The 271,015-nt window shown below is 59.0% G+C and overlaps 15 protein-coding genes, 2 long non-coding RNA genes, 1 other non-coding gene and 1 pseudogene across 39 annotated transcripts in view; 11 read left to right on the plus strand and 8 right to left on the minus strand.

The window, feature by feature from the left end:
- Positions 1 to 3,029: 3,029 nt before the first annotated feature.
- On the minus strand, positions 3,030 to 5,045 carry RASSF7 (Ras association domain family member 7). The gene is made up of 6 exons (XM_039471086.2): positions 4,962 to 5,045; positions 4,551 to 4,676; positions 3,673 to 4,370; positions 3,391 to 3,519; positions 3,232 to 3,313; positions 3,030 to 3,152 (listed from the first exon to the last, which is right to left on the minus strand). The coding sequence occupies exons 1-6, from the start codon at positions 4,990 to 4,992 to the stop codon at positions 3,121 to 3,123; spliced, it is 1,098 nt and encodes a 365-aa protein (XP_039327020.1). The 5' UTR covers positions 4,993 to 5,045; the 3' UTR covers positions 3,030 to 3,120.
- Positions 4,673 to 11,841, plus strand: LMNTD2 (lamin tail domain containing 2). 3 transcript variants are annotated; one of them, XM_074401895.1, is made up of 15 exons: positions 4,673 to 5,782; positions 6,939 to 7,163; positions 7,294 to 7,497; positions 7,586 to 7,738; positions 8,087 to 8,174; positions 8,755 to 8,925; positions 9,179 to 9,247; positions 9,328 to 9,416; positions 9,729 to 9,994; positions 10,229 to 10,325; positions 10,438 to 10,627; positions 10,703 to 10,822; positions 10,887 to 11,077; positions 11,309 to 11,474; positions 11,598 to 11,841. In XM_074401895.1, exons 1-15 carry the CDS (start codon positions 4,797 to 4,799, stop codon positions 11,727 to 11,729), a joined length of 3,147 nt encoding a protein of 1,048 aa, XP_074257996.1. In that variant the 5' UTR covers positions 4,673 to 4,796; the 3' UTR covers positions 11,730 to 11,841. The 3 variants fall into 3 exon arrangements, with proteins under 3 accessions (XP_074257996.1, XP_074257998.1, XP_074257997.1); XM_074401897.1 differs by having other exon boundaries at positions 10,438 to 10,555; XM_074401896.1 differs by having other exon boundaries at positions 8,770 to 8,925.
- Positions 11,842 to 11,897: 56 nt separating this feature from the next.
- On the minus strand, positions 11,898 to 29,025 carry LRRC56 (leucine rich repeat containing 56). 7 transcript variants are annotated; one of them, XM_010331193.3, is made up of 14 exons: positions 28,781 to 29,025; positions 27,629 to 27,929; positions 26,975 to 27,097; positions 26,285 to 26,472; positions 25,546 to 25,633; positions 23,000 to 23,060; positions 16,711 to 16,807; positions 16,442 to 16,642; positions 15,366 to 15,537; positions 14,843 to 15,019; positions 14,703 to 14,767; positions 14,424 to 14,566; positions 14,125 to 14,243; positions 11,898 to 12,703 (listed from the first exon to the last, which is right to left on the minus strand). In XM_010331193.3, exons 4-14 carry the CDS (start codon positions 26,459 to 26,461, stop codon positions 12,408 to 12,410), a joined length of 1,596 nt encoding a protein of 531 aa, XP_010329495.2. In that variant the 5' UTR covers positions 26,462 to 26,472; positions 26,975 to 27,097; positions 27,629 to 27,929; positions 28,781 to 29,025; the 3' UTR covers positions 11,898 to 12,407. The 7 variants fall into 7 exon arrangements, with proteins under 7 accessions (XP_010329495.2, XP_010329496.2, XP_039327015.2 ...); XM_010331194.3 differs by having other exon boundaries at positions 26,975 to 27,174; XM_039471081.2 differs by having other exon boundaries at positions 26,975 to 27,177.
- Positions 29,026 to 30,976: 1,951 nt separating this feature from the next.
- Positions 30,977 to 34,171, plus strand: HRAS (HRas proto-oncogene, GTPase). 5 transcript variants are annotated; one of them, XM_039470888.2, is made up of 6 exons: positions 30,977 to 31,135; positions 32,114 to 32,273; positions 32,524 to 32,702; positions 32,826 to 32,985; positions 33,684 to 33,806; positions 33,912 to 34,171. In XM_039470888.2, exons 2-5 carry the CDS (start codon positions 32,163 to 32,165, stop codon positions 33,801 to 33,803), a joined length of 570 nt encoding a protein of 189 aa, XP_039326822.1. In that variant the 5' UTR covers positions 30,977 to 31,135; positions 32,114 to 32,162; the 3' UTR covers positions 33,804 to 33,806; positions 33,912 to 34,171. The 5 variants fall into 5 exon arrangements, with proteins under 5 accessions (XP_039326822.1, XP_039326824.1, XP_039326825.1 ...); XM_039470890.2 differs by having other exon boundaries at positions 33,917 to 34,171; XM_039470891.2 differs by lacking the exon at positions 33,912 to 34,171 and adding an exon at positions 33,080 to 33,161.
- Positions 34,172 to 46,496: 12,325 nt separating this feature from the next.
- On the plus strand, positions 46,497 to 46,601 carry LOC120364758 (U6 spliceosomal RNA). The gene has a single exon (XR_005579905.2). It is a non-coding gene; the product is annotated as a U6 spliceosomal RNA (small nuclear RNA).
- Positions 46,602 to 51,532: 4,931 nt separating this feature from the next.
- RNH1 (ribonuclease/angiogenin inhibitor 1) lies at positions 51,533 to 67,521 on the plus strand. Of its 3 annotated transcripts, none has more exons than XM_039471218.2 (10): positions 51,533 to 51,666; positions 57,120 to 57,239; positions 60,088 to 60,258; positions 60,697 to 60,867; positions 61,467 to 61,637; positions 61,716 to 61,886; positions 62,029 to 62,199; positions 62,495 to 62,665; positions 66,976 to 67,146; positions 67,264 to 67,521. In XM_039471218.2, the coding sequence occupies exons 2-10, from the start codon at positions 57,139 to 57,141 to the stop codon at positions 67,349 to 67,351; spliced, it is 1,386 nt and encodes a 461-aa protein (XP_039327152.2). In that variant the 5' UTR covers positions 51,533 to 51,666; positions 57,120 to 57,138; the 3' UTR covers positions 67,352 to 67,521. The 3 variants fall into 3 exon arrangements, with proteins under 3 accessions (XP_039327152.2, XP_039327151.2, XP_039327153.2); XM_039471217.2 differs by lacking the exon at positions 51,533 to 51,666 and adding an exon at positions 53,671 to 54,667; XM_039471219.2 differs by lacking the exon at positions 51,533 to 51,666 and adding an exon at positions 54,987 to 55,329.
- On the plus strand, positions 55,772 to 57,109 carry LOC104650136 (uncharacterized; annotated as a pseudogene).
- Positions 67,522 to 69,522: 2,001 nt separating the features above from the next.
- PTDSS2 (phosphatidylserine synthase 2) lies at positions 69,523 to 116,907 on the minus strand. The gene is made up of 12 exons (XM_039471014.1): positions 116,548 to 116,907; positions 101,395 to 101,496; positions 91,903 to 91,985; positions 86,114 to 86,181; positions 74,503 to 74,637; positions 74,149 to 74,199; positions 72,542 to 72,655; positions 72,301 to 72,419; positions 71,326 to 71,440; positions 71,102 to 71,247; positions 70,780 to 70,965; positions 69,523 to 70,448 (listed from the first exon to the last, which is right to left on the minus strand). The coding sequence occupies exons 1-12, from the start codon at positions 116,727 to 116,729 to the stop codon at positions 70,286 to 70,288; spliced, it is 1,464 nt and encodes a 487-aa protein (XP_039326948.1). The 5' UTR covers positions 116,730 to 116,907; the 3' UTR covers positions 69,523 to 70,285.
- A 10,820-nt stretch (positions 116,908 to 127,727) lies between these two features.
- On the plus strand, positions 127,728 to 151,369 carry ANO9 (anoctamin 9). Of its 4 annotated transcripts, none has more exons than XM_074401901.1 (23): positions 127,728 to 127,836; positions 134,484 to 134,540; positions 134,626 to 134,751; positions 134,871 to 135,016; positions 136,198 to 136,247; positions 136,385 to 136,443; positions 136,523 to 136,593; positions 136,958 to 137,092; positions 137,180 to 137,276; positions 137,617 to 137,734; positions 137,837 to 137,919; positions 138,936 to 139,040; positions 139,230 to 139,394; positions 139,471 to 139,507; positions 139,643 to 139,754; positions 148,097 to 148,154; positions 148,259 to 148,356; positions 148,429 to 148,562; positions 148,883 to 149,035; positions 149,737 to 149,884; positions 150,367 to 150,468; positions 150,543 to 150,636; positions 150,767 to 151,369. In XM_074401901.1, exons 1-23 carry the CDS (start codon positions 127,831 to 127,833, stop codon positions 150,980 to 150,982), a joined length of 2,370 nt encoding a protein of 789 aa, XP_074258002.1. In that variant the 5' UTR covers positions 127,728 to 127,830; the 3' UTR covers positions 150,983 to 151,369. The 4 variants fall into 4 exon arrangements, with proteins under 4 accessions (XP_074258002.1, XP_074258003.1, XP_039326769.1 ...); XM_074401902.1 differs by having other exon boundaries at positions 139,230 to 139,328; XM_039470835.2 differs by having other exon boundaries at positions 137,674 to 137,734.
- LOC120364607 (uncharacterized) lies at positions 143,192 to 157,462 on the minus strand. Its single transcript, XR_005579809.2, has 6 exons — positions 156,466 to 157,462; positions 156,305 to 156,376; positions 152,378 to 152,861; positions 151,806 to 152,092; positions 150,105 to 150,862; positions 143,192 to 149,624 (listed from the first exon to the last, which is right to left on the minus strand). It is a non-coding gene; the product is annotated as an uncharacterized LOC120364607 (long non-coding RNA).
- On the plus strand, positions 155,024 to 161,101 carry SIGIRR (single Ig and TIR domain containing). 3 transcript variants are annotated; one of them, XM_074401904.1, is made up of 10 exons: positions 155,024 to 155,415; positions 156,344 to 156,502; positions 157,459 to 157,657; positions 158,142 to 158,275; positions 158,366 to 158,471; positions 158,726 to 158,835; positions 159,337 to 159,439; positions 159,504 to 159,654; positions 160,317 to 160,485; positions 160,773 to 161,101. In XM_074401904.1, exons 1-10 carry the CDS (start codon positions 155,226 to 155,228, stop codon positions 160,934 to 160,936), a joined length of 1,485 nt encoding a protein of 494 aa, XP_074258005.1. In that variant the 5' UTR covers positions 155,024 to 155,225; the 3' UTR covers positions 160,937 to 161,101. The 3 variants fall into 3 exon arrangements, with proteins under 3 accessions (XP_074258005.1, XP_039326772.1, XP_074258006.1); XM_039470838.2 differs by having other exon boundaries at positions 155,025 to 155,415; positions 158,366 to 158,506; positions 158,692 to 158,835; XM_074401905.1 differs by lacking the exon at positions 155,024 to 155,415 and having other exon boundaries at positions 156,421 to 156,502; positions 158,366 to 158,506; positions 158,692 to 158,835.
- Positions 161,102 to 162,485: 1,384 nt separating this feature from the next.
- Positions 162,486 to 172,729, minus strand: PKP3 (plakophilin 3). The gene is made up of 14 exons (XM_039471326.2): positions 172,584 to 172,729; positions 170,840 to 171,029; positions 168,804 to 168,883; positions 168,052 to 168,683; positions 167,829 to 167,952; positions 166,996 to 167,200; positions 165,315 to 165,489; positions 164,982 to 165,099; positions 164,729 to 164,899; positions 164,141 to 164,326; positions 163,648 to 163,801; positions 163,283 to 163,475; positions 163,089 to 163,176; positions 162,486 to 162,859 (listed from the first exon to the last, which is right to left on the minus strand). The coding sequence occupies exons 1-14, from the start codon at positions 172,662 to 172,664 to the stop codon at positions 162,824 to 162,826; spliced, it is 2,433 nt and encodes an 810-aa protein (XP_039327260.2). The 5' UTR covers positions 172,665 to 172,729; the 3' UTR covers positions 162,486 to 162,823.
- Positions 172,730 to 186,109: 13,380 nt separating this feature from the next.
- On the minus strand, positions 186,110 to 197,737 carry B4GALNT4 (beta-1,4-N-acetyl-galactosaminyltransferase 4). Of its 3 annotated transcripts, XR_012518238.1 has the most exons (21): positions 197,329 to 197,737; positions 195,209 to 195,405; positions 194,655 to 194,747; positions 194,470 to 194,565; positions 194,298 to 194,388; positions 194,121 to 194,221; positions 193,905 to 193,972; positions 193,458 to 193,536; positions 192,301 to 192,367; positions 192,052 to 192,186; positions 191,873 to 191,982; positions 191,664 to 191,764; positions 191,469 to 191,569; positions 190,545 to 191,400; positions 188,519 to 188,802; positions 188,247 to 188,400; positions 188,091 to 188,163; positions 187,840 to 187,993; positions 187,338 to 187,464; positions 187,017 to 187,149; positions 186,491 to 186,565 (listed from the first exon to the last, which is right to left on the minus strand). XR_012518238.1 is itself a non-coding variant. In XM_074401906.1 (20 exons), the coding sequence occupies exons 1-20, from the start codon at positions 197,477 to 197,479 to the stop codon at positions 186,436 to 186,438; spliced, it is 3,168 nt and encodes a 1,055-aa protein (XP_074258007.1). In that variant the 5' UTR covers positions 197,480 to 197,732; the 3' UTR covers positions 186,110 to 186,435. The 3 variants fall into 3 exon arrangements, 2 of the variants coding, with proteins under 2 accessions (XP_074258007.1, XP_039327382.2); XM_074401906.1 differs by lacking the exon at positions 187,017 to 187,149 and having other exon boundaries at positions 186,110 to 186,565; positions 197,329 to 197,732; XM_039471448.2 differs by lacking the exon at positions 187,017 to 187,149 and having other exon boundaries at positions 186,110 to 186,565; positions 195,209 to 195,312; positions 197,329 to 197,730.
- Positions 197,738 to 233,881: 36,144 nt separating this feature from the next.
- Positions 233,882 to 242,761, minus strand: LOC141584928 (uncharacterized). The gene is made up of 3 exons (XR_012518239.1): positions 242,034 to 242,761; positions 235,821 to 235,903; positions 233,882 to 234,828 (listed from the first exon to the last, which is right to left on the minus strand). It is a non-coding gene; the product is annotated as an uncharacterized LOC141584928 (long non-coding RNA).
- LOC101037479 (myb/SANT-like DNA-binding domain-containing protein 2) lies at positions 236,818 to 238,228 on the plus strand. Its single transcript, XM_074401907.1, is given in 3 exon segments — positions 236,818 to 237,495; positions 237,497 to 237,573; positions 237,576 to 238,228. Coding segments are annotated over 3 exon segments (984 nt in total). The 5' UTR covers positions 236,818 to 236,845; the 3' UTR covers positions 237,833 to 238,228.
- Positions 242,762 to 247,793: 5,032 nt separating the features above from the next.
- LOC120364575 (interferon-induced transmembrane protein 3-like) lies at positions 247,794 to 248,666 on the plus strand. Its single transcript, XM_039470364.2, has 2 exons — positions 247,794 to 247,958; positions 248,520 to 248,666. The coding sequence occupies exons 1-2, from the start codon at positions 247,809 to 247,811 to the stop codon at positions 248,649 to 248,651; spliced, it is 282 nt and encodes a 93-aa protein (XP_039326298.2). The 5' UTR covers positions 247,794 to 247,808; the 3' UTR covers positions 248,652 to 248,666.
- A 2,651-nt stretch (positions 248,667 to 251,317) lies between these two features.
- On the plus strand, positions 251,318 to 252,595 carry LOC101048512 (interferon-induced transmembrane protein 1). The gene is made up of 2 exons (XM_003943325.4): positions 251,318 to 251,682; positions 252,244 to 252,595. The coding sequence occupies exons 1-2, from the start codon at positions 251,497 to 251,499 to the stop codon at positions 252,436 to 252,438; spliced, it is 381 nt and encodes a 126-aa protein (XP_003943374.3). The 5' UTR covers positions 251,318 to 251,496; the 3' UTR covers positions 252,439 to 252,595.
- Positions 252,596 to 261,819: 9,224 nt separating this feature from the next.
- On the minus strand, positions 261,820 to 263,015 carry LOC120364635 (interferon-induced transmembrane protein 3-like). The gene is made up of 2 exons (XM_039471016.2): positions 262,697 to 263,015; positions 261,820 to 262,132 (listed from the first exon to the last, which is right to left on the minus strand). Exons 1-2 carry the CDS (start codon positions 262,943 to 262,945, stop codon positions 261,980 to 261,982), a joined length of 402 nt encoding a protein of 133 aa, XP_039326950.1. The 5' UTR covers positions 262,946 to 263,015; the 3' UTR covers positions 261,820 to 261,979.
- Positions 263,016 to 270,537: 7,522 nt separating this feature from the next.
- LOC101048198 (interferon-induced transmembrane protein 3) overlaps positions 270,538 to 271,015 on the plus strand; it is a 1,115-nt gene continuing 637 nt past the window's right edge. Inside the window, exon 1 of the mRNA XM_003943324.4 lies at positions 270,538 to 270,847. Within this exon, the coding sequence (XP_003943373.1) occupies positions 270,599 to 270,847 (249 nt within the window). The 5' untranslated portion in view covers positions 270,538 to 270,598. The remainder of the gene's footprint in view (positions 270,848 to 271,015) is intronic.

Raw genomic sequence — 271,015 nt, forward strand, 5'->3', positions numbered from 1 at the left:
CTCTGTCTCAAAAAAATGAAAAATTAAACAGCCGGTGAGGAGGAAGTCTCCACACCATCCCCACCCCTCCAGAACCCAGCGGGTGCCGGGACGCCGTCTTGGTGGGGAAGAAGGCTGGTTAGCTTCATCAGAGCTAGCAGTAGCAGAGCAGGCACAGGCACCCAGGCGGTGGCTTCAGAAGAACAGGTGTTCCTTGAAAACAGACACAGGAATAGCACAGCGTGTGCTCTGCCAGCCCCATGTCTGTTTCCTATTGAGGGGCTGGGGCGAGTGGGGCAGAGCCCATGACCCCAGGAGGACGTGGGGGTGGGCTCTGGATGGCACCTGGCACTGCCCCCTGCTGGCCTGTGTGCTTCTGGAAGATGACCCCATGACGCGTCAGAGGGCTGTTCACAGGTACAACCGCCCTTTGGAGTGTGGGTGGGGACTGTGGATGGAAGAGTCAGCCCTCAGGCCCGAGGCCAGCGGCCCGGGCACAACCCACTTGGCCTCTGCATTCCATGCTCCACCCCATGTGACCCTGGGCTTAGCCCTGTCTGGGGTCACGGGTTAGGCAGGTCCAGGCCCCCGAGGACCTCCCAGGGATGGGCAGCTGTGAGCCAGGCAGCAGGCTGAGGCCAGAGTGCAGACAGGAGCGAGGTCAGGTGGGGGTTCCAGCTTGCTGACACTGGCGCCGGGAGAGTCACCACCTCTGCTGCCTGGCCTCACCGCATTTGGTTCCCTGCCACAGGCTGGAAATAGCCAAGTCCCCTCTACGCAGCAGGGAGCTGGTGGCCCTGGCCTCTGGGGGGCCCTGCGGATGGCTTCCTTGCTCAAGTTCAGGACTTCCACGTTCCGTTTGTCTGCCCCAGGGACAGGGGGCAGCACCAGATGCAGGGCCACCCAAGAGAAAGCTGAGTCCATCCCAAACTCCTCCACCCTCAAAGCACAAAGACCCCATGATCTAGGGCAAGCTTGTCCAACTGTCGCCTGTGAGACGGCTCTGAAAGCAGCCCAACACAAATCTGTAAATTTTCTTTTTCTTTTTTTTAAAAAAAGACAGGGTTTCACCATGTTGGTCAGGCTGGTCTTGAACTCCCGACCTCAGGTGATCCGTGATCCGCCCGCCTTGGCCTCCAAAGTAAATTTTATTTTGTTGAGACGGGAGTTTCTCACTGTCAACCAGGCTGGAGTGCAGTGATGTGATCTTGGCTCACTGCAACCTCTGTCTCCCTGGCTCCAGCAGTTCTCCTGGCTCAGCCTCCTGAGTAGCTGGGATTACAGGCATGCACCACCACACCCAGCTAATTTTTGTATTTTTTAGTAGAGACGGGGTTTCACTATATTGGCCAGGCTGGTCTCGAACTCTTGACCTTGTGAGTTACCTGCCTTACCTCCCAAAGTGCTGGGATTACAGGCATAAGCTACTGTGCCTGGACACGAATTTTTTTAATAGCTTATCAGCTATCGTTAGTGTATTCTTTGTGTGGCCCAAAACAATTCTTCCAATGTGACCTAGGGAAGCCAAAGTCCTGGACACCGGTCACCTCCAACACCACGCATGGCTGTACCCAGCTGTACGGGTCCGCCACATTCTGCACACCACAAAAAGCCTCTTCTCCAACCCCAACCATGGTCCTTGGAGCTGGGAGCGTATGGTTCACCAAGGACCAGGAGAAGCAACAGGCAACCCAAGGGCCCAGGCAGGGGCTGGGTTGGAATGCGGACACTGCCCCAGTTTTTTTTTTTTTTTTTTTTTTTGGAGACAGTGTCACTGTCACTCAGGCTGGAGTGCAGTGGCTCTATCTTGGCTCACTGCAATCTCCACCTCCCAGGTTCAAGCAATTCTCCTGCCTCAGCTTCCCAAGTAGCTGGGACTACAGGCGCGCATGACCACACCTGGCTAAGTTCTTGTATTTTTAGTAGAGATGGGTTTTCACCGTGTTGGCCAGGCTGGTCTCCAACTCCTGACCTCAGGTGATCTGCCTGCCTCAGCCTCCCAAAGTGCTGGGATAATAGGCATGAGCCAGCATGCTGAGCCTTGTATTTTTGGTAGATACAGTTTCACCATGTTGGCCAGGCTGGTCTCGAACTCCTGACCTTAAGTGATCCATCTGTCTCAGCCTCCTAAAGTGCTGGGAGTACAGGTGTGAGCCAAGGCACCCGGCCCCGGCCCCGGCCCCAATTTCAAAGCTGCAGGCTCATAGCAGTTATTTTACATCCACCTAGGGAGAGGGGGCAGCCCCTGCCCACTGGTACCCATGCCCTCCCTGGGGTGGTGAAGCTGCCCGGGCCTGGCTGACCTAGGAATCTGGGACCCGCCCCCACAAGTTCTCAGTAAACCTGACAGGCGGGTCTAGCTCATCCCAGCGTCCTCAGTTCCTGCTGCTGGTGGGGCACAGGTCACGCCACGAGGAGTCAGGTGGGAGGGGGTTCAGACAAGCCCGGAACAGTCAGGCCAGGCTCAGCCAGCAGGCCTGCCAGGCTAGGGCCTTCAACAGGAGAGCCCCTGAGGGTAGGCAGATGGAATGTGGAACCCAGGAAGCTCCAGTGCTGGGCCCCACTGAGCACTGGTCCCTGAGGAACCCCATTCAAAGATGCTCCAGCTGTGGCCAGCCCCAGGTGTCTCGGGGTGCTGCTCAGTGGTACTCCATGGAGGCTCACGCTTAAGATCTCACAGACCCGGCCCAGCGCAGCCTTAGCACACACTCAAGCCACTGCGGGCAGTTTATTGAGGTTTTAGCATTGGGGTCGGGAGGTGGCACACACATGCTCTCACCATGTACACACCGTGAAGGAGCCTCCCGCAGGCAGGCACATGCCCACAGCCTGAGCACTGTCAATGAATCGCCTGTCCCCAGCAGGCAGTGGTGGCCTCTGGGGCCTGGCAAGTTCGAGCTGGCTACGACCCATGCTTCTGCAGGGTGTCTGGCAGACCTGGTAAGGACTTGAGCAGTCCTCCCCTGCACCCCCTGCTCCTGATGCCGAGCCCAGAGCTTCTCACTGTGTGGTGCAGGAGCCCTCTGTGACCGCCAGCCTCCTTCTGCGGTCCAGGCAGGCTGGTCTCACCGCCCTCGCTGGTCTGTCCCAGAGCCTGGGGCTGGGCTGCCAGAGGATGCCGCTCTGGGGCAGGAGCTGCTGCTACCTCCAGGAGTTCTGCTTCATGGAAGCCACTGTGGGAGGACACAGGCTGAGGAGGCTGCAACCACAGGAGAGCCCCAGGCCCCAGGGGTAGGTGGGACACAGACATACCCTGGGGGCCTAGGGTAGGCACCAGCATGGGGCTCAGGGGGGGTCCCAGGGGGGACTCCTCTCTGGCTGGAGACAGAGGGCCCTGTGGGGAGGGAAGTCGGCTTGGAGTGGGGCTGGGCCAGATCCTTACTTCCCAGCCTCCCCCAGAACCACGTCGACCTGTGTGTTAGGAGAACCCCTGTCAGGCCGTGGGGGCGGCGGCAGCGCAGCCCCGGTCTGCTGGATGAATTGCTGCAGATTACACTGACGAAGCTCCCGGTTCAGCTCCTCCAGCTCCTGAGCCTGGGCCTGGGGGCACACGGGACCCTCAGGAGGCACAGCCATGGGGCTCCGTGGCCCTCGTGCCCCGGAGGGAGTGCCCTCCCTGGCTGGACCCTGTGACCCCCAAACCAGCTCGTGTCAGGGGAGGGGAAGTGACGGGAAGCAGGTCCCGGGGCTCACCTGCAGGGCTCGCTCTGCAGCCTCCAGGGCCCGGCTCACCAGGGCCAGGCTGCCCTGTACTTCCGCACTCTGCCGCTCCTGAACAGCCAGGTCCTGGCGCAGGCGCTCAGTGGCAGATGCCATGGGAGAAGGGGGCCCAGGGGCCTCCGCTGCCAGCTGCAGCTCAGCCTCCAGGGCTCGGGCCTGGGCGTCCAGGGCCTGTAGCCGGGCGGCGTGCTCAGCAGTGGCCGCACTTAGCGCCTGCAGGCGTGCCTGTCCCTCCCGCTCCCGGGCTTGCTCCCGACGCAGCTCCTGCTCCCAGAAGGCCTCGTGGCCCAGCTCCTCAGCGTTCCTCTGCACCCTGAGCTCCAGGCTCCGCAGGTCTGTGCAGCAGCCTGGTAAGGGTGTCATGGGGGCTGCAGGCCCAGTAGATGAGAGGCTGGGGGCTGGCCCGAGGGTCAGTGCTTTGCAGGGCTCACAGCCCAATGCTGCCCGTGGCTTTGCAGGGAGGCTGGCACGAATTGGGCAGCGTTCTGGGGGTGGGCAGCTGTCTGAAGAGGGCCTTCCAGCCAGGCTAGGCCCCGTGCGCCTTAGGACAAACTGGACATCGCTGGCAAACTGTCCGCAGGTGGCCTGGGCGCCCACTGGACACTCCTCTGGCAGCAGCTGCCGCTCCTTCTCTCTAAGCCGCTGCACAAGTACAAACCGGCCGGTCTGGCCTGGGGGGAAGGGGAGAAGGTCAGCCTTTGCGCCCCCCACTCTGTCTACCTGGCTTGAGGAGCTGAGAAGGACAAGCCGGTTCAGCAACCAGCCCCAGCCACCTTGGGTGAAACAGGGCTAGACCATCAGGGCCCACTTCAGCTCTTCCTGCTGGGCCAGCCTCACCCCGGAGCACTCACCTATTGCTTGGGCCAGTGCGATGACCACTTCCTGGCAGGTGGTCTGCTCGGAGACCCCACAGACCACACGCTGGATGCCGTCCACCCACACCTTCAGCTCCATGGCAGCCAGCCCCAAGAGCATCCCTGTTTTGCGGGGAAGGCGCAGGCCACAGGGTCAGGACCTGCCTACTCCTACCTCAGCCTGGTCCTCCTCCTCCTCCTCCTGGCCTGCCCTAGAAACGGCTCGGGCTGCGGCCCCTCCGTATGGGCCCCACCCTCCCGTGCCGGCCCCACCCGCCGGCCACACATTCCTGGGGTGGCCCTCCGGAGCATGCGGGCTCCCCACCTCACCAGCCTCCTCTTGCCACGCCCGCACTCCCGGAACAAGGCGAATCATTAACCAGACCCAGGATTTCCTGTCCGCCTCACCTGGCTCGGAGGGTACTGTGGCCGCCGCCATGGGAACGCCCCACCCGGACCCGCTCAGGCCGCAGCGGCGCTCGGGGTCGCGACCCAGACCTCGACCCCGCGGATCCAGCGGACTCCGGGTCTGAGCAGCCCCCGCCAACCCAGGGGGCCCCGCCGCCCAATCCCTCCGTTCGCCCCGAAGGTCCCGGTCTCCGCCGCGGGCACGGATGCCCGCGCCGCAACCCCAGCCTGGCGGGAGCCAGGGCGTCCCAGCTCCGCAGGGTGGGCGCAGGTGCCGCGACGCCCGCGCCCTCGGCCCCCTGCCCCGGCCTCTCCGAAAACGCTCCCCAGTTGGAGTCGGCGCCCGGCCGGCTCGAGGCGCGCTCCGCGCTCGGAAGGCCCCGGGACCCGGCGCGGCTCACCTGGGCGCTCGCCAGCCTCGGGACCCGCTCGGGCGCCGCCGCAACCTGCCGCCCCCAGCGCCGCGGCGCGCCCCGGCCCCGCGCCCCCATTGGCCCGCGGCCCGCACGCCCCGCCCCCAGTGCCCCTATTGGCTTCTCCGAGCGGGTGTCCCGCCCTCCAACCCTCGCCCATTGGCTGCCTCCGTCACGCCCCTCCCCGCCCCATTGGCTCGCCGCCTTGCCCCGCCCCCAGAAATTCCAGGTGTGGGCGGGCCAGAGGGCGGGGCCTAGCCGCGGTCCTCCGCGGCGGTCCCCGCCCCCACCCCCCACCCCGCGAAGGACGCGGACACGCGGCGGCTGCGGCCCCCCGAGCGGCGCGTCGGGGCAGGTGTCTGGCCCCGCTCCTGGGCGGACTTCCTTCCTCAGCAGCCTTCAAGTGTGGTGGGTTCCCGCCCAGGGAGGGTCGCCGGCCTGGGATCCCGCAAACCGCACCTGTGCCCGGGGGCAGCGAGGCCGGCACCGCCCCTCGCTTTCGGGGCCGTTCCCTGGGGGCCCCCGCAGCGGCAGTCGCCTGGACGCGCAGGGTCGCGGGGAGCAGGGTCACGAGTCCCCGGCTAGGGAGGTGCAGCCCTGGCGCGGGAGGTGCCCGCTCGGGAGAAGGCCAGGGCCTCGGCTGAGGCTCTTCCTCCCCGACACCTGCCTGTCCTTTAGGACCCAGGGCCGGGCCTCGCGCACAGCCAAGCCGGCTGGAAGCCGCTCCTGTGCCCTGCCGTCCCGGCCAGGGTCCGCAGCCTCGTGGTCCGCCATTCATTGCCTGCTCTGCCCAGCTCAGAACGAGTAGTGGGCATGGAGGGGCCTCCTGCCGGCCTGTCTGCTGTGCTCCTCTAGGGAGGCCTTACCCAGCCAACAAGTTGCAGAGATGGAGGGTGAATGAGTGAGGGCGGGGTGGAGGTGAAGGCGGCAGTGCTTGGGTCTTGTGGGTCAGGTCTGGCCTCACTTTCGTCCTAGAGGAGAGGGAATGCTTGATGCTTGTCATGATAATGACAATGCCCACAGGGGTCCCTGGGGGTGGGCCAGGGGGCATGGAGATGGCTGAAAAAGGTGAGGCTTCCAGCTTGGGGGTGAGTGGTGGTCATTGAGGTCGAAGGGGCTGTGGGCCGGGCCTGGCGGTGCAGGCAGGGGCCTGTCCTCCCAGTAACTCAGGAGGCAGAAGTGGGAGAATCACTTGAGCCCAGGAATTCGAGGTTACCATGAGCTGGGTCACACCAAGGCGCTCCAACAGCCTGGGCAACAAAGCAAGACCCTGTCTCTAAAAAATTATTAATTTAAAAAGACGCTGTGGGCAGGGGCGTACTACTGCAAATTTAGCCCTCACCAGTCCCCAGCTTGTCACTGTTACCCATCTGCTTCCTGTCCCCCACACACCCATGGCTATGCTGGCCTGGCTCACAGGCAGCAACGCCCCTATACCTGTCATGCTGCTGACCAGGCTGGGTAGGGGATGCTGGGGACTCCTTCAGGTCGAGGGTGTTGGCCACTAAGTGGTTTCCCCCCACCCCAAGCTGAGCAGTGACTCAGTCTCTCACACCTCTTTCAGGCTGGGCTGGCTCAGAACTCACCCAGGGGCCTGGTCTGGGGTCTCCCTGGAGGCTCCAGGTAACAAACAGCCCCTCCCCTTCTGGGTGCTGGTATCCAGGGAAACGGTACACAGCCCTTTCCTCCCAGGCCTGCTTGGAGCTCTGGCCTCAGGTGAGTGCTGGGGATGGGGTCCTGAGCTGGGGAGACGAGAGAGAAAGAGAAGGACACCGCATCACAGGCAAAGGTCAGGAACACACAGGTGTGGACACCCATTTGGGGGGCTCCTCAGCCACGCTCCGTGAGCGCTGTTGCCGCTGGCCGGCTCCAACCTGTGTGGCCACACAAGCACACTTGCCCCCCCCCACTCCTCCCAGCTCCCGAACATCACGAATGGCCCCTAAGTCTGGCCCCGGGGCTGAAGAAGCCGAGGAGGAAGCTCTCTCGTGCCCCGCAGACCGAGAGTCGGTCAGTGGTCACCTGGGACCTCCAGCGGGCACACCTGCAGCCTCTGCGACTCCCACAAGCCTGCCGGACCCCACGCCCCACTCCTCCCGGGTGGCCTGCTCTGCCGACCCGCAGTAAGGAGGAGAGGGAGTAGTGGTGAGGCTCCTGGGCCAGATGGCCTGGGCCCAGCCCGAGCAAGCAGCAGGGGCACTGTTGCTGCAGGTTGGCTCCTGAGTCCCTGGATCCTCGCACGCTGCGGCTGCTGTGGGGACAGCGAGAACTAGAGATCCAGGCCTTGCGGTGGGAGGTCCAGAGCGGCCGGGACACCCGGCTCTGCCGCATCCTGCAGGAGGTTGCGGGGCTTCCGCCCAAGAGGTCTGAAGCACGGCATCCAGCCCAACCCAACCCCGCCCTGTCCTGGCCCCGACTCCTGGTTCCTGACCCCAACCCCAACCGCCGTCGGCTCCTTTCCCTCGCCCTTGGCCGCGCTGACCCTCCACCCTGACCCTAAGCTAACACGTTACAGCCTCGACCCCAGCCCTGCGCATGTGGATGGGTGCCAGACCCCTGCCCAGACCAGTGGGAGGCTGGCCGGCCCCAGCGCGGCTGTGCCGTGGGCTCTTGGGGCCAAGACGGCGGCGGTGCCCCTCCTTCACCACTGACCTGGTGTTAAGAACCCCTGCCCGAGCAGGCTGGGGGCTGCTGAGGTCACCCCTCCCCCAGGAGCTCCCACAGTCAGGAGAAGCTCCTGCAGAGCCGAGTCCAGAAGCTGACCCTGCAGCTGAAGGAACAGAAAGAGCGAGCCCAGTGGGTGAGGGGGGGCCCCCCCACAGGGAGTGGGCGGGGTCATGTGTGGGCGGGGCACAGGGAGTGGGCGGAGCACAGGGAGTGAGCGAGGGGCACGGGGTGGGCGGGGTCCTTGTGTGGGCGGGGGCACAGGGAGTGGGCGGAGCACAGGGAGTGAGCGAGGGGCACGGGGTGGGCGGGGTCCTTGTGTGGGCGGGGGCACAGGGAGTGGGCGAGGGGCACGGGGTGGGCGGGGTCCTTGTGTGGGCGGGGGCACAGGGAGTGGGCGGAGCACAGGGAGTGAGCGAGAGGCACAGGGGTGGGCGTGGTCCTGGTGTGGGTGGGGGCACAGGGAGTGTGCGGAGTCCTTGTATGGGCGGGGGCACAGGGAGTGGGTGGGGTCATGTGTGGGCGGGGGCACTGGGAGTGGGCGAGGGGCACGGGGTGGGCGGGGTCCTGGTGTGGGTGGGGGCACAGGGAGTGTGCGGAGTCCTTGTATGGGCGGGGGCACAGGGAGTGGGTGGGGTCATGTGTGGGCGGGGGCACTGGGAGTGGGCGGGGTCCTGGTGTGGGGAGCCAGGCGGGGGCTGGCCTCTCACCCACAGGCCCTCCTAGAGCAGGAGAAGGAGTACCTGGAGGAGCGGCTGCTGGAGACCACCCGCAGGCTCCAGGAAGTGGAGGCCGAGCTGCAGAACTTCCAGAAGTCCTGCCTCCTGCAGCTAGCCCGCTCCTCGTGGGTGGGTCGCATGCTGCGATCCCAGACTGGCAGTGTGGAGGTGAGCCCACCCCTCAAGCCCTGCTGCCCCAGCCGCCCTCCCCAGCCCTCACCCTCCCATCGGGTACCTCTGCTGGGGCGCCCTGGTCTGCCTGGAAGCCTGCTTGGCTCAGGCTGCCTCTGGAACTCCAGGCTCCAGCTGGGAGGAATCAGGAGGCCTCAAAGTACAGGTGAGGTCAAAGAGGAGAGGTGCTGTGGGGGAGGGTGCCACTCGCCCCAGTCCCTGCCCACTGGCCTCTGGTCCCCTCTGGCAGGTGGTGACGGCAGGGACTCTGATGGACCCAAGTGACCTCTCTGAGGACATTCAGGCCCCCACTGGGGAGGTGAGCTAGGCCTCCCACGTGTGTGCTCTGGGATCTGGAGCCCGGCGGGAGGGGACACGTGCCTCTTGTTTCCTGGCCAGGGCTTTCGGCTGGAGGACGTGGACTGGAACAGCATTGCCCACCGGTACCCCAACCTCTTCACCAACATGGAGCTTGACTCACAGCAAAAGTAACGGCACAGGCGGGGACTCCCCAGGGGCCAGAAGGGAGGGCTCACCTTGGCAGGTGAAGACGCAGGCCACTCAAGGACACTACCCCTTGGTGTCCCTGGATAAGTCCCTTAACCCTCCAATGCTCAGTCCTGTGATCTGTAGAACGGGTTGGGGTTGAAGGGGCCATCACTGTCCTGCCATGTGCTGGGGCTGGGTCCTGGGTACCGGGAGCCAACAGGGGCTCCATTCTGCGCTGCCTGCTCCCGCTGGATGGGGGCAGGGCTGGCGTCTGGAGCTGGAATGGACATCAAGCAGAGTGTGGTCCACAGGCAGCCCTGGCCCTGGCCACAGCTGGACGCAGGGAGCCCGAGGTCCCCTGGAAAGCACTCCGAGGGGCATCACAAGACCGTGAACTGGGGCTCCCTGCCCTGTCTGGGCACCAGCAGCTCAGGGGGCGCTGACTCCGACTCCAGCAGCTGCCAGCCGGGCCTGACTGACCACCTGCTGAAGGCATCAGGGCACTCGCCCCAGGGCTGGGGTGCTTCCTCCCATCAGGCACTGGTGCAGGCCCGGAGCTCCGGAAGAGGATCAGAAGGTGCAGTGGGGCGGGGCTCCCTGTTACCCTAACCCACCCTCCATCCCTCAGGCCCGTGATCTCATCCAGAGTCCTGAAGGAGGTCCTCCAGGCCCCAAGGTACAGCCGCTCTTCCTGCCCCTCTGACCTGCTACCCGCTCCCCCAGGCACTGCAGGCCTGGTCTGGCCTCACAGGGTACATCTCGTTGGGTACGCCATTCGAGAGTCCCTCTCCCCAAAAGTGCTCCTCTCTAGATTTCCAGAAAACCCGATCAACCAGGCACCCTAAGCCGGTCCCGGCGCCAGAGCTCTGCACAGACCCTGACTACCCGGGCCCCGAACACCAGCAGAGGTAAGGCGCGGCCCAGGCCTCCCGCGCTCGGCTGGAGCTGGTTTCCGGGCGGGGCGCACAGCCGTGGGGTGGACAGGCCGCCTCTCCTCACGGCGTCCCCCTCTCGCCCCAGCCCGACGCGCAGCTGCCTGAAGATCGTGGCCGTGAGCGTCCGGAAGAAGCTCGTCCGCATCCTCAATCAGTCGCAGCAGGAGACCGCCGACCTGGGCGGCGCGGTGCTGAAGCAGCTGGTGCGCGGCCGCCCCGAGCGCCTGTACCGCTTCCCGCCGGCCACGCTGCTGGCCCCGCTCCACCACGTCACGGTGCGCCCCGGCCCGCGAGCCCAGCCCGGACGGCCCGCCCGGCCGCCCCTCACCCGCCGCTCCGCGCCCTTCCAGGTCTGGGGCGAGGGACCCCGCAACGCCAAGAAGCCGCCGCGCGCGTCCTCGGGCCGGGAGCCCGACCCCTCCCACTCCGGCCGCGACTGCGTGACGCTGCTCCTGGACCCCAAGGGCGAGGTCGGTGCCGGCCCTCGGGGGGCGGCCGGGCTTCGGGTGCGGGGGTGACCGACGCGCCCCGCAGGTCCTCAGCGAGCACCGGATCCCCCACTGCGCGACTCCGGCCCCGACGGTCTTCGTCGACGGCACCGACTTGTCCATCGACAGCTTCCCGCTCCCGGAGGCGGGGCCCGGCGCCGACCCCTGCGGGCCGCCTGGAACCCTGCGCAGAGGCAGCGTGCTGCGGGAGCCCCGGGTCGGTCGCCGGAGGCCACGGTGGGGACCGCGGGTCCCCGGGACCCCGCCTCCTCTCCGCCCCTCCCGCCCCCCCAGCAAAACGGTCCCTCGGATCCCCTCGCCCGGGCGGCCCCAACTTCCCCAGGTCCCGCCCTGCCGCCCCAGTCACCAGGGCGTCCCTCAGCCCTTGCACCGCGCCAGGCGCGGAGCCCTCTAGGGCCACTTTTCCCGGGCCGGCCGCTGCCCTCACGACCCTCGCCCCCCGCCCAGGACGCGGGCCCTACAGCCGTCGAGCGCGAGCTCGGGGAAGCGCTTCCACCCGCGGGAGCCGCCCGCTCAGCACCTGCCCCCAATCCCCGGGGAGCGCGCGCCGGAGGGAGAGCGCGGCCCGCCTGACCCCACCCCTCCTCCCGCAGACAAGGAGCGCCGAGTTCGGGTGAGGCGCGTGCGGATGCGCCCCCTCCCCTCCCCTTCCCCCCTCCACGTTCCCTCCGGGTCCCCCCTTCCCCTCTCCATCCCCGCCCCGCGCAGCCCGCCTCTCAGCCCGCGCGCCCCCCAGGTGTGCCGGAAGAGCGTGGAGCGCAGCTGCCCCATGGTGGCCCTGTCGGTGCCGAGCACGGCCGAGAGCAGATACGGCTTCCGCTTCCTCAGCTTCCTGCCGTTCACCGCGGACGCCTGCCGCCGCGCCTAGGGGCCGGGACCGCAGGGACGGCGGGCGGGACGGGCGCGGGGACCAGGCAGACGGGGTCCGCTGCGTCATTTAATGAACCAACGTTGCCTACAAAGTAAACCGCATTTCTGTACACCTGAGAGTCAAAAACGATTCACTTGGTTTCCGGGGCATCCTGCCCCAGGAGGAGGGAACTGCCGCCCTGTCGCGGCGCGGGAGCCCTGCAGATCCCCCGGGGACGGGAGGCCGAGGGCGGGCAGCTGGGACCCTGGGACTCTGGGCCACAGAGGCCTAGGAGGTGGCTCTTACTCTGGGGCCGGCCGCTGTGGGGGGGAGGTGAGAGGTGGACTCGCAGCCCCTTCGGCCACACCCAACTCTAGCAGGAGCGGCCTCTGACAGGCCTGCCCCTGTGACCACCCCCCCAACCCCATGACCACGGGAAAGGCTGGCCCGAAGGAAGGGCTGGATCGGGACCCTCCCTTCCCACGCCAAACCCTGTAGGGGCCCTAAACTGGGTTCAAACCCATCCCCCATTCCCCTCCACCAAGAGGGTCCTCCCCAGGGCCCGGCATTCCCTCCACCCGCCAACGCACCCGCCCAAACATTCTGTACTCCATGAGGACAAGTCCACCCAGTGCTCCGGTGACCACATATGTGGGCAGGTCGTGGCCCCAGCACAAGCAAGCTTGGCAGTGGGGGCTACAGTAAGTGGGGCAAGGGGGTGGGGTGGGAGAGTTCGGCTGCCCTGGGGGGTCTGGCTGATGCCTCTGGTGCTGGCTTTGGGCCAGGACGTCCCTGGGTTCCAGGGCTTAGGTCTGAGGCCATTACGGCGGCCCCATCACCCAGGCCGGGCCCCCAGCTGCCCAGGGCTCGGAGCCGACGCCCCCTGAACTGCAGGTCTGTGGGCCACCTGGGGGAGCTGCTGCCAGAAGCTGGTGGCATCGGGTGCTTGGGAGGGGAAGGGGCCAGTTGACATCGCAAGTTCCTGAGGGGCTCTAGAAAGCAAACAGAGTGATGGCTGTCAGAAAGGCTGTGAGGCAAGGGGAGGCCACAGCCCACCCATGGCCCTGCAGCCCCAAGGCCATGGTCCAGGCCAGGGGTCCACAGGCAGCAGCATCCCTGCCCCTCAGGCTGCTCCACTGCACCCCACGTTCTGTGTTCCCAGCCCTGTGACCCCTGGCTTCTTGGGCAGGCCCACCTTTGCGGCAGGTAAAGCGATCCCAAGACCTGGTTCTTTCCCTGAGAGGCTGGTCCCCCGTACCCGCCTGCATAGGCACCTGCAGTCCTGGCATGCCTCTGTCCTGACCCTGGCTCAAGGCCACTGCAGCTCACCCTCCTCCTGGCTGCCCTGCCTGCCCTCCCTCCACCCCTGCAGCTCCTGGCCACTGGGTGACCAGCTGCTGACCCCTCTCTCTGCCCCTCCACAGTCACCCACCAGCAGGGCAGAGGCTTGACCTGCCCTGTTCCCTGCCCAACCCAGCCCCCTTGACCAGGCTCCCACACAGGAGGGTCAGCCTGCCAACCGTGGGGTCGCCCCTGCTTACAGTGCCCCCGCCCCGCCTGCCTGCCCACTGAGGGAGGGTCCTTTGCCTCGAAGGTGTAGTCACGCTGAAGCCAGAGTCCTTTGAAGAGGGCACTGCATGGCTTAATTCTGTGCCCGAGTACACCTGCCGTCTTCGGGGTAAAGCAGCAGCACCCTCCCTGCCTTGGTCTCCTGGGAAGGCTGCTGGCTGCCGACCCCTGGCCTGGTGCCTGTGCCCCTGAAAGCTGCCCAGTGGGCATGTTCTGCCTGCTGGCACGCTGGGTGGCTGCTTCTTTCTGTCCAGACCACTCTGACTCTTCACACCACCCTTTTTTTTTTTTTTTTTTTTTTTTTTTGAGACAGAGTCTCCCTTTGTCACTAGGCACCAGGCTAGAGTGCAGTGGCGCGATCTCGGCTCACTGCAACCTCTACCTCCCAGGTTCAAGAGATTCTCCTGCCTCAGGCTCCCAAGTAGCTGGGACTACAGGTGCGTGCCACCACGCCCAGCTAATTTTTGTATTTTAGTAGAGATGGGGTTTCACCATGTTGGCCAGGCTGGTCTCGAGCTCTTGACCTTGTGATCCGCCCGCCTTGGCCTCCCAAAGTGCTGGGATTACAGATGTGAGCTACCGCCCGGCCCACACCACCCTTTTGTGGAACGAGGTCTCTCTTGAGTACAGCCTGGATGGCCACAAGGTCACAGGGCTTGGACCATGACTTGGGAGAGGGAGGACTTGGGTTGGCCCTCCCCAGCCCCAGAAGGGGACCTCCCTGTCACAGTCTCTCTCTGAGACCGGCTGAGGAAGGGAACCAGGCTGAATGTCCGACCTGTAGGTGTCACCGACAGAGGTGGGGTGCTGGGTCACTCCCAGGCATTGCAGACAGGCTCAGTACCTGGGGCCAGGCTCGGGGGGCTGGGGGGAGTCTTGGGCTCTGCCTGGTACACTTGCTCTTCAGGGGCCCTCCGTCGGCTCCCGGGGGCTACAGGCCCTTCCTGTTGGGACTCCAGGTGCCTATAGGGGAGGGGGTCGGGTGGGGAGAGGAGGAGGAGCTTCAGCCCTGGTCCTTCTTGGAGTTGACCCAAGTGCACGTGAGGTTCAGGGATGGACCAATGATGACTCAGCCAAGGTAGCCCCAGCCCTGACCTCCCACGAGACAGACACACACAGTAGCAGGGTCGGGGCGACACCCACCCCATGCCAAGCTCCCTCCAGGGCCTAAGCCCGGCCAAGGCCGGGAAGTCAGAGCTGTCTGCAGGGTCAAGCTCTGGGCTGGAAGTGCTGGTGGCCAGATCTCCTGGCCTGTGCTGGGACAGCTGCTCCGGGGGCTCCCTGCCCTGGGGAGGAAAAGGGACTGGTCTGGGGATTCTCCCCCTGGAATGGTGGTGGGGCAGGGCACCGTCAGGGCTGAAGCCCCAGATGCTGGTGTCCATGGGGGGCTCGGGCCCTGGAGGCTGGTCCCTGGGAGTGTACCTGGCACTGGTGCCTACGCTCCCACAGGGCTTTGGTGGGGTTCCCACACAGGACTTGGCCAGCACCTGCGGGAGACAGCATGGCTGGGCCTCGTTCGGGGCTGAGGGGCTGTAGGGTCAGCTTTCGGGTGCGTCAGTTACCATGGGTGAGGCTGCTGGTGTTATCTTCTGGGGCCAGGTCCTCAGAAAGCAGGCCGTCAGGCGGGGGGCCCCCAGGGACCAGCAGCGGAAAGGGCCAGGGCCTGGAGGTTCGGGGCCACGTCTCAGGCAGGGACAGCTCAGGGTCAAGTCTCCGGATGGGGCCTCCGTGGGGACAGTCTGCCCGAGGGTCAGAAGCAGAGGTCATCAAGGCCCAGGCCAGCTGGTCAGCCCGAGAGCCCGCCCCAGACTCTGTCCACAGACCAAGGAGCCCGACACCCATGCTTCGCGGCCAGAGGCTGGCCTCTGACGCTGCTGCCTTCTGGAGAGGCCCTCCTCTCCCACTGTGGGCTGCTCAGAGACAGTGTCCTGGACTCTGGGGACCAGATACCCCCAGGGGTCAAGGCTGGGGTGGGGCATGAGACGTGGCTGTCCGTCTCTGAGAGTCCTGGGGTGGGGGTCTCTTCCTGCGGGGAGCTGGGGCTCAGCCGTGGGTCCTCTGGGCAGTTGCCTGGGGTTATCGTACCCAGCCGGGGGAGGCTGTTGCCCTTCTTGATGGCTTCCTTCACCGCAAGCCAGTCCTGGCTCAGCCGCAGGGGGGACAGTGGGCCTGTGTGTGCGGCCGGAACTTCGTCCAGGACCTGAAGCTGGGGGATGAGCTTCCTCACTTCTGCTCTGTAGTTGTACCCCCTGGGCACCTGCGGGTGGACAGGGAGGGAGGGCAGGTCTGGGTCAGGTGGGCCCTTCAGGCCAGCTCTTTCCCAGGCTCCCTCTTCCAGACCCACTGTGGGGCAGGGCAGGGGCAGAGGTGGTGATGCTGCTCTGCTGGGGCGGGCATGGGTCACTCTTAGACCCCAGGGACTTCAGGGATGGGCTCTCACCCGCTCAGGATGCAGGACCCAAGGCTGGGGCCAGGGGTGCCCTCTGGCCCATGGAGCTGCCCTGAGCTCAGGGCTCTGGCCCACGGAGCAGTAGCCACCAGGCAGTGGTGGATGCTGACCCCAGCATGTGTCGGCATCAAGCGGTAGCTAATGAGGCCAACGCTGTGAGCTCAGGGCGAGTGTGGCCTATGCAGGGTCTGCGACTTCCCCTAGGGCCTGCACGCACCTGTGCCAGCTCTAAGCAGGGCACGCACAGGTGGCACAGGGAGGTGATGTGTGCACAGCGTGGTCTCCGGGGCCTGTGGGGCCAGACGTGGCTCTGGACAGGGCGTATACAGATGTGTGCACAGGGTGGTCTGTGGGGTCTGTTGGGCCGGGCGTGGCTCTGGACAGGGCACACACAGGTGTGTGGGTGTGTGCACATCTGTGTACATGATTCTGTGTGTTTCCGTGTGGCTTGTGTGTGGGTCTCACGGGTGCATACGTGGGTTGAGGGATGTGATGTGCTTGCCGGTGACCCTGTGGGATCTGGGAGGGCTGGCCCAGGAGGACGCCCTGGGAGCTGTCAGCCTTCTGGTGACAGAAGAGATGAACTCTTGGTGAACAGGCCACAGGGCACAGGTGGGTACAGAAGTCCCTGCCGGAGGGAGGGGCCCAGGGCTGGAGCCACAGGGAGCCTCCCATTGCCACGCACACGCTGGCCAGGTGCCCGGACACGCACCTTGTTGGCGGGGCCGGGGACTGGCTGCAGGCACACCAGGTTGCCCTCCAGGGTGAGTGTGGCCAGGCGAGGGCACAGCTGCAGGAAGCGCACCTGCCCCAGGTCCTCCACGCTGTTGCCCTCCAAGTCCAGCAGCTCCAGTTGCCCCAGCAGGCACAGCGGGCTCAGGTCCGAGATGTTGTTGTAGGATGCATAGAGTTCCTGGGCAGCGCGGGACTCTGAGCCAGGGTCCAGCCCGGCCCTCCCCAGCCCAGGGCGCCCAGACTCACCTTCAGCACTGGCAAAGCGGCGATGCCATCCAGGTCAGTGAGGCCACAGCGAGCCAGCCACAGCACCCGCAGGTGGCCCAGAGATGTGCCCAGGTCCCTGCAGAAGGCAGCGTTTGGTGGTCGACACGGTGCCCAGCACTGTGCCCAGCCACCACCAGCCTATGGCTGCCTCCAGGGCAGGGGCAGGTGTCACCTCGAATGGTGGCCTCTAGGCTGAGGAAAAGGGCCTCTGCCTTTCTCTCCTGGCTCTGGTGTGGGTACAACGTCCCCCTCCTTCTCCAAGCCCTGGAGGGCCTGGCCCGGGGAGCTGCCCTCTGTGGCGGGGGAACCCCGCAAGAGCCGAGGCAAGGGTCTGAAGCCTCAGCATGTTGTCACATAAACATAGCATTAGAGAAGAATTAGAGATACAGTTATACAGCCATTCCTATATACCCAATCATAAGTCATCACATAGGTATTCATATGTAATCATAAACACATATACGTATACGATCACATAATCTTTCATCTTACTGAGTCTTGGGTCAGGAAGCCTGGGACTGAAGTGGCATTGGAAAAGAGGTGACCCTAAGGCAAGATGCTCTAAGCCCTCTGTCCCACCCGCGCAAGGGCTGCCGGAGGACGTCCGGCTGTGCCACGGTGCCTGCGCTGGGAGAGCGCCCGCTGTTTAGCCAGCCAGGGAAGGAGACGTCTCCGTCCGGGGGAGTGAGAAGGAAATGCCGCTGCTGCAGGCTCTGGGGGTGGGCCCGGCGGCTGTGGGGGACTCGCGCGGACATCCAGGGACTTTATGGTCTCTCTGTGGCGCTGGGCCTTGGTGGTCTCGCTCCAGGGCTACTTTCAAATTCTGCCTCTGCAGCTGGTTCCTCTTTTCCTCCGAAGGTAAGAATCAGGAATAGTAACGTAAACCTTAGCCATCTTGTTCTTTTTTTTGTGGCGGGGACAGAGTTTCGCTCTTGTTGCCCAGGCTGGCGTGCAATGGCGCGATCTCGGCTCACCGCAACCTCCGCCTCCTGGGTTCAGGCAATTCTCCTGCCTCAGCCTCCTGAGTAGCTGGGATTACAGGCACGCGCCACCATGCCCAGGTAGTTTTTTGTATTTTTAGTAGAGACGGGGTTTCACCATGTTGACCAGGACGGTCTCGATCTCTTGACTTTGTGATCCACGCGCCTCGGCCTCCCAAAGTGCTGGGATGACAGGCGTGAGCCGCCGCGCCCGGCCCCTGTTCTTTCTTGGCAAGTGTGAAGGAAGTGCTGATGCCCCAGGTTTTCTCCTGTCTCTTTAAAGTCCTAGACCCCCGTCTCCAAGGAACGTGATTTTCCCGACCCTGCCACTGACCCCCATGACCTTGCCCTACCTGCCCTGCCCCCTGCTTTGTGCTCCATAAAAGTCGGAGCATCCGGGCACTTGGGCCACTGCCGGACTCCGCGCTTTCGTGGGCAGTGGACCCCGGGCCCAGACTCTGTTTTCTCTTTCTCGGTGTCTTGTGTCTTTTATTTCCACAGTTTCTCGTCTCCACACCTGTAGAGAGGGACTCACGGGACCCTGCAGGGCTGGACCCTGCAGCCTCACGGCGGGTGGCTCAGCCACGCCCCACCTGCTGCCTTGGCTGCCCTTCCCCAGCAGGTTGCAGGCATCACAAGGTCTCTCTCTCTCTGATGATCCCCTCAGTAGCTTTGGGGGCACTCAAATTCGGAGTAAGGGTCTGGAAAGCTGCCTGGGAGCCTGAGCCCCTGGACGCTGAGGTGGAAGGGCTTTGCTGGGGGCTGACCCAGTGCTGAGCTGGCAGGTTTGGTGGGGAGCAGCTGCTGGAGCTGGCGTGGGTCAGGGCAGCTCGTCGTGTGCGGGGACACGTTGTTTCCAGCCCGGCCCCACGGTCTCTGTCCACTCTGTCCCCCACTGCAGCCTCACTGATTTCAACCACGCGCTGTCCCGGGACCCTGTGCCTGCCGCTTTCTGCGCATCCATGCTGTCTCCGAACACCTCCTTGTGAAACCGTCGGGCAAGCTCCCAGGCTGTCCCCCACTGCGGCCAGATTCCTCCAGGGCTGGGCGGTTCCTTGCAATGCTCTCCACCCGGCTGTCTTCCTGCCCGTGGCTTTCACTTCCTTCTGTGGCCCGCCGGGTGCACTCCCTATGGTCTGTCTGCCTTCCGAGCGTGGAGTCAACATCTATCCTCAGCCTGCTGCCTTACGTGGCTTTCCCACTCGGCTCTTAATCGGCTGGGATTTGTGTCTAGTGATTTATTCAAGAGAGGTTAATGGAAACTCCTTGATCTCTGACTCACTCCCAGACGGCTTCTGGCTGGGAGCTTCTGCAGCCATTAGGCTGCGAATCGCAGCATCGTCCCAGGAGGCTGCTGAGGCTTTTGTTCCGGTGTCCACTGTGGGGACGTCTGAGCAGCACTACGTTTTTTCTGTCCTTAAAAAACAACCTGCCGGGTGCAGTGGCTCACGCCTGTAATCCCAGCACTTTGGGAGGCTGAAGTGGGTGGATCACCTGAGTTCGGGAGTTCAAGACCAGCCTGGCCAGCATGACGAAACCCTCTCTCTACTAAAAATACAAAAATTATCCAGGCGTGGTGGTGGGCGCCTGTAATCACAGCTACTTGGGAAGCTGAGGCAGGGGAACTGCTTGAACCAGGGAGGTGGAGGTTGCAGTGAGCCAAGATGGCACCACTGCACTCCAGCCTGGGTGACAGAGCAAGACTCCGTCTCAAAAAAAAAAAGAAACTTGAGGCCAGCCACAGTGGTTCATGCCCGTAATCCGGGCACTTCAGGAGGCTGAAGTGGGAGGAGCACTTGAGCCCAGGACGTGGAGGCCGCGGTCAGCCGTGGTCACGCCACTGCACTCTGGCCGGGGTGACGGAGTGAGACCCTGTCTCAAAGAAAAAAAAAAGACAACCCCATTTCTTTTCTTGGCTGCCCCAAATTTTTGCCTTTATCTTCCAGCCGGGAACTTCATTAGGATGTGTTTCAGTGCCGACAATTCAGTTTGTTTTTCCTTTCGGTCTGTAGCTAGATGTCTTTTATTTCTGACAAGTTTCTTTGAATATATACACATTCTTTGAGACAGAGTCTCATTCCAGGCTGGAGTGCAGTGGTGCGATCTCGGCTCACTGCAACCTCCTCCTGGGTTCAGGCAGTTCTCCTGCCTCAGCCTCCCGAGTACCTGGGATTACAGGTGTGCACCACCATGCTCAGCTAATTTTTGTATTTTTAGTATAGATGGGATTTCATCATGTTGGCCAGGCTGGTCTTGAACTTCTGACTTCAGATGATCCACCTACCTCGGCCTCCCAAAGTTCTAGGATTATAGGTGTAAGCCACTGTGCCTGGCCTGATTCTTTTATTTTTATTTTTTATTTTTATAGAGGTGATGTTTTGCTATGCTGCTCTGGCTGGTCTTGAACTCTTGGACTCAAGCGATCCTGTTGCCTGGGCCTCCTGAAGTGCTGGGACTACAGGCATGAGCCAGCGTGCCCAACCTATTTATTTATGTATTTATTTTTATTTATTTATTTTTGAGACAGAATCTTGCTCTGTCGCCCAGGATGGAGTGCAGTGGCACTATCTTAGCTCACTGTAGCCTCCACCTCTTGGGCTGAAGCAATTCTCCCATCTCATCCTCCTGAGTACCTGGGACCACAAAAGTAGCTGCCACCACCCCACCTAATTTTTAAATTTTTTTGTAGTAATGGGGTTTCACTGTGTTGCCCAGGCTGGTCTTGAACTCCTGACCTCAGGTGATCTACCCACCTCAGCCTCCCAAAGTGCTGGGATTACAGGCGTGAGCCAATGCCCGGCCCATTTCCTAGCTTTTGTAATATTGCCTGAGATTTTTTTTTTTTTTAAGAGATGGGGTTTCACCATGCTGGCCAGGCTGGTCTTGAACTCCTGACCTCATGATCCACCCATCTTGGCCTCCCAAAGTGCTGGATGACAGGCGTGAGCCACTGTGCCCGGCCGTTGCCTGAGATTTTAATTCACTTAATAGCTGTGATCAGCTAAGTTACAATAGTGTTTCATTGGATCATCTTACCTTTTTTTTCTTTTTTTTTTGTTCAGAGCCTTGCTCTGTCTTCCAGGCTGGAGTGCAGTGGTGCGATCTCGGCTCACTGCAACCTTTGCTTTCCAGCTTCAAGTGTTTCTCCTGCCTCAGCCTCCAGAGTAGCTGGGGTTGCAAGCGCGGGCCACCGTGCCCAGCTAGTTTTTGTATTTTTAGTAGAGATAAGGTTCCACTGTGTTGGCCAGGCTGGTCTGGAACTGGACACTGAGGCAGAAGAACTGCTTGAACCTGGGAGGCAGAGGTTGCAGTGAGCAGAGACTGCGCCACTGCACTCCAGCCTGGGTGATAGAGTGAGACTCTGCCTCAAAAAAAAAATAAAGTAAAATAAAATAAATATCTGAAGGAATTTAATAAAATACATGAAGATCTGGAAATAGAAAATACTGGAAAACACTCTGGGGGCGAAGACACAGTGGGCAGCTCACAGAACTGGGACAGAGAAGGGGCCTGGAAATGAAGCCAGGCCTGCAGCAGGCACCCCAACAGTGCCATGAACGGGTATGGGAAACAGACTTCTTGGAAGCACGCCCCCTAGCCAGGCGTGGCGGCTGACGCCTGTAATCCCAGCACTTTGGGAAACCGAGGCAGGAGGATCACTTGAGATCAGGAGTTCAAGACCAGCCCGGCCAACATGCTGAAAATCTGTTTTTACTAAAAATTCAGAAATTGGCTGGGCATGGTGGTGCCGGTAATCCCAGCTACACAGGAGGCTAAGGCACGAGAATCACGTGAACCGGGAGGTGGAGGGTGCAGTGAGCTGAAATCACACCACCGCACTCCAGCCTGGGCTACAGAGCATGAGTCTTCCTTCTCAAAAAAACAGAACAAAAACAAAGAATCTAAAAAGTGCCCCAATGCAAGACGATTAGACGATTGATATTCTTTTTTTTTTTTTTTTGAGACAGAGTTTCACTCTTGTTACCCAGGCTGGAGTGCAATGGCGCGATCTCGGCTCCCCACAACCTCCGCCTCCTGGGTTCAGGCAATTCTCCTGCCTCAGCCTCCCTAGTAGCTGGGATTACAGGCACGTGCCACCATGCCCAGCTAATTTTTAGTATTTTTAGTAGAGACGGGATTTCACCATGTTGACCAGGATGGTCTCGATCTCCTGACCTCAGGTGATCTGCCCACCTTGGCCTCCCAAAGTGCTGGGATTACGGGCGTGAGACACTGTGCCCAGCCCACTTGATATTTGCTTCATAAACGGAGGTAAAAATAAGGAAAATCAAGAAAACATTCAAAGCGCGGTTGCGTATTTAATACCTATCCTCATCTGGAAATAACTAGATGTGGCCCTTGAAGCCCAATTCAAACAGCTGGAGAATGTTCTAGAACTCTGGAATTCTTCTGCCTTATGCTGCTGGGAACAGGCTACATAAAACCAGGAGCATTTTCACAAAATCCACTTTGCCCAAACCTCCAGAATAACGTTCCTTCCGCCTTGTTCTCTCCCTTCCGATGATGTGAGAACCACCACGTCTTCAGCTCCAAATTGTGAGTAGCTGTCAGGGCACGGAGCCTCCCGTGCTCCTCCTGGGGGCTGCCGTCTGCTCCGGGTTCCGTGGGCGCGTTCTGGCTGGAGGTTGCTGTTCTTGCCCAGACCCCAAGCTCCTGGCCTCACGATGCAGCCAGACTCCCCGGCTGCAAGGCGTGGTGCAGAGGCCAGAAGGCCCCCAGCCTTAGTAGGCTTTGGGGTGTCCACCAGGGACAGCTCACGGTGGGGGCTCTGGGCCCAGGTTAGGGGCACCATTGGGGTGTTTGCTGGCCACGCGACCTGGCATGACCACCCTGACCCTGACCCAGCTCCGAGTGCGGTGGTACCTGCAGCTGGGGCCTCCCACCCGTTAGACGCAAGACCTACAAGTGCCAGGGTCACGCGGCAAGAGGGTGCATCTGGGCTGAGCCAGAGGCCACAGGGCATAGGCAGGACCCCCGGGAACCAGGCTGGCCCAGGAGTAGTCCTCTCAACAAAGACCCGCTGAGAGACCCCCTCACACCTGGGAGGGAGCCCACACCTGCCTGAATGTCCCAGGCTCCCCCCACCTGCCCATCCACCCTCCGCAGGGTCACTCGGGGTGAGGCAGCCAGCAGGATGGTGCTCTCTAGGCCCCTGGGACCCTTGTCGCAGCCCAAGGGCCCCCACTCCCACCGAGTTCTCCCCTCACTGCTGCAGGCCTGGGGTCCCCTCACGGCAGGGGCCCCGCCTGCCCCACCCAGGCGCTCACCTGAGGGAGCCCAGGTGGCTGCCATTCAGCTTCAGCTGGTCCAGGTTGGGCAGGTGCACCCCTGTAGGGCCGCAGGAGGAGGAGGTTGGCCGGGCCCTTCACCCCACCCACCTCTGTACCCTCCTGCACCCCGAGGCATCAGTGGCCCCGCCCCCTCACTACTCGTGGGCCAACCTCACAGGCCTTCCTCTCTCCACACCGAAAGAGGGTTTGTGTGGCACCCGGGAGCTGTTCCAGGGCTGTGGCTCCTCTAACGACCCAAGGGGCCTTCTGATTCCGTGGGCCTGGTCGAGGGCCTGGCCCAGCTGCCCTGAGCCCTCAAAGCCTGATGCTCCGGGGCCTCGTCTGCAGCCGGGCTGCGAGAGCCGGCTCCAAGGGTCAGCTCGGGACGGGGGCCAGGCTGGCATGGCTGGGCGGTGGTGTTCTCTTGGCCCAGAGTCTGGGCCCTGCCCTTGAGCTGCCACCAGAGCCCTCCCCTGGCATCGCAGACCATTGCACACAACCGCACACAGGACAGCGCTCGAGCCGGGCGCGGTGGCTCAAGCCTGTAATCCCAGCACTTTGGGAGGCCGAGGCGGGTGGATCACGAGGTCGAGAGATCGAGACCAACGTGGTCAACATGGTGAAATCCCGTCTCTACTAAAAATACAAAAAATTAGCTGGGCATGGTGGCACGTGCCTGTAATCCCAGCTACTCAGGAGGCTGAGGCAGGAGAATTGCCTGAACCCAGGAGGCGGAGGTTGCGGTGAGCTGAGATGGCGCCATTGCACTCCAGCCTGGGTAACAAGAGCGAAACTCCGTCTCAAAAATAAATAAATAAATAAAAGAACAGAGCTCGGGCCCAGATCCCCAGAGCACAGGGCCAGACGCCCCAGCCCGTGTCTCTGCACAGCCCAAAGCCCCAGGAAAAGGCCCTGCGTTTGGAGTCTTTTGTAGGATGGGGCGTGGCCCTGTGAGACAGAATCCCTGCCCCATGAGGAGAAGGGGTGCAGAGCAGGCCGTGGGGGGAGGCGGGACTGGGCACAGGCGCTCCAAGACCGTGCCTGGTGGGAAGGGCTGGAGCGAGTGCAGACGGCCTCGGGGGCGCAGAGTGACCACAGGGGTCAAGGAGTTCACAGGCTGCTGCAAAACCGAAAACCAGGCTGACCTGGACCTCAGCCGGAGGAGTGCGGACGGCCAGCAGCCCGGGGTGGGAAGGCATCTCCCGCTCTAAGGGTCACTGCCGGCTGGTGCCGTGGCTCACAGCCGAGGCGGGCGGATCACCTGAGGTCAGGAGTTCAAGACCAGCCTGGCTACCACGATGAAACCCCGTCTCTACTAAAAACACAACATCTAGCTGGGCGTGGTGGCGAATCCCTGTAATCCCAGCGACTCGGAAGGCTGAGGCAGAAGAATCGCTTGAATCCAAGAGGCGGAGGTTGCAGTGAGCCGAGATCGCACCATGGCTCTCCAGCCTGGGCAACAGAGCGACTCCGTCTCAAAACAAAGGGGGAAAAAAACGAAGTCACTGTTGGGGCAGCTGTTGCCATGTGATCACGGTCTTCAGCTCGGCTGAGAGTCACGTAGGGTGTTAATTCCTGACTTTGACCGTTGTGCGGCATTTAAGAGAATGTCCTCCCTCTCAGGAAACACACACTGAAGCGTCAGTAACTAAAGGGGCCTTGTATCTGCGACTCTCAACTAGATCAGAAAAAGTAAGCACCGCGGCCTGATGTGCTGTGCATGCGCGGGAGCGGGCAGGGGCCCAGACGCACCGTGAACGTGTGAACACACGAACACGTGAACCTGGCGAAGGAGAAGGGACCTGGCGGGGGCAGGGAGGTTTTGTTTCCTTTGCTGCAGGATCTTGCTCTGTCCCCCAGTCCGGAGTGCAGGGGTGCAATCTCAGCTCACTGCAGCTTGACCTCCCACCTCCCGAGTAGCTGGGGCTACAGGCACCACCATGCCGCTCTCATTTTTTTTTTTTTTAATTTATTCACTTATTTTTGAGATGGAAACTCACTCTGTCGCCCAGGCTAGCAGGCAGTAGTGCGAATTTGACTCACTGCAACCTCCGCCTCCCAGGTTCGAGCAATTCTCCTGTCTCAGCCTCCCAAGTAGCTGGGATTACAGGTTCGTGCCACCACACCCTGCTATAGCTGAGATTATTTCAAGATGAGTTTCAGGAGACGCCATATGGCACTCAGCACCATATCGGCCTCTGCGCCTCTGTGATGCTGGTGTGGGTGTGTGGGGTACTAAGTGTGCTGGGGGTACTGGCATGGGTGTGCTGGGTACTGAGCATGCTGAGGGTACCGGCATGGTCGTGTGGGGTACTGAGCGTGCAGGGGGTACTGGCGTGGTCGTGTGGGGTACTGAGTGCGTTGCCCTCTGCCTGTACCTGACACAGACCTGAGGTGAGGGGCCAACCCTAAGGAAGCTGCTGTGCGGCCTGAGCTGAGAGGTGTGGACAGCTTTGTGGTCATAACCAGAAAACGCGTGTTGTTTACCGGGAGGCCTGGCCGTGGCCGTGGCTTTGGCCATGGTGGGGCATGACGGGGCTCACCAAAGTTCCCCAGGCTGCCCTCGCGGGTGTCCACACACACCTCCAGCGCCCTCACCAGCCGAAGGTCATCCACCAGGGCCAGGGCCTGCTGTAGAAACCAACCGGGGGTCAGCGCCAGTCCCGGCTCTCCCCACCCTAGTTCCATCTCTGCTTCTGGCTGATAGGACTCGGGGGGGGGGGGCTCCCGCTGGAGCGGCACAGACGTTTCCCTGCCTCGGCCATGCTGGCCTTGGCCTGGCTGCTGGGATGAGTTGAGCAGAACCTGGCTGCACGTGGCTGGTAGGGCCGTTGCCAGGGAAGGACCTGCCCTGGGTGGGGGCGGGCACCTCCGAGGAGACTCCCAGGGCAGACACACTGCACCCAGAGCCCAGACTCCAGATGGCACCGGGCCCTGCCCTGAGCTGTGAGCCACCTGGTCTCCTGCTCGAGGGAAGGACTCTTCTTGGTTGGAGGGCAGTGGATGCTCAGCCTCTACTTGTGGGTTCTGGCCTGGCTCCCTCCTGTCTGTGACCCAAAGGCCTGGGGATGTCTGTGTCACCGAGCACCTGGGGCCAGGCTGGGGATCCAAGGGCAGAGTGGGCAGAGCAGGCCTAGCTGTGGGGGGCTGGGCTGAGGCCAACCGTTAGCAGGAAGACCAGCAGGAGGGGGACCGAGGGCAGGCTGGACATCAGCAGAAAGGGGTCCTGGGATGTCATCCCACACAGGCCTCTGTGGCCAGCGCCCCCGTGCCTGCACTCACCAGCCGGGCAGGGGACAGGTACTCTTCTACCCGCTGCTCTCTGCGGCTGCCCTGCTGGCCGCCAGGGCCCTTGCTCTGTGGGCAGGGGTTGTGCAGGCCTTGCCAGCTCAGCTCCCGCACCCGGATGCTGGCGGTGCTGGGCCGAGACCCACGGGATCTGTCCCAGACTGCGTCCATTCCCGTGAAACCTGCTGGCAGAGGCAGAACGCAAAGCTCCAAGTTTTTGTTCCTCTTCCTCCGTAGCCCGGCTGAGACCCTGGCACAGCCCTCAGCCCCCTCCCCACCCCACACAGCGAACCCTTGGTGCCTGCCTCCATCCCGAGCCTAGAGAAGGCTACTGACTCGGCTGGGTCTCATGGGGCCCTTGTCTGCCTCGACTCAGCCTGGAGCGCCGCTCACTCCCTCCCCCAAGGCCTGCTCCAGCGGTCTGCTCCTAGGACACTCTCCCGATGTTTCCGCCCATCCTCAGGGTCCACGCAGGCAGTGCTGGCTCCAGGCCGTCCCATCTGAGGCCCACGAGGGCTGCGAGCTTGGGGGTGCCAGGCCAGCTGCCTGCCACTGTGGGGTTCCCAGGGCTGCCTCAAGCTCTGGGCTACGGGTCTTTCTCCACCTGATGGTCTCTGAGCTTGGGGTCCAGGATCAGGTCCCAGGCCTTCCCCTGCCCACCCTGTGCCCTCTGAGCCCTTTCACCTGCAGGCAGCCACCTTCTTCTGCTGTGGGTCAAACATCCGGGCAAGGAGGCGGCATGAGCCTCAGGCAGTACCTGCGAGAGTCAGGGTGGCTTCCTGGCTGGGTCACTGTGCCCAGGGGAACCTGGAATGGGCCGGGCCGAGGTTACAGCACACGCAGGTGGGCAGGCCAGTCCAGGACCTGACCATCTCCCGACCCAGCTGCTGAGGAGGAAGAGAGTCAGGTGTGTGACTGATGCTGGTGCCTCTGGATCCCCCAACGCAAAGCCTGGTGCTCATCCCAATCCCACTTCCCTCCTCCGTGATGCTCGTGTGGGTGTGCGGGGTACTGAGCATGCTGGGGTACCAGTGGCACCCCATTCTTCCAGAGCCCCTTCCCAGGCCTTTGAGGGTGTCTGCCCGGTGTGTCCCTGGACCACCTGCACCAGGTGAGCCTGGTGTTGCCCCTTAAAGATGCAGATGTCTGCCTTGGCCCCAAGACCCTGCAATCGTGAGCTCCAGGGGTGGAGCCAGAAGTGTGCTTGGAGTGTCCGGCATCCTCCTCCCTGACTTGCTTTGTCTTCAGTCTGGACCTCCCTCCTGCAGTACCCTCCCAGCCTTCCCAGATTTATTCTCCTGAGAAGACAGATCCCCTTCGGAACCCCGTGTGTCTTACTACGCGTTGGGTTGAGGGCCTGCCTCGCCCCAGAGCTGGGTGTTTCTTTGCTGACCACAGTTGCAGGAGAGGGCGCTAAAATATCTGCAGAAGGAAGCCGTGAACAGGTGGATGCACATATAGCCACTTAGAACGTCCTGGCTTTTATCTGCTGACCTCGTGCGGACATTGAAGACGCGTCCTCTCCATCCTGTCTAGAGCTGCCCCAGTACCAGCTGCCGTGGCTGGCCGTTGACGGAGGTGGTGGGGGGAGTGCTGGAATGGGGCAGCAGCGCCGGTTCCCGTGCCTCAGTGGCCTGGCCTGGAAGGTGACCGTACAGCAAGGCTGAAAGAAGCCCACAGTAGTCTCATGGAGTTTCCAGCCAGTCTCCCCTGCTGGCTGCCTTTCCCCAGCCGGGGCAAGGCCTGAGGCCTCAGCAGGACCCCGCCACCTCCGTCCAGGCCTCCAGCCTCCAGCCTCATGGAGGGTGAGAACTGGCCGGGTGAGGCAGCCCCTGGACACCCATGGGTGGTACCGGGGGCTGGGTCAGTCACCTTCGTTTCCTCTGTGCCCGAGAGTCCCAAGTATCAGGCTGGTCTGAGCCCCAACCCCTGGGGGTGCAAGGACCAGGGGTTGGAGGCTGTGGAGTCCGAAGCCCCCCTGGACTCCCAGCTCAGACACTGCTCCTGGAGTTCTTGCCCAGGCCTGAACCGTCTATGCACTTCACGGCCCTGCTCCCACCCTGCATCCACTCTGGGAGCCCCCAGGCTCCAGACTCCAGCTAGTGCCATTCCCTGGTGGGTAGCTCATCAACTCTGGGTCCCCGGGAGCCCTGGCCCCTTCACCATGGGGGCTGTGAGGGCGGGGCCTGCTCCCCTCCTGAGCCCCACCCTGGAGCCTCCGGAGCATCCTGAGTCCTTGCCTCTGCGTCTCCCTCAGGGCAGGGCTTGGTGCCCCTCCCGTCCCCTGACAGGGAGCCCCTTCAGTGCAGCCCCAGGGGCGGGTGGGGGCCAGGGTCCCCAGAGGACCGGATCTGACGTGCGGACCATCACTGCGTCCCCGCTGGCTGTGCCGCTTCGTCCCCCGTCCAGGTCTCGGCGCGGGCTCCCCGCTAACACCGGGCGTAGAGCGAGGCCTGCGGCTCCCACCCCAAGGGTGCGCTGGGCTCTCACCTGAGGGCTCGGCCCAGGTGTCCGGCCCTGGGGGCTCGGCCCTGGCCGCCCTCCGCCGCCTCCTACTCCCGGCTGTTCCTCCGGCCGCGGGGTTGCGGCCTCGGCGCCATGGCAACGAGGGCGGGGCCTTATTTGAATACGCAAATATTTATAGGCGGGAGCCTCGCGTTCGGCGGGGTGGAGCCACGCCCCTTAGCAACGGTTGCTAGGGCGGGGCCACGCGGGCAGTTCGGCGCGGGGGCGCCCTGCAGCCCCGGGCGATCCCAGCGGGAGGGTGCCAGCCCCCTTTGGCTCCGAGCCGGGCCGTCGCGGTGCCCGTGTCGCGTGTCCTCGCCATCCCGGCGCTTCCCCCGCGGGGCCGGCAAGGCGGTCTCTGCAGGAGGCTCGCGCCCACCTTTCCCAGGGCCGCGGCCTGCCGCGCTGAGCGCCGCTTGGAAGTGAGGCCCGCCGGGGAGCGCGTCCCCAGGACCAGGACACAGGCCGGGCGCCGGAGTGCGCCCGAGTGCCCGGCTCGCGGGGGCGCCGCCTCTCGGCCGCGTCCGTGCGCGTCCGTCCCGAGCCGGGCGCTGACTGCGGCCGCGCGGGACCCCCGGGACCCCACGTGGGTGGAGCCCGGGGACAGCAGCGACCAGCGCGGGAGGGCGTGGCGGCGGGACGGGCGCTGGGCTGGGCACAGGCAGGGTTCGCGGCACCGTAAGCCGCCCGCCCTTTTTTTTTTTTTTGAGACAGTCTCGCTCTGTGGCCCAGGCTGGTGCGCAGTGGCGCGATCGCGGCTCACCGCTCCCGCCCCCGTGGTTCATGCGATTCTCCTGCCTCAGCATCCCGAGTAGCTGAGACTACAGGCATGCGCCTCCACGACCGGCTGACTTTTCGTATTTTCAGTGGAGATGGGTTTCCGCCATATCGGCCAGGCCAGTCTTGAAGTCCTGACCTCAGGTGACCCGCCCACCTCGGCCTCTCGAGTGCTGGGATTACGGGCGTGAGCACCGCGCCCGGCCCGCCTTTTGTTTTTTTTTTTTTTTTCTTTTTTTTTGAGACGGAGTTTCGCTCTTGTTACCCAGGCTGGAGTGCAATGGCGCGATCTCGGCTCACCGCAACCTCCGCCTCCTGGGTTCAGGCAATTCTCCTGCCTCAGCCTCCTGAGTAGCTGGGATTACAGGCACGTGCCACCATGCCCAGCTAATTTTTTGTATTTTTAGTAGAGACGGGGTTTCACCAGGTTGACCAGGATGGTCTTGATCTCTCGACCTCGTGATCCACCCGCCTCGGCCTCCCAAAGTGCTGGGATTACATGCTTGAGCTACCGCGCCCGGCCCCGCCTTTTGTTTTTTATTGACCATGTATTTCTGATTCCTTTGCAATTTTAAAAAATGTTAAAAACACGTCCTTTTGAGTTTGAAAGGACCTAGGATGTGCGCTTCTGTTGCTTGGGGTGAGCCCCGGGCACTTGGCTCCCCGGTGGCAATTTGTGACCCTCAAGTTTGGGGTGACTGGGCCGGCAGGGTCGCCTGCCAGCAGGCCCAAGTTAGAGGAAGGCGGTGGTGGGGCCGTTCTCGCCGTTGCGCCCACCGCCCGGAACCCCACCGGCCTGCGAGGCGTCCTCGGGGTGTGCACGGGGGAGGCGGGGAGCGCACCGTTCGGGTGCGGGGCCGCTCCAGCTGCGCGGAAGGGAAGCCGGGCAACCGGAGCGCGCGGCCACCCGGGGGTCCCCAGCTCCGAGCGGCCAGCCCTGGTCCCGGGTGGACCCCCAGCCTTTCTCCAGCCCGGAGCCCAGGGACCTCCGCGGTGGGCGGCGCCGCGCTGCCAGCGCAGGGAAGGGCTCGGAGCCACTGGCGCCGCGGAGTCGGGCTCTCTCGCCGGCCTGTTCCCGGGAGAGTCCGGGGTCCCCAGACGCCGGCTCCTCGCCCACCTCGTGCACCCCAGAGCGCGGCTCCGCGTGCGGGTCGCGTCTACCCCCGCGAGGCCTCGGCCCTCCTGGCTCCGCCCCCCGCATTGCTCCCGGAAGCCCCGCCCGACCGCGGCTCCTGACTGACGGGCCGCTCAGCCAACCGGGGCTGGGCGGAGCCCGGTGGAGCGCGGCCAATGGTAGGTCGCGTCGCGCTGACGGACGGGCGCGGGGCGGGGCGGGCCCGGTGGAGCGCGGCCAATGGCAGGCCGCGTCGCGCTGACGGACGGGCGCGGGGCGGGGCGTGCGCGGGCCCGGCAGAGTCTTCGCCGCCCGCGCCCGGCTCCCGCAGCCCGAGCCGCACCCGCCGCGGACGGAGCCCATGCGCGGGGCGAGCCGCGCGTCCCCGCCCCCGCCCCGCCCCGCCCCGGCCCCGGCCCCGGCCCCGGGGGCAGTCGCGCCAGTGAGCGGTGAGTGCGGGCGGGGGTCGGCCGGGCCGCGCGCCCTCCCCGCCCCCAGGCGGCGGCTCTACGCGCGGCGCGGGCCGGGGGCGCGGGGCCGGGCCGGGCGGGGGCCGCGGGCGCAGGTGAGCCCGCGTCGGGGGCTGCGGGGGCGGGGAGGGGGCGGGCTCGAACCCCGTCCTCCCCGGGGCCTGCGGGAGCCCGAGCCTCGCCCGTGGCCTCGCGCTGGGCACGGTCCCCACGCCGGCGGCCCCTGGAGCTCGGGCCCGGCGCGCTTACAGCTCCGCGCGTCTGGGCGGAGGCGGCCATGGCCCGCCCGGGCATCCCGATTCAGCATCGCAGGTCGTGGGCCAGGCCGGGGCCCTCAGCCCCAGGGCCTTGCCCGCTCCCGGGCTCCCGCGCCGCCTCTCGGCCCCTGTTCCCGGGAGCCCTGCCCGTCCGTCTTCTCCAGCTTTCTTTTGCTGATGTCCGAGATCCCCGCCGGGGCGCGGGGCGCTGCCCGGGTCTGCCCTCCCCCCAGCGGCACCTGGCACGCAGTAGGCGCTCAGCAAATACTTGTCCGAGGCACCAGCGCCGCGGGGCCTGCGGGCTGGCATTGGCCTGTCCGGGCACGCCGTGGCGCGCTCCGCCGTGGCCAGACCTGTTCCGGGTACGGTAACCTCAACCCTCGGGCGCCTCCCGTTAGCCTTTCTGCCGACCCAGCAGCTTCTAATTTGGGTGCGTGGTTGAGAGTGCTCAGCTGTCAGCCCTGCCTTTGGGTGCCGGCTCCCTTTCGCCTCATTGGGTCATTAAGAGCAGGTGGGGACGAGGCGACACTCCCCACCCGCCGGGTCGCAGCCGTGCAGGTAGGCACGCTGCCGTCGTTGCTGCCACCCCTGCCGCCCGGTGTTGGGGCCCAAGGCCCTCTGTGGGTTTGCCCTTCAGATGGCCCTGCCAGCAGCTGCCCTGTGGGGCCTGGGCCTGGCTGAGCAGGGCCCTCCTTGGCAGGTGGGGCAGGAGACCCTGCAGTACCCCGGGCCGCAGGCCCTGAGGAGCGATGACGGAATATAAGCTCGTGGTGGTGGGTGCCGGTGGCGTGGGGAAGAGTGCCCTGACCATCCAGCTGATCCAGAACCACTTCGTGGACGAATACGACCCCACTATAGAGGTGAGCCTGGCGTCGCTGTCCAGGCCTCCACAGCCGCTGTGGGCGGGCCCAGAACACAGCCAGGATGGGGTGGCTGCAGCCCTTGGCCCTGCATGGTGATATGGGCCTGTCTCCTGCTTCCCCCAGAGGAGGGGAGCCCCTCATCTCAGCATGCCCGAGAAGGGACATGCGAGGTCCGAGGGAGGGGCTGGCAGTGTGACTCCCCGCCGAGGAGGGTCCTGAGGGGTCCCTGAGCCGTGCTCTCCTGCAGGACTCCTACCGGAAGCAAGTGGTCATTGATGGGGAGACATGCCTGCTGGACATCCTGGACACGGCCGGCCAGGAGGAGTACAGCGCCATGAGGGACCAGTACATGCGCACCGGCGAGGGCTTTCTGTGTGTCTTCGCCATCAACAACACCAAGTCCTTCGAGGACATCCACCAGTACAGGTGAACCACGAGGCCGGCCCTTGTGGGCTGTGCCGGACGACGGGGGTCTCCTGTCTGCTCTGTGCTTGTCCTGGATCTCGCTGTGCCGGCAGCCCCCGCCAGCTCTCCCCTTTCATCTCTCAGGGAGCAGATCAAGCGGGTGAAGGACTCGGACGACGTGCCCATGGTGCTGGTGGGGAACAAGTGTGACCTGGCTGCACGCACCGTGGAGTCTCGGCAGGCTCAGGACCTGGCCCGAAGCTACGGCATCCCCTACATCGAGACCTCGGCCAAAACCCGGCAGGTGAGCCAGCTCTGCACCCTGCTGCTAGCCAGGGACTCGCCCACCCCGCCCCAGCCAGGGAGCAGCACTCACTGACCCCTCTCCCTTGACACAGGGCAGCCGCTCTGGCTCTGGCTCCAGCTCCGGGACCCTCTGGGACCCCCCGGGACCCATGTGACCCAGCGGCCCCTTGCGCTGTAAGTCTCCCGGGACGGCAGGGCAGTGAGGGAGGCGAGGGCCGGGGCCTGGGCTCACGCCCTGCAGTCCTGGGCCGACACAGCTCTGGGGAGGCAGAGGTCCTTGGAGAGAGCTGCCCTGAGCCAGGCCGGAGCGGTGACCCTGGGGCCCGGCCCCTTTTGCCCCGTAGTGTCCCACGGGCACCTGTTGGTTCTGAGCCCTTAGTGGGGCTGCCAGGGACACTGGCCGCAGCTCAGATGAGAGCTGGTGCAGGGTGGTCAAACCCTGGCCAGACCTGGAGTTCAGGAGGGTCCTGGGTCACCCTGATCATTGAGGGAATTGCTCTATAGTGATGGGGGTGGCCCTGGGGGCGTTGAGAATGCCAGAGCCCAGCTTCCTGTCTGTGTGGTGGGCCTGGGGACGTGGCTGGGGGAGTTGGGAGCATCGGGCCAGGCACGGCTTGATCCCACAGCAGGGGGCCCCCCTCGCCCAGGCAGGGGGTCCCTGGCTGGTCCCCCCTGATCCCATCCCTCTTTTCCCAGGGAGTGGAGGATGCTTTTTACACGCTGGTGCGTGAGATTCGGCAGCACAAGCTGCGGAAGCTGAACCCTCCCGACGAGAGCGGTCCCGGCTGCATGAGCTGCAAGTGTGTGCTCTCCTGACAGGTGAGGGGCTCCCAGGGCGGCCGCCACGCCCACCAGGTGGCCCTGCTCCCTGCCCCTGCTGGTCTCCCGGCCTGTGGTCAGCAGCATCCTTTGTGCCACACCCAGCACAGGCTTCAGGACGTGGAGGTGCCGGATGCAGGGAGGAGGTGCAGACGGAAGGAGGAGGAGGAAGGAAGGAAGGGCTGCTGGAGCCCAGCCACCAGGGACCGTGGGCCGAGGTGACTGCAGACCCTCCAAGGGACGCTTTGCGCAGATTGTCTTGAGCGTCCCAAACGCCACGGGAACCCCAGCCCTTAGCTCCCCTCCCAGGCCTCTGTGGGCCCTTGTCGGGTACAGACGGGAACACAGTAAATTATTGGATGGTTTTGACGCTGGTTTTTGGCTGAGGGTGGGGCGCGGCGTGCGTGGGGCGCAGTACGTCGCACGTGGGAACTTCCGGCCTCTCCAGCCTTGGGCCCTCCACTGACTTTGGAAGTGGGAGGTTGGGAGCGGCCGGTCAGGGGTCTGGGCTGTGCTGCCCTCTGCTCCACCTGCCCTGAGTGTCCAGGGAGCTCTGGACAGGAGGCAGATCATCAGGACGGAGGACTCCTGTGCTAGCGGCTAGGAGGGCGCCCTGGCCCTGCAGGGGGCGGGGGCGGGGGCGGGGGTCTGTGCCTGCGGCTGTCTACCTGAAAGCCGCCTGGGCCCTGAGAGGCGTCCCATTTCCTGACATTTTCCAACCGTGAAATGCACCTGCCGAGAATGGCAGAGGTGGGGACCCCGCCTCTGGGACCCTCATGTGCCCCACTTTTTTTGGCCCTCCCGCCTGGGGCAGTCTGTGGACCTTGGAAGCAGGACCCCAGCACCGACACTTGTCCTCAGGCCTCGCCGCGCCATCGGGGATTGGTGGTGGCCACCAGGGCGTGGGAGCCTGGCCATTCCTGCCTCCTGGAGTGGATGAGGTTGGTGGCTGGTCCGCCGTGCCCCGCCCTGCCCCGCCTGCTCCGCCTCATGGCTGGTTGCTTTGGAGTCTGGTAGCGTCACTGGCTCTGCCTTGCTGCGCACACCCAGGCTCCGGCACCCACTCTGCTCCGAGGGACCTGCCCTGTCTTGGGCCAAGTTCTCGGTCTGGCCCCAGCCACAGAGGGCTTCGTCCCCAGCGTCGTCATCCTGGCTGCTCCTGCGGGCTCGCAATGTCCCTGCTCTTCCAGGGCTCGGGTTGAAGCTGGGCCAGGCCTCTTTGGGATGGACTTCTGTCCTATCGGGGGTCCCCATCCCACAGGGTGGGGGAGAGGCCTCGGGTGTGCTGCTGCCTGGCCAGGGCTCCAGGAACACCACACTCACCCTTCTCTCCAGCAGCCTCCAAGTAACTGGCGTCCCCATCAACACTGACTTCCCAAGGCCGGGAGCCAAGTGGGGCCGTGGGGCAGCTTGCTGGGTACCGCCCAGGCCCTTTCCACAGCAAGTGTCGGTCACAGCCGGCCGAGGGGGTTAGATGCAGGTGCACCCGTGCAGCGGGTGTCTCTGGACCTGCCTCTTGGTCATTACAGGGCTGGGCAGGCCCTGGTATCAGGGTCCCGCTGGGGTTGCAGGGCCGGGCCCGTCCTGTGGTCCTGTGGTGTCTGGGGCAGATGTGGAGGGTCCAGGGCCCGGCATCCCTGCTCCATGCTGAGCTCTGGACAGCGTGGGCCCTCAACATGCAGGATCCTGGGTGGCTTCAACACGGAGTCACAGCACAGGAACTGCTGGACAGCCTAGGGTCTGTCCTGAGCTGGGGACAGGCCAGCCACACCCCCATCCTGGGGACTCGCAGAGAGCAGCCGCTGCCCGAGGCTCCACAGAAGCCCCCTCATGCCTCGGGGACAGCCCAGTCAGGCCAGGGTGTGGGAGGACCAGGCTCCCACGTGGGAGCTGACCCCTGGGGATTCAGGGGCTGTGCCGACAGGCAGCGGGGAGCCAGCTCCCTCCAGGAGGGTCTCAAGGCATGGGGATAGCTGCAGAGGCCTGGGCGCCAGGACACTCGCCCTGGTGTGGCCGAAGGGAAGGCAGGTGCAGTCAGCTTCTCCGCTGAGCCCATCTGCTCTTCAAGGGGCTGGGCCTCCCAGATCTGGGTCCCTGTGTGGCCCTCGTGGTCTGATAGGACACTCCTGCAAACTGCCGATCCCAGATGGCAAGACCGAGGGAGGGCTGTGCAGGGAAAGCCCCATCCCTGCACCCTGACCCGCAGGAGGGACCCTGCCGCCTGCCAGCGTCCGTCCAGGGTTTCTTCATTGTCTGCACTTGCCTGAGAACAGAGGGCTCCATGTCAGCCGCCCCACAGCAAGCAGCAGCGACTGCATCTGGTGTGAGCCACGGAGACCCCTCCTGCAGGGACCCATCTTCTGGAGGACTGAGGACCACTCCCTGCCCACATGGGGGCCCCATCCTGGTGGCTCTTGAGTGCCAGGCTCTGCCCCATCAGGGTCTGGGGATGTGTGTCCAGGGCAGGGCTGGAGAGGCTGGGTCGGGTCTAGTACAGGGCAGGGCTGGAGCGTGGCCAAGGTCAGGTCTGTTTGGTCTCAGACACGTCACCTGTCAAACGCGTGCATTCGTATCCACCTCACGGAGTCGCTCTGAGGTGAACGAGACGGTCATCTGCAGTCTGCGCAGAAAGGGCACCTGCTGAGTGCTCAGGTTGACCCTTGGCAGCCGTGTGGAGGTTGGCACCGGCCACTGGTGGTGACTGTCCTCATACTGTGGGGGAGGGCGGCTGTGCTGAGACGCGCCTCTTGCCTGGAAAAGCATCCTGACACAGAGCCCCTCAGACACCCACCGTATCCCCAGCTGCTCCACACACGGCGGGCACTTGGCACTGGTGACATCGTGGGGTGGCCGCACACGTCACCATGGGGTCCTGCCCAGGTCAGCCGGGCCTGGAGTCAGTGGCCTCCACTCCCTGAACTGTCTGCATGTGTGTGATGTGTATCAGTGTGTGGGTGAACATGTATGTGGTGTGTTTCCAGCCAGGCCTGGCCATGTTCATGTATGTGGGTGGACACGTGTGGTGTTTCTCCAGCTAGGCCTGGCCCTGCACATGTATGTGTATGTGGGTGGACACGTGTGTGTGGTGTGTGTTTCTCTGCAGCCAGGCCCGGCCCTGCACATGTATGTGTATGTGGGTGGACACGTCTGTGGCGTGTGTTTCTCTCCAGCCCGGCCCTGCACGTGTATGTGTATGTGGGTGGACACGTGTGTGGTGTGTGTTTGTCTCCAGCCCGGCCTGGCCCTGCACGTGTATGTGTATGTGGGTGGACACGTGTGTGGTGTGTGTTTCTCTCCAGCCCGGCCCTGCACGTGTATGTGTATGTGGGTGGACATGTGTGTGGTGTGTTTCTCTCCAGCCTGGCCCTGCACGTGTATGTGTATGTGGGTGGACACGTGTGTGGTGTGTGTTTCTCTCCAGCCCGGCCCTGCACATGTATGTGTATGTGGGTGGACACGTCTGTGGCGTGTGTTTCTCTCCAGCCCGGCCCTGCACGTGTATGTGTATGTGGGTGGACACGTGTGTGGTGTGTGTTTCTCTCCAGCCCGGCCCTGCACGTGTATGTGTATGTGGGTGGACACGTGTGTGGTGTGTGTTTCTCTCCAGCCCGGCCCTGCACGTGTATGTGTATGTGGGTGGACACGTGTGTGGTGTGTGTTTCTCTCCAGCCAGGCCCGGCCCTGCACGTGTATGTGTATGTGGGTGGACACAGAGTGCAGTGGTGTGACTGTAGCTCCCTGCAGCCTCAACCTCCCTGGCTCAAGTGATCCTTCTGCCTCTGTCTCCTGAGTAGCTGGGACGATAGGTGTGCACCAGCATGCCTGGTTACATGGCTTTTGATTGTTTTGAATAGACGGGGTCTCACTGTGTTGGCCAGCCTGGTCTGAAACTCCTGGCCTCAAGTGATCCTTCTGCCTCAGCCTCTGTAAGTGCTGAGATTACAGGCGTTGAGCCACTGTGCTCAGCCCTTTGCTCATTTGTAAAACTGGTTTGTTTTCTTGTTTTTTAATTTTGGTTGTTTTTAATGGGGTGTTTTCGAGGTTTGTTTTTTTTTTTTTTGAGACAGGGTCATGCTCTGTCACCCAGGCTGGATTGCAGTGGCGCCGTCTCGGCTCACTGCAACCTCCGCCTCACGGGTTCAAGCGATTCTGGTGTTTCCGCCTCCTGAGTAGGCGGGACTACAGGCAGGTCTTGATTCGGTTTTGTAGCTAGGTACCTTTTTTTATTTCTGACAAGTTCCTTTGAATTTTCTCTTTCTTTTTTTTTTTTTTTTTTTTTTTTTTTTTTTGAGACAAAGCCTTGCTCTGTCGCCCAGGCTGGAGTGCAATGGTGCGATCTCAGCTCACTGCAACCTCTGCCTCCCGGGTTCAAGCGATTCTCCTGTCTCAGCCTCCTGAGTATTTGGGATTACAGGCGCGTGCCACCATGCTGGGCTAATTTTTGTATTTTTAGTGGAGATGGGGTTTCACCATGTTGGCCAGGCTGGTCTCCAACTCCTGACCTCTTGATCACCCACCCCAGCCTCCCTAAGTGCTGGGATGACAGGTGTGAGCCACCGTGCCCGGCCCCCAGATTTTTTTTTCTCATGAGGTATTTTATTTGTAAATACATGTATTACATCCCTAAAAAAAGAATCCAGGATTTTCCCTCCTGTGTGTTTTCATCTTGCTGCTGCTTGGCCCGTGAAGCCAGCTCAGTTTGTCAGTGCAACGAAACCAGACTGGCGGCCGGTGGCCGACGATTCTGGCATTTTCCTAGGTCTCTCTGAGCCGCACACCAAACGCAGGGCCCATCATGCCACGCTTGTTTAGCCTGCCTGTGAGGTTCACAACAATTTTCCCAGCTCTGTGATCGTCCGTGATTTCAGATTCGCCAGTGTAACCACGCTTCACCATCACAGTGAGAAACCGGACGATGACTCTGGAGCTCAGCCTAAGAAGCACCTGGCATTTGCCTCGCTTTTCAGCACCGCTGACGCTCTTGAGAGCTTCAGCCAGGACACTCACGTGCCCCACTGTGGCTGAAACTGCAGGATGGCGCCAATGACGGACGAAATCGGGGCTCTCGGAGAGGGATACTCACCCCCAGAATGTTTTTTTTTCCTTTTTTTTTTTTTTGAGACGGAGTTTCGCTCTTGTTACCCAGGCTGGAGTGCAATGGCGCGATCTCGGCTCACCGCAACCTCCGCCTCCTGGGTTCAGGCAGTTCTCCTGCCTCAGCCTCCTGAGCAGCTGGGATTACAGGCACGTGCCACCACGCCCAGCTAATATATTTTTTTTATTTTTAGTAGAGATGGGGTTTCACCATGTTGACCAGGATGGTCTCGATCTTTTTTTTTTTTTTTTTGAGACGGAGTTTCACTCTTGTTACCCAGGCGGCTGGAGTGCAATGGCGCGATCTCGGCTCACCGCAACCTCCGCCTCCTGGGTTCGGGCAATTCTCCTGCCTCAGCCTCCTGAGTAGCTGGGATTACAGGCACGCGCCACCATGCCCAGCTAATTTTTTGTATTTTTTTAGTAGAGACGGGGTTTCACCATGTTGACCAGGATGGTCTTGATCTCTTGACCTCGTGATCCACCCGCCTCGGCCTCCCAAAGTGCTGGGATTACAGGCTTGAGCCACTGTGCCCGGCCCAGACTGTTTTTAAAAGCTATTGCTGGGCTCAGATCAGCCACTTGGGAGGCTGAGGCAGGAGAATCGCTTGAACCTGGCAGGCAGAGGCTGCAGTGAGCCAAGATCCTGCCATTGCACTCCAGCCTGGGTGATAAAGTGAGACTCGGTCTCAAAAAACCAAACCGAAACAAAAAAACGTTGTTGTTTTACAATAGTAACATACTATCTTTGTAGATAGAAAATATATACAGAGACCAGTTTGGCCAACATGGTGAAACCCTGTCTCTGCTGAAAATACAAAAAATTAGCTGGGCATGGTAGCACAAGCCTGTAATCCCAGCTACTTGGGAGGCTGAGGCAGGAGAATTGCCTGAAGTTGAGCAGTGGAGGTCATAGGGAGCCGAGATTGTGCCACTGCACTCCAGCCTTTTTGACAGCAGTAAAACTCTGTCTAAAAAAAAAAAAAAAAAAAAAAAAGGTTTGGGAAGCCAAGGTGGGTACATTGCTTGAGCTCAGAAGTTTGAGACCAGCCTGGGCAACATGGTGAAACCCTGTAAAAAAATACAAAAATTAGCCAGCCATGGTGCATGCCTATAGTCCCAGCTACTCGGAAGCTGAGGCAGGAGAATGGCCTGAACCTGGCAGGCAGAGGCTGCACGCCAGCCTGGGTAACAGCACAAGACACTGTCCTAAAAACAGAATGCTTAGACCCTTTGCATTTAATGTAATTATCGATATATTTGGATTTAGATTTAGATTTTATTATTTTGTCTCCTGTATCTGTTTCCCCTTTTCTGCCTTCATTTGGGTTATGTGGGCTCTTTTTGGCAGCCCATTTTAATTGTGTGAGTGTAGTTATTTATTTATTTATTTATTCAAGATGGGGTTTCACCATGTTGGCCAGACTGGTCTTGAACTCCTGCTGACCTCAGGTGATCCACCCACCTCGGCCTCCCAAAGTGTTGGGATTACAGGCATGCACCACCATGCCCAGACCCCAGCTTGCTTTTTAAAACCATATATTGCTGGGACTACAGGTGCGTGTCACCACGCCCGGCGAAATTTTTGTATTTTTAGTAAGAGATGAGGTTTCACCATGTTAGCCAGGATGGTCTCGATCTCCTGACCTTGTGAACTGCCTGCCTCGGCCTCCCAAATTGCTGGGATTACAGTCGTGAGCCACTGCGCCTGGCTGTACTTGTGTTTTTGAAAATATCTTGGCCGGGCGCGGTGGCTCAAGCCTGTAATCCCAGCACTTTGGGAGGCCGAGGCGGGTGGATCACGAGGTCAAAAGATCGAGACCATCCTGGTCAACATGGTGAAACCCCGTCTCTACTAAAAACACAAACAATTAGCTGGGCGTGGTGGCGTGTGCCTGTAATCCCAGCTACTCGGGAGGCTGAGGCAGGAGAATTGCCTGAGCCCAGGAGGCGGAGGTTGCGGTGAGCCGAGATCGCGCCATTGCACTCCAGCCTGGGTAACGAGAGCGAAACTCCGTCTCAAAAAAAAAAGAAAGAAAGAAAGAAAGAAAATATCTTGGCTGGGTGCAGGGGCTCACATCTGTAATCCTGGCACCTTGAGAGGCTGAGGTGGGTCGATTGCTTGAGCTAGGAGTTCGAGACCAGCCTGGCCAACATGATGAAACCCCACCCATACTAAAAATACGAAAATTAGCCGGACGTGGTGGGCACCAGCAGCCCCAGCTACTCGGGAGGCTGAGGCGGGAGAACCGCTTGAACCCGGGAGGCGAGGTCGCGCCGCTGGACTTCAGCCTGGCCAAGAAGAGTGAGGCTCGGTATCCAGAAAAAAAGCCACACGAAGGCTCGCCTGTGAGCAGCCCGTGCGCCGAGCGCGACTCCCTCTCATTTGCACTCGTAGCTCCGGAAGCGTCTCCCAGGTTTTGGGGAGCTCTTCCCGGAGCAAGGCTGGGCCGCAGGTCTCTGCGGGAAGGACCGGTTTGCACAGCAGACACACAGGACGTCCGCGCGGCTTTAGGAGAAGCCGCCCCCACCCGACACCCCCGTGCGGCGTCCCCCCCCCGACACCCCCCGTGCGGCGTCCCCCCCCCGACACCCCCGTGCGGCGTCCCCCCCCCGACACCCCCCGTGCGGCGTCCCCCCCCCGACACCCCCCGTGCGGCGTCCCCCCCCCGACACCCCCCGTGCGGCGTCCCCCCCCCGACACCCCCCGTGCGGCGTCCCCCCCCGACACCCCCCGTGCGGCGTCCCCCCCCCGACACCCCCCGTGCGGCGTCCCCCCCCCGACACCCCCCGTGCGGCGTCCCCCCCCCGACACCCCCCGTGCGGCGTCCCCCCCCCGCACCCCCCGTGCGGCGTCCCCCCCCCGCACCCCCCGTGCGGCGTCCCCCCCCCGACACCCCCCGTGCGGCGTCCCCCCCCGACACCCCCCGTGCGGCGTCCCCCCCCGACACCCCCCGTGCGGCGTCCCCCCCCCGACACCCCCCGTGCGGCGTCCCCCCCCCGACACCCCCCGTGCGGCGTCCCCCCCCCGACACCCCCCGTGCGGCGTCCCCCCCCCGACACCCCCCGTGCGGCGTCCCCCCCCCGACACCCCCCGTGCGGCGTCCCCCCCCCGACACCCCCCGTGCGGCGTCCCCCCCCCGACACCCCCCGTGCGGCGTCCCCCCCCCGACACCCCCCGTGCGGCGTCCCCCCCCCGACACCCCCCGTGCGGCGTCCTCCCCCCGCACCCCCCGTGCGGCGTCCTCCCCCCGCACCCCCCGTGCGGCGTCCCCCCCCCCGACACCCCCCGTGCGGCGTCCCCCGCCCGACACCCCCCGTGCGGCGTCCCCCCCCCGCACCCCCCGTGCGGCGTCCTCCACCCGCACCCCCCGAGTAGCGCCCGCCCCGCAACCCCGTGCGGCGTCTTGGGGCCGCAGGGTCCCCTCGGCCCCGCGGTCCAGGTCACGTGACCGGGGACACGCCCCCCCCCCAGGCCCCGAGAGCGGCCGGCAGAGGGCGCCCGAGTCCCGGCCTCGCTTGCGCGTCCGGGGCGGCTCCAGCCTCGCGCGCCGCCCGCCGCGTCCGGGAGGGGTTGGCCTGTCCGGCGGCCCCGCCGCGCGCACCCCCGGGCGCCCCGTTCCGCTCTCGCCGCGTTTCCCGCCCGTCCTGGGGGTGTCGGACGCTCGTGCCCGATCCCCCGGGTTATGGGAACGGAACGCCGTCCCCAAGTTGTAAGGCGAGCAGGCGGCCGGGCGCGGGGGCTCACGCCTGCCATCCCAGCACTGGGGGAGGCCGAGGCGGGCGCATCACCTGGGGTCAGGAGTTCGAGACCAGTCTGGCCACATACGAAACCCCGTCTCTACTAAAAATACAAAGAATGAGCCGGGCGCGGTGGCGCGAGCCTGTGATCCTACTACGCGGGAGGCGGAGGCAGGAGAAGCGCTCGAACCGGCGAGGTTGCGGGGAGGCAAGACGCGCAGCTGCACGCCAGCCTGAGCCACAGCGCGAACAGGCACGTCCTCCGTGTGTGTGTGCACAGGTGCACACACCGGGGGACAGAGATGCACACGCGGCCACTAGAGAACTCATCGGCCTCACGGGCGGCTGTCCCCCTGCTCTGCTGGCCGAGAGCGCCTAGAAGCCAAGGAACCCCGGAGCGGGAGACAGCAGGCTTGTTGGTCTTTCTGGTGATTCACCCCCTTCCTGGGTCAACTCATCTCTTAGCTAAACCAAAGAAACTATTTTTTTTACTTGTGTTACTTTTTTCTTTTCTTATTTTCAAAGACACTATTATTTCTCAGAAAATTCTAAGGATTTAAGGCCGGGCGCGGTGGCTCATGCCTGTATTTCCAGCACTTGGGCACATCACTTGAGGTCAGGAGGTCAAGACCAGCCTGGCCAATATGATGAAACCCCGTCTCTACTAAAAATACAAAATTAGCCAGGTGTGGTGGCGCACCTGCAGTCCCAGCTACCTGAGAGGCTGAGGTGGGAGAATCGCTTTAGCACAGGGGGAGGAGGTTGCAGTGAGCCAAGACCACACCACTGCACTCCAGCCTGGGTGACCAACTGAGAGTCTGTCTTAAAAAAAAAAAAATTATCAGGAGCTTACTTACAAGGTAGAGTAAAGAAGAGAAGAAATCCAAAGATTTAAGGTCTCCCTCCCAGGAACACAAAGGCAAGATTCTTTTTTTTAATAGATGCTTTTTTATCAGTTTAAAGACATTCCCTTCTATTCCTAGTTTTCTGGAAGCTTTATAAAGCTGCTGAATTTTGTCAAATGCCTTTTTTTTTTTTTTTTTTTTTTTTTTTTTTTTTTGAGACTTTGAGACGGAGGTTCACTCTGTCACCCAGGCTGGAGTGCAGTGGCGCGATCTGGGATCACTACAACCTCTGCCTCCCGGGTTCAAGCAATTCTTCTGTCTCAGCCTCATGAGTAGCTGGGACTACAGGCACACAGCACCATGCCCGGCTAATTTTTGTATTTTTAGTAGAGACAGGGTTTCGCCATGTTGGTCAGGCTGGTCTCAAACTCCTGACCTCGTGTTCCGCCCACCTTGGCCTCTCAAAGTGGTGCGATTATAGGCATGAGGCACTGCGCCCGGCCTCAAATGCCTTTTCTAAGTCTACTGAAATGATGATGTATTTTTTGTCTTTTCACTTTATTGATTTAGAGATCAGGTCTCGCTATGTTGCTCAGGCTGGTCTTGACCTGGAAAATCCTCCTGCTTCGGCCTCCCAAAGTGCTGGGATCACAGATGTCAGCCACCATGTCTGGTGTTTTTATCTTTTCATATGTGAATATGGTGAATTCCATTGGCTCATATTTCATGTTGAACCAGCCTTGCATTCCTGGGATAAATGTCACTGGGTCATGGTGTGCATTTACGTTTATTTGTATTGCACACGCATGTGTGCTCACGGGCTTGTGTTTCTGTGTGTGGTGATTCAGTGGTCCTACAATCATCAAAACAGCTCTGGGAAAGAACAGTGAGAGGGCGTTCAATGCCTGACTTCAAGATGTGTTTTTGTTTTCTTTTTTTGAGATGGAGTCTTGCTCTGTTGCCCAGGCTGGAGTGCAGTGGTGTGATCTTGGCTCACTGCAGCCTCCACCTCTGGGGCTCAAGTGATTCTTGTGCCTCAGCCTCCCGAGTAGCTGGGACTAAAGGTGCGTGTCACCACACCCCGCTAGTTTTTCTACTTTTAGTAGAGTCGGGTTTTACCATGTTGGCCAGGCTGGTCTTGAACTCCTGGCCTCACGACCTGCCCGCCTCGGCCTCCGGAAGTGCCAGGATTATGTGAACCTCTGCACCTGGCCCGAGATGTATTATAAAGGTTCAGAAATCCAGACGGTGTGGCCTTGGTAACAGGACAGACAAATAGACCAGTGAACAGAACAGAGGGTCCAGGGGAGACCCTCACATACATGATCAACTGATTTTGAAATAAGTGTAAGCAAATTCAGCAGAGAAAGGAGAATCTTAGCAACAACGGGTACTAGAATGATGGGGCTGTGGCTATGAACAGAAGCTTCAGTCTACACATGGCAGCACATACACAAATCCATTCAAAACTTAACTGTATTTTCTTGAGATGGAGTCACTTTTGTTGCCCAGGCTGGAGGGCCGTGGCACAATCTCGGCTTACTGCAACCTCCGCCTCCCGGGTTCCAGTGAGTCCCGTGCCTCAGCCTCCTGAGTAGCTGGGACTACAGGCATGCGCCACCACACCTGGCTAATTTTTGTATTTTTAGTAGAAACGGGGTTTCACCATGTTGGCCAGGCTGCTCTTGAACTCCTGACCTCAAGTGATCCCCAGGCCTCAGGCTCCCAAAGTGCTGGGACTGCAGGCATGAGCCACTGTGCCTGGCCTCAATACTTAGAATAAGCCAATATGGGCTGGGCGCGGTGGCTCAAGCCTGTAATCCCAGCACTTTGGGAGGCCGAGGCGGGTAGATCACGAGGTCAAGAGATCGACACCGTCCTGGTCAACATGGTGAAACCCCGTCTCTACTAAAAATACAAAAAATTAGCTGGGCGTGGTGGTGCATGCCTGTAATCCCAGCTACTCAGGAGGCTGAGGCAGGAGAATTGCCTGAACCCAGGAGGTGGAGGTTGCGGTGAGCCGAGATCGCGCCATTGCACTTCAGCCTGGGTAACAAGAGTGAAACTCCGTCTCCAAAAAAAAAAAAATGTGTGTAAGAAGGAAAAGGAGGGTGTCTATGTGACCCTGGGTTAGAAAAACGATTCTTAAACACCAAACGCATGATCCTGACGGAAGACGTCAGCCACTGGCCTTCCTCGGAATGAAGGGTGTGTACCCAGAAAGGCGCTGGGAAGACAAGCCCAGGCTGGAGGAGGCGTCAGCCCACCCCCCGTCTGAGGACCGACTCACCTGCAGCATCTGTGACAGGCTCTCAGGAGTCGTGGGGTGCTGTGCTCTCAGCAGCTATGGGAGACCCTCCCGCTGGGTCACGGGTGTCCCCTGAGCGGCACGGCTCAAAGTCCTCTGCCAGTGCCCTCCTCGGCCCACGGACCCGGCCCTCCCACGCATCACCCATAGGCCAGGCCTTTGGGGTCTTCCCCAACTTCAGGAGGTGGAAGGTAAGAAGAGGAAAGTCGTTCCTCTCTTCCTTTCTCCGCCATCGTGGTGTGTGCTTTACTCCGTTTCTCGCCATGTCTTCTCACAAGACTTTCAGGATTAAGCGATTCCTGGCCAAGAAACAAAAGCAAAATTGTCCCATTCCCGAGTGGATTCGGATGAAAACTGGTAATAAAATCAGGTACAACTCCAAAAGGAGACGCCGGAGAAGAACGAGGCTGGGTCTGTCAGAAATCACACATGCGATGGCACACGTATTCATGCTGTCCGAAGGTCACAATCGAGTGCCACTAAACCAAGCTATCGGGAGACGTTTGAACAGATTCCTTTCTGTATCTGTTAGGAAGGCATTAGTTAGTACAACCCACAGTGCTTCCATTATTCATGTAAAAAAAAAAAAAAAAAGGTTTTGGTTGCCTGGGTTCAGTAATAAATATGTGAGACCTTTCACTTCTAAAAAAAAAAAAAAAAAAGAAGAAGAGGAAAGTCAATGAAAAGAAAAAAGAATTGTGCCCGCTCCAGCAGCGCATATACTAAAACTGGAACGAAACAGAGAAGATTAGCATGGCCCCTGCGCAAATGGATGACACGCAAATCCGTGAAGCGTCCGTATTTTTTAGAAGAAAGACCTTTCTCGTTTCTCTGACAACCTCGCCTTTCCTTTCCATCTGTTTAAATTTATTTAAAAAAAAGAAAAAAAAAAAGAATTTACCAGTGGCCGTTTCAGGTCTGTCAAACGACCCAATTTCGGGTGAAGCCGGGCAGCGGTGGCGAGGAAGCTCTGTCACCTACCCGGTGTCAGCGTCCCGCCGTGTCTGCGGTGAGCGGCAGCATAGCCAGGAAGAAAACCTCCTCACGGCGCCAGACTCTGCAGCGCTGGGAGTCAGCACAGGCCGACCTCAGGGACATCCTGGGTTCAGATCCAGACGGCTGCAATCACGCAAGTATCGCAGTAATGCCAGTCAGAGCGACTGCTTGGGTTTCCAGTGCACAGTCAAGTTACGTTTCTACCACAGTGCAGTCTATCCAGTATGCAATAGCATTATGTTTACAAGACAGCGTACATACCTTAATTTAAAACACTTTATTGACCACTCCTCACTCCCTCCCAACCTGGGCTCCCATAACCCCACCCTCCCTCAACACCAAAAAAAAAAAAAAAAAAAAAAAAAAAAAAATAGGCTGGGCACTGTGGCTCACGCCTGAAATCCCAGCACTTTGGGAGGTCAAGTGAGCAGATTGCTTGCACTCAGGAGACCAGCCTGGGCAACATGGTGAAACCCCGTCTCTACTAAAAACACAAAACAAGGTAGCCGGGTGTGGTGGTGCACACCTGTGGTCCCAGCTACTCAGGAGGCCGAGGTGGGAGGATTGCTTCAACCTGGGAGGCAGAGGCTGCAGTGAGCTGAGACCATGCCACTGCACTCCAGCCTGGGAAACAAAGTGAGATCCTGTCTCAAAAATAAAATAAAATGGCTGGGGGCGGTGGCTCACGCCTGTATAATCCCAGCACTTTGGGAGGCTGAGGCAGGCGGATCACCTGAGGCCAGGAGTTTGAGACCAGCCTGGCCAACATGGTGAAACCCCCTCTCTAAATCAGCCTGGTGTGGTGGTGCATGTCTGTAATACCAGCTACTCAGGAGGCTGAGGCAGGAGAATGGCTTGAACCCAGGATGCGGAGGTTGCAGTGAGCCGAGATGGTAGCACTGCACTGCAGCCTGGGTGACAGAGGGAGACTGTGTCTCAATAAAATAAAATAAAAACTAAGCTACTGATTTAAGTAGCTTAGTTTTTATTTTAACAAATGCTATCAGGCTAGGCATGGTGGCTCACGCCTGTAATCCAAGCACTTTGGAGGCCAAATCACCTGAGCTCGGGAGTTCAAGACCAGCCTGACCAACATGGTGAAACCCTGTCTTTAAAAAAAAAAAAATGCTAACAATCATCTGAAGCTTCAGGTTGGGATCTTGGCAGGTGGAAGGTCTTGTTTGTGGCTGCTGGCTGATCAGGGTGGTGGTGGCAATTTCTTTTTCTTTTTTTAAGACGGAGTTTTGCTTGGAATTCAGTGGCACAATCTCGGGTCACAGCCTCCACCTCCCAGATTCTCCTGCCTCAGCCTCCTGAGTAGCTGGGATTACAGATATGCGCCACCACACCCAGCTAATTTTTGTATTTTTAATAGAGATGAGGTTTCACCATGTTGGCCAGGCTGGTCTGGAATTCCTGACCTCAAGTGATCCACCCACCTTGGCCTCCCAAATTGCTGGGATTACAGATAGGAGCCCCCATGCCCGGCTGGCAATTACTTAAAGTAACAATAGGCCGGGCTTGGTGGGTCACGCCTGTAATCCCAGCACCTTGGGAGGCCGAGGCAGGCGGATCTCGAGGTCAGAGATTGAGATCATCTTGGCCAACAGGGTGAAACCCCATCTCTACTAAAAATACAAAAAAAAAAATTAGCTGGGAGTTGTGGCATGCGCCTGTGGTCCTAGCTAGCTACTCGGGAGGCTGAGGCGGAAGAACTGCTTGAACCCAAGAGGCGGAGGTTGCATTGAGCCGAGATTGCGCCACTGCACTCCAGACTGGTGACAGAGCAAGACTCCATCTCAAAAAAAAAAAAAGATAATAAAGCTGGCCACACTGACTGCCTCTTCCTTTCACAAAAGATTTCTCTGCAGCGTTTTGTCCACAGTAGTTCAGGCGTTCTTTCACAATTGGAAAATGCTCTCAAACCTACTGCTGCTGTACCCACCAAGTTTATGGAATATTCTAAATCTTCACCAGGAGCAGATTCCATCTCAAGAAAGCACTTTTGCTGGGCACACTGGCTCCCATCATAATCCCAGCACCTTTGGACGCCACGGCTGCCAGCAGGTGGATTACTTGAGCTCGGGAGTTTGAGACCTGCCTGGTCAACACAGTGAAACCCCATCTCTACTACAAATACAAAAATTAGCCAGACGTGGTGGTGAGTGCCTGTAATCCCAGCTACTTAGGAGGCTGAGGGAGGAGAATCACTTGAACCTGGGATCTGGGAGTTGCAGTCAGCTGAGATCGCAACACTGCATTCCAGCCTGGGCAACAGAGTGAGACTCCCATCTCAAAGAAAAGTCACCTGACCTCACTGAGTTAACTGATGGAGACCTTCCATGTCCCACCATTGCACAGTGTCCCCTACAGCGCCGTGTGTGTGTGTGTGTGTGTGTGTGTGTTGCGGGGGAGGTGGTGGCTGTTGTTCTGAGTATTTTCCACTTCCCAGAGGTGAACTTGGTGTCTGACAGGACCCTGTAGGAGTGTCTGATTCTCACAGTGCCTCCGTGCAGGAGGGAAGGAGAGGGTCATGCCTGGGACCTGAGAGGTGGGTCTCTGGAAGCGTACACTGTGCCGCTGAGTGGCCTGCTTCTTGTCTGACTGAAATTGGTGGCTTAAAGCCAACACCTTGTCACTTGCAGTGAGGAACCCTTATGGGGAATGCCAGGATTTCCCCTCAGCCTGCTCTATCGTGAACGTCTCCTGCTAGGTGGCAGAGCTTAGCCCGTGAATCAGGGCATACCCTATATTCCAAACCTTAAGAGCAATCTTGTCACCAGAACTCAGCTGGTCACTGCCAGTGTAAGTTAAAGAAAAACTGCCAACTGGGTGACCACTCACATATGAACCCGGAACAGCCACCAACTGGGCAGAATTCCCAGATATTAGCTACTGCATCCTCACTGCTTTCCCGTTTCACATCGCCTGCGAAAATCCAGTGCGTGCTGTACTGAACGTCATATGCACTTTCTGTACATATACTTAGTGAAAAAGGCATTTTAGATGAACATATGATCTATTTACTTATTTAGAGATGGGGTCTCACTCTGTCACCCCAGAATGAGCAGTGCAGTCTCGGCTCACTGCAACCTCCACCTTCAGGGTTCAAGTGATTCTCCTGCCGCAGCCTCCCGAGTAGGAGGGGATCCCATGCCTGGGATTACAGGCATGCGCCACTACACACAGCTCATTTTTTGGTATTTTAGTAGCAATGGGGTTTCACCATGTTGCCCAGGCTGGTCTTCAACCCCTGACCTGAAATGATCCACCTGCACTGGCCTCCCACAATGTTGGGATACAGGTGTGAGCCACTGCGCCTGGCCTGAATATAGCTGTAAGTAGAACAGGCACAGGGACTGCACCCAAAGTCACCCTGGTGCATCTCTCCCTTCCGTCGGACTCAGGCTTGCAGCACCACAATGCTTTCTCCAGACAGCGCCTCATAAACACTGGGGGTCTCCTGCCTCAGCCTGTCCCTGGATTCCCTTTCATGGAGAGTGTAAAAGCTCCCCATTGACGCGAACATGCAGTCTGGTGGGGCTGGATGTGTCAGAGGGCGGCAGGTGGGGAGGGAAAGGGTAACAGCCATCAGACCTGTACGGGGCAGGATCAGAAGGAAAGCACACTGGAGTCGGCCGGGACCCAGCAGAAGTGGGCGAGAGTGGTCAGCCCTGGGGTGGTATATAAAACTGGGGGTAGGCTGGGCGCAGTGGCTCACGCGTGAAATCCCAGCACTTCGGGAGGCTGAGTGGGCGGATCACGAGGTCAGGAGTTTAAGACCAGACTGACCAATATGGTGAAACCCCAGTCTCTACTAAAAATACAGAAATTAGCCAGGTGTGGTGGCGTGCGCCTGTAATCCCAGCTACTAGGGAGGCTGAGGCAGGAGAATCTTGTGAACCCAGGAGGCGGAGGTTGCAGTGAGCCGAGATTCAGCCATCGCACTCCAGCCTGGGCGACAGAGTGACACTCTGTCTCGAATAAAAAAACAAAAAACAAAAACTGGGGGTGGGACTATTTCTGATATACCCCAGTTCACTGAGTGAACTGGGTAAGTTTAAAAATAAGATAAAGACATAACAAGGGGAGCGGGTAGGTTCAAAAATAAAAATGAAGACATCCCTTTCAGGGGCTGTGGCCGTACTCTCCAGGAGGGAAGCCTGGCCACAGACACGGTGCTGGTGCCAGACTCAGTGCCCGCATATACCCGGGCACCTTCCCCACAGGGTGTCAGAAAAGGGAGCCCAAACAGCTGTTTCAAACATTTTTTTCACTTTTTTTTTTTTTGTTTAAGATGAGGCTTCACCATGTTGGTCAGGCTGGTCTTGAACTCCCGACCTCAGGCGATCCGCCCGCCTTGGCCTCCAAAGTGCTGGGATGACAGGCCTGAGCCACCACGCCCGGCCTCCTCCGAGGATTCTGAGGAATTTGAGACACGTCGGCCGGTGCGCCGCCCACAACACGTGCCGGCGCTTACCAGGCCCCGCCCCTGGCACCAGGCCCCACCTACCAGGGAAGGTCCCGCCCGCAAAGGAGACTCTTCCGGACCCCGAACCGAGCCACGCCCACCAGCCCCTGCCCGGGCACCAAGACTGAGCCTCGCTAGGCCCCGCCCCTTCACCGAGCCCCGCCCACCGGTCCCTGTCCGCGAAGGAGCCCTGCCCGCCAGGCCCCGCCCCTTCGCCGAATGCTGCCCGGTAGTCCCCGCCCCCCGCGCCGAGCCACGCCCACCAGCCGGCTCTAGCACGCGGGCGCCGCTGACTCCGGCGGCTGGAGCTGTCGCCTCATTCATCCCGTTCCGCGCGCTGGAGAAGGGAGTCGGCCGTGTAGCTCTCGGTCTCCGGGCCCGCGACCGTCCGCCAGCCGTCCCGAGGTCAGTGGCGCCAGCGGTGCGTCAGCCTGTAGCCAGGCCTCCCCGCGCCGGCCTTAGTGGGGCTTCCTTTGGACGCGCGCCCGGCGCTACGGAGGCCCCCGCCGCGCCGGGGAGACTCGTGCTCCCGCGGCGGGGCAGGGTCGGGGGAGGTCGGGGTAGGGGCCGGCTAGGTGGTGCGGAGGCTGCGCCAGGCAGCGGCACGGCCCGGCGGCGGTGGCGCGCCCTGATGACGTCATCAGTCACGCGCTGCCCCTAGGGGCGCGCCGGAAGTCCCTGCGCGGGGCGGGGCTGCGTCTGCGTGGTTCGTCCTCGCGCGCCGAGCGCCCTGGTTCCTTGGATGTTGGCGAGCCAAGTAACCCAGGCTGGCCCAGCCGAGCTTTATTCCCCAAATCCCGTAAGCCGTGACCTTCTCCCAAAGAAGCGGCCTTCCGGGAACGACCGCCCTGGTGAAGGCTCGCTCGGCTCCCACCACTGGGCGCTGGGGGAAAGGCGGGCGGTCTCGGTCAGGGTCCTCCGCCCTCCATTGCGGAGCCTCGCCCCGGCACCCCCCGGGGACGGGATGTCTGGCCGCGAAGCTGCCTCCGGGTGCCGCGGGGAGGAGAGAACGTAACTGGACGGCCCTTGGGGGCTGGCGTCAGCGCTGTCGCCAGGGTTGGCGGAGGTGACGAAGAGGCCCCAGGCACGTCCTGTTGTTGGGAGAGGCTCCAGCCAGGGTGCCCACGCGCCTCGGGGAAAGCCGGGGGACTTAGGCACCCTTTCCCGAGGACAGTTTGGCAGTGTTTCACAAGGGCCTTAGAACCGGGCGGGCCCTCTTCGAGAATGGTGGAAAGCCTAAAAATCTGAAATCAGTTTTAAGTGTTGTCTTTAGTGATTGGCTGAGTCAACCGAATACAAGCAGGAGACTGCACAGGATGTGGCCATTAAGAGTTACATTGGGGCTGGGCGCGGTGGCTCACACCTGTAACCCCAGCACTTTGAGAGGCCGAGGCGGGCGGATCATCTGAGGTCAGGAGTTCGAGACCAGCCTGGCCAACATGGTTAAAACTCGTCTCTACTAAAAATACAAAAATTAGCCGGCGTTGTCCAGGGGCTTGTAATCCCAGCTACTCAGGAGCTGAGGCAGGAGAATCGCTTGAAATCAGGAGGTGGAGTTTGCAGTGAGCCGAGATTGCGCCACTGCACCCCAGCCTGAGCGACAATAGTGAAACTCCGTCTCAAAACAAAAAAAAGTTACATTGGGCTGGGTGCTCTGGCGCAGCCTGTAGTCTCAGCACTTTCGGAGGCTGAGGCGGGCGGATTGCTTGAGCTCAGGAGCTCCAGACCAGCCTGGCCAGTTTAGTGGTGCACGCCCGTTACTACAAAAATTGGCCAGTTGTGTGGTGCACGCCAGTAGTCCCAGCTACTTGGGACGCTGCGGCAGGAGGATCGCTTGAGCCCTGGAGGAGGATGCTGCAGTTAGCTGTGTTCTCATCCCTGCTATAACACATTTGCCACAGATAGGTGGTTTTATAGGCCTGGGGCTCAGAAGCCCAAAGTGAGTTTTAGGAGGTTAAAATCAAGGTATTGGCAAGGCTAGTCTCAACATTTGCAAAGTCCCTTTTAAGATAACGGCACAGGTTTGGAGATTAGGATGTGGACATCTTTCAGGGCCATTCTTATTTTTAAAAACATACTGTTGATAAGAATAGGCGGGGCGTGGTGACTCACACCTATATCCCAGCACTTTGGGAGGCCGAGGCGGATGGATCACGAGGTCGAGAGATCGAGACCATCCTGGTCAACATGGTGAAACCCCGTGTCTACTAAAAATACAAAAATTAGCTGGGCATGGTGGCACGTGCCTGTAATCCCAGCTGCTTGGGAGGCTGAGGCAGGAGAATTTCCTGAACCCAGGAGCCGGAGGTTGTGGGGAGCTGAGATCACGTGATTGCACTCCAGCCTGGGTAACAAGAGCGAAACTCCGACTCAAAAAAAAAAAAAGAAAAGAAAAGAAAAAGAAGAGGCTGGGCGTGGTGGCTCAGGCCTATATTCCAAGCACTTTGGAGGCCAACGTGGGCCTGAACAACATGGTGAAACCCCGTCTATTAAAAAAAAAAACAAAAAATAGTGTAAAATATTTGAAGAGATTTATTCTGAGCCAAATATGAGTGAGTGTGGCCGGTGACACACCTCTCAGGAGATTGTGAGAACATGTGTCGAGGTGGTTGGGGCGGCTCGTTTGTTTTTTTTTTTTTAATTCTGCACTGTCACTTTTCACGCAGCTTGGTTTCATGCATTTTAGAGAGACATGAGACATCCACGAGACACATTTAAGATACGTTTGTCGTACTGGCCCATAGAAAGTCAACACCAAGACAAAATATGCCAAATTGCAGGGTCTTTATTGCCAGCGGCCACGGAGGACTTGCGTCTCTCCAGCCCATGGCCCCAAAAGGAGGGTGTCAAGACCTGTTATACCCATAAAACCACCTCGGGAGTGAGGGTGAGGGGCTTCAGAAGTTCTAAAGGCTAGTGGATTCTGTAGATCACCTCCTGGGCGGAGATGAGGGTGAGGGGCTCTGGACTCTCCCAGGGCCAGGGGACTTTTTGACACTCCGATTGTTACCTAAGTGGTTCACAAAAGTCAAGATGAGGATTTGTTTACACATTGTCTGGGTAGGGTGGAAATCACAGTCCTTAATTACTTACTTGCATTTGGGTTATAGAGAGCAGCTCCAGCAGAAAGCCGTGGTATGGTTGAGGGGCTTTACCAGTTTTACGGGGCTTTACCATGTCACACATTGGTTTGGTCCAGAAAGGCAGGACCAAACAAAAGATTCTGGAACTTGTTTCCCGAGCTCAGACATGAACTCTTGCGTGATGGAAACGGAGGGTGTCACAAAGTTTTCAGGACGGCCCAGCGGCTCTCGGAAAACCCTCCTCACAGCCTCGCCCATTTCGCCTCAGCCACGACACATTATCATCAACTGTCCATAGTCTGCAGCAAAAAGGGGTGTCTCAGGTGTGCTTTCAGTGTTTAGGGAATTCCTGGAATCCGGCCTGCTTGTTCGAAGGGGCAGGGCGGGTCCCTCCTGGGTGGTCGGGGCTGAGGGAGCTGGAGGGACTGTCTGGGAAGCGGGGTGCTGGTGCCTGTTCCGGGAGGTGAAATGGGAAGGCTGGTTGGGGCCAGACCGTGGCAAACGGGATGCGGCCAGCCTGGGCCCGGTGGGGAGTGGGAAGGCCGAGGTGGGGACCCCCGGCCCGCCCCCGCCCCCGCCCCCGCCCGGAGGCTCCGCCCACCCCCGCCTGTGCGGAAGAAGCCCCGGCGGCTCTGGCCTCCGGTCTGCGCGGGCGGGGACAGAGGAGGGACAGCCCCTGCGTGCTCTTCTGAGGTCCCATCCCAGCCTTTTAATACGGGGCAGGGTGTCCAGAACTAGCGGGTTCAGGGACCCGACGCGGGGTGGGGGCGGGGGTCACAGGGTCCGGACCCTCTGCGTGTCACCTGAGCGTGGCCCGTGTCTCCCTAGAGGGGGCCTCGCGCCCCCGGTGGTCGTCGTGTCCACGACCTGGTCACGTCGGAACCGCAGGACCTGAAGCGGCCTCCGGACGGCTCCCTCCCGTGCGGCTCCCGAGGGTGGGGCTCAGGCCGCGGGCGCTGCGGAGACCTCCCGTGAGGCTGAGCAGGTCTGGTCTGTGGATGAGGGACCGTCGCAGGCTGCCGGCTGGCGATGGCGGCCTGAATGTGCTTTTAGCCCTGGCTGAGGAGGGGGTGGGGGCCTCCTCCAGGCACAGAGAGGGGCGGACACACCCACATTCTCGTGGGGTCTTCAGTGGGCTCAGTGCCCTGCACAGCTTCAGAGGTGCCTTCGCGGCTCCAGGGTGCAGCCCTGGGGACACAGCAGGGTCTGGCCAAGCCTGAGCGGTGGGGACTGAGCCCCTCCCACAGCCCTAGTCTCAGATGGTCACGGGAATGCTGGCCGCCCTGAGCCCCCACCCAGCTTCCTCAGGAGGAAGACACCTTGGGGTCACCTTTGTCTGGGTGCAGAGGACACAGGACTGTCAGCTGATTCGGGGAGCGCGTGCAGCCTGGGGAGCTGCCTAAGGCTCTGCTTCCCCCCTTCCGCCCATGGCGCCTCCTGGTGACTCGATCTGGCGTCAGGGTTTGGGCGACCACGCCCTGGTCGGGTTTGCTCACATGCTTGGGGCGGGTGGATTCTGTTCCTCCGTGTGGGGCCGTGGGCTGTCACCGCACCCTTGCAGGCCCGGCTCTGAGGCGTGTGGACCCAAACGCAGCCTGCTCTTTCCTCCCGGCTGGTACCAGGGGCCTCTTCCCTCCAGTCAGAGTGGACTGGCCGCCTCAGAACCATCCCTGGGAGGGAGTGCCAGGCACACAGCCTCAGGAAGCCGGGGTTTGGGGGCGGCAGGAGCCTCTGAGCTGTACTGTGTGCTGTCTTTGTGAAGGGCAGCTGGGGTTTCGTCATTCCCGGAGTGCATCCTGCCAGCTTTCTGTGGTGCTTGGATGAGAGCCATCTTCCCTACTGCGCCCGCCCCTCCCCCCAGCATGGCATCAGGACTGCTATCTCCAGGGTCCCCCTTCCTCTCGGGGTTCCCTCCCTGCTGAGGCCCCCCAGGCCAGTGTTTGGCAGGTGCTCTGGGAATGTATCCACCTACCAGGCTTTGGGGTGGCTGTCTCAGCCTGACCATTTCCTTCCCCAGGCCCCTGGCAGGTGGGTGCCTGTCCCTTGGGAGGTTTCAGGGTGTGGCAGCTGTGCCCGTCCCTGGCTGACCTCCCAGTTAGCCTGACAGCTGGGCCACTGTAGGCTGGCGTGCTGTGGGGCAGGGAACGTGCCCTGGCCTGGTGCAGAGTCCCCAGCCCCAGAAGGGGGCATGGAAGCTGACACCCCGAGTGCCCACCCCACCTGCCCTGCCCTGTGTGGGACACTGTGGCTGGTGCCCCTCCTGCCAGCTGTTTCAGGGCCGTGGAGTCTGGTTGTATCTGCGGCGCTGGGGTCCAGGATCCTGGCATCCTGGGAGGTCTCCGGTTTTATGGGCAGCCTGCCTGGCCTGCCCAGTCCGCCTGTCCCCACAGTGAGGCACAGGCCCCCTTGCTCCCCTGCCCGGGTCTCCGACCACCCACCCCTACCCTGTTCTTGCCCAGGCAACTGAGAGGCTGGGCCTCCTGGGCTGCTGCTGTCCCTGCCTCTGTGGGGCAGGAGGAGGTGCCCACAGGCTGGGTGGCATCAGCCGGGAGGTGGGCTGGCATCTGTGTCCCCAAGCTCTGCTGCCCATGGTGGCCTTTCCAGGGGTGGGTTCTGGTCCCTGCTCCTGGAGGCAAAGGTGGGCAGTGCTGGCCGGGGAGAGGCTGCGGCTCCTCCTGAGGCATCAGCCCTGTGGCAGAAATTGCAGACTCTCCAGCTGGTAAAACTATGAGGGGATTCCGCCAAGACATTCTCTTCCCTCTGCCCCCAACCCAGGCCACTTCCCACCTCCGCCATGAGTGCGGACATGCAGTGCGTGGACATCCAGTGCGAGGAGCTGAGCGACGCGAGGTGGGCCGAGCTGCTCCCCCTGCTCCCTCGGTGCCAGGCGGTCAGGTACACTTGCCCTCGGGATGGCTTTGGGGCACTGGCAGGGGCAGGCTCGCGGGCGGCAGCTCCCTCTGAAGGGTGCGCGGCTGTGGAACGCCTCGTTTATAGATGGGGAGTGTGAATTCCGTGCAGCCTCCACGTGTGTGAAATGTGATTCTGTGTTGCTTTTCAACCGTTTGGGAACCTAACATCAATCTGGGCTCATGCAGCGTGGGCTGAGGTGGGCGGGCACCGGCCAGTGGGTCTCCGGCTCCAGCATCTGGCCCCTCTCCCTCCCCTGGAAACACAAGGGCAGGACACAGCTTGGGTCCCCCTTAGTGGGCATCTGTGGGCACTGGCTGTCCCTGCCAAGCTTGGGGATGGGAGTCCTCGGCCCTCAATGTCCTCACAAACCCAGCAGCTTCACAGCAGGACACGAGTGCCTGCGTGGGTCTCATCTTTTCTTTTTTTTTTTTTTTTTTTTTGAGACAGAGTTTCGCTCTTGTTACCCAGGCTGGAGTGCAATGGCGCGATCCCGGCTCACCACAACCTCCGCCTCCTGGGTTCAGGCAATTCTCCTGCCTCAGCCTCCTGAGTAGCTGGGATTACAGGCACGCGCCACCACGCCCAGTTAATTTTTTGTATTTTTAGTAGAGACGAGGTTTCACCATGTTGACCAGGATGGTCTCGATCTCTCGACCTCGTGATCCACCCGCCTTGGCCTCCCAAAGTGCTGGGATGACAGGTGTGAGTCACCGCGCCGGCTTCTTTTTTTTTTTTTTTTTTTTTTTTGAGACGGAGTTTCGCTCTTGTCACCCAGGCTGGAGTGCAATGGCGCGATCTCGGCTCAGCGCAACCTCCGCCTCCTGGGTTCAGGCAATTCTCCTGCCTCAGCCTCCTGAGTAGCTGGGATTACAGGCATGCGCCACCATGCCCAGCTAATTTTTTTTTTGTATTTTTAGTAGAGACGGGGTTTCACCATGTTGACCAGGATGGTCTCGATCTCTTGACCTCGTGATCCACCTGCCTCAGCCTCCCAAAGTGCTGGGATTACAGGCTTGAGCCACCGCGCCCGGCCCGGCTTCTCTTTTTAACTGGTTATTTGAAGTAGTGTCAGGCTCGCCGAGGAGTCGGGAGGCCTGCACGGTCCTCCCCTGGTGAGGCGGCCCTGGGCACCTGTGGACGCTGGCACTGGCCCAGCACCTCCAGGCCGTCTCCTCTTCCACCCTCTTCCCGCCATCCGTCTCCTTAGCCCTCTCCCATCTGTGACCGTCCCCTCATCTCTCCGGGTTCTTGGTGGTCCGGGTGTCTGGCCAGGCGGACGTAGGGTGTCCTCTGTTGGGGTGTGTCTGATGGTTTCCCATGGTCGAAGCCACGCACTTTTGGGAAGAACTCAGGGAGGTGCTGTAGGGCCTGCCGGGCACATCCTGACGCCCTCTCCGCTGTGACGTCACTGCTTTTCCTTCTGTGACTGATCAGAGAGAGAGACTTTAAATTCTTAATTTTAGAGACAGGGCCTTGCTCTGTCACCCAGGCTGGAGCGGCTCAATCATGGCTCACTGCAGCCTCGCCCTCCTGGGCTCAAGCGATCCTCCTGCCTCAGCCTCCCGCTTTCTGGCACCACAGGGGCACCCCTGGTTGCTGAGGTGCGGGCCGGCGGGGCTGCTGAGGCTCTCCTCACCCTGCGTCTGCGTTTGCCTTGCCTGCCGCATTCAGCACGCGTCAGAGGCTCCTGCCGGATGGTGGTTCCTACAACATCTGTCTCGTTAGGATTTTGTAATTTCTTCCTTTTTCTTTTTTTTTTTTTTTTTTTGAGACAGGGTCTTGCTCTGTCACCCAGAATGGAGCACAGTGGCTTGACCTCGGGTCACCACAACCTCTGCCTCCCGGGTTCAAGCGATTCTCCTGCCTCAGCCTTCCGAGTGGCTGGGACTACAGGCGCGTGTCACCGCGCCCGGCTACTTTTTGTGTTTTGGTAGAGATGAGGTTTCACCATGTTGGCCAGGCTGGTCTAGAACTCCTGATCTCAGATGATCCGCCTGCCTCGGCCTCCCAAAGTGCTGGGATCACAGGCATGTGCCACCGCAGCTGGCCTGAAATTTGTAATATCTTTCCTTTGTCCTGATTTTTTTTTTTCAGATGGAATCTCACTCTGTCGCCCAGGCTGGAGTGCAGTGGCACAATCTCGGCTCACTGCAACCTCTGCCTCCTGGGTTCAAGCGATTCTCCTGCCTCAGCCTCCCTAGTAGCTGGGATTTTAGGTGCGCGCCACCACGCCTGGCTAATTCTTGTATTTTCATAGAGATGGGGTTTCACCTTGTTGGGTCAGGCTGGTCTCGAACTCCTGACCTCGTGGTCCGCCTGCCTCGGCCTGCCAAAGTGCTGGGATTACGAGCGTGACATTGCACCCAGCCGTTTTCTCCACATTTATCAATTGTCATTCCTTTGTGAGCAAGACCTGGCTTCTTCCTAGCTGTATTTATTCAGTTACTCATCAATCAGGAAGCACTCGAGTACCGATCACGTTAGCAGCTGGTGTTACGGTTTATTTGCTCCTGGTCTGAACACCGAGCCGTGTCCTGTTCCAGGCAGCTCCCGTAGCTGTTACCTCGGACAGGTGTGCTTTTTCCCTGGAGACAGAACTGCAGGTTCGTGCCGCACGGAGGAGTGACGAACGCGTCAGGCCAGGCACACATCTGCCTGCGTGCGAGCATCTGAGAACTTTCACAGCTCACGTTTCATTTCTCCAACGTCCCGTGCGACTCGCCTTGCCGCCTTCTGGGCCCGCCGATGGCCGTCCCCTGCGCGTGGGGGGGCGGCGGGGTCTGAGGCCGGCGCCGGCCGTGGCCCGCCTGACCCTGGGTTCCGGTTGCAGGCTGGACGACTGCGGCCTCAGCGAGGCCCAGTGCGAGGACGTCGGCTCTGCGCTCCAGGCCAACTCTGCGCTGACGGAGCTCAGCCTGCGCAACAACGAGGTGGGCGATGCCGGCGTGCGCCGCGTGCTGCAGGCCCTGCAGAGCTCCCCCTGCAAGATCCAGAAGCTGAGGTGAGGTGGGGACCGAGCTGCTGGGGCTCGGGGGCGGGCAGGTGGTGGCAGCGGGCACTTCTGGCATCAGCCAGAGGCAGACAGGCCTGGTGGCCTCACTGCGGTGGGACAGGGCCCCTCCTGCCTAGTCCCAGCCCCTGCCCGCCATTCCCGGGCTTCGGGCACCACCGGAATGCTGGTGTCCGCAGAGGCCTGAGTCTCTGGCTGGTTCTCCCAGACCCCTGCTGAAGGGGTTTCTGCAGCAAGGCTTCCCTGGGCTGAGCCACACGCGTGCCCCCTGCTCCCAGCCTGGAGACCCCAGATCCCAACCAGGGAAGGAGTAGGCATAGGCCTGCCGTTTGCAGGGCGCCACTCCGGGCTCTGGGCTCTGGGCTCCGGCAGGTGAAGTGGGTGGTAGCTGGCTCAGGGGAGCCCTGCTGACAGCCAGGCCTGCCCCAGCTTCCAGAGCTGCTACCTGACGGTGGCCGGCTGCGGGGTCCTGTCTGGCACACTTCGCTCCCTGCCCACCCTGCAAGAGCTGCACCTCAGCGACAACCCCATGGGGGATGCGGGCCTGCAGCTGCTCTGCGAGGGACTCCTGGACCCCCAGTGCCGCCTGGAAAAGCTGCAGTGAGTGTGTGCCCTTCCCGGGGCTGTGCCCCCGCTGCCTGTCCCCCAGCAGCCCCTGCACAGAACGGCACCTGCCAGGAGAGGAGCCGTGATGAGTGCACTCAGGTCCCAGGGTCCCTGGGGGGCTCCGTCGGTGCCCTCGCTCCCCCTCCAGTTGCCCTTGGCACGGAGCAGCTGTCCTGGGACCTGACAGTGGGAACAGGTGTGGCCTTTAGTCAGGCTGCACTCAGCACCCCAGTGTGTGGGGGGCCCGGCCACTGTGAGTTGACCACAGCCGGCATGGCAGGCGGCCCGGCCCTCCAGAGGCTGGTTTCTTTCTCTTGGGCCTGGTTCGGTCCCAGAGTCTGAGGTGGGGCCGTTGGTTAGTGAGGGCTTCCCAGAAGGAATGAATGCCAGTGTCCACAGAGGCCTGAGCCTCTGGCTGGCTGTGCCTGACCAGCCACCCTGGATGAGTCTCTAGGGGGCCCTCAGCACTCCCAGCTGGTGCCCAGGCAGGAGGAGTCTGGGGGGAAGAGACGCCAGCACCCTCACATTCCCTGGCATCGTGCCCTCGGCTGGCGCACATTCCCGTGTGGCGCTGAGCTCGGTCTGCCTCGCAGGCTGGAGTACTGCAGCCTCTCCTCTGCCGGCTGCGAGCCCCTGGCCTCGGTGCTCAGGGCCAAGCCGGACTTCAAGGAGCTCACGGTCAGCAACAACGACATTGACGAGACCGGTGTCCGCGCGCTGTGCCAGGGCCTGAAGGACTCCCCCTGCCAGCTGGAGACGCTCAAGTAGGCCCTGGGCCTTGGGGGGCATGTGGGGTGCGGGCGGGGGCGTCCGGTGTGCCTCAGGCGTGACCTGCATCCCAGGCTGGAGAAATGTGGTGTGACCTCGGACAACTGCAGGGACTTGTGCAGCATCTTGGCCTCCAAGGCCTCCCTGCGGGAGCTGGCCCTGGGCAACAACAAGCTGGGCGATGTGGGCATCACGGAGCTGTGCCCGGGGCTGCTGCACCCGAGCTCCAGGCTCAGGACCCTGTGGTAAGCCACCTCCCCGAGGCCTCTCAGAGGGTCAGGGGCTCGGGCCGTCCTCGGAGCCCTCACCCATCCCTGCCCCACCCCTGGACTCGCCCCAGGCCGTGGCACAGTGCTGAGGAAAGTCCACGGGGTCTGTCTCCCACAGGATCTGGGAGTGTGGCCTCACTGCCAAGAGCTGCGTGGACCTGTGCCGTGTCCTCAGGGCCAAGGACAGCCTGAAGGAGCTCAGCCTGGCTGGCAACGAGCTTGGGGACGAGGGTGCCCAGCTGCTGTGTGAGAGCCTGCTGGAGCCTGGCTGCCAGCTGGAGTCGCTGTGGTGAGTGTGGCTAGGGGGACAGGACCCTGTCACCCAAGAGAGGGCCAGGGTGACCGAGGAGGCCAGGGGAAGTGCTGGGCTCAGCTCTGACCTTCAGAATGCACGGGCCGGGGAGCAGCCCGTGGTTTGGTGGCGACACCGCTTGGGGCTGAGGACCAGCCACAGGTGCCCACAAGCAGGGAGACTCTCGGATGTTTCTGCTCAGGTCCACGTGGGACCTTTAGGGGAAGGGCCGGTCACAGCTGTGGGCCAGCCTGGGCCCCTGCCAAGCCTGAGTCCTTGTCCGTGTCCACAGGGTGAAGTCCTGCAGCCTCACAGCTGCCTGCTGCTCCCACTTCAGCTCAGTGCTGGCCAAGAATAAGTTTCTCCTGGAGCTGCAGATAAGCGAGAACAGACTGGGGGATGCAGGTGTGCAGGAGCTCTGCCGCGGCCTGGGCCAGCCCGGCTCTGTGCTGCGGTCACTCTGGTGAGTGTGTGAGGGACGTGAGTATGCATATTTGGGAGCTCAGGTGCACGTGTGTCAGCATGAGCATCTGTGTGAGAACACGTGTGTCAGAGCATGGGTGTTCGTGTGCTGGGGAAGGCAGGGCGGCGGCACCACTGGCTTACTTCTCATTTTAACTTTGATCAGAGTCAGAGGTCTTAGTTCATAAAGCCTGGTAGCTGTATGGGGCTCCAGCCTGCCCTGGCCACTCTGTGGCCATTCCTGGAAGCCCTGCCCATCTTCCTGCCATGCAGGAACCCTGAGTCAGGATGTCTTCCCAGGTTTCCACCCTTTGTTAAAGCACGTCGTCTTGCAGCTTCCTAAGAATGGATTCTGCAGAAGGTAAATTTTTGGAGGCGTGCATCCGCTCTGCCCTTGGGTGATTCAGCTGGGTGTAGAATTCAGGGCTCCAAATTCAGCTGGGTATAGAATTCTGGGCTACAGATGTTCCTGTAGAGTTGGTAGGTGGTGCTACATCATTTTCTGGCTTCCAGGGAGGACTTTGCTGTTCTTTTTTTTTTTTTTTCTTTGAGACGGAGTTTCGCTCTTGTTACAGGCTGGAGTGCAATGGCGCGATCTCGGCTCACCGCAACCTCCGCCTCCTGGGTTCAGGCAATTCTCCTGCCTCAGCCTCCTGAGTAGCTGGGATTACAGGCACGCGCCACCACGCCCAGCTAATTTTTTGTATTTTTAGTAGAGACGGGGTTTCACCGTGTTGACCAGGATGGTCTCGATCTCCTGACCTCGTGATCCACCCGCCTCAGCCTCCCAAAGTGCTGGGATTACAGGCTTGAGCCACCGTGCCCGGTGACTTTGCTGTTCTGATTCTTAATCCACTGTGATCTTTTTCTTTTTTTTTTTGGAGATGGAGTTTCGCTCTTGTTACCCAGGCTGGAGTGCAATGGCGCGATCTCTGCTCACCGCAACCTCCGCCTCCTGGGTTCAGGCAATTCTCCTGCCTCAGCCTCCTGAGTAGCTGGGATTACAGGCACACGCCACCATGCCCAGCTAATTTTTGTATTTTTAGTAGAGATGGGGTTTCACCATGTTGACCAGGATGGTCTCGATCTCTTGACCTCGTGATCCACCCACCTCGGCCTCCCAAAGTGCTGGGATTACAGGCATGAGCCACTGCGCCCGGCCCGATCTTTTTCTTTTATTGAGATGGAGTCTTGTCACCCAGACTGGAGTGTAGTGGCGTGATCTCTGCTCACAGCAACCTTTGCTTCCCGGGCTCAAGCAATTCTCCAGACTCAGCCTCCTGAGTAGCTGGGATGACTGGGGTGCACCACCATGCCTGACTAATTTTTGTATTTTTGGTAGAAATGGGGTTTCACCATGTTGCTCAGGCTGGTCTCGAACTCCTGACCTCAGGTGATCCACCTGCCTTGGCCTCCCAAAGTGCTAGGATGACAGGTGTGAGCCACCATGATCTTGTGTGCACGACGTGCTTTTTCTCATTGGAAGCTTTTAAAGATGTCTTTGCCCATTGTGTTTGGGGGTTCCATGTGTTTTGCCTTGTTGTGTGTCTTGGTTCTTTTATTGTGCTGGATACTTGGTTCTCCTAAGACAGTATTACGCCTTTGATGATTTTTTCCTCTCCTTCTTTTTTCTTTTTCTTTTCTTTTTTTTTTGAGAGTTTCACTCTTGTTGCTCAGGCCAGAGTGCAGTGGTGCAATCTCAGATCACTGCAGCCTCTTCCCCCGGGTTTAAGCAACTTCCCTTCCTCAGCCTCCCACTCCCAGCTGATTTTTGTATTTTTAGTAGAAATGGGGTTTCACCATGTTGCTCAGGCTGGTCTTGAACTCCCGACCTCAGGTGATCCGCCCACCTTGGCCCCCAGTGTGCAGGGGTTACAGGTGTGAGCCACCGCGCCTGGCCCCGTCTTTCTGGTGTGCCCGTGAGCCTGTCATGAGGTCTCCTGGCCTGGCCCGCTAATTGTGTTCTCCGAATGTTCCGTCTCTTCGAGGTTTTGTTCTTGTATCTGGGAGATGTTCTCGTTCGCCAGCCAGTCTACTGAATCTCCACCATCTGTGTTTTGTCTTTTGGGTGCCGCGTCACTTGTGCTTCTCGCCAGGGGCTGTCCACGGGTGGCTGGTCATCCCAGGCCGGGCGCCAAGTGCAGAACGAGGCCCGGGAGCCCTGGGCAGCGGGCTGGGCAGGCCGAGTCGTGGCTGCGTTTCCTGGGGGCTTCTCCTGGCGGACTTCCAGTTCCCTCTCGGGACCCTGTGGGCCTTCCAGGTGGGGCAAGGAACCCTGGGTCGTGGTCACTGCAGGCCTGTCTGCCCGAGCCACCGCCAGGGTGGGGGTCCTGCAGCTTCCCTGGCTCCTGCTTTGTAGAGGCAGCTCCTTGGCCCAGCTCCGGCCGGATGCGGCTGCACCCTGGGGAGTGACTGCTGGGTTTCCTCCGCCCTCTTGTCTGGCCCGTACCGCAGCCTGAAGTCCGTTGTCCACTGTGCCTTCCTCGGGACCGTCCACGCCCCCCCTGGTTTCCCCACAGCTGCCCCTCGGCCTCTGTGGCTCCTCCTCTCACCCCACTGGGCCAGGCAGTGTTGAGGCGGTGGGGAGCGGGGGCGGGTGTGGCTCTGGGGTGGACATTGTCTCCCGCTGGTCCTTTCTCCCCCTCGTAGGAGGAGGGAGCTGCTCAGGGAGTCAGTGTGCTGTGCCCTGCTGAGGGGCTGTGTGTGCCTGCCTTGTCTGTGGCGGGCACATGCCCAGGGCCACAGCGGGACTGTGAGACAAGCTGCCAGGCTGAGCCTTGGGGAACGGCGCCCCGCCGCTCGAGGGTCCCGAACAGCCGAGAACATGTATACATCGGGGCTTGGGCTTCGAGGCCTGGGGCTCCCCCGTGTCCCCAGGCCGCCCAGTCGGTCAGTGCAGTGCCAGGCATGCCTGCACCCTTGTAGGGCTGAGGGCCCCACAGGGTCGTGGGTGAGCCTTATGCTGTGCTGAGTTGCAGGATCCGAGAAATAAAGAGACAGGACACAGAAGTACAAAGAAAACGCAGCTGGGCTCGGGGGGCCACGCCACTCATGAGCGGAGTCAGGCGAGCCCCGAATGTTCAGAAGCGTGGGTGTTTATTGTGTATAGGTCAGGGGGCAGGGCGGTGAGTGAAGTCATCTTTAAGGATAGTGATAGGGTCGTGAGCAATGAAACATGGGGTCCACCCCCATTAGGTCACCGAGGCCAGGAGGTGGGCCGTGCACAGTGAAGAGGGTGCCGTGTGCGATACTTCTGTCTATGGGAAACTACTAAGAAGATTTATAGGAGGATGCTTTAAGTCACACGGCAGTGACAGAGCTGTCAGGTTACCGCCACCTTCTGGCAGCTTCCAGTGGGTTCTATGGGAAGATGCTTTTCGAGCAGCACAGTAGCAAGAGCTGATGAGGTTCACAGTCCCCAGGGTGGACTGCCGGTCTGAGGGCAGCCTTCCACAAGAACTGGAGCAGGGTCCTACAGCTCCTTTATCAGGAGGAGCGGCTCTCGCCCCAAGCCTGCCACACAGCGGGTATCTTTACGACACTGAACGCTGCCGCCTGGGCCGTGGAGTCTTGTCCTGGTGTAACTGTCTTCCCTTAAACCATGCTCTGCACTGTGTCTGCTCTGGGCATTCCTCCGATTATAAGCTGCTTATTCCTTAATTCATGCTCTGAACTGTGTCCACTTTAGACATTCCTCCAATCATGAACTAAGATATAATTAGAGGTACATATGTAGGGAAATATTCTTTAGGCACTCATACTATCAACTGTTATATGATTATACAGAGAGGATTAGATGAAGGGATTCTTCAAGCCTTATTTGTATAAACTAATATATGATTTTTTTTTTTTTTTTTTTTTTTGAGACGGAGTTTCTCTCTTGTTACCCAGGCTGGAGTGCAATGGCGCGATCTCGGCTCACCGCAACCTCCGCCTCCTGGGCTCAGGCAATTCTCCTGCCTCAGCCTCCTGAGTAGCTGGCATTACAGGCACGTGCCACCATGCCCAGCTAATTTTTTGCACTTTTAGTAGAGACGGGGTTTCACCATGTTGACCAGGATGGTCTCGATCTCTCAACCTCGTGATCCACCCACCTTGGCCTCCCAAAGTGCTGGGATGACAGGCCTGAGCCACCGCGCCCGGCTAATATATGATTATGTAAAGGATTATGTAACAGGAAATAGCTGAGTGGTAACACTGTAAAGTGAGATTTCCCTCAAGCCCTGACTGCCAGGGCTTTGCTCAGCTCTCATTCCTCGGTGCCTGTATGGGGGTCACCCACACACCTGACCCCCACCCTGCCCCACCCAGGCTGGGGGACTGCGACGTCAGTGACAGCAGCTGCAGCAGCCTCGCCGCGACCCTGTTGGCCAACCACAGCCTGCGGGAGCTGGACCTCAGCAACAACTGCCTGGGGGACGAGGGCATCCTGGCGCTGATGGGGAGCGTGCGGCAGCCCGCCTGCCTCCTGGAGCAGCTGGTGTACGTGCATGCGCATGCGCGGGGCGGGGCCGGGGCCGGGTGTGGGCGGGGCCGGGGCCGGGTGTGGGCGGGGCCGGGCGAGGGCACCTGCCGACGCCTCCCTTCTGGCCCGTGCAGCCTGTACGACATCTACTGGTCTTTGGAGATGGAGAACCGGCTGCAGGCCCTGGAGGAGGAGAAGCCATCCCTGAGGATCATCTCCTAAGCCGCTTCCTGCCCGCCGGGCTCCTGAGACCCGCTCTCCCTGGACAGCCCCCTGGGGCACCCCTGGGCTCTCACCCTGCGTATCCTAGATTTGAAGACAAACGCTCAGATCAGCTTATTTCTACTAGTGTATTTTGGACACTTCATAATCATTAAAACACTTTCTTGGCAGGAGGGGCTCTTGTCCTTCCTGGGGTGTCTGTGAGGGCACTGGTATCGGGCTCCCGTCCTGACCTGTGGTCCCTGTGAGGGTGCTAGTATTGGGCGCACCATGCCACTTGGCATGAGCTGCTGTCTGCCTAAGTTGCTTCTCTTGCCATGTTGCCCAGGCTGGTGCTTGGTCTTGGGCTCCTGAAGTGCGGGCATTACAGGTGTCAGCCATTGGCCTAGCCCAATAAAGCCCTTTAAAGTGACCTGGGACTGGGCATGGTGGCTCACACCTGTAATCCCAGCACTTTGGGAGGGACGCCGGGGTGGGCCAACATGGTGAAACCCCATCTCTACTAAAAATACAAACATTAGCCAATGTGCTGGCGGATGCCTGTAATCCCATCACTGGGGAGACTGTGGCAGGAGAATCGCTTCAACCTGGGAGGTGGAGGTTACGGTGAGCTGAGATTGCACCACTGCACTCCAGCCTGGGAGACAGAGTTAGAGACTCCACCTCAAAAAAAAAAAAAGTAACAATAAAGTAACCCCGAATCTTAGCTTCTAAGTAACCGTGACCCCCAGTCAGAAGAACAGGGCTCTTTCGAGAAATGGGTGGTGCCAGGCCTGCCTGGGGTAAGAGACACCCAGGGTGAGCCTGGAGTGGCTGCTGGTGTGAGGAACTGGAGCCCATGGCTGCTGTCTGTGCCGGAGGAGCTGCCAGGAGGGCTCCCAGGGGCTGCCTCTGGGACACGGTGGGTGCCAGAACACAGGACTGATCATAGCCCCCTGCCCGCCCCTTAGGGAAGAGCAGACGGTGACTGCCAGGAGGAGGGCGCCAGCTCCACACACCCAGACACGTGGCTCAGTGTGAGCAGGGACGCAGAGCAGGGAGGAGTGGCGGGGAGGTGTGGGACTCGGGTGTGAGGGAGGGGAGGGCCCCCAAGACGCGGTGGCATTTTCTCCTGAGGGGTCCTGCTGCCACCAGCACAGAGCAGAATGCTGACGCCCTGCAGAGGCAGACAGGGCAGGGTAGGGCAGGGCCATCCGCAGGGCTGCAGAGGCCGAAGGTGTGAGTGGCCGTGACCGTGGGGAACGGACTTGGGTGAGGCTCCGTGGCCACGGGACGCCACCCTGCTGAGCCCGGGAAGCTGCTCCACATTCCAGCCTCATGACTTAACGGGTTGAGACTTTCCCCAAAAGCAGTAACAGTAACGCTCTTTGAAGCCTGTGGCCCAAGGAAGAGCAGGGGCTGTGGGTGCATCTGGCTCCCGGGGTCCCCCCAGGCTGTGTCCAACCTGCCACTCACACCCCGTACCCCATGTCCACAGCAAGGAACAGTGCCCAGGAGAGACCCTGTAACCTGCCACCCACAGCCCCCACCCCATGCCCACAGCGAGGAACAGTGCCCAGGAGACCCCTTTTCTCCCCACTTGTGTTTGCAAATTTTCAAGCATAGTGGTCTGGCCAGGTGTGGTGGCTCACGTCTGCAATCCCAGCACTTTGAGAGGCCAAGGCGGGCAGATCACCTGCAGTTGGGAATTCAAGACCAGCCCGGCCAAGCTGGTGAACCCCGTCTCTACTGAAAATACTAAAATTAGCCAGGCGTCGTGGCGGGTACCTGTAGTCCCAGGTACTTGGGAGGTTGAGGCAGGAGAATCGCTTGAACCTGGGAGGTGGAGGTTGCAGTAAGTGGAGACAGGACAAGACTCCATCTCAAACAAACCGGCCTGAGAAGGCAGCGGCCCCTCCCCAGGAATCCTGTGTCCGCTGGCCAGCGGCCTCCAGCCCGGACTCCCAGCGAGGAAGAAACGCAGCAGGGGGCGGGTGGACCTGAGCCCCAGCGGAGGGGCTGCGTCCGACCTGCTCTGCTCTGGGGGGCGGGGCGGGCGCTAAGTCCTTGCTCAGAGGCGGAGGCCGAGGCTGACCCTGGTGCCTCCCGTCCTTGTGTGGTTTTCCCCAGGTGGGCACTGGGTGAGGGCAGGCTGGGGGGACCGCACCAGACCCCAAAGCAGGACACGGGGAGCCGCAGGGAGGGCAGAAGCCTCGGACTCCGTCACTTTATTGGTTCTCTTTGCTCGTGAAGATGACCCTCGACTCAGAGCCGTGGAGGCAGCAGGGCCCCGGCTCTGACTGGAAGTCCCGAGGGCCAGTTCAGCGACCTCTCACCCCGCCCACACGTCCTCCAGGGCAGTCAGTGGAAGGAAGACTCGGAGGAGATGGCTCAGCGTCACTGCTGGTCCGCTGCGCGCGGCCACGGCCTGTTTGTGGCTGACGCACCACAGGTGCTGCGAGGAGGTGACGTGGGGCCGGCATAGGCTCCTCCGGGCCTTGGTGCACCGGGGGCCCACGGAGTGCAGAAATGGTACTGAGATGTCCCTGCCTGGGCCACACCACAGCTGGGTGACAGCGAGCTCGGTGGGCCAGAGGCCACGGGGCTGACTGGGCAGAACGGGGAGGGAGGACCTGGTTCCTGAGGGAGCCGCCGTCCCAGAGCGTGCCCTTGCCACGCCAGCCAGCAGCTCCCGGCTCTGGAGAAGCCTCAGAGCTGAGAGCACACGTGCGTGCCACAGGCCACACGAGCACACACACGCACACGTGCGTGCACACGGGAAGGCTGCGCCGGGGCCGCCTCCGCTGTCGCCCTGAGCCTCGCCAAGCCCACGGGAGAAAGGGGGAAGAAAACCTTGAGGGCGCGGCCAGGCGCGTGGCTCCCGGTGGGACTCACACGGGAGGTGGCCACGGAGGCCGGGGCTCTGGGAGGCTCGCGAGGCAGCCACGACCCAGGTCAGTTTGGAGCTGGCGCTCCCTCGCCCTCTGCCGCCCCGGGCCCCAGCAGGTCTTCGTCCAGCCCTGGCGGGCGCTGGTCCCCATTGCCCGCGGCACTGCCCGGGTCGTCCCTGTTCTGCTGCTTCTGCCGTCGGGTCTCCTTGTACCTCAAGGTGATGTCCCTGCGGGGAGGGGGTGGCGTCACCACCTGCTCCCACACCAGCCCCCCATGGGCCCACGGACACCTGGCACCTCGTCCCTGTGGAGGCCCAGGACGGGCCGGGTACCCTGGCGCTGGATGGCAGCTGCGCCCTGGGTCAGGAAAGGCCCAACAGGCGCCCCTCACTGGACACCCCCACAGAGGCAGCCAGAGGGCCGGGGCAGGGATGGCGAGACACCAACCCCACCCAGCTCCCGGGGCCCCTGCGCCAAGACACCCGGAGAGCCGCCCTCCTTCGGGACCACGCGCCCTGCCCTGCCCTGCCCTGCCCCGCCCCACCCCGCCCGCCTCACCGCAGGAAGAAGCGCCAGACGGTCCAGGTGAGCACCAGGACGGAGCCGAGGGTCCAGCACTGGGAGATGTAGAAGGGCAGGGACAGGGTGAGCGTGTGGGGGTCATACTTGACCACGATGAGCAGCTCCGTGGCCGTTATGGCTGCCACCAGCCAGGCCTGCTGGCCCAGCTTCTTGTGGGGCTTCCTGCAGGGGCAGCAGCGGGCTCAGCATCCCCAGCCCCACAGCGTCCTGCGGCCGCGCCTAGGCCGCAGCCTCCTGAGCTCTGCTCCCCCACCCCCACCCATGGGGGCATCTCCACCCGGCTCTCGGCAGCCCTCACGGGTCATCCATGAAGTCGTAGATCTCACGCATGGCCACGCCACCCACGTTCACGAAGAAGACGAGCCGCAGGAGGACCAGGTAGTGCTCCGGGGGCATCCACAGCACAAACTTCAGGTAGAACGTGTTCAGTTCCGCCAGCAGGAACTAGCGGGAGGAGGGGTGAGCACCAGCTCTGCTCGGGACCCCTGCCCACCGCGCCATCACGAGGCATCCCGGCCTTACCACCAGGATGATGCCACACACGGCCAGCCAGCGACGCAGGCTGGAGGCTGGCTTCCACTCAAAGCGAACCCAGCTGTAGGGCGTGAACTGGAAGGCGATCCTCTTCATCTTCCCCCTGGGAACCACAGAGCCGGCAGCCTGAGGACAGCAGCCCCCCAAACCCCGCTCTGCACCGTCGCCAGCTCTGCACCTGGTCACCCGGCCACACCCTACGCCATCAGACCAGCCCTGCGCCTGGTCACCCGGCCACACCCTACGCCATCAGACCAGCCCTGCGCCTGGTCACCCGGCCACACCCTACGCCATCAGACCAGCTCTGCGCCTGGTCACCCGGCCACACCCTACGCCATCAGACCAGCTCTGCGCCTGGTCACCCGGCCACACCCTACGCCATCAGACCAGCACTGCGCCTGGTCACCCCGTTGCTGCCTGGCTGCTCACTGAGGTCTGGCCACCCAGGCACCACCCATGGCCCTCTGCATTCAGTCTCTTCCAGCCTGAGCAGTGGCTGCAGCCCCTCAGAGGGTGTCATGGTGCTGTGAGCTGGCCACGTGTGCAGAGGTGTCCAGGCAGGGCAGGGGCACCCACAGGCAGGAGGGGAACCCCTGAACCCGGCCCTCCAGGCCTTTCCTTAGACGTTTGTTTCTTTTTTAAATTCCAAAGTAAAAATGACAAAGTACCTGCAACTATTTCATAACCAAGGGAGGGAGAAGTAACAGGGGATGATCCCAGAGCTGAGCCAGGCTGCTGGGGACCGAGAAGGGAGCTGACCGGTGACGCCGCGGCCACCGTGAGGGACGCCTGACCTTGAGTGACAGCGGGCCAGAGGGGAGGTTCCAGGAGGCAAAGCCCCAGTCACCTCTCCCGAGCCACACGCTGGATGGGCCTGGTGCTCAGGGTCCACGGGGACATGGAGGCTGAGGCCACCTCCAGGTAACACCCACCCGGCCCTGCCCTTGCGGCCCCACAACGTACTTGTAGGTTGGAATGTTCCAGAGGCCCTGCCACTGGTAGGTCTTCAGGGACAGCCACTTGAGGGTCTTCATGCCACAGTAGATGCCCAACCCGTTGCAGACGAGTACGTCCATGATCCACTGCGGGCAGGAGGCAGCAGGTGTGGGGGAACGCCCACTGAGGACCCCGCAGGGCACAGGGGGCCCTAGGATGCCCCCAGGCCTGCACCCATGGCCCCCCAGGGGCTGCACCGGGCACCTACGTGATCCCACCAGCACTCGCTGAAGTTGGGCAGCTGGTGCTCGAGGCTGTACTCCAGGAACTCGAACATGACGCTCACGATGATGCACATCCACCAGTCCCGGATCATCAGCGTCTGCGGCACCGGGCGTCGGGCACGGCCTCAGCCAGCGCCTCGGCCCGCGTGTAGGCCCCGCCACGGTGCACGTGGCTCCCACCCCTCCTGGCAGCGTCTTGGAGTTCACAGCACCAGCAGGGCCCCCAGTGAGGTCTCGGGGTGAGCGTGGGGTGGGCAGCCCCCAGTGAGATCTCGGGGTGAGCGTGGGGTGAGCGGCCCCCAGTGAGGTCTCGGGGTGAGTGTGGGGTGGGAGGCCCCCAGTGAGGTCTCAGGGTGAGCGGCTCCCAGTGAGGTCTTAGGGTGAATGTGGGGTGAGTGACCCCCAGTGAGGTCTCGGGGTGAGCGTGGGGTGAGTGGCCCCCAGTGAGGTCTCGGGGTGAGCGTGGGGTGAGTGGCCCCTAGTGAGGTCTCGGGGTGAGCGTGGGGTGAGTGGCCCCCAGTGAGGTCTCGGGGTGAGCGTGGGGTGAGTGGCCCCCAGTGAGGTCTCAGGGTGAGCGTGGGGTGAGTGGCCCCAGTGAGGTCTCGGGGTGAGCGTGGGGTGAGTGGCCCCTAGTGAGGTCTCGGGGTGAGCGTGGGGTGAGTGGCCCCCAGTGAGGTCTCGGGGTGAGTGTGGGGTGGGAGGCCCCCAGTGAGGTCTCAGGGTGAGTGACCCCCAGTGAGGTCTCGGGGTGAGCGTGGAGTGAGCGACCCCCAGTGAGGTCTCGGGGTGAGTGTGGGGTGAGTGACCCCCAGTGAGGTCTCGGGGTGAGCGTCCCCCAGTGAGGTCTCAAGGTGAGCGTGGGGTGAGTGACCCCCAGTGAGGTCTCGGGGTGAGTGTGGGGTGAGCGTCCCCCAGTGAGGTCTCAGGGTGAGCGTGGGGTGAGTGACCCCCAGTGAGTTCTCAGGGTGAGTGTGGGGTGAGTGGCCCCCAGTGAGGTCTCGGGGTGAGTGTGGGGTGGGCAGCCCCCAGTGAGGTCTTGGGGTGAGCATGGGGTTAGTGGCCCCCAGTGAGGTCTTGGGGTGAGCGTGGGGTGAGTGGCCCCCAGTGAGGTCTTGGGGTGACAGTGGGGCAGGCAGCTGCCCCTCCAGCAGCCTTGATGCAATGACTGTCAGCAAACAAAGCAGCCCCATGCCCCAGCCTGACGCCAAGCTCTGCAGGGGAAACCTGTTCTCTGCCATGCCGTTCGAGGCTGTGTGCAGGGGCTACTGGGTCAAGTGGGCACTGCTCTTGCCCCCACAGGTAGCACAGGCCCCCTGGGAAGTGGGATGGGCAGTGCCCAGGCCCAGGCGAGCCGAGAATTCCTGCCCTGCTGCCTCTCTCCACCGCCGCGCCCCAGGACCAAGCTGGGACCCCGCCAGAATCAGGGCTCAGCTCCAGGCCTTCCTAGGAGGCCCGGGAGCTCCGTGGCTTCGGGAACCTCTGGGCGGGGGCAGCCCACCCCCCTCCCACCATACTCAGAGCACCCCAAGGACAACCCCACAGGCAGAAACAGCCCAGGGCACGGGGCGGCCTGGGACAGGAGGTGACAAACCTTCAGGTACCAGCCGAGAAAGTGTGCGGGAACAAAGCCATCCAGCTTGTCCTGTGGGCGACAGGGCGTGACCCTGACCCTGGGGCACAGCCGCCTCACCCCCACCCTGGCAGGTCAGCCCACACCTGAGCGACAGGCCAGGGGCTCAGAGGTGCTGCGGAGACCACGCCCTGGCAGCCCCCCGCCCCCGAGCACCTCCCACAGGGATGCGGCCTGAACACGTCTGGGAGCCAATAGCAGACCCCATGTATGGGCCGAGGCCCGCGCGGGGTGAGGCCGGGGCGTGGGCACTGTCTGGTCTCGCTAAGGGCCGCGCCTCGGGAGGGACCCGCCTGAGGGTTCCCGCAGCCTCACCCAGACGTTGTGGAAGGGGTCAGTCTCATTGTCGGGGTCGTAGATGAGGCAGTTGCCCCCGTAGTCTCTCTCTGGCAGCGGGACTCCCAGCTTGGGGTCGACATACTTCAGAAACTGCCGGCCGTCCTGGACCGTCTGCGGGGCAGTGCCCACAACAGTGGGGCTAGTTAATGGTGGCGACGTGAAACAGATGGTGGTTGCAAACTGCGTCTCCGTCAGCCTGGGAGGAGGGCAGCGCCCTGTCTGAGCAGCCCTCCTGCCCAGGGAAGTCCTGGTGAGGCAGCACGTGTGGCAGGAACCCCCAGGCATGACACCCCGTCTTCACACCCGCGCTGCCGCGGGGAGCGGGCAGCTTCAGGAGACGGGGGGACTAGGACTGCTGGTCAGACTGGAGCGGCGGGGCCCCTGAGTTCCTGCTGCGAGACCCCCCAACCCCCACAACGTGCACTCAGGCCAGCGCCCTCACACAATCCCCGCTCTGGGACAGCGCTCTTTCCTCACCCGGATGCAGGCAACACCGGATGCCACTCTGGGCCCTGGAGCATGGCAGGCGTTTGGACCTGATCTCAAGGGAGGTTTACATCATTTACAGTTGTCTGCCCACCAGTGACCACATGCGCCCCGTGACCGGCCGTGTCCACAGACACCTGCACACCACAGTGAGCACACGGGCCCCGTGACCGGCCGTGTCCACAGACGCCTGCGCACCACAGTGACCACACGCGCCCCGTGACCGGCCGTGTCCACAGACGCCTGCACACCACAGTGACCACACGCGCCCCGTGACCGGCCGTGTCCACAGACGCCTGCGCACCCAGGAGCACACGCGCCCCGTGACCGGCCGTGTCCACAGACGCCTGCGCACCACAGTGAGCACACACGCCCCGTGACCGGCCGTGTCCACAGACGCCTGCGCACCACAGTGAGCACACGCGCCCCGTGACCGGCCGTGTCCACAGACGCCTGCGCACCACAGTGAGCACACGCGCCCCGTGACCGGCCGTGTCCACAGACGCCTGCACACCACAGTGAGCACACGGGCCCCGTGACCGGCCGTGTCCACAGACGCCTGCGCACCCAGGAGCACACGCGCCCCGTGACCGGCCGTGTCCACAGACGCCTGCGCACCACAGTGAGCACACGGGCCCCGTGACCGGCCGTGTCCACAGACGCCTGCGCACCCAGGAGCACGCAGCTCACCCGGCACCCAGGCGTCAGTCTCCGGTATTCAGTAACAATGCTGAGTAATGACGGTCTTGGAGAAGGGGCTGACTGTAGGACGGGGTGGACAGGGGGAGCCTGGAGCATCCGCATTGCCTAGACGTCAGGCCATGCTCAGAAAAACAAAACAAAAAGCAAGAACTCAGTGATGCTGTGTGAAAGCGATACAGGAACCCAGAGGAACTTCCGACGGCAGCACGGCTGGGGCACCAAGGTAAACAGAGTCGCAGGGAAATAAAACATCCAAGTGTAAGATAAATATCTGCAAGCCCACACTGACACAAACAGATACATGATGGAATAACACAGCCAGTGCACAGGCGTGTGTGTGCCTACTGTGCGTGCAGTGTCCACACTGACACAAACAGATACATGATGGAATAACAGAGCCAGTGCACAGGCGTGTGTGTGCCTACTGTGCGTGCAGTGCCCACACTGACATAAACAGATACATGATGGAATAACAGAGCCAGTGCACAGGATTGTGTGTGCCTACTGTGCGTGCAGTGTCCACACTGACACAAACAGATACATGATGGAATAACAGAGCCAGTGCACAGGATTGTGTGTGCCTACTGTGCGTGCAGTGCCCACACTGACACAAACAGATACATGATGGAATAACAGAGCCAGTGCACAGGCGTGTGTGTGCCTACTGTGCGTGCAGTGCCCACACTGACACAAACAGATACATGATGGAATAACAGAGCCAGTGCACAGGCGTGTGTGTGCCTACTGTGCGTGCAGTGCCCACACTGACATAAACAGATACATGATGGAATAACAGAGCCAGTGCACAGGCGTGTGTGTGCCTACTGTGCGTGCAGTGTCCACACTGACACAAACAGATACATGATGGAATAACAGAGCCAGTGCACAGGCGTGTGTGTGCCTACTGTGCGTGCAGTGCCCACACTGACACAAACAGATACATGATGGAATAACAGAGCCAGTGCACAGGCGTGTGTGTGCCTACTGTGCGTGCAGTGCCCACACTGACACAAACAGATACATGATGGAATAACAGAGCCAGTGCACAGGCGTGTGTGTGCCTACTGTGCGTGCAGTGCCCACACTGACATAAACAGATACATGATGGAATAACAGAGCCAGTGCACAGGCGTGTGTGTGCCTACTGTGCGTGCAGTGTCCACACTGACACAAACAGATACATGATGGAATAACAGAGCCAGTGCACAGGCGTGTGTGTGCCTACTGTGCGTGCAGTGCCCACACTGACATAAACAGATACATGATGGAATAACAAGAGCCAGTGCACAGGCGTGTGTGTGCCTACTGTGCGTGCAGTGTCCACACTGACATAAACAGATACATGATGGAATAACACAGCCAGTGCACAGGCGTGTGTGTGCCTACTGTGCGTGCAGTGTCCACAGTGACATAAACAGATACATGATGGAATAACACAGCCAGTGCACAGGATTGTGTGTGCCTACTGTGCGTGCAGTGTCCACAGTGACATAAACAGATACATGATGGAATAACACAGCCAGTGCACAGGATTGTGTGTGCCTACTGTGCGTGCAGTGCCCACACTGACATAAACAGATACATGATGGAATAACAGAGCCAGTGCACAGGATTGTGTGTGCCTACTGTGCGTGCAGTGCCCACACTGACATAAACAGATACATGATGGAATAACAGAGCCAGTGCACAGGCGTGTGTGTGCCTACTGTGCGTGCAGTGTCCACAGTGACATAAACAGATACATGATGGAATAACACAGCCAGTGCACAGGATTGTGTGTGCCTACTGTGCGTGCAGTGCCCACACTGACATAAACAGATACATGATGGAATAACAGAGCCAGTGCACAGGCGTGTGTGTGCCTACTGTGCGTGCAGTGCCCACACTGACATAAACAGATACATGATGGAATAACAGAGCCAGTGCACAGGTTTGTGTGTGCCTACTGTGCGTGCAGTGCCCACACTGACATAAACAGATACATGATGGAATAACAGAGCCAGTGCACAGGTTTGTGTGTGCCTACTGTGCGTGCAGTGCCCACACTGACATAAACAGATACATGATGGAATAACAGAGCCAGTGCACAGGCGTGTGTGTGCCTACTGTGCGTGCAGTGTCCACACTGACACAAACAGATACATGATGGAATAACACAGCCAGTGCACAGGATTGTGTGTGCCTACTGTGCGTGCAGTGCCCACACTGACATAAACAGATACATGATGGAATAACAGAGCCAGTGCACAGGCGTGTGTGTGCCTACTGTGCGTGCAGTGCCCACACTGACATAAACAGATACATGATGGAATAACACAGCCAGTGCACAGGCGTGTGTGTGCCTACTGTGCGTGCAGTGCCCACACTGACATAAACAGATACATGATGGAATAACAGAGCCAGTGCACAGGCGTGTGTGTGCCTACTGTGCGTGCAATGCCCACACTGACATAAACAGATACATGATGGAATAACACAGCCAGTGCACAGGCGTGTGTGTGCCTACTGTGCGTGCAGTGCCCACACTGACATAAACAGATACATGATGGAATAACAGAGCCAGTGCACAGGCGTGTGTGTGCCTACTGTGCGTGCAGTGCCCACACTGACATAAACAGATACATGATGGAATAACAGAGCCAGTGCACAGGCGTGTGTGTGCCTACTGTGCGTGCAGTGCCCACACTGACATAAACAGATACATGATGGAATAACAGAGCCAGTGCACAGGCGTGTGTGTGCCTACTGTGCGTGCAGTGTCCACACTGACATAAACAGATACATGATGGAATAACAGAGCCAGTGCACAGGCGTGTGTGTGCCTACTGTGCGTGCAGTGTCCACAGTGACATAAACAGATACATGATGGAATAACACAGCCAGTGCACAGGATTGTGTGTGCCTACTGTGCGTGCAGTGCCCACACTGACATAAACAGATACATGATGGAATAACAGAGCCAGTGCACAGGATTGTGTGTGCCTACTGTGCGTGCAGTGCCCACACTGACATAAACAGATACATGATGGAATAACAGAGCCAGTGCACAGGTTTGTGTGTGCCTACTGTGCGTGCAGTGCCCACACTGACATAAACAGATACATGATGGAATAACAGAGCCAGTGCACAGGTTTGTGTGTGCCTACTGTGCGTGCAGTGCCCACACTGACATAAACAGATACATGATGGAATAACAGAGCCAGTGCACAGGCGTGTGTGTGCCTACTGTGCGTGCAGTGTCCACAGTGACATAAACAGATACATGATGGAATAACACAGCCAGTGCACAGGCGTGTGTGTGCCTACTGTGCGTGCAGTGTCCACGCTGACATAAACAGATACATGATGGAATAACAGAGCCAGTGCACAGGCGTGTGTGTGCCTACTGTGCGTGCAGTGCCCACACTGACATAAACAGATACATGATGGAATAACACAGCCAGTGCACAGGCGTGTGTGTGCCTACTGTGCGTGCAGTGCCCACACTGACATAAACAGATACATGATGGAATAACAGAGCCAGTGCACAGGCGTGTGTGTGCCTACTGTGCGTGCAGTGTCCACAGTGACATAAACAGATACATGATGGAATAACACAGCCAGTGCACAGGCGTGTGTGTGCCTACTGTGCGTGCAGTGTCCACGCTGACATAAACAGATACATGATGGAATAACAGAGCCAGTGCACAGGCTTGTGTGTGCCTACTGTGCGTGCAGTGCCCACACTGACATAAACAGATACATGATGGAATAACACAGCCAGTGCACAGGCGTGTGTGTGCCTACTGTGCGTGCAGTGTCCACGCTGATATAAACAGATACATGATGGAATAACAGAGCCAGTGCACAGGCGTGTGTGTGCCTACTGTGCGTGCAGTGTCCACACTGATATAAACAGATACATGATGGAATAACAGAGCCAGTGCACAGGCTTGTGTGTGCCTACTGTGCGTGCAGTGTCCACACTGATATAAACAAATGATGGAAGTTAACAGTAGAGAAGCAGGATATCTTCATGCACAGGAATTCAGGTAACATGCAGATGCCACACCCCAAGGAGGGCAATGAAACTCCCCTCCTTCCCTGCAGGGGCTGCACACAGTGACCTCCTTGTGGGGCGTACGCTATGGAATGGGGAAGACAGTGACTTTACCGGGGGGAACCTGACCTCCTTGTGGGATGTACACTATGGAATGGGGAACAGAGTGACTTTACGGGGGAACCTGACCTCCTTGTGGGGCGTACACTATGGAATGGGGAAGAGAGTGACTTTACCGGGGGGAACTGGCAGACACATCTCACCAGGTGGTCCACGTCACACCACCAGCATGCATCACGGTTCTAGTGTGTGCCTTCACCCCAGTCAAATCACGAGAAAACATCAGAGCAGAAGGAGACATTCCAGGAAAATTAAAGCACAACATCTCTTACAAATATGGATGCCACAATCTTAGAGAAGAAGTCCAGCAGTGTGTAAAAAGGCACACCGTGGGACCAAGCAGGATCTGTCACAGAAACGCAAGGTTGGTTCAGGGTAAGAAAATGAATGCCGGTGTGGCCAGGCACGGTGGCTCATGTCTATGCTTCCAGCACTCTGGGAGGCCAAGGAGGATGGACTGCTTGAGCACAGGAGTTTTAGATCAGCCTGGCAAAAGCCTATCTCTACAAAAAATTTAAAAATTAGAGTGCAGTGGCTCACTTGAGGCCAGGAGTTCTGAGACCAGCCTGGCCAACATGGTGAAGCCCCATCTCTACTAAAACTACAAATTAGTCAGCGCTGGTGGCAAACGCCTGTAAACCCAGCTACTTGGGAGACTGAGGCATGAGAATTGCTTGAACCCGGGAGGAAGGGGTTGCAATGAACCAAGATTGTGCCAGAGCCTGGGCAACAGAGCAAGACCATGTCTCAAAAAAAAAAAAAAAAAAAAAAAAAAAGCCAGGCGTGGTGGCACAGGGCAGTCGTCCCAGACACTTGGGAGGCTGAGGCAGGAGAATCACCCGAGCCTGGAAGTTAGAGCCCTGTGGTCTGCAGAGCCTGGGAAGTTAGAGCCCTGTGGCCTGCAGAGACCTGGATCGCACCACTGTACTCGAGCCTGGCGGCACAGCAAGACCGTGTCCCACAACACCACCCCAGCATCAGCAACAGCACCACCACTGCCGCCCACCCTTGCGTGTTGCAGGAGACCTGGAGCTGAAGTTCCCACCAGGGCAGCCACCCAAGGAAATAAAAGGCATCTAGACTGGAAAGGAAGAAAAAAACTATCTCTATAGTAGATGGCATAAATTTTTTTTTTTTTTTTTTTTTTTTGAGATGGAGTTTCACTGCTGTTACCCAGGCTGGAGTGCAATGGCGCGATCTCGGCTCACCGCAACCTCCGCCTCCTGGGCTCAGGCAATTCTCCTGCCTCAGCCTCCTGAGTAGCTGGGATTACAGGCACGTGCCACCATGCCCAGCTGATTTTTTTGTATTTTTAGTAGAGACGGGGTTTCACCATGTTGACCAGGATGGTCTCGATCTCTTGACCTCATGATCCACCCGCCTCGGCCTCCCAAAGTGCTGGGATGACAGGCGTGAGCCACCGCGCCCAGCTTGATGGCATAATGTTGAACATAGAAAACTGTTTTTTTTTTTGAGACAGTTTTGCTGTTGTGGCCCCCCGGGCCGGAGTGCAGTGGTGTGATCTCGGCTCACTGCAACCTCCACCTCCCGGGATCCAGCAATTGTCCTGCCTCAGCCTTCCAACGAGCTGGGATCGCAGGTGCACGTCACCACACCCAGCTAAGTTTCGTATTTTTATTAGACAGGGTTTTGCCACATTGGCCAGGCTGGTCTTGAACTCCTGACCTCAAGTCATCCGCCTGCCTTGGCCTCCCAAAGTGCTGGGATTATAGGCGTGAGCCACCGTGCCCAGCTGGTGATTTCTTTTTTTTTAACCACAAAAATAATTTAAAAATTGTAATGCATTATGAAAAAACTTTTAAAAATTGCATGAAACTCTACACACACACACACACACACACACACACACACACACACACACGAGTGCCTGTGAAAACCGGTGAAACCTGACAAGCTCTGTGGGCTGTGCCAGTGCCAGCTTCCTGGCTTTGCTACTGTTCCAGTTACGGGGCACATTCCCATGGGAGGAAGCAGGGTGGTGGGTACACAGCATTCCCTGTACACATTTTTTTGCAGCCTCTTGTGAGTCTATGAATATTTAAAAACAAACTCAAAATGGATGAGTGATCTAAATGTAAAATATATAACTAGGAAACTTTTAGAACAAAACATAGGAGACAATCTTAACCACCTGATGTTAGACGAAAAATCTTCACAATACACACACACACAAATCAATTACCCTGGTGATACCTGAAAGGACAAACGTCCTCCCCAGACGAAGTGTCTGCAAGTCACGCAGACAGCACAGGCCCTTCCAGCAGGTGCCCTGAAGCACGTCGGACACTGCTCTACGGAGACACAACCCACTTTTCCAGAGCAAAAACTAACAGGGCACCGAGGAGGATGCCCACACGCCTCCTCCTGAGAAGGCGGCTCACGTCACCGGCCACCATAGAAACGCAAGTGAAAGCCACGGTAAGGTCCTGGTGCCCACCTGCCAGAGTGTCACCACAGAAATGCTGACGACTCCCAGTGCTGACAAAGCTGCCAGGCACCAGGACACCCACAGCTGATAGTGGACGTACAGCTGCCCCACACAGCCACCCCCTGGCCCAGGGACCCCACACAGCACTGCACAGCTGCCACCCAGCCCAGGGATCCCATACGGCCACCTGGCACAGCCACCACCTGGCCCAGGGATCCCACACAGCCACCTTGCACAACCACCACCTGGCCCAGGGACCCTGCGCAGCACTGCACAGCCACCACCTGGCCCAGGGATCCCACACAGCCACCTTGCACAGCCACCACCTGGTCCAGGGACCCCGCACAGCACCGCACAACCACCACCTGGCCCAGGGACCCCACACAGCACCGAACAGCCGCCACCTGGCCCAGGGATCCCACACGGCCACCTTGCACAACCACCACCTGGCCCAGGGACCCCACACAGCACCGCACAGCCGCCACCTGGCCCAGGGATCCCACACGGCCACCTTGCACAACCACCACCTGGCCCAGGGACCCCACACAGCACCGCACAGCCGCCACCTGGCCCAGGGATCCCACATGGCCACCTTACACAGCCACCACCTGGTCCAGGGACCCCGCACAGCACCTCACAGCCACCACCTGGCCCAGGGACCCCACACAGCACCGCACAGCCGCCACCTGGCCCAGGGACCCCACACAGCACCGCACAGCCACCACCAGGCCCAGGGACCCCACACAGCACCGCACAGCCACCACCTGGCCCAGGGACCCCACACAGCACAGCACATCCGCCACTTGGCCCAGGGACCCCACACAGCACCGCACATCCGCCACTTGGCCCAGGGACCCCGCACAGCACCGCACAGCTGCCACCAGGCCCAGGGACCCCGCACAGCACCGCACAGCCACCATCTGGCCCAGGGACCCCGCACAGCACCGCACAGCCACCACCAGGCCCAGGGACCCCGCACAGCACCGCACAGCCACCACCTGGCCCAGGGACCCCGCACAGCACCGCACAGCCACCACCTGGCCCAGGGACCCCGCACAGCACCGCACAGCCACCACCAGGCCCAGGGACCCCGCACAGCACCGCACAGCCACCACCTGGCCCAGGGACCCCGCACAGCACCGCACAGCCACCACCAGGCCCAGGGACCCCGCACAGCACCGCACAGCTGCCACTTGGCCCTGGGACCCCACACAGCACCGCACATCCGCCACTTGGCCCAGGGACCCCACACAGCACCGCACAGCCACCACCAGGCCCAGGGACCCCGCACAGCACCGCACAGCTACCACCTGGCCCAGGGACCCCGCACAGCACCGCACAGCCACCACCAGGCCCAGGGACCCCGCACAGCACCGCACAGCCACCACCAGGCCCAGGGACCCCGCATAGCACCGCACAGCCACCACCTGGCCCAGGGACCCCGCACAGCTGCCACCTGGCCCAGCAACCCCTCGGCTGGGGTCCACCCGGGGAACGGAGACTGTGTCCACACAGGCGCCTGTGCAGGGATGCTTGTGGGTAACACCCTCCATGGGCACCGAGGAAGGAGAACTGTCCAGACCCCAGGCACAACTAGTGCCTGAAGAGTATCTTACAGTGTTACTGCTCAGCTGTTTCCTGTCTATAATCCTTCACATATAATCATATGTTAGTTTATAGAATTAGTGCTTGAAATGTAACTGCTTACATATATCTAGCATACTTATTTCTATATAATCATCTAGGTATTATAGTCAGAGCTGTACTGACACATTCAGTGCTGATTTATAGAATCCTCCCATATAACCATATAGTCGTCTGTAGTAGGAGGAATGCCCAGAGCAGTCACAGCACAGAAGCAGTACATGGGAAAACAGCCAGACCAGGACGAGAACCCAAGACCCAGGCGGTGGCGTCCCTGCCTGAAAGGGCGTACGCTGTGTGGCAGGCTTGGAGCAGGAGCCTCTCCTCCTGATAAAGGAGCTGTAGCACCTTGCATCCAGTTCCTGTGGAAAGTCGGCCTCAGGCAGGCCTGAGATCCCACAAGTAACCGAGGAATATTTATAAGATAAAATAAAAGGGACCGGGCTCAGTGGCTCACGCCCGTAATCCCAGCACTTTGGAAGGCCGAGGTGGGTGAAGAACCCCTCTGGTGTGACCAGTCACGGCGGCCGGACACCCTGTCAGTCTTTTCTCACTTCTGTGCTAGCTCGAATCATCCTTCCATAAATATCTTAAGAGAAGAGCACAAGTCTGTCAGCTCCCACTGCATTAAGCTTACAGCATCCTTCTACGTATTAGAAACCCTTTGACGTCTCTAGCGCCCAGATAAGAAGCATCCTGCACAACACCTGTTGCATGCAGCCCACCTCCTTGCCTCAGTGACCTAATGGGGGTGGACTCCTTTTCTGTACACAACCCTCTGCTACTGCACACGGCCCGCCTCTCTCCTCAGGTGACATAATGGGGTGGCCCCCTCGCTTGTGACTCACGTGATTACATATGCCCTATCACTAAGCCTGTAGACGATGACCTCACTCAGGACCCCGCCCCCTGCTTGTACCTAATAAATACAGATGCTCTGGGGCATTGGGGAGCTGCCACTGATCTCTGTTCACAGGTGGTGTGGCCCCCACGTCCAGCTGCTCTTCCCCAGTTCTTCAGTGTCCTGTCTCTTTACCTCGGATCCTGCACCCCAACACAGCATAAGGGACACCCCACGACCCTGTGGGGCCTCCACAGTCCTACAATGCTGAGAGCGGCTCTGCCCGAGACAGCCTCCCCGTGGTGCACGGACACCTCCACGCACATGTGGGATGCCACTCCGCAGCGAGGGAGCAGGCGCCGTGAGACACACAACCTGGATGAGCCTCAGAAGCACCGTGCAGGGTGGAAGAGGCTGCCCACCGCGTGACTCCATGCGTAGGACATTCCTGAAGGGACAGAAGACACCCCTCACCAGCCGCTGGGGTCGGGGGGGGGTGCCACGACCAAGGGGCAACACAAAGAAGTTTTGGGGCCAGTGGAATCGTCCTGTGTCCTAACTGTGTTTCTATACGCCTATACAAGTGTTAACATTCAGAGTGCACATCTACGCCGGAAAAGGCAATTCTGCCACGATGATGAATCATCTGGCCACAGGCTGACGGACTGAGAGAATGGGAATAACAAAGTCCTCAGTCAACTGCAGACAGACACCAAAAAGTGTGTTTAAACTGAGGTAAGTGGAACAGAGTATCGGTACAGGAAGTACGAGGGCAGACGCACAGCCTGACCCAGGATTACGAAGGAGCCGCCTCTCCCGCCTGCCCTGCTGTCTTGCGGGACGTGGCCAGAGGCACACACCGCCACCACTGGTCAACCACACAACACAGGAACAAAAACCCAGTCCCTCTTGGAGCTGGGGTCCCCTGGGAGGCCCAGATGTGCCCCAGCCACGCACACAATGGCCTGCATGGGGGGCCTGACTGGCTGCTCCTTTCATGCCCAGTGCCCACCCACACTCAAACACAACAGCTGCAGGCAAAGCCACCCCGGTGGCCGCACCACGGGCCCTGCCCTCGTCTGCACCCACACGGGTGTGGCCTTGCTGAGCGGCTGCAGTCAGCCCCCCACAGCAGATGCTCCTGGAGGCCCCACGCAGCTTGGGGGGGGCCCTGCTTTCCGAGGGTCTGTCTAGCGCTGCTTCCTCCCACCACTCGAGGGCCGCGTGTGCCAGGCCTCCTGCACACTGCCTGGGGTCCCGCTGTCACCCAGGTTCCCCAGGTATCCAACTAAGAAAATCGGCTTACCTGGAAGAGGATGAAGATGAGAAACAGCTCGTAGACCACACTCACGCAGAGCCAAAACCTCCAGTAAGCTACAAGGGCAGATGACAGAGCGTTAGTGCGTCTGGCCCGGGACTCCCTGGCCCTGCTCCGCCCCAGGCTGGCTCCTGGCTCCTTGACACCCACCGTCTCTTCTGGGCCCTCACAGGTCCCTGGGAGAGACTTGATAAAGGAAGCTGTAGCTCAGAATTAAGCACAATTTTTCTCTGAGATGTGTAAGGTTTTTCTTCGTTTTTTTCCATTCCAGTCCTTAATCTTTTGCCCATAAGCTGTGGCACAGAAGCGCTCAGCAGACATCCCTGCAGTGTGTTTACTATGACACTTCCAACCCAGCACCACTAAGTACGCAGTCGGTTTTTGGTGGATAGGTTTTTTTTTTTTTCTTTTTTTGAGATGGAGTCTCTGTCACCCAGGCTGGAGTGCAGTGGCGCAATCTTGGCTCATTGCAACCTTCACCTCCTGGGTTCAAGCGATTTTCCTGCCTCAGCCTCCCAAGTAGCTGTGATCACAGGCGTGCACCAGCACACCTGGCTAATGTTTGCACGTTTAGTAGAGATGGGGTTTCTCCATGTTGACCAGGCTGGGCTGGAACTCCTGACCTCAAGTGACCCACCCACCTCAGCCTCCCAAAGTGCTGGGATTACGCGAGTGAGCCACTGAGCCCAGTCACTTTTATTTTATTTTATTTTATTTTTTGAGACAGGGTCATGGCTCTGTTGCCCAGGCTGGAGTGCAATCTTTTTTTTTTTTTTCTTTTTGAGACAGAGTTTTGCTCTTGTTACCCAGGCTGGAGTGCAATGGCGTGATCTTGGCTCACCGCAACCTCCGCCTCCTGGGTTCAAGCAATTCTCCTGCCTCAGCCTCCTGAGTAGCTGGGATTACAGGCACGCGCCACCATGCCCAGCTAATTTTTTTTTTGTATTTTTAGTAGAGACGGGGTTTCACCATGTTGACCAGGATGGTCTCAATCTCTTGACCTTGTAATCCACCCACCTCAGCCTCCCAAAGTGCTGGGATTACAGGCATGAGCCACCGCGCCCAGCTGGAGTGCAATCTTGATGCACTGCAACCTCCGCCTCCTGGGCTCAAGCAATCCTACCTCAGCCTCCTGAGTAGCGGGGACCACAGGTACATGACACCACACCCAGCTAATTTTTTATTTTTTTTAAGATGGAGTCACTCTGTCGCCCAGGCTGCAGTACAGAGGCACGATCTTGGCTCACTGCAACCTCCACCTCCTGGGTTCAGGTGATTCTCCTGCCTCAGCCTCCCGAGTAGCTGGGACTACAGGTGCGTGTCACCACGCCCAGCTAATCTTTTTTGTATTTTTAGTGGAGACCGGGTTTCATCATCTTGGCCAGGCTGGTCTCGAACCCCTGACCTCATGATCCACCCGCTCTGGACTCCCAAAGTGCTGGGATTACAGGCGTGAGCTACCATGTCTGGCCTTTTTATTTTTAGTTTTTTGTAGAGATCGGGTTTCGTCATGTTGCCCAGGCTGGGATACTTTTTATCATGTTAAAAAAATCTTTCTCCTGTGATGTTTAATAGGGAAAAAAAAAAAAAAAAAAAATCTTTCAATCAGAGACATGGCACCAAAAAAAAGAAAAGAAAAAAATTTGTTTAATTCCAGTATGTTAAGTTTTTGTCATGGATGAATATGAATTTTTGCTTTTCTGCATTTAAGGGGATCATTTTTTCATGTTAATGTGATGAATTACATTAATAGACTTGTAGTGTTAAACCATCCCACAATTCCTGCCTCGCCATGGCTCTGAGCAGCTCGTGGCAAGACATGCAGATGTGAGGTTTCAGGAGCAAATGCAGACCCACAGGAAGCCAGGACGGTCACTACGGTTCAGGAAAAGCTGTTTTGCATCGGCAGGAGATACAAATGCTAGAAAGTTCTTAGGAAAATCTGCTAAAGGAGGTCTGGGGCCCAACACACACAAGTGAGATCACAAATTTATTCCTCATGCCTTGGAGGATGAGAAGAATCTGGAACATTCCCACTGGCTCAGGAATTGCAGTTAAAGGGGTTTGTGGGCCAGGCGCAGTGGCTCACGCCTGTAATCTGGCACTTTGGGAGGCCGAGGTGGGTGGATTACCAGGTCAGGAGTTCAAGACCAGTCTGGCCAAGTTGGTGAAACCCCATCTCTATAAAAAAAATGAGGGGGAGCTTGTGGTGAAATTAACTCGGGGCAGCCCTCGCCCCGTAAGGACTGGCTGACTCAAGGTGACACCTTCGGAGCGGGTGCTCAGCCTGCAGGCTCTGGGAGGACAGCCACCCCCATGACCACAGACTCAGGTGACACCTTCAGAGCGGGTGCTCAGCCTGCAGGCTCTGGGAGGACAGCCACCCCCATGATTACAGACTCAAGGTGACACCTTCAGAGAAGGTGCTCAGCCTGCAGGCTCTGGGAGGACAGCCACCCCCATGACCACAGACTCAAGGTGACACCTTCAGAGCGGGTGCTCAGCCTGCAGGCTCTGGGAGGACAGCCACCCCCATGATTACAGACTCAAGGTGACACCTTCGGAGCGGGTGCTCAGCCTGCAGGCTCTGGGAGGACAGCCACCCCCATGACCACAGACTCAAGGTGACACCTGTGGAGCGGGTGCTCAGCCTGCAGGCTCTGGGAGGACAGCCACCCCCATGACCACAGACTCAAGGTGACACCTGCGGAGCGGGTGCTCAGCCTGCAGGCTCTCTCTGAGAGCACAGCCACCCCCATGAAGCCACAAACTTCTGAGTGGGCCCCTCAGGTCTCCATGTCTGAGGCTGAACGTCCTGCACTGCTGAGCTCCGTCCTTCCTGTTTCTCCTGCTGGGGAAGGCCCCATCAGAACGGGGCCATCTCAGAACCTCCCCGACTCATGCTTCACACCCGAGCAGCACCAGGCCTGCCACCCCGAGTGCCCAGCAGGCCCTCCCTCTGTAACCTGCTTCGCTGACCTGAGCACCTCAGCTGGGGGGCTCCCTGGTCCCAGCGCCACCCCGCCACCCCTGGCGCTCATTCGTCTTTCTAAACATCAAAGCGAAGGGAGACAGGCAGGCAGCCTCGGCAGCCCTGGTAACTCTGGCTGACTCAGCCTTCAGAGGAAGCGGCATGAAAATGCACTTTACCCTCCTCAGTGGCCCAGGACGCTCAGCCTTGCTCAGAAATGCCAAAGCAGGCCGCGCCCAGATGCTCGGGCTGGGTCCACTCCCACTCCTCCTCGAGAGGCCCAGTCGCTAATGGCTACAGCTACAGCGGCCAGACTGGGCATTCCTGGGCAGGACCCAGGGGAGTGGGAAGAAGGTAGGCAGAGCCACGGGGACCACTGTTCCGGAGAAAAGCCCCTCGCCCTGCCCCTCCCAGAGCCTCCGCTGCGCAGGACTCATCACTTGTCCTCTTGAACGTGTTGTGACTGGAGCCCCCAAGTTAACGAGACACATGGAAGAAGGGGGCTCCGGGACAGGCTTCCCTGCCAATCAATCGAACACTGGCAAAGTCACATGGAACTGATGCCAAGCAAACTAAACTGACGGAAAAAAGGTGGCGCAGAGCTCAGGAACCCCCGCCCTGCCAAGTCGGGGGGATGAGGCACAGCTCAGAGACGCTGTGGCAGGAGCTTTCGGAAGGTCGAGACCTACAGGCCAAGACCGTGCCCATCCCGCCAGGTGCCCTGCAGACGGGGCTCCCGGACTAGATAGAGCTAGGGGTCTCCCAGGGGTCTCCCTGTGTCAGAGCTGAGGGTCTCCCAGGGGTCTCTCCCTGTGTCAGGGCCACATGCCACAAGCTGCTGCCCGCTGACCCCGTCTGTCCTGCTCATGGCTGCGTCCCAGCGCCCAGTGATGCTGGCACCCAGGAGGGATCTGGTGCATCTCCAATAAAGGATGGCCCCTGGCTGAGCTTCCGGCAGCTCTTCTTTGCTCCAAATCCACTTAAGAAGCTCATACATGCACCAGGCGTTTCACGGTGCGACCGGCAGTTTTTAGACCATCACTGCACTTTTCCACTGCTCTGTGTAGCAATCCAAACCCATCTGAGGCAGGACCGTGTGTGCTCAGTGGACTGGGCACAGAGAGCCCTGGCCCTTCCCACACAGCTGTCAGCCAGCAGAGCAGCCCACCAGGCACTCCAGGAGCCCCTTCTCAAGGCCCTGGGCAAAGAAGGAGCCAGCGAGGCCAGCCTACTTGGGTCACCCGATGGCTCCCTGCTCAGGGCCTCTGGGGACGGGGGAGCTTCACTCACCACCACGGCACTGACCCTGGAGCAGACACTGCCCTCCTGGAGGGCAATTTTAGAACACGTATCACGGGCTTAAAATGCACATGCCCTTTAATCCAATACTGACTTCTGGGACATTCTATTAAATGAATACTTAGATATTTACACAAAGCATATGTGCAAAAATTCACCAAAGCCTGGTTTATTAAAATAAAACTGGAAACTTCCTAAATAATATGATGGCTTAAACAAATTGGTTAAATATAGTACATTCGAATGACGGCTAACAAGCAGTCATGAAAATTTCAGCTGTCAAAAAATCAGTGAGGAAATGACTATCGTGGAGAATGCAGGCTGCAGGGACACACAGTGTCCCATCTTCAGGCGGTGGACACACACACACACCAACACGTCAGAACTCACAGTGTAACTTCCTAGAACACATACTCCTGCTGAAGCAGAAAGTATGCTTCTAATTACTTCATGTGGTCATCAGGGGAAACAGCCAAGCTTACAGAGGCCTGAGCTGCTGCCCCGGGTGGGACTTGGGCCACAGAGTGCACTGAGGTTGGGGGGATGCTCTGGTCCACAGGGGCTTGTTAGAACTTGGGGCCATACGGTAGGGTGGTGACTGAGGCAGAGCGTGCTAGGCAACCACTTTGAAGGCAGGGCCGTCACAGCCCACCTGGAGCCCTCAACCCCCACATCACAGCCCACCTGGAGCCCTCAACCCCCGCCCTCACAGCCCACCTGGAGCCCTCAACACCCCCTCCCCCCAACACCCCCCCCCTCACAGCCCACCTGGAGCCCTCAACCCCCGCCTCACAGCCCACCTGGAGCCCTCAACCCCCACATCACAGCCCACCTGGAGCCCTTAAGCCCCGCCTCACAGCCCACCTGGAGCCCTCAACCCCCACATCACAGCCCACCTGGAGCCCATACCCCCCTGACCTCACAGCCCATCTGGAGCCCTCACTCCCCGCCTCACAGCCCACCTGGAGCCCTCAACCCCCCCTCCACCCCAACACCCCCCCTCTCACAGCCCACCTGGAGCCCTCAACCCCCCCTCCACCCCAACACCCCCCCTCTCACAGCCCACCTGGAGCCCTCAAGCCCCGCCTCACAGCCCACCTGGAGCCCTCAACCCCCACATCACAGCCCACCTGGAGCCCACACCCCCCTGACCTCACAGCCCATCTGGAGCCCTCACCACCCAGCCTTACAGCCCACCCGGAGCCTGCAACCACCCTGGTCCGTGGAAAGAGGAGGCAGAAGCAGGAAGAGAAGGGCTGGAGGCCCCTGGACAGGGAAGAGTGAAAGGGCCAGAGAAGGCCTGGGGGGACCCTCGGGGCTGGAGGAGGAGCACACGGCCAGCTTGCAGCCCCACACCCTGTCCCAGTGTGGGAAGTGGCCTCGGAGGCCTCGTGGAGGGTCCAGGTGGAGGGGAGGACAGGACATTCACACCCAGCAGCACAGACACAGTGACCGCTCAGAACAGAACTGCCACAGGGGCACACACGAGAAAGAAATGGCAAGTTACCTGGATGAGGTCTGGAAAATGGCCCGTCTTTAGCTTGTGTGACTCCAAAACATAAGAAAACCAAAATACTGGCCACAATACCTCTGCAAATAAAGAACAAACAGCCCCTCAGTGTGTGCAGGCTTCTCCCAGGAGGGAGGTGGGAGGCTGCAGGGACCCCGGACACCCCTGGTGGAACAGCCCGACGCAGGCGGGAGGAAGGGTCAGCGGGGGAATGCTGGCTACCTACACCACCCTGGGCCCGCGTTCGCACTCCACCTGCCCAGTGGCCCACGCCAGGCGAAGGCCCTCGCACTCAGGCTGCCGGTGGCTCCCAGGGTCAAGTGACGAGACACTCGCTTACATGGAAAGCACCGATGCTCTGCATGTGACCATCATGCAAATGCCCATGCAGGAGGTAACAGCATTGCTAACCCTCCTTGCTTCACCGTGGCAGGACCCAGGAGGTGTCTCTACAGAGCTCCTGTGTCTTTTTGGGGTCATCTCATCTGATACCAGCAGGACTCCTGTGGTTCATTAGATGGCAACGTGAGAGCTGTCTGCAATTAAAATGCAGGTTCACGGAAAGGAAGGGGCACAGCCCCCCCACCCAAGAAGGTGCGAGGGGCTGCGCTGGGCATCGGGGAGGAGCCCTGGGGAAGGTGCTCCCTCCTGGGCAAAGCTCCTTGGGACCAGCCTCAGCCAGGGTCCCAGTGGGTCTCCGTGAGACACGGCTTAGGCCGGCGGATGTGCAGACAGCCCTGGCTGCAGGCACCCGCTCACTTGAGCACCCCGCTCACACCAGCACCCCCACCGGCGCGTGGACCCTGTGCTCTGCAGGCATCTGCTCACACCTGCACCCCCGCCCGCTTGTGGACCCTGTGCTCTGCAGGCGTCCGCTCACACCGGCACCCCTGTCCGCGCGTGGACCCTGTGCTCTGCAGGCGTCCGCTCACACCTGCACCCCCGCCCGTGCGTGGACCCTGTGCTCTGCAGGCGTCCGCTCACACCGGCACCCCCGCCCGCACGTGGACCCTCTGTGCTCTGCAGGCGCCCGCTCACACCTGCACCCCCACCCGCGCGTGGACCCTGTGCTCTGCAGGCGTCCGCTCACACCGGCACCCCCACCCGTGTGTGGACCCTCTGTGCTCTGCAGGCGCCCGCTCACACCGGCGCCCCCGCCCGCGCGTGGACCCTGTGCTCTGCAGGCGCCGGCTCACACCTGCACCCCCGCCCGTGTGTGGACCCTCTGTGCTCTGCAGGCGCCCGCTCACACCGGCGCCCCCGCCCGCGCGTGGACCCTGTGCTCTGCAGGCGCCGGCTCACACCTGCATCCCCGCCCGTGCGTGGACCCTCTGTGCTCTGCAGGCGTCCGCTCACACCTGCACCCCCACCCGTGTGTGGACCCTCTGTGCTCTGCAGGCGCCCGCTCACACCGGCGCCCCCGCCCGCGCGTGGACCCTGTGCTCTGCAGGCACCCGCTCATACCGGCACCCCCGCCCGCGCGTGGACCCTGTGCTCTGCAGGCGTCCGCTCACACCGGCACCCCCGCCCGCACGTGGACCCTCTGTGCTCTGCAGGCGCCCGCTCACACCTGCACCCCCACCCGTGCGTGGACCCTGTGCTCTGCAGGCATCCGCTCACACCTGCACCCCCGCCTGCGCGTGGACCCTCTGTGCTCTGCAGGCGCCCACTCACACCTGCACCCCTGCCCGTGCGTGGACCCTGTGCTCTGCAGGCGCCTGCTCACACCTGCACCCCCGCCCGTGCGTGGACCCTGTGCTCTGCAGGCGTCTGCTCACACCGGCACCCTGGCCCGCGCGTGGACCCTCTGTGCTCTGCAGGCGCCCGCTCACACCGGCACCCCCGCCCGCGCGTGGACCCTCTGTGCTCTGCAGGCGCTCCATGCGCCCGTCCTCCTCAGCCGTGCTCAGCTCGGGTCTCAGATCCGCTGGCTGCTGAACTGCCCAGTCCCTCCCTCGGCTAAGCGTGGCTGTGCCGACCATCACACCTCGGGGTGTTTACACGCTGGGCCACGTCCAGGTTTTGGCTACTGTGAAGGAAGCTGCTGCGCACACACACGTTCATGTGGTTGCAGGAACAGACGGGGCCACAGAGACCAGCTAGCTATGTTGTAAGACTGCGTCCTTAAAAAGTATCCAGAAACAACTTCAGTCTAAGGGATTCCCCTCTGCCTGCAGGAGTGCCTGGGCCAGGAAGTCCCGAGCAGACGTGGTGAGGTCACAGCCGCTGGAGCGCGCAGGAGGCCTGCAAGACGGAGGGTAGGGAGGGCGTAGGCCGCAGGCCCCCAGTGCCTCTGGGGAAATGGTCTGGTCGTTCTGGGAACGTGCTGCTGTCCACTCAGAGCCCCAAGCGTCTCACCTGGGAGGCAGGACATTCATGCCCACCCTGGCGAAACCTGTTTCTGACCTGTCTCCGCCCAAATCCCAGCTCCCACATGCCTGCTGTCAGCCTCCAGGGACAGAGGCAGTGATGCCGGCGCCGGGTTCAGCAAGGCAGGACCCACATCCCTGTGCAGGTGCCCCTCCCGAGCTTTCTCAGTGCTGAGGGATGGGAGGGGTGTGAAAAGTTCCCTGCAGAGCCCCTGGGACCAGGACCCAGGCCCCGCCTGAGCTGTGCCTCCACAGTGTGTGCAGAGAGTCCTAACATTCAGAGGAAAGATGCTGAAATGTTCCGTGCCTCCCCGCTCCCCAGGAATGACAGAAATGAAAAGAGAAACAGGCACTGACCTAGGGCAGCTTCTGCCCCTGCCATCCGCTGGACAGGCACGTGCCACCCTAGGCCGCTGGGTGTGACCTGGCTGCGTGGTGTGGTGCTGGTGTCCAGCTCCTGAATTGACCTGTGGCCCCCCCACACGTGTGCCCACTGCCCAGAGGCCAGCTCGGACCGGGTCACATTGGACTCGAACCTGGCTGGCCACACATCACAGAATGTTTACCACAACTCCACAAGGCTAATTTGTTCACAGGAATTATTTGCCGGGCGTGGTGGCTCATGCCAGCAATCCCAGCACTTTGGGAGGCCGAGGTGGGCAGATCACGAGAGGCGAGAAGTTCGACACCCGCCAACATGAAACCCTGTCTCTACCAAAAACACAAAAAATTAGCCAGGCGTGGTGGCGCGTGCCTGTAATCCCAGCGACTCTGAGGCAGGACACCCGCCTGAACCTGGGAGGTGGAGGCTGCAGTGAGCCGAGATTGCACCGCTGCACTCCAGCCTCTGACCCAGCGAGACTGTCTCAAAGGAAAAAAAGGAAAAGAAATACGTTACACTTTAAATACAAACTTTTAATTTTAGGCTGGCTTTAGATTGACAGAATTGTTGTAAAACTAGTAAAAGTGCGCATTATCTCCCATGCCCAGTTTTCTCACTGTCAGCGCCTCACGGTGACAAGCAGGACTGACACACGGCTGCTCACTGAGGCCTGCACTGCCTTCCTCCCCGTGCCCGCTGCCCGCTGCCCGCCCACGACCCCTTCCTCAGCGCCGGGTGGCATTTACTCGTCCCGGTTCCTCAGGCTGCCCTAGGCCGGGACGGTTTCTCAGACTGTCCTCGTCACTGAGGACCCGGGCTGTCTGCAGGAGGCCGTGGAACATTCCTTAGCGAGGTGCCGGCCGTGCTCTGCAGGACCGGGCAGCAGCCGCGCCGCGCCATCAGGGCCACGCGATGAATGTGGCCACGCTGGGCTCAGGAGTGTCTGTGGGCGCCCTCTCCGCACTGTGCACCCAGGAAGGAGGGCACGTGTGCAGCGCCCGGCGGGGGCGGGGAGTCGCGCCACCTCCTGGAGCGGGCACCGCCCTCGTTCACTGTCTTCCGCAGGGAGACCGACTCTCCACATTGTCATTCGGTCACTGAAGTGGGTACGGGCCCCTGGATAGTCACCCCGTACCTTAGGCTACATTCTAAGACGACTTCACTGATTTTGCGGCTCTAACTGATGCAGCTTTGGCCACTGGGAGGCTCTTTCACGTGGCCAGTCTCGCTGGGACGTGCTTGGTTGCGGTGGGTTTCGCTTGTGGAGCTCCTGGCACCGCCGCAGGCTCCCGGCTGATCCTCCGCACTTCTTGCCCCGTGCTGGAATCCGCCATTTCTCCTCAGAGCTCCGGCCCCGTGGACCGCAGACGCTCGAAGCCACGACCTGGGCCTGGGTGTGCCCGCTGCGGCGGCAAGCAGGGCTGAAGGCCCACTGGGTTCACAGCGACAGGAGGTGTGCGCACCCGTGAACCACCGCGCGTGCCCTGTCCACCGTCCGCGTCTCCGTCAGGCTACACGTGCAACAGTAACCCACCGTCACGGGGTCGCTCCACCTTCCTCACGGGGTCGCTCCACCTTCCTCACGGGGTCGCTCCACCTTCCTCACGGGGTCACTCCGGCCTCCTCCCTCTGATGACCTAGACCAGGTGTCCCCACACTGTGGCCCCCTGAGGCCATGTATCCGGCCCCCCGCCGCACTTCAGGAAGGGGCACCTCTTTCATTGGTGGTCAGCGAGAGGAGCACAGTATGTGGCGGCCCTCCGACGGTCTGAGGGACGGTGAACTGGCCCCCTGTGTAAAAACTGTGGCGACGCCTGCCCTAGAGCCTCCCCTCCCACAGCGTGATCCACCATCACAGGGTCACTCCACCTCCTCCCGCTGATGACCCAGACCCTCCCCTCCCACAGCGAGATGCTGGCTTTCACAGCCATCACACAATCACAAACAAAACGGCGACAGCTGCCACCCAGCCCCTCTGTGGAGCAACATTTTACCGACTAGAGCAGCGTCTATGCCATTCTTTTTCCCTCTGGCCTTACAGACGCTGCTGATTTCTAAAGTTACTCAGCACCTTCTTCTGAACACCCCACAGGAAGGTCACCAAATGCATCTGCCACAGTTAAGATTCTCGTCAGTCTACCTTCCCTGCTGGGATCCCTGATCTCCTAAATGAATGCTTAAAATCTCCACAAGGTCTACTCTTGTGTTGCCCAGTTCTACAGGTTTGGACAAACGCAGTGTTACCTATCAACCATGACGGTGCCACACAGAGTGGCCTGAGTGCCACACGAATGCTGTCTTCTACCAGAGTGGCCTGAGTGCCACACGAATGACATGTTCTACCACAGAGTGGCCTCCTTGCCACACAAATGCCGTGTTCTACCACAGAGCGGCCTTAGTGCGACACGAATGCCGTGTTCCACCAGAGTGGCCTGAGTGCCACATGAATGCCGTGTTCTACCACAGAGTGTGGCCTGAGTGCCACACAAATGCCGTGTTCTACCATAGAGTGGCCTGAGTGCCACATGAATGCTGTGTTCTACCAGAGTGGCTTCACTGCCACACGAATGCTGTGTTCTACCACAGAGTGGCTTCACTGCCACACGAATGCCGTGTTCTACCAGAGTGGCCTGAGTGCCACACGAATGCCGTGTTCTACCACAGAGTGGCCTGAGTGCCACACGAATGCCGTGTTCTACCACAGAGTGGCCTGAGTGCCACACGAATGCCGTGTTCTACCACAGAGTGGCCTGAGTGCCACACGAATGCCGTGTTCTACCAGAGTGGCCTGAGTGCCACATGAATGCTGTGTTCTACCACAGAGTGGCCTCACTGCCACACGAATGCCGTGTTCTACCACAGAGTGGCCTGAGTGCCACACGAATGCCGTGTTCTACCACAGAGTGGCCTCAGTGCCACATAAATGCTGGAGGAGGTGGAGTGACCCCACAGGGGTCACTTCTCTTCCCCTGGAAACAACTGATCTTTCCACTATGACATCATTTCGCTTCTTCCAGGGTCATCGAGCTGAAACCACAGTGCGTGGTCTTCTCAACTGGCTTCTTTCACGTAGGAACATGTATGTAAGGTCCCTCCCTGTGGTCATGGCTTGATGCTCACTCATCGTTACTATCTTTTAGAGAAAGGGTCTCATTCTGTTGCCCAGGCTGGAGTGCAGTGGCTCAGTCACAGCTCACTGCAGCCTCAGCCTTCTGGCTTATGAGATCCAGCTGAGCCTGCTGACAGGTGGCGACGTGCGTGCGTGCGTGCGTGCGTGCGTGCGTGCTGGGACACCGGCTAGGTTTTCCTTTGGCAGAGCTGGGGCCTCTTTTTCATTATGATTATTGTTATCATTGACTTTTTTTTTTTTTGAGATGGCGTTTCACTGTTATTGCCCAGGCTGGAGTGCAATGGCGTGATCTCAAGAGCTGAGGTCTCACTATGTTGCCCAGGCTGCTCTTGAACTCCTGGGCTCAAGTGATCCTCCTGCCTTAGCCTCCCAAACTGCTGGGATTATAAGCATGAGCCGCCATGCCCGGCCTGCGTGTGGTCATGAGGAAAAGTACTTAGGAGCAGGACTGCCAGGCTGCCCGGTAAGAGCGCGTTTACATTCACTTCCGAGAGTCTGCCAAACTGCCTTCCAAAGTGGCTTCGGCATTCTGTATTCCCACCAGCAACGGGTGAGAGTTCCTGGTGCTTCCGATTCTTGCAAGTGTTTGGTACTGTGAGTTTGTAAGATTTTAGCCACTCCAACAGGTATGCAGTGGCGCCCTCCCGTTTCCAGTTCCTGAAGGACGAAGGATGCCGGGCACCCTCCCACCGCGATCTGCCGTCTGAACATCTTCTCTGGCGAGCATCTGCTTAGACCTTTCACCCGGGGTTTGTTTTTGTTTTGAGATGGAGTTTTGCTCTTGTCGCCCAGGCTGGAGTGCAGTGGCACGACCTCGGCTCACTGCAACCTCCGCCTCCTGGGTTCAAGTGATTCTCCTGCCTCAGCCTTCCGAGTAGCTGTTGCCCAGGTTTGTTTCTGAGAGAGAGGGTCTTGCTCTGTCGCCCAGGCTGGAGTGCAGTGGCGTGATCTCGGCCTCCCGGGTTCAAGCGATTCTCCTACCTCAGCCTCTTGAGTAGCTGGGATTACAGGCACTCACCACCACATGAGGCTAATTTTGTATTTTTGGTAGAGACGGGGTTTCTCCATGTTGGCCAGGACGGTCTTGTTCTCTTGATCTTGGGTGATCCGCCCGCCTCCCAAAGTGCTGGGATGACAGGCGTGAGCCGCTGTGCCCAGCCAGGTATTTTCTATGTAAGAAATCCACCTTTGAGGACATCAAATAACTCTTGTATTAAAAATAAGCCAGCCCCCGCAGTCTCCTGGACAGCGAGCGTGCTGCAGGGAGCCGGTGCCGGAGTCAGGGTGGTGCTCCCGTCAGGCTCCTGGTGCCTGCAGTGCGGGTCTGGGCCGTGAAAATGGACTCAGGACAGGGGCACCATGGCAATGTCACTGGAAGGAGCTGCAGAGCCACGGTCAGTGCCAGGGTGACCCAGGGCAGCTGGGCCTTCCAGGAAGGAGCCAGCAGCAGAGAAGGAGTGGCTTCTTTTGTGCCCTCAAAGTGGGTGAGGGGCCAGAGAACATGAGCTGGGAGCACGTCCAGTGTCCCCAAAACAGAATCTCAGAGGACAGCGCCAGGGCCCCGTGAATTCCCGTCTCCTGCCCCTCTCGATGAACACACACAGGGGCTCCCTGCTGGAGAGGACAGGGTGGCAGAACCCGGCCTCTCACGTCGGGGGCCCCTCAGGGGGAGCCAGCGCTGGGTGAAGTGGGGGACGTGTCCATCGCTGCTGCCCCCTCAGGGGTCTAGGCTCCTGGCCCCTCTGGGTCTGCGTCGTCACCCAGTACTTCCCACAGCACCCAGGCCTGGGAGGGCAGGGACTGGCTTGGGGCGGTGTGGCTTCCTGACACGCCCGGTGGAGCCTGGTGAATGCTCTCGCAGAGCACTGCCAAGACGCCCTCTGCACTCCTGCTCTTCCTGGGCAATTCTCGCCATATGGGGGCACTCGAGGGGAGACCCAGTGTCGCTTCCTCATGCACCTGCCCTGCTGTGCCTGGCAGATGCCACAGACCCTACTGGCCAGGTGGTGACGGATGAATTCGAGAAAGACCAAGTCCTACTTGAAAGCTCCCTCTAGACAACACGGAGCTCCTGCCAGCAGCCTCGCTGCCCCAGAGCCAGAGGTGCAGCGTCCCCATGTGGTCCCTCCACAGGGCCCAGGCACGGCACATGCTTCCTCATCTACTTCTGGACCCTAATTACCCAGTGCACACCGGGCCTGCAGGTTCTGCACGTGGCCCCAGCAGGGACTGACGACTTAGGAGAGGGAGAAGGAGCGAGCCGTGCCTGGAGGATGGGAGACACGGGCCGGGCCAGGCCTGAGAGCAAGCTGCCACCTCAGGCTCAGAAAAGAGAGGAAGGCCCAGCAGAGCTGACTGGGAGAGGGATGTCAGTGAGGCGGCAACGGGCCCACAGGGCGCACAGCAGGAGCAGGGGGAGACCCGGACAGGAGAGGCCACCGTGTCTCACAGGGGAGGACAGAGGGTGAGCTGGCTGCAGAGCCCTGGGACCAGGCACCCAACAGCAGTTTGTAACCAGAAATGCCGGCTGCCCCCAGGGAGATGGCTCGGTGATGCCTGCGGTGGGTGACTCTAAAGCATCCCAGTCCCTACAGACAGGGCGCTGGATGTGCTCGTGTTGTGGAGCCCACAGGGCTGGTGGCAAGTCAATGAGCAGACAGGGCCCCCGAGGCCGTGCACACGTGATGACGTTCACACCGCGCCTACCCCTCGCCCGTCCGACACTTACGAAGACACAGAGACCGTTGCTTTACAAGAGTAAGAGCTGGCCCAAGAGTGCAGGGACAGCAGACACCCCACGAGCCCAAAGGCTCCTGCCAACCGGAGCCGCCGTGTGGCCCGGGCACCAACAGGCCTCTAGTGCCTCCCTCCACCTCTGCCCTCCCTGGTGCTGCTCTCTGGACCCTGCTGTGGCCTCCTCCCGCCATCCGCCCGGAGCGAATGGGGCCCAGACCCTGAAGGTGTCCACGGCCTTGCTGCGCAGGAGGCAGCCCTGGGCAGACATGCCAAGGTGTGTGGATTGGGAGAGGAGAATGAGGCGCAGAAAACTCAAGACAAATTCCCAGGCTCTAAAACCAGCTTCTCTTCCACACACACACTTCTGAGACTGGCGCCGGAACCTGTGGAACTCCGGCAAAGCACACACCCAGTGTCTAGCCTGCTGTGGAGATCACGCCGAGAAGACGCATTTGCTCGCTTCCTTAACGCAGAAGCGGGGTCACAGGCCGCCGACCCCCATCCGTGCAAGAGCCACGCCGGCTGGAGGAACCCGCACCAGCCACCACGGGAACCTGACACCGGGAGACGCCCGAACTCGAGGGCTCAGCCCTGCAGGCTGCCGCAGAACGTTCCAGCCTCTCAACACGCAACACTCGGGAAACAGGCACAGGCTGCCGGGCACGTGGAGACGGCACAGACTCCCGCTCCCGGGGACAGGCGAGGGGGGCTGACCAGTCCACAGCAGGAACGTCACACAGCACCCAGGGTGGCCCCAGGAGTCCGCGCATCAGACACACTCAAGGGCGGGTGGCGGCCCACGCGGCAAGGACACCACAACCCCACCCGGGGCACAGGGCGGCTTTGGGAAGCAGGGCGGGAGGGCCGGTTACCTCTTGGTGTTGTAGGCCGTGTCCTGAGGCGTTTCTTCCAGCAGCGTCACGTAGCCAAGTGCACAGGTGAGGATGAAGAGCACGGTCAAGGTGTGGGCTCGCCTGAAATCCAGAAAGCGTGGCGTCAGAGCACGGCGAGCACTGCTCAACACGCACGGGACAGGCCCCGATCCGCTCCGCACCGCGGAGAGAGCTTCAGCTCCACTCTCCAACCCCCAACGAGCACGTGGCTGCGGGTGCCAGCGGGGCAATTCCAACATGACCCTGCGTCTGCGGGCCAGTGAGGGCTGAGGCCGGCCCCAGGATGCTGGACACGTAGAGCCTCGTGCTCCCGGGGAGCTGAAGGCTGCTGCTCAGGGGCCAGGAGGGCACTGGCATCCAGGGCGAGTGTCTGCTGTTAAAGAGTTACCGGAGGCGTAAACATGGTACTTTTCACTGTGCAAGACGACCAGCCTTCCGGGTCAAGAAATCACATCTGAGAAATTCAGGACAGCACCCCAAGAAACCAAGGGCTGAGAAGGGGCCCGCGCGGAGGCCTGCGGATGACCACGCCCAGCTGCGGGAGGCGCCCGCCATCTCTGCTCATCCTCTGGCCTGGCTGTCAGAGCCCAGATGTGGGAGTGGGAGGCAGGGTGCTCTCTCTGCAATCTTGTCCCGTCCCATCGCTGGTGGAAAATGCCTCACTCGGAAACAGTCCACAACAGGCCCAGGACCAGAACCACGGCGCCACCAGACCTAGAGCACTGCCGGCGCCAGACCCTCGCCCGAGAGCCCTCTGCACAACCACCTGCAAATGCAGCCAGAGACCAAGTTCCTACACCCGCTGCGTCTGTCCTCGGAGGGAGGATGTACCCCCTGTGCCTCAGTTTCCCCATCTGTAACCCGGTTCCTACACCCACCGAGTGTGTCCTGGGAGAGAGGATGTACCCCTCGTACCTCAGTTTCCCCATCTGTAACCCAGTTCCTACACCCACTGAGTGTTCCTTCAGAGAGGACGTACCTCTTGTGTCTCAGTTTCCCCATCTGTAACCTGGTTCCTACACTCACCGAGTCTGTCCTCGAAGAGGATGTATCCCTCATGCCTCGGTTTCCTCATCTCTAAATGGGGGAGCTTCTGACCTCCAAGGACATTGTAAAAATTAAGTGAATGACGCATGTAAAGCACCTTACCCAGGACTTGCCTCCATGAAACATAAACTGTTTGTGCCCTAAGGAAATGAAAAGGCAGCCGGGCGCGGTGGCTCACGTCTGTAATCCCAGCACTTTGGGAGGCTGAGGTGGGCGGATCACCTGAGGTCAGGAGTTCGAGACCAGCCTGACCAATACGGTGAAACCCCGTCTTTATTAAAAAAAAAAAAAAAAAGAAAGAAAAAGAAAAGGCAAGTCACAAGCTGGGAGAAAGTATTCACAGTCACGCACTGGACAAAGCTTCGTAGGCCGCGCCGTCTGCAGTCCCACTGCCTATGCCCAGGCATTCAGGGCCAGACTGGGTGACACAGTGAGACTCTGTCTCTACAGGAAATTAGCTGGCGTGGTGGCACACGCCTGTACTCCCAGCTGCTCAGGAGGCTGAGGCGGGAGGTTCAGTTGAGCCCAGGTCACGGCTGAGTGAGCTAGGATGACCGTGCCACTGCACTCCCACCTGGGGACACAGCAAGATCTGTCTCAAAAAAAAAGACTTTGTATCCAGAATATATATATACACATAACTCTTACAGCTCAGTAAACAATTTAATGAAAAAAAGGGGCAAAAAATTGAACAGGCACCTCACAAATCAAATATGCAAATGAGCAATAAGCACATGAACAGCTGGAGTGCGTCACACGTGAACAGAGAGTCACCGTGAAAGCAAATCAAAGCCACGACACGACATCAGACAGCCGCCACAATGGCTGAAGTTAACAGCGTCACAACGCCAAGTGCTGGTGAGGCCTGGGGTAAAGAAGGCGCTCACACGCAGTGGGTGGGGCGGTGAAGTGGGGCAGGAAAGTTAACCCACGTCCACCACGCGGCCCAGCCAGACACTCCCAAACATTTACTTGAGAGAAATGAAAACACAGGTCCACTCAAAGACTTCCATGCAGATGTTTCGTTTCTAATAACCTAAAACCAGAAACAGACCAAAACTCTATCAGTGGGCGAAACGCTGCGTCCCCCGCACTGCTCAGCACTCAGAGTGACGCGCTGCTGGCAGGGACCTCGGTGTGGGTGGAGCTCAAGGACACGCCGCTTGGGAGCCCAGGCAGCGGGGCAACTCTGGGGCAGGAGCTCAAGACCCGCCGGGGCAACACTGTGAGATCCCGTCTCAAGAGAAAGAAAAAGAAAAGATGCCACGGAAGCCAGGCACAGAAGACACCTCCGGTCTGTCACCCACGCACGACTCGAGGAGATGAGCTGGCACCCATGCAGTGTGGACGGGAGGGTGATGGAACGTTCCGGGGCTGAGCGCGGCCATGGCGATGCATGGACGTGTCACCCGAAGACGGTGCTGCCACTGAACGCACCCACGCCTGGACTTGGGTGGTTCCATGAAGAGCCAGGGTGGGGGCTCCAGGCTGGACCGTGGCCAGAGCCCACCTGTGTCTGGAATGCTGCCCCTTTGATCGTTTTTAGTCCGAATTATGCGTGCGCATTTATTCCACATTAATTTTAATCCACGTTAATTTAAACAGCAGGTTGGCAAGTGGACACAAATGATTCCCTGAGGATTTGGACTGGAATGGAACTGAATTTATAAAGTAGCGTGAGGAGACCTGACAGGTAGCTAACACTTAAGATTTCCCATTCGTGAGACACGGAATATTCTCCATTCAGTCAGGAATTGTCTTACGCCCTTTCAGTTTTACTTTCCTTATAAAAACACCCAGTTATGCTAAGCAGACTGGCCCCAAGTGAAGAAAACAGAGAAGTGAACTCTTCTGTTTTGAGACAAGGTCTGGCTCTGTTACCTAGGCTTGAGTATGGTGGTGTGACCTTGGCTCACTGCAACCTCCCATCCTGGGCTCAAGCCATCCTCCCAGCTCAGCCTCCTGAGCACCTGGGACCACAGGCACATGCCACCACACCCAGCTAATTACATATATATAAATCCATCCCTCCACCTCCCAGCTTCAAGCAATTCTCCTGTCTCAACTTCCTAAGTAGCTGAGATTACAGGAATGCACCACCATGCCCAGCTAAATTTGTATTTTTAGTGGAGATGAAGTTTCACCACATTGGCCACGCTGGAATTTTTTTGTATTTTTGTAGAGATGGGGTCTCGCCATGTTGTTCAGGCTGGACTCGAACTCATGAACTCAAATGATCTGCCCACCTTGGCCCCCCAAGGTGCTGGGATTGCAGGCATAAAAGTGAATTCTTCTGCCACATTTCACAATATTAGGCATTTAAGATAACCAGAGGTAAGTAAGAGTCTCATTTTAGTTATCAACCAACTTTTTCTTTAAATCCATTCTCATTTGAGTCCTAAGCCATGAGGTAACTGCAAGGAATCTCAGCCTTCCAGATGAGCTCCGCACGGAGGAGCCCTTCGGTACCTGAGACCTGGCCACAACCCAGCAGAGAAACTGCTTCAGAAGGTCCGCTTGGACACCATTCCTAATGGTGCCTGGATTTGGCTACCCAGAAACTCACTCTGCTGAACACAACACTCACAGAACATGTCTTCCCGGACACACCCCTGTGGGGAAACGGGCTGGAGCCCAGCTGGGGCCCAGGAGTGCCCTGTGCGCCTGCCCGCCCCTCCATGAGGCCCACCCTTTCCTCCATACAGGGGACGTTAGGTCTCCGTGGAGAGTAAGACGGCCCTGGTTAGGATGAGAAGAGTCAAGAGTGTGTGGGGGCAGGTGCATTGGCTGCAACTGTAGTTCCAGGGCTCTGGGAGGCTGAGGCAGGAGGATCACTTGAGCCCAGGAGTTGGAGACCAGCTTGGGCAACATAGTGAGACCCTGTTTCAACCAAAAAAAAAAAAAAAAGTTAACTGGGCATAGTGGCGTGCGTGTGGTCCCAGCTACTTGGGAGGAGGGAGGGCGAGGTGAGAGGACTGCTTCAGCCCAGGAGTCGGGGGCTGCAGTCAGCTGAGATCGCACCCCTGCACTCCAGCCTGGGTGAGAGCGAGATCCTGTCGACAGAAAAGAAAAGAAATAAAACAAAAGGAGAAAAAGAAGAAACAAACCAAAACAAAAAGCAGTGCTCAGGTCACAAAGCCAACGATGTGAGGATGACGAGGAGCGTGGCGCCCGCAGGCTGTACGCGCCCAGGGCCAGGGCAGCTTCGTGGGGTGTCGTGGAACCCGCAGGCTGTGCGCCCAGGGCTAGGGCAGCTTCGTGGGGTGTCGTGGAACCCGCAGGCTGTGCGCCCAGGGCTAGGGCAGCTTCGTGGGGTGTCGTGGAACCCGCAGGCTGTGCGCCCAGGGCCAGGGCAGCTTCTCGGGGGGTGTGTGGTGCCCGCAGGCAAGTCAGGGCGGGTAAGTGACACTGTGAAGGTCACGCAGCAAGTGGGGAGCCATTCCCTGAGCCCCGCCCCAGCCAAACCCAGGACAAGGCACAGCCTGCCTTCCTGGGCCCTCCTTCCAGCGGAGCGAGACCTACACGTTACAGGGAGAAACAAGAGGGATGGGATTGCAGGGTGGGGAGGGCCTCATACAGGGACGCTCCGGCAGACCAGAGATGAGGGGTAGGACACGCATGCAAAGGCCTCACGACAGGGCAGCCTCAGGGCCAGTGTGGCAGGAGGAAGGGCCCCCCTTGGGTCAGACGTGGCTGTGGCTGAGCATGAGCAGCAGGACAGCAAGCGGAGCCAGGCTGTGACCCCACGGCACCTTGAGCCACGGCTGTGACGCCACGGCTGTGACCCCACAGCACCTTGAGCCACGGCAGCTGTGGTGAGGACGTGAACCTGCAAGCCTGAGGAGCTGGGAGTGCTTGGGTTGAGATCTATCCAGAGGAATGACCAGCAGGGTCAGCCTCCACCTCCCAGGCTCAAGCAATCCTCCCACCTCAGCCTCCCTAGGAGCTGGGGCCAGACGCGCGCCACTACACCCAACTAATTTTTAACGATTTTATTTTGGTACAGACAGGGTCTTGCTATGTTGTGCAGGCTGACTGAAAACTCCTGGGTTCAAGCTATCCTCCCATCGCAGCCTCCCAAAGTGCTAGGATTACAGATGTCAAGAATCCCACCTGGCGAAACCACCATTTCTGTTGCAAAGCCAGGTCCCAGTAACGCCACGTCAGGAGGGCTTGCGGCCTGGGAGGCATCACCAGAGACCACAACGAAGAGGGAGCAGAGGAGCAGGCACCCTTGGGCTCAGGCTCCCAGGACCTCGCCAAAGGGTGCACGTCTGAAGTGACCTCGGAGGACAGAAGCGCTGGAAGCCAGGACCAGCCTCCCCCTGGGGCTTCCTGTCGAGGCCCACCCTGCAGGAGGAACAAGGGTCAAGGGGCTCCAGACACCCAGAACCACTCTAAGGGTCCACAGCACAGCACAGACAGGTGCGGCGTGATGGAGCGGGACTCCGCCTGGCTGCAACGCGGTGCTGGGACGAGAGCCTGCCGTGAGGGGGGCCTCAGGCGGGGAAGCTAACGGGACCTCCACAGGACCCTGCCTTGGGGCTGCACGGCCGTCCCACGTGAGGGCTTCTCACTCTGGATGTGCACAGTGTCTGTAAGAGACAGGGGTGAAGAACTCCTAAGGGAGGCGAGCCGTGCAGAAGACAACGGCCAGCAGCCTGCTTGGGTGCGGCATGGGAGAGCCAGCAGCCAGGTCCACGTGAGGACCCCCACCCCTGTTCTGCAAGAGGCCCGCAGGAACAAGTGGGCCCGGGAAGACGGTGGGACAACCAGGCCTCAGAGACACCCTGAGAGACAGGACCACACTCCAACATGAGTTCCACAGCACACAGAGACAGGACCACACTCCAACACACGATCCACAGGACACAGAGACAGGACCACACTCCAACACACAATCCACAGCACACAGAGACAGGACCACACTCCAACACAAAATCCACAGCACACAGAGACAGGACCACACTCCAACACACGAGTCACAGCACAGAGACAGGATCACACTCCAACACACAATCCACAGAACACAGAGACAGGACCACACTCCAACACACGATCCACAGGACACAGAGACAGGACCACACTCCAACACACGAGCCACAGCACAGAGACAGGATCACACTCCAACACACAATCCACAGGACACAGAGACAGGACCACACTCCAACACACGATCCACAGGACACAGAGACAGGACCACACTCCAACACACGAGCCACAGCACAGAGACAGGATCACACTCAAACGCAACTTCCACGGCACACAGAGACAGGACCACACTCCAACACATAATCCACAGAACACAGAGACAGGACCACACTCCAACACACAATCCACAGGACACAGAGACAGGACCACACTCTAACACACGAGCCACAGGACACAGAGACAGGACCACACTCCAACACACGAGCCACAGCACAGAGACAGGACCACACTCCAACACACGAGCCACAGGACACAGAGACAGGACCACACTCCAACACACGAGCCACAGCACAGAGACAGGACCACACTCCAACACACGAGCCACAGCACAGAGACAGGATCACACTCAAACACAACTTCCACGGCACACAGAGACAGGACCACACTCCAACACACAATCCACAGAACACAGAGACAGGACCACACTCCAACACACAATCCACAGAACACAGAGACAGGACCACACTCCAACACACAATCCGCAGAACACAGAGACAGGACCACACTCCAACACACGAGCCACAGCACACAGAGACAGGACCACACTCCAACACACGATCCACAGGACACAGAGACAGGACCACACTCCAATACACAATCCACAGCACAGAGACAGGATCGCACTCCAACACACGAGCCACAGCACAGAGACAGGATCGCACTCCAACACACGATCCACAGGACAGAGACAGGACCACACTCCAACACACGATCCACAGGACACAGAGACAGGACCACACTCCAATACACAATCCACAGCACAGAGACAGGACCACACTCCAACACACGAGCCACAGCACAGAGACAGGATCGCACTCCAACACACAATCCACAGCACAGAGACAGGATCACACTCAAACGCAACTTCCACGGCACACAGAGACAGGATCACACTCCAACACACGAGCCACAGCACAGAGAGACAGGACCACACTCCAACACACGATCCACAGAACACAGAGACAGGACCACACTCCAACATGAGTTCCACAGCACACAGAGACAGGACCACACTCCAACACACAATCCACAGAACACAGAGACAGGAACACACTCCAACACACGAGCCACAGCACAGAGACAGGATCGCACTCCAACACACAATCCACAGAACACAGAGACAGGATCGCACTCCAACACACGAGCCACAGCACAGAGACAGGACCACACTCCAACACACGAGCCACAGCACAGAGACAGGATCGCACTCCAACACACGATCCACAGGACACAGAGACAGGACCACACTCCAACACACGAGCCACAGCACAGAGACAGGACCACACTCCAACACACGAGCCACAGCACAGAGACAGGATCACACTCAAACACAACTTCCACGGCACACAGAGACAGGACCACACTCCAACACACGAGCCACAGCACACAGAGACAGGACCACACTCCAACACACGATCCACAGGACACAGAGACAGGACCACACTCCAACACACGTTCCACAGGACACAGAGACAGAATCGCAGTCCAACATGAGTTCTACAGCACACAGAGACAGGACCACACTCCAACACACGAGCCACAGGACACAGAGACAGGACCACACTCCAACACACGTTCCACAGGACACAGAGACAGGATCGCACTCCAACATGAGTTCTACAGCACACAGAGACAGGACCACACTCCAACACACAATCCACAGCACAGAGACAGGATCACACTCCAACACACGTTCCACAGGACACAGAGACAGGATCACACTCCAACACACGTTCCACAGGACACAGAGACAGGACCACACTCCAACATGAGTTCTACAGCACACAGAGACACGACCACACTCCAACACACAATCCACAGCACAGAGACAGGATGACACTCAAACGCAACTTCCACGGCACACAGAGACAGGATCACACTCCAACACACGTTCCACAGGACACAGAGACAGGATCACACTCCAACACACGATCCACAGGACACAGAGACAGGATCACACTCCAACACACGTTCCACAGGACACAGAGACAGGATCACACTCCAACAAACGTTCCACAGGACACAGAGACAGGACCACACTCCAACACACGTTCCACAGGACACAGAGACAGGATCGCACTCCAACACACGAGCCACAGCACAGAGACAGGATGACACTCCAACACACGTTCCACAGGACACAGAGACAGGACCACACTCCAACACACTATCCACAGGACACAGAGACAGGACCACACTCCAATACACAATCCACAGCACAGAGACAGGATCACACTCCAACACACGTTCCACAGGACACAGAGACAGGACCACACTCCAACAAACGTTCCACAGGACACAGAGACAGGACCACACTCCAACACACGTTCCACAGGACACAGAGACAGGATCGCACTCCAACACACGAGCCACAGCACAGAGACAGGATGACACTCCAACACACGTTCCACAGGACACAGAGACAGGACCACACTCCAACACACTATCCACAGGACACAGAGACAGGACCACACTCCAATACACAATCCACAGCACAGAGACAGGATCACACTCCAACACACGTTCCACAGGACACAGAGACAGGACCACACTCCAACACACGTTCCACAGGACACAGAGACAGGATCACACTCCAACACATGTTCCACAGGACACAGAGACAGGATCACACTCCAACAAACGTTCCACAGGACACAGAGACAGGACCACACTCCAACACACGTTCCACAGGACACAGAGACAGGATCGCACTCCAACACACGAGCCACAGGACACAGAGACAGGACCACACTCCAACACACTATCCACAGGACACAGAGACAGGACCACACTCCAATACACAATCCACAGCACAGAGACAGGATCACACTCCAACACACGTTCCACAGGACACAGAGACAGGACCACACTCCAACACACGATCCACAGGACACAGAGACAGGACCACACTCTAACACACGAGCCACAGCACAGAGACAGGATGACACTCCAACACATGTTCCACAGGACACAGAGACAGGACCACACTCCAACACACGATCCACAGGACACAGAGACAGGACCACACTCCAATACACGATCCACAGCACAGAGACAGGACCACACTCCAACACACGATCCACAGCACAGAGACAGGATCACACTCCAACACACGATCCACAGGACACAGAGACAGGATCACACTCCCAATACACAATCCGCAGGACACAGAGACAGGACCACACTCCAATACACAATCCACAGGACACAGAGACAGGATCACACTCCAATACACAATCCACAGGACACAGAGACAGGATCACACTCCAACACACATTCCACAGGACACAGAGACAGGATCACGCTCCAACACACAATCCGCAGGACACAGAGACAGGACCACACTCCAATACACAATCCACAGGACACAGAGACAGGATCACACTCCAACACACATTCCACAGGACACAGAGACGGGATCACACTCCAACACACTATCCACAGTACACAGAGACAGGACCACACTCCAACACACTATCCACAGGACACAGAGACAGGATCACACTCCAACACACAATCCGCAGGACACAGAGACAGGACCACACTCCAACACACGTTCCACAGGACACAGAGACAGGATCACACCCCAACACACGATCTGCAGGACACAGAGACAGGATCACACCCCAACACACGTTCCACAGGACACAGAGACAGGATCGCACTCCAACACACAATCCACAGGACACAGAGACAGGACCACACCCCAACACACTATCCACAGGACACAGAGACAGGACCACACCCCAACACACGTTCCACAGGACACAGAGACAGGATCGCACTCCAACACACAATCCACAGGACACAGAGACAGGACCACACCCCAACACACGTTCCACAGGACACAGAGACAGGATCGCACTCCAACACACAATCCGCAGGACACAGAGACAGGACCACACCCCAACACACGTTCCACAGGACACAGAGACAGGATCACACCCCAACACACGTTCCACAGGACACAGAGACAGGATCACACCCCAACACACGATCCGCAGGACACAGAGACAGGACCACACCCCAACACACGATCCACAAGACAGGACCACACTCCAACACACGATCCACAGGACCCAGAGACAGGACCACACTCCAACACACGATCCACAGGACACAGAGACAGGATCACACCCCAACACACGATCCGCAGGACACAGAGACAGGACCACACCCCAACACACGATCCACAAGACAGGACCACACTCCAACACATGTTCCACAGGGCAGAGACAGGATCACCCTCCAGCACAAGCTAAAATTAAAACTTGACTTTGTTTTGGGGTGGGGAATGGAGTCTTGCTGTGACTCCCTGGCTGGAGGGCAGTGGCAGGATTCAGCTCCCTGCAACCTCTACCTTCCAGGTTCAAGTGATTCTCCAGCCTAAGCCACCCAAGCAGCTGGGACTCCAGGCGTTCGTCAGCTAATTTTTGCATTTTTAGGAGAGAAGGGGTTTCAGTATATTGGCCAGGCTGGTCTGGAACTCCTGACCTCGTGATCCACCCATCTCGCCCTCCCAAAGTGCTGGGATTCCTGGCATAAAACTTGACTTCTTTAATACTGCTTTCCACAACAGAGACCTTCCTGTAGCGTTTAACGTGGCTGCCAGCAGTCACTCCTTGTGCAGCCCAGGGAAACTGATCAGTGATCAACCCTAACTGTCACACCATCTTCCTATTTCCCCCCAAACACAGAGATGACCTGAGAGATAGAGAGAACCCTTTGTCCCTTGAGATAAATGTGCACCCTGTCACTGAGGTGGTCACCAAGTGCCCAGCACCCTCTTGGTCGTGTGGAAGCAGAAATGGGAATGAAGAGGACCCAGCAGGAAGGGAGGCCGAGGGCAAGGGACCCAGAGGAAGGGCTCCAGGCACAGCAGCCCCGCAGGAGGACACGCTTCAGAGCTGCTCAAACCCAGTGCTCCTGGAGAGTAAGGTCCACACCTGTGAGTTCCGGTCCTTGCTCTACACACAGCACCACGTCCACACATCACGGAGCGGACAGAGTGCCGCCCCAGACAGCACAAAAAAGACTCAGAGGCCGACTTCTGTAGCCCCACCAGGATGCTGGGTCTGTCCAACGGCTCCTCCTACCTGCCTGCTGTCTGTCTGGGCAGAATCCCCGGGAAGGCGTGCAGAACCGAGCTGCGATAAATCCTGGGAATTCAGCCACTTCACGAGGGTGAGGGCATGAGGACAGCTGGCTCTCTGCCACAAGGAGTGGAAAATACCAGCTGCCTCCCTGGAGATGGCCGCACTCATGCCAGGTGGGCAGGAAGGCCAAGACCAAAAGGAAAACACAGTGACATCGCCCAAAGGGCCAAGGAAAGGCTGCACCCGACGGGCTGTCCCAGGCCTGCGAGAGGCTCCCGGACCCAAGGAAAGGCTGTGCCCGCGAGGGGCTCCCGGAACCAAGGAAAGGCTGCACCCGACAGGCTGTCCCAGGCCCGCGAGACGCTCCCAGACCCAAGGAAAGGCTGCACCCGACGGGTTGTCCCCGGCCTGCGAGAGGCTCCCGGACCCAAGGAAAGGCTGCACCCGACGGGCTGTCCCAGGCCCGCGAGGGGCTCCCGGACCCAAGGAAAGGCTGCACCCGACGGGCTGTCCCAGGCCCGCGAGGGGCTCCCGGACCCAAGGAAAGGCTGCACCCGACGGGCTGTCCCAGGCCCGCGAGGGGCTCCCGGACCCAAGGAAAGGCTGCACCCGACGGGCTGTCACAGGCCCGCGAGGGGCTCCTGGACCCAAGGAAAGGCTGCACCCGACGGGCTGTCCCAGGCCTGCGAGGGGCTCCCGGACCCAAGGAAAGGCTGCACCCGACGGGCTGTCCCAGGCCTGCGAGGGGCTCCCGGACCCAAGGACAGGCTGCACCCTACAGGCTGTCCCAGGCCTTCGAGAGGCTCCTGGACCATGACGCTGGCCTTCCTGGCTCTGACCAGCAAGACCAGAAAGACTTCATCTGGCTACTCGTGCTTACCAAGTGTAGGTGAAGCTGGGAAACGCTGATCCAGGGCAACTAAGAAAGGCGTCTTCAGGAAACCTGGGGTATCTGAGATGACCCCACACACAAAGTCCTCGGGTGCCTGACAAGCTCATTTGAGGCGCCATTCCTAGACATAAGCATACAACTGTGGGTAACCCCCCACATAGGCACCGAGGAATGAGAGCTGAGCAGAGCCCTGGCACAGTTAGGGCTTGAGGAATCTCTTACTTTGTAGTGTTACTACTCAGCTATTTCCTTTTATATAATCCTTTACATAATCACATATTAGTTTATAGAATTAGGGCTTGAAGAATCCCTTCATCTAATCCTCTCTATATAATCATATGATAGTTGATAGTATGAGCGCCTAAAGAATATCTCCCTACACTCTGCACCCTCTTCACTGCGCACGGCCCACCTCCATGCCTCGGTGACCTAATGGGGGTGGACCCCTTACTGCACACGGCCCCTGCCTTCGTGGGAACGGGCCCCTTGCTGTGCACTGTCCACCTCCTGGCCTAGGTGACCTAATGGGGGTGGACCCCATGTTTTATTGCTCACGACCTTATTACTATCCTTAAAGATGACTTCGCTCACTGCCCTGCCCCCTAACCTATACACAATAAATACCCACGCTTCTGGACGTTCGGGGCCTCACCTGACTCCGCTCATAGGTGGCGTGGCCCCTCAGGCCCAGCTGCGTTTTCTTTGTACTTCTGTGTCCTGTCTCTTTACTTCTCGGATCCTGCGCCTCAGCACAGCATAAGGCTCACCCACGACCCTGTGGGGCCCTCAGCCCTATATACAATAAAAACCCTCCAAACATCACAGTGGTCCCCTGGCTCAGGGCTTGGTTAGCAAGTGTGGTCATGCCACACTGTTTCAGCATCTTCCACGGAGAGGGGGGCAACATTCACAGGCACCTCGCCAGGGTAAGGGGTCTCCCAGTGTTCTCCCAAACAATTTTCAGACCACACCAACTGCCACATCTTCGCACAGTGCTTCTCGGAGTCTGTGGCTCTAAACATTTTCCTCTGGAGGTCCCCCATCACTGCCCTTGCTATCTTCAATGAATCCAGAGAAGGAGAGCTCAGCCTCGTGCTCCCAAGACCAGGCAAACTCTGAATCTAACTGCATGCCTTATCCTCATGGCTGACAACTAAACCACACATGGCAGCCATCACTGGCCCCGAGGAAGTGCACCCATCTTTGAAAATGAACACCCTGGCTGGGTGCAGTGGCTCATGTCTATAATCCCGGCATTCTGGGAGGCTGAGGCAGTAGGATTACTTGAGGCCAGGAGTTCAAGACCAGCCTGGGCAACACAGGCGAACCCTGTCTCTATTAAAAAAATAAATAAAAATAAATGAAAACATCACAAAGTAACGTTATCAGAAACACAAAACTAGAGTTAAAAACATCCCAGCACAGCAAGCCGGTGCAGGTGGATTCAGGAGGTTGGTGGGGGCCTGCAGGTACAGAGAATTCTCACCAGGCAGGCACCGTGGGCTGGGCGCGCTCCCTGGTCCTGGGTGGGCTGCGTGGGCCCCCTGGTCCTGGGTGGCCTGGGTGGGCTCCCTGGCTTCTCCCACACTCGGCCTCCCTCCAGCCAGCACATTCTGTGCCTTCTTGAAGTTCCATGCCTGTGCCAGACTCTAAACTTGTTTAGTTCTTATCCCTTGGAACAGTAACTGACATGCAGCAGGGTCTCCAGAAAGTGCTGAAGAAGAGCCGGTGCAGCCTCCTTACCCCAGGACCTCAGAGATCCTGGTGGTCCCTGGCCCCGCTGTGGGAGGACTGTGCTCACCCTTCCGCCTGAAGGGGCGCGGCGGGGCCTCTGATGGGGAGGCCTGATGTCCACGGGGCCGAGGCCAGAGGGTCCACGCAGCATGTACCCCACCTCCTCTCCCTCTCGATGGCTCCACAGGCAACCAAAGCAGAGCTTGGACACCCTCCCCGCAACAGCGGCTGCCCACAGCCCACGGAAGAGCCTGCGCGGGTCCGAACGCAGGGCTGCCTCCTCCCTCCCAGTCCGCTTTCCCACCCTCGGAAGGTCTCTCTGGAGCTTCAGCTGCTGGGGACAGGCCGGGCCCGTGAAGTCTGTCCCGTGGCGCCTTCCCCTGACACGCCCCTCCCTCCTCACCCCTCGGACTCGTTCTCCGACCATCCCGCGGTTCTCTTGGAAGCGTCCACGCCGCCTTCCTCCCGCCGCCGGCCGCAGGCGCCTGTCTCTCCCACACGCTGTCCTCAGGCTGAGGCCACTTTTACTGCACCTGCGCCCCGGGCCTTCCCCAGGTCGCGAACTGCGCACCGTGTAGCGAGGGCGGAGCAAAGGGCCGGCCCGGGGTCGCGGCGCAGGCGGGGGCGGGGGGGCGCGCGGAGCCTGCCCGGACAGGGCGCCACCCTGCAGCGGCTCCCGGGACCTCCTCCGCCTCCACCCCGGGCAAGACGGCGCGGGGACGCGGGAGCCCAGGGCTCGGCGGGGGCTGAGCCGTGCACGGAGGACGCGCGGGCCCCGCTGGGGGCCCCCGGGGAGGGACGCAGAGCCCGGATTCGACCAACGCCGCAGCACGCGCGACACTGCCACCGACGCGGCCGCCACGCGGGGGTCGGGGCGACACGCGCACGAGACGATGTCGCGCAGCCACAGGCGGAATGACGGGGCGCGGGTCCGGCGTGGACGGAGGCCAGAGAAAGCGTTTCTGGGGCGGCGCGGAGGCGGGCGGCGGCGCGAGGCAGCCCCGGGGAGGGTCCGGCCGCCGCCCGGGACCCGGCGCTGCACACCCTGGAACCCCGGCCGCGGCCCCGGACTCCAAGCCGGCGGGAGGGCGCCGCCGGGACCCCCGGGCCGAGGGCGCCCGCGCCGCGCCGCGCCGGCCCCCCGTTCCTCACCAGAAGAAGGTGTTGGTGCCGTCGTCGTACACCTCGGACTCGGTGCTGCGGCGGCCCGCGCCCGGCCCGGTGTCTCGGCCGGCGGGCGGCCCGTCAGGCGGCTCCTCCAGCGACGCCTTGCCCGCGGGCACCGGGGACCCGGGCCGCGGACCCCCGGCGTCCCTGCGCTCGCCCCTCCGCATGGCGTTCCGGCCGGAGCCGCTCCGCCCGGCGCCTCGACCTCACGCACACCGGGTCACCGGCGAGGGAACGCGCCGCGCACCGCGCGAGGAGCGCCGGGAAGGGGTCGCGGCGCTCGCCCGCGGGGTCTCCGGAGAGCGGCCGGGGCCGGCGAGAAAAGGGTGTGCGGTGCATTGTGGGGCTTGTAGTCCGCGCGGGGCACGCTGGGCCTGGGGTCGGCGTCGCGGGCTAGACGCGGGGCTTGCTGGGAAGGATGCCGCCTGGTTGCCGGGTAACCGGAGCCGGGCCGCCGCGCTGCTGCGGGCGCGGGGACCGAGCGGCGGGTGGCGCGGGTCTCGCCAAGGCCACCGGAGCTCGGAGGTGACCGCAGACACCCCCGGCGGCCTGGCCCGAGGCCCTCCACCCCGTCGCCGCTTCCTCGCCGCTGGATCCCAGAGCCCGGCCCGGTTCCCCCTTCGGGCGCGTCCCGACCCTTCACCCCAGGGCGATCTGGGTCTTTTTTTTTTTTTTTTCCTTTTTTTTTGCGATGGAGTCTGGCTCTGTCACCCAGGCTGGAGTGTCATGGCGAGATCTCAGCTCACTGCAACCGCCGCCTCCCGGGTTCAAGCGATTCTCCTGCCTCAGCCTCGCGAGCAGCTGGGACTACAGACGTCTGCCACCGTGCCTGGCTAATTTTTTTTTTTTTTTTTTTTTTTTTCCCAGTAGAGACGGGGTTTCCCCATGTTGGCCAGGCTAGTCTTGAACTCCTGCCCTCAGGTGATCCGCCCGCCTTCCAAAGTGCTGGGATTACGGGCGTGAGCGACCGCGTCCTGCCCGATCCGGGTCATTTTTTCGCGGGACCTCGTGAAATTGGGCGTCAAGGATGGTGCGGACGCGCTAGTTTTGGTTGACTCAAATTGTTGACATGGTACCCTGCAAAAAAGCTCCTCAGCCACTTTGAAAAGCAAGATGGCAGCGCCTCAAACGTGGAAACACGTGTCCAGGCTCACACACGGACCCTCATAGCTGCAGCATCCTGATAGCAGCGGCCATAGAGGAGCGAAGCATGGGCACGCTACAGCATGGCTGGTCCCCGAAAACATTGTGCGAAGCCGGCTGGGTGCGCTGGCTCACGCCTGTAATCACAGCACTCTGGGAGGCCCAGGCGGCAGATCACCTGAGGTCAGCAGTTGGAGACCAGACTGGGCAACATGTCGAAACCTCATCTTTAATAAAAATACAAAAACTAGCCAGGCGTGGTGGACGCCTGTAATCCGAGCTACTCCGGAGTCTGAGGTAGGAAAATCATTTGCACCCTGGAAGTAGAGGGTGCAGTGAGCTGAGATCGTGCCACTGCACTCCAGCCTGGGCTGCAGAGCGAGACTCCGTCTCAAAAAGAAAGAAAGAAAGAAAGAAAAAATATTATTCTGGGTAAAAGAAGCCAGTCACAGGAGACTAGGCATTATGTGATCCATTTACATGAAAGGTCCAGAAGAGGCAAATCTATGAAGACAGAAATTAGTTTCCACCAGGGGCTGGGGAAGGGGTAATAAGGGGCGACTGCTAAAGGGTAGCAGGTTTCTTTTGGGGCAATGAAAATGCTCTAAAATTGACCTCGGCTCCTATCTTGAAGGTACTAAAAACCGCTGAGCTGTGCACTCTGAAGGAGTTGAATGGGTGAACTGCATGGTATGTGAAGTGCATCTTGCATCAGCTTTATTGAAATAGAATTCACATACTAAATATATAAATATATTGGCAGCACTCCTGCACAGCCACGCCCAGCAGGGATGGGGCCTGACTGTGATGTGAGCTTCACCGGAGCGCCTGGCTACGGCATGGAGCCCCCAGTGGGCCTGGGACACAGGCTGAGCAGTGCCAGGATGCTCTGGCCTCAGGGGGCCTGCCGTTGGGCCTCCCCAGGCCTGGCTGCTGCCCTCTGCCCAGCCCTTGGTCCACCCCCTGCCCCCCAGGCCCTGGCCCATCCAGTTGGGGGTTGCCTGGGTGGCCAGGGCAGCCAGCTCCCATCCACGACATTTTTCCAGCAATCACTGCACAGGCCTCGTTCCCAGTGAACCACCCTTCAGGTCCCCTCCCAGACCTCTTCCTACAGGGTCAAGCCTTACAGAGTCGTGGGGTGTCCCCTATCACTGTGCTGAGGTGAATGATCCGAGAAATTAAGAGACAAGACACCGAAGGGATGGAAAAGAGCAGCTGGGCTCGGGGGGCCACACCATTTACCAGTGGAGACAAGCAAGGCCCTGAACATGCAGGAGCATCTGTATTTATTGGGTACCAGATAGTGGGAAGGGTCGTGAGTGAGGTCATCTTAAAGACAGTGATAGGGTCAAGACAATCACGTGGGCAATAAACAAGCAGTCCACCCCCATGAGGTCACCTGGGCAAGGAGGTGGGCCGTGCGCCGTGAAGAGTGCTCTGTGCAATATCCCTTGTCTAGGGGCGGGCTACTTCCAAGGAATTCTATAGAAGGATGCTCTTAAGTCAGCACAGTAGCAGAGCTGACCAGGTCCACAGCCACCTGCTGGCAGTTGCAATGATCTCTATAGGAGGTTGCTCTGAGCAGCACAGTAGCTAGAGAGCTGACAAGTTACCAAGTCACCAAGGCGCGATTGTACCGGAGGGGTTTTAAGTCCTCAGAGGCTCACGGGATTGCCGGTCTGAGGGCAGCCTTCCACAAGAACTGGACGCAAGGTCCTACAGCTCCTTTATCAGGAGGAGAGGCTCTTGCACCAAGCCTGCCACACAGCGGGTACCTTTACGATACTGAACAGGGCCGGCCTGTCATGCAGCTCATGCCCTTTCAGGCAGAGGCACTACTGCCTGGGCCATAGATTCTTGTCCTGGTGTAACTGTTTTTCCCTTAAATCATGCTCTGCACCGTGTCTGCTCTAGACATTCCTCCGACTGTAAGCAAGATATGATTATGTATATATAGCTGCTTGTTCCTTAATTTATGGTCTAGGCATTCCTCCGACTGTGAACTAATTATATATATATATGGAAATAACTGAGTAGTAAGCTATTTTTCAGGCACTAATTGTGCTGGGGATCTGCTTAGCTCTCCTTCCTGGATGCCCAGATGGGGGGTTACCCACACTTCCCATCCCAGCCGGTGGTGCTCACATTCCAGGCGCCCTCTCAGTGGCGTTAGGATCATTTCCTGGGTATGGGTGTTTCTCCCAAACTGCACAGAGAGCTCTAGGACAGGGCGGGGAAAGGTCCGGCCCCATTGGGGTCCCTGACCCCAAGTACTCTTAGCCCAAGGCCTCCTGGCAGGAAGTTCGGGCCAGTCGGCTTGGGGGTGGGGTTCGAGGGGCGGGGCGTGAGGGGCGGGGCCCGGGGGCGGGTGTGGGGTATGAGGGGCGGGGCCCGAGGGCGGGTGTGGGTATGAGGGGCGGGGCCCGGGGGCGGGTATGGGGTATGAGGGGCGGGGCCCGGGGGCGGGTGTGGGTATGAGGGGCGGGGCCCGGGGGCGGGTATGGGGTATGAGGGGCGGGGCCCGGGGGCGGGTGTGGTATGAGGGGCGGGGCCCGGGGGGCGGGTGTGGGGTATGAGGGGCGGGGCCCGGGGGGCGGGTGTGGTATGAGGGGCGGGGCCCGGGGGCGGGTATGGGGTATGAGGGGCAGGGCCCGGGGGCGGGTGTGGTATGAGGGGCGGGGCCCAGGGGCGGGTGTGGGGTATGAGGGGCGGGGCCCGAGGGTGGGTGTGGGTATGAGGGGCGGGGCCCGAGGGCGGGCATGGGGCATGAGGGGCGGGGCCCGAGGGCGGACACCAGACGTGAGGGGCGGGGCCCGAGGGCGGGCGATGGGACGTGAGGGGCGTGGCCTTGGGATCCCAGAGCAGGATCTGGAGGGTGTGGCCCAGCAGACCCCGTGTTTCCCGCTCTGGGCGCGCAGACCACGTGTTCGTTACCCAGCACTATGGAGCTCTGGTCACCTGCTAAATAGAATTCCCAGCGGTTAGCAAATGCTAACTATTGTGATTTTTTTTTTCTTTTTTTTTGCAACAGAGTCGCTCTGTCACCCAGGCTGGAGTGCAGTGACGTGATCACGGTTCACTGCAACCTCCACCTCCCAAGTTCAAGCGATTCTCCTGCTTCAGCTTCCTGAGTAGGTGGAATTATAGGCGCCCAGCACAACGCCTGGCTAATTTTTCTATTTGTGGTAGAGACAGAGTTTTGTCTTGTTGGTCACGCTGGTCTCGAACTCTTGACCTCAGGTGATCCTTGGCCTTCCAAAGTGCTGGGGTTACAGGCGTGAGCCACAGCGCGGGGGCAACTATTGTGATCTTTACACACCCCCTTAGGTTCTATTTTTGACTGTCACTTAGAGATGGAGAAACTGAGGCAGAGAACGCTTGGTGACAGCTACACCCAGCTCCTTCCAGATCCCAGAGCCTCCACCCTGAACCCCTGCACTCTACAGGGAGCGCTCCACCTGGAGTTTTGCACCTGCCGTCTCAGATCTGAGTCTTACCTTACCCTGTCCCTGTCTTCACCCCGAGCTGCAAACGGGCGCACAGCCCCACTGGGGCATGGGTGGACCGGCAGCGTCCATTGCAAGATATGGGCCTGAGGGGCTGCGGTGGGGCCAGAGGTTTGTGCCTCAGAGAGCACTGTGGCTGGTGAGAGGAGGCAGTGAGTAGCTTGGAGGACTTGGTCTGTTGCAGCGCTGGAGCGGCAGAACTGGGGCCCCCCGCCTGGGGAGGGGTGCATGGACAGCTGCAGAGATGCCTGCCAGAGCCTCAAGACACTGGAACTTTTAAGAAAAAGGTCAGGGCTAACACCCTTTTCAGTCTTAGCCCACCTGTACGCAGGTGAATAAACAGCCATGTTGCTCACACAAAGTCTGTTTGGGGGGGTCTCTTCATACAATGCGAGCGTTTTTAACATTTGGTGCTGGAAACCCGGGATGGGGGAACTCCTATGGGAGACCAAACCCCCATCCCTGTTCTTGTGCTCCCTCCGTGAAGAGACGTACCTACTGACCTGGGGTCATCAGACGCACACCACCAGCTATTTTGGTAAGCAGTCAAAAATAAAAAATAAAAATAAAAATAAAAATAAAAGAAAAGGGTTGGGGCCAGGTGCGGTGGCTCACGCCTGTAATCCCAGCACTTTGGGGGGTGGAGGTGGATGGATCACAAGGTCAGAAGTTCAAGACCAGCCTGGCCAAAATGGTGAAACCCCATCTCTACTAAAAATACAAAAATTAGCTGGACACAGTGGCAGGCGCCTGTAATCCCAGCTACTCAGGAGGTTGAGGCAGGAGAATTGCTTGAACCCGGGCAGCAGAGGGTGCAGTGAGCTGGGATCGTGCCACTGCACTCCAGCCGGGGTGATAGAGTGAGACTCCATCTCAAAAAAGAAAGAAAAGAAAAGAGAAGGGTCAATTCCATCCTTACCCAGGGCCAGAGCGGGGCAGAGTCACATTTATGGTGGTAAATAGTGATATATTGGCCAAAATGCTTTCTAAAAATGCCCTTGCAAGGAGGGGAGAGGGAGCCTAGGAATTTCGTTTTTCTTTTTCTGTTTTTGGTACTGAGTTTCCCTCTGTCGCCCAGGCTGGAGTGCAATGGTGTGATTTTGGCTCACTGCAATGTCTACTTCCTGGGTTCAAGTGATTCTTCTGCCTCAGCTTCCCGAGTAGCTGGGATTACAGGTGCCCACCACCAAGCCCGTCTAATTTTTTTGTATTTTTAGTAGAGATGGGGTTTCACCTTGTTAGTCAGGCTGGTCTCAAACTCCTGACCTCATGATCCGTCCGCCTGGCCTCCCAAAGTGCTGGGATTACAGGCATGAACCACAGCACCCGGCGGAATTTCTAAAGTAACAAAGCCTGTTACAGTATTTCCTCTGCTGTGGTAAATCTCTAACGCTGAGTGGATTCCAGAGCACTCACCTGCCACATGTACACCCGTGCCTGGGAGTTTTCTCAGGCATGTTGGAGGGAGCTTGGATGGCAGGATACTCCCTAAGTCAAGAAACTGGAACTGGTGGAAATTTAAGGCCCAGAGGTGCTGGGGAGGGAGCAGGGAGACAGAGTCGTCCCTGTCATGAGGACATGAGGGGTTTGAGTCCCCACCCCACTGCCACCCTGGTGTGGCACGCAAGAGCAGCTTCAGGCGGACCTCAAGGGCAGAGGCACAGCTGGGAGAGGGTCTCCCTGCAGGGGCCTGAGGCTGGGGATCGCTTGCCACGCAGTCAGCCAAGAGAGGATCCAGCCAGCAGGATGCCTGAGACCAGCCTGGAGAGAAAACAGGGGCAGGTTCCCAGAGGCACTGACTCCAGCTGACCTGGAGGGGCTGCTTCTCAGAAGTGTCCTGGGCAAGGCACTGGTGTCTGGGCCACGCCCAGGAGGCTGTAGGGTGTGGGGGGACGTCTCTTAGGGAGGGGCCCAGGGCAATGGTCATGGTAACTGGCGCTCACACCTGCCTGTGGGGCTTCGTCCTGCTGACCCCTCTGCCAGATCCCACAGTTGAAAGGAGACAGCAGGGACGGAGGGCCCGCTTCCGCTGCACTTTGGGCCTCGGGGCGGGGAAGGCATCTGGAGGATGGGTCTTCTGGAGGGGGAGGAGGAAGGACAGGGGAGCAGGGTCCAAGGTCCACAGAGGAAGAGCAGGAGGCCCCGTGGGGACTGTGACCAAAGTTCTCTGCCAAGGCAGGGCAGGGCCATAACGGCAGGGACGTCCAGGCCACGCTCCGCTCAGCAGCCGCATGCAAAGCGGGAAGCTGAGTCAGGCTGAGTCTGGGGAAGTAAAGGCTACAATAATAGACTTGAATGCGATTGTGTTAGAAAATCTGAAAACAAAAACAGTGAAGAAAAGCGTAATATAGCCTCCTTAATTCACATTGTTAAGCACATATAAATATCAAATATCAATCTGCTCTTCCCCCTTTTTTTTTTATGAGATGGTGTCTCCCTCTGCCGCTCAGGCTGGAGTGCAGTGGCGCGATCTCGGCTCACTGCAACCTCCGCCTCCCAGGTTCAGGCAATTCTCCTGCCTCAGCCTCCCAAGCGTGGTGGTGCCTGCCTGTAATCCCAGCTACTCAGGAGACTGAGGCAGTAGAATTGCTTGAACCTGGGAGGCAGACGTTTTGGTGAGCTGAGATCATGCCACTACACTCCAGCCTAGGCAACAAGACTGAGACCATGTCTCAAAAAAAAAAAAAACAAGACAATTTAAAAAAATCAGGCCAGGCACGGTGGCTCACGCCTGTAATCCTAGCACTTTGGGAGGCCGAGGTGGGTGGATCACCTGAGGTCAGGAGTTCAAGACCAGCCTGTCCATCATGGTGAAACCCCATCTTTAAAAAAAAAAAAAAAAAAAATCAATACATCTTGGCCAAGCGAGGTGGCTCACACCTGTAATCCCAGCACTTTGAGAGGCTGAAGTAGGCGGATCACCTGAGGTCAGGAGTTTGAGACCAGCCTGACCAACATGATGAAACTCTGTCTATACTAAAAATACAAAATTAGCTGGGTGTGGACATGCGCGCCTGTAATCCCAGCCACTCGGAAGGCTGAGGTAGGAGAATTGCTTGAACCCGGGAGTCGGCGGTTACAGCGAGCCAAGATCGCGCCACTGCACTCCAGCCTGGGCAACAAGAACGAAACTCTGTCTCAAAAATAAATAAATAATACATTAATAAATCTCTTAATTTAGACAAATTTTTTATACATTTGCAATCCATGTTTTTTTATTTAACAGTATCACAGAAGCATTTTCCTATATTCTCAAAAACTCTTTGAAAGTGTAACTTCTAATGTCTGCTTAATCAGCCTACAAATATGAATACCACGTTTGCTCTGATATTTTCCTGTTGTTGAACACGGGTGGTTTACCATTTTTGCTGCAAATGACATATATATTTTTTCATTATTTTGCATTGTTTCTTTAGGACAGTTTACAGAAAGTTAGATTCATGGACCAAAGTCTAAACAATTTTAAGGCTCTTCATACGTATAATGGCCCGGATTGCTTTCTGAAAGGGCTGTACTGGTTTTCCGTCCAGAGGGGCCTGGGTGGGGTCTGCCCTTCCTCCCCTACCTCCTGCTTCACTGGATGGAAGGGAATTTCCACACGCGTGAGGCCAGCACCCGATGGGGCCGCCCCAGCGAGCTCTCTCCCCGGGGGCTGGACACCCCAGCTGTGCCAGGAGGACTCTGGAAGATTGGGGATTCCTCAGGTGATGCCTGTGGAAGGTGTGGGGGGAGGCGGAGCAGTGTTTCTGCAGTGAACTGGAATGCTGGAAAAAAGAGCACAGCCGTGCAGACGCTTGAAGTGACGCCTCAGTAGGGTGATACCTGTGACCTGCTGGCAGATTGTCTTTTTTTTTTTTTTTTGGGACGGAGTTTCGCTCTTGTTACCCAGGCTGGAGTGCAATGGCGCGATCTCGGCTCACCGCAACCTCCGCCTCCTGGGTTCAGGCAATTCTCCTGCCTCAGCCTCCTGAGTAGCTGGGATGACAGGCACGCGCCACCATGCCCAGCTAATTTTTTGTATTTTTGGCAGAGACGGGGTTTCACCATATTGACCAGATGGTCTCGATTTCTTGACCTTGTGATCCACCCACCTCGGCCTCCCAGAGTGCTGGGATTACTGGCTTGAGCCACCGCGCCCCGCCCAGATTGCCTTAACACAGTGAAAACATGAGCACAGAGAGTCCTAGCCAGGCTGAGTTGGGGGCTGTCCCACGGCAAGCAGGAGCTGGCTGGGCACGTGGCCCTTGCATGCGAGTTCCTCCCGTGCTCAGTAAGCCTTGCAGATTCCGTTTCTGAATTCTAACTCAGCAGCTGTGACCCGCTGGTGGGACCGCTGGGTGTGCTCTCTGCCACTTACCTTACATTTTTCCACGGGAAAAGAGCTCACATGCCCCAGGCTTCCTTGCCATAAAGTGTGGTCATGTGACTAACCAGGTGAAGGGTGGGGTTCCCTCCTTCACCCTTTCCTCTTCCCGCTGGCTGGAACATGGAGGTGATGTCCAGAGCTGGAGCAGCCGTTTTGGACCCGGGTGCTTGGACCCTATGTGTAAGGTGGCAAAGCAACAAGCTAAAAGTCTCATATCTGAGTCTCACCACACACGCTGTGTCCTGGGTCTCTGATGAGTGTAGCTTGGCCACAGTAGTCCAGGACTAGCCAACTCCAGATGTGTGTGTGTGTGACAGGGTCTCGCTCTGCCACCTAGGCTGGAGTGCAGTAGTGTGAGCTCGGCTCACTGCAACCTCCCAGTTTCAGGTGATTCTCTAACCTCAGCCTTCTGAGTAGCTGGGATTACAGGCATGCACCACCATGCCTGGCTAACTTTTTGTAGTTTTAGTAGAGACGGGGGTCTCAGCATATTGGCCAGGCTGGTCTTGAACTCCTGACCTAAGGTGATCTGCCCACCTCAGTCTCCCAAAGTGCTGGGTGTGAGCCACCATACCCGGCCACCTCCAGATTTCACTTTCAGGAAAAACACAGCTGGTTTAAGCCACAACCCTTTTGCACGCAAATCTTAGCGTGTTCCATCTCAGTTTGTTCCATCTGAGTTCACAGGTCCTCGGCCACCGTTTCACTCCCTTGTCTTTGCCAAAGTGGCAAAGTTGTGGTCTCTGCTGCTGTCCCAGCCTGCCCAGAGGTCCCCCAAGGAGAAATGTGGGTGGGGCCATGTTATCCCTTGGGGAAGCCGGGGCCTGAACCACAGCTGCGGGTGCTGGGCTTGTCCCTGTGTGCTCCAGCCCAGCAGGTGCCGTCTGTATGCCAGTGTCTGCCCGTGGAGCTCTGGGCCTGCCTCCCCAGCTTTCAGAAGCGGGTCTCAAACTCCTGACCTCAGGTGATCCTTGGCCTTCCAAAGTGCTGGGGTTACAGGCGTGAGCCACAGCGCGGGAGCAACTATTGTGATCTTTGCACACCCCCTTAGGTTTTATTTTTGACTGTTGCTTAGAGATGGAGAAACTGAGGCAGAGAACGCTTGGTGACAGCTACACCCAGCTCCCTCCAGATCCCAGAGCCTCCACCCTGAACCCCTGCACTCTACGGGGAGCTCTCCACCTGGAGTTTTGCACCTGCCGTCTCAGATCTGAGTCTCACCACACACGCTGCAGATAATGCCTGCCAGCCCGCCGGCCTGGGCCCCACTCCCTGCCCACCTCTGTCCTTGGGACGCTCCACCGGACGCCACTCTCAGGACACCCAGAGTCTTCCCAGCTTCCCAGCTGCCGCCCTCCACCCAGGCTGCACAGAATGTGTTCAGGGCCTGGGGATGCGGGGTCTCCTTCTCTGTTGCCTACACAGGTTGGGGATGCAGGGTGCTCCTCCTCCGTTGTCCACACAGCCTGGGGCCAGCCATGTGTCCCCAAGACTCAAGGCCTCCCCAGCTGGAGCCCAGAAAGCAGAGCTGAGGGCGGGAGAAGACAGTTTCTTTGGGAGTCTGTTTCCTCCTCAGTCCTCCTTGGCCCAGTTTCTCCTCTAAGTGAATCAACACTGGACTTGTGGGGTGGGAGGTGGTGGCCTGGGGTGGGGAGGTGGTCACCTGGAGTGGGCTGCTGCTTGGGATGGGGTGCTGTGTGGGATGGGGTCCTCCCTGGGGTGGGCTGCTGCCTGGGGTGGGGTGCTGCCTGGGGTGGGCTGCTGCCTGGGGTGGGGGTCCTCCCTGGTGTGGGCTGCTGCCTGGGGTGGGGTGCTGCCTGGGGTGGGGTACTTTAGGAGGGAACGTGGGGATGTGTGAGCTGGGGTTGAGAGGCAAAGCAAGTGGGGTTGTTGGTGCGGGCTCAGCCAGGGCTGCATGCCATCCTGCTTCCCCCTGGGAGCGGGTATCACGAGCCCCATCTCACAGCGGAAACCCCCTCCCGGAACCCCAGCCTTGGAGCTCTCCTTCTGCCCCTCCGGCCCCTGACCCGCCATCTGGGCTTCAGGAAGGTGTCTGAGGCCCAAGAGGCTTGGGGACTTTCCTGGCCCAGATGCCGGCTCCTCCCCAGCTACACCCAGGCGCGCAGGCGGGACGGTGGAGGAGGAGGGAGGGGCAAGCCCCACGAGGAAGTCAGATAGGAGTGCCCGCCACGGGCAGCCACTCTCCTGGCTGCCAGCCCCAGCCCCAGCCCCAGAACTCCAGCCGCAGCCAGCATGCAGGTGAGTCCCTTGCTACAAAGGGTCCACACCTGTGCTGCCCCCGGCCACGCCCCGGCCACCGGGCGACAGTCGCCTGCCGCCAGCCCCACCTGGAAGGCTCCTGTCTGGGGGGTCCCTGTAGGCTGCCAGGTCGGGTGTGGGCGGGACCCCAGCAGAGCTCAGCTGCCTCCAGGGCCTCCTGGACCACCGGGGCACGCTGCGGGTCGGAAGCGCCGGAGGAGGGCGGCTTTCCTCCGACCAGCCCGGGATTCTGAGGACACCAGGGCTGGGCTCTTAGCAAGTGTGTGGGACCGGGAACCCTTACCAGACAGAGTCCTCGGTACAAGACGGAGCGAGCACGCCCGCCCGGGCCGGGGGCTGCCCGTGAGGACCCCGGACCTGGCGGCTTTGCCTCGCAGCTGGCCCCTAAGCGGGAGGGGCTGAGGACTCCGGGCAGGCTGCCCTGGGGTTGGGAGCTGCAGAGTGGCCAGTGGGCTGCGGGCTCTCTGCTCCCCAAGCAGCCCTGCCCCAGGCACAGGTGGGGGCCGACCGCTGCTGCTGGATTCCAATTCTGGGGCTGGGGGTGCAGAGCAGAAGGGGGGCGCAGGAGAACAGGCAGGAGGACATCCTTTCTCCCCTCTGCCAGTGAAGAGGTCACTTGGGGCCGGGCCAACGCCTGGGCACGTCAGCTCCTGGCGCAGGGAGGAGGCAGTGCCGAGGCGGAGTGAAACCAGCCTCCCTGTTGCCTCCTTGTGTGGGCTGTGCAGGCAGCCTCTGGTTCCACCTCTGCCCAGGGCTCTCCCCGGCCCTCCACATCCAGCCCTAACATCCTGGCTGCTCAGCCCAGCCCCTGATGCCTTTGGCCTGAGCTCAGGGTCCCCTCTGTCAGCCCCTTCCTCCCATGCTGGGGTTCGAGGAGAGATGTGGGGCCGGCTGGGGGTTGGGGCTGGGGGGAAGCAGCATCTCGTTTGCCCTAAGTGAGAGCATCAGTCCTTGAAAAAGCGGTGGCGCGTGCTTCTCCGGAGGCTGAGGCAGGAGGACTGCTGGAACCCAGGAGTTCTGGGCTGTAGTGCCATGCTGACTGGGTGTCCACACTGAGTTCAGCCCCAACATGGTGACCTCCTGGGTGCGGGGGACCACCAAGTTGCCTAAGGAGGGGTGAACCGGTCTAGGTCGGAAATGGAGCAGGTCAAACTCTCGTGGTGATGAAAATGGACAGTTGCAGACACAGGGAGGACTTGGTAGTCCCAGCTCCAGGCTGGATCTGGGCATGCCTTGCCTCTGCTGTAACCCCTTCTGTAGCTCCCCACTGCCCCCTGCCGAAGTCCAAACTCTCCAGCTGCCCAAGCCGCCTTCCCTGATTGGCTTCTGCCAACCTCCAGCCTCCCCTCTGGCGGCTCCCTTCTTGCCCTTTATGCTTCTGCAAAGGTGGAGTGTCAAGAATGGAGTCCCTGGAAGGACTAAGACTCAGTTTCCATAGGTGCTGAGTGCTGAGTCAGCAATAGTAGTAGCTACCAAGTCCTCCTTGGAGGTGCTGAGTGTTGAGTCCCAGATGCCAACTGCACCCTGCCCCTCAGGGCCTGCCCACACACATTCTTTCTCCCAAGAATGCTGCCCCCGTTTTCTCAACTTCTGCCAACCTCTTGCCCTACAATGCCAAGCTCCATGCCTCCTTGCCTGCCAAGCAGGCCCCCACCCATGTCCTCAAACACCACGCACTGCCTGGGAGGGCAGCATGCAGGTCGCGCCATCAGTGTCTGGGCACGGATGGGCACACGAATGGGTGAACTGACAGATGACAGACTGGGCAACTGGAGGGGAATGGGGGGCGCAGATGACGGGCTTGGAGGCTCAAGGAGCAGAGCCAGGCAGGGAGGACTCGCTCAGAGGGCCTGTGGCCGGGCAGAGGCGAGGCGCTCTGGTTCACCGGGTGGCCTCTCTGTACGTGGGACCACCCTCGGTGGATGACGAAACTGCAAAGTACTCAAGGGGCAGATCCCGAAGGCCCGGGACGCCGGCAAAGGGGCTTCACACGACCTCAGGGGAGGTGGCCTGGGCAATGTGCATCCTGGGACCCACTAGCCAGGCCTGCTCGGGCGCGGGCTGGGGTCCGTCTCCTTTGCCCGTCCCAGCCTGGAGGCTGGGCTGTGAGGATGGATGGGCAGGACCCCCAGCTCTACCCTCACACTCCAGCCCTCGGGAGGGAGGGTCTCTGTGGGCTGCGGTGCCTCCAGAAGCTTCCTCATTGGGAGCCAGGGGCTTGCCCACTGGACCCTGGCCCATGCCCACAGTGCGATGCCAGGGCCCCCCACCCACTCCCTGGGGCCCTGGATCACTGGGCACGTGGCCTGTGATGCTGTGGGGCAGGAAGGACCGGGAGGACAGTGTCTGTGGTTCTGTCCGCCTCCTTCCTGTGTCTGCACATCATCGAGGGGACTGTGAGCAGGGGTGAGGGGCACCCTGCTGCACACACGAGGAAACTGAGGCAGGGGGTCTTTCCGTGGTGTCAGAGCCAGGGCGTGGCCGGCTGTCTGCCCAGAGCTGGCCTCCCTCTCTGGGTTTGCAGACGGCAAGGCTGGCTGAAGCCTCAGAGGCCCAAGGCTGAGTGTGTAATGCCAGCCTCTGTCACTGCCCTGCCATCTGGGAGCCTGTGGGCCCACATGTGGCTTCCCGGAGGTGGGGCCCATGGATTGGGGGCATGGGGGTCCCAGACCCCTCTCTGTGGACAAACCAACCCAACAGTCTACTTGGCCAGAAGTGGAGGTGACTTCAGGTGGTCCAGCCCCGAACTGTGAAGGCTCCGAGGGCGGAGCAGAGAAGCCAGAGTCCTGTGGCTCCCTGGACACTGGCCCTGCAGGACGGATGGACAAATAGAAGGCCCAATCCTGGGGACTGGTGGCTGTGGCCCCGGGACTGGCCAGTGGGCCCAGTGTTTGACAGCAGAGTCTGGGAGCCTCAGGCCTGTCTGGCTGTGGGTCGGGGGTTCCACCTGTCTGGCTGTGGGTTGAGGGCTCCACCTGTCTGGCTGTGGGTGAGGGGGCTCCCCCTGTCTGGCTGTGGGTTGAGGGGGCTCCACCTGTCTGGCTGTGGGTGAGGGGGCTCCCCCTGTCTGGCTGTGGGTTGAGGGGGCTCCCCCTGTCTGGCTGTGGGTTGGGGGGGCTCCCCCTGTCTGGCTGTGGGTGGGGGGGCTCCACCTGTCTGGCTGTGGGTTGGGTGGCTCCCCCTGTCTGGCTGTTGAGGGAGCCTCCACCTGGTAGCCCTCGTGCTTCTGCCCCTGGCTGAGGGAGCAGCTAAGGGCAGCCAGGGGCCAGCACGGTCCCCGGGTGTTCGTGGAGCTCTGTTCTAGGGTGGCGGGCTCCCTGTCAGCCCAGGAGTGATGGGGGCTGGGACCAGTCCCAGCCACACTCCATTCCCCCCAGGGAGGCTGGTTCTGCCATTTCCAGAGGCGTGGAACCATCACCCAGTGCTGCACGGTACCTTTGATGGGGAGGGGTTTTCTGTGCCTTATTTCTGGGGCTAAGGACGGCTTCCCTCCCCGACCTCTGAGAGTGTTCCCCAGGACGGCCCCCTCTCCCCAGACTTCTCTGAAAGTCCTGCCTGGCCTGGGGTCCCTGCCCGGTCCCTTCCTTCTCACGGGTCTGGCCTTATCCTGCCAGCTTTCAGCTTTGGGCCCAGGCTGATGTGAGAGGTCTCTAATTTCAGCCTCTGCCAGAGGAGCTGAGGTTCTGGGCAGGGGAGGGACCCTCACCCAGGGTCTGAAGCCAGGCATGTGAGGGGTTGTTCCCTCACTAACCGCTCTGACATGACACTTCCTGGGCCCCTATGGAGGCAAGCCAAAGAGCCACGGCCGTGACGCCCACGGCCCCCAGGCCACCAGTCCCCTTGGGGGAGGCCTCTCCTGCCTGGGCAGGTGCCACGCCCTCCCTGTATCTCCATCTGAAGATGGAGGCTTCTGCTCCGACCCAGGATGGGGGGGAAGTTTCTGTGGCCTGCCACACCTGCGTGCAGGTATCTGTCTGCGAGCTGTGGGGAGGGCCAGCCAGGGAGTCAGAGGAAGGGCAGGCAGAGGCAGAAGGACTGTTGGCCTAGGAGGGGACAGAAGGACCAGGTGAGCCCCGTGGGCCAACTGGGGTGAACACCTCCCCGCCCAGGGAGGCTGCAGTGCGGCACTGGGCTCAGGCGGCGTCTGCGCGGGCCCACCCCCGTGACCGAGGCCGTGTCTGCGTGGTCCCACCCCCGTGACCGAGGCCGTGTCTGTGTGGTCCCACCCCCGTGACCGAGGCCGTGTCTGCGCGGGCCCACCCCCGTGACCGAGGCCGTGTCTGCGCGGGCCCACCCCCGTGACCGAGGCCATGTCTGCGTGGTCCCACCTCTGTGACCGAGGCCGTGTCTGCGTGGGCCCACCCCCGTGACTGAGGCCGTGTCTGCGCGGGCCCACCTCCGTGACCGAGGCCGTGTCTGCGCGGGCCCACCCCCGTGACCGAGGCCGTGTCTGCGCGGGCCCACCCCCGTGACCGAGGCCGTGTCTGCGTGGTCCCACCCCCGTGACCGAGGCCGTGTCTGCGCGGGCCCACCCCCGTGACCGAGGCCGTGTCTGCGTGGTCCCACCCCCGTGACCGAGGCCGTGTCTGCGTGGTCCCACCTCCGTGACCGAGGCCGTGTCTGCGTGGTCCCACCTCCGTGACCGAGGCCGTGTCTGCACGGGCCCACCCCCGTGACCGAGGCCGTGTCTGCGCGGGCCCACCCCCGTGACCGAGGCCGTGTCTGCGTGGTCCCACCCCCGTGACCGAGGCCGTGTCTGCGTGGTCCCACCTCCGTGACCGAGGCCGTGTCTGCGTGGTCCCACCTCCGTGACCGAGGCCGTGTCTGCACGGGCCCACCCCCGTGACCGAGGCCGTGTCTGCGCGGGCCCACCCCCGTGACCGAGGCCGTGTCTGCGCGGGCCCACCCCCGTGACCGAGGCGGCGTCTGCATGGGCCCACCCCCGTGACCGAGGCCGTGTCTGCGCGGGCCCACCCCCGTGACCGAGGTGCCTGAGGCCTTAGAGCATCAGTCCCCAGCCTTTCTGGCACCAGGGACTGCTGTCAAGGAAGACAGTTTTTCCACGGCTGTGGGTACGGGGTGGTTTCGGGATGAAGCTGTTTCCCCCCAGATCATCAGGCGTTAGAGTCCCCTCAGGGGCACACAGCCGAGCTCCCTGGCCTGCGAAGTTCACAGGAGGGCTCCTGCTCCTGTCACTCTGATGCCACAGCTTATCTGGCGGGAGGGGGCGCTCAGGCAGAAATGCCCCCCCCACACCCTCACCCCCGCTCACCTCCTGCTGTGTGGCCCGGCTCCTAACCGGCCGTGGACTGGCACCAGCCGTGGACCAACCCCCGGCCTGAGAGCCTCCCATCCTGTGGTCGGTTGGATGCATTTCCTGGCTGTTGTGGTTGAGATGGTAGCTAGAATGAGAGGCCTGTCCTGGAACCAGCAGCTCCTGGTGTGCGTGTGTGGGGCGGGCGCTGGAGGGCAGACTTGGGCCAGGGGAGCCGACTTGGGGACACAAAGTAAGAAACAGGCGCCCAGTCAGGCGACGCTTTCAGTGTGGGCGTGGCCCGTGCAATCGCTGGAATGTACTTTGCTATGCTATGCTATAGATGCTCTACTAATACTATACCGTAGTATACTAATACTCTGCTAATATTAATACTAATGCTAAAATACTCTACTAATACTACACCAACACTATAACATACTATATTAATACTCTACTAATAGCATAGCATACTACCAGCATGCTAATGCTGTACGAATACAAATACTAATACTATTCTATGCTTCTGTTGTTATCTGGAAATGAAACGTGACTTGGTGACTAGGTGGTCTCTATTTTACCTGGCAGCCCTCAAGCAGTCAAGAGAGACTTTCTGGAGGAGGCAGGGCTTGAGCTCGGCAAGGGCCGGGCTGCAGGTGCAGGGACTGGGTGCGCCGAGGCTGCTCAGCCATTCACAGGTATCAGGGAGACACTCAGGCCCTGCAAATTCACCTCTTCCAGAGGGTTCTCGTGTCCCTGTGTCTGCTGGGACGTGCCTGAGGCAGTCACCTGCGGGAGCCCCGTGCACAGCACCGTGCGGGCACTCACGACCCTTCCTGTGTGAGGACAGCGCCGTGTCCTCCGTCTGCCCACAGGGGCCTGATGTGAAATCGGGCTGCTGTGAGCACCCTTGTCCGCACCTCCAGGGGTCGGTGGGCCACACCAGGTGCTAGGACCGTTCAGTTTTAAACACTGCAAAAAGTTTCCAGACCCACGCTCGGATGTGCACAGCAGCCGGAGCGTGCAGGAGCGCCCGGGGCTTCTCCCGAGCCGCCGGTGGTGTCCTGTCCTCTGACCTTCGTGTACCTGGCTGTTCTGACGTTTCGTCTCTTCCCCCGTCAGTTGCTCACCACGCTCCTCTTCTCTGGGCTGCATCGTCCCTGCTGCATTTGCAGGAGTCCACATGGTCCTTTGCGGGCCCTTTGCAGCAGGCCCTGCCCCGCTGGGCTGTCACCGCCCACAGCCATCTCCTTGGGACTGTTGGCTGTTTTCCTTGTGGGCAGGGGTGGTGTGTGGCTGCAGGAACCCGCCAGCAACGGGTATCTCACCCCAATCACATCCTGGCATCTGTTCCTCTTCCCTGAACCTCCAGATCCTGGTAGAGCCGGAAGGGGACAGCTTCCCGCTGATGGATTTCAGTCCCTGCGAGGTGGGTGTCCGTGGGCCCCTCCCGGGCCCCGCCTGGCCCTGCCCCGCCCCTTCGCCTGCACCTGGCCCTGTGCCTCCTCCTGCAGACCGAGGCGTCCGAGCAGTGGGACTACGTCCTGGCGGCCGACCTTCGCACCCAGACAGACCCCCGGCGGGTGCAGCAGCAGCGGCAGTTCCTGGAAGAGCTCAGGAGAAAGGGCTTCCACACCAAGGTGGGCTGGTGCCCAGTGAGGGCAGGCCGTGGGGCCCGTCAGGGGAGGAGCCACGGCTGCGGATGGAGGGGACGGTTCTGAGGTGGAATAGAGGGTCCCATGTGGCCCCCCACCCCCAGATGATAAAGGACCAGAAACAGGTGTTCTTTGGGATCCGTGCCGACCACAGCGTCTTTGACCTGTACCACACTCTCCTCCTGGAGCCCGAGGGTCCCGCCCGCCACGCCGAGCAGGCCGAGGCCACGGCTGTCCCGGTCACCACGAGGTGAGAGGCCGCGCCCCGACCCCAAGCCTGCGTGCTTGGTCCAGACCGAGCAGGCGATAGTGCCAGGCTCCGGGTGCCGCCAAGGCAGGACAGCCACACGGTCTCAGGGCAGGGGCCCCGGGTGTGAGACCCACCGGCTGTGAGCCTCGGCTTCCCGTCCGGATAAAGGCCTGCGAAGATTCTCGCCTCTCGGCGCGTTCCGAGGGCTCCGTGTGGGCGCCCGCGTTCCCGTGACAGAGTCAAAGCCAGCCTAGGGGCGTGGGCAGCATTCGCAGAAGCCCAGAGGCCCCACCCGCACTTAGGCCAGCGTCTCCTGAAGGCCCCTCCTCTGCAGGCCCAATGCCCCTCCCTGGACACTGTCCCTGGCCTCACAGAGGCCCGGCAGGGAGAGCCTCCTTGCTCCCCAAGCCCCTGCTTCTCCCCAGTCCTCCAGCCAGGAGGGAGCCTCCAAGCCTGGCCCTCCATGCCCCCCGACCTGCTCCGTGCCCCCCGAGCCCATCTAGGCCCCACAGGCCCAGCCCGCTTGGTGGACCAGCCAAGGACACGGCTGGTATTGGCTAGGAGGCAGGGGATGGGCATCGTGAGCAGAGAGCTGTGGGTCCTGGAGAGGAGCGAGGGACCTCAGAGCCGGGAGGCGGCTCGAGGGTCTGAGGGGAGCTGACCTGGGGGGCGTGGGCCTGAGACGTGCCCTGGGGTGTCCAGGAGCCATGTCTCTCGGCCCGAGCGGCGGCTTGGAGCCCGCCCGGCTGTGCTGCTCCCTGGCCACATGGCCTTGGGACGTTCCTTTCCTAAGCCTCAGCCTCTGCTCAGGCAGAACAAAATCGCTCACAGGGTGTGAGGAGGCTCTGGGTGTAACGGCTGGGGTGTGCTCTGGACACATGGGCCTGCAGGTGGGGGTAGGGTTGGAGGCGGGGGCCGTGGGCTGCGAGGGGAGGGAGCCCCCCAGAGCAGCCTCATCCTGGAGGCCGTGGGGCAAGCCAGACCCCGGGAGGGCTTGCAGTCGGGGGGTGGGCTCCCGGGTGAGTTGTGGGTTCTGGGGTCTGGTCAGGGCTGGCAGGTTGGGGGCTCTGCCAGGACGGGAAGGGGCCTGGGCCTGGCCAGACCAGAGGGCAGGTGGAGACCCGGAGGCAGGGTCCACCGCGGCCACATGCGACCACCCTGTCCCGGCTCTTGGGTCTCAGAATCCGAATCGTGAACTTCGTGGTCCAGAAAAACAAGACCTCAGCTGGCAGTAAGCGCAGGGCAGGGCAGGGCAGGGCACAGAGGGGGCTGGTGGTTAGGGTGGGGGTGGGCGCAGACGGGGCATGGTAAGGGCAGGGTTCTCCCAGCACCTCACTCCCCCAACTTGGGAACCCCTGTGACCCACAGAGACATTCGAGAGTTTGGTGAAGGACGGGGTCTTCGAGGCCAAGTTCCCCCTACACAAGGTGAGGGGTGGGCCAGCCGGGAGAGCGCCCTGGGGCGGGTTCCCGGATGGCAGCTCTCACTCCCTGTCACCCGAGCCAGGAGGAGGAAAACCTGAAGACTTGGGCGCAGTGGAGGAGCATGTTCCGCAAGCAGCCAGTGGATGATATCAGGTAAGGTGGCCACAGCGGCCACAGAAGCCCATGGGCACCCCCACACCCCCACAGACACCCCCAAACCCTCCGCGGAGGGCCCCACCCCTGCAGATGCCCCCACATACCCACAGAATCCCCACACACCACCCAGAGGCCACCACCCCACTGCGGATGCCCCCACGGCTGTGGACATCCAGACATGGCCATGACGCTCCCGTGCCCCCCACACCGCCATGGATGCCCCCTCGCCCGCAGATGTGCTCCCCGTTCAGATTCACTGATGCCACCAAGGCAGAACCCCGCCTCCCCCACCCCCGTCCTTGCCCCACTGCCCGACAGCCCAGCCCCTGGCAGAGCGAGCCTCCGCCACGGCCACCTGCAGGAACTACTTTGGGGAGAAGGTGGCCCTGTACTTCGCCTGGCTGGGCTGGTACACCTACATGCTGGTGCCAGCCGCCCTGACGGGACTCGTGGTTTTCCTGAGTGGATTCTCACTGTTCGAGGCCAGCCAGATCAGGTGGGCTACGGCGGGGACCGGGCGTGGGGGGCCGGGGTGGGCTCTGCTGCCAGGAGGAGCCACCCCAGCCTCACCCTGCCCCTGCAGCAAGGAGATATGCGAAGCCGACGACATCCTCATGTGTCCCCTCGGAGACCGCAGCCGCAGGTTCCAGCGGCTCTCGGACACCTGCACTTTCGCCAAGGTTGGTCGCCGCTGGGTCCACCCCAGGGCCTGCGGCAGACGGGCGAGGTGCACCCACCTGAGGTGGGGAGGCCAAGGCCTGGAGCCCTGCAGAGCTGCTGAGCTTCCCCACGGGGCTCACGGGGAGGCACAGCCCCCGCCCACGCACCCCTCTCCCCGGCTCACCCCCTGCCCTCCCTGGCTCACCTCCTCCACTCCCAGATCATCTGGGCCCTGCTCTGGCCCCACCCTCCCGGCCCGCCTGCCCCCCTCTCCCTGACTCGCCTCTCCCACTCCCCGGTTCCCTGCGTCCCCACTGCGGGCCACTCACCACTCTCCTGGCCCACCTGCCCCTTCTCCAGCCTCCCGCCCCACTCTCCCGGCTCACCTCCCCCCTCTGGCCCACACACCCCCTCCAGCTCACCCACCTCTTTGACAATGACGGCACGGTGGTCTTCGCCATCTTCATGGCTCTCTGGGGTGAGTGGCCGCAGGATGCCTCTGCGGGGCAAGGGGAAGGGCCAGCCCAGATCCAAGGCCCCTCCAGAGTACGCCCCAATGCCCCTCCTTCCCCGGCCACAGCCACAGTGTTCCTGGAGATCTGGAAGCGGCAGCGGGCCAGTGTGGTCCTGCACTGGAACCTGTATGTGTGGGACGAGGACCAGGTGAGGTGGGACCGCAGCGTGGCCGCTGTCGGCACCCGGAGCTCTGCACAGCCCAGCTATGCCTGACGTGTCTGAGGCGTGTGTCCCTGTGTTTCCTCACATGTGGGTTGTGTGTCCCGTGTCTGTCTCTCCACGTGTGGGTCCCGTGTCCCATGTCTGTCTCTCCATGTGTGAGTCACGTGTCCTGTGTCAGTTTCACGTGTGAGGCATATCCGTGTCTGTCTCTCCACGTGTGGGTCATGTGTCCCGTGTCTGTCTCCCCATGTGTGAGGCATGTCCCGTGTCTGTCTCTCCACGTGAGTTGTGTCCCGTGTCTGTCTCCCCACGTGTGAGGCATGTCCCATGTCTGTCCACGTGTGAGTCATGTGTCCCATGTCTGTATCTCCATGTGTGGGTCACATATCCCGTGTCTGTTTCACATGTGAGGCATGTCCCATGTCTGTCTCCCCACGTGTGAGGCATGTCCCATGTCTGTCTGTCCACGTGTGGGTCATGTGTCCCGTGTCTGTCTACCCACATGTGAGGCATGTCCCGTGTTTGTCTCTCCACATGTGGGTCACGTGTCCCATGTCTGTTTCATGTGTGAGGCACTTCCTGTGTCTGTCTCTCCACATGTGGGTTATGTCTCGTGTCTGTCCCTCCACGTGTGGGTCACGTGCCCCGTGTCTGTCTCCCCACATGTGAGGCACGTCCCGTGTCTGTCTCTCCACATGTGGGTTATGTCTCGTGTCTGTCCCTCCATGTGTAGGTCCCGTATCCCGTGTCTGTCTCCCCACGTGTGAGGCATGTCCCGTGGCTGTCTCCACATGTGGGTCACATGTCCCATGTCTGTTTCACGTGTGAGGCACATCCTGTGTCTGTCTCTCCACATGTGGGTTGTGTCTCGTGTCTGTCCCTCCACGTGTGGGTCACGTGTCCCGTGTCTGTCTCCCCACGTGTGAGGCACGTCCTGTGTCTGTCTCTCCACGTGCGGGTCGTGTGTCCCGTGTCTGAGGCCTGCCCTTCACCCTCCCCAGGAGGAAATGGCACTTGAACTCATTAACTGTCCCAGCTACGAGCTGCAGCTGCACCAGCACTCCTACCTGCGCAGCACTGTCATCTTTGTGCTCACCCTGCTCATGGTGCGCAGGGGACACTGTGGTGGGATGGGGATCGGCTGAGCCCTCCCTGCCCCCAGGCCTCCCAACGGCCCTTCATCCCCCACCCCCGCACCTGTGCACTCCCCGTCCCCGCGCCTCCCCGCTCCCTGTGGGGGGCTCTCCCATCCCCGCGCCCTCCCCGGCCCCGCGCCCACCGCAGCCATCCCACAGATCTCCCTCATGATCGGCATGGCGCACCTCCTGGTGGTCTACCGAGTCCTGGCCTCCGCGCTCTGCAGCAGCCCGGCGCTGGCCTTCCTGGAGGAGCAGGTGACCACGGCCGTGGTGGTGACCGGGGCCCTGGTGCACTACGTGACCATCGTCGTCATGACCAAGGTGGGGCCGGGAGCAGGGTGGGCCGAGCCGGGGTCCGTGGGGCCGCGGCGAGCCCATTCTGAACTCCCCTCTGCAGGCCAATAAGCTCGTGGCCCTGAAGCTTTGCGACTTCGGTGAGAGGACGACCCAGACCCTCCCGGGGGACCCGGCGGGAGGACTCAGGGCTGGAGCCTTGGAGCTGCGGTCGGAGACCGGGGAGGGGGCTCTCCCCTGAGCAGGGAGAGAGGTGAGGGCCCATGCCTTTCCAGAGAAGCCCCGGACCTTCTCGGAGCGGGAGAGCAGGTTCACCACCCGCTTCTTCACGCTGCAGTTCTTCGCCCACTTCTCCTCGCTCATCTACATCGCCTTCATCCTGGGCAGGTAGGCCAGCGCCGGGCCCCTTCCAACCAGCACAGGGCGCTTGTCCCGCTGCCTTTAACGTGGAAATGTCCGTTCCTTTAATTTTAAAAACAGGCTGGGCTCACGCCTGTAATCCCAGCACTTTGGGATGCCGAGGCGGGCAGGTCACCTGAGGTCGGGAGCTCGAGACCAGCCTGGCCGAGATGGTGAAACCCCGTCTCTACTAAAAATACAAAATTAGCCGGGCGTGGTGGCGGGTGCCTGAAGTCCCAGCTACTCGGGAGGCTGAGGCAGGAGAATCACTTGAACCTGAGAGGCCGAGGTTGCATGAGCTGAAACTGTGCCACCGCACTCCAGCCCGGGCCACAGAGTGAGGCTCTGTCTCCAATAACGGTTAGCGCTGAGAGCAATTGGAAATCCAATCTGGAGGCCTGTGGGGGAAGCCCGCAGCAGGTCCAGCCCTTGAATCCCAGACCCCGAGGGGGCGTCAGGGCCATCGGAGGTCTCCCGGGCCTTCTCACGCATTGGCACGCACAGAACAGCGCTGGCAGAAATGGGTGTGTCCTGGGAATAGTCGCACCTGCTCTTTCTGCGGAAAGGACACTCGGCTCTGCCTTTCCATACGTCTTCATAGCTATGCACACACATACATACATATACATGTGCATATAGAGAGAGAGAAAGCGCGTGCACACGTGAGACACAGTGAGGGACAGGGTCTTGCTCTGTCGCCTGGCCAAAGTGCAGTGGCACAACCTTGGCTCACTGCAGTCTTGGCCTCCCGGCTCTCCTCGGCAGCTGGGATTACAGGCACGCACCACCACCCCCAGCTAGTTTTGCATTTTTTGCAAATTACCCAGGCTGGACTCGAACTCCTGGGCTCAAGTGATCCTCCTGTGTTGGTCTCCCAAAGTGTGAGGATTACAGGCATGAGTCACTGCACCGGCCAAAGAAAGGTGCAGATTGATGGGACCAGAAAGGGTCATCTCACTAATCAGGAGGCGAGGTGAGAGCATGCCGGCTGCAGCCCCCCTGCCTTTTTATTTTGAGACGGAGTCTCACTCTGTCACCCAGCCTGGAGTGCAGTGGCACAATCTCGGCTCACTGCAACCTCCACCTCCTGGGTTCAAGCGATTCTCCTGCCTCAGCTTCCCGAGTGGCTGGGACCACAGGTGCCCACCACCACGCCCGGCTGATTTTTATATTTTTTGGAGAGATGGGGTTTCACCATGTTGGCCAGGCTGGTTTCAAGCTCCTGACCTCAGGTGGTCCGCCCTCCTCGGCCTCCCAAACTGCTGGGGTTGCAGGCGTGAGCCACCACACTGGCCCTGTCGATGTCGGTTCTTGACCCCCATCTGTCTTGGGAAGGCAGGGCCTGCTGCGGGCCACGTCTCTCCTGATAGGGCCTCTCACCCTGGAAGTTCCTGGAGGTGAGCCCTGATCTCCCACCTGGAGGCAGAACGGTGCTGCCTGTGTGCAGAGCCCAGCTGGGGCTGGGGAGGCCAGTGGGGGCCTCAGTGTCAAACGGTCCAGCCCTGCACGCCGAGTCCTCAGCTGTTTAAACCCGTAGTGAGCTTCTAGTCCTCCTGGGGTGGCTTTGTGGTCAGGTAGGAGGCCCAGGGACCTTCCAGCTGGGTCTGCATGCCCCCAGACCAGCAGGGGCACCCAAGTCCTGAGGCTTCCTGGGGATCCTGGCAGGCTGGGTTGCTTCCTGAGTGTCTCCCCCGAAAGCTGGATGTCTTGAGGGGACTGCAGGCTGCCCCGATTCCCTTCCACCTATACGGTGATACTGGGAAGTGAGTGTCAGCAGCCTGTTATTTTATTTTCTTTATTTACTTTTAGAGACAGTATCTCGATCCATTGCCCCAGGCTGGAGTACAGTGGTACAATGAAGGCTCATTACAGCCTCAGACTCCTGGTTCAAGCAATCCTCCTGCCTCAGCCTTCTGAGTAGCTGGGACTACAGGCAGGTGCCATCATGCCTAGCTGATTGGTTGTATTTTTTGTAGAGATGTGGTTTGTCATGTTGCCCAGGCTGGTCTTGAACTCCTGGGCTCAAGCAATCCTCCCACCTCGGCCTCCCAAAGTGCTGAGATTACAGGTGTGAGCCACCACGCCTGCAGCCAGCCATTGTAATTGCAAGTTGGGACACGACTATAGATACTGCTAAACAGACCCCCAAAAAGGCTGGGCCAGTAACACAGAAACCACATGTTCCATCTTGAGCTGACAGGCAGCGTCTTTTCATTTTGTAAAAGTGCCTTTAAAAACTGTTGGTGAAGCCCAGCCTCTTTGAGGATATTGACCACTGACTGTATTCTTTCTCCTGTGAATTGACTGTTCCTATCAGCTGGGCGTCTTTGTTAGCTTCTTGCAGCAGCAGAGCCATGGACGTGTGTATATTCCTTCCTTCCTTTCTTCCTTCTCTTCCTTATCTTTCCGCCCTTTCTTTCTTCCTTCCTCGTCAGTTTCTTAAAATCATGGCATGTTTTATTCTGCATCATATTCAGAACCTTTGTTGCACAGCTCTGTTTTTCCTGGAGCTTATTTATATATTATTTTTTTGTCTGCCTTCCAGTCCATTTCCTGGGGTTTCTAATTGCCTTTTTCTCTTGAGTGCCTTTGTCACACCCTCAGTCCTGCCAGCCTCTCTCTAGTGCGCCGCGTAGCGCACGGAGCCTTTTTTTCCGGAGATCTTCCTTACCAGCCCTCCTCTCTCCTACCCACACCCCGCAGGTCGCTCTGGGACTCTTCATAACTCTCTTCTTGGACTTCCTTCTGCGACTTTCCTGGGTTAGGGCCACTCGTTCCTGAATTCCCAAGCCAACTTCTTGCTTTTTGCTCTTATTTCCTAAAAAATGTATATTTGGTAAACTTGCCGAATTCTTCCATGTCTAAACACGTCACGATTGTACCCTTGCACGTGATTGTGATGTGGCTGAGTGTAGCAATCTCAGCTGAAGATAATTTTCCCTTCTAGAAGTCGAAAGTCACTGCTCGGCTGCTTTCTAACGTGCAGAGTGGCTGGTGAGAAGCGTGTGGAAAACCTTATTTTTCCTTCTGGAAGCTCCAAGACCTTCTCTTTAAGCTGGGGAGCAGCACGGGGCCGGGGGGCGTTTCTTTGTCACGGTGCCGGGCAATCCGTGCGCGCTGTGTCCCGTCTTGGCTCATTCAATTTTCGTCTTAAAACATTTTTTTCTCAGGTTTGGTTTTAAAAATGTTTTCCTTCTGCTCTCTCTCTTCATGGAGCTCCTGGCCCTGGTGGGCTTGCTGACCGTGCTCCCACCTTTCTCTCCTGCCCCTCCCGTCTCTGTGTCTCCTCCTGCAACATCTGGGGAGAATCTCTTTGCCTCTTTTTCCATCCATTGATTTTTTTTTTTAATTTAACAATTAAAGTCTTAATTTCTAAGATTTTTTTTGTTCCCTATTTACTGTTTAGTCACAGCATCCCTTTCATGTTTTTCTTTTCCTTTTTTTTTTTTTTTTTTTTTTTTTTTTTAGACAGAGTCTCGCTCTGTCGCCCAGGCTGGAGGAGTGCAGTGGCGAAATCTCGGCTCACTGCAACCTCCACCTCCTGGGCTCAAGCGATTCTCCTGCCTCAGCCTCCTGAGTAGCTGGGATTACAGGCACCTGCCATGATGCCCAGATAATTTTTGCAGGTTTAGTAGAGATGGGGTTTCACCATGCTCGTCAGGCTGGTTTCAAACTCCTGACCTCGTGATCTGCCCAACCTGGGCTGGAATTATAGGCTTGAGCCACCATGCCTGACTTTCATGTTTTTATTTTCTTGAGGATATCAATTAGGTTTTCCTTCTCCTTAAGTTCTCTCTCTCTCTCTTTTTTTTTTTTTTTAAGACAGGGTTTCACCATGTTGGTCAGGCTGGTCTTGACCTCCCGACCTCAGGTGATCCGCCCGCCTTGGCCTCCAAAGTGTTTGGATTACAGGCGTGAGCCACCAGGCCCGGGCCGGTTATTTATTTAATTTAAATTTAAGATGGGGTTTCACCATGTTGGTCAGGCTGGTCTGGAACTCCCGACTTCAGGTGATCCACCTGCCTTGGCCTCCAAAGCGCCTGGATTACAGGCATGAGCCACCATGCCCGGCCCCTTCTCCCTAAATTCTCATCTGTTCCCTAATGATCTCTTGTTTCCCAAAGGGTCCATTTAAAAAAAATCACCATCCTCTCCCTTACACAGCTGGTTTACCTCTTGGGAGTAAATCTTTGTGGGTCTTCACACATATTAAAGACTAAAGAACTGAACTGGTTTTTCTTGATGGATGAGATGGGTCTTTATAAAAATAGCTACTCACACATTCTGTCCTAAGTTCTAGCTATGTTCATTGACACATTTAATGTGCACAATAGCCCTCTAGGGCAGAGCTTCTCTCATGGCCATTTTATAGTTTAGATGACTGAGGACCAGAGAGGTCAAGAAACTATCACCAGGTCACACAGCCAATGGGTGGTGGAACAGTCAAAAACCACAAAGTCTGACTCTAGAGCTTAGCTGTAGAACACAGAGGTGTCTCTTGGAAAACAGAGGTGAAAAATGTATCTGGTTTCCCATGTCACACTAAAGGCAAATTTTGTTTCTGACAATATGCTCCTTTATGGTTCTATTTTTTCATGCCACTCCTCAAGATTAATAAATATGTTCAACTGTGGGCCAGGTGCAGTGGCTCATGGCTGTAATCCCAGCATTTTCGGAGGCTGAGGCACGCAGATCACTTGAGGTCAGGAGTTCAAGAACAGACTGGCCAACATGAAGAAACCCCATCTCTACCAAAAATACAAAAATTAGCCAGGCATGTTGACGTGAACCTGTAGTCCCAGCTACTCAGGAGGCTGAGGCACAAGAATCACTTGAACCCAGGAGACAGAGGCTGCAGTGAACTGAAATCGCACTGTTAGACTCCATCTCAAATACACACACACACACACACACACACACACACACACACATTTAATTGTGATTTCCTTTAGATGTTTATGATTTCAAAATATTAAACATTTGGCCAAGTGCAGTGGCTCATGCCTGTAATCCCAGCACTTTGGAAGGCCAAGGCAGGAGGATTACCTGAGGCCAGGAGTTCAAGACCAGCCTGGGCAATGTAGTGAGACCCTCCTGCCTGCCCCTGCACATCTCTACAGAAAACAGAACATTAGTTGTGTGTGGTGGTGTGGGCCTGTAGTGCCAGCTACTCGGGAGGCTGAGGTGGGAGGATCGCTGGAGCTGGGAGGTAGAGGCTGTAGTGAGCCGTCATCTCACCAGTGCTCTCCAGCCTGAGTGGCAGAGATCCTGTCTCAAAAACCAAACCAAAACAAATTAAACATTCAAATCCCTGGTTTTTTTTTTTCTGCACAGGGCAGGGGAGGGAAGCCTGCTTGTTTTCCAAATGGCAGCCAGTTGTCCAGTCCCTAAGCCACCGATGGACCTGCCATCCCCACCACCACTCTTAACTTGAAATGCCTTCTTCGCCATACACCAAATTCCACTCTTCACTTATCTATTTTTGTCTTTTCATGGATTCTGACGTTCCAGGGCTAGCCCCTACTATGTGGGGTATGATCCTTTATGCCTCACTGTTGGGTGGGGCTAGCTGCTGTCCATCACTCTTTTCTACTTTTTGTTTGTTTGTTTGTTTGTTTGTTTGAGACAGAGTCTCACTCTGTCACCAGGCGCCAGGCTGGAGTGCAGTGGCGCGATCTCGGCTCACTGCAACCTCCACCTCCCGGGTTCAAGCAATTCTCCTGCCTCAGCCTCCTGAGTAGCTGGGATTACAGGTGCACACCACCACGTCCAGATAAATTTTTTTTTGTATTTTTAGTAGAAGACGGGGTTTCACCATGTTGACCAGGATGGTCTCGATCTCTTGACCTGATGATCCACCCGCCTCGGCCTCCCAAAGTGCTGGGATTACAGGCTTGAGCCACTGTGCCTGGCCCTTTTCTACTTTTTTAATGGTTATTTACATGTTTATTCTTTCAGATGAACGTCAGAATCACTTTGTCAAACTACCTCAAAATCCTGTGGGACTTAAGATTGTATCAGTAGGCTGGGCGTGGTGGCTCACGCCTGTAATCCCAGCACTTTGGGAGGCCGAGGCGGGTGGATCACAAGGTCAAGAGATCGAGACCATCCTGGTCAACATGGTGAAATCCCGTCTCTACTAAAAATACAAAACATTAGCTGGGCATGGTGGCGCGTGCCTGTAATCCCAGCTACTCAGGAGGCTGAGGCAGGAGAATTGCCTGAACCCAGGAGGCGGAGGTTGCAGTGAGCCGAGATCGCGCCATTGCACTCCAGCCTGGGTAACAAGAGGGAAACTCCATCCCAAAAAAAAAAAAAAAAAAAAAAAAAAGATTGTATCAGTAAAATGATACATTGTTTCCAGGAGAATCATCGAGCACAGTTTAGTGGCTTCAAAAGTACAAACCGCTCTCTCTCAGTTCTGCCCGCCAGGAGTCCCAGCTGAGTCCCGCTGGGTGAAAACCAAGGTGCTGGCAGGGCCGGGCCACACTGGAGGCTCCAGGGGAGAATTCATTTTCAGCTTCCCTCCTCCCTTGGCGGAGCTCACAGCATGGGGCTGAGTTCTTCTGAGTCAGGACAGCTCCCAGCTGCCCCTGTCCCCATGTAGGGACCCTTGTGATTATACCAGGAAAACCTAGATAACCCAAGATAATCTCCCCGTCTGAAACTCAGCTGATTGGCACCCTTAATACCGTCTGCGGTGTGAGATAACATTCCTTCGCCAGGTAAGGATGCAGTCATGGCTCCAAGAATGAGCACGTGGACACCTTTGTGGCCTATCACTCTGCCTACAAACACATCCTGCGTTTTCTTTTCTTTTCTGGAGACAGTCATGCTCTGTCGCCCAGGCTGGAGTGCAGTGGCACAATCTCGGCTCACTGTAACCTCCACCTCCCAAGTTCAAGCAATTCTCCTGCCTCAGCCTCCGGAGTAGCTGGGATTACAGGCAGTTGCCACCATGCCTGGCTAATTTTGTATTTTTAGGGTTTCACCATGTTGGTCAGGCTGGTCTTGAACTGCTGACCTCTTGATTCCCCTGCCTTGGCCTCCCAAAGTGCTGGGATTATAGGTGTGAGCATGCCTGGCCTCTTTTTTTTTTTTTTTTTTTTTTTTTTTTGAGCTGGAGTCTCGTACTGTCGCCCAGGCTGGAGTGCAGTGGCACAATCTCGGCTCACTACAACCTCCGCCTGCTGGGTTCACACAATTCTCCTGCCTCAGCCTCCCAAGTAGCTAGGATTATAGGCACCCACCACCATCCCCGGCTAAGTTTTCGTATTTTTAGTAGAGATGGGGTTTCACTATGTTGGCCACACTGGTCTCGAACTCTCGACCTTGTGATCCGCCCACCTTGGTCTCCCAAAGTGCTGGGAGCCACACACCCAGCCACATCTGTGTTTTCTTACTGAAGAACAAAGTTCTCCATTCAGGTCTTCTTTCATGCTCCTTATTAATTTTGTAGTTTTCTTCATTTAGGCCCCACAGATACCTTGTGAATTTCACTCTTGTTATGGATAACATTTTCTGGTGTCTGCAGGCCACTGATACTTCTCTCTCTCTTTTTAAAATATATATTTCATTTTAAATAGAGACAGGGTTTCGCCATGTTGGTCAGGGTGGTCTCTATCTCTTGACTTGGTGATCTTCCCGCCTCAGCTTCCCAAAGTGCTGGGATTACAGGCGTGAGCCACTGTGCCCAGCTGCCACGGATACTTCTCATGCCACGTTTCCCTGTGGCTTTGTGGCACACAAAAAAGCCAGTTCTCCTGGACATGAATTTTGTATCCACTTGAGCACTCGATTGATTTATCCACCCAGCTTTCAGTTATTTTATTTTGGTTTTCCAAGTATATAATCATATTTTCTAAAAATAGTAATTTTTGTCCTCTGCAAATGTATTCTATTTATACTTTGTATTTCTCTCGCCTATTTGCAAGGAATTCCAGAACCGTGTTAAATACTAGTTGTCAGGAACTGCCATAGGAATGCTTGTGGAATTTCACCACTGACCCTGAGCCTGACTTTTGGTTTAAGGGAGTTCACATTTTTCTCGTATTATGGAAAGCAGATGATTTTAAACACAAGATAACCCAATGTGCCGTTTCCACGGGGAGAAACCGAGGCCACTCCTAACAGACACCGTCGGGAGCCTGCGTGTCGCTGTGCGCGCACGTGTGGGGTGCGGTCCCTCCGGGTGTGAGCGCCTGTGGCCGCTCGCCTGCAGGGCCTGCCCGTCTGTTCTGTTTCTTTCCTCCCGCCTCTGTCCTGCTGCACCCACCCTGGCAGGGGCAGGACGCTGCCCGCGGCACCCCAGACCTCCCCTCCCCCCACAGGATCAATGGCCACCCGGGGAAGTCCACGCGCCTGGCGGGCTTGTGGAAGCTGGAAGAGGTCAGTCACCCCCCCAGGCTTCACGCCGCGCCCCTGAGCCACCCCGGTCCCCTGACCCTCCCCGGGACCCCTCCCTGACCCCCCTCCCCCGTCTGACCCCGCAGTGCCACGCCAGCGGCTGCATGATGGACCTGTTCGTGCAGATGGCCATCATCATGGGCCTGAAGCAGACGCTCAGCAACTGCGTGGAGTACCTGGGCCCGTGAGTGCCCCCGCCCGGCCCCGGCAGCCCCGGCCCTCCGCCCGCGCCCTCCCCACGCTGTCTCGCCCGCAGGTGGCTGGCGCACAAGTTGCGCTCCAAGCAGGCCTCGGCGCCCGCCGGGAACCCGGAACTCAGGGACTGGCAGCGAAACTACCTTCTGAACCCCGTCAACACCTTCAGCCTGTTCGACGAGTTCATGGAGATGAGTGCGTGGGCGCTGGGGGCGGGGTCCCCGGGACGGGTGCGTGGGCGCTGGGGGCGGGGTCCCCGGGACGGGAGCGTGGGCGCTGGGGGCGGGGTCCCCGGGACGGGTGCGTGGGCGCTGCGCGGCGGGGTCCCCGGGACGGGAGCGTGGGCGCTGGGGGCGGGGTCCCCGGGACGGGTGCGTGGGCGCTGCGCGGCGGGGTCCCCGGGACGGGAGCGTGGGCGCTGGGGGCGGGGTCCCCGGGACGGGTGCGTGGGCCCTGGGGGCGGGGTCCCCGGAGCCGATCGTGGGGCGCCCACGAGCGTGACCCCCACCCCGCAGTGATCCAGTACGGCTTCACCACCATCTTCGTGGCCGCCTTCCCGCTGGCGCCGCTGCTCGCACTCTTCAGCAACCTCGTGGAGATCCGCCTGGACGCCATCAAGATGGTCCGGCTGCAGCGGCGCCTGGTGCCCCGCAAAGCCAAGGACATCGGTCAGGCCCGACGGCCGCGGGATGGGCGGGAACCGAGCTCAGCCTGTGGACCTCCCTCTGGCCCCCGGGCTCTCCTTGAAATAATCTTTCCGATCTCACCCCGTGGACAGACCCAGCCCTTCTCCAGAGGCCTGGGATGCGGGTTGAGCCTGGGTCGGGGGGAGGGTCCCAGGAGTGGGCAGGGCCCTTCCACAAACCGTCAGGATCTCAGAGGGGCTTGATGCCCCCAAGGGGGACCCAGATGCTGCCAGTGGCTGGGGCAGGAACAGAACAGCTGGCCTGTGTCCCAAGATAGGCCACACTGAGGGGGTAGCTAGCAGGGGAGTGACCAGGGCTGGGGCGCTGGACATGGGGAATGCGGGTGGGGTCCTGGGGAGGCCCCCAGTCTTGAGCCCGGGTTGTGAGGTCCTGCCCTGGGGTGGGAACCCAGGAGGTACAGGGGCTTGGGGGCAGCTGAGAAGTTCAGGAAGGTGGAGGGGTGAGGCTTCCTGGGTCCCTCGATGTCCACCTCAGGGTGAGGGTGCAGGAGAGCTGAGGCCATGCTCTGCGGGGAGCTGGGGACTTCCCAGTGAATTCCGTGGCCCTGGAGCTGCAATGGGACGCCATGCATAGAGACGTGGAGGGCCCTTGTGGGCAGGTGGGGGCAGAGCTGGCCGAGGGAGGCTGGAAGAGTCCAGCCGCTTGCTCGCTGCTCTGTGCAGGGACCTGGCTCCAGGTGCTGGAGACCATCGGCGTGCTGGCGGTCATTGCCAACGGGATGGTCATCGCCTTCACGTCTGAGTTCATCCCTCGAGTGGTCTACAAGTACCGCTACAGCCCGTGCCTCAAAGAAGCCAACTCCACAGTCGAGTGAGGCCTCCCAGTGTCTGGAGACCCCTGGGAGAAATGTCCTTCCACAGCCAACCCCGGGGGGACTGGGGGGGGGACCCAGACTCTCTCTTGGAAGTGGCTGGATCTGCCGGTACCCCTGGGACTGCAGTGAGGCTGGGGCCGGGGGTGGCCTGCAGGCCCTGGGCTGAGGGTCAGGAGTAACTGACCGGGACTGCCCGCGTGTCCTCTTCTGACTTACCTGGCTTCTCTGACGTCAAAGAGCCACCAGGCCGCAGACTGGGTCTCCAGGGTCAGTCCTTGGCAGGGAAGGCGGCTGGTGATGTCCAGAGTCCCCGCAGGCCCTCAAGCCCCCTGGATGTGAAGATGTGCTTGGCCCGGGGGCCCGTCCCACTGGTGGCTGTCTGTGGTGTGGCCTCCATAACGCAGGCTAGAAGCACCCTGGGGCCTGGAGGGGCGGCCTGGAAGCCCACCCCCGCCCACACTCCTCTCCCCCTCCCCAGCTGCCTCACGGGCTATGTCAACCACAGCCTGTCTGTCTTCTACACCAAGGACTTCCAGGACCCTGATGGGATTGAGGGCTCAGAAAACGTGACTCATTGCAGGTTTGGAACTCCCCTTCCCCCACGAATGCCCTCTGAACTCCTGACCCCTGACCTCGGGTGCTCCCTCTCCGCAGGTACAGGGACTACCGCCATCCCCACCATTACACCCTCACCAGGAAGTTCTGGTTCCTTCTGGCCATCCGCCTGGCCTTCGTCATCCTCTTTGAGGTGAGGCAGAACCGGGAGAGGCCACGGAGTGGGTTAGGGCAGTTTTCTCTCCAGTCCTCCTCCCCGGCCCCGAGCGCCCAGATGCCTGCTGGCACCTGATAGTGCTGGGCCTCTCCTGCGCTGCTCCTAGCACGTGGCCTTGTGCATCAAACTCATTGCCGCCTGGTTCGTGCCTGACGTCCCGCAGTCGGTGAAGAACAGGGTTCTGGAGATAAAGTACCAGCGTCTGCGTGAGAAGATGAGGGAAAGGCAAAGGCTGGGCAGGGTGCAGATGGGCCCTCAGCCCCCGACGCCCACCTATCCCACCCCAGCCTCCATCTTCAGCGCCAGGAGCACAGACGTGTAGGGTCAGAGCCTGTCTAGAGGCCCTGGCCCCCAGGAGCTGAGACAGTGCCAGCAACAGCACAGCTCCCACGGGGCCTCCCGCTGTGCGTGTGGAGGGAGGGGGGCTGCAAGCTGTACCCATGGGGGCTGCAGGAGTTCCCTGTACGTTCGGGGCATCGCCTGTTCTGCCTGCTCCGTCTCTGTGGGTGCTCTCAAACTTGGAACTGGGAGTGGGACTTCTCAGGCAGCCACAAGGCAGTAAAACTGGGCCAAGTTTCCTGGGCCGCTTCTGACTTCTGGGCCGCAGATTCTGCTGTGACCCCATTCTGGGTGTTGGGAGGCGGCCTGAGCCCACCTCGCCAGCCTGTTCCCTTGGGCCAGCAGTTTCTGTAATAAAATTAAACCTATTCGTCTTGCTTTCTTGGCCTTGCTGGGCCCTAGGGAGGATTATATCTGCCCTCAGGGATAGATGGGAAACTGAGGCACAGTGTGGAAGGTCTGGAAGCAGGTGAGGGGCAGCCTCAGACCCTGGCCCTTCTACGGTAGGGAGGGACACCTATGGGGGTCCTCTCGTCCCTGCACCTGGGGTGCTGAGGGTGACAGAAGACATGGGGTCACTTGGGGGTGGGGTGGGGGTCAGGACAGGCTTCCTGGAGGACACGAAAGCAGCTCCGAAAAGTCCCCAAGGCTCTGGGGCTCCGCACACTGGTTGGGCTGGTTTGACCACTGGCCCCAGGCCCGGCGGCCACGGCTCCCCGGCAGCGGTACCGCTTCCAGTGCCAGCCTCGGGCGCAGAGCGGGACGCTTGGGTCCGCCCCCGCCCTGACTGCGGGGCGGGGCCGCACCTGCTGCCGCCGCCGGGGCCGTCGCCGCTGCGCACCTGGCTCAGGTGAGCTGCCCCTCCCCCGCCCCGCGCGAGCCCCAGGTCCAGGCAGCAGGTGAGTGGCGGTGCCATCAGACCCGCGAAGGTGAGTGGAGGCCGCTGTCCTCCCAGGGCCGCTCCAGGCCTGGAGTCGGGGGCCGCGGCGCTGCTTGTCCCTGGGCGCGGTCTCTCAGGAAGCGGCTCGGAGCCAGGGAGGCTCCCGCGTCGCCCGGAAGCCCGAGCTCGCCCGCGTCCTGGCCCCTTCCAGACCTGGGGAAAGGAGGGACAGTGGGCGAAGCGGGCCGGGAGCCCTTTCCTCTGCCCGACCCCCGCGCAGGAGGACAGAGCGGGCCGAAGCGCGCGGGGAATCCCAGCTCCGTCCCCCAAGCCTGGATCCCGGCTCCAGACGTCCTACGGCGCCGAGGGCGACCCAGAGTCAGGCTGGGGCCGGAGCTCGCCGGGCGCCGGGTGGAGCTTCCGCCATCCGCGCGCCTGTGCCCGGGCGAGCGCCCCGAGCCGCCCCCGTGCGTGTCCCGGTCCCTCCACTCTCCGCACCTGAAGGGGCCGGGAAGGGGCGCGAGATGCGGCCCTCGGCCTGCGGGGCCGCTGCCTCCTGCGCAGGTTCCCGCTTCAGGGCAGGCGCGCGGGGCCCAGCGCGCACCGGGAGCGGAGCGGCGGCGCGTTCGGGCTGCGCGGGAGTCGCGCTCAAGCTGCAGGGCGCTGCGCGCACCGAGGACGCTGGTTGGGTCTGAGGGTGGGAGGAGCTGGCGCTTTCTGAGACCCTCAGGGTGCCCGGCAGAGCGTGGTGGGCAGTGCGAGGCCGCCAGGGCCAGGCTGGGACTGAGATTCCCAGCCCCAAGCGGCTGAGGGCAGGGCCAGGGGCCAAAGGAGACCCGATTCCGTGGGCAGTACCAGCCAGCAGTCACTGGGTCTCCAGTCCGAGGTCAGCCTGGGGGTGTCCGTGTGGTGACAACGGAGAGGCCGTCTGCCCCCATCTGCTCTGAGCCAGGAGCCTTGGCCAGCTGTGTTTGCTCCTTATCTGGAAAAGGGCGCACTGCCCTTACACCCCAGCCTGAAGGGAAGGTCCAGACTGCTCATCCCCTGGGGGCCCCTGCCCGGAACAGGGACAGGAAGAGGGCCAGAGAACCCTGTTGGAGCCCCGGGGTTGGCTTGAAGTTCCGAAAGGCCCTGTCCCCTGGGGTCAGAGGTCAGAGACGCATGGGGGAGCAAAGCAGCTGGCCCCTTGGCTCCTGAATGTGACCCCTAGTGCTGACTGGGAAGCACAATGCAGACGGCGCAGCCCCGTCCCCCCCGCGTACATGCACAATGGCCCTGGCTGCGTTCTCCGTGCCAGGAGGACGCCCCATTATCCCTGGAACCTGCCCCTTTGAGCACCCTCCCAGCCCCCAACATACACACACACACACACACACACACACACACACACACACACACACTGCACAGAGGAAAATGCCATGCCTGGGTTGGTTGGGGTGGGCCCCAGAGGAAGGAGCCGCTTGACTCAGAGCTACAGGAAGAGCTGGGGCAGGCGGGGCAAGAACCACCACTGCCCGCCCGCCCGCCTAGGGAAGGGGTGGGTGCCTGGGTGGGGTTTAGGTTTAGGAGAGGATGTGACTGCAAGGCCAGGAAGCTACAGGCAAAGTTCTGATGAAAATACACATAAACACACGCCAGGTCCTCACGGTGCTCGGCGATGCATCCGGGGCAGCCTAGGTGCTGTGGACACTCCCTGGGGCCCAGCGGAGGGGACCGTTCGCTCCCAAAGGCACATCCATGACCAACATTCCCCCATCCCCAGAGAGAAGAACTGGAATCAGGTGACCGTGCCTTCCCTGCTGCTCTGAGTGAGCCTGAGGCAGGGCCTGTCCTTAGAACCGGGCCTGCTGAGGGGAGCCGGCGGTGCACAGGGCCGTGTGCATGTGTGTGCGAGAGAGAGGGGCAGCAGGAAGCTGTGAGTGGCGCTTTGGTGGCCAAGGGTGGGTGTGAGGTGCAGTGTGTATGCCGTGGGGTGCTTGTGGCCCTGGGCTCTGTGACAAGTGTTGCAGTGGGTGTCGCAGATACTCAGAGGGTGTGTGAGGTGTGTGCAGCCTGAGCTGTGTGCAGAGGTAACGGGAGGTGTGTGTGATAGGAAGTGTGCCCATGTAGGAGGCGCAAGTGTGCGCGGGCTGAGACTGAAGCTCAGTGCAGGTGTGCATAGGCCAGAGGGCTATGTGTGATCATGCAGGGGAGGGGGTGCAGGGGAGAGGGTGCAGGGGAGGGGGTGCAGGGGAGAGGGTACAGGGGAAGGTGAGCAGGGGAGAGGGTACAGGGGAGGGGATGCAGGGGAGAGGGTACAGGGGAAAGTGGGCAGGGGAGGGGGTGCAGGGGAGGGGGTGCAGGGGAGAGGGTACAGGGGAAGGTGGGCAGGGGAGAGGGTGCAGGGGAGGAGTGCAGGGGAGGGGGTGCAGGGGAAGGTGGGCAGGGGAGGGGGTGCAGGGTAGAGGGTGCAGGGGAGGGGGTGCAGCGGAGAGGGTGCAGGGGAGAGGGTGCAGGGGAGGGGGTGCAGGGGAGAGGGTGCAGGGGAAGGTGGGCAGGGGAGGGGGTGCAGGGGAGAGGGTGCAGGGGAAGGTGGGCAGGGAAAGGGTGCAGGGGAGAGGGCGCAGGGGAGAGGGTGCAGGGGAAGGTGGGCAGGGGAAGGGTGCAGGGGAGAGGGCGCAGGGGAAGGTGGGCAGGGGAAGGGTGCAGGGGAGAGGGCGCAGGGGAGGGGGTGCAGGGGAAGGTGGACAGGGGAAGGTGGGCAGGGGAAGGTGGGCAGGGGGGTGCAGGGTAGAGGGTGCAGGGGAGGGGGTGCAGGGGAGAGGGTGCAGGGGAGGGGGTGCAGGGGAGAGGGTGCAGGGGAAGGTGGGCAGGGGAGGGGGTGCAGGGGAGAGGGTGCAGGGGAAGGTGGGCAGGGGAAGGGTGCAGGGGAGAGGGCACAGGGGAGGGGGTGCAGGGGAAGGTGGACAGGGGAAGGTGGGCAGAGGAGGGGTGCAGGGGAGAGGGTGCAGGGGAGAGGGTGCAGGGGAATGTGGGCAGGGGAGGGGGTGCAGGGGAATGTGGGCAGAGGAGAGGGTGCAGGGGAAGGTGGGCAGGGGAGGGGGTGCAGGGGTGAGGGTGCAGGGGAGAGGGTGCAGGGGAAGGTGGGCAGGGGAGGGGTTGCAGGGGAGGGCATCTGCTTTCTTGCTGTGCTCATATCCTGGCAGTCTGCCCTTGACTTCCAGAAAGTTCTGAGGCTGCTTTTGGAGGGGCTTTTGGAGGGAGGGGTTTGAAGTCTGAGCTTGGGGCGGTCAGGGGTCTGCTGGGCTGGGGTGTGTCCTCCTGAGCTGGCTGTGAGGGGTTGGTCGCATGAGGAAGTGTGCATTTTATGGCCCCTCCGTGGGTGGTTCCCGTGGGTCAAGGCCCTTCCTTGGACTGCCCTCCACTGCACAGGGCTTCTTCCGGGACCCCCTTGCCATCCTCCGTGGGAGCGTGCCTCATGCTGCTTCGGTCCCTGGGGAAATGCCAAACAGCCAAACCTGGGCCTCTGGCTGTGCTTAGTCCAGGCAGAGGAACAGGTAGGAGGCTGAGAGGGATGTCCCTGCCACAGCCTCCAGGGCCTTCGGGGTGGAGTCCCAAGGAGGCTGCAGCACCTTAGGCTTGATCCCCTCATCCCCACTCCCACTGTGCCCCTGCCTCAGGGAGGGGAGCCGACAGTGCCTGTTGGATAAACGGGGTGATGCTGTGGCATCCAGTGAGGAGGGCCCCAGGATGCCAAGGAAGAGGCCCAGGGCTTCTCCCTGTAGTCACCCCACTGAGGAGCTCTGGGAGACGTGAGGTGCACGTGGCTGCTGCCATGGGCCGGGAGAGGGTGCAGGACCTGGGCCCAGGGACCAGGAAGAAGGGGTTCCTGTGTGCCCCTCAGAGCTGCCTCATCCCAGCCTGGCCCCGTTCAGTCTCCTGCCTCACAACCTCAGGGCGAGGCTAAGCTTAGGGTTCCGGAGGTGTGAGGTGTCTGTGCTCAGGTGCACTACGGACTGCATTGAGGTGTGGCCCAGGGTCCCAGCTGGGCACCCGCCCCATGGCACAGGGCATATCACACCCCTGCCCAAGGCCAGGCTGTGTCACTGGCACAGCAGCACGCCCCTGCAGTGGCAGCTCCGTTGAAGGAGACAGCCAGGGGTGAGGCCAGCTGCCATCTCGGAGACAGGGTCTCATCTGGGGTATATCCGCTGCACCGCAAGGTCATCATGGTGGCCCCGGGCCGGTGGAGGTGGTCCTGGACTTGAGGGGCCCTCCCTGTCGTCCTGGGCTGTGTGAGGTGGTGCCCATTCTGGCCACGTGTGAGGGGCTCAAAGAGACGCCCTGCTGGCCTCTGGGAGCTCTGCCAGCATCCACAAGGCTGCTCCGGGTGGCATCTGGTCAGGCCCAGTGCTGTCTGCAGCCGGCAGTTACTGGTTAACTCACCCTGTTCCTGTTTAACTTGTTCCCTGGGGATGGCGGCAGCCTCTGACCCATCCAGGTGCTCTGTCCAGCTGACTGCAAGCAGAGAGGAATCCTGCCCAGCTCTTGGATCAGGCTGCTTCGCCGAGGAGCCCTGTGGAGCTGGGGGTGGCCCCGGAGCTCACCTTGCCCTGAGGAGGCCCTGGCTCAGAGCCATGCCAGGTAGGCAGATCCGAGAGGGATGGGCGCGAGTCCCCAGTTCCACCTCCTGCCCCTCGGGCTGACTCCATGTCATGCATCCTGCTCTTATCCCAGGCTCTGCGTGGCCACATGCCGGGGTACAAAGGCCCTGCTCACTCCTCCCCCTGGGCCCGTGGCCCCCAGGGCGGGTGGTGAGGATAGGCGCCTTGCATCCTCTCCTGCACCAGGCCTCCAGTCCAGGCCATGAGGAGTGGGCACTTCGGGGACCATGGTGGCGTTGTGGGCGATGAGGGCTGGTAGGAGACCGCACCCGACCCAGGAGATGGTGGTCTGGCCTTCCACTAGGGCTCATCACCCTGATGTAAAGATGAGAAAGTCCAGGCCTCAGGTGGTGGGGAGGGCTTGCCTGTGGCCAGGAGCAGAGGCCCCAAGACCCCTGGGCCGGGGACAAGCCCAGGCCAGCTGCTCCCGGCTCCCAGCTCTGCCCATCCAGTGGAAGGTGCTAGCGCACACTGGGCATCTGGGTTCCCAAACCTACCAGTGCCCACACTCCCTGCAGATACCCCAGCAGAGGCAGGCCGGGCTGAGGGGTGCAGTGCCCTGCCCCTCCTCTGAGACGGGCATCACGGTGTCACCAGGGGTGGGCACCAGGCGCATCTGGGAAATGGGGGGACAGACTCATGTCCTGGGTCGACAAGCAGCCAGATGAGCCTCATGCGTGGGCCTGGGGCAGCTCAGCTGTGACTGGCCACTGCTCTCTGTCCCCTCGGCACAGGGCGGGCAGAACACACAAAGCCTGGCCACTTCTGGGGGAAGACGTGCCAAGTGCCACGCCCGTCCGGTGGGACTCGTGGGCAGACATAGTGTGACCACCACACCACACGGAGGCCTTGTTTCTTCCTGTCCTGTGGGCCCCTGTGGAGGTGGCGGGGCCGGGCACCCTGGCACAGCTGACCCACTATGTCCTCTCTCTTCAGGTGTCTGCAACAGGGCCCCTGACTTCCTCTCCCCAGCTGAAGACCAGGTGCTGGGGCCTGCCTTGGGCAGCTCAGTCACTCTGAACTGCACGGCTTGGGTAGTCTCTGGGCCCCACTGCTCTCTGCCTTCAGTCCAGTGGCTGAAAGATGGGCTTCCACTGGGAAATGGGGGCCACTACAGCCTCCATGAGCACTCCTGGTAAGAGGCCTGGATATCCAGGGTCGGAGTAACCCCTCAGACATGCCAAGGCCAGTGGTCTCCCTGAACTATGCCAGGGTCCAGAACCACCTGGACAGACATGTGAGCAGAGTGTCTCTGTGGCCCCAGACAGAGGGTCAGTGATGTCAAGGACAGACCTGGGGTCTGCATGGCCCCTGTAGACACACACCTTGTACACTGCCCGGGGCTCTGGGTGTCAGCAAGGTCTAGGGCCTGAATGAACGTCAACCATCTGGCCAAGCCTGCCATCAGAGAACCTCCAGACCCCACACCCAGGACTGGGATGGCTGTTCTGAAACAAATCTGCACCCCCTCCAGGTTCTGGTCATTTCTCTTGGCTTAAGGCCTAAGAACCACCCAGAGGCCCAATTCTGCAGCCTCCCTGGGAGAACCCAGACAGGTGGGGTTTTGGGGTGTCCACTGGTATCCCCAGTGGACCCTGACCCTGGCTTGGTATCCCCAGGTTCAAGGCCAACTCATCAGAGGGGTTTGTGTCCAGTGTCCTGGGGGTCAACGTGACCAGCGCTGAGAACTATGGGGCCTTCACCTGCTCCATCCAGAACGTCAGCTCCTCCTTCTTCACTCTTCAGAGAGCTGGTGATGGGGGTTCCCCGGGTAGAGGGTAGGAGGCGACCTCAAGGCTTGGGAGCTCCTGGAGGGGCGGTGGCTCAGGCGACCCATCCGCAGGCCTTGCAAGCCACGTGGCTGCGGTGCTGGCCTCCCTCCTGGTCCTGCTGGCCCTGCTGCTGGCCGCCCTGCTCTACGTCAAGTGCCGTCTCAACGTGCTGCTCTGGTACCAGGACGCGTACGGGGAGGTGGAGATGAACGGTGCGTGGGGCCCGCGTGGGCAAGGAGGGGTGGCCGCGGCCTCCCTGAGGCTGCGCCCTGAGCTCCGCTCTGGAGTCGTGGGGCAGGGAGGCATCAGCCTCTGGGGGCGCCGTGCTGGGGCTAAAGTCCGGGAAGGCCGGCGTGAGGCCTCGGGAGCCACCGGGATGACCGGCCGCCGTCCGCAGACGGGAAGCTCTACGATGCCTACGTCTCCTATAGCGACTGCCTGGAGGACCGCAAGTTCGTGAACTTCATCCTGAAGCCGCAGCTGGAGAGGCGTCGGGGCTACAAGCTCTTCCTGGATGACCGCGACCTCCTGCCGCGCGCCGGTATCCCGGGCCCCGCCCCCACGATCGGGCCCCGCCCGGAGGCCCCGCCCCCCGGAGCTCCGCCCCTTAGTCCCCCTGCCCGGCTCCTCCCCACCCTGGAGCTCCGCCCCACCCAGGCCCCGCCCCTATCCCCCGCCCCACCGGAGACCGCGCCCCCACCCAGGAGCTCCGCCCCGCCCAGGCCCCGCCCCCTTAGCTGCAGCGCCCAGCCCCATCCCACCAGAGACCCCGCCCCCATCCTGGAGCTCCGCCCCACCCTGGAGCTCCGCCCCACCCTGGAGCTCCGCCCCACCCTGGAGCTCCGCCCCACCCTGGAGCTCCGCCCCACCCAGGCCCCGCCCCTTAGTTCCCTCGCCCGGCCCCGCCCCACCGGAGGCCCCACTCCACCCTGGAGCTCCGCCCAGTCCCCGCCCCATCGGAGACCCCGCCCCCGCCCTGGAGCTCCGCCCCGCCCAGGCCCCGCCCCTTAGTCCCGCGCCCCCGCCGCCCGCGCTCCCGCAGAGCCGTCCGCAGACCTCCTGGTGAACCTGAGCCGCTGCCGGCGCCTCATCGTGGTGCTCTCGGACGCCTTCCTGAGCCGGGCCTGGTGCAACCACAGCTTCCGGTGGGTCCCGCGCGGGGTGGGTAGGCCCCGGCGTGGCGCCTCCCCTGACGGTCCCGCCCCGCAGGGAAGGCCTGTGCCGGCTGCTGGAGCTCACCCGCAGACCCATCTTCATCACCTTCGAGGCCCAGAGGCGCGACCCCGCGCACCCCGCGCTCCGCCTGCTGCGCCAGCACCGCCACCTGGTGACCTTGCTGCTCTGGAGGCCGGGCTCCGCGGTGCGTGGGGGGCGTGGGGGGGGCCGGGGCGCGCGGCTCCGCGGTGCGTGGGGGGCGTGGTGAGGACAGGGCGCGCGGCTCCGCGGTGCGCGGGGAGCGTGGGGGAGGCGGGGCGCGCGGCTCCGCGGTGCGCGGGGGGCGTGGTGGGGCGGGGCGCGCGGCTCCGCGGTGCGCGGGGAGCGTGGGGGAGGCGGGGCGCGCGGCTCCGTGGTGCGCGGGGGGCGTGGGGGGGCGGGGCGCGCGGCTCCGCGGGGCGCGGGGGGCGTGGGGGAGGCGGGGCGCGCGGCTCCGCGGTGCGCGGGGGGCGTGGGGGAGGCGGGGCGCGCGGCTCCGCGGGGCGCGGGGGGCGTGGGGGGGCGGGGCGCGCGGCTTCGCGGTGCGCTGGGGGCGTGGGGGGGCGTGGGGGGGCCGGGGCGCGCGGCTCCGCGGTGCGCGGGGGCGTCGGGGGTCCGGGGCGCGCGGCGCGTTGCAGATGGACGGCGTGGGCCCTGGGGGAGGGTTCTGCTGTCCGGGACCCGCTGTAGGGAGCGGCCCTGGAGGCCCTGGAGCCGTGGAATAGGTGCTGCAGCCGCTAGGCTCTTTGGGGCCAGGGCGCCGGGGGCTGACGATGTGCGCGCCCTCCCACGTGTTTACACTGCAAACTGCCCCAACCTGGCCCCCAGACTCCTTCCTCCGATTTTTGGAAAGAACTGCAGCTGGCGCTGCCGCGGAAGGTGCACTACAGGCCAGCGGAAGGAGACCCCCAGACGCAGCTGCAGGACGACAAGGACCCCATGCTGATTCTTCAAGGCCGAGTCCCGGAGGCCCGGGCCCTGGAAGAGGGCGACCTGGGTATGCCCATCCAGCCCCACTTTGGACCGGAGAAGCTCAGCCCAGGGCGTAGCGGAGGCAGGCACAGGGCATACGGCCTGGAGGGGCCCCGGTGTTCAGGACTGTTCCTGGCACCGACGGCCCCTGCACAGCTTTTCTGCCCCGGGGGTGCTCGGCCCTGGGCATGCCTGGGAATATCCTGGGCCTCACAGGCCACCACTGCAGAGGCCGAGCTGGGACAGCCTCTAAGTGTGTCTGCGCCAAGGCTGTGGGTGGTCACCTCAGGCGTCTCGGTCTCCCCTCCCCAGGTGTCCCGGGGCCTGTCTTTGGAGAGCCATCAGCTCCACCGAGCACAGGTGGGGTCTCGCTGGGAGAGGGCCGGGGCAGCGAAGTGGATGTCTCGGACCTCGGCTCGAGAAACTACAGTGCCCGCACAGACTTCTACTGCCTGGTGTCGGAGGATGATATGTAGCCCCCACTCAGTGCAAGATGTTAAGGACAGCGGGTGCCAGGGCAGGGGGGTCGTTCCTCCGCTCAGCAGGACTGCAATCCCTGTCTGCAGCCCTGGGACCCTCAGGGCAAGGCTGTGGTCCCAGCGCCCCTCCCAGTACCAGAAAATAAAGAAAGTCCTTTTGGATTCGGTCTGGGCCTCAGTCTCCTCCCCTGCAGCAGCAGATTTCGGTTTGGCTTCCCCCTGGGGGGCTCTCTTGGCTCTCCTCCCCTCCCTCCCTCCTCACCCCCAAAATCACCAAGTCTGCCCCCTCCCCATCCCCCTTCGTAAGCTCAGGCATGTCCCTTGCTTACAGTAGGCTCCCTGCCTGGTCCCTGGTTGGGGATGTGACTGTCCCTAACCCTTCCCAATCCAGGCAGACCCTCAATGGGCAGGCCCCTAGAGACCTCAAGTTCTGAACTTCACAGACACTTTCTGTCTTAAGAATATCAACAGTAGGCCGGTGTGATGGCTCACGTCTGTAATCCCAGTACTCTGGGAAGTCGCGCGGATTACTAGGTCAAGCGTTCAAGACCAGCCTGGCCAACATAGTGAAACCCCATGTCTATTAAAAATACAAAAAATAGGCTGGGCGCGGTGGCTCAAGCCTGTAATCCCAGCACTTTGGGAGGCCGAGGCGGGTGGATCATGAGGTCAAGAGATCGAGACCATCCTGGTCAATATGGTGAAAACCCATCTCTACTAAAAATACAAAAAATTAGCTGGGCATGGTGGCACGTGCCTGTAATCCCAGCTACTCAGGAGGCTGAGGCAGGAGAATTGCCTGAACCCAGGAGGCGGAGGTTGCGGTGAGCCGAGATCGCGCCATTGCACTCCAGCCTGGGTAGCAAGAGCGAAACTCCGTCTCAAAAAAAAAAAAAAAAAAAAAAATTAGCCAGGTGTGGTGGTGTGTGCCTATAATCTCAGCTACTTGGGAGGCAGAGGCAGGAGAATTGGATGAACCTTCGAGGCAGAGGCTGTAGTGAGCCGAGATTGCACCATTGCACTCCAGCGCCCCACGACAGTGCAATACTTCGTCTCAAAAAAAGAAAAAAAAAAAAACAAACCAGTAACTTCACAACTAAACGGCCTGACTCTGGGTGAGATGAATGGGGTCCAAAGCCTGCTGGACCCCAAACCTCAGGCAGCCAGTGTGAGAGCCCCTGGTCCTGGCAACTCCAGGCCCCGGGTGGGTGGAGAGGGAGTTGGGTCCATTTGCTGCATGAGTACAGCCCACGAGGCAGCCCCCTCCCCCACTCCAGTCACCCCTCTGCTCTTGAGGCCCCCAGCTCTGCTCCATGTGTGCCTGCAGTCCCCCTGTGTCCACCTTGTTCCCTCTTGGGCCTGAGGTGCCAGTTGTCCCTCTGCTGGGCTCTCCCTGTCCTGTGTCCTCTGACGTTGGGAGGCTTGTGTGTGAGCCCAAGGGGTGGGTGTCCTCAGGGGCAGGGGGGTGCCTTGAGTCCAAGGATCAGCCGCCCTGGTCATGCTTCGAGCCACAGGCTCAGGCCAGCCATGGAAGGGTGCAGGGCAGTGACTGTTGACGGCCATCTTTATTCCCAGTGCTGGCTATCCCAAGATACTGCCAGGCCACAGCCAGCCCACCTCTGTCAGTGTGACTGGGTCACCACCCCACACACCTGAGCAGCCTCAAGCCCTGCCCCACCCCCTCCCTGCGGAAGCCAAGTCCCCAGTTATAAGCCCCTGTTCCTCCTGGTGGTCCAGGACTCTCAAAAGTGCACACAGGGGTCCCAGCGAGGGGCCCCTGGGTCATCAGCCTTCTCCAGGCTGGGCTGAGTCAGGCAGCCTGGAGCTGAGTCTCTCCCTTGGACGCTGGGTCACGTCACCTTCTCCTCGTGCAGGAGGCTTCGCCTATGGGCCCAGGAAGTCGTCCTTCCGAAAGCCCTTCTACAGAGGAGAGAGGGCACAAGGTCATGGCCTGCCTGCCAGTGCAGCCCTCTGCCCTCTGCCCACCTTGCACTGTGCTGGGTGCAGCCTAGACACTTCCTCTCTGCACTCCTGGTCTCCATCCACCCAGTGGCCTCTTCGCTGACTGCTCCCCGTGGGTTCCCATGGCCCTCTCCCCACGTCCCATGCCCCGCACCCGCATTTCTCGCCTTGGGCTCAGGGAACATACCGCCCGGAAGTCTCGGTGGAGCTTGTTGTATTGCCACAGGTTGGCCAGGAGGCTGGAAGCTGCCCGGGAGGACTTCTCACTGTCAGGGCTGAGGGTGGAGGGAAGTCAGGGGGACACACAGCCAGAAAGCAGGGGGCTGGGAGGGGCCAGAGAACCCCCCGGCTGGGCTGCTGCAGGGCAGGGCCGACCCCCACCTGTCCCGCTTCTTCTTGATGAAGACGAGCTTTCGGAGCCCATCGAAGTAGAGCAGGTCCCGGGCGGCGATGGGGCTGGCCACCACCAGGTTGTTGAGCACGGCTATGATGTTGACCAGCACCTCCGCGGGCGGCGACTTCTCCCCCACGCTGCCCGGCAGCTTCTCGATCAGGTGGCTCACGACCTTGGTGGCTGCGGGAGGTCGGGGGTCAGTCTGCACCCCCACTCCAGCCACCCAGGCACTGGGGGTCCCCTGCCTCCCCCAAGGAGCTGTGTGCCTGTCTGCTCCACTGGCTCCAGTGGCCGGGACCCCCCACGTAGCCTGTGTGGACCCGCAGGGCAAGAACGGGACTGTTCGACTCACACATCTCGTCCTTGTTCCGTGCGTTCCGAGACAGGTTTCGGATGAGGCCGGTCAGCGAGCGCAGCTGGTGGTGGTCGGCAGTGCGGACACGGTCCAGCAGGGGGTTCAGGATCCGCTCCTGCTCCAGTGCCAGGCGGCTCAGCACCCCTGCCCACTGCGGGGAGAGAGGGAGGGAGGCCTCAGACCCTCACCTGGGGGGATCCTGCCCCTCTGGGGTCCCTGCATCCTCCTGCCACCCTGGGGCGGTGGGGACTCTGCTTCTGCCTCTGCGCCCCAGCCGGGGGCATCAGCCACAGGCAGGGTCAGGTGCCTCCCTTCAAACTCAGGGCAGAACCTAAATTCTCCCAAGGCCCAAGGCCTGCCCACTCGTCGCTGACCTCAGATGCTCAGGGGGGCCCGGGCACCCCCTGCCTCCTCCCCTCCCGCTCCCTCTCCTGCCCCTCCCCCCGCAGCATGAACTCCTGGGAGCCCCTGGGTCTGGGGGTGCGCCCACCCTGCGGTCGCCCGCCGTGATGTTCTGCAGCGCGCCCGCGGCCGCCTCCGTCGTGTGCCGGTTGAGCTCGCAGCGCTGCAGCAGCCGGTTGTACAGCCCCACAATCTGGGGGCTCCACAGCCACTCGAGGCCCTTGGGGTCCTTGGACACTTCCGCGAAGGTGAGCGCGTCGGCGGTGAGGGGCAGCTGCGCATGGCGGGGCCGGGGTCAGAGGGGCCGGGGTCCGACCCACCCCCCACGTCCCGCCCAGGCCGGTGCCCGCCCCACCCATGCCCCGCCCAGGCCGGTGCCCGCCCGTCCCCCATGCCACGCCCGGGCCAGTGCCCACCCCACCCATGCCCCGCCCAGGCCGGTGCCCGCCCGTCCCCCATGCCACGCCCGGGCCAGTGCCCACCCCTCCACGCCCCGCCCAGGCCGGTGCCCACCCACCCCCCACGCCACGCCCAGACCGGTGCCCACCCCACCCATGCCCCGCCCAGGCCGGTGCCCGCCCACCCCCATGCCACGCCCAGACCGGTGCCCACCCCGCCCACGCCACGCCCAGGCCGGTGCCCACCGCACCCATGCCCCGCCCAGGCCGGTGCCCACCTCGCGCAGCCGCCGGCTCTGCGGCGTGAAGCAGCCCACCATCTCGCCCGGCGGCGCCCCGGCCAGGTCCCTGCGGCCGCGGCCCTCCAGCCGCTGCAGCGCAGACGGCGGCATCTCGTCGTACAGGCGGTAGGACAGGTTCCGCAGCACGCACACCGCGTTCTCCACGCTCTGCGGGCAGGGGCGCGGGTCGGGGCGCGGGTCAGGGCGCGGCGCCGAGGGCCACGAGACCCCTCCGCCGCGCGGCCCTCACCTTGTCCTCGCACTTGCCCACGTCCAGGGCGTGGTTGATGTAGGTGACCAGGGCGTCCACCAGCCCGTGGCACTCCCGCATTTTCTGGCGAGTGGCCTGAGAGGCTGAGCTGAGGTTCCTGGGGACGGAGCCAGATCAGAGCCCCCAGGGACCCCCAGACCCAGGCCCTGCCTTGGGCCCAGGCCGTGAGCACGATGCCGTCCCACTCTGGGCCCCGCGGGCCCCGCCCCCCGTGCGCCCCGTGTAGTGTGTGGGGCAGTGGGCGCCGGGCCAGGCGGGGTCCCTGCAACACGCGTGCCTGCGGCCCCCACCCCTCTGCCGAGGCTGGCGCACCTGAGGAAGCCGGTGGCGTTGTAGAAGATCTCCGCCTCGGAGGCGTTCTGCTGGATGAGGGGGGGACCCCCAGACCCCGACAGGGGGCTCAGCACCAGGTCGGTGAGCTGTTCCAGAGTGTCTCTGGCCAGGCGGTCCTTCAGGTGGTCGCTGGATGAAAGGTTCCACAGGATTCCTGGACGAGGGGGCGCTGCCATGAGCATCAGCCCCCCAATGCTGGGCGTTTCTGGGGATGGTGTGAGGCGGTCCTGCCTCTCCCCAGGCCTGGCCCTGTGTTCTGCTCATTCACGAGCCCCACTGGGGAGACCCTGGGGTGGCATCTGGGGTGACAGAGCAAGCAAGAGGGGACAAGCAGGTTGGGGTGTGAGCAGGCTGGGGGTGGAGGCAGCTTCCAGGAGACACAGCCGCAGAACAGGGTGGTCAGGGGTCCAGGAAAGAGGCAGGAGTGGAGGCCAAGTAGAAACAGCCAGCAAAGGGGCCAAACAGCAGGACAGGGGGTGGGGGGAGCCGTATGGGGTGGTGGGGTCGGCATGGAAGAGAAAGGACAGTCGGAGGAGGGAGGGGGACAGGCAGAGGGGACAGGCAGAGGAGGGGGTCAGGTGGAGGAGAGGACAGGCGGAGGAGGGGGACAGGCGGAGGAGGGGACAGGCGGAGGAGGGGGACAGGCAGAGAGGGGACAGGTGGAGGAGGGGGACAGGTGGAGGAGGGGGACAGGCGGAGGAGGGGGACAGGCGGAGGAGGGAGACAGGCGGAGGAGGGGACAGGCGGAGGAGGGGGACAGGCAGAGAGGGGACAGGCGGAGGAGGGGGACAGGCGGAGGAGGGGGACAGGCGGAGGAGGGGGACAGGCGGAGGAGGGGGACAGGTGGAGGAGGGGACAGGCGGAGGAGGGGGACAGGCAGAGAGGGGACAGGTGGAGGAGGGGGACAGGCGGAGGAGGGGGACAGGCGGAGGAGGGGGACAGGCGGAGGAGGGGGACAGGTGGAGGAGGGGACAGGCGGAGGAGGGGGACAGGCAGAGAGGGGACAGGTGGAGGAGGGGGACAGGCGGAGGAGGGAGACAGGCGGAGGAGGGGACAGGCGGAGGAGGGGGACAGGCAGAGAGGGGACAGGTGGAGGAGGGGGACAGGCGGAGGAGGGGGACAGGCGGAGGAGGGGGACAGGTGGAGGAGGGGGACAGGCGGAGGAGGGGGTCAGGCGGAGGAGGGAGACAGGCGGAGGAGGGGACAGGCAGAGGGGACAGGTGGAGGAGGGGGACGGGCGGAGGAGGGGACAGGCGGAGGAGGGGACAGGCGGAGGAGGGGGACAGGCGGAGGAGGGGACAGGCGGAGGAGGGTGACAGGCGGAGGAGGGGACAGGCGGAGGAGGGGACAGGCGGAGGAGGGGGACGGGCGGAGGAGGGGACAGGCGGAGGAGGGGACAGGCGGAGGAGGGGGACGGGCGGAGGAGGGGGACAGGCGGAGGAGGGGACAGGCGGAGGAGGGGGACAGGTGGAGGAGGGGGACGGGCGGAGGAGGGGACAGGCGGAGGAGGGGACAGGCGGAGGTGGGGGACAGGCGGATTAGGGGACAGGCAGAGGAGGGGCCGGGCACAGGGTGCAGGTGGAGGAGGGGCCGGGTAGAGGGTGCAGGTGGAAGAGGGAGGACAGACGGAGGGGCAGGCGAAAGAGGGGCCGGGCAGCACCCGTGACGTTCTTGCGAAGCTCGTCGTCCTGCTCCCGCAGCGTCCGCAGCAGCTCGAAGATCCCGTTCTCCTCCACCAGCGCCAGCTTGTTGTCTGCGTTGTCGTAGATGAGGTTGCGCATGGCGCCCGTGGCGTGGCGCTGCACTTCCTGGTTGGCGTGGTTAAAGAGCTTCACCAGCCTCGGCACGGCCTGAAGGCTGCGGGCCTGTGGGCACAGGCATGTGGGGTGAACAGACTGTGCGCGTGTGTGCACGTATGTCCAGGGGTATAGATGTGGATGTGCAGGTGATGCAGGTGCGTACGGAGGTGCAGAGGTGATGAGGTGTATGCAGGGGGACGGAGGAGATGCAGGTGTGTACAGGTATATGCGGGTGATACAGGTGTACAGAGGTGATGTATATGCAGGTGTGTACGGAAGTGATGCAGGTGTGTATGGGGCTATGGAGGTGATGCAGGTGTGTATGAGGGTACTGAGGTGGTGCAGGTGTGTACAGGTTTATGAAGCTGATACAGGTATATCCAAATTGTACCCTCCTGCTCTTCCTCTACTGAAGGGGCTCTGGACAGAGTGCAGTCTGCCCAGTCAGCCTGGGGATCTTTAGGGGTGGTCAGGGAGCAGAGGTCAGTGGGAGGTGGTGGAGCCCCCAAGGGTGGTCACCTGGGGGCAGCGAGTGGGTGGTCGGGGGTGGTCACCTGGGGACAGTGAGTGGGTGGTCGGGGGCGGTCACCTGGGGGCAGTGAGTGGGCGGTCGGGGGCGGTCACCGGGGGGCAGTGAGTGGGCGGTCGGGGGCGGTCACCGGGGGGCAGTGAGTGGGCGGTCGGGGGCGGTCACCTGCTTCTTGGCGGCTGCATCACTGTAGCACCTGTGCTGGATGTAGGCTGCTCCCAGCACCTGCAGATTGGGGTCTGAAGCCATGAGGTACTTGACTGCTGATGGCAGGTCGATGTCATCGAAACTGCAGAGCCAGGGGTCAGGGGTCAGGGGTCAGGCTAAACTTCGGTTCAGGCTGGGGCCATGGCAGAAGCCCCCTCCCTGTGCAGGCCCAGCCCCTCACCCGCTGCTGAGCCTCTGCAGGGTTCGGTGGCCACAGTAGCTGTTGAACTCACGCACGTCCGGCAGGTGGCCCGAGTCAGCTAGGCTGAGGCTGAGGCTGCGCACAGATGGCGCTCGGGCCACAGGCTCCAGGACGGGCCCAGGCGCTGTCCCGCCTACCCCGCGGCTCCGGTGGCTGCTCTGGAATCGCTGCAGGGTCCGCATGGCAGGGGCACGGATGGTCCGGCTCGGGGGAACCTCGCCGGCCTCTGGCCAGTCCAGCCCCCCTGCCCGGCCTGAGCTGGAGCTGGCCTGGCGCTCGTAGGCAAAGGTCCTGTAGGTGGAGGTGGCCGCGGGCTCCAGCTGCTCGGACACCACGCTGTGGCGGTCGTCCGGGCCCCCAGCCCCCAGCCGCAGGGAGCGCAGGGACAGCGTGTCACACTCGACCCGGCTCCCAACCCCACCATGCTCGTGGAAGGACACGGGCCTGATGGGCATGGGAGGGGTGGGCTGGGCACCCCCGTACCCAGCGGCCACAAAGGCGCTGCCCCCGTTGTGGGCAGAACTCAGCCTCCGATTGCAGCTCAGGTCCACGGCAGAGCGGGAGGACCAGGAGGCCGGGCTGCAGGCTGGCGTGGCGATGGGCCGGAAGCCCTGTGGGTGGAGGGGGCCGTGAGGGTGTGCCTGGCCCACCTGTGCCCAGCCTGCTGCAGAGCCTCCCGCCCTCCAGACTGCAGAGCCCAGATTGCCCCCTCGGGCTGGGCCGTCACTCACCGAGGTCTTGTCCCCACTCAGGCCCTGAGAGCGAGAGCTGAAGCCGGCCTGCAGGGTGTGGTACTGCCCCCTGGACGCACCTGCGGAGAGGGGCAGTGGGAGCCCGGATCTGCCAGACAGCAGCTCCCGGGCCGCCTGCCTCCTCTCCAGCAGTCCATCCCCATTCACAACCCGGGGAGCAGCCTCAGTCTCGGGCAGGGGGGCCGGGTGGCCCTGGGGCCAGTGCCTCCCCGTTCCTGCCACGTCCTGGTCTCCTCACCTGTCAGCCTGGTGGTCCACCTTCCACAGCCCACCCCCCAGCTGTGCCTCCTTTGCCCGAGAAGGCAGATGCGCTCACCCACTGACCTTCTGGTCCCTGGGGAATGTGCCAGGGACTCTCTGTCCGATCCCTGCCATGGTACAGCGCCCAGCCCCCTCCTCCAGGAAGCCATCCTGGCCTTCCCCGGCCCACACTGACTTCTTTTGAGCTCCTCCTCATCTGTGCCCAGACCTCATCTATGCCTGGTCACCGGAGAGTGGCCCTGTCTCTCTGGACCAGTATGTCCTGTTGCAGTGCCCTCTCCCACCTGGCAGAGCCCGAGGCAGAGGCCACACCCACCCCGTCCAGCCGCACACAGGCCAAGGGCAGCTGCATCAGCCCAGCCCCACAGTGAGTGGACAGACCGGCGGGGGAGGGAGGGGGGAGGATGGACTGACGGGCAGGAGGAGGGGGGGGGCCGCTGTGACTGTTGGAAGGATGGAGGAGCGGGGTGGAGAGTGAGCGCCCTACAGGCGGATGGCGACGGGAGGAACCCGTGGTGGGCAGAGTGGACAGGCTGGCAGTGGGGGCATCAGGGCCTGGCAGGGTGACCTGGCTGAGGTGCTCAGGGTGGGGTGTGGGAAGGGGGCCGTGGGCTCCCACAACTCTGCCCAGACTGGATGCTCTGTGCGGGACACCCCACATCAGGGGCCTCACCCATCCTGGTTAATGGGGTTTCCGGGCAGGGGCTATTAACTCTGTGATGCTCCTGAGGCCCAGCCTGGAGTGGGGGCCCGCCCCAGCCTGGAGACCTCACCCCCACCCCCAATTATAATTCACCTCCCTCTAATTGGCAGGGTAGCCGGGTGGTAATTAACCCTTCCCTCACCCTCCTCCACCCCATGACCCCTGGGCACCCAGCTTGGTCACCAGCAAGGCTGAGGCCCTGGGAGGGACCCCTCAGTCCAGGCCTCGGGGCTGGCCCCTCTGCTGGGCGACTGTCACTCCCCCGGCCAGTGGCTGGAGGCCAGTCCTGGGGAGGCCCCTCTAAACACCAAGTGGACCACGACAAACTGGCATCTGGGTCCCTGGCATTCTGGGAGGTTCATCTTACTGTCTAACCTTAATCCCTGTTGCTGTAGCCTGGCAAAGGAGGAAACGACCACCTTCCACGCCCAGCGTGTGTGCGAGCCTGTCAGCTGCACTCACAGGCATACGCACTCACGGGAGCGGGGGTCCTGGCCGGCACCAAGGGTCCTCCTCCACCTGCTGTCCCCACAGAGAAATCTGGGTCACTCCGGCCGGCCCTCCTCTCTAATTCCTCAGGGAGCCCCTGGCCCAGACACGCCTGGCTCTCCTCCAGGACTTCTGGCGTCCCCACCCTCCCCGCCGTCCCGCTCTGCTCTTCCAACAAGGTGTGGGGGAGCGTGGGTGTCTGGGTGTCCCGAGACCCTGCGTGAGCCTGTGCCGCCTGGGCCAGGCGAGGGCGTGTTCCGGGCTTCCCGACCCAGGGGCCTGGCCCGCCTGCCAGGTGCCAGCCTTCCCGTCATCCCCCACAGGGAGGGCTCAAGGCTGGGCACAGGTGGGGCCCAGCCAGGCTCCACATCTGGAGGGCCCGGGGGTCCCTGCTTGGATGGGGCCGCCCCACCCATGGCTTCTCCCCACGCCCGTTGGGGCGGGGTGCATGACTCAGGGTGAGGCCTGGGTGAGTCAGGAGCTGAACCCTGGAGCCGGCCCGCCGAGGCCTCTGCCCCTCGCACGGTGCCCGCCGCCCCACCGTCCCCGCCGCCCGGCCTACCTCGGGCCGTCCCGGCCTCGGGCTCGGCGGCCCCGTTGTGCCGCGGCTGCTGTCCCAGCTGCAGGAGGCGGGCGCGGACCTGCTCCTGGACACGGGCCGCCCGCAGCCGCTCGGCCTCCGGCCCCTCTGCGCCCCGGCGGTCCAGCTGCAGGTCCGAGGGCAGCGCCAGGGAGCACACGCCGGCCTCCGGCTGCAGGGCCGACAGCAGGAAGTTACCGTCCTGCATGGCGGCGGGCGCCTGCCGTCCTGGGGCCCACTGTCTTCGCTGCGTCCCTCGAGGCCCTCTCCCGAAGTCCCCGCCCCGCTGGCCTCACCCACAGCCGCCTGGAGACAGACGCCTGCCCGGCCCTGAGCACAGCTGGGGGCGGGGACACCTGGCCAGGTGGAGGGAGGGGCCGCCGCCTGCTGAACACGGAATTTGGGTGGAAGAACAGGCCCCGCCCGCGCGGCCCAGCCTGGCCTCCTGCCTCCTCTTCTGCCATCCCACGACTGGGCCACGGGCCTGGGTCCTCCTTGTTCTCGGCCTGTAAAGGCCAGACTGGGCCCTTTGTGCTGGGGGTGGGACAGAGGGGCCCCCTGTGTCCTGAGTATCCGGGAAGGGCCAGGGGCCTGCGGGGGATGCGTCCCGTCACCCCCAGCCTGAATGGGAGCTGTCCCACCCCTGGGGGTCTAGGGCCCTTGGGAGCTCTGAGGACCAGGCAGCGTCCGTGGTAGCCCAGCCTGGCTGGGGAGGCGGGGCTGAGGCCAAGGCAGGGTTGGCAGGAGACAGTGTGTGGGGGGGGGCAGGGGTCAGTGCCAGGGGTCAGGACAAAGGCTGGAGGGGTGGAGCTTTAGGGTCCAACAGGACCCCATGGAGCCCTGGCCCTGGTCCTCAGAACCCAGCGAGCCCCTCCCCACCAGGAAGCTTGTGGATGGACCGGCCCTCCCCCTCGGCCTGTAGACCCTGGAACTCACCCCCAGGACCCCCTCACCCCCCACAAAGGCCTCCAAAGAGTGGGCTCGACCCCCTCTGGCCCCTGGGACCCTGGCACCACTCTGCTCCTGCACCCCAGGCCCTGGGGTGAGAGGCCGTTCCCAGCACATGAGTCAGGGTGCAGGGGGTGGGGCTGCCCCAGGGGGTTGACTCAGAGGGGCCTGGCACGCCAGGCTTGGGGCAGGAGTGGGTGTGTGGGGAAGAACCAGGGGGTCTGGGAGAGCAGAGGCTGGGGTGGAGAGGGTGGAGTGGGCAAGGGATTAGGGGTTCGGGGGGTCTGGGAGAGCAGGGGGTGGAGAGGGAGTGAGGGTGGAGTGCAGTGGGGCTGGAGGGGCCCAGATCGAGCGAGGCTCGTGCCCGGAAGATCTCCCTTGAGCACCACAGCCAGTGGGGCCCGCGGGACGGCTCTGAGGTTCTCTGGCCTCCGGGACAGGCCCTGGTAGATGGGGTGGGGGACAAGCCTTGGAGGGCTGAGGGCGGGAGCTGCACAGCTGTGACCCCCGGCTTCCCTCACGAGCTCATCCGACAGCCTGTGCTCTCCCTGGACCCTGGACCCCGGCTCTGGGCTCTCCTCCAGGGCAGACCCTTACCCCAGCCCCGTCCCCTGAAGACTTGCGCCCTAGTGGGGCTGGGGCCAGAAGTCTGGTGTGAGGGTAGGGTCAGGGCTGAGGGGCGGAAACTGGAGGCTGGGAGTCAGAGGTCAGTGTTGGGGGTTGGGAGACAGGAGGGCCCCTGGACGGATGGGGCCGCCGGGTGCGGAGGGGGACATACCTTGCCTGCGGTCCGGAGCCCACCAGCCTCCCAGCTCATCCCAGAGGCCACTGCGGATGGCCAAGGTGTCCTGGGCTCCATCCCCGGCCCAGCGTGCGGGGCAGCCTCCGTGGCAGGCCAGGACTGTGGGGGCCCCGGAGGGCGGGGTGGGAACGCCCAGCTCATCAGACTGGCTGCTTCCCTGGGAGACGGGTTTTGTGTGGAAAAATCCTGGGAGACAAGTTTGTGCGGCACAGAACGGGCTGAGGTATGTTCCTGGCACGGGCTGGGGCCCGCCCTGCACCCAGGGCCACCCCAGGCCCACCTGGGGCCCCACTGAGGCCAGGCTGGGCCTGGTGACGGGGAAGCCGGCCCGGATGGTCTCTGCAGCCCCGGCAGGCTGAGGGCTCACGAGAGGGCGCCGTGGAGGGGCTTCCGTGCGGCCCGGGCCGGGATGGGAACGTTGGTGCCCGGGGCCTGCGATTCTGCTGACCTTCCCTCCTCTGCTTGGCAGAGAGGGCTGCAGGTGCCCCCCCCAGAGCTGCACTGCCTCCCTGAGGATGTGAGGTCCCTGCCAGGCAACTCTGGCAAAGCTGGGCATCTGGGCGCACCTTCGCTCATTGCTGCGATGCCAGCCGGGCCTGTCACTACAGCTCCAGCCTAGCCCAGAGGAGTCTTGTCCGACCCTGGGACCATCCCTGAGTGTCTCACATTCCCAGCAACCCTGGAGGAGGGCGTAGCGGTGGGCTTCCTGGAGGAGGCGGTTGTCCCTGGAGCCTGGAACCTGCCTCTGTCCTCAGGCCGCTCTGTGCACGGTCAGGTTGACAGCCTGGAACCTGGGAGCCTCGGAGGGCGAGTGAGTGAGCATCGCTCTTAGGTGGGTCCCAGGTGGCAGGTGGCCTGTCGATCATCTCCAAGAGGAGGTAGAAGAGGGCGCAGGAGGCCTTCAGGGGGCGGTGGGCTCAGCGTGGGGGCACGGGAGGCTCTCGGAGAAGGCGGGCTGGCCCAGGTGCCAGCCTAGAGTTGTAGGAGGGCAGGGGAGGTGGGGTGGGCAGCTTGCGGAGCAGAAGGGGAAGAATCTGGGGAGAAAGGTGTGAGGATGTTAAAAGCAAAACAATCATCAAAACTGAACTGAGGAGGCTCTGAAGGCTGCCTCTGGTCCCACCACCGGAGGGGGAGGTGGGCAGTGCCTCGGGGGAGCCCCTGGGTGGTTGATGGACCCCGTGTGGGGGCACAGCTCACCCAGAGGCAAGCGTCCTGGCGCTTCCTGTTAGCACCCACGCTTACAAACCTTCCAAGCTGGGCTCCAGCCGAGTCTGGCCCAGGGCCCAGCCGCTCCACAGAACCTACAGGGCTGTCCGTGGGCACCAACCCCACCCTCTGGAGTGTGGCCAGGGGCTGGGACAGCTCTGAGATGTCCAGCCTTGGCCTTTGGCCTGGAAGGTAGCCGAGGGGTATGGCCCCATAGGCTCTTGGAGGGGGGGCCCTTTCATCTGCACACACCCCACCTACTGCCGGCCTGTGGGTCAGCCTGTCCATCCGTCTGTCCGGCATTTATGGCTCATTGGACGTGTTGGGCTCTTCGTAAGCCCCTGGCAAGGCTCTGGGCAAGGGTGTGTGTGTCTTGAGACAGGCAGGGCACCTCTGGGGGCTCTCCCAGGGTCTGTCAGGGCCTGGTGGGGTACAGACAGGGGACAGACAGCAGCTCACAAGCAAGGACGCTAGTCAGGACGGCTGGTGCAGCAGAGGCCTCTGGCTCCGGAGACCCTGTAGCTGCCCTCCAGACAGAGGGTCCCCAAAAGGACCTGAAGAGCCCAAAAGGAGCAGAGTGGCGTCTGACAGCAGGAGGGGGGTTGCGGAGTTGGGGGGGTGAGCGGGTGAGCAGGGGGATACCCTGGATGCTCTTCAGGAGGACAGCAGCCTCTGGATGGAGAATCAAGTAAAGGGCAGGGAGGGGAGGCGATGGCTGGTGTCCGGGTTGAGGTGGGGACGTGGAAAGCACCTGCCACCTCCAACCGCCCAACCGTGAGTGCCCTGTGCTGCTGGGTGCAGGTTGATGCAGCCTCCCTCAGGTGCCTGGGCTGGGGTCCTGGCGTGCGGCCAGGCACCACTAAACACTTCATTCTTACTGTTGTTGCTGTTACTGTATTTTTTTTTTTTTTTTAGGACAGTCTTGCTCTGTTGCCCAGGCTGGAGTGCAGTGGCACCATCTCGGCTCACCACAATGTCTGTCTCCCAGGTTCAAGTGATTCTCCTGCCTCAGCCTCCCTAGTAGCTGGGATTACAGGTGTGTGCCACCGTGCCCAGCAAAAAAAAATTTTTTTAATGTTTTTGCATTTTTAGTAGAGATGGGTTTTCACCATGTTGGTCAGGCTGGTCTTGAACTCCTGACCTCGTGATCCGCCCGCCTCAGCCTCCCAAAGTGCTGGGATGACAGGCGTGAGCCACCTCACCCCGCCTTCCTACTCTGTTCTTAATCCCCATTGGAATTCCAGAAGGGCAGAGCCATGACAGCTTCCGTTTTACAGGTGGGGAAACTGAGGCCCCACAGGCTACTCACTTTCCAGAAGTTACCAAGCAAGCCACGGTGTGTAGACAGATTTCATGCCCTGGGCCTGGGTGGGTTGGGGCTCCCGTTTGCTCCGTGCAGTGGTGTCTTGGCCGTGGCCGCTCGGATGGGCTGCTGCCATCACTGCCTCTGAAGAGCTCCATCTAACTGCCATCAGGAGAGGGACGATGCCGCTCTGACTCCGCATGCTGACGGGCCGTTGTTTTGGGAAAACGCAGCCAGGTCTCTCTTGGAGACCTGTCTAAGGGTTCCTGGAGAAAGGCAGCCATCATCGAGGCTCATTTGGGGCCTAACGGCCCATCCCTTTCGTTTCTTCTGAGCTGCAGTCAGAGGTCACTGGTCGATCGACCCCCACAACGGACAAAGCTACTTGATTCTGAAAAACAAAACAAAGGCTCAGCGTGTTCCAAGCAAAAAAGCCAAAAAAGGTGACTTCAGTCTTCCATTGGTTTAGAACACCCAGTCAATGCCTGTTTTCTGACTCCCCAGTTATAATCCGTGCTCTCAAGGCTGATCATCCAGCCTTTGAAGAGGGTCGAAACAAGACAGTGTCTGTGAACATCAGAACCTCCTACGGTAGTCACAGTCAAAAACCCAGCTGACAAAGGAATGCGGTCACCTCTGCGGTCTGTCATAGCCTAGCACAATAACCCTAATCACGCTTGGTAACACTCAGATATCAGGGTTTTAGAAAGTGCACACCATTCTGGAACACATATTAATATTATCCACTAAAATATAACCTGAAGATCAAACACCACCTGATTTTCATCATTCTATGTAACTAAACATGTCTTAAAACAATAGGCTAGGCACAGTGGCTCACGCCTATAATCCCAGCGCTTTGGGAGGCTGAGGCAGGTGGATCACCTGAGGTCAGGAGTTTGAGACCAGCCGGGCCAACATGGCTACTAAAAATCTAAAAAAGTAGCTGGGGGTGGTGGCGCACACCTGTAATCCCAGGTACTCGGGAAGTGGAGGTGGAGGCTGCAGTGAGCCAAGACGGCTCCACTGCACTGTGGCCTGGGTCACAGGGCAAGACTCCATCTCAAAAATCAAAAACAAAAACAACCACCCCCTCAAAAACATTTACTAGAATTTCAGGTTGACCGTAAGTCATCAATGTAGCCAAAGTGATGACTCAAATTTTTAAAAAAGCAAAAACTTTTACTCATTAAGAGCGAAGACTTATTTTTCTAAAGAGCCTGCCTCTTCTCCTTCCTCCCTTTTTCAGTAGTTTATTCATGAGGCAAACAAAAATATTTCATTACATGAAGATCTTGTTTGAGAGAAAAAGCCAGATTTCATCCTTGCATCAGTTTACCATTACTGTCAACCTCAGTTTTAAAAATGAAACCTTGCAGACAAATTAATCCAATCTTAATCAGTTTGACCACAAGGTGAGATTCTTATAACCCTTTTATAACCCTTTACAGATTTTCACAAAAGATCAGGTTAGTACGTCGAGAAAATCTTTTATTTTTATTTTTATTTTTATTTTATTTTATTTTATTGCATTTTAGGTTTCGGGGTACATGTGATGAACATGCAAGATTGTTGCATAGGTACACACATGGCAGTGTGGTTTGCTGCCTTCCGTCCCCTCACCTGTATCTGTCATTTCGTTGAGAAAATCTTGCTGTGCTTTTATTCCATCGTTTAATTTATGGATAAAGCAAATTATAATTTATTCCATCGTTCAATTTATGGATAAAGCAAATTATAACCTTTTGATTTTGGTCAATATAAATTTCTTTTATGAGATTAATTTTTATTTATAAACCTTCCACAATTTGTTCAAACCTTTAGCTTTTAAACATACTTTAACCCTCTAAACCCAGGTAGAAATTTATCTTTCATTCACCTCAGAGAACAAAAAAAAAAACAAAAGAAAAAGGAAAGAAATTTACCTTCCCTTGCCTTGTTATAATCTTTTACCAAACCACATTTTACTCTCCTTACACACCTTGCATGTAAATCTATTTTCAGTAGTCTCAATTACATGTGATAATGACAACTCTTGACATGTTTAATTTTGGTGTAGAACACGGTGAGTTATTTTAATTATGTATTAGGCGCAGGTAAGGTCTGGTTCTTCCCAGCATAGTTAGTGGTGTGGCTACGCTGTATGTCCCCAGCCTTCACCGAACTGTAAAGCAGGCAAGCTGAACAGTTTTCAGAAGCCAAGATACAATTTATGAGCTTGAAGCATTCATCAAACCCAGTATCTGACGTGTGTAATTGGGGCTGCGTGTACACTTCGAAGACATTTTAATTTTACTGACAATTTTAAAAACTTTTTATTTCTCAAAGATTAAAGTCACATGAACTGAAAGACATTACAACTTCTATTCTTTTTTAAGACTATTTGCCGGGCGCGGTGGCTCACGCCTGTAATCCCAGCACTTTGGGAGGCCGAGGCGGGTGGATCACAAGGTCAAGAGATCGAGACCATCCTGGTCAACATGGTGAAACCCCGTCTCTACTAAAAATACAAAAATTAGCTGGGCATGGTGGCGCGTGCCTGTAGTCCCAGCTACTAGGGAGGCTGAGGCAGGAGAATTGCCTGAACCCAGGAGGCGGAGGTTGCGGTGAGCCGAGATCACGCCATTGCACTCCAGCCTGGGTAACGAGAGCGAAACTCCGTCTCAAAAAAAAAAAAAAAAGACTATTTGATCTCAGCCTGACCAACATGGTGAAACCCCGTCTTTATATATATATATAACCCCATCTTTTATATATATATATATATATATATATATATATATATATATATGTATATACATGTATATATGTATATATACATATAGATATACGTATATATATGTATATATGTGTATATATGTATATATATGTACATATATATAAAGAATATTTCATCTAAGTGCTTATTTTACCTTAAGCCAACCAATTAGAGCTCTTTTATATAAACATCACATGTATCACATGTACATAACTATGCAGACAGACAACAGGAGACCCTGCAGTTGTGAGATTTTTCATGTGCTAATCTCTTAATTGGGGTCCTGGCCCTGGAGTGGAGCTCTTCTGGAGCCAGGGCTAGAAAAACATGCAGTTTCTAAGGCCTGATAAGTGGGCACAGCTGGAAAACCAAAACAGGTTTTGAGAGGAATCCACTTCTAATTCCTGAGGTTCAGGGAGGGAAACAGAGGTTTTTCCTAAAACAAGGTCAGCAGCACCTTCGCTGCCTTACCAAGGAGTCCCAGACCATCAGAAGTTTATCTTGGGGTCGCTTATGTGTGCACTAGAGTAGCAAAACAAGGCCGGGCATGGTGGCTCACACCTGCAATCCCAGCACTTTGGGAGGCCAAGGCGGTGGATCACCTGAGATCAGGAGTTCGAGACCAGCCTGGCCAACACAGTGAACACCGTCTCTACTAAAAATACAAAAATTAGCAAGGTACAGTGGTGCACATCTGTAATCCCAGCTACATGAGAGGCTGAGGCAGGAAAATCACTTTAACCCAGGAGGCAGAGGTTGCAGTGAGCTGAGATTGTGCCACTGCATACCAGCTGCAGTGACAGCACGAGAGTCATTCTCAAAAGAAAAAAAAAAACAACTGGCAAGACAAAAATGGAGAAAAATAATTCAGCTGACTGAAAAGAAAGAAAAAAAACCTCTCTTCAGAAAAACAGGATCCACAAAGAGAAATGACATACAGGCCTTTTGAATATACTTATAGCTTGGATATCCATGGATATCCACTTTTAATTAAGCTAACTTTTAACCCTAGCATTCCTTTTCTAAAAAGTCCTTTGATATGTTTTATTACCTGACCTCAGTCATGCCAAGTGGCCAATACTTCTGGCTTTTGAACTCATGGAGGGGTAGAGAATATAGTGATTTATTTTATTTTATTTATTTTTATTTATTTTTAGTTTTTGCCATTCCCACGGTCAGTTTGCACAGAGAAAGAGAAGCCAGAGTGTGACTGGTAAGAATCTTTACCCTTTTGCTGGCATGCCAGGCATCTGGGTTCCGTTCCCCCAAGCCGTAGAGCTCTGTTGACCTTGGAGTCCTGTGAAGGGGGAGTGGACAGAGAAGTCATTCCTCCTCAAGGGATTTCCAAGCAGTTTAATGTCTGGGAAAACAAAACTCTTCCCAGTTTGTGGAATGTACCCGAGGGGAGTGTCCTGTGGCACAGAGATGTGACTACCCATCCGTGAAGAGAGGACAGAAGAGGAAAAAAGGAAAAAGCCTTTTTCTTTCTTCAGAGTCTGAGGGTCAAATGAATTCTAGTGATTTTAGGTGCACGTGAGGAATGCAGGCTGAAAATGATTGGTTACCCATCTGGAAAGAGGGGAAAAAGGCAACCCTGTGTTCCCCTCTCTTTCCAGCTAATACCCAGGGTATGTGACGGAGAGGAGGAAAAGGCATGCCTTTTTCTTCTTCCAACATTATGTCCCTGAGTGCCAGCAACCAGTGCAGGTGCTGACCATTGGTGCAAGTTCAGCCTTCACCCATGAAGCGGGGAGGTATAGCCAGCAGGGATATTCACGCTCATCTGTGTGGTGCCTAAGGCTCCCACTGTGAGTAACCTCCGAGTTCCCTAGACCTTATCTGTGCCGTGGATGTGAGCATGACCTCCATCCATGAAGCAGGAGGGCCTCATTGTCAGGGTCAGTCATGCTCACCTGGGCCGTGCCCCTTGACTCCTGCTGTCATCTCCTTCAGGTCTAGGGCTCCATTGTGGGACTTCAAACTGAAGTTTGGGATAAAAAGGTGCCTCGGGAGGGTATATGGACTCATTAAATTAGTCCCAAGTGGCCCTCACTGAATTGCAGCTACTAACAGGTGGGGGCAGCCCCTCCGTTGCTTCCTTATTATAAACAGGTGGAGCTGTGGGGCCAGGACCTGCTCAAACAAGGTGGAGGAAGCAAGTCCCCGGAACTGGGGAACTGGCCTGAGAAGATGCCTCCTAAAAGGACAAGAAGCTAACCCCTTGCATAGGAAAGTTCCCTGTACTCACAGGACTGTGTTGACTCCCGACACGGTGGAGAAAGGGGACCTAAGATACCACTTACAGTTGTGCCAAGAGATGGGGGCGCCCAGAGTGGAGAGGAGAACTGAAAGGCCCACTCTGGAGTCCAGAAGGAGTCCATCCTCCTTCCCTCGACCCCCAGGATCACCTGGAGCCTCTGGATAGCAGTGGTGGTCTAGACTACTGGAGGTGCGGAGAGGAGCCCCAGGACCCATCAGTCCTGCTGTACCATTTGGGAGACCGGCCCTAGACCACGTGACCCACATCTCCAGGGACAGGCTGCCCTCCAGTGGTCCCTGTCGAAAACTGGGCAGGGTCAAGGTGGCCTCCCCCAGCTGTCTGGAAAGTCCCTCCTGAAGTGCCCTGGCCCAATGCATTTGCAGCAGGCAGCAGGTGTACCCCAGGATTCTGGGGTCCGTGAGCCGGCAAGGCAGCTATTGGAGCCTCTGCCTTTTTCCCACACTTCCCCTCTCTTTTCTGGACTTCCTGCCAGTCCCCACTGCAAAAATCTGAAGTGACCACTCCCAGGACGCCCTCCAAAGTACCATCTGGTCCCACAGCCCATTTCCTTACCCCGCTGCTGACATCAGGAGCTGCCTGTGCAATAAACTCATCCCCCTCATCTCCTAAGATGAGCTGTTCTTTGACCGAATCAGGAGACAGCGAGGCACACTTCACCAAGGCCCCTCCACCCCCCCAGGAAGGCAGTGTGCCTCCGTCCCATCCCTGCCCCACCATGGATAGCCCGGCGCAATGCAGAGGCCTCGTCCCATTCCCTCACAAGCCCTCCAGTACGCGCGCCTGAAGGTGTTTCATCCTCCATTCTCCACTTTCATCACTGGGGTTGAATTTAGGATCCTCCAATGGTACTGCTCTTCTTCCAGCTGGATAAAGCGTATCCTCTTCCCTGGCCCTATATAAGCTCATCCCCTGAATTCTCTGCCACCTGCAGGGTGGTCAGGGTTGGATTCAAAAATAACATGACCTCCTTCCAGGAGAGCTCAAATACTTGGGTTAAGTTCTGGGAAGCCTCTATATATCTGTCAGGACCATCTGAAAACGAGCCAAGATCGCCCTTAAGTGGACTGGGAACTGCCTGTAATGAGGATTTCTACGCTGGGGAAGGCTTGAGAGGGAGCCTGGACCGGGAGCAGCAGAGGGTTAGATTGCCCCCCTGCAGGTGCCTCTGTGGTTTGGTTCTGTTTCCCTGGGATTGCCTCTTGTAGCCTCTCCTGAGGTGGCCACTGGGAGGGCTGGATCAATTCTACAGCGTAGACAGAGGTCCGAGTTACCCTGCAAGGCAAAGGAGGCCTGTGCACGTGGGACATTGGCCGTCACGTCTGTAGAAAACCTTCCCTCCTCAGACCAGGCTTCTCTTCGGAGTCTGAAGGTGCTTGGCACCCAGCTGGCAACCAAGGAAATGACAGGAATATTTTTGCCACAAATTTCCGTACAGATGCCAAGGCACACTGTGGTACTCTTAACCTTCCATTTTACGGTTTTCAGGACTAAGCCAAATGCTCATTCTACCCAATCATATTTCTGGTTTGCAACAACATACTTCATATTTAAGCCTCTGTATAGAGAAGAGCTGGGAACCATGACAGCCACAAAAGGAAGAAGAAAGGAATGGCAGGGAAGAGTGCAGGTCCTCATGCCAACACCCGAATGGGAGGCTGGGGTCTGGAGCTAGTCGGGGGGCCTTTGGATAACACCAGGGGGTGACCTCGGCCAGATGCCCTCAGTTGCTCTGGGACCGCCTCTGGTCCCGTGTGACCGGTAGCCCTCCATGAAGGAAACGGTTGGAGATTGGAGCAAAGCCAACATTCCCAACACCCGAGGGTGACGAGGGCTGGACAGCTCCCCCCAGCAAGCCCGTCCTCCGCGTGGTAAGTCTGGCAGCTGCACTGGTCACTTTCAACTGGTTGGCAGAGGCCTGGCGTTTTCCTTTCATGTGAGTTACCGTGGAGTTTAGGGACCAGGAGAAAAGGACAGAGAAGACCCGCTTTTACTCACCCTTCCCCAGGTCCCAGACGAGCCCCCCAACACGTTACAGGCTATCCGAGGTGCTACTTTTCTGGCCAGAAACCTCTGTGGTACACAGATAAGTGGAGGGTGAGCAAGATGAAGAGCAGCTTTACTCAGCGTTAGAGCAGCTCAGAGGCGCCAGCAGAGGAGGCCAGGAGTGAGCGGCTCCTCCCTCCAGGCGGGTCATCACAGCGGGTGTTCACCTTCAGGACAGAGGGTAGCTCCTCTCTGCAGCTGGTCATTCTGTCTTCTCTGCGGAGGCTGGGGCTTTTATGGGCCTCAGATGGGGGGGGAAATGCGTGCCAATTGGCCCATGGGCAGCCATGGGTGGGCCCAGAAAAGGCACCACAGGTCCCCACTCTGGTCCTTGGGACCGACAGCCTGGCCCCCAGCCTTCAGGCCCACCCTAGCTTGAAGGTGGGGCCTCACCGGGGACCTGCTCCTTCCCTCCTGGGAGCCTGTGTGCCTCCCGCGTGGTGCCCAGGCTGCTTGTGCCAAGGGGTTCCCACAGAGCAGCTCTGAGCTGCTCCCGCCCCACCTCGGCCTCCCTCCTGCACTCGGTGGGGCCCGCCGTCTGGAGGGCTGAGGTGGGAGGGGACTGGGGCGTCAGCACTGCTCTGAGGGTGCCCACGCCCAGCTGGGCTGCAACAGCACCAGGGCTTGGCCTCAACCCCGCTCCAAGATCGGCGTGGGTACCAGGACCAGGGAGAGGCGGGCAGCAGGCTCCCGAGTCTGTGGTGATGGGGCGGCCCTCACTGGCCCCCAAGACCACCAGGAGGCCTGGGCCCACAGCCACAACCTGGATGGCAGCAGCTGCACCCGGGGAGCTCCTGCCCTGCCGAACCCAGAGCAGAGAACGCAGCGCTTCGGGGCTGGTCCCGTGGGTCCCAGCTGTCTTGGCCAGGTGCTCACAGCAGGAAGGGAGGTTGAGGCTGTGGTGGGGGCTCCAGGCCTGGGAGTGGGTCCTTCCCAGCCATGCGAGTGTGGGGTGGCACCGTCGGCTGCCCTGGGGACATGGGGCACAGGGGCCCACTGCTGCCATCCTGCTGCCCCGTCTGCCACCTTGCAGCCTGAGGCGGGGGCTCCAGGCCCTCACAGGGCCCAGGACGGCACCGGGCAGAGGTGATGTCACTGTGAGTTCCTCCTGTGGTCCCAGCGCTCAGTGGCCCCAGGCTGCCCCTCACCTGGCTCACAACCATGTCAGGGGGGCACCTCTGGGAGTGGACTGCAGGCCCGGACTCCAGCTACCCGGAGCGCCAGGCTCTGCAGTGGGAGCAGGTACTTCCAAGCCTACAGGGGGTGGGGGGTCCCCAAAAGCACAGGAATGCTGGGGTGCACACAATGAAACCAGTGCCCGGGAGGGTGGGGCTCCTGCCTGTGCCGTGGAGTGGGAGGCCCGGCCATGCCTCCCCATGGCGGCCGGTGACCACTCTGGATGGCTGCTGCTGACATCATCCTGCCTCCGCCTCCTGGAGTGCTGATATTACAGGTGTGAGCCGCCACCCCCGGCCTCATCATTGATTTTCTTTTTTTTTTTTTTTTTTTTTTGAGACGGAGTCTCCTCTGTTACCCAGGCTGGAGTGCAATGGCGCGATCTCGGCTCTCCGCAACCTCCGCCTCCTGGGTTCACGCAATTCTCCTGCCTCAGCCTCCTGACTAGCTGGGATTACAGGCACGCGCCACCACGCCCAGCTAATTTTTTGTATTTTTAGTAGAGACGGGGTTTCACCTTGTTGACCAGGATGGTCTCGAGCTCTTGACCTCGTGATCCACCCGCCTCGGCCTCCCAAAGTGCTGGGATGACAGGCGTGAGCCACCGCACCCGGCCAGGTCGTTGCTGATTTTTAAGAAATGTCCTCACACGCACCGCTGGCCCCTGTCCCTCCAGCCTGCATCCTGGGCCGCTTCACCTTCTCAGACTGGGTCCTTCCGACCACCCGACTTAGAAACGCGGCCGCACTCACATGGGCCGCTGCCTCGCCGGGCTCCCTGTCCCTCTGCTGTGCTTGCCGCCAGCTGTATACAGACGTTTTATTTATGGCGTGTCGTGCGCCCCTCCCCCCACATTAGAGTGTAAGCTCCATGTGGGCAGCCGTTTTTGTCTGTTCTGCTCACTGCTTTTCCTCAGTGAGTGACGCAGTGAGTGTGTGATGAATCCTTGCTAAGTGCATTAAATTACGCCGTGAGTATCGTCTGGAACACGTGGAATTGTCTGACCTCCTTGTTTTCCAGGGTTCATTCCCTGTGATGTGCAGGCTTCCCCTGCCTGTGGCTCAGGGTTCTTCTCTCCTTTCCTAATTCTCTCGGGGTAGCGCGGATCGTTAAATCCAATGGTAGCTCTCTTGCCGGGACACACTGGCGCGTGGGGATGGTTCCATCTGGACTAGGTGCACAGGGCACAGTGGGCCGGATGGCTGGTCATCGCGTGGCCCACAGGCGCGTGCGTGGCCGGCCGGTCCCCCCGCCCTGGGGCTCCTCTCCCCTGCGGACCGGCGGGACCTGTGCAGCCACCGCGGGGGGCTGGATGCTGCTCTGGGGGCTGGGCAGGTCCTCCCGGTTCCTCCTCCGGCACCGCCTCCCGCCCTGCGTGCAGGGTAAGCGGTGACCTCAGGACAATCTGGGTGCGTCTTCAGAGGACAATTTTGGCTGCTGGGCGTCTGAGCTATTTTCCCGCCCAGTGTGAACGAGGAGGTAGGAAGGAGAGTGGCCCCTAGAGACGGGCCTGCCCCAGCACCTGTGAGTGCTGCCGTCGTGGCAAAGGGCCTTTGCTGACAGATCCAGTGACGGGTGTGATGGGGAGCTTACTGTGGGCTCACTGGGTGGGCCCAGTGTAATCACAGGGGTCCTCATAAGAGGGGGCAGCAGGGTCAGAGTCACAGAAGGAGATGAGAGAGAGGGAGAGAGAGAGACCGAGCTGCTGAAATCCAGGCGGCCTTGAGAAGCTGCGCAAGGCAAGGCAACAGCCCCACACCTTCTCCAGAAGGGACCAGCCCTGCTGACACCTTAATTTTAGGACATTTTTTTCCTAAGACAGGGCCTTGCTGTGTTTCCCAGGGTAGAGCGCAGCAGTGCAATCACAGCTCATTGCAGCCCCGACCTCCCAGGCTCAGGTGATCCTCCTGCCTCAGCCTCCCAAGTAGCTGGGACCACAGGTGCACACCACCACGTCTGGGGCTCCAGCCACTTCAGCCTCCCAAAGTGCTGCGATGACAGGCAGGAGCCACTGTGCCAGGCTTAACCCTAGGACTTTTTATCTCCAGAACTGTAAGATAATAAAAGTGTGTTTTAAAGCACTCCAGTGGTGCCGATTTGCTACGGCAGCCATAAGGAACTTAGGCAGTCATCGCTGCAGGGGACCGCCTCCCTCCCAAGACCGGGCCCAGGCTAGGGCTGTGCTGGGACCCCGGGCAGAGGGGGGACACGGTGGAGCAGCCTCGACCGGTCTCTGGGTCAAGCCTCTGGTGCCCTGCTGACTCTGGCCTTGCACTTACCACAGTCACACAGGCCCCTGACAGCTTCACCAGCTTGAGTTGGGTTTCGGTTTCTGGCAGCCCGGAGTCCTGCCTGATCACCCCCAACCCCAGCACATGCCCCACCTGGGTGCAGACGGCGCCTCCACTCTAGAGGAGGCTGGGGTGGGACTGACACCCCAATTCTTACTGCAGAATGAAGGCCAGCGGGGCGGTGACTGCTCATTCCTCGCCCCAGTACTATCGACGTCTGCTATCAGTGGGCACGGGTCCCACAGACTCAGGATGGAAGGAAGGACTCGGAAGCCCCTCCCCCAGGGCCCAGGGCACAGAGGCTCACAGGCAGGAAGGGGCTCGTGGTCTTGGGGGTGGGAGAGGGTGGGTTGGGAAGGGCTGCGGCCGAGAGTCAGGAGGTCGGGCTCAGGGACCCCAGTCGGGAGGACTCTACCTCCCAAGAGAACAGGCACAGAGGACAAGTCAGAACTAAAAAAAATATTTCATTTCATTCTGAATAAAAAACAGAACAGACAGAACTCTTGGATATCCTGAAAACAATGTCATCGCTACAGCAAAATTTCACAGAAATCATCGCAGAGTGGAGACAAGGCCAGGCCCTGATCCGCCGTGAAGCTGCCCCTCCGGGGTGGGCCTGGCACGGGGGCCCCATGGGCCAGGAGGGGCAGGCATGGTGGTGGCTGTGACCCACTGACCAGCCCTGCCGGGTCCCTCAGGACCGAGCTCTAAGCACAGGCCCCAGCAGCTGCCCTGGGCCTCCTACTGGGGCTGGGAGGGGCTGCCCATCCTCACGACGCCCCTACCCCTGGGTGAGAGGCCTTCCTGCTGCGGGCGCTCCACATGCCCCTCTTGGAGTGGTAGTGGTGGAAGAAGTTCCTCAGACGTAGCCGCTCCACCTCCAGCCCTGCCTGCAGGACCCTGTGAGGGGCAGAGAGGTGGTCAGGACCCTGCCGGGGGGGGCAGAGAGGTGGTCAGGACCCTGGCGGGGGGAGGGTAGAGAGGTGGTCAGGACCCTGGTGGGGGCAGGCAGAGAGGTGGTCAGGATCCTGGTGGGGGGACAGAGAGGTGGTCAGGATCCTGGTGGGGGGACAGAGAGGTGGTCAGGACCCTGGTAGCGGGGGCAGAGAGGTGGTCAGGAAGGACCCTGGTAGGGGGGACAGAGAGGTGGTCAGGATCCTGGTGGAGGGACAGAGAGGTGGTCAGGAAGGACCCTGGTAGGGGGGACAGAGAGGTGGTCAGGATCCTGGTGGAGGGGCAGACAGGTGGTCAGGATCCTAGGGTTCGGGGCCAGAGAGGTGGTCAGCACCCTGGTCTGGGGGCAGGGGGTGTCAGGACCCTGGCCTGGGCGGGGCAGAGAGGTGGTCAGCACCTTGTTCAGGGGTGTCAGGACTGCCTCGAGCCTGCAGGACCCCAGTGGGAGGATGGGGGGGACTCAGGGCTGCCACAGGGCCACAGGATCAGGGGCAGAGCTGGTTCAGGGACGTCCCTGAGATTGCAGGACCCTGAGGGTGGGAAAGGGTTTCAGGAGTGAAGCCGGTGGAGGGGCTCGCTGGGCCTACAGATACCGGGAAGAGGGGAAGGGCCGGCTCTCTCAGCAGGTGGGGGCCCACGGGGGTGCGCAGGGCCCGCTCCCCGTCCACTCAGAGGTCCGGGCGTCTGCTCTGTCTCCCTGAGGAGTGGGGGCGGTCACCTGTCCAGGAGCTCCCAGTCCTCGCCCCCCCACTGGTCTCGGAACTCCTCAGTGTTCATGCCTCCGACCCGGTCGAAATCCGACTTGTAGATCCCAAAAAGGCCAAAGCCGTTCACCTCCCAGTAACCTGGGGCGGGGAGAGTGAGAGGCGCCCTTCAGACCCGGTCCTGCAAGGCTTCCCCTGCAAAGGGCCTCTAGAAGACCTCTGGAGGAGCTCGGGTGCAGGGTCCCGTCACCACCGGGGCTTCCAGGAGTCTGTCTCCTGGTGCTACGCCATGACCCTGGGGCACTGAGCATAAGTGCAGGATACTGGAGGAGGCTCCTGGGGACCCACCGTGGCCCTGGGTGTGCTGGTGCCAGGCGACTGGGGCCCTGGGCCCTACTGACACCGATGGACTCGCAGGCCTCCCCTGGAGATTGAGAGAGGCCCAAAGTGCCAGGACTTGCCCCTGGCGGTTGGTGGGAGCCCTGGCATCACGGGGTGGGGCCCTTGGGGCCTCACCGTGGGGGTCCCGGGGCGAGCTCCCACAGCCCAGGCGCATGACCACCGGCGCGAAGGCCAGCGTGCCCTCCACACAGTGCTTGCGGATGGCGTCCAGGATGTTGGGTGGGAAGTGGATGTGGAGGTCGCAGAGAAACACGATGCTGTCGGCGTCCTGGGGGTGCGGGAGGTCTGAGCCCTGTCCTCTTCTCCCGAGGGCGCGCTCCTCCCCGCTCCCCACGTTGCCCCCCCACCCCATCCGGCCCTCGGACCTCCACGGCGTCCACTCCTGCCTGCAGCCCCGCGGAGCGCTCGAAGTTTCCAGTGCGTCTCAGGTACTGGTACCTGGAGAGGAGGAGTCACAGGCAGGGTCTCCGGGGTGGGGTCAGGAAAACCCACCTCCGGGGTGAGGGAAGGCGCGCCGTTACCGGGGCAGGCGCGCCGCGCGCAGGGCCTGCTCCACGTCCATGTCCTCGCTCTCGAAATCCACCAGGACGATGCTGAAGCGCGAGTCCCCGGTGCGCGCGTGCAGCGCGGCCATGTCCGCCAGGAACTGCGCCACCCACCGTGCCTGATTTTTCACTGGAGGAGAAATGGGGGGGGGGGCGCTGAGCCGACTCTGACACCCACGCCCTTCCTGGTCATTAGGGTCACATTCTTCCCGTGGGGTCTCCTGGGAACCACAGCCCACCCTACGCACCTGGCACGATGAAGTGGACCATCACGTCCTGGCGCCAGGCCAGGCGCAGCGGCCGGCAGAGCTCCGGGCGGCCGTCGGGGCGCACCGAGGCGGCGGGCGCGGGCTCCGGACTTTCTCCGTCTGAGTCCCCCACGCGGGCTCCCGGCAGCCGCAGGAAGACGTACTCGGACAGTCGCAGCCGGCGACCCCCGCGCTCCTGCAGCTCCAGCTCCAGCAGGAAGCGGCTCCCTCGCGCCGAATCCCGGCGCTTCTCCACGTTCACGATGCGCAGAAGCGCGAAGTGCCTGCAAGGCGCGGTAGTCAGCGCCACAAAAGGGCTTCGAGCCGGCACCCCAGGCCCGACTCTGGGCCGCCCTGGCCACAGAAACTCAGCTAACTTGGGGTGGGGAGGTTGCGAGCTCCTGGGCACAGCTCCTGCCCCTCCAGGCAGGCCCAGCAGGCAGGTCCACCTTCCAGCCACTCTCTCCCGGGGCAGGGCAAGCCTGGGGCACCGAGCCCAGGCCCGACCCTGACTCCCAGCAGGCCTCCTGGCCACCACTCACGTCCCAGGTGACATTTATAACATGCCTGCCTGTCCAGTTACCCTCTTGCTCAGAAACCTCCAGGAGTTTGCCACCACCCGTGGGACCAAGCTCCAGCCACTTCCCCAGCAATCTAGGACCTTAAGCAGTTTCTAACCTGTGGCCTTCAATCCTCCCTTCTTACTGGGGTAGCAGATTCCTCGTCACGCACAGCCACCGTCTCCTCGCCTCAAGCTGGGATGTTTGTCCCACCCTTCCTAGCCCCTCCTCTTTGAGGCCCTGGGTCACCTCTTCTGAGAAGCCCCCTGTGCCTTCACAGCACCCCTTTCCCCAGGCAGCAGCTCCGGGTGGATCCTCACCCCTGCCTGGAGGAGGCTGCTGCACTGCCCAAGCCGTTTCTGGCCCCCTCCTCTTCATTCCTGCCCCTCCAGGAACCTCACTTTCCCTCCACCCTGCTCTCCTAATCTGGAGAAAACAGAACTCTGCCCTAGACGAAGGTTCCTCTTCAGTTGGCCTCATGCCCTCCCTCAGCCGTCAGTGCCCTTCACGGGGGCACCCACCTGCGTGACCGGTAAGGGGTCCAGACCTCCCTCCAACGCCTGTCCTTCCCACACCCCTGCGGCCTGAGAGTCAGGGACGCCCTGGCCCCAAACGCTCTTGGTGTCTACACCGTTGCTCCACATCCACGTGGGCAAAGGTGGGGCCGAAACCATCACCATCCCATGAGGCCCCCCCTGGGATGATGAGCTGCTCTCAGGAAGCTGAGACCTTGCAAAGGCAGGCGTGTCGTCGCAGCCAACTAGAATCCAGTGCCCGCCCCCCAGGGCTCCAGGCTGCCAGCCACCACCTGTCTGCACCCAAACCGGGCCGAATCCTACCCTGCTCACAACCTTCCATCACACACAAGAGAAAGTCCCGCGCGGCTCTGTCTCCATCCTCTGCCCCTGCCTTTGCCCGTCCTCACTGTGGTTCCTACTTTGCCTTCAAGTCTGGCACAAGAGACACCGCCCCTTCTTGCAGGTCCACAGCACCTCCCCAGAGCAAAATTAGGCTCCCCACTCCTGCCCCCGCAGCCCGCATGGAGTGGAGACAGCACTAGACTCCTGGGGAGATGAGAGGGGCCCGTGGGGCAGAGGCCCTGCACCCTCCGCTGCAGTCAGGCCCTGAGCATCTGGGAACACTCGGGGCACTGCCAGGGGAGAGGAGGAGGGGTCTGGGGCCCCGATGAGGCCGTCTGTCCAGCAGCTGAGACTCAGCTGATCTCTGCAGCTTGGACTCATCATCCCTGTGCCCGGCTTCAGGGTGACAGAAGTCAGGTTCACAGGTACAAGGATGGGACCTCAGCCCTGGGTGGGGCTCCAGGAAGGTCCCTGAGGCTAGACAAGTGCCCTGGGCTGTCAGGAAAGCAGGAGGGAAGAGCAGAAGCTGGGGCTTCCCTGGGGTGGGGGGTGGCGCATCAGACCCTGGCCGGGTCCTCCTCCCCGCGGCCGTCCCGCCCCCTATACCCGCCGTGGCGCGCGTTGAGCCGCTCCATGTACTGGGCCACCACGTCCACGGCCTCCGCCTCCGGCAGCTGCAGGTTCCCCGACACGTTGCACCGTAAGTCGTTCCAGTCGGAGCGCAGCAGCTCGAAGTCCACGGCGCCCACGCTGAACGTGCGCTGCCAGTCGATGGCGTCCTCACGCCAGCGTCCGAGCGCAGGGCCCGCGGCCTCCTCGCTGGCCTCCGACGCGGCCCCATCGTCCTCCCCCTCCTCCTCCTCTTCGCCCTCCCCCGGCAGCTGTGGCCCCGACACCTGGGACAAGCTCAGGAAGGAGGTCACGGGCCGTGCTTCGGAGGACGAGTTCGAGTCCACTGTGGGCGCCGCAGGTCCCAGCGTGCGCCCCTGGCTCTCCCGGCCCCCCGGGGTGGCCTGCGCCCGGGCTGGAGGCCGCAGCTTTGTGGCCTGGGGGCCGCCGGTCCTGCGGCCGTGGGGCCGTGGGGGGCGCGGGGGCGCCCGCAGCTGCACTCTGGGCAGAGGCCGGGGGCGCAGGAAGACGCCGGGGAAGGGCGGCCAGGGCGCGCGCGGCGCCGGGGCCCTGGGGGAGGCCCGCTGTCCCGGCCGCACCCTGGTCACGTAGACCTTCCCGGGCGTCCTAGGCGGCTGCTCCACGGCGGGGCGCGGGGGCGGAGCTCGGCCCAAGAAGAGGGGCAGGGGACGGGCGGCCCAGCTCAGGGCCCGGGAGCGCCTGGGGGTCCTGTCGTCCCGGGGGCCGGGAGGGGTCGGCGGGGCGGGGGACGGGGGGCTGCTCCTGGGCGGGGCCACCTCCGTGGGCTCCAGGCGGTCCAGCGGCTCCCCCTCGTCCTCGTCGTCCAGAAAGTCTGCGGGAAACGCGGGTTAGAAGCTCCGCGCACGGTGGGTGCGGGCCGGGGGCACTGGGGACCCTCACCGTCGGGGTTGAGGAAGAGGAAGGCTCGGCGCTGCACCTCCTCCCCTTGGTCGCCGTCGCCCTCCTCCTTGTCCATCTTCATGTATTTGTAGAACCCAAACCTGGGGCGGGGCGGGCATCAGAGCCGAGTCCCACCCAGCCCCGCCCCGCTCCCCCTCGCCCCCCGCCGCCCGCCCGCCGCCCCCCGGCGCCCACCTCTCCAGGTACAGCGGAGACTCGCGGTAGAAGCACTTGTTGTCCGTCTCCATGTGCGTGAGGCGAGTGTAGTCATTGGGGTACACGAAGGACAGGTACACCTGGGGGTGGGGGTGGGGGTGCGGGTCCTCAGGGCCGGCCTCCCATGGGGCTGGACGAGGCTGGGTGGAGTCCAGGACGGACGGGACAGGGTCCCCTGCCGCACTCACAAATTGCAGGCCCTGGTATCTGGCGATGGGGAAGTCCTTGACCACGTAGGTGGGGGCGTAGGCACAGGGCTCCAGCACGTCCTCCAGGCTCGAGGGCTCCACGCGTGGCGCTGCAGGAGGGGCGGTCACAGGGGGGCTGGGCAGGCAACCCCCCCCACCCTGCGCGGGCCCCCTCTCACTCAGGAAGAAGGTGTCCCTGGGGTCTGGCCGCAGCATGTCTGCGCTGCTCTCCTCCTGCGGAGCACGCCCCCCCACGTGGCTGGCTGGAGACTGGGGGACGTGGGCCACATGGTCCATCTTCAGGGCTGACTCATCTGGGGGCAGAGCAGTTCCCAGGTGTGCTCGGACCCCCTCCTCCGCTCTTCCCGCTCACACCCAGAGCCCATCTGGAGAGGCCTCACCCCCCCACCCAGAGGCGGCTGCTGCACCTGTGTACAGGGAGATGTGGGCAGAGCCGATGACCTCGAACTTCAGGCCGGGCAGGAAAGCTCGCCACTGTGGGGCAGAGAGGGTGGGGGTCGGGCAGGGCCGTAGCTGGGTCCGGGGAGGAAAGGGTCTGCCCTGCCTCAGGGTCGGGGGGACTCGTAGGACCAATCCCTTAAAGAAGACAGGAGGGGAGACGGCAGAGGGTTCCTGGGGTTCCAGGAAGGGGTAGCAGGGAAGCTGGGGAAGGAGGCCCAGAAAGCTGAGTGGCCCCGGGGGCAGGGCCAGACCCCCCATGCTCCCTTCCTCACTTTCCTCTTCCCTCCCTGACACCCTCTGGGCCTCAGGTTGTGACTTCCAACACCACCCACTCCCAGAGACGTCACTGCCAGCCTCTAAGGGCCCGGCCTGGCGCCCCCTCCACTAGACCTCTCTACCCCCCCACCAAGTTGGGGCTCCAGGGGCTGTTGTCACCTCATCCTGGGGCCTCCACAGACCACCCCAACCACCAGTCTCCAACCTGGGCCCTCTGTCCAACTGAGCTGGGGTGAAACGTGCCCCATACACATAGACACAGGCAACGTGGCGCAGCCCCCCACACCCACGAGGCTCCAGGCCCTCCCTTGCTGTCACCCCTTCCCCCTCCTCCATCCGTCCCGGCCACCTCCCTGGGTTCAAGGACCAAAGGCCACAGTAAAAATCCTTCCTCCAGGCTCTCTCATTCTGCGGCCAGGGTTTTTTCCGGGAATGCAAATCTGATGGCCTCATTCTCAGGACAAAGCCCTGTCTGTCCAGAGCGCCCAGGCCCCGCCTGCCCTGGCCCCAGATCCGTCCCAGTCCCCAAGATGTGGTTCCTCTGCTGGGTCCTTCCTTCGCTGTTCTCGTGGTCAGGAATTCACCTGCTGTGAACTGCACCCCAAATTCTCTGCCCCCACATCTCTCTACTGAACGCCTGTGTCCTCTCAAGACCACTCAAGGGTGACTCCTCAGGCAAGCGCACGAGCCCCCCAGAGGGTAGAGCAGACCCTCCTCCTGACCTCAGGCCTACGGCTTTGGCATCTTTGGGATGGGGACCCCACTGCAGTTGTCCTGCAGGGAGGCGGTGGGAGTGGAGCCTCCAGAAGCTTCTGTGGGGTGGGGGGAGTTGGGAGGCCACACTCACGCCCACTTCCACGTGGTCCGAGCCACGGTCATCCTGCTTGTGCAGCAACTCAAAGTAGTACTTCCGGGAGGTCATGAGCCTGGGGACGTGAGGAGAAGGGGCTGAGCCCACCATGTCCAGGAAGTGGGAGGGGGGAGCCAGGGAAGAGGGGAGCCAGGGAAGTGGGGGAGCCAGGGAAGAAGGGAGCCAGGGAAGTTGGGGAGCCAGGGAAACGGGGGGAGCAGGGGGGAGCCAGAGAATGGGGGGAGCCAGGGAAGGGGGGAGCCAGGGAGGTGGGGAACCAGGGAAGGGGGGGAACCAGGGAAGGGGTGGGGAGCTCCCACACCCCTCAGGTGGATGGCAGCTGGGCTGGGAGGGTGCTTGTGCAGCATGTGTGCAAGTGTGTGTAGGATAAGGAGACAGTGGGCAGCCCCTTCCACCACGAGCACATGCACCCCCATCACTCACCGCCTGGGCTTGGACACCTGTGAGCTGAACTTGGTGAATTCCCCAGGCGCCGTCCACTCAGAGCCAGTCTAGAGAGTGACAGAGCAGGGGTGGTGGGGGGCTCACTCTCTCCTTGGGGACACCAGACCCATCCGGTCCTCCTTCCCAAGAGGCGGGAAGGACAGGTGACTGAGCTGCAGGAGACCCAGGAAGACAACGGGGCTGGGGTAGGGGTACCTTGCCCACGAAGGCCACCAGCTGGGCAGCCGCTGGGCTCTCATCCAGGCTCAGCCAGAACTCCGAGTTGTCGTCTGAGGCCACAGAAAACTGGACGTCTCCTAGTCCACAAGACCGGTCTAAGCGGGGTGGGGCCTCAGGACACCACCCCCTCCCAGGGCGCCCTCACCCCCGTACCATCCCTCGCTGGGTGGATGAAACCAAAAATACGGAGTCCATAGTTCTTCCACTTGGGGGACACGGCCAGCTTCTTCACGGTGGTGCGAGTCTTGGGGGGAGCAGCGACCGTTACTGTTGAAGCCCCCCACTCTCCCCGCCCACCCTGCACCCCCCCAACCCCGGCACTCACATGAGGGAACAGCGGGAAGTGCAGGTTCCTTCTCAGGTGGCCCACGGCGCCCCCACACCAGTCCTCAAACACGTGTAGATTCACCTGCCCCTTGTACTGGGGATGCGAGGGACTTACCCACTGCACGGCCCGCCGCCCCAGCCCCCGCCCTGCCTCCCAGCCCACGGCAGGCCAAGCAAGCTCACCTCCTCCCGCCATGGGGGTGTCTGATGGGTGAAGTTCAGTGGCAGCCTCCAGGCCCCCCCAGGAAACAGCATGTTTGGGTCCCGACCTTCGGGCTGCAAGGGAGAAAAAGCAGCAGGGTCAGGGCGCAGAGCAGGGAAGGGGTCACACACCCCAAGCTGGACCTTCACAAGGACCCCTTTCAACTGTAGCCACACGGCCCTAGATGCCCGAGAGCCTGCAGCCATGCAAAGCCTGAAGCATGGCGCTTGGCACACACTCAGACACCCTGGTCACTCCAGCCCAGGAAGGTGCTTGGCTGTCCCACACACTGCCCGCCAGCACGTTTATGCACCTGCTGCAGCCCCGAGACAGCTTCGGACAGGATGCCTGGTGCTGGAGCACACACAGATGAGCCGTGACGCGCCCACCACCCACATGTCCTGTGCCTTCTGCCCCTGCCCCCCCTCCCCCACTGCACCCTCCAGAATGGACAGGTTCTCAAGCCACCAACACACGAGTGGCTTCGGGGTCTTGTGAGCTTATGCACACCCGTTCTTTCCAAGGCCCTGCTTACCACCTGCTCCTCTTCACGGCTCTCGCTGGAGTCCTCCGCCCTCTGTGTAGATGGCACAGCGTGGACGCCCCGGCCGTCGGTCACACTGGTCAGCTTCTCGCCGTCTGCAGGTGGCACATGAGGTCTGTCTGGGGCCTCGGCTCTCTCCAAGGCCATTCTACTTGCCGCTGGGGTCAGCAGGGCAGGGACCCACATGGCTGGAGCAGGACAGGGAGGTGGTGTCCGTGCTAAAGCCTCTCCTTCCCATCTGCTTCCTGTGCCACGGGATGACCCACCCCACAGCGAGGCAGCTTCTTCTACACCTCACCTCCGGTGGGGTGGCCTGGCCCTAGCCCTCCACCAGGCTTTTCCCATCCTGCAGCTGGTGTGAAGGAGGAAAGCCGGGTGCGCCAGCTGGCGTGTGTAGGCACCCAAATGCACTCCCATCTGGCCTTTCCTGTCGGTGGGTCTGCCTCCAGGAAGACCCCAGGACTGCCCTGCACTCTCAGCCTTTCTGTGTGCTGGAGTATCCACGTCTGCCTCCCTTTCCAGAACTGGGAACTCAAGCTTAGTGCCAGACACTGTGGAAAGGAAAGCCGGCACTGCCTCTCTGGAAGGATCTGAGCTCTCCAAGTCTGGATTGAGAGACAGGCACGGATGCTGAAGCCCAGGCGTGGCCCTGGATTGAGTGTCCTTGGGCAGGAGGACCAGGAGGGGCAGGACAGGCAGAACTAGGGTGACGCAAAGCCTCCCTTTAGATGCTCAGGGCCCCCTGGGGCCGCAGTGAGGATGTCTAGGTCCTGAGCTTAGGGAGGTCCAGGAGGTGGAGAGGGCTGGAGCACAAAGGCCTGCCCAGGCTTGAGTGCAGGCGCCGTGGAGAGGTCCCCAGGCAGCAGACCTGGGTAGGGTCTGTCTCTCCCGGGCACTGTCGGGCTCATTTGCTCGTGGCCCTGGCCTCAAGCACAGCAAGTGGTACAGGTGTTGTGGGCCAGAGCTGGCCTGGCCTCAAGGGGCCCTTGGAAGAGGGGTTCCTCTGCCTCCACCCTGCTAATTTGGGCTTAGACCCCTGGCTGCTCAGAAAACCAGAGGCGCCTGCGGGGGTGGTGGGGTGGTGGTGGTGGTGGTTTTGTTCCATGTCTCTGGGTCAGCTGTGGACCCTGCCCTGTCTGCTGATAGCTGGGTTGGGGCTTCTTTTAGGGATTCAGCAGGATCAGGGGGGTCTCTTGAGGGTGTGGCAGCCGCGAGGTATGTGGGTTGGGACAAGAACCAGACCCTTGGCCTGTGCGGGGCCGGGCATCCCAGCGCAGGAAGAGAAGACAGAGGGGCTCTGGCAGGTAGAGGGGCCCAGGTGTCCCCAGCTGGTGTCACTGTTCTGCCCTTCCAGGACACCCCGGTCCCTGGAGAGGCTCAGAGGCAGCCCGCTGGGGTCTCTCCCACTCTGGGGACGGGTACTTCCCTCCCTCCTCCGGGAGGGGGCAATCTGCCCCTCCTTCCCCCCTCCCCACCCCAGCTTTCATCTGCGCCTTCCTGTCTGGAATTCTCTTTCCCCCCAAAGGTGTAATGATCCCCAAAGATCACCATCTCCAAGAGGCCCTCCCCAGCTGGCCCACGCGACGATCTGCTTTGTTTGTGGGTTGGGAGAGCTTACCGCAGGCTCCCCAGGCTGGGCCCATCCCCACACCTGGATCCCCAGAACCGTGGCACAGTTCACTGAGGGCACCCCCACCCGGAAGAGTCCCAGCTGCACCGGCCACTTTGCCGTGCCCCGGCCCCCAGCACGCGGGGAAACTGAGGCCCTGCTAGGCGGGCAGGTGGTAGAGGCCAGGCCTGAGAAGGCCTCTCGGGAGCCTCAGCAGGGCCGGGAGCAGCGGCCTCCCCAGGAGCCCACCGTTAGCCCCCTCACCGCCGGATCCAGGCCAGAACCCGGAGTCAGGGACCCTCCCAGAGAGGGTCGCGCGCGTCACCGCCGACGTCATCGGGCGTCCGGGCCGAGCCGAGCCGCGCCCCCTCCCCCCAAATCGCAGAGGTGGGGACGGCGGGCGGGGGCTCTGGGCGGGTCGGGCCCAGCCGAGACCCGCGTGAAGGGGGAGACCCGAGACCCGGGCCCCGCCGCCCGCGCCGCCCGCGCCCCCCGCGCGTACCTCGCCCGTCGCCCAGGCGCTGGCGCAGCGCGCGGCCCTGGCGCACCAGGCCCAGGTGCAGGTAGGTGAGCCACGCGGCGCAGCTCAGCAGCAGCAGCAGCAGCAGCAGCTTCACCTGCTTGCGGAGCTTCTTCACCGGCAGCCACGGCATCGCGGCCGCCGCGCCCGACCCCGGCCCAGCTCAGCGGCGCCGCCGCAGCCCCCGGCCCCCGCCCGCCCCGCGCCGCATCCCCGGCCCGCCCCGCCGCGCTCAGCGCCCGCGGCCCCGCATGGTCCTTTGTCCGCCGCCCGCGGCCGCCCGGTGCCGCCGCGACCCCCAGGCTGCCCTCGGCCGCGGGCCCGGGGTGGGCGGCGGGGGCGGCTCCTCGCGGTGCCCCCCGCCCGGCCCCGCCCGGCCGCTCCCGGCTCCGCGCTCCTGGGCGGCGGCGGGACCGAGCAGCATCCGCGCCGCGGAGCTGCCCACCGCGAATCGGGCCCCGGCCGCGCGCGGAGCCAATCGGGCCGAGCCAGGCCGCGGGGAGCCAATGGCGGCGCGCGGGGCGGGGCGCGGGGCGCGGGGCGCGGGGCGCGCGCATCCACCTGGGCCACCGAGCGGCGCGCGGGGGGCTGGGAGGCGCGGGGTCCGCGGGGGAGGGGGGAGGCGCGGGGGCCGCGGGGGAGGGGGGCGGCCGGGCCCGGAGTCAGGGCAGCGTCCTGAAAACTGCGTGACCCGGACTGGAGCGGACGACACGGACAAGGGAGAGGAGGGGAGCCGCGCGCTTGGGGCGGGGAATGGGGGGGACGGGGCGGGCGACAGAGGCTGGGGGCCCCAAGCACGGGCTTCAGCCCGGGGTGGGAGTCGCTGAGGGATCTCGGCCTGAGGGCTGGACCCCCGGGGCCGAGGCTGTCCCCGCTTTAGGAGGGGCCCAGCCGGCCGCCTCCACCCCACGGAGTGCGGCCGGACCGTCTGTGCCCCTCGCCCGGGCCTTGTCCCACTGCCTGCGGGTTCTTCCCTGGTCCGCACCAACCCCTGCCAGTCCCCTCTGTGCCCCCAGCACGCCCCCTGCGCAGCTGCCAGCGCCACCCTTCCCTTCTCCCTCGTCTGCTCCGTTGTCTCCGGAGACACTGGTGTCCAACAAACCACCCCGCTCCGTGCTGTCCAGCAACAGCGTCCTGCGGGTTAGGAGCTTGGGGCACTCAGGGCAGCTCCTCCCCGATCCCCGGGGCGCTGGGCTCCGGTGGGAGGGCGGGACAGGCTGGAGCCATTCAGAGGCCTCTGCCCGGTCTGGGGCACCCTCGGCTGGAATGGCGGGGCTCACCCGGGCCCGGAGCACCTGCACGCCCAGCTGGCGGGGGAAGGCCTCCCGGGGCAGCGCAGTGAAGCGTCTGGGAGTCACCCCTCCAGGTTTGCCACATGGCGTCGCGGCCACCCAAGTTTGTGGGTTGTGGGGATGTGGACCCCACCTCCCAATGGAAGATTGCCCAGAAGTTGCCTTCTTATTTTAATTTAACCCTCGACTCCATCCTCCACTCCCTCCATTCTCCTCTCCTAACTTCAGAGCTCGGGAGCAAGTTGGTTATATCTGCTGTTTGTAGCTGCCCTTAAACAGCTCCACATCCCCCCAGCCTTCCCCAGACCCTCAACTCCTCATCTCCCGCCTTGTATTATCCACATGTTCATTGAATATAGTGCCCCACCCCTTTTGGAGACAGGGTCTCTGTCTCCCAGGCTGGGGTGCAGTGGTGCAATCTCGGCTCACAGCAGCCTGGACCCCTACAGGGCTCCAGCAATCCTCCCACCTCAGCTTCGTGAGGAGCTGGGGCTACAGGCACCTGTCATTATGCCAGACTAATTTTTTGTATTTTTTATAGATCCAGGGTCTCACCATATGACCTAGGCTGATGTCAAACTCCTGGGCTCCAGTGATCCTCCCACCGTGGCCTTCCGAGGTGCTGGGTTACAGGGTGAGCCGCTGAGCCCGGCCAACAGCGTTCTCTTACGTATCTCATTCTGACTCTCCGAGCCCCGTATTTTTTGTGGGTCTCTGTCTTGCTGTGCATCTAATGCTTTCCCTCTTTTCACTGCCTGGGGCCCCATCCTAGGCACATCCAGCCAGCCGGCGGACACGACCTCGTATTCTAGTGTTCTGACTGGCCAGGGACTTACGGGACACCATGAGTGAGACAGAAAAGGGCCCTTCTTTCATAGAGTTTATGTGTCACGAGGCAGGGACACACAAGTGGACATAGGTGAGTTGCTAGTGGTGAGTGATGTGAAGGAGATGAGGTGGGTGATGGACGGAGGCCGGCTTCAGCTCCAGGGTTCACTGTCTGGGGAGGCAACATCTGGCCGCACCCAAAAACAGCGTTCTTAGAAGGCAGGCATTGGCAATGTCGGGAGAGACGCGTTTGGGACACTTGATGGGTGCACAGCCAAGCAGTGTCTCCTGCGGATCCAAAGCATAGTAGGTGCAACGGAGGGACCAGCTGGGGTCTGCCGGACAAGGCTGCTCTGTGTGCTACCACGTTGGCCACGGCCAGGCTCCAGAGGGGAATGGTCACTGCCTCACGTCTGTCAACCCAACCACAGAGGGAGAGGTTCTGGGAAAGGGTCTCCTGCTTAGAACAACCTGGCAGGATCCCCCTCTTGACACGTACCCACTCCTTTTTAAAACCACATTTAACTTCCCAACAAAGCAAACCACAGATTCATGCTTCTACTTGATAAGATGCAAGTATTCCAACCAGGACTGAACAAAAGCTTCGAGCCGTCTTATCCGAATGCGAGAAGATCCTCGTTCCTCCGCTCAGGTGCTCTAAGAGCATTTAACACTGGACGCGGCAAAGAGCGTGTCGGGGTTGGATGGCACAAACACTGAGATGAAATGTCAAGTTCACTGTTGTGAACACGGTCTACGTGTGATAGCAGGGAGAAGACTGGGTAATGTCAGCACAAATGTGACTTGTGCAGGGACCAGAAGTCCTCACTACTTCCAGTCTAGGTAACCCCTCACGACCCATGGGTCGTGGGGCAGCTGCCTGTTCACGACCAGCCTCCTCCACTGGCTTCATGGGGTCCCCAGGACCTGCTTGAGCTGACCACACATAGACCACTACTGTCGATGGCATCTGCTGTGGCTGGGTGGGTCTGACAGCACCCAGGGCACGAGGGCAGCACCATGCCCGTGGGGCTGGGCATGGTGACTCAGGCCTGTAATCTCAACACTTTGGGAGGTGGAGATGGGAGGATTGCTTGAGCCTATGAGTTTGAGACCAGCCTTGGCAACATAGGGAGACCCATCTCTACAAAAAATACAGAAATTTGCCAGGTGTGGTACATATCTGTAGTCTCAGCTACTTGGGAGGGTGGGGCAGAAAGATTGCTGAGGCCTGGGAGGTCAAGTCTGCAGACCCCTGATTATACCACTGCACAGTAGACTGGGTGACAAAGCAAGACCCTGTAAAAAAAAAAAATTCAATGTGGCCCTTGGCCCTCCTTCTGGAGACTGGTGGGAGCCAGACAGCTCTGTCCAGATGGTGGGGGTTGGGACACCTCTCTCCAGGTGGTGGGGGTCAGGATACCTCTCTCCAGATGGTGGGTTGGGACATCTCTCTCCAGATGGTGGGGCCGGGACACCCTCTCCAGATGGTGAGGGGCCGGGACACCCTCTCCAGATGGTGGGGCCTGTGACAGCTTGTCCAGATAGTGGACCCCAGGACACCTCTCTCCAGATGGTGGCAATGCTTCACTGTAGGTCAGTGCAGGGGTCAACTAGATGTCCAGCCAGAAGCTTGACGCAGTTCAAGCTCCATTGCATCTCTGAGCCACGTGGTCTAGGTGGCAGCCCCTGTGGTCCTTGGCCACTAGCAGGCCTCCTCTTGTCTCAGGTTAAGGAGTTGGAGCAGCACCCCCAAATGAGGCAATGGGTGCCCCCAGATAACATGGGACTTAAGTACTAGGCATTGTGTCTCTTTCTTCGTGGTAGAAAGGACTGCAGGTAGCCACTGGGCTTGTGCTTGGGACGGGAAGGACCGCTGGGTCGCTGAAAGTGTGGGAGCCACCGGCCCCAGGCGTTTGGCTTGCAGATGTTCTAGGGAGGGGTTGAGGGCAGGGGCTTTCTGCTCAGCGAGTCCAGCTCATGTGATGCCACCCACGAACGGGCAGTGATGTCCCTGCAAGGGAGGGCAATCTGGGTTCCCGTCACCAGAGGATGACTCTGAGCAGGAGCCGACGTCCCTGGAGGGAAGGAAGTGAAGGTGAGTTGTTGACCTTGCCGTTGAAAGCAGAGTCTTCGATGGTCTTCACTCGGGCGTGGAGACAAAGTCATTCCCTATGAATCGCTGCCCACGAGGCCGCCGGGGACGTGTGGATTTGCTGCTCACCTGAAACCACGTCAGGAGCAGAAGTTACAGTGTCACCCTCTGGTTATTCTGACAGTAATTCCCTGTCCTGCAGAATCTACCTGCCTTCTGCACAGGCCAAATCAGGGAGGGAAACGGGGCTGTGTCTCCAGGTCCACAATGGAAGCACTAATCTCTGTATTCCCCAGGGAGGCAGGCCTGATTTTTGACTATTTTCCTGGGTAGAGGCAGCTCCGTGGGCTCCGTCTGGCCTTTTCCAACATGAGAGCCCTTGCCCCATGGGTCAGGGGACCAGTGTGGGATTCGGAGCATGTCTGTGCCATGGTGCATTCTGGAGCCGGGGAGTAGCCACAGTGAGACTCCAGGTCACTGGCCTGGCTGAGAGACGGACCTGAGCCGAAGCTCCACGTCTCCTGACTTCCACAGCCCCTGCCCTGCCCGGCAGACCACAGTGGAGTCAGGACATAGCGACTCCCGAACAGCCTGGCTTGCTGTGTCTCTGCCTCTCTGTCTCTGGGGACTGGTTCAGAGTGGAAATGGCGGAGTGGCCACAGCCCTGCTGTGAGGGTCCCAGGAGTCTCCTTGTGGGCTGAACAAATGCACAGGTCGAAGCCCTAAGCCTGTGTGATGGCGTTTGGGGGTGACACCTGGGAGGTGATTAGGGTCAGATGAAGTCTTGAGGGTGGGGCCTCCAGGAGAGGGTCGCTGCCCTCATCATAGGGGAGCCCAGAGCTCATGTACCCTCTCCCCCCAATTCTCTCCCCTGAACCCCCTTTGTCTCTCCCTGTCTCTCTGTCTCTCCTCATCTCTTTCCCTCTCTCTGCCATCTCTCTCAGTCTCTCCCCATCTCTCTCTCTCCCATCTCTCTGTCTCCCCCTCTGTCTGTGTCTCTCTCCATCTCTCTCCCACCCCCGACATGCACACCCGAGGAGAGGCCGTGGGAGGACACGGTGAGATGGAGCCCGCGGCGGGTAGCACCCTCCTAACCTGACCATGTGGGCTCCCGGATCTCAGGCTTCCAGCAGCCAGAAAGGCAAGAAGACACATTCTGTTCTGCGGTGTTTTGTGACGGCAGACTGAGCTGACACAGGCCTGGAGTGTTTTCGATGACACACATCCAGGGAGGCTTCAGCGGGCAGCCCCAGCCTGGGGCACCGCGACAGACGAGCAGCTCTGGGTTTCTGCGGTGGAGCCAGGCTGACCCTGCGTGGCCGCACTGCCCGTTTCTGTGGCCACACCCGCCTGTCTGTAGACATGAGGTGCTACCCCCAGTCCTGCCATGCTGGGGCCGGCAGAGACCCCGTTTCCAGGGCCCACTGCAAAGCCCTGGACCCCTCATCTGTGCCTGTCACAATAGGGAGGAGGAGGCATGACAACGTAGTCATGTCTCATTTGAGGAGAGATGGATGGACTTCATTTTTCAGAGGGCTTGAGATTCACAGAAGTGAGAGAGCGTCCCCGTCCCCAGCCTCACCAACAGCGCCCCTTGTTCTCGCCGCCCTGCCTCAGTCTGGCATAGTTGTTATAATTCATGAACCAATGTTAACACAGTGTTGACTAAGCCAGCTCACACTCTGTTCAGAGCTGCTCACGTGCTTTCCCCGACGTCCCTTCCGTGTCTGGACCACGTTCCTCGGTGCCCGGATGGGTCCGCCAACTCCCAGCTCCTTCCACACGGCGCGCTCTGGAAGGACAGCGAGGGCCCTGGAGGGACGGTGTCCATGCCATTGCCTTAAATTCTTCTCCCCATGTACGAAGGTATCCTGTCATATTTGTGTCGCCGTGGAAGCGTAGCTGTTTACGGCTTCAGTGAGGACGTAGAATTCATTAGCCCTGTTGCTCAAACACCAGGAGTTCACTCAGTTGGACCCTGGGTCCACGGGCATATTTACATTGTGCACGCGTGTGTGTGTGCGTGTGTGTGTATGCATGGCGGTCGGTGTATCTGTGTTTGGTGTGTGTGTGCATGTGGATGTGTATTTGTGTGCATGTGTACACGTGTGCAGGTGCATGTATTTGTGTATGTGGTATGTGCATATGTGTTTAGTTTATGTGTGTATGTGCCTGTGTATGTGATGTGTGTATCCTGTGTATGGTGTGTGTAGGGGAGTGTGTGGATGTGTGTACTGTGTGGATGTGTATATGTGTATGGTGTGTGTACATGCTTATGTGTGTATGGGTGTACAATGGTGTCTGTGTGTGTGCATGTGTGCGTATCTGTGTGTGCATGGTGCCTGTGTGTATATGTGTGTATGTGTATATGTGGTGTGTGTATAGTGTGTGTGGTGAATATTTGTGTATTTGTGTGGGTATGTACGGTGTATGTGTGTGTGTGGCACGTGTGTGGTGTGAGGGAGTATGTGTATGCGCATGTGGTGTGCACGTACATGTGTGGTGTGTATGGTGTGTGTGTGGTGAGTCTCCATGGTGCGAGTATGTATGTGTGTGGTGTATGTATGGCTGTGTTGGGTGTGTGGTGTGTATGTATGTGGTGTGTATGCATGCATGTCTATGTGTGTGGGGTTTGTGTGTATGGATGCAGGTGTGTGTGTATGTATGGTGTGTATGTGATGTGTGTATATATGTGGTGTGTGTGTCAGTGTGTGGTGTATGTGTGTCTGTGTGGTCTGTGTGTAGGGTTCATGTGTGGTGTGTGTATGTGTGTGTCTGATGCATGTGTGTGTGGTATATTTGTGGCAGTGTGTTGGTGTGTAGTGTGTATGTGTCTATATGTGTGTGGTGTGTATGTGCAGCGTGTGTGGGGTATATGTGTGCATATGTGTGGAGTGTGTGTATATGTGTGCGGTGTGTGTGGTGTATGTGATGTATGTGTGTGTGTGGTGTGTGGGTTATATGTGTGCATATGTGTGGTATGTGTGTGGTGTGTATGTATATGTGTGGTGTGTGTATGTGTGTGCATGGTACTTATGTATGAGTGTATGTGTGTATGTATGTGGTGTGTGTGCATGGTACAAGTGTGTATGTTTGTGGTGTGTCCATGGTACGTGTGTGTTTATGTTTGTGGTGTGTGTGTATGGTGTGCTTGTGTGTGTGTGTGTGTGCGGTCCGTCGTTTTTCTGAGCACCTCCTTACTATCTGGCACTGCAGGATGCTCCAGACCCATCTTGCATTGTTCCTGTCCCAGTCCCGGAATCAGCCGCTTCCCTGTGGAGCTCTGGTCCCTTAGGACGGAACGGCACTGGGAAACTAAGACGTGGGTGCGGGTGTGTTCACGGCTGCTGGGGTGTGACTTCCCTTCATGCTCTCTTGCAGATAAAACAAATGCGTGTGTGTGTGCTGTGTGCGCTAACGTGTGTGTACTTAACGTGTGTGTGCACTGTGTGTACTAACGTGTGCACTGTGCGCTGTGTGCATGCTAACGTGTGTGCGCGCTGTGTATGCTAACGTGTGTGCACTAACGTGTGTGTGCTGTGTGCGCTGTGTGTGTACTTAACGTGTGTGTGCACTGTGTGTACTAACGTGTGCGCTGTGTGTGCTGTGTGCACTAACGTGTGTGCTGTGTGTTCTAACATGTGTGTACTTAACGTGTGTGTGCACTGTGTGTACTAACGTGTGTGCGCTGTGTGCACTAACGTGTGTGTGTGCTAACGTGTGTGCGCTAACATGTGTGCTAACGTGTGTGCACTAACGTGTGTGTACTTAACATGTGTGTGCACTGTGTGTACTAACGTGTGCGCTGTGTGTGCACTAACGTGTGTGTGCGCTAACATGTGTGTGCTAACATGTGCTAACGTGTGTACTGTGTGTGCTAACGTTTGTGTACTGTTTGCGCTAACGTGTGTACTAACGTGTGTGCTAACGTGTGTGCGTTAACGTGTGTACTGTGTGTGCGCTAACGTGTGTACACTAACTCTGTCTCAAAAAAAAAAAAATAGAGGCCAACTAGTTTTCTTTCATGGAAGTTCATGATGTATGTAAAAATCTCATTGCTAAATCCAAGCTCACCTAAATCCAAGCTCACCTCCCATGTTGTCCTCAGTTCTACAGTTTTGCATTTTACATTTACATTTCTGATTCATGTTAAGTTTTGTGATGTGTAAAGTCTGTGTCTAGATTCACTTTTTGTATCTGGATGTCCAGTTGTTCCACCACAATTTATTGAAAAGATTATCATTCTTTTTTTTTTTTTTTTTTGAGGCGGAGTTTCATTCTTGTTACCCAGGCTGGAGTGCAATGGCGCGATCTCGGCTCACCGCAACCTCCGCCTCCTGGGTTCAGGCAATTCTCCTGCCTCAGCCTCCTGAGTAGCTGGGATTACAGGCACACACCACCATGCCCAGCTAATTTTTTGTATTTTTAGTAGAGACGGGGTTTTCACCATGTTGACCAGGATGGTCTCGATCTCTCGACCTTGTGATCCACCCGCCTCGGCCTCCCAAAGTGCTGGGATTACAGGCTTGAGCCACCGCGCCCAGCTGCATTAAGTTTTAAATGCGGAATTCCCATTGTTCATTGCTAGTACACAGGAAGCAACTGACTTTTGAGTGTTAACTTTGTATCCTGCAGTCTTGGCTATAATGACACACTAGTTCCAGGAGTTTTACAGTTAATTACTTGAAATTTCCTACACAGATAGTATGTCATCTGTGAACAAAGACAGTTTTACTTCTTCCTTCCCAACCTATATACATTTGATTCCTTTTCCTGTATTATTTCATCAACCTGGGTTCCCAGTGCCACGCCGATTAGGAACGGTGAGAGGGGTCGCCTTGCCTTCCTCTTTATCTTAGGGAGACAGTATCTACAGCCTCACCAGTAAGTGTGATGGTGGCTGCACATTTTTTGGTAGATGATCTTTATCAAGTTGAAAAAATTTTCTTTTATTTCTAGTTTTTTGAGAGTTTTAATCATAAACGAGTACTGAATTGCGTCTGCTGCATTTTCTGCTGCAATTGATCCTTCATCTGGGGATGAAGCAAGGAAAATCATATGATCTTATCGACTGATGCAGAAACCCATTAGGGAAATGGATGACATTAATTGATTTTATTTTCTTTTCTTTTTTTTTTTTTTGAGGCGGAGTTTCGCTCTTGTTGCCCCAGGCTGGAGTGCAATGGCGCGATCTCGGCTCACCACAACCTCCGCCTCCTAGGTTCAGGCAATTCTCCTGCCTCAGCCTCCTGAGTAGCTGGGATTATAGGCACATGCCGCCATGCCCAGCTAATTTTTTGTATTTTTAGTAGAGACGGGGTTTCACCATGTTGACCAGGATGGTCTCGATCTCTCGACCTGGTGATCCACCCGCCTCGGCCTCCCAAAGTGCTGGGATGACAGGCTTGAGCCACCGTGACCGGCCAATTGATTTTCAAATACTGAGCCAGGCTTGCACACCTGGAGTAAATCCCTCTTGGTAGTTATGTATAATTCATTTTACACATTGTTGCATTCCATTTGTTAACATTTTTTCAAGGTTTTTGCATTGATGCTCAGGAGATACTGCTCTGCAACCTTCCTTTCTTCTTTATCTAGTTTTGGTTTTGTTAGTGTAATGCTGGCCTCAGGGTGAGTTAGGAAGTGTTTTTGCTGTTTCTATTTTCTAGCAGAATTGTAGAGAATTGTTACCATTTCTCCCTTAAATGTTTGGTAGAATTCACCAGTGGAACCATGTGCTTGTTTCTTGTTTGGAAGATTATTATTTATTTAATTTCTCCCCCCGCTTTTTTTTTTTTAAAGAAATGGAGTATCTCTGTTGTCCAGGCTGGACTTCAACTTCTGGGCCCAAGTGATTCTCCCGCCTCGGCCTGCGAAATAACTGGGACTATGGAAGCGTGCCACTGTGCCCAGATAATTCAATTTCTTTGATCCAGGCCTATTCAGTTGATCCATTTCTCCTTGCATGAGTTTCAGTAGTAACTTTCTTTTTTTGCAGGGGGAGGGGAGAGGGACAGAGTCTCCCTTTGTGGCCCAGGCTGGAGTGCAGCGATGCCAACACAGCTCACTGCAGCCTCGACCTCCTGGGTTCAGGCAATTCTCCCATTTCAGCCTCCTGAGTAGCTGGGACTACAGGCACCTGCCACCGTGCCCCTACCGCACCCAGCTAATTGTATTTTTCATTGAGACAGGGTCTCCCTATGTTGCCCAGGCTGGTCTCTAACTCTGGTCTCAAGCGACCCGCCCACCTCGGCCTCCCATAGTGCTGGGATTACAGGCCCACGCCAGGCCCAGCAGCCGGAGCCGCACAGCTCCGTGTGACGCCGCCCTGTGGCTTGGGTCTAACCAACGCACCGGGTGCAAACCAGGTTCAACCACAGACCCCACTGGAGCGGCCGTGCCCCCGGAGAGTGGGTTTCGGACGCCTGGCCATTGGGGGTGGGGGCTGCCTTCCGGCCACACTGTCTGTAATAATTACCCGAATCCCCTCCGTGTCCTGTTGGGCCCCCAGGAAAACGGGTTGTTCTAGGCTGGGGCCGACGCCTGGGTCCAGGTAGCAGGGTGAGACAAGGCCGGGACCCCAGCCCTGGGTCAGCAGGCCCGGGGGGCGCCCGAGTCCCCGGCCAAGTCAGGAGAAGCACCTGCTGCGTGTGGGTCAGTAACCGCCGGGTCCTCGGAAAGGAGACCGGGGTCAGGGGAGGTGCAGCCTGGGCCGGTCTGTGACGCACGGGGCGCAGAGTCAGGCCCCGGCCAAGGGCAAACGCGGGATGGGGCGGGGACCCTCCTGCCCGCGAGTGTGACCTGCAGCCCCCGGGCCGCGCCGAGTGCGTTCAGGCGGGGGTCGCTGCGGCCCCTGAGCCCCCCGTGTCCTTGCGGGGGGCCCTGACCGGCCCTCCAAGGGGGAGCGGCTTCCGGGCCGCCGTGCAGGCAGGCAGAGCGGGTCAGGGGACCGGGGTGGGCGCCGCCCGTGTCTGCCGCGCCCCTCGCTGCGAGACGGCACCGGCCGGGGCCCCCGGAGGCCGCGCGGAGGCGGCGGGAGGTCGGACGTTCCCCCGAGCCAGGCCCGCTCCCGGGTCCCCGCAGCCCCCAGGCCTGGCCCTGACCCTCCCTCCGGCCCTCCCCGGGGCGCCTCCCGGGCCCCGACCCGCCTGCCCAGTCCTGGGGTCCTTCGACTCGTTTAGGGTTGGTTTTCCCAGGAGCAGCTGAGGCGCCTTCGGCCGTTCCCGCCCCGCGTGTCCCCCCAGCCTCCTTTCCCGGGGGCGGCCCCGGGACCCCGGGACCCAGCGGCCTTCGCGACTCCGGCGCCCCGGGCACCTCCGCTCTCTGCTGATAGAATGAGTCGGGCCCTGGGCTGCTGGGGCCCGATCCTGCGTCTCCGCGGGGTCCCTCCATCCGCCCCGGAGCGGCGGAAACGAACGCCCGCTCGGGTCCCGTGAATCCTCCTAACGCGGCTTCGTCGGACCAACAGGACCAGGATCCGGGGTCCCGGGGGGCTAATGGGATGGGGCGTCCCGGGGGTAATGGGACGGGGGCGAAGCCCCGCGGCGGCCTTCCCCGACTCCCGGGCCCCGTGTCGTCCCCTCCCCGCGGGCGCGTTTTGCCGGCAAGGCCACCAGAGGGCGACGCAGGGCCCCGAACGGCCGGGGAGGGGTGCGCAGAGCTGGCCGGGCTCCTCTCGCGGGTGGGGCCGGGGGGGCAGGCGGGGGCCGGGGGGAGGGTGCAGGCGAGGACTGGGGGTAGGAGGCGGGGACGGGGGTGCAGGCGGGCCCGGGGGGGGGGAAGGCGGGACGAGGAGGGGAGGCGAGGACCCGGGGGAAGAGGGGGACGGGGGGGGAGGCGGGAACGGGGGGGAGGCGGGGGGAGAGGCGGAGGCGGGGGGCGGGGAGAGGCGGAGGCGGGGGCGGGGGGAGGCGGGGGCGGGGGGAGGGTGCAGGCGAGGACTGGGGGTAGGAGGCGGGGACGGGGGTGCAGGCGGGCCCGGGGGGGGGGAAGGCGGGGACGAGGAGGGGAGGCGAGGACCCGGGGGAAGAGGGGGACGGGGGGGGAGGCGGGAACGGGGGGGAGGCGGGGGGAGAGGCGGAGGCGGGGGCGGGGAGAGGCGGAGGCGGGGGCGGGGGGAGGCGGGGGCGGGGGGAGGGTGCAGGCGAGGACTTGGGGTAGGAGGCGGGGACGGGGTGAAGGCGGGCCCGGGGGGGGGGAAGGCGGGGATGGGGGGAGGCGGGGACGGGGGGGAGACGGGGGGGAGACGGGGGGGAGACGGGGGGGAGGCGGGGACGGGGGTGGGAGACGGGGGGGAGGCGGGGACGGGGGGTGCGAGGCGGGGACGAGGCGGGGAGGCGGGGACCCGGGGGAAGAGGGGGACGGGGGGGAAGAGGGGGACCGGGGGGGGAAGGGGGGGAGGAAGGGGACGGGGGGGAGGAGGGGGACGGGGGGGGAGGAGGGGGACGGGGGGGAGGAGGGGGACGGGGGGGAGGAGGGGGACGGGGGGGAGGAGGGGGACGGGGAGGGGAAGCGGCGTCGTCGTCGGGCGGCTCCGGGGGCGTCTGAGTGGGTCCTGCGCCGCCCGAGGTCAGGGAGCTCCGCTGGGGCCGGGCTCGCAGCGGCGGGAAGGTCCCCACCTCCAGGCCCCCGGAAGGAAGGGGTGGGGGATGCTCTGGTAGCGTCCGAACCCCCACCTCGCCCCCGAGGCGCTTTCTCCGTTTCCCCGAAGTGACGACCGCACCAGGGCCGGAAGCGGGGAGGGGCCGCCGCGTGGGAGCCGGACGCCAGAGCCCTTTGCGGCCGGGACGGGGTTGGGGGGCGGGACCCCCACGCCCGGCCCTGCAGCGGAGGAAGGGGCTCTGCACGCGGCTCTAGCCCGGGACGGGACGCTCCTCCGCGCGGTCGGGGGCGCCGGGGGCCCGGGACGCAGACCCGCCCCCCACCGTGGGAACGCGCCGCCCCGCCCGGCCGCTCTCTGGGGACCGCTGGGAAACGCCCCCCGACACCGGCTCCCGGCCGCGCGTTCAGGATGTTTTCCTCGGGCTGGAAACGCCCCGCCCCGCCCCGCCCCGCCCCGCTCCGTTACAGGCCGCGGCTGGGGATGTTTTCGTGGCGCGCAGCCCTGGAGGCCTCCCCAGCGCCGAGGCCAGCGCGGTTCACCGCCCCGCGGGGCAGCCTGTCTGGGGCAGAGCCCTTGCCCAGGCCCGGGCCTGCCGCGGCCCGGGTCCCCCCAGGCCTCCCGCGGGAGCAGAGGCCCCTCGGCCACCTCCCTGCGTGGGAAGTCCGCGGTCCTTGCCTCTGAGCCGGACTCGTGTCTTCTCGTGGCCTCCGTGGAGCCTTCGTGGCCGGTCACCCTCCCCACCCCCCGGCGAGTCGGTGGAAGCTCAGATGGCGCCGCTTCTGCACGGGGAGAGCCCCCCAGGCTCCTGGGGTCCCCCCGCCTCCCAGCCCGGAGCTCCAGGCCCAGCCTCGTGTTCTCTCAACCGGAGAACCGCTTAGACCCGCGGCGGCCAGCCAGGCTCCCAGAACGCCGTCCCCGGACGGTGAACCCGACTCCCGGTGTTCTCAGCCCCCGTTCCCTTCCTACCCTGTTTTCCACCCCGGACTGTTCTTCGCCACACTGTTCCGCTCAGTGAAATAGAAGTTACGCTTTAGTCAAATGCATACCAATTCTAAATGCCAACTTAGAGCATGTACCCTTTCTTTGGCCGGGCACGGTGCCTCACACCTGTAATCCCAGCACTTTGGGAGGCCGAGGTGGATGAGTCACGAGGTCAGGAGTTCGAGACCAGCCTGACCAACATGGCGAAACCCTGTTTCTACTAAAAAGACAAAAATTAGCTAGGCGTGGTGGTGCGCGCTTGTAATCCCAGCTACTTGGGAGGCTGAGGCAGGAGAATCCCTTGAACCCTCGAGGCGGAGGTTTCAATGAGCTGAGATTGTGCCATTGCACTCCAGCCTGGGTGACAGATCAAGACTCCGTCTCAAAAAAAAGAACATATACCTTTTCCCAAATACAGTATCCCCGGAGAAATGACAAGATTCGATGCTTTTCTTTTCCCACCAAGCTAAGCCTCAGAGAAGTTCAAGTCCAAAAATACTGGGGAGAGAAAAACACAACAAAAAAATTCCAAGAAACAAACGTCAGGGAAAAAGCCCAGAATTTCATCATGAATCAGTGTCCTCTTGCTCTGTTTCTGATCAACAGCTCACTGCTGGTTTTTCACCCGGGCTCCGGGGCCGGCGCTTGCCTGGGGTGTCTGATTCACTGGCACAGTCCACAGAGTTGGGATGGGCTTCCCGCCCTGGACAGCCGTCAGGGTTTCTCCGCAGGAACCTGCCTGGGCACACAGGGTTTTGCTGGTTCTCCAGCAGTAAGTCTGAGACGAAACTTGAGTGCCTAGTCACAGTCTGATACTTTGCTTTAACAAAAAACAAAAAGCCAAAAAAAATCTGGGTTTTTATTTGTTTAGAAAGAAATCTTTCTGGGCCGGGCACGGTGGCTCAAGCCTGTAATCCCAGCACTTTGGGAGGCCGAGGCGGGCAGATCACGAGGTCGAGAGATCAAGACCATCCTGGTCAACATGGTGAAACCCCGTCTCTACTAAAAATACAAAAAATTAGCTGGGCATGGTGGCGTGTGCCTGTAATCCCAGCTACTCAGGAGGCTGAGGCAGGAGAATTGCCTGAACCCAGGAGGCGGAGGTTGCGGTGAGCCGAGATCGCGCCATTGCACTCCAGCCTGGGTAACAAGAGCGAAACTCCATCTCAAAAAAAAAAAATCTTTCTGAGCTGCTTCTGCTCTCACGGCCTGGGGGCGCGTGCAGCCCGCCAGTAGCTGCTCCCACTGGGCCTTCTGCTCCCAGCCAGGGGGACCATTGAGCCCCTCTAGAGGTAATGGAACACACCCAAGGTCTCCCTTCTTTAAAAAGGGCACAGAGTTACTGGGCAAATATGAATTTCATATTGTCACCAGTGGAGGGTATCCAGGGTCTTGGCATCTTGAACAAAGAATTGGACAAAACACACAAAGTAAGGAAGGAATGAAGAGATTTACTGAAAATGAAAGTGTACTCCACAGTGTGGCAGCTGCCAGTGCATGAGGCTCACAGTCCCGGCTACGGTACTTTGGGGAGTTTAGATAGCCCCTAGAGAATTCCACTGGTGACGTGGCATACGCCCCACGTAAATGGAGAGGATGAAGTCAAGTTACAAAGTCATGTCCTGGACGTGTGCCTGTGAGAGGATGTTTCCATCATAGCTGAGGTGTGAATCAGCCCCGTGTCCCTGCCTCCAGCCTTGTTTTCCTGCGGTGGTGTCACCAGGCCACAGCCACACAACGTGGAAAATGGACTCCACGTGCCTCCAAAGTGAGCACCCTGGCTCTCAGGCGCGGAGACCTAGGGACGTCCCAGGGAGAGTTGAGAGACGGAGAGAATGTGCTGGCTGGACCAGGTGGCGAAGCAGCACAGACTGTTCCGTCAGAGGCGTGTGAACCAGAGCAGCTCCATCTTGAGCAGGAGCTGGGTAAAGTGAGGCTGAAATCCACTGGGTGAAGGTGGAGGTCAGCACAAGATACGGGTCATAAAGACCTTGCTGATGAAACAGCCTGCAGTGAAGAAGCCGGCCAATGCCCCCAAAACCAAGATGGCCCCGAGAGTGACCGCTCCTCACTGATCCACTCCCACCAGCACCGTGATGGCTTACAAATGCGTAAGCCGTGGCCACGTCAGGAAGTTACCCCGTGTGATCTAAAAAGGGGAGGCATGAATAATCCACCCCCTGGTTAGCATAGCACCAAGGAATGACCATAAAAAAGGGCGACCAGCCGCCCTGGCTGCTCTGTCTGTGGAGTGGCCTTCCTCATTCCTTTACCTTCCTGGTAAACGTGCTTTCACTTTACAGACTCGCCCTGAACTCCTTCTTGCGTGAGACCCAAGAGCCCTCTCTGGCTGTCGGGATCGGGACCCCTTTCCTGTAACATCTTTCTGGCGACCCCAGAAGAAAAACCCCAGACCCAGAAGCTAACTTTGGGTAGGTGGTGCCGTCCAGTGACATATTTCTGGCGACCACAGGAGGGACTATAGGGAGGAAACTCCCGACCTAAAGGCTAACTTTGGGTAAGTGGGGGTCCGGCGACATCTTTCTAGTGAGCCCTGAAGGGACAGGCACAAGCGCACACACGCACAAACACACACACATGCACACACAGAGAGAGAGAGAGAGATGGAGCGAGACAGAGAGAAAGGGCGGGGTGGGGGGAGGGAGGCTGTAGCACTTTGCATCCAGTTCCTGTGGAATGTCGGCCTCAGGCCTGAGATCCTGGAAGTAACGGAGGGAGAAGAATCCTCTGGTGTGACCAGTCACGGTGGCTGGACACCCTGTCAGTGTTTTCTCACTTCTGTGCTAGCCCGAATCATCCTCCCATAAATATCTTAAGAGAAGAGCACAAGTCTTCAGCTCCCACTGCATTAAGCTTACAGCATCTTTCTACTAGAAATCCTTTGAAGTCTCCAGCCCCCAGGTAAGAAGTGTTGCACACGACACCTCCTGCACACAGCCCACCTCCTTGCCTCGGTGACCTAATGGGGTGGACCCCTTTTCTGTACACAGTCCTCTGCTACTGCGCACGGCATGGCCCCCTACTGCACACGGCCCGCCTCTCTCCCCAGGTGACATATGGGGTGGCCCCCTGGCTTGTGACTCACGTGATTACATATGCCCTATCACTAAGCCTGTAGACGATGACCTCACTCAGGACCCCGCCCCCTGCTTGTACCTAATAAATACAGATGCTCTGGGGCATTGGGAGCTGCCACTGATCTCTGTTCACAGGTGGCGTGGCCCCCACGTCCAGCTGCTCTTCCCCAGTTCTTCAGTGTCCTGTCTCTTTACCTCGGATCCTGCACCCCAACACAGCATAAGGGACACCCCACGACCCTGTGGGGCCTCCACAGCCCTACGCTTTTGCCAAGTGGCCCTGGTGACCTGGCTGGCTGTGCCACAGCTCTGGGGTCAAGCCACAACACAAAGGAAAATGATCTCGTTCCATTCTGGCCAGAGCAAAATACGTGTGACAAAACACAGACGTGAGCCTCTCTGCCCGGCACCCAGCGTCACACTGGCAAGGCTCAAACTTGCCCCTGGCCTCGTTAAACCAACCTCCGTTTCAACATGCGTTCTCTGAGCAAGATGATCTCCCCGAGGAATAGAAAATATAAAAAAGGGAAAGGGGAGAGAGAAAAGCGTTGCCCGTGGCAGGGTGGGGAAGGCGAACTGCCCAGGGAGGCCAGAGAAAGCCCCGCCATTGCAACAACACCGAGAAGTCCCGGCGGCTGCCGTTCGTTGTGAGGGTTTTTTTTCCAGCAGTCCCGTCAGCTCTCAAGTTCCCCCTTTTGTGGGAGAGAAAGCTCCCCCGTCCCACGATCCTGTACGTGCCTAATTCTGTCACCCACAGCTGTCGACAAAGAGTGTCAGGCAGACTAACCCAAGAGAACAGCAGTTAACACCCCGGTGCCAGGCCGTTCTCAGCCGAGAGGGACTTTTCCGAGAGGGACTTTACTGAGAGGGGCCTCTGAGCCCCTGAATCTTAGAAGGGACTCTAACCCACCCTCCTAAGTGGGCCCTCGAACCCAAGGTGGGTCAAGCATCCTTGCCTTTTATAAACAGGGGCTGTCACCCTCTCTGTCTTAGAGAGACTCTGCCTCCCTACGTTGGGCCTGTCACCCAATCCCATCCTCCACCCGATATCCAGCAGGCATCAGGACCTCAGCAGGCACCGGGACCCCACCCTGCACCGGGACCCCACCACGCCCTGGGGCTCCACCATGCCCTGGGACCCCACCACTCACCGGGACCCCAGCATGCACCGGGACCCAACCAAGCCCCGGGACCCAACCATGCCCCGGGACCCGACCGTGCACAGGGACCCCACCACGCCCCGGGACCCCACCACTTACCAGGACCCCAGCACGCCCCAGCATCGTCCAGTCAATGCTGAGTCCTCCTTCCTTTGGGTCACGGCATCCTCAGTATCGTCCCTTCAGGACTCACTAGAAAGATGTCGCCGGACCCCCACTTACCCAAAGTTAGCCTTTAGGTCGGGAGTTTCCTCCCTATAGTCCCTCCTGTGGTCGCCAGAAATATGTCACTGGACGGCACCACCTACCCAAAGTTAGCTTCTGGGTCTGGGGTTTTTCTTCTGGGGTCGCCAGAAAGATGTTACAGGAAAGGGGTCCCGATCCCGACAGCCAGAGAGGGCTCTTGGGTCTCACGCAAGAAGGAGTTCAGGGCGAGTCTGTAAAGTGAAAGCACGTTTACCAGGAAGGTAAAGGAATGAGGAAGGCCACTCCACAGACAGAGCAGCCAGGGCGGCTGGTCGCCCTTTTTTATGGTCATTCCTTGGTGATATGCTAACCAGGGGGTGGATTATTCATGCATCCCCTTTTTAGACCACACGGGGTAACTTCCTGACGTGGCCAAGGCATTTGTAAGCCATTTGTAAGCCGTCACAGTGCTGGTGGGAGTGGATCAGTGAGGAGCGGTCACTCTCGGGGCCATCTTGGTTTTGGGGGCATTGGCCGGCTTCTTCACTGCAGGCTGTTTCATCAGCAAGGTCTTTATGACCCGTATCTTGTGCTGACCTCCACCTTCACCCAGTGGATTTCAGCCTCACTTTACCCAGCTCCTGCTCAAGATGGAGCTGCTCTGGTTCACACGCCTCTGACGCTGGGCCAGAGGAAGGGAACAGGAGGTGCCGGCGGACCCAAACGCAGCGGGAACTTGGCGCACAGGGTGGAGATGGTCTTTTCAGTAAATGGTGCTGGGACCACCGGATAGCACTTGGGAAAAGACAATAAGATCCATATCTCACGCGTAAGCAGCGGAACAGACAAATCAGGAGTCTGAATGGAAGAGCAGAGACCACGCAGAGGGAAACAGGGGCCGAACTCTGATTAACATCCTTGTAGGGAAACGCTTTCTAATTAAGATCCAAAATCCTGATGCAAAAAAGGACAAGATGAATATCTTTGACTACATAAATAGATACTTTAAAAAATTTGCATGACAGAAGCACCATATACAAAGTGAAAGACAACTGACAAATCGGGGTACAATATTTAAAATATATGCCACAGACAAAAGGCTAGTATCCCTAATGAATCAATAAATCTTTTTTTTTTTTAATTTTTGAGGCAGAGTCTTGCTCTGTCACCCAGGCTGGAGTGCGGTTGCAGACCTTGGCTCACTGCAGCCTCCACGTCCTGGGTTTGAGTGATCCTCCTGTCTCAGCATCCCGAGTAGCTGGGACTATAAGCATGCCACCAGGCCTGGCTAATTTTTGTATTTTTAGCAGAGATGGGGTTTCACCATGTTGGCCAGGCTGGTCTCAAACTCCTGACCTCAGGTGATCTGCCTGCCTCGGCCTCCCGAAGCGCTGGGATTCAGGTGTGATCCACCATGCCCAGCCTCAGGAAACCTGTGTTATGTTCTCAGGTTTTACTGAAAGTCAACATAGAAAATAACCACAGATGCCAGGAACGGTGGCCCACGCCTGTTATCCCAGCACTTTGGGAGGCCAAGGAGGGTGGACTGCCTGAGCTCAGGAGTTCAAGACCAGCCTGGGCAACATATCTATTTTAAAAAATTAAAAGAAAAAAAGGAAAACCACAGAAATAGTGTTTTCTCTCTGCTTTAAAAGCATTTCTAAGCTTTATTGTAACTGACAGTTGTTGGATACCTAGCAGAAACCAGAGGCTACTTAAGGCGCCGCTGAGAAGGCTGGTCTCTGCCATCAAGACATTTGTAGCCTGAGAACTGGGGGAGGAGGGATAACTAGGTTACATAACTGCCATGGCCCCCTTTTGTTTTGGGGGGTCTCACTCTTCCCCAGGTTGAAGTGCAGTGGCACCATCACAGCTCAGACTCCTGGTTCAAGCCGTTGTACCACCTCAGCCTCCCGAGAAGCTGGGACCACAGGCAGGAACCACCATTCCCAGCTCATAATTGCCCTTTAATTATGTTGTATATGATACAAAATTTGCATTGAATTAATGACTTCTGATTAGCCCCATTTCCTGGACCGCCTCTGAGATTTCTACATTCATGCACTTACCATAAATCCTGCCTTTAGGTGAATGCCGTATGGAATATGAGCCCTGCCTCTGGGAGGTAGCTGAGCAGGGATCCAGCACCTTCTGTTTGCAAGTCCCTACTAATTGCTTCTTTCTAAAAAACTGGGTCTGTCAGCCTCTTTCTTGGCCTCTCAGCTCCCATGTGCTTGAGGGTTCAAGCCATATCTCCTGCCTCAGCTTCCCAGTAGCTGGGACTGTAGACATGCACCACCATGCCTGGCTAATTTTGTATTTTTAGTAGAAACGGGGTTTCGTTATATTGGCCAGGCCAGTCTTGAACTCCCGACCTCAGGCGATCCACCTGCCTCCCAAAGTGCTGGGATTACAGGCATGAGCCACTGTGCCTGGCCAGCAAATAACTTTTAAAATTTTTGTTGCTTTTAGAAGATGTTTTACTAGGGCAGGCCACTACTCGCCTGCCCCACAACTATCACTGTTTATATTTCCAGCAAAGTTTTGTTTGTGAAATCAAGCCTCCGTCTTGTTTTGCATCCTGAGGGCCTGGCTTGTAACTCCATGGCAAGGCTTTGTTTAGCGATCCTGCCTTGGGGAATAAGCTTTTTCGGGTTTGATCTCTGCGTGTTTTCCCAGCCTGCTCTCTTAAAAGGCCCCACCCAGTGACTGCGTTTCCTTCTGCCTGTCTGTTTGTGTACTGCATGTGAGTCTGTAAAAAGAGCTCTAAATAATTTGGCCTAAAGAAAGACAAGCACTGGCATCTAATATGATTTAAAGTTAAAAGCTGTGGTACCTTTCAGCTCATGTGACTTTAAGAAATAAAAACGGGGCTGGGCGCCGTGGCTCATGCCTGTAATCCCAGCACTTTGGGAGGCTGAGGCGGGCGAATCATGAGTCAAGAGATCAAGACCATTCTGGTCAACATGGTGAAACCCCCATCTCTACTAAAAAATATAAAAATTAGCTGTGTGTGGTGGCACGTGCCTGTAGTCCCAGCTACTCGGGAGGCTGAGGCATGAGAATCACTTGAACCCAGGAGACGGAGGTTGCAGTGAGCTGAGATCGTGCCACTGCACTCCAGCCTGGTGACAGAGGGGGACTTCGTCTCCAAAAAAAAAAAAAAAAAGAAATAAAAACAGGGGTGGGTGTGGTGTCTCATGCCTGTAATCCCAGCACTTTGGGAGGCCGAGGCAGGTGGATCACGAGGTCGAGAGATCGAGACCATCCTGGTCAACATGGTGAAACCCCGTCTCTGCTTAAAATACAAAAAATTAGCTGGGCATGGTGGCGCGTGCCTGTAATCCCAGCCACTCAGGAGGCTGAGGCAGGAGAATTGCCTGAACCCAGGAGGCGGAGGTTGCGGTGAGCCGAGATCGCACCATTGCACTCCAGCCTGGGTAACAAGAGCGAAACTCCGTCTCAAAAAAAAAAAAAAAAAAAAAAACAAGAATAGTAAAAATGTGTTTTTAGTAAAAGGTTATAAGAAGGCATGGAAATGTAAGCTTTTGCCTTGGATTGAAGGATTGTGCTTTGTTAAATTAGGAAAAAGCTAAGGTTCAAAGTCATGGTGGAAAAACTGTGGAAATGAATCTTGCAGAAGAGGTCCTCTGTGTGAACATGTTCTCTAAATTCAAAACAGGGTATTATACAATTTTTCTGGGAATTGAGCATTGAAACAAAAGCATAACAAGGCTTTCCTAAGGTGCTAATCTGTTCTTTGGCAAAATTTGTAAAGGGTTATAAAAGGTTTTGCTTTTTGGCAAAATAAAAATCAATAACATGATAATCTGGAATTCTATTTCATAATGTCAAGTGTTTTAAACCTTGAAGATTTAACAGCCTTCCCAAAATCAAACTGCAGTTTCAAAATTGTCCTCCCTGATACCTGGCTTTTTGGATATGTCAGAGGGCCCCTGAAGTGTCCAGAAAAGTGAGATAAACAGGATGCTTTAACTTAGTTGAGTATACCATATTGCCAAAATGACGTTTGATCTTCTGTAGGTTATATTTTTGTGACTAATGCTAATCTGTGTTCCAAAATTGTGTGGGATTTCTAAAATTCTAATGTCTAAGTATATGCTGTCAATCATAATTAAGGTTGTTATGTTAAGTTAGTGTAAGCCACAGAGATACCCACATCTGTCAATCGTGTTTCTAGGTGTAACTACCCTGGACATTTTGCTATTCACAGACAATTGTCTTGTTTTAATCCTTTTAAAAACATGGTTCGTAATAAGCTATAGGAGCTTAACAGGTGCCCTCAAATGTAGGCTTCTGATAATTTTGGAGATTGTAACATTAGAATAAAGAAAAATATACCGAACTCATGAAGAGCTGAAATGTTCACAAATATCAAGCAAAGCCAGAGTTAATTAAATGGACAGAATTCAGAAAGCTGAAGCAACCTTTTCAACTTTTGCTTGGAATATTGCTGATCCTTGTTTCATTTGTCAGAGTTAAGGAAACGTATTTTGAATGATTTATAGCCTTTTAAAAAAATTGGAGCATATTTGTTTCTCTGTCTGGTTCCCCACGTTGGGTGCCAGATGTGGGGCTGTTGGCTCCAAAAGGTTGTGGGGTGTCCCTTATGCTGTGCTGGGGTGCGGGATCCAAGAAGTAAAGAGACAGGACACTGAAGAACTGGTGAAGAGCAGCTGGACTGGGGGTAGGGGGCATGCAACTTATGAGCAGAGATCAGCGAGAGCCCCAAATGCCCAGAAGCATCTGTATTTATCAGGTACAAGCAGGGGGCAGGTTTGTGAGTGAGGTCATTGTCTACAGGCTTAGTGATAGGCATAATAATCACGTGAGTCACAAGAGAGGTAGCCACCCATTATGTCACCTGGGCAGAGAGGTGGGCCGTGCACAATAGTAGAGGGTCATGTACAGAAAAAGGGTCCACCCCATTAGGTCACCGAGGCAAGGAGATGGGCTGTGTGCAGGAGGTGTCGTGTGCAACTTCTTATCTGGGTGCTGGAGACTTTAAAGGGTTCCTAATAGAAAGATACTGTAAGCCAGTGCAGTGGGAGCTGACAGACGTGTGCTCTTCTATTAACATATTTATGGGAGGATGATTTGAGCTAGCACAGAAGCGAGAAAAGACTGACAGGGTGTCCAGCCACCATGACTGGTCACACCAGAGGGTTCTTCTCCCTCGGTTACTTCCAGGATCCCAAGCCTGAGGCCGACTTTCCACAGGAACTGGATGCAAGGTGCTACAGCTCCTTTATCAGGAGGAGAGGCTCCTGCTCCAAGCCTGCCGTACAGCGTGTGCCCTTTCAGGCAGGGCCGCCGCCGCCTGGGTCTTTGGTTCTCGTCCTGGTCCAGCTGTTTTCCCATGTGCTGCTTCTGTGCTGTGACTGCTCTGGGCATTCCTCCTACTACAAACTACCGTATGGTTATATGGAAGGATTCTATAAATCAGCACTGAATGTGTCAGTGCAGCTCCAACTACAGTACCTAGATGATTATATAGAAAGATTATATGGGACTAAGTATGATGATATATATGTATATCAGCTAGATATAAGTAAGCAGTGAGTTATGCTTCAAGCACTCGTTGTGCCTGGGGTCTTCACAGTTCTCCTTCCTCGGTGCCCGTGGGGGTGTTACCCAGAGAACCTGGAAGCTGTGAGTATTCTTACGGCAATACAATCATCTGCTCAGTGCCACGAGATTCCACCTTTCACAACAGGACACACTTGGAGAAAGTGCTTGTGGCGGGCATGGTGGCTCACGCCTGTAATCCCAGCACTTTGGGAGGCCAAGAAGCATGGATCACCTGAGGTGGGGAGTTCGAGATCAGCCTGACCAACATGAAGAAACCCCGTCTCTACTAAGAATACAAAATTAGCTGGGTGTGGTGGTGCATGCCTGTAATCCCAGCTACTCAGGGGGCTGAGGCAGATAATCACTTGAACCCAGGAGGCAGAAGTTGCAGTGAGCCGAGATCACGTCATTGCACTCCAGCCTGGGCAATAAGAGTGAAACTCCGTCTCAAAAAAAAAAAAAAAAAAAGTACCCACATCAGCAGACACCATGTTCCTCATTGACGGAAGTCAACATCACTGTAACAAAAGGTACCCCCATCCTCAACTCTGTATACAATGCACTGAGAAGATCCCAGCATCATTTCTGTAGTTTGTTCATTTGTTTTTGTTTGACAGGGTCTCGTTCTGGCACCCAGGCTGGAGGGCAATGGCATGGTCATGGCTCACTGCAGCCTCCACCTGTTGGGCTCAAGTGATCCTCCTGCCTCAGCCTCTTGAGTAGCTTGGCACATGCCTCCACGCTTGGCTATTTAATAGTGCTAGTGTAGAGAGAGGGTCTTGCCGTGTGGCTCAGACTTGTCTTAAACTCCTGCACTCAAGCGATTCTCTTGCCTCAGCCTCCCAAATTGTTGCGATTACAGCCATGAGCCACTGTGCCCAGCCCATGTCTATAGTATGATTGCCAAAAATGCATAACCTTGTTCCCAAATGAAAAAACATCAAACACACACAAACTGAGAGATATTCTGCAAGGTAATTGGTGGACAGTCTTTAAAAGTGTTAAGATCATGAAATACAAGGAAAAGCAGAACTGCCCCAGGCTGCAGGGGGTTGGAAGAAGTAACAGTGAAATTCAAAATGAACAGGACAGAAAAGTACATCGATGAAAACACTGGTGGAATTCGGATATGGTCTCCATGTCCTGGTGCTGATTTCCCGGTTTTGGTAACGATGCTGTGGTCATGTAGGATGCTGCCAGCTGGGGGAGCCGATGAGGGAGGTACAGAAGCTGTCCTTACCGTTCCTGCAACTTTGCAGTAAGTCCTAAATTGTTTCAAAATAAAAAGTCAGAGAAAAATCAATATGAAGTGCAGTGGATGAAATAATACAAAAGGTGGAATAAACGGAGCAGCACAGTGCCCAAGAGCGCAGGTCCCAAAGCTTCCTGGTTCAGCCTCTGCTGCCTCTCAGCTGTGTGACGTCGGGCAAATTACCTAACCTCTCTGTGTCTCCATTTCCCCTTCTGGAAAGTTGGGCAGCAATAGTACCTGTGTCATCAGGTTGTTATGAGTGTTAAACATCTGTATGTAAGCACTTAGTACTGTACGTGGTACAGATTAAGGCCTTAGAAAGTGACAGGGTTGCCCGGCGCGGTGGCTCACGCCTGTAATCCCAGCACTTTGGGAGGCCGAGGCGGGTGGATCACAAGGTCGAGAGATCGAGACCATCCTGGTCAACATGGTGAAACCCCGTCTCTACTAAAAATACAAAAAATCAGCTGGGCATGGTGGCGCGTGCCTGTAATCCCAGCTACTCAGGAGGCTGAGGCAGGAGAATTGCCTGAGCCCAGGAGGCGGAGGTTGCGGTGAGCCGAGATCGCGCCATTGCACTCCAGCCTGGGTAACAAGAGCGAAACTCCGTCCCCCCAAAAAAAAAAAAAAAAAAAAGTGACAGGGATCCCCCCTCTCCCCACTCAGACATTCTGGTAGAAGAAGTGCTAGCTTTTATCAGTATTATGATGAGAATTATAAAAGGGCAACGAACCCATCTGAAGAGTGGACGCTGCGTTCACAGGTCTGTTGAGTGGTCCTGGGAATTACTGTGGAAGAATAAGGAGATGGGAGGCGTAACCCAGAGCTGAGAGCAGGGGATGCCGGAGCGCACGCCTGTCAGTGTTGTATGTTCTAGAAGGGGGAGGAAGAAACACCTGAATAAACAATAAAGCTAACACAGAATTAAGGAAAGACGAAGGGCTTCAGACTGAAAGCTCCAAAGAGGACAGATAAGAAACAACCTACATTTCAAAGAAAAAGTCCCAGAAAGAGAAAGTTCCAGAAAGGAAAAACAGATCTACAACAGAACAGGAAGTAGATTGACACCAGATTTCTCAGCAAGTCACGCTGAAATGATTAACGGGGAGGCCATCACATTGAGGGGACTCCAGTGCCCTGAGTTCTTAGATAAGCAAACCAGAGCCCAACTTAGCACGAATGGTTAGATTCTAGGAAAAGACGCCGTCGTCAGACGAGACCTCAAACTAAACACAATAGTCAGATCCTAGGAAAACGCAGCTTCATTCGGGGGACTGTGAAGCTCCTGCTTGGATTCAACCCATCTTTTTATTCAATATGGGTTTTCCTTCCATGTGTACCTTGTTAATGTTTTCCCCTTACGTCCCTTCAGGGGAGCCCTGAACTACCTGCAGTTTTGTGCTGCCCAATTTAAGAATAGTCGTTGGCTAGGCCGGGTGCGGTGGCTCAAGCCTGTAATCTCAACACCTTGGGAGGCCGAGGCGGGTGGATCACGAGGTCAAGAGATCGAGACCATCCTGGTCAACATGGTGAAACCCCGTCTCTGCTAAAAATACAAAAAAATTAGCTGGGCACGGTGGCACGTGCCTGTAATCCCAGCTACTCAGGAGGCTGAGGCAGGAGAATTGCCTGAACCCAGGAGGCGGAGGTTGCGGTGAGCCGAGATCGCGCCATTGCACTCCAGCCTGGGTAACAAGAGCGAAACTCCGTCTCAAAAATAAAAATAAAACTAAAATTAAATAAAAAATAAAATAAAATTAACGTTTTCGACACGGAGTCCCACTCTGTCATGCAGGCTGGAGTGCCGTGGCATGTGTCAGCCCCCTGCAGCCTCCGCCTCCCAGGTTCAGGCAATTCTCAGGCTCAGCCCCCTGAGTAGCTGCGCCTACAGGCACACGCCACCATGCCCAGCTAGCTTTTTGTATTTTTAGTAGAGACGGGTTTCCGTCCTGTGGCCGGGCTGGTCTGGAACGCCTGAGCTCAAGTGAATCTGCCTCAGCTTCCCAAAGTGCTGGGATTGCAGGCGGGAGCCACCGCGCCCGAGCGATGCTTTGATTGGATGCACAGGCTGATAAAGACTAAATGAATCCGAAATTGCCTCTTTAAGGGACTCCACAGAAAAGGCGCGTGGAAAACCAGAGCACCGAATGGGCACCGAGAAGAGGCGCATGTCTCCAACGCCCCCGGGAGTCACCGCTTTCTCTACACCCTGCTCTGCCCATTACTCTGAACTAACTGTTTCGCTCAGTAACTTTTATACCCAGAGACAAAAGGAAAGTTAGCCCACCTTCATAATGTTCGGCCTTTAGACGTACCAGGCCTGCCTTCTTTTTTTTATTTATTTATTTTTATTTTTTATTAACAGGGTCTCACTATGTTGCCCAGGCTGGAGGGCAGTGGCTATTCACAGGCGCAATCCCACTACGGATCAGCATGGGAGTTTTTTTTGTTTTGTTTTTTGTTGTTGTTGTTGTTGTTGTTTTGAGACGGAGTTTCGCTCTTGTTACCCAGGCTGGAGTGCAATGGCGCGATCTCGGCTCACCGCAACCTCCGCCTCCTGGGTTCAGGCAATTCTCCTGCCTCAGCCTCCTGAGTAGCTGGGATTACAGGCACGCGCCACCACGCCCAGCTAATTTTTTGTATTTTTAGTAGAGACGGGGTTTCACCATGGTGACCAGGATGGTCTAGCATGGGAGTTTTGACCTGCTCCGTTTCCAACCTGGGCCGGTTCACCCCTCCTTAGAAAACCTGGTGGTCCCCTGCTCCCAGGAGGTCACCATATTGATGCTGAACTTAGTGCAGACACCTGATCAGCACAGGGCACTGCAGCCCAGAACTCCTGGGCTCAAGGGATCCTCCCGCCGCAGCCTCCCGAGTAGCTGGGACTACAGGCACCTGCCACCGTAAAGGCCTTCCTTCTTTAACCACATTTACACCTTGGGTAAAATTAAGCTCAGAACAATAGTGAAAGGTTTCCCTGTCCCAGAGACTTGCTGATGACTTAGAATTCTATCCCCGTCCGTTCATGCTAATTCCAGGCACGGGAAATGCCTGCCCATTCATCACTGGGCTCCACCCTGAACTCAGCAATTGAGTTTAAAAGCATACGCAGGGCTGGGAAGCCTCTGATCTCGCCAAAGTCGACCCTGTACGTGCTACTCTGGCATAAAGGTTATTTTGATCCAATTGTCTTGAGACCCTTTTGTAAGAGAAATTTACTTCTATAAAGGAAACAGGAGTGGTGGTTCATGCCTGTAATCCCAGCACTTTGGGAGGCTGAGGCAGGTGGATCACTTGAGGTCAGGAGTTCAAGACCAGCCTGGCCAACATGGTGAAACTCTGTTTCTACTAAAAATACAAAAATTAGCCAGGTGTGGTGGCGTGCAACTATAGTCTCAGCTGCTTGGGAGGTTGAGGCAAGAAATTGCTTGAGGCTGGGAGGTGGAAGTTGCACTGAGCTGAGATCACACCATTGCACTCCAGCCTGGGTGACAGAGTGAGACTCTGTCTGGAAAAAAAAAAAAAAAAAAAAGCCCAAAGAAAAGAGGTTTAATTGACTCTCAGTACTTCAGGCTGCAGAGGAAGCACGGCTGGGGAGACCCCGGGAAACCTACAGTCGGGCAGGAGGCAGAGAGGAAGGGCACACACATCTTGTGAAAGAAGGGGGAGCGGCCACACACTTTTAAACAACCAGATCTCCTGAGAACTCACCAACTATCCTGAGAACAGCAGGGGAAGCCGCCCCGTGATCCAGTCCCCTCCCGCCAGGCCCCTCCTCCAACACTGAGGATTACTTTTTTTTTTTTTTTTTGAGATGAAGTCTCGCTCTGTCACCCAGGCTGGAGTGCAGTGGCAGGATCTCGGTTCACCACAACCTCTGCCTGCTAGGTTCAAGCGATTCTCCTGCCTCAGCCTCCCCAGCAGCTGGGATTACAGGCACTCACCACCATGACCAGCTAATTTTGTATTTTTAGTAGAAATGGGGTTTCTCCATGTTGGTCAGGCTGGTCTCAAACTCCCAACCTCAGGTGATCCACCTGCCTCAGCCTCCCAAAGTGCTGGGATTACAGGTGTGAGCCACCACGCCCAGCTGAAGATCTGTTTTTGGTTTTATTTTAAAGAGTAATTTTGGCCAGGTGCGGTGGCTCACGCCTGTAATCCCAGCACTCTGGGAGGTCAAGGCAGGTGGATCATGAGGTCAGGAGATTGAGATCATCCTGGCTAACAGAGTGAAAACCCGTCTCTATTAAAAATACAAAAAATTAGCCAGGCGTGGTGGCTCACGCCTGTAATCCCAACACTTTGGGAGGCTGAGGCGGGTGGATCACGAGGTCAAGAGATCGAGACCATCCTGGTCAATATGGTGAAACCCCGTCTCTACTAAAAATACAAAACATTAGCTGGGCATGGTGGCAGGTGCCTGTAATCCCAGCTACTCAGGAGGCTGAGGCAGGAGAATTGCCTGAACCCAGGAGGCGGAGGTTGTGATGAGCCGAGATCGCGCCATTGCACTCCAGCCTGGGTAACAAGAGTGAAACTCCATCTCAAAACAAACAAACAAACAAACAGAAAAACCCTCTTTTTTATGGGCTCGGGGCTGCCTCCCCTGATGGTTAAGGAGCAGCCCGGTGGTTAGTAGAACTTGCCTGACTTTGGGTCTATTCTCCTTTCTCTTGGCTAACCTTACAGTCTCCAGCTCCTGGGCTCAAGTGATCCTCCCACGTCAGCCTCCCAGAGTGTTGGGATTACAGGTGTGACCCACTGTGCCTGGTCAAGATGACACTTTTGTTTTTTCTATTTATTTTATATTTGTTTTTGAGACGGAGTCTCACTCTGTTGCCCAGGCTGGAGTACAGTGTCGTGATCTCAGCTCACCGCAACCTCCAACAACCGGGTTCGAGCAATTCTCCTGCCTCAGCCTCCCAAGTAGCTGGGACTACAGGCATGCGCCACCACACCCGGCTAAATTTTTTGTATTTTTAGTGGAGACGGGGTTTCACTATGTTGGCCAGACTGGTTTTGAACTGCTGACCTTGTGACATGACTGCCTCAGCCTCTCGAGGTGCTGGATTTCGGGTGTGAGCCACCGCACCCTGCCTCACATTTTTATTTTGTTATTTTTTTTCTTTTCACCCCCACAAAATAACTTATCAGAAGTAAACTGATGCAAAACTAGAATTTGGTCTTTTCTGTCAAAACGATCCTGTTTTCTGCTCTTAATAGCACATTGTAAAAGTTTCCTTTACCTTTAAGGAACTGACCCAGGAAACAAAGCTGTTTTGTTTCATCGGGATGATTTCCTGTGCTTCCTTTTGTCTTTATTAGGTCTTTCATTCGTGGAAAACTGAGTCCTCTCTATTCTGAGAGGGAAGAGTTTTTTAACGATGACAAAGCTTTCTGTTTTTGCCTTTGGCATCTTTGAATTATGACTGTGGTTGAATGAATAACTAAGTATTGCTTCACAGAGACCCCTGATTTTATTCAAGCTTATCCAACCTGCAGCCCTCAGGGCACATGTGGTCCAGGATGGCCTTGAATGAGGCCCAACACAAATTCCTGAACTTTCTTAAAACACGCTGAGATTTTTTTGTGTGATTTTTCTTCAGCTCATCAGCTATTGTTGGTGTGAGTGTGAGTGTATTTTTTGTGCGGCCCAAGACAATTCCTCTTCTTCCGGTATGGCCCAGGGAAGTCAAAAGATTGGATCCGGCCAGGCGCGGTGGCTCAAGCCTGTAATCCCAGCACTTTGGGAGGCCGAGGCGGGTGGATCACAAGGTCAAGAGATCGAGACCATCCTGGTCAACATGGTGAAACCCCGTCTCTACTAAAAATACAAAAAAGTAGCTGGGCATGGTGGCGCATGCCTGTAATCCCAGCTACTCAGGAGGCTGAGGCAGGAGAATTGCCTGAACCCGGGAGGCGGAGGTTGCGGTGAGCCGAGATCGCGCCATTGCACTCCAGCCTGGGTAACAAGAGCGAAACTCCGTCTCAAAAAAAAAAAAAAAAAAAAAAGATTGGATCCCTGGTTTAAACCATTTGATGGTTTCTGACCAAATTCCCAAAATCAAATTCTAAATTATGTTTTTCTTGACCTCAAACAAATTTTGGAATTTTCCATATAGGCCTCTGGAATATTTCAAAACAAGTTGGTGTTTTTCTTATAAAAAGAGAGATGTTGAACCCAGAAGGCTCATTTGATGTGTTAAATTGCATGGGAAGCACTGTGTGTGGTGTGCGTCTTGCTTGTGTTATACTTGTGTGAATATATGTTATTAACGTAAGTGTTCTGAAAATTGTATGAAATTCCCAGAACTCTGGTACATTCTAACATAATGGTATCAGTCACAATCCCAGTTAGTATGTAAAAATCTTGTATGCCACAGAAATATCCAAATGTCCTCACCAATATTGAGCAATTGGAGACCCACGTCCTCACCGGGAATGACTAGCGTCCTCACCGGGAGTGACCAGTGTCCTCACCAGCGTCCTCACCGGGAGTGGCCAGCGTCCTCACCAGCGTCCTCACCGGGAGTGACCAGCGTCCTCACCGGGAGTGACCAGCGTCCTCACCAGCGTCCTCACCGGGAGTGACCAGCGTCCTCACCAATGTCCTTACCAATAGTAAGAAGTGTCCTCATCAATGTCCTCACCAATAGTCACCAGTGACCTCACCAACATCCTTACCGGGAGTGACCAGCGTCCTCACCGGGACCGAGCAGCGCAATGCACTCTCACCAGGTGTTTACCCATGGCTACTTTTTTTTAAAGACAGTGTCTGGCTCTGTCGCCCAAGCTTGAGTGCCATGGTGTGATCTTGGCTTACTGCAACCTTTGCCGTCTGGATTCAAGTGACTCTTCTCCCTAAACCCTGCCAAGTAGCTGAGACTGCAGCTCAGTGACTCCGCCATGCCCGGTTAATTTTTGTATTTTTTTTGTAGAGACAGGGTTTCACCATGTTGTCCAGGCTGATCTCAAACTCCTGAGCTCAAACCATCCACCCAGCTCAGCTTCCTGGAGTGCGGGATGACAGGTATGAGCTACTGTGCCCGGCCTATGGCTAGTTTTTTGGGGTTGTTTTGTTTTGTTTTGTTTTGTTTTGTTTGTTTTTTAGATACAGTCTTGCTCTATTGCCAAGCTGGAGTGCAGTGGTGCGACCCTGGCTACTGCAACTTCTGTTTTCTGATTTCAAGCAACTCTCCTGCCTCAGCCTCTGGAGCAGCTGGGACCACACCCATTTTTACCACCACGCCCAGCTAATTTTTTTTGTATTTTTAGTAGAGATGGGGTTTCGCCATGTGGGTCAGGATGGTCTCAATTTCTTGACCTCCTGATCCACCTGCCTCGGCCTCCCAAATTGCTGGGATTAAAGGCGTCAGCCACCAGGCCAGGCTGCCTATGGCTATTTTTAAGTCTTTTGTTATCCCCAGAGAGTTAATTGTTTTACTCTGATGGTTTCCTGAAAGTTTTGCAACCAAGTATAATCCTGAAGTGCTGCGTCTTCAAGGAAATGTATAGTCCAATATGTACAGATTGTTGATAACTTTGAGATCACAGTATAGGACTGTGTGAGAATTTCCAGAACGCTCATGAAAAGAAGGATGGATTCATTAAACTACTCACCAAAATCAAGTGGAACAAGAATTATCCTGCAGGGGGAAAAAAAAAACAATTAGAGAGTTAGTTACCCGGGACTAAGTGATCTGATGAGGAAGTACTATGGTTTTACGGTTTTTTAAAAATAACATTTAATGTAAAGAGTCAATGGCTCTCTAACGTTTTGTTTTCCAGGTGCAAGGAAGCCTTTGTCTTTTAAGAGAGCTATAGCTCACAGCAATCTGGGAAACAAATTTCTTTTTTTTTTTTTTTTGAGACGGAGTTTCGCTCTTGTTACCCAGGCTGGAGTGCAATGGCGCCATCTCGGCTCACCGCAACCTCCGCCTCCTGGGTTCAGGCAATTCTCCTGCCTCAGCCTCCTGAGTAGCTGGGATTACAGGCACACGCCACCATGCCCAGCTAATTTTTAGTATTTTTAGTAGAGACGGGGTTTCACCATGTTGACCAGGATGGTCTCGATCTCTTGACCTCGTGATCCACCCGCCTCGGCCTCCCAAAGTGCTGGGATTACAGGCTTGAGCCACCGCGCCCGGCGGGAAACAGATTTCTGACAAAGATGAAAGAATGAGTTTTTCTCCTTACCTGATCCCTCAGAATTTAAAGGCTATTAGTGAATATTCTTATTTTCGGGGCAGTTTAGTTATTTGCATAAGTTTAATGGGAATTTGCTTTCCTAGTAAGGACACTGTTGGAAACAGTGGTTTTACTATTAGGCCTTTGACTGGAAGGTCATATTTGAAAATGTGCATACAGCTAGATAGGACCAGACTGTTTTTGAGAAACAAAGCTCGACTTGATGGAGGCGGTAAAATCTACAGGGAAAAACTGATTTGGCGCCTGGCTTTAAGGATTTCCTGGCCTTATGGGTTAAATAAGGAGGGCCAAGAAACAAAAGTATTTTGAGGACCTCAAGAAGGGAGTAACTCACCCGAATCTATCAGTATCTGAAATGGTTTGGCTGTGACCCACCCAAGTCTCATCTGGAATTGTACTCCCATAATTCCCACGTTGGTGGGAGGTGACTGAATTATTGGGTGAGGCTTTCCTGAGCTGTCCTCGTGATAGTGTAATATCAGATCAAATATAAAAATCAACACCAAGACAAAAGTATGCCAAATTGCGGGGTCTTTATTGCCGGCAGCCACAGAGGACGTGCGTCTCTCCAACCCGTGGCCCCAAGCTCAGGGAAAGCAGGGGTTTTAAGCTGAAAAACCACATCCTGGTTTTAGGACCAAGAGGGTGAGGGGATGCAGGACAAGCAACTTTACAGAAGCTTATTCTGGCAGTTCCTGATAAGCAAAGGCAAGCAGCTTTACAGAGGGGGCATTTTTCAGAGCAAGCTAGCTGTTTTTATTTACAGAAGCCAAGGTCAGCAGTTACTGCAAGGGGAATGGGGCAGCAGTCACAACTTATTTTTGGAAAAACAGCTTTATCTTGTATAAAATGGCACTGCTCAGGTTCTAACTGTAGGCCAGCTACAGCACAATAGTAAATGAATCTCACAATATCTGATGGTTTTTTAAAGAAAACAGAACTTTCCCTGCACACGCGCTCCCATTTTCTGTCTGCACCATTGGCATAAGACGCCCCTCCTGGCCTTCCTCCGTGATTGTGAGGCTGCCCCGGCCATGTGAACTGAAAGTCCAGGTAAACCTCTTTCTTTTGTAAAGTGCTGTCTCCCGTGAAAACAGACTAATACGGTATTGCAGGCAAAGCCTGACAGAGTGACATGGCTTCCTAGGCTCACGAGGTTTAAAAGTCAAATCTAAAATTCTGTATTAGAAGTTATAGCCGGGCGCGGCGGCTCACACCTGTAATTCCAGCACTTTGGGAGGCCGAGACAGGAGGATCGCCTGAGGTCAGGCGTTTGAGAACAGCCTGGCTAATATGGCAAAGCCCTGTTGTTATATGTAAATTTTCGGTGCCACAAAGAAGTCAGCACTGGGGCAAAGGGTCTCTCAGCAAGGCAATCTTTACTTCTTGTGGAAAAGGTACCTTCGCTAGCAGCCTTCCCACGAGAGTACAGCAAACAAAGGAAAAGTAGACATACTCATCCCTCGCTCATTTGGGGTCGTCCTTACTGCTGTGTCTGATCTCCGTTGGCTGGAGGCAGATCTTACAATCTAAACCTGGACCTGACTGGCTCATGACTTAAAACTTTTCTAAACAGGTAGAGCCCATGGAGGACAACAAGAAAAGAGGAAGTGCAGATAAGGAAGGGGCAGGAAGCTGCATGTGAAAACACTTAGAAAAGTAACAGCACAAATGCCTGGGTTAAAGTGCAAGGACACAGAATGTGCTACGTGCCTGTGAGCCTGTCTGACAGCTACACAGGACAGGGCTCAAGACAGAGCTACTAGCAAAAAGCAAGATGGCTTTGAAGAAAGTCTTTAAAACAAGCTCATCTTTCTAACACTTGTGATTTATTCTTTAACAAGAAAGGAAACTTTGAAGAGGAACTTTTCTACTTCCCACACCCATCTTTACTAAAAATAGAAAAAGATTAGCCAGGTGTGGTGGCCGTGCACCTGTAATCCCAGCTACTCAGGAGGCTGAGGCAGGAGAATTATGTGAACCCGGGAGGCAGAGGTTGCAGTGAGCCAAGGGTGCGCCATTGCACTCCAGCCTGGGTGACGGAGCAAGCTCCGTCTCGAAAAAAATAAGTTCTAAGGCTGGGCATGCTGAGATGGTTTTTACTGAAAAAGAAAGCTAGGTGTGGTGATGCGTGCTTGTGGTCCCAGCCACGTGGAAGGCTGAGGTGGGAAGATTCCCTAACCCAGGAGGGCGAGCCTGCTGTGAGCCACGATCAGGCCCCTGCCCTCCAGCCTGGGAAGCTGAGCAGCACCTTTTCCTAACCCCCACCCCTCAAAATAGTTCCCAGGCCAGGGGTGAGGGCTCATGCCTGTAATCCCAGCACTTCGGGAGACCAGGGTGAGAGGACTGCTCGTGGCCTGCAGTTGGAAACTCACCCCATCAACATAGCAAAACCCCTTCTATAAAAAAGATAAATAGGCCGGGCGCGGTGGCTCACGCCTGTAATCCCGGCACTTTGGGAGGCCGAGGCGGGTGGATCGCGAGGTCAAGAGATGGAGACCTTCATGGTCAACATGGTGAAACCCCGTCTCTACTAAAAATACAAAACATTAGCTGGGCATGGTGGCACGTGCCTGTAATCCCAGCTACTCAGGAGGCTGAGACAGGAGAATTGCCTGAACCCAGGAGGCGGAGGTTTCGGTGAGCCGAGATCGCGCCATTGCACTCCAGCCTGGGTAACAAGAGCGAAACTGTCTCAAAAAGAAAAAAAAAAAGATAAATAAATAAAGTGGGTATGGTGGCACATTCCTGTACCATCAGCTACTCAAAAGGGTGAGGTGGGGGATCTCCTGAGCCCAGGAGTTTGAGGCTGTGGTGAGCTGTGATGATGCCACTGCACGCTCCAGCCTGGGTGACTGAGTGAGCCTCATCTCAAAAAGAAAGAGTTCTAGCAAAGCAGACTCTTTTTTTTTTTTTTTTTTTTTTTGAGACGGAGTTTCGCTCTTGTTACCCAGGCTGGAGTGCAATGATGCGATCTCGGCTCACCGCAACCTCCGCCTCCTGGTCTCAGGCAATTCTCCTGCCTCAGCCTCCTGAGTAGCTGGGATTACAGGCATGCGCCACCACGCCCAGCTAATTTTTGTATTTTTAGTAGAGACGGGGTTTCACCTTGTTGACCAGGATGGTCTCGATCTCTTGACCTCGTGATCCACCCGCCTCGGCCTCCCAAAGTGCTGGGATTACAGGCTTGAGCCACCGCGCCCGGCACAAAGCAGACTCTTAAAAAACCTAAGTGATCGCCCGGGCGTGCCAGCTCATGCCTGTAATCCCAGCACTTTGGGAGGCCGAGGCGGGAGAATGACTTGAGGTCAGGAGTTTGAGACCAGCCTGGCCAGCATAGTGAAGCCCCATCTCTACTAGAAATACAAAAACTAGCCTGGCATGGTGGCGGATGCCTGTAGTCCCAGCTACTTGGATGACTGAGGCAGGAGAATCGCTTGAACTCAGGAGGCAGAGGTTGCAGTGAGCTGAGATCATGCCACTGCACTGCAGCCTGGGTGACAGAGCAAGACTCTGTCTCAAAACAAACAGACAAACAGACAAACAAAAAACCCTGTGTGATCAATCACTATTCGTATTTACTGCAGACATGTAAATAATCCGGCTAAGTTTAATGAGACGAGCTAGTTTGCAAACAAATCAGTTTTCTGTGATTATCTTTGGTAGAAATGGGGCTGACTATAGAAATAAGCTGTGTTTCAGTAGAAGGCTATAGTGCACCCACGGTGATATTTTAGCTCTTTTCATTTCAGTCTGCCCTGCTGCTGTGCCTTGCCTGCTGAAGCTGGAAATTACGTGTACACCTTCGAGGACACCGTCACGCGCTGCTGTGTGTGCGTTTGGAGTTCACCAAGATGCTGGTGCTGCCGGCCCAGAGAAACGTGCTTTCGGCTCAGGTCTAGAAATCTCCTCAATGAACTGCTTTCTGGACTCAGAGACATAGCTTTTAGTTTGTGGTGGCCATTTACCGTGGTTTTTCTTTTGTTCATGAAGAGTGTGGCTGAGGGGCACACTCCGGTCTCGTGAGGTCATTCTCCGGTGGCCCTCATCGTGAAGTTCCTGGGACACCGTATTCTCTCACGGGTCTTACGGCTGAGGTGGTTGTTTTTTTCCAGTATATGGTTCCAGGACATCTCAGGGGTCTTAGACGCATCTTCAAGCCCAACAACGGTACCCCAGATGGCCTCACTGTGACCAGAGCAACGAGAAGGGAGAAGAAAAGTTTTTCCACCGAACCCGACATTGTGACTGACGAGTCCCGTGCTGAGACAGAGGCAAAGCAGCCGTGGTGGTGACGGCGTGGTGCTTGGGTCTGACTCTTGGTCAAGCGTTCATAAATGAGAGGCTGGCGGATGGAGTTTTCGGAAGAACCCACTGGGAGGCCATCGGATGGAGGAGGCCTCGGTGCCCTGAGTTCTTAGGTCAGCACAAACCCAGCTGAGTTTGGAAGGTCGTATCCCAGGAAAACACAGCTGAAGCTTCCCCAGCAGAACGTGTTGACCAACCTCTGACTGGGGGCTGGGAGGGCACTGCTCCAACCTCCCCAGGGAAGGGTCTGCCTCCCACGCAGAGCTCCCCCTCCCCGCCAGCTCCCGAACCACCTGCAGGCTGCAGCTGCCCAGTTCATGAGCTGCTGCTTGTTCACATCAAGTTTAAAAAAAGTTACTGTGTTTATGTTTATATTTTAACACAGAAAAGAAGACTATAGGGTGATATTTTACAAACGGAAAGAAAAAGATCTACAATTTTATATGTAGCCAAATTGCTGCTCAAATCTAAAAGCATCATAAAAGGATTTCCAGAAAGCCTCAGAATGTGTCTCTCCCTCACATCTACATTGAAAACATTCTTGATGGAGGAAGTCAAAAAAGAAAAAAATGCAAAAAAACACAAAACACAAATCCAGGAAATGCTGCAAGTGCCAGGAGAAGGGCTGGGACCAAACGCTTGTGAAATCTGTTACTGTCTTAGGAGCAGATCTCTGCCAACAGAAAGGTGACGGAAAACACAGTTGCATAAAGCCTGAGCTCCAGATAATGCAACAGGAAGGGAGAGGTCACAGGGATACGGGAAGCTTTGCCAAAGGGCATGCGGAGCCGGGAGCTCCAGCGTGCCACAGCCGGGAAGCGAAGGGGGGGCAAATGAACACGGTGAGTCTTACGACCACGACAGGAACTCACCTAGACCACACGGTGCCCGCCACTGTCCGGGAGAAGATGCAGCGCTTTTATTTCCCTCCCATGTTCCCAGCGGACACGGTGTCCTGAAAACAGAGGAGAAATTAACATGAGAAAAAGCCACAGCACTTTGTGGACGCCTGCCCTGCTGTCTCATGGGAGAGGCCTCTATTTAAAAGTATTTCTTTGGCCGCCTCGTCCTGGGTCTCCTTCTCCCCTGGTGGCGGCGGCGGCGGGGCGTGTCGTGGACGCCAGCCGAGACGAACGCGCTCATCGCAGTGTGGGACAACGGTACCGGCAGCTGGAGGGAGCCCATGTACGAGCGCGTGTCCCGGGCCCTGGCCGAGCTGGGCTACGCGCGGACCCCATCCCAGTGCCAGGAGCGCATCAAGCTGGTTCGATGCCCAGAACTGAATGCTGTGCTCCAGCTGTGGCCTCACCGGTGCTGAGTAGAGAGGAAGAGCCACCTTCATAGCTTACATGTGATTCCTCTGCTTATACAACCCAATACCGGATTTAACTTACTTTGACCCTTCGCAGGTGTGACAGTCGGGTGAAAGAACGTGGTGTTGGGAAAAGAAAGAGCAGTTACACATTTTAACAGCTGGAACAGGTGTTTGGTCAGGGAGGGTGGGATGCTCAGCCCTGCCAGCCTGTACCTATTAACAGTAGTGGCTTGGCCGGGCGCGGTGGCTCAAGCCTGTAATCCCAGCACTTTGGGAGGCCGAGGCGGGTGGATCACAAGGTCGAGAGATCGAGACCAACCTGGTCAACATGGTGAAACCCCGTCTCTACTAAAAATACAAAAAATTAGCTGGGCATGGTGGCACGTGCCTATAATCCCAGCTACTCAGGAGGCTGAGGCAGGAGAATTGCCTGAACCCAGGAGGCGGAGGTCGCGGTGAGCCGAGATCGTGCCATTGCACTCCAGCCTGGGTAACGAGAGCGAAACTCCGTCTCAAAAAAAAAAAAAAAAAAAAAAAAACAGTAGTGGCTTGTACCAGGAGCTGGAGTCGGATGGCGGCACTATGGAGGACCATCCACAGGAGGACTGGGGAAACCACAGTCAGGATCTCCATGGCTATCCAACAGATCGGGAATTGGATGAAATACCTATCACAAAGAGAACATTGAAAACAAAGCAAGAGTCTTCCGAAGAAGCACAGAAGAGAGACATCATGCAGAATATTGTACAGATTTTGGAATCAGTACAGTTGAAATGGGAGCTTTTTCAGAGCTGGGCAGACTTTTCAAGGCTCCATCTTTCTAATAAACTGGCCATTGTTGGCATTGGTTATAACACCCGTTGGAAAGAGGATATCCGTTACCATTATGCTGAGATCAGCTCCCAGGTGCCCCTTGGCAAGCGACTTTGGGAGTACTTCAACTCTGAGAAGCCTGAAGGACGGATCATTATGACGCGAGTACAGAAGATGAACTGGAAAAATGTTTACTACGAATTTTTAGAGATCACTATTAGTGAAGCTAGGTGCTTGGAGTTGCACGTGGAAATTGACTGGATACCCATTGCCCACTCCAAACCAACCGGTGGGAATGTTGTTCAATATTTATTGCCTGGAGGTATTCCTAAAAGCCCAGGCCTTTATGCCATTGGCTATGAAGAATGTATTGAGAGGCCCCTCTCACCCCACATGGAGCAACGTTCCCTGGACCCAGGAAGAGGGCCGGGTTGACCTGGAAACCCTTTCACCACAAGCCTCATTACAGGTGGAAATAGAACCCATCCGAATTATCTATTCTACCTCGGGATTGCGGAGGTCAGGACTCTGCAGCAGTGCTTATTTTTACATTTCCAAGCAAATACCAAAATCTTCAGCAAAGATTGGGTTGGTATTAACGGGTTTTTGTCTCAGAACTGTATTGTGGATCCCGGAGTTTCCCCCAAATCTATCTATATCAAATTTGTAGAAGTAGAGAGGGATTTTCTTTCTGCTGGCTCTTTAGTTGAGTGCCTGGAAAAAGCCATTGGATACCCTTTAAAATTTAACAACTGAATGTCATAGACCACTCCTCATCCAGATGCTGCCATCAGAGTCTTCATGGAAACTCTTTCCTCGATTGGGCCAGTACAACTTCTGAGGAATCATAGTAGTCTTTGGCCAGAAAAAAAACAGACCTCACCTGCAAATGCTCATTTTGAGTAAGCAAGATATATGGCGAACTTGCATGGTGGGTCAGCTGTTTCTTTTTTAAAAACAGAAAAACAATTTTTTTTTTTTTTTTTTTTTTTGAGACGGAGTTTCGCTCTTGTCACCCAGGCTGGAGTGCAATGGCGCGATCTCGGCTCACCGCAACCTCCGCCTCCTGGGTTCAGGCAATTCTCCTGCCTCAGCCTCCTGAGTAGCTGGGATTACAGGCACGCGCCACCATGCCCAGCTAGTTTTTTGTATTTTTAGTAGAGACGGGGTTTCACCATGTTGACCACGTTGGTCTCAATCTCTCGACCTTGTGATCCACCCGCCTCGGCCTCCCAAAGTGCTGGGATTACAGGCGTGAGCCACCGCGCCCAGCCAGGAGTTCTATTTTCTATGACTCACTGTGGGGAGAAGGAATTCTGGTCCCTGCATTCAAACAGGAAATAGAAGGGAAGGAGGAGGTCAGAGAGACTTCGCTTTGGAGGCCTTTCCAATGCCTCAGACCCAAGCACTCACGTGCCACGGGGCCACTTTTGAGGGCGACGTTTCGAGCCCCAACAGCAAAAAGCAAAACAATAGGTTTTGTTGTGTGTTGTACTAGGAATGGTGGAGCACACCTGCAAGTCCAGTTCAATGGAGGCGAGGTGGGAGGAGAGCCTGAGGCCAGGAGGTTGAGACCAGCCTGGGCAACGTAGCAAGACTCCATCTAAAAAAAAAAGTATATGTGTGTGTGTGTGTGTTGAATCAACGAATAAATATAAATTTTTAGAAAAGTTATACAAAAAAACTCTCATGAAAGTCAGCAAAAGAAAAAAAAAAAACAAAAAAGTAAGGCAAATAGAAAATATAAAAACTATGGCAGAAATATGTCCTTGTAGAAGAATTATTATAATAAATATGAATTAAGCAGGGCGCAGTGGCTCATGCCTGTAATCTGAGCACTTTGGAGGCCAAGGTGGGCAGATCACCTGAGGTCGGGAGTTCAAGACCAGCCTGACCAACATGGTGAAACCCCATCTTAAAAAAAAAATAATAAAAATAGGCCGGGCACGGTGGCTCAAGCCTGTAATCCCAGCACTTTGGGAGGCCGAGGCGGGTGGATCACGAGGTCAAGAGATCGAGACCATCCTGGTCAACATGGTGAAACCCCGTCTCTACTAAAAATACGAAAAATTAGCTGGGCATGGTGGTGTGTGCCTGTAATCCCAGCTACTCGGGAGGCTGAGGCAGGAGAATTGCCTGAGCCCAGGAGGCGGAGGTTGCGGTCAGCCGAGATCACGCCATTGCACTCCAGCCTGGGTAACAAGAGCGAAACTCCGTCTCAAAAAAATAAATAAATAAATAAATAAATAAATAATTAAATAAATATGAATTAAAAGACAGAGATTTAATAAGAAACACGTTTTAAGAAAAAAATCCAGAAATATGGAAAAGTTCTCTGAAAGTGCACTGGGTGATTCTAGGTGCCTGACAGAGTCGGCAGGCATGGGAAAGGGTCAGCCGGAACCAGGCAGCAGAACTCCCGGCACAGGAATTCCCAGACGACAAACCAGCTGTGCCCACTAGGTTTTGGAAACAAAAGGTAAACGTGGACGTTTTTTCAGGGAAGTGGATACTGGGGTGCACTAAGACATACAGGTTTGGTCTTCATTCCTGGCTCTGCAGAGCTCATAACACCCTTGTGATTTCCAAAGTGAGGAGGAGTAAATGTGGAGCCAGCCCCCACAATCGCATCGGGGCTCATGCCAATGAAGAGGCTTTTGGAAAGGGGGCTCTGGTTGCCAGGTGATTGGAGGGTTGGAACTTTCAGCCCCATCCTCAGCCTGTGGGAGGGGAGGCGAACTCGATCGAGTCTGTCCCATGGGAATGATTTAATCAACTGTCCCTCCATTAAGAAGCCTCCATAGAAAACCTTAATCGATGGAGTTCCAAGGACTTGGATGTTGGAAGCTCGAAATCATCGTGTTTAGGTTTAGCCAACACTCGATTAGGTTTGGTTTAACCCACAGCTGGGTGTTAAAGTCCTGACAAAAAGCAGGAACGTGTTCACCGCAGATGTCCGGAGTGCTGGTCTTGGGATGGGGTCGGGGGGCACTACTGGGAAGGGACAGGCACCTTCTGGGAGAGGGCAAGGCACCATTGTTTGACTAGTGGGGTAGTTTTTTACTTTTATGTTTTATACATTTTGCTGTAGATTTATTAAATTTCATAATAGGGAAACGTTAAAAATATATGCACCCAGGGCCGGGCGCGGTGGCATCCCAGCACTTTGGGAGGCCGAGGCGGGTGGATCACGAGGTCAAGAGATCAAGACCATCCCGGTCAACAAGGTGAAACCCCGTCTCTACTAAAAATACAAAAAATTAACTGGGCGTGGTGGCGCGTGCCTGTAATCCCAGCTACTCAGGAGGCTGAGGCAGAAGAATTGCCTGAACCCAGGAGGCGGAGGTTGCGGTGAGCCGAGATCGTGCCATGGCACTCCAGTCTGGGTAACAAGAGCGAAACTCCGTATCAAAAAAAAAAAAAAAATATATATATATATATATATATATGCACCCAGCAATACAGACTTTTTCTTTTAGATGGAGTCTCACTCTGTAGCCCCAGCTGGAGTGCAGTGGCGCGATCTTGGCTCATGGCAGCCTCTGCTTCCTGGGTCCCAGTTCAAGCAATTCTCCTGCCTCGGCCTCCCAGGTAGCTGGGATTATAGGCATGAGCCACCATGCCCAGCTAATTTCTGAAATTTTTAGTAGAGATGGGGTCTCACCATGTTGGCCAGTCTGGTGTTGAACTCCTGACCTCGTGATCCACCTGCCTCAGCCTCCCAAAGTGCTGGGATTACCGGTGTGAGCCACCACGCCCGGCCAGCAATACAGACTTTATGCACACTAGGCAACCACAAATAGAAACGGTGGGAAAAGTGGATTCAGCAGTAATCAGATATCTGAAATCACCAAAATTCTGCCAGGAAGAGATCTGGAGAGCCTGTAAGGCCAAGGCTAGGATCTCCAGTGAGGGTGAGACTAAACTGAGGACCTGCCATTTGCATCCGCCAGGACAGGTTGTGTAACAAGTGGCCCCACACAATTACGTCCCAGGCACGCACCACTCCCCCTAAGGAGGACTCTGCTCCCCACCCTCACGCAGAGGCCCGGGCAAGGTCACCCCTTGACAGGCGTCTCTGTGGTTACTGAGGCCACAAGAAGGAAGTCCATGGGAAGACACCACCCTGCCATCTGCCCAGAGGAGAGCCAAAGGTGTCTGGTGAACAGCACTAATGCAGACCACATCCAGACACCTGCCAGCTACCGGGAAGGCTGCCCTTCCTGCAAGCAAAATACACGCGCTTCCTCAAGGGCCGCCGCCCCGCGTGTCCTCCACCTACACGAAGGTCAGATGTTCACAGCTGCCGCCTCCAGCCCGGCCGTGTTTCCTCTCAAGCTGGACGGCTCTGAGTTGAAGAGATGAAGCGTCTACCGCCCACGCGCCCAGTACTCAACCAAGGAGCAGGGACAGGTGGCTTCAGCAGTCTGGTCTGGAAGGGGAGGAAGGCAGACCCCGGCGGCCAGGCTCTGCAGTGGCTCCAAAGTCCCCCCGATGGCCGGGTGAGGACTGGGACCCCAGGGAGCAGCTCCCTGGAAGAGGTGTGGGTTGTGCTTGGTGGAGGGATCACCCCCCAGCCCCCCGGGCCTCTGTGGCCCCACCGGGGCGGGTGCTGGAGAGTGAGCGGCTCCCTCAGCTCCATTCTCGCCCACAGAGACGTGGGAGGCCAAGGGCTACTTTGAGTCTCAAGCTGTCACGGTCCCCTTGGATCCAGGCTGTGTTTTTAGGAGGAGAGTGCAACTATTTCAAATACTTGATCACCTTTTTTTTTTTTGAGACAGGGTCTCACTCTGTGGCCCCGGCTGGAGTGCAGCGACGTGACTGAACCCCGCAGTGCAGCCTCCACCTCCTGGGCTCCAGTGATCCTCCCACCTCAGCCTCCCTCGTGGGTGGGACCGCAGGCCTGCACCGCCGCAGCTGGCTACTTTTCGTACTTTTTGTAGAGGTGGGGTCTCACCATGTTGCCCAGGCTGGTCTTGAACTCCTGGGCTCCAGCGATCCACCTGCCTCCTCCTCCTGAAGTGCTGGGATTGCAGGTGTGAGCCACCGCGCCGGCCTTCACCAGCTGTAAACCTCAGTTTGATCAGACAGGTCCAGGTGCCGCGTCCACCTGCTCCTCCCCACGCTCCGCTTTCCCTGGTCGTCCTCGCTCTGGGATCCCCCTGTACAAAATGCAGTGTCAGGCCAGGCATAAGAGCGCGAGTCACACCCTTAATCTCTTTCTCTTGGAGCATTCGCTGCAATGAAGGGGTTTTCCCGTGCGGCTCCCCTGGCTGCCCGGGCTCCTCGGTTTTCAGCAATGGTGTGCTGTTGACTCCATCGTAGCGGCAATGCCGAAATGGCCACACAAGGGTCTCTGCAATCTCACCTTCCACTGTGCAAGAGGGAAAGGCGGTTGCCTCTTTTAACCCAGAAAGCTCCCCCTGGATGCTCTCGAATTCCTTTAGTTCCCACTCACCCAATGACCGGTTCTCTCCTGACCTCTTGGTGCTGGACGGACAGCACACGCAGAACATTCGCTGCCCAGCCTCAAACCCCAGGGCTCACCGTTACTAGGTTCTTGCTGTGCCTTCCAAACACCCAGGGGCAGCTTTTCCACCACGCGCTCCCTGCTCCGTCTGAGGCAGCCAGGATGAGCCGGGCTGTGCTGGTGACCGGCAGTTCCACCCTCGGCCGCTGGGTCCCTCCGGCGTGGGCCTGGGCGGGTGTGCAGTCTGTGCCCACCGCCGGGTTGGGGCGCCCCGGGGCGTGCTGCCCGGCCTCCGAGGTGGGAACCGGAAGTGGAGTCACACCTGATTGCTTGGCACCACCTCTCATGGCCACAGCATCTCCAGGGACACCACCACCTTGCAGGTGGGCGTGAGCTTGTGGCTTGAGGTGAGTTCACGCCTAACCGCAAGGTGGGGAAGAAAGGCTCCAGGAGGAAAGCCGGGGAGCAGCCCTGACCCAGTACACCTGGGCCCCTTGAGGCCACGCAGGTCCTGGGGGTGCGCCTGTGCAGGGGGCGGGGCCACACTTGGAGAGAGTCACTGCCTCGGGAACAGCAGCTGCATCAGAGCAAGGCCAGGGTACCCCGCATGGGGCTGTTCAACCTAAGCGTGGGGAAGGGTGCATTTCCCCCTCCCTCTGACTTGGGGCTTCTCTGAATCTGTCCTGGCCCTCTGCAGGCATTGGCGAAACTGGCACCCGCTGGCCGCCGCTCCCACCACTGCGGCTAAGAACGGGCTTGGGAAGGAAGGAGCCGTGCCCATCCTGGGACGCAGCCTCTTTCTCCACACGGAGTCTCCATAAAGACAGGGCGCTGCTCACAGAGACCATTTCAGATTGCTTTTGCCGAAGATGAATGCTCAAATGCTCCTTATTTCTCTGTGGATTGAGACCCTAATTTAAACGTTAGCTGGGCATGGTGGTGTGTGTTACTCTGAAGTTGCATTGACTCAGGAGGCTCAGGCGGGAGGATTGCTTGAGCCCAGGAGGTTGAGGCTGCGGTGTGTGACGGGGCCCCTGCCCTCCGGCCTGGGTGACAGAATGAAACCTCATCTCAAACAAAGAAACAAAAACACACAGATCAAAACAAAACAACTATTTATTCCTTACTCCATTTTTTGGCCATTAAGAGACCCCATGGAGACTTGCTTTTTCCTTAAAATGCTAAGTCTTAATATTACAGAGCCTTACTCTGAGAAACAGACTCACGCGTCCAAACCCAAGGAATGAACTCAGAGACCCGAAAACAGCGGAAGTGAGACCTAAAGATGGACTTGCAGGGTCAGGCGTGTGAGGGGCAGGCTCACCCAGGCTGTTGGTCCCCTGGGGCTCAGGCCCCTCCTGGCTTCTGGCAGGCGGAGGACTGTGGGGTCACGATCTTCCGGTCGGATGTCGCCTGGTTGGGCAGGGGCTGTAGGAGTTTTCGTTAGGTCGTCTGGCTGCGTTTTGTGGCCGCCAGCAATGCCCTGCAATCCTCATGGGCTCAGGGGCTCTTCGTGCATTTGATTTATGACCGGAGCAGCTGGGCAGGCTGATAAGAACCGACTAAGCGAGCTGTTTTGCAGGCTAGTAAACGTTCCCCTCGGACTCAGCTCCTCGGCTGGGGTGAGGGCAACTAAGTGTGGGGGAGGGAGGGAGCGGGAGGCCGAGGTTACATCCTGCTTCTTCTGTAGTTTGCCGACCTAAGTTGATTTAAAGCACTTTGTCTTGGAAACGGACCACCGTATACATTACTTTCTTCACTTAGGAAGAAGAGATGTTTTTCGATATCCTAGACCAGGCGTCCCCACACTTTTTACACAGGGGGCCAGTTCACCGTCCCTCAGACCGTCGGAGGGCCGCCACATACTGTGCTCCTCTCACTGACCACCAATGAAAGAGGTGCCCCTTCCTGAAGTGCGGCGGGGGGCCGGATACATGGCCTCAGGGGGCCGCAGTGTGGGGACGCCTGCCCCAGATACATTCTAAAAAAGCGGCCAGGCGCGGTGGCTCAAGCCTGTAATCCCAGCACTTTGGGAGGCCGAGGCGGGTGGATCACGAGGTCGAGAGATCGAGACCATCCTGGTCAACATGGTGAAACCCCGTCTCTACTAAAAATACAAAAAACTAGCTGGGCATGGTGGTGTGTGCCTGTAATCCCAGCTACTCAGGAGGCTGAGGCAGGAGAATTGCCTGAACCCAGGAGGCGGAGGTTGCGGTGAGCCGAGATCACACCATTGCACTCCAGCCTGGGTAACAAGAGCGAAACTCTGTCTCAAAAAAAAAAAAAAAAAAAAAAGCGGTTTTGGTTGGGTGTTAATTGAGTAGATTCACAGAAATATCAACATTATTTCCCTCAGCAATCAGAACATTTGTCTTCGTAATGATGACCAGCTTGTTCTTATGTCTCTGAAAATTAGTCTGTCCTTGGAAAACATCCATTAGAAAAAGTCTTAAGACTCCTAAGAGGTCAGGTACAAACGCCACCTTCTGAAATTATTGTGTCTGAAGGGGTGGGGGAAGCCACCTGCAGCGCCCACACGGGGCTGGTGGCCCGAGCCCCCCCGCCCCTGCTGCCCTCTGCACAGAGCCCTGCCCTGTGCCATGAGGCATATTTGTGAAAGGACCCAGGCCTCAAATATGCAGCTCCCTTGTGGCCAGGAGACCCAGCCCTAATTCAAGAAAGAAGTGAGCCCCTGAGCGGAAGCCGGAGTCCTGGGCGACTGGGGGCAGCTCTCCAGGCCAGGACCCCCGCCTCGGACCCACAGCGCTCCCCTGTGATGCTGCCAGTGGAAGGACTCAGGCGTGGGTGTGGAGGCTGTGCCCTTCACGGTCAGAGGTCAGATTTAAATCTCCCAGTACCAGCATTTCCTGTTTTTTTTTTTTTTTTTTGAGATGGAGTCTCACTTTGTCCCCCGGGCTGGAGTGCAGTGGCGCAATCTCAGCTCACTTGCAACCTCCGCCTCCCAGGTTCAAGCGATTCTCCTGCCTCAGCCTCCCGAGTAGCTGAGATTACAGGCACCCACCACCACGCCCGGCTAATTTTTTGTATTTTTAGCAGAGCCAGGGTTTTACCATGCTGGCCAGGCTGGTCTCCAACTCCTGACCTCAGGTGATCTGCCTGCCTTGGCCTCCCAAAGTGCTGGGATTACAGGCGTGAGCCACTGCGCCGGGCCCTCAGTACCAACATTTCTAAAAAAGCAAAAGGAAGTGGTGATATTTGTTTTAACATCTTCTTTATTTTAATTTAAAATTATTTTGTACTGATTTAATTTTACTTAATTGTTTTTAGAGACGGGGTCTCACTCTGTCATCTGTGCTGGAGGGCGGGGATGCGACCCCGGCTCACTGCAGCCTCAACCTCCTGGCCTCCAGTGATCCTCCTGCCTTGGCCTCCCAGTGCTGGGATTACAGGAGTGAGCCACCATGCCTGGCCAGCAATCTATTTTATTTAAACAAAAATATACAAAATATTATCTCAACATATAATCAACAAAATAGACTTGATGAAATACGGACATTTCATGAAGAAATTTTTTATCTCGCCAAATCTTCACAATCCTGCATGAGCTTTGCACTCGGCAATTCGAGAATGGAACTGGCCATGTTCCAAGGGCTGGGTGGTCACAGAGGCTGCCTCAGAGGGCAGCCAGGCCAGAGGCACCGCAGAGGAGCTGGATGCAGAGGAGGCCCCGGCCACCCGAGTCCAGGCTGAGACAGCACGGGGGCAGGTCTCTGGCAGCCTGGACAACTCCAGGGTATGGTGGGGAGCGGACTGGACCCTGAGGACCTCAGCGAGCAGAGCAGGGAAACAGGGGCCCCACCTAGGAAGAGCTGGAGACGGGGACCCCGTCCGGTCTCACGTGACTCCCGCTTCCTCCTGGAAGGCACAGGGCCTCTCGGGAGGTGAGTTCTCATTCAGAGTTTTTCAGGAAACCTTTTCAGCATGTTGTCTTTGGCCAGATGCCACAGGAGCCCTGATGCAATAACCTCACCTGATTGCACCCCTGTCCACGGGCACTGAGGCAGAAAGAAGGAAGTGTTGCCATCTCAGGAAGCTCTTGGCCCATGGGACCCTACAGCCCTCCCCAGGCCCCACGGGTGTGGCCCTGAGTCCAGGAAACCCCCTTGCCCCTCACGTCCCCTCGACCTCTGTGGCATCTTATAAAACAAAGGGGCCCAGGAAGGAAGAAGGAGGGGGTCGCACATGTCGGCCCTGAGCACTGAAGCTGCCCCCACAGGCACTGGAACCTTCCCTGTGTTCGCCTCCTCTTCGGTCAGCGCTCCCCAGCGTCCCGTGCCTGGGCCTGGAGGGCTGCTTTGGGGCAGGCAGCACCGGTCGCCGGGCGGGCGTCTGACCTGCACCAGGAGACACGTGGGGGACGTTTCTGCCTCCGAACCCACAGAGCAGAACTGCAGCCCAGGAGAGGGAAGATGTCCTCACTGGGGGTCTGTGAGCGGTGAGGGCGTGAGGATCCTGGAGTGTGCAGGTCCCATCGGGGCCTGGGAAGGACCCTGGCCAAGACAGTGAGGTCCTGCGCTCCAGGTGTAAGAGGAGGGGACTCTCAGGCCTAGTGAAGTTCACAGAGGCCTCTGACCCCTGCAGAAGGAAGTTGGGGTCATGTGGCACTTGCCCTGATAGGGCCCCTGGATAGAAGGCCCCCGACCCTACAGTGCTTCACCTGCACTGAGCGTACGACCTCACGTTCAGAAATGTGTTACCTCCCCCAGACCTCACACAAATTCTCGAATTTCCAAACAGCAGGAAACAACAACTTCTAAGAAAGCACAAGCCCTGAGTCCAGGGGGCCAGACTCTGACACGACAGCAAAGATCTGCAAGGAAGGGCACCCAGCATCCGACGTCGCTCCACAGACGGCCACGTCAGCCATCAGGAACCACGTCGCTCCACAGACGGCCACGTCAGCCATCAGGAACCACGTCGCTCCACAGACGGCCACGTCAGCCATCAGGAACCACGTCGCTCCACAGACGGCCACGTCAGCCATCAGGAACCACGTCGCTCCACAGACGGCCACGTCAGCCATCAGGAACCACGTCGCTCCACAGACGGCCACGTCAGCCATCAGGAACCACGTCGCTCCACAGACGGCCACATCAGCGATCAGGAACCACATCACTCCACAGACGGCCACGAGAGCCATCAGGAACCACGTCACTCTACAGATGGCCACGTCAGCCATCAGGAACCACACTTGCCAAGCCTTCTTCACTCACACACAGCAGCCTCCCCGAAACCTGACACATGGTCAAGGAGGGGCATGGTGTGAACTCAGCCGTGATCCACATCCGAAGCGAGGCCTCTGTGGCCGACCACGTCGTCTGGTCCCTGTTCAACACCATCTTCGTGAACTCCTGCTGCCTGGGCTTCATAGCCTACGCCTACTCCATGAAGGTGTGTGTGGTCCCAGGGAAGTCCCGGGGAGCCGGGGAGCCTGGAGCTCCACCTGCCCAGGTGCTGCCTGGGGTGGGGGCTTGTGTGTCCCTGTGAGTGTGGGTTTGTGTGCACCTCTTCCTGTGTGTGCCCACGTCTGTAGCTTTGTCTAAGTGACCTGTGTGTGTGGCCTGGGGAATGTGCTCAGTGCAGGTCTAGGGGGAGGCTCCAGGAGGCTGGCTGGCTCAGAGTAAGTCTCCCGATCCAGCAGCCCAGAGCAAGGCTCCCTATCACCCAGTGCCAGAAATGACACCCTCACCATCCAGACTGGCACCCAGGCTCCCCAGCAAGTGAGAAGGAACTCACAGGTGACTTCGCCCCGTGGTGGGGAGAGCAGCCTGTGCTGGGGCCAAGGCAGAGGGAGGCTGAGCCCTGAGGCTCCTGGAGAGTCTGGGGCTGGGTGAGGAAGGGGAGGGGTGGTCCCTGATCTCAGGGCAGGTAGGAGCCAGGGGGGAGCCTGAGCCATAGCACGTGGCTCCTACCTGAGGGCTCCTGGTCCCCTCACCGTCTCCTCTGCCCCAGTCCAGGGACAGGAAGATGGTTGGCGACCTGACCGGGGCCCAGGCCTACGCCTCCACCGCCAAGTGCCTGAACATCTGGGCCCTGATTGTGGGCATCCTTGTACCACTGCACCCATGGACCTGTTACCAGTAGTTCTGTGATAAAATCCCGCAATGTCTCAGATGGTAAAAAATCTCCGGCCGGGCGTGGTGGCTCAAGCCTGTAATCCCAGCACTTTGGGAGGCCGAGGCGGGTGGATCACGAGGTCAAGAGATCGAGACCATCCTGGTTAACATGGTGAAACCCCGTCTCTACTAAAAATACAAAAAACTAGCTGGGCATGGTGGCACGTGCCTGTAATCCCAGCTACTCTGGAGGCTGAGGCAGGAGAATTGCCTGAACCCAGGAGGCGGAGGTTGCGGTGAGCCGAGATCGCGCCATTGCACTCCAGCCTGGGTAACAAGAGCGAAACTCCGTCTCAAAAAAAAAAAAAAAAAAAAAAAAAAAAAAAGATAATCTCCAAGGCCAGGTACTCGCCATCTGCTGCTGGTCCTGGCCCCTTAACCCAAGTCCGGTATCAGGCCTTTATCCTTACACTTCTCTACAATGGCAGCGCCTGGACCAGACATTTTTTAAATTTTTCTTTCTTTTTTATTTATTTTTTTGAGACAGAGTATCGCTCTTGCTGCCCAGGCCGGAGTGCAATGGCGTGAACTCAGCTCACCCAACCTCTGCCTCACAGGTTCAAGTGATTCTCCTGCCTCAGCCTCCCGAGTAGCTGGGATTACAGGCATGTGCCACCACACTTGCCTGATTTTTTTTCTATTTTTAGTAGAGATGGGGTTTCTCAATGTTGTCAGGCTGGTCTCGAACTCCCAAACTCAAGTGATCTGCCAGCCTGGCCAACGTGGCGAAATCCCTTATCTACTAAAAATACAAAAATTAGCCGAGTATGGTGGCGGGTGCCTGTAGTCCCAGCTACTTGGGAGGCTGAGGCAGGAGACTCGTTTGAACCCAGGAGTGGGAGGTTGCAATGAGCCGTGATTGCGCCACTGCACTCCAGCCTGGGCGACAGAGGGAGACCCTTTCATCAAAATTTTGACACCTCATAGTATTTGGCAGGGATAAGTATGAAATCTCTTGATCAATACATGCAAACAAGCCAGGCACGGCGGCTTAGGCCTGTAATCCCAGCACTTTGGGAGGGCAAGATGGGCAGATGACCTGAGGTCAGGAGTTCGAGACCAGCCTGGCCAACATGTTGAAACTTCATCTCCACTAAAAATACAAAAATTAGCTGGGTGTGGTGGCGGGTGCCTGTAATTCCAGCTACTTGGGAGGCTGAGGCACGAGATCGCTTGAACCCAAGAGACGGAGGTTGCAGCAGTGAGCCAAGATTGCACTCCAGCCTGGGCAACAGAGTGAGACTCTGTCTCAAAAAATAAATAAATAGGCCGAACACGGTGGCTGACTCCTGTAATCCCAGCACTTTGGGAGGCCGAAGCAGATGGATCATGAGGTCAATAGATCGAGACCATCCTGGCCAACATGGTGAAAGTGAAACCCTATCTCTACTAAAAGTACAAAAATTAGCTGGGCGTGGTGGCGCACACCTGTAGTCCCAGCTACTTGGGAAGCTGAGGAAGAAGAATCACTTGAACCCAGGAGGCGGAGGTTGGAGGCTTCAGTGAGCCGTGATCACGCCACTGCACTCCAGCCTGGCAGCAGGGCGAGACTCTGTCTCAAAAATAAATAAAGAAAAATAAGGCCGGGCGCAGTGGCTCAAGCCTGTAATCCCAGCACTTTGGGAGGCCGAGGCGGGTGGATCATGAGGTCAAGAGATCGAGACCATCCTGGTCAACAAGGTGAAACCCCGACTCTACTAAAAATACAAAAAATTAGCTGGGCGTGGTGGCGCGTGCCTGTAATCCCAGCTACTCAGGAGGCTGAGGCAGGAGAATTGCCTGAACCCAGGAGGCGGAGGTTGCGGTGAGCCGAGATCGCGCCATTGCACTCCAGCCTGGGCAACAAGAGCGAAACTCCGTCTCAAAAAAAAAAAAGAAAAAAGAAAAGTAGCAGCAGGCTTAAAGCAGGCAGAAAAAAAAGCAGAAAGAGAACTTTTAGGCTCCAACGGTCTGTGATTTGTAATTCATGACCTTCTGCCTGAGGGCTCCCTCCCAACTCGGCAGACAATTCTCTGCCAACCCTCCAGGTCCTTCCTGCCTGGCTACGACCCAGCCAAGCCCATGGGCAATGCTGGGACCCACAGGGAGGAAGTTGGGGGCACATGTGTGCCCTGGACTCTGAAGCTGCCCCCACAGGCCCTGGAACCCTCCCGAGACCCAACACAACCCCCTCTTCATTCGGGGCTCCCAGAGTCCCCATTCCTAGGCCTGGGCAGCTGCTTTGGGAGCCCACCATGGGCGACCAGGCCTCTGACCTGCACCAGGAGACATGGGGCGGTTTAGCCTCCAAACCCATACAGAGCAGGGCTGCAGCCCCAGGAAAGGGCAAGGGAGTTCAGGAGACGCGGCCTGTGGCAAGTGAGGTGAGGGCTTTGGGGGGATTGTTCCCGGACCTGGAGTGGGGGGCTGGCAGGGGCCCTGAACCGGGACACTGAGATCCTGCACTTTCCAGCCTGGGCTAAAATCCACAGGGCTCCCCAAACCCAAGGCTTGGGAAGTGACCAGTCCTGACTGGAGTTTCTGATGAGGAAGCCCCTCCTTAACCCTCAGCCTTCCCTCCCACTCTGCCATGAAGTAATTTGATCCTCAAGAATTTGTTCCAAACCACTGGTCCCTGGCTAATTCACCAATTTATAAACAGCAGGAAATAGAAACTTACAAGAAATACACGCTTCTGAGAAACAGAAACTACAGGGGAAAAAAAACCCACCGAGCAGCCTCCCCGTGTCTGAACACCACAGCTGCCCCGACTCCACACCGAAAACCACTCTGCTCAAACCTTCACTCACTACTTCCTGCTCCAAAGCCAGAAGATGCTCAAGGAGGAGCACGAAGTGGCGGTGCTGGGGGGGCCCCAGAGCAGCATGCTTCCCAGGTCCACTGTGATCAACATCCAGAGCGAGGCCTCCGTGCCCGACCACGTCGTCTGGTCGCTGTTCAACACCATCTTCATGAACTGGTGCTGCCTGGGCTTCATAGCGTTCGCCTACTCCGTGAAGGTGCGTGTGGCCCCGGGGAAGTCGGGGGAGCCGGGCAGCCTGGAGCTCCACCTGCCCAGGTGCTGCCTGGGGCGGGGGCTTGTGTGTCCCTGTGAGTGTGGGTTTGTGTGCACCTCTGTCCTGTGTGTGCCCACGTCTGTAGCTTTGTCTGAGTGACCTGTGTGTGTGGCCTGGGGAATATGCTCAGTGCAGGTCTAGGGGGAGGCTCCAGGAGGCTGGCTGGCTCAGAGTAAGTCTCCCGATCCAGCAGCCCAGAGCAAGGCTCCCTATCACCCAGTGCCAGAAATGACACCCTCACCTTCCAGACTGGCACCCAGGCTCCCCAGCAAGTGAGAAGGAACTCACAGGTGACTTCGCCCCGTGGTGGGGAGAGCAGCCTGTGCTGGGGCCAAGGCTGAGGGAGGCTGAGCCCTGAGGCTCCTGGAGAGTCTGGGGCTGGGTGAGGAAGGGGAGGGGTGGTGCCTGATCTCAGGGCAGGTAGGAGCCAGGGGGGAGCCTGAGCCATAGCATGTGGCTCCTACCTGAGGGCTCCTGGTCCCCTCACTGTCTCCTCTGCCCCAGTCCAGGGACAGGAAGATGGTTGGCGACCTGACCGGGGCCCAGGCCTACGCCTCCACCGCCAAGTGCTTGAACATCTGGGCCCTGATCGTGGGCATCATCATGACCATTGGATTCATCCTGCTACTGGTGTTTGGCTCTGTGATGATGTACCATGTTGTGTCACGGATCTTACAGGACCAAAGAATTCCCTTCTAGCTGCCCATGGCCTGAGACCCTCGTACTCCGACACTTGCTGCCCTTGCGGGAAGGGCTGCCCGTCCTGCTCCCTGGGTCCCCCCCACCCACATACAGCTGTGTATCCTCACAGGCCTGTCTGCGCTGGCATTCAATAAAGTGCATGTGCTTGTGATGATGCTTTGACTTCACCTGGAGAGGGGCCTGCTGGAGTCCCCAGCCTGGTCCTGAGACCGAGCCAGGGGTCAGCCCTGCACAGAGGAATCCCTCCTCTGCGAAGCTTTCCAGGGAGCAGGGCCTGCTCAGCCTTTGCTGGTTTCTGGCCTCCTACAGTGGGCAGCTCCTCAGTTTCCCAAGACCAGGACCACAGGGCAGAGATTTATCTGACACCAAGGTAAGGACAGACACACTGTGTCCAGAACACCTTTGGGCCGAGACAAACCTGCCTGCCTCTGAGCTGGCTGGAGCGCTGGTCTTGCAGAGGTGGGCAGCGCAGGCCCTGTGGGAGGAGCCCGGCTTTGTGCCCAGGGCAGCAGCTGAAGGAGCGCGGGCCTGCAGCCCCTCCCGGGTGATCAGGCTGCTGGGTCCTGGCCGCTGCCTCCTCCAGTCCAGCGGGCATCTTCTCTGCTCTCCTGGGGTGGGGGCAGCCATTGACCTGACGGTGGGCAGAGCCCACTGACTGCAGAGGCCAGTGAGACCCACTGACTTCACCAACTCGACAGAATCTGTGAAGTCGGAGCCCACCAGGCGGGCCCCTCCCGGCACACGGTGGGGCGGGGCCTCTACCGCGGTGTCCCTTGTCCCGGCGCTCGGGTTCAGGCTTCCGCAGTGGGACCTGCCTGGGGACCGACCCCTACCTGCCCCCACCCCCTCCGCCGCCCCCGCTGCGGCGCCCTATCTCCCGGGGCCCGGTCCCCGTGGGAATCCCCAGGGGGGACCATGGACGCGCGTGGGGGCGCGTGCTCTCCCCGGGGTTCCGCTGTCGTGAGCTTGACCAGGGAGGAAGCCGGCCCGGGGGTCCCGGGATGGGGGGACGGGCGGTGGGCGCAGCCGCCGGGGCGGGAGGAGGCGCCAGGCCCAGGCGCGGGGTGCGTGGGACCCACGGGGGGGCCCCGGCAGGTGGAGACCCCCGCAGGGCGGCCAGGGACCCGCGAACCCGCACTCTGGAAATGCGCATCACGAAGGCGGAGGTGCGGGGCGCGCTGTCGTCCCGGCCCCAGCGCGGTTCCCACGCGGCCCCCCACATCCCGGTTCCCAGCGGCGGGGCCCAGGCGGGCGGCAGCTCCGGGGTCCGGAGACTTGGACGCGGCGGCGCGGGCCCGGGGTGCAGGCGTCGGAGGCCGCACGAGACGCCCCGCGTGTGGGGTTCGCCTCCCGGAGACGGGCCGCGTCCGTCGGTAACGCTGGGGGCGCCTCCTGCCCGCGGCCCGAGAAACCGGCGCGTGGCGGTGAAGAAACGGTTTGGGAGGCGCGGTGGCCGCGAGCCGGGGTCGCGACGCTGCGCTCCAGCCCGGGCGGCAGAGCCGGACCCCGCGCCAAAAACGAATCAATAAAAACGGGTCCGCGGACTCGACGGCCGCCCCACGCGCGGGACCCCAGGCGCTGTCAGGTCCGGGGCAGCCGCGGGCGCCAGGCACGCGGAAAGCGGGGCGAGATCTCCGAAGGCGGATCTTTCACTCCGTGATCCGGTCGGCGGAAAGGGTCAGACTCCGTCAAGGGTTTGAAGACGTTTCCTCGGAGCCAGACGGGAGCGACCGCGGCGGGCCGCCCGCGAAGTCCTGGGGACACACGCCCGAGGGGGCCGGGGCGCGGCCTGCTTTTACGCATTTTAGGGAGACGTGAGACATAAACCAAATACGTTCCAGAAGGACACTGGGCCCGGGTGCTGACTCACGGCTGTCATCCCAGTACTTTGGGAAGCCGAGGCAGCAGATCATGAGGTCAAGAGTTCGAGACTGTCCTGGCCAACGTACTGAAACCTTGTCTCTACTAAAAATACAAAACTAGCTGTGCATGGTGACGGACACCTGTAACTCCAGTTACTGGGGAGGCTGAGGCAGGGGAATCGCTTGAACCTGGGAAGCAGAGGTTGCAGTGAGCGGAGATCACGCCATTGCACTCCAGCCTGGCCACAGAGTCAGACTCCATTGCAAAAAAAAAAAAAGAAAGAAAGAAAGATAGAAAAAAAAGGAAAACATTAGTTTGGTCCAGAAAGGCAGGACAACCCAAAGCAGTGCGTGGGTGGGTGCGTTGGGGGTGCTGGTGTTCCACGATATGGGTGAATTTAAACATTTTCTGGTTGACAATTGGTTGAGTTTGTCTAAAGGCCTGGGATTGATAGAAAGGGACTGTTGAGGTTAAGATGTGGAGACCGAGGCCGGCCGCGGTGGCTCACACCTGTAATCCCAGCACTTTGGGAGGCCGAGGTGGGTGGATCACCTGAGGTCAGGAGTTCAAGACCAGCCTGGCCATCAAGTTGAAACCCCATGTTTAAAAAAAAAAAAAAAAAAAAAGCCGGGCGCGGTGGCTCAAGCCTGTAATCCCAGCACTTTGGGAGGCCGAGGCGGGTGGATCACGAGGTCAAGAAATCAAGACCATCCTGGTCAACATGGTGAAACCCCGTCTCTACTAAAAATACAAAAAAAAGTTAGCTGGGCATGGTGGTGCATGCCTGTAATCCCTGCAACTCAGGAGGCTGAGGCAGGAGAATTGCCTGAACCCAGGAGGCGGAGGTTGCGGTTAGCTGAGATGGCGCCATTGCACTCCAGCCTGGGTAACAAGAGGGAAACTCCGTCTCAAAAAAAAAAAAAAAAAAAAATGCGGAGACCAAAGTTCTTTCGAAGTCTGATAGTGCCTGCCCTGGGACAGACAGTAGGTGAGGAAGGGTTCCTACTCAGTTCTCAGTTAATCTCCTCAGGATTGGGAGAGTCTCAGAGAAAAAGATCCACCTATGTTAATAGAGATTCTTTACAGATGCAGATTTTCCCCCACAAAGAACCTCTTTGTAGGGCCGGTTCAAAATAAGGCAGAGAAACTTGTTTTGGGGTAAAATATTTTTTTTTTTTTTTTTTTTGAGACGGAGTTTCGCTCTTGTTACCCAGGCTGGAGTGCAATGGCGCGATCTCGGCTCACCGCAACCTCCGCCTCCTGGGTTCAGGCAATTCTCCTGCCTCAGCCTCCTGAGTAGCTGGGATTACAGGCACGCACCACCATGCCCAGCTATTTTTTTTTGTATTTTTAGTAGAGACAGGGTTTCACCATGTTGACCAAGATGGTTTCGATCTCTTGACCTTGTGATCCACCCGCCTCGGCCTCCCAAAGTGCTGGGATTACAGGCTTGAGCCACCGCGCCCGGCCTGGGGTAAAATATTTTTATTTTCTTCCTCCTGTCGTGATGTTATGCCAGGGTCAGGTTAGAAAGTAAGTCGTGATATATACGGTTAAATAAAACCCATCTGATGAGAATTTGTAGGGCATGACTCCCTTAGATAGGAATTTGGGGAAGATAAAAAATCAGAGTTTAGTCCTCAATCATGATGAGCTGCTGAATTTTGAACAAGGCTGTTGTCATTTAAACTATCGCCTAAATGTCTCTCAAAGTCAGCTTGGCCCCCAAAACCAGGGATAATTAAGGGAAAGCCCAGATGGAGGGGGAGGTTAGTTGGGGGGGAGGGGTGGGTTAGCTCAGCTCACAGTTAACAATAATTCTCACTGACATGCCACCGTAGGTAGCTCCTCAGGCTTGAGCAGGAAGGAGCCTGGCTCCCACCCGCAACCAGGAATGTCCAGCAACCCCTCAGGTGATGATCCGATGGTTGTTACGCTCTTTCTCTAAAATAATAATTGGTAGCAACCAGCACCAGGGAAAGGCAGTCTCTGAATAGATTTTAAAAGCCTGAAACGGATCGTAAGGTCGGCCCGCACTGTGGACAGCATGGCGACCCCAGGAACCGCAAACACACCTCTGGAGGGCCTTCTGGAACCAGAAAACCTGAAGTCGCTGGAAGGAAGACCCTGCGGCACGTAACTAACCCGAGACCTTCTCCTATCGGTCCTTTCCCGCCTCAATTGACAAGGCCACTGGACTTTGTAACTGACCTTGGCCCAGCCCCTGGCTCCACACCCTACGACCCCCTCCCAGCTTGCAATAAACCACCCTAAAGTAACTTCTGTAACTTTCCACTGCCCACCCTGAACCTATAAAACTAACTCCTATCCCAGCGCCCTTTGCTAACTCCCTTTTGAGCCTTAGGCCACCTGCACCCAGCTGAATAAACAGCCCTGCTGCCCACACAGAGCCTGTTTGTGGGGTCTCTTCGTTCAAAGGTCTCGTTTTAACAGTGCTGAGATCTCAGGAGTTGGGTGAGTGGGCCCCAGTGTGCAGTAAGAGGCAAAATGGCGGAGTGTAACTGATGTCAGACCTAGGAGCATCCCTGGTAAGGGAAGAACGCCTCAAGTGACTGCTAGCCCCCCAGAGATGGCAGCCCTGTTGTCAAGCCATTTTGAACCCTGTAACCTGCACGTGCACCTCCAGATGGCTACCTGGACCCTGAAAGTCCAAAACAGAAGACCGCGAAGGACAGCAGTTTCCCGTTCCAGCGCCGGACCAACCCGCTGAGCCAGCAGCAACCAGCCTGAGCCGTCACTCCCCCGTCGTTGCCCCGGCCTGCACAGCCTGCTCTGCCCCCACCTCCACGACGACCCCTTTTTGGACTGGACGGCTGGCCCCCGGTGGATGAACAGCCCTGCTGCTCACACAAGCCCGTTTGGGTGGCCTCTTCACTGGGGTGCACTCAACAGTGAGCCTGCGCGTGGCTCCAGCAAACAGGCGGCACGCAGCCAGTGCCAGGTGCTGGCGACAGCCCCCCAGGGAAGAATCAGGAGAAGGGGCGCAAGACGCCAGAGCCATGCCAACATATACACCCCCAAGTCACAGGTCAAACTGCTGACTTGACGCCTCAAGTCACCCACATGGCACCAAGTGCACTTGACTTCCTTTCATTCCTGCTCCAGAGCTTTTTTATAAACTTCCCCTTGTGCTTTAGAACGTGCCTCGGTCTCGGCCTGGCCCGGTGGCTCACGCCTGTAGTCCCAGCACTTTGGGAGGCCGAGGCGGGCAGGTCACAAGGAAAAGCAATGGAGATCAGCCTGGCCAACGTGGTGAAACCCCGTCTCTACTAAAAGTACAAAAATCAGGCAGGCCTGGCGGCGGGCACCTGCAGTCCCAGCTACTCGGGAGGAGGCAGGAGAATCACCTGAACCCGGGAGGCGGAGGCTGCAGTGAGCCGAGATGGCTCAATTGCACGCCATCCTGGGCGACAGAGCAAGACTCTCAAATTTAAAAAAAGAAAAAGGGCTGGGTGCGGTGGCTCAAGCCTGTAGTCCCAGCACTTTGGGAGGCTGAGGCGGGTGGATCAAGAGGTCAGTAGATCGAGACCATCCTGGTCAACATGGTGAAACCCCGTCTCTACTAAAAATACAAAAATTAGCTGGGCATGGTGGCGCGTGCCTGTAATCCCAGCTACTCGGGAGGCTGAGGCAGGAGAATTGCCTGAACCCAGGAGGCGGAGGTTGCGGTGAGCCGAGATCGCGCCATTGCACTCCAGCCTGGGTAACAAGAGCGAAACTCCGTCTCAAAAAAAAAAAAAAACAAGAAAACAAAAGAAAAAGAAATAAAAATAAATCAATAAAAAGAACTTGTCTTGGTCTCTCCTGCATGTGCCCCTCCGCTGATTTCTTTCTTCTGAGGAGGCAAGCGTTGAGGTTGCTGCAAACCCTCGTGGATTTGCCACGACCAACGTACTTTCCTGTCCTGGACTCAGACACTTTCTGCTGCTAACACAGTTTTCCCAAAGGTGATTTTACACGTTCCAAACTGGGCAGATGGGATTTGCCCATATTAACATGCGTCTTAACTAAACATCTGAACAGACGACGGCCTGTGGTCTAATCTCAGATGGGGGCGCAGATGCGGAAACGGAGGAATGTGGGCACTGTGGGTGCCGGTGGTGGGCATGGAGGCCTGATGACTTTAGTCTCCCTTCATTATATTTGCCAGAACACAGGTACATAAACTTCTTCGAGCTCCAGAGAAGGCGCTATGTGTTAAAAACACGCGCTTTGAATGAAGAGACCTCCCAAACAGGCTTTGTGTGAGCAACATGGCTGTTTATTCACCTGGGTACAGGTGGGTTAAGGCCGGAAAGGGCCTCAGCAAAGGGTGGTGGGATAGGAGTTGGTTTTATAGGTTTGGCATGGGCCATGGAAAGTCACAGAGTAAGATCAGTTACGGTGGTGGGGATGGGCCAGGAGTGTCCATGACCATAAGCAGTTACAATGGCGGGTGGGTGAGATGGCCGGGTGGGGTGAGGAGTGTCTCGTTATCATGATAACAGAATGTTAGGTGGGTTGATGTAGGGGAAGCTCTGCTGGGTGATCAGGGATAATGGTGATGGCAGGCGGGGTGTGTGTGTGTGAGGGGGATCAGCTGAGGCAGGCAGGACTGCAGACCTGGGTCCGGGCCTGCACATGGAGGCTGACACTATGCTTAGACTTTCTGTCCCAACCCAAAGCTCATCTTCCTTTATAATCCCCACGATCCACATAACCCCGGATATCCAGGGAGCAACGAGGCGGAGGGAACGGGCTCACCGGGCGGTTTCCCGCGCTGTTCTCCCGATAGTGGGTTTCCAAGACATCCGATGGTTTTAGGAGCATTTGATCGTTCCGCTGTCCTTCATTCTCCTTCCTGCCAAGTTGTGAAAGAGGTGCCATGTTTCCCCTTCAACTTCTGCCATGATTGTATGTTTCCTGAGACTTCCCCAGCCATGCTGAACAGTGAGTCAATTAAACCTCTTTCCTGTATAAATTACCCAGTCTCAGGCAGTTCTTTATGGTAGGGTGAAAACAAAGTAATTCAAAGGCTAAACCCCTGTCCACACATGGAGGGGCATCTGGCCTGAGCATCTGGAATCTGCATCCAGACCTGCCAGACCCCCGAGCCTGCAGAAGCACCCCACAGTTCCTATTAAGAGCCAGCCCTCGCCCTTGCTTGGAGTCACCCCGGGTCCCCTAAATGGCACAGCAACACCCCTCCACCCAATTCCCAACAGGCCACTGCTGCTCATGGAGCCTGCTTCCAGACATGGGGGCTGCCCAAGCACAGTCCCCGCAAGCTTTGCAATCTCCTATCCAAGGCCACACACTATTACTGCAGAGTGGGGTGGGGCTTGCATTTCCGGTGGAAGGTATTTTTTTTTTTTTTTTTTGAGACGGAGTTTCGCTCTTGTTACCCAGGCTGGAGTGCAATGGCGGGATCTCGGCTCACCGCAACCTCCGCCTCCTGGGTTCAGGCAATTCTCCTGCCTCAGCCTCCTGAGTAGCTGGAATTACAGGCACGCACCACCATGCCCAGCTATTTTTTTTGTATTTTTAGTAGAGACGGGGTTTCACCATGTTGACCAAGATGGTCTCGATCTCTTGACCTCGTGATCCACCCGCCTCGGCCTCCCAAAGTGCTGGGATTACAGGCGTGAGCCACTGCGCCCGGCCCCGGTGGAAGGTATTTTGGAAGCGTCTTTAAAGCAGGGGGGGGTTGAGGGAGGAAGAAGCTGCAGGGCGCCAGAGGCGGGCAGGATTCTGAGGGGCAGGCGGGGCCTGAAACCATCGTCGCAAAAATTACAACTGCGACTATCACGCCAGCAAAGGAGACTTGACCTAACTGGCTCCGTGGGGCTCCTCACCGCCAAGCTGTCCTTGTGCATCCCGGGGCTTAGGCTAAACGAATTCGGGAGAAACGGTTTCGAGGTCAAGGCTGACAAACCCCCTTCCTGCCTGGGGACTAGACCGCCTCTGCGGGCCTAACAAGTCAGCCACAAGGAAAGAAACTACGGCTCAGGGGTCACGCAGCTGACGGACACAGATCCCGACCCCACCCCCAGCCGCCGAATTGCTCCCGGGATGACGTCACCGCTGCAGAACCAGGGATCCGGGTTCGAGACGCTTTACGGGCCCTGCGCTCAGCGATGCGCCGGCGGCCCCACATGCCCACCCTGGCTCCTCTGCTGCTCCGGCCGCCACCCCGGGACTGGGTCAGGGCTCGGAAGCCAGTGCGACTCCCCAAGACTTCCTCTCCAGCCGGACCCGTCAGCACGCCGGCTCTCTGGCCCTACCCACCGAATCCGCCTTAAAAACACTTTTCTGGAGACGCTGATGTGCCTTGAAATAAATCTGCGGCCGGCCCTGCGGGAGCGACACTTTTCCTCCTGCAATTCCCCTGCGCCCTGCGATGCCGCCTAAATGAGACGCACTGTGGGGTCGCAGGCCCGGGCTCCTCAACAGCTCAGTCCTGGACCGGGGCGGGAACCCCCGCCCAGCGAGGGGCCCAGGAGACGCGGAAACCGGGGGGGAAGGGGAGGGGAGAGCGGCCCGGTCCCCGCCAGGCGCCCGAGTCTCCGGGTTCGCGTCCCGCCCCCGCGCCCGGGTCTGGGCCGCACCTGCACCTGCACCGGCCGCCGCCAGGGGCGCCGCTGAGCTCCAGCCTCCGGTGGACCCCAGGGGAGCGGGGTCCCCCTACGCGTCCATAGCCCACGGCGGCGGGGCCCTGGGGTCACCAAGCGGACCCAGACCCCGAGCCGGGAGGGATGGCGGGGCGCGGCGCGCATGGCACCCCAAGTCCCACCGCGGCTGCCCGTGGGGCGCCCCAGATGCCACCCCGGAGACCGAGCGGGGGCGGCAGCTGGAACCAGGTCCAGCAGGGGGGCGCTTTGCAGGAGCTCGGACCCGGGCAGAGTTCACTCCGATGGGGGCGGCTGCGCTCCTCAGGCGCTGTCCGCACCGCGGGGGCGCAGGGACGATGTCCGCTCGGCTGGAGGAGGCACCTGGGCCACCCAGGAGGGGCGAGAGGCCCGGGGCTGCTCCCTGCTGCCCTCCGCACAAAGCCCCCGTGCCCCCCACAGGGGCGGAGCTGCCCGCGGCTGCAGGACCGGCTGCTCCGCACAGCTCAGAGGCAGGAAGCTCGGTGCTCCCTCCACCCGGGAACTCAAGCCAGGTCCCCAGCAGCACAGAGCAGGGCCCGGAGCAGCTGGGGAGCCGGTGCCACCTTGCCCCCCTCCCTGTCCCTGCTGGGGGCTAGGCCCTTCCATCTCTTTTGAGACCCCAGCCTGGGTCACTAACAGGCCGAGAGTGTGGCCTTGGGCCCAGGGTGTCCAGGACTCAGCATCGACGTTCGGAAAAGAACTCCCCTTGAGTCAGAGCTGAGACTCTCCAGGACACAGGAACCCCTCCCAGGGTCTTTGACCCAGCTGCTGCCCACAGCAGGAGGCCAGAGGCCTGAGCACCGCACCTCGGGCAACCAGGCTGGGACCCTCCGCAGGACCCCTCCCGAAGTGAGGTCGCAGCTGCTCCAGGAGCACGTGCACTTTATTGAACCACTGTAGAAAAGTGTGTGAGGGTAAAGGGTTGATACAGGAAGGGCTGGGGGCAGGGCGAGGGATGGAAGCTGGATACCAGGGAGACAGACAGGTCACAGGCAGAGCCCCTGGCCCGGGTGATTCCTCTGGATCTACCGATAGGCTTGCAGAATCAGGATTGGGATGATGATCATCAGAATGATCATGATGATGCCCAGAATCAGGGCCCAGATGTTCAGGCACTTGGCGGTGGAGGCGTAGGCCTGGGCCCCGGTCAGGTCGCCAACCATCTTCCTGTCCCTAGACTGGGGCAGAGGAGACGGTGAGGGGACCAGGAGCCCTCAGGTAGGAGCCACGTGCTATGGCTCAGGCTCCCCCCTGGCTCCTACCTGCCCTGAGATCAGGGACCACCCCTCCCCTTCCTCACCCAGCCCCAGACTTTCCAGGAGCCTCAGGGCTCAGCCTCCCTCTGCCTTGGCCCCAGCACAGGCTGCTCTCCCCACCACGGGGCGAAGTCACCTGTGAGTTCCTTCTCACTTGCTGGGGAGCCTGGGTGCCAGTCTGGAAGGTGAGGGTGTCATTTATGGCACTGGGTTATAGGGAGCCTTGCTCTGGGCTGCTGGATCGGGAGACTTACTCTGAGCCAGCCAGCCTCCTGGAGCCTCCCCCCCTAGACCTGCACTGAGCACATTCCCCAGGCCACACACACAGGTCACTCAGACAAAGCTACAGACGTGGGCACACACAGGAAGAGGTGCACACAAACCCACACTCACAGGGACACACAAGCCCCCGCCCCAGGCAGCACCTGGGCAGGTGGAATTCCAGGCTGCCCGGCTCCCCCTGGACTTCCCCGGGGCCACACGCACCTTCACGGAGTAGGCGTAGGCTATGAAGCCCAGGCAGCAGGAGTTCATGAAGATGGTGTTGAACAGGGACCAGACGACGTGGTCGGGCACGGAGGCCTCGCTTCGGATGTGGATCACGGTGGATGTCGGGGGCGCAGGGTTGTGGGGCACCCCCAGCGCAGCCACCTCATGCTCCTCCTTCAGTATCTCATAGTTCGGGGGATGGTGGGTGTTGGCGGGAGTGAAGAAGGTATGGACAGTGTGGTTCATGGTGTCCGGGAAGACCGGCTGTGGTGGAGTAGCTGGGATGCTTCTCAGTGGGCCCTCCCCTTCCCCATTAGTTTCGATTTCTCAACTATTTTCTCGTCCTGGCCTTCGTCAAATCAGGACTCCGCTAGGGCCAGATGAGGGTGGAACAAAGCCCTGAGGATCAAATTACTTTCGGGCAGGGAGGGAGGGGCTGAAGTCTAGGAGGGGCTCAGGTCTTGGCGGGGCTTCCTCTCTTCCTCTGATGCTGCACAGGCTTATGCTCCGGGGCCCGAGCCAGCGCAAGTCTCCTCTGACTCCAAGTCAGTTGGGAGTCACTTTAGAGGGCCGGGGGCCCTGGACTCTTCCTCTACGTTGACGGTCTCCACACCTAGGCCGGCAGCTTTGGGACCTCACTGTCTGGTTCAGGGCTCCTGCCAGGCCTGTGTGCCAGGCCCCAGAACTGTGACCCCAAAGCCCTCACCTCACTTGTGACAGTCATCACCTGCTGAATCCCTTGTCCTTTCCTGGGGTGCCAGTCCTGCTCCGTATGGCTTTGGGGCTCAAGATCCCGCTATCTCCTGGTGCAGGTCAGAGGCCTGGTGCTTCTCATTGCTACAGGATGTTTTCCAGGCCAAAAGCAAGGCTCATATCTAGATGGTAAAATATGAACGTCTCGCACTAAATGCCCACTGGAAGGAGTCAGTCCTCAGGCCCGGACCGCTAAGCCCTCTTCCTTCAGCCGGACGGAGCCAGTTGAAAGGCGTGGCCTTGTCCAGCCCTCCTCACGAGTTCTGCCCCAGGCCACGTCTCCCTGAAACTCAGGATGGCCCCGGCTTGCGTGTCTGGCTCTGCCATGGGGACATCATGGTCTGGAGTGTCCCAGTGAGGTCCAACTTCTCCCTCACCCACAGCAGACCCAAGGAGGCGCAGGCTCTGAATTTTACCTCCTCCGTCGTCTGACCCCCTGGCTTCCCTCTGCAGCCCTGGACGTGGACGGAGCGACAGGCCTTGGGGAAAAGTGGGGTGGGAGGGGGTCAGGGCAGCCTGTCCGCTCCCTCTAGCTGTTCCACGTCCATGCTGCCACGATGCCTTGCTGCTCTCCCCACCCCTGCTCTTACTTGGTGGGTCTGACAGGGCCCTGCTGGTGGTGGACAGTTCTGCCACGAGGCCACAGATTGGCCCCTGTCCATCTTTGGCAGCAGAGGAGAAAAGACTGCATTTGCCGGGTCCGTGTCCACACCTCCCCGGCTCCGGCCGGCTGCTGGGCTACACCTGGTTGGTCTTCACCAAACCACACCACCCACCAGGGGCCGTGGGTCCTGTGGGGCCAGACTGCTATGGAAAGGGAGGGTGACTGGGACCAGCGCCCGGTGCCCACCAGGCTCCCAGGGCACCACTTCCTTCTGCTCCTTCCCAGGTGAGACCTTGTTTTTTTTTTTTTTTTTGATACGGAGTTTCTCTCTTGTTACCCAGGCTGGAGTGCAATGGCGCGATCTCGGCTCACCGCAACCTCCGCCTCCTGGGCTCAGGCAATTCTCCTGCCTCAGCCTCCTGAGTAGCTGGGATGACAGGCACGCACCACCATGCCCAGCTATTTTTTTTGTATTTTTAGTAGAGACGGGGTTTCACTATGTTGACCAGGATGGTCTCGATCTCTTGACCTTGTGATCCACCCGCCTCAGCCTCCCAAAGTGCTGGGATTACAGGCTTGAGCCACCGTGCCCGGCTGACCTTGTTTTTGTTTGACTCTCCCAGCTGAGGCAGGCGGGGAAGCAGTTTCAGAGACTCCAGCTGTCTTTCCCCCATGCAATGGCTGCTGTCCCCCAGGCCACTGACAGCTCGAGGGGCTGTGGCCACCCCCATTTCTCCCTATTCCAACTACACATTTTGGGAGTGGGAGACGCCTGGGGGGACGGTCCCTGGACCAGGGCCCCCCGATTCCTGGGCCCCCATGTGTCCCATGTGGGCCAGTGGCCAGAAGGAGGCTTCCTGTGTCAGGACCCTGGCCCGCCCCTGTGTCCAGCGTGGCCTGAGATGTCTGGATGCCCCCTTTCCTCAGGGCCCCTGACCCAGGCGCACGGCCACAAGCTCCTGGGGAACAACTGAGGCATGGGAGGGAGCCCGAGCCTGGTGGGCACGCGCCCTCCTCCGGGGCCTCCAGCCTCACTGAGCGGAGGGGCCGGGTGGAAGGCCAGCTGATGTCTGGTAGGCATCTATTGGTGAAAAAAGCGAAACTCTGTCAAGTATGTAAAGAGGTTTGTTCTGAGCCAAATATGGCTGACCATGGCTCGCGGTTCGGCCTCCAGAGTTCCTGCAAATGTGTGCTGGAGGTGGCCGGGATACAGCTTGGTTTTATACATTCAGGGAGGCATGAGGCATCAATCAAATGCATTTGAGAAACAGATTGATTTGGCCGGGCAGGGTGGCTCACGCCTGTAATCCCAGCACTTTGGGAGGCTGAGGTGGGTGAATCAGGAGGTCAGGAGATCCAGATCATTCTGGCCAACATGGCAAAACCCCATCCCTATTAAAATACAAAAAATTAGCTGGGCGTGGCGGCCTGCGCCTGCAATCCCAGCTACTCCGGAGGCTGAGGCAGGAGAATCGCTTGAACCCGGGAGGCGGAGGTTGCGGTGAGCCGAGATCGCGCCATTGCACTCCAGCCTGGGTAACAAGAGCAGAACAACGAGGTTAACAAGCCAAACCTTCGAAAAGGCCTAGGAAGGGAAGGAGGTTCTCTGCAGGATGCCCGCTCCCCTGATAAGGGGCGGTTTTGCAAGGCCATTTCAAAATACGTCAGAGAAATGCATTTTGAGGCTGGGCGTGGTGCCTCACACAGCAATTTGGGAGGAAGAGGCAGGAGGATCAGTTGAGCCCAGGAGACGGAGACCAGCCTGGGCAACATGATGGGGTCCCATCTCAAAAATAAAAAAAATATATATATTCTGGGGGTAAATAATTGTCATTTCCTTCAGAGCCTGCCATCTGTTGTGAAGTGAAAATAAACCTTGGGACCCCCAAATCATGAAGCCAGAAGGGGATGTCAAGCTGGGAACCGCTTAGGGCAAACTTCCCTGCCATTCTGTTCCTGACAAAGATAGCTACCAAGATCAAAAAGGCACATTCCCAGCACTTTGGGAGGCCGAGACGGGTGGATCATGAGGTCAGCAGATCGAGACCATCCTGGTCAACGTGGTGAAACCCCGTCTCTACTAAAAATACAAAAAAGTAGCTGGGCATGGTGGCGCGTGCCTGTAATCCCAGCTACTCAGGAGGCTGAGGCAGGAGAATTGCCTGAACCCAGGAGGCGGAGGTTGCGGTGAGCCGAGATCGCGCCATTGCACTCCAGCCTGGGTAACAAGAGCGAAACTCCATCTCAAAAAAAAAAAAAAAAGCACATTCCTCCCTCACCACAGACGGAACTCAAAGTCACCCTTCGCTCAGGGAGACACATGCGTATCTGATGGCCTCCTTTGGAAAGGCTAATCAGAAATTCAGAAGTACCAAGCCTTGGTCTCTTCTCTACCTGTGACCTGGAAGCCCCTCCCCCTGAGTTGTCCCGCCTTTCCAGACTAAGCTAATGTACGTCACACATGTATTGATGCCCATGTCTCCCTAACGTGTAAAGCCCAGCTGTGCCCAGACCCCCTTGGGGACGCTGTCAGGACCCCTGGGGTGGAGTCACTCGTGCGTGCTCAACCTTGGCAAAATACACGATCAATCGAGTGAGGCGTTTCTCAGATATTTGGGGTTTACACTGGCGTGTGGCGCAATGCCACGGTCGGGTGGGAATGTGGTGGCTTATTGCTGCAAAGAGTCTGCTTGGTCAGTTCTATGAGCCCCGTTTCAGTGTTAGTGCTGGCCACTTGTGCCTCAACTCCAAAGGAAGGGGGTCCAAGTAGGCCTGCCCAACCTCCCTTCCCTTCGAGGCTGTGAATTCGGTTTTTCAGGTTTCTCTGGGATTCCCCTGGCCAAGGGGGCCCATTCAGTCACTGGAAGAGGCTTAGATTTTTATTTTTGGTTTGCAGTCTGCACCCCAGTCTAGTCAGAAGGTCTTCAGACCACGAAGAAGGAAAGTGTCCACATGGCAGAGCCAGACACAGATCCCCGGACATCCTGTGGGTGGGGGACATGTGGCCCAGGATAGAATGCTCGTGGAGGCCTGGACATGGCTAAGTCCTTCGAGCTCACACCAGCCGGCAGACATAAGAGGACTTAGGAGCCCAGGCCTCATGACAGACTCCTGCAAGCGGGCATTTAGTATGAGACATGAGTATTTTACCTTCAGAGCCAGAGCAGCAGCTCACACCTGTCATCCCAGCACTTTGGGAGACTGAGGTGGGCAGATCACCTGAGGTCAGGCGTTCAAGACCAGCCTGGCCAACATGGTGAAACCCCATCTCTACTAAAAATAGAAAAATTGGCCCGGTGTGGTGGTTCATGGCTGTGATCCCAGCTACCCAGGAGGCTGTGGCAGGAGAATCGCTTGAACCTGGGAGGCAGAGCCTGCAGTGAGCCAAGATTGCACCACTGCACACTTCAGCCTGGGCAACAGAGTGAGACTCCATCTCAACAAACAAAAACAATTTACTTTCAGGATACGGTTGAGTCAGGAGAATAGGGTTTGGAGGCAGAAACTTAAGGACGCTTTGCATGGTCTTCCTGGAATTCGGCAGTCCTGCTCCCTGGGTCTGGGGGCAGGAACCTAAGGGTATTTCACATGGTCTCCTAGAATTAGGAAGTCCTACTCGGTTTGCAAATTCCCACTTCTGCATGGAAGATGGGAAATTCAAGGTACCTCTGATTGGCTTTTAGCGACCAACCCGATGTTTACATAGGAATGCACCCTTAGAGCTTAATTTAAGCTTCTGATTGGAGGACAAGTCTTGTTTGCACAGAAGTGCCGCTGTGTAACTTCAGCCTCTGATTGGGTGCTTCCTGCAGTCACTCAGACCCATGGCTGCCCACTGTAAGGGTCACTGTCGAGTTTAAAATGAGGAAACTGCCGGGCGCGGTGGCTCACGCCTGTAATCCCAGCACTTCGGGAGGCAGAGGCGGGTGGATCACGAGGTCAAGAGATCGAGACCATCCTGGTCAACACGATGAAACCCCGTCTCTACTAAAAATACAAAAAATCAGCTGGGCATGGTGGCGCGTGCCTGTAATCCCAGCCACTCGGGAGGCTGAGGCAGGAGAATTGCCTGAACCCAGGAGGCGGAGGCTGCGGTGAGCCGAGATCGCGCCATTGCACTCCAGCCTGGGTAACAAGAGCGAAACTCCGTCTCAGGAAAAAAAAAAAATGAGGAAACTGAGGCCAGTCTATGAAAACTAAATGCCGATGTATTCAGCTCCCGCGCGAGGTTCTCTGGCCCGGGAAGAGGGGGCCAGGGAAGTCGAGCTGACTTCCTGGGTGGGTTGGGTGGGGGGTTATAGCTAAGAGGAACGAGCAACAGCTGGGTGCTCTGATTGGGTCCAGGGGAGCAGGATTGAGAAGGGGCGGGCCGCTCCTGGTTGGCGGGTTGTTGGGCAGGTTTTCCGCTGAGAGAGCCGGCCAGGGTTGCATTAGCCGGAGCCTTCCAGGGGAGCCATGCGGCAGAGCTGGGTGCCGAGTGCAGAGGCGGGGGTGTCCGGCCTCCCGGCGGGGCGACCGGCCTTACACCCACCACTTGACTTACACGGGGTGAACACAAGGGGCCACTGGGGAACTTCTCGTGGTATCTGGATCCGAGAAGATTCTGTATCCGGCTCTGGAGCAGCTGCTGGGCCCACTTTCACCATCTGCAGCGAGATTAGAAGAAAAAAATCTCTGCTTTGGTTGCTTCATTCTTTCTTTGCTTTGTGCATTTCGTCCAATGCTTGGGTCAAAACACCAAGAACGTGGACACCCTCCGCCCATAACACAATCCCTGGAAAACGTCCTGTCGCAAAGGCGTTCGATGCACAGACGCGCCGCCGGCGGGGCGGACACAGCCGCTGGTAAAACTACACCTCGTGGATCTTACAAACGATCAGTGACATTTATCCTGCACAGTCAAAGTCATCATTCCTCAAACACAGGGCTCTGCCATTGCATGACTGCACGCTGCTGTCTTGGGAGCTCCAAGGTTACTGATGTGGAGCTGACCTCCCGCCAAGAGGAGGGTGAGCAGCCGCCCACCTCTGGAAACTCCGCCTTCGGGGATGTTCTCTGGGGAGTCTGGCCAGGATGGGCGCAGAAGCCCGGGGAAATGGGCACACACAGCGCAGCAAGAGTTAAACGGGCCCCTTTCCGCACAGGGGGCACAGCACATTCCTGCCGGTCACCCCTCCTGCCAGCCCTGCACACACTGCCCCGCCAACAAATCTGCCTGTAAGCATCAGCTCCTTTTGCCGCAATAGCCCTCTGCCAAGGAGGGTCCAGGAAAAAACGTGGAAGCCACTCGAGGCATTTTCACGAGGAGGATGTAACCTCAGGAACTGCTCAGAGGCAACACCAGCTAGTGGGGAACTACCAGGAGGCAACAACAGGAAGCAGCTGGCACCCACGTGCGGACCCAGGGGAGGCGGAGGTGACCAGAACCTGGAAATCTGGAGGGCACCCCAGGAACCAGATACCCAGAGCTCTAGGCTGTGCAGGTCCTGCTGGGCCTCCCCTGGGTGCTGGGAGCCTGTACCAGGGGGGCCTCTAGGCTAAAGGGCCATGGCTTCTCCCTGCACCATCCATGCCTCTGTCGCTGGTATCACAAAGCCCTTCTTCCATCAGTGCTCCCCAGAGTCCCCATTCCTGGGCCTGGAGGGCTCCTCTGAGGCAGCCCACATTGGCCACCAGGCCTCTGACCTGCACCAGGAGATACGGGGAACTTGAGCCCCAAACCCGCATGGAGCAGGACTGCTACCCAAGAAAGGACAAGGGATTTCAGCAGATGACGCCGGCGGCCAGTGAGGTGGGTGCAAATGGTGGGTGCAAATGGTGGACCGCGCCGTGGATGGCATGGTGACCCCATGAACTGCACGTGCCCTCTGGAGGGCCCTCTGGAATCGGAAAACCTGAAACGGCTGTAAGATCCTGGGAGTAGGAGGAAATGGTCCAGGGCGGCGGTGCCTGCTTAACTCTGAGACATTCTCTACAGTTTCTTATTCCAGCCTCGATCCGCAAGGCTCTTGGACTTTGTAAATGACTTTGGCCAGCCTCCTGACACCACACCCTACGACCCCCTCCCGGCTTGCAAAAAACTGCCCAAAACTTAGCTTTTGTAACTTTCCACTGCCTTCCCCACCAACTTCTATCCCAGTGGCCTCCGCCGACACCATTTTCAGCCTCAGCCCCCCTGCACCCAGGTGAATAAACAGCCATGTTGCTCACACAAAGCCTGTTTGGGGGTCTCCTCATTCAGAGCACATATGTTAACAGTGAGGGCTTGGGAGAATTGTTCTGGGGCCTGTGGGAATCAGATAAGACTTGTGGTGGCTTGGGCTCCAGAGAGGAAGCCCCACTGAGCTGTCAGCCCCTCCCTCCCTGCCCTAAAGTAATTTGATCCTCAGGAATTTATTCCACCCTCATCTGGTCCCAGCCAAGTCCCGATTTGACGAAGGCCAGGAAAAGGAAGTGGCTGAGAAATCGAAACTAATGGGGAAGGGGAGGGACCACTCAGAAGCATCCCAGCAACCCCACCACAGCAGGTCTTCCCGGACACCATGAACCACACTGTCCAAACCTTCTTCACTCCCGCCAGCACCGACCGTCCCCCAAACTATGAGATACTGAAGGAGGAGCATGAGGTGGCTGCGCTGGGGGTGCCCCACAACCCTGCGCCCCCGACATCCACCGTGATTCACATCCGAAGCGAGACCTCCGTGCCCGACCATGTCGTCTGGTCCCTGTTCAACACCCTCTTCATGAACTCCTGCTGCCTGGGCTTCATAGCGTTCGCCTACTCCGTGAAGGTGCGTGTGGCCCTGGGGAAGTCGGGGGAGCCGGGCAGCCTGGAGCTCCACCTGCCCAGGTGCTGCCTGGGGTGGGGGCTTGTGTGTCCCTGTGAGTGTGGGTTTGTGTGCACCTCTTCCTGTGTGTGCCCACATCTGTAGCTTTGTCTGAGTGACCTGTGTGTGTGG

The sequence above is a fragment of the Saimiri boliviensis genome, chromosome 6 (assembly GCF_048565385.1).
Source record: "Saimiri boliviensis isolate mSaiBol1 chromosome 6, mSaiBol1.pri, whole genome shotgun sequence".
Lineage (NCBI taxonomy): Eukaryota > Metazoa > Chordata > Mammalia > Primates > Cebidae > Saimiri > Saimiri boliviensis.

What these genes read in the sequence shown, in the direction of transcription:
- LOC120364575 (XM_039470364.2), top strand. Translation starts at nt 247,809, where the DNA reads ATGGTCAAGGAGGGGCATGGTGTGAACTCAGCCGTGATCCACATCCGA. An exon ending in CCTACGCCTACTCCATGAAG is followed by an intron (nt 247,959 to 248,519) that starts GTGTGTGTGGTC and finishes CCTCTGCCCCAG; the next exon opens with TCCAGGGACAGGAAGATGGT.
- SIGIRR (XM_039470838.2), top strand. Translation starts at nt 155,226, where the DNA reads ATGGCCCCTCCGTGGGTGGTTCCCGTGGGTCAAGGCCCTTCCTTGGAC. An exon ending in TAGTCCAGGCAGAGGAACAG is followed by an intron (nt 155,416 to 156,343) that starts GTAGGAGGCTGA and finishes GGATGGCGGCAG; the next exon opens with CCTCTGACCCATCCAGGTGC. An exon ending in TCTGGAGGCCGGGCTCCGCG is followed by an intron (nt 159,655 to 160,316) that starts GTGCGTGGGGGG and finishes CCTGGCCCCCAG; the next exon opens with ACTCCTTCCTCCGATTTTTG.
- LRRC56 (XM_010331193.3), bottom strand. Translation starts at nt 26,461, where the DNA reads ATGGACGCAGTCTGGGACAGATCCCGTGGGTCTCGGCCCAGCACCGCC. An exon ending in CACCAGCAGCCTCACCCATG is followed by an intron (nt 14,768 to 14,842) that starts GTAACTGACGCA and finishes TGTCTCCCGCAG; the next exon opens with GTGCTGGCCAAGTCCTGTGT. An exon ending in AGCGTAGGCACCAGTGCCAG is followed by an intron (nt 14,567 to 14,702) that starts GTACACTCCCAG and finishes TTTCCTCCCCAG; the next exon opens with GGCAGGGAGCCCCCGGAGCA.
- HRAS (XM_039470888.2), top strand. Translation starts at nt 32,163, where the DNA reads ATGACGGAATATAAGCTCGTGGTGGTGGGTGCCGGTGGCGTGGGGAAG. An exon ending in GAGGACATCCACCAGTACAG is followed by an intron (nt 32,703 to 32,825) that starts GTGAACCACGAG and finishes TTCATCTCTCAG; the next exon opens with GGAGCAGATCAAGCGGGTGA. An exon ending in CCTCGGCCAAAACCCGGCAG is followed by an intron (nt 32,986 to 33,683) that starts GTGAGCCAGCTC and finishes CTCTTTTCCCAG; the next exon opens with GGAGTGGAGGATGCTTTTTA.
- LOC101048512 (XM_003943325.4), top strand. Translation starts at nt 251,497, where the DNA reads ATGCTCAAGGAGGAGCACGAAGTGGCGGTGCTGGGGGGGCCCCAGAGC. An exon ending in CGTTCGCCTACTCCGTGAAG is followed by an intron (nt 251,683 to 252,243) that starts GTGCGTGTGGCC and finishes CCTCTGCCCCAG; the next exon opens with TCCAGGGACAGGAAGATGGT.
- PKP3 (XM_039471326.2), bottom strand. Translation starts at nt 172,664, where the DNA reads ATGGAGCCCAGGACACCTTGGCCATCCGCAGTGGCCTCTGGGATGAGC. An exon ending in CTGCAGAGGCTCAGCAGCGG is followed by an intron (nt 167,953 to 168,051) that starts GTGAGGGGCTGG and finishes CTGGCTCTGCAG; the next exon opens with TTTCGATGACATCGACCTGC. An exon ending in TCACGGCGGGCGACCGCAGG is followed by an intron (nt 163,802 to 164,140) that starts GTGGGCGCACCC and finishes CTCTCCCCGCAG; the next exon opens with TGGGCAGGGGTGCTGAGCCG.
- RNH1 (XM_039471217.2), top strand. Translation starts at nt 54,399, where the DNA reads ATGGTTGAGGGGCTTTACCAGTTTTACGGGGCTTTACCATGTCACACA. An exon ending in AGCAAAAAGGGGTGTCTCAG is followed by an intron (nt 54,668 to 57,119) that starts GTGTGCTTTCAG and finishes CCCCCAACCCAG; the next exon opens with GCCACTTCCCACCTCCGCCA. An exon ending in TCTGTGCTGCGGTCACTCTG is followed by an intron (nt 62,666 to 66,975) that starts GTGAGTGTGTGA and finishes TGCCCCACCCAG; the next exon opens with GCTGGGGGACTGCGACGTCA.
- LOC120364635 (XM_039471016.2), bottom strand. Translation starts at nt 262,945, where the DNA reads ATGAACCACACTGTCCATACCTTCTTCACTCCCGCCAACACCCACCAT. An exon ending in CCTACGCCTACTCCGTGAAG is followed by an intron (nt 262,133 to 262,696) that starts GTGCGTGTGGCC and finishes CCTCTGCCCCAG; the next exon opens with TCTAGGGACAGGAAGATGGT.
- LMNTD2 (XM_074401895.1), top strand. Translation starts at nt 4,797, where the DNA reads ATGGGCCCCACCCTCCCGTGCCGGCCCCACCCGCCGGCCACACATTCC. An exon ending in CTCCGGAAGAGGATCAGAAG is followed by an intron (nt 9,995 to 10,228) that starts GTGCAGTGGGGC and finishes GCTCCTCTCTAG; the next exon opens with ATTTCCAGAAAACCCGATCA. An exon ending in GGCCCCGAACACCAGCAGAG is followed by an intron (nt 10,326 to 10,437) that starts GTAAGGCGCGGC and finishes CTCTCGCCCCAG; the next exon opens with CCCGACGCGCAGCTGCCTGA.
- ANO9 (XM_074401901.1), top strand. An exon ending in CAGCCAGTGGATGATATCAG is followed by an intron (nt 136,594 to 136,957) that starts GTAAGGTGGCCA and finishes GGCCACCTGCAG; the next exon opens with GAACTACTTTGGGGAGAAGG. An exon ending in ATCGCCTTCATCCTGGGCAG is followed by an intron (nt 139,755 to 148,096) that starts GTAGGCCAGCGC and finishes CTCCCCCCACAG; the next exon opens with GATCAATGGCCACCCGGGGA.
- RASSF7 (XM_039471086.2), bottom strand. Translation starts at nt 4,992, where the DNA reads ATGGCGGCGGCCACAGTACCCTCCGAGCCAG. An exon ending in CGCACTGGCCCAAGCAATAG is followed by an intron (nt 4,371 to 4,550) that starts GTGAGTGCTCCG and finishes CCTTCCCCCCAG; the next exon opens with GCCAGACCGGCCGGTTTGTA. An exon ending in GGGGTTCTCCTAACACACAG is followed by an intron (nt 3,314 to 3,390) that starts GTCGACGTGGTT and finishes CCCTCCCCACAG; the next exon opens with GGCCCTCTGTCTCCAGCCAG.
- B4GALNT4 (XM_074401906.1), bottom strand. Translation starts at nt 197,479, where the DNA reads ATGCCGTGGCTGCCGGTGAAGAAGCTCCGCAAGCAGGTGAAGCTGCTG. An exon ending in ACTTCCCGCTGTTCCCTCAT is followed by an intron (nt 194,389 to 194,469) that starts GTGAGTGCCGGG and finishes GCTCCCCCCAAG; the next exon opens with ACTCGCACCACCGTGAAGAA. An exon ending in CTCGCCCCGGGACCCCCACG is followed by an intron (nt 187,465 to 187,839) that starts GTGAGGCCCCAA and finishes TCCCCGCCCCAG; the next exon opens with GTTACTGGGAGGTGAACGGC.
- PTDSS2 (XM_039471014.1), bottom strand. Translation starts at nt 116,729, where the DNA reads ATGCGGAGGGGCGAGCGCAGGGACGCCGGGGGTCCGCGGCCCGGGTCC. An exon ending in TGTGTGGCATCATCCTGGTG is followed by an intron (nt 71,248 to 71,325) that starts GTAAGGCCGGGA and finishes TCCTCCCGCTAG; the next exon opens with TTCCTGCTGGCGGAACTGAA. An exon ending in TACGACTTCATGGATGACCC is followed by an intron (nt 70,966 to 71,101) that starts GTGAGGGCTGCC and finishes CTGCCCCTGCAG; the next exon opens with GAAGCCCCACAAGAAGCTGG.